The 262,938-nt window shown below is 27.2% G+C and overlaps 1 protein-coding gene and 1 long non-coding RNA gene across 2 annotated transcripts; one reads left to right on the plus strand and one right to left on the minus strand.

The window, feature by feature from the left end:
- Positions 1-18,448: 18,448 nt before the first annotated feature.
- On the minus strand, positions 18,449-143,690 carry LOC136975908 (plexin-B-like). Its single transcript, XM_067271072.1, has 37 exons — positions 143,494-143,690; positions 108,495-108,537; positions 87,307-87,358; positions 59,665-60,943; positions 50,054-50,242; positions 35,851-35,979; positions 35,556-35,656; positions 35,226-35,370; positions 34,747-34,906; positions 34,076-34,172; positions 33,454-33,562; positions 33,192-33,320; positions 32,801-32,893; positions 32,625-32,709; positions 32,369-32,541; positions 28,872-29,017; positions 28,653-28,755; positions 28,315-28,451; positions 28,023-28,199; positions 26,531-26,627; positions 26,040-26,324; positions 25,670-25,846; positions 24,947-25,190; positions 24,723-24,865; positions 24,497-24,630; positions 24,344-24,403; positions 24,179-24,253; positions 23,817-23,883; positions 23,483-23,629; positions 23,221-23,374; positions 22,964-23,128; positions 22,449-22,621; positions 21,954-22,114; positions 21,438-21,585; positions 21,210-21,350; positions 19,944-20,018; positions 18,449-19,768 (listed from the first exon to the last, which is right to left on the minus strand). Exons 4-37 carry the CDS (start codon positions 60,892-60,894, stop codon positions 19,661-19,663), a joined length of 5,757 nt encoding a protein of 1,918 aa, XP_067127173.1. The 5' UTR covers positions 60,895-60,943; positions 87,307-87,358; positions 108,495-108,537; positions 143,494-143,690; the 3' UTR covers positions 18,449-19,660.
- Positions 143,691-231,605: 87,915 nt separating this feature from the next.
- On the plus strand, positions 231,606-259,146 carry LOC136975913 (uncharacterized). The gene is made up of 3 exons (XR_010880846.1): positions 231,606-231,663; positions 254,616-254,907; positions 258,620-259,146. It is a non-coding gene; the product is annotated as an uncharacterized lncRNA (long non-coding RNA).
- The last annotated feature ends 3,792 nt before the right edge of the window (positions 259,147-262,938 follow it).

A 262,938-nucleotide genomic window follows, 5' to 3' on the forward strand; every position in this document is an offset into this window, starting at 1 on the left:
AAAGAATACTTAAGAATCAAATGTACATGCCATCTGTCGTTTTTTACATCTTTTATCATAAAATACCCATTAATGTTGGCGAGTTGATGATTATATGATTCGATTTTATTATTTCTTAATCAAATCTAATTTCTCTTTTTGACAACTTTGGTCGTCGAATATCATCAAACATGTATGAAATTTTTACAGTCAATTTTTTTCTTCTTTAATTTCTTTCTGTTATAAATAGCTATTAACTTCACACGGGAATTATTTGATTCTAAATACGTTCAATTAAATTGTTTATATTAATTTTCACAGCAGTATATTACATGTAAATTAAATTTACGAGTTTCTAATTATATTTATATAATTACTTTGTATTTTTCACATATGATAAAACGGATTTTTATTTAATAAAAATATTTATTAAATACAAATAAAACGCTAAGGATATTATTTTTATTTATTTATTATAGTAAATTTTAAATAGTGAAATTTAAAAATTGTTTCATATATTTCACATTAAATACAATCAACAGAATGTTACATAATCATTTTTACGTACTCTTAATTATATATTATAGATCATATCTTAAAATTTTTATATAGTAGAGCATCGATTATCCGACCCCGATTATCCGCCCTCGATTAACCGACTTATCGGTTAACCGACCGCTTTCTAGTCGGCAAATTCAAATGTCCGCTAGTGATGTGGCGCTACAATATTTGGTTATGTCTTGGCTACTTTAAATTATTTTTGTTAAATTTTTGCATGTTTTAGCTGGCAGCACTGGCTCGACCATGAAAGGGAAGCTAGTATTTAAACCAGGCCTAATACACTATACTAATAATGTATTTTTTCATACTTTTCGGTTATCCGACTTTTCGGTTATCCGACCAACCCTAGTCCCCAACTAAGTCGGATAATCGATGATCTACTGTAGTTATATTATTTTTTGAGTAACATATTATATATATAGGCCCTATATCAATATATAGTATCATACAGTATAGATAAATATTTCATATACAATAAAACAGTATAATATGAAATGATCTCAAGTTAACGTTGATCATAAAATATATTTTTGAGCTTAAGAATAAACAATAGTTTTAATTTAACAAAATTATATTTTAATTATCTAATTTTATTAATACTAAGAAATAAGTTACTTTATTTTATTTTAAAGAGTCGTAAATATGGAATATTTAAATTAAAATAAAATCGATACTACAAATACAGGATAATAAATACATAGATGTACAGTAAAACATTATATAATAAGAAACATTTTTAATATATATAGCTTAATATATGCCTAAATTTAAAAGGATATTAAGTTTTTATTAATAAATAATTATTCAGAAGAAAATTCCTTCGAGATTTTATTCCACTTAATTATATAAGTTATATTAATATAGAAACTAAAATGAATCCAGCAAGTTCTTATTCTAGATGATTTAGGTAACCACAGACCAAAACAAGTTGAACCAATGTAGATAAATCAATCCATACTGGTTCAGATGATATAGGACAACTAATTAGATACTGGAGCACCAACTTCCTGAGAATTATGTGTGTTTGCTATTATATTACCAGCCTCGGCTACTGTAATTCAATAAAGGTATGTCAAACTAATAAATTATGCAAACTTTTTTTTTAATTGTCAGATCTAAAACACGATATCAATCTCGAGAAAATTTATTTATTTCTGCTATAACTGAAATTATAGAAGAGGGGTTAAAAAATTTTCTAATTTTGCTTTATTGTCTCTTGATTATAAAGCTTATTAAACAATATTTTACAGATTTTGGTAACAGCTTCTATTAATGGAAATAACGTAGCTATTTATCGTATAGAAATGACTACAGTTATATCAGCCGTATCATGTATTAAATCCGATAAACCATAGTCTATAAAGTTCCAGAAAGGTTAAATTATCGTGTTTGGCAATGTAATTGGCTATGTATGCGTGTTTGCAATGTAATTAGGCAATGTTACTAGAAATTGATATAAACTAGAGTAGCTAATTCTTCTTTATTTTAATTCTATTTAAAATAACATTAATAATAATTATAATAAACTTATGTCAAAGAAAAATGTTGGTAGTGACGAACGTTTTTATGATTAACATAAAAAATTTCATTATTAATATTATCTTTTGATATTTCAGTTATCTGTTATAAAAGTAAATCTTAGAAGAAAAATATCAGTAATATGTATAAAAATAATTTTAAAAAATTTAGCTTACAGTACCTTTTCTTGGTGATAAAATGATACAGATTGTGTTTTGATCTTTCTCATCACGAAGGATAGTTCATATATTTCATCTTGGACACAAATCAACGCTATTATAAGAGGGCATTAAAAGAAAGCTCTTCAAGATTCTTCTGAAACTACCTGTGATGAAGAGCTTTCATGTAGGTTATTGGATAGCAAATTAGCGGTCCATTTGTGCCTGGCAGTCGGGCGAAGTGTCCATATGGAAGAAAGATAGCCTGTCATTACTCACCGCGGCACACCTGTGAGAGTTTAAGGGCATACTACTGTAATATTCTGGTCATTCAGCAATAACAAAGTAGTTCCTTTTTATCCTATTATTTTTTTCTTTTCTTTATTTTAAAAGGCATACAATTATATATTTGTATGTAGCGGTTAAAATTCTTAACGCCCAGAACGAAATGAAAATAAAACAATTCGAAAAAAAAAGTAAGATAACTCCTTTAAGGGTACATTAAAATCTTTTAAGAAAATAATTAAAGTGAAAGATAAGAGGAGAGTTCATTTATATTCAAGATAATTTTTAACCTCAAAAAAGAAAATAAAAATACCTTTTTGAATACAAACTAGGTAAATTAACGTTAACAGGATTATTGGTTAATTAATACAATCGTTTTATCTTAAATACATCAACTGATAAATAGATCAGATGTAATTAAAAAGAAAATCTAATTAGCAGCCACTTTATATTCAACGTTGTAATTTCGATTGAACCTGTTTTTCTATTGGCCATTGAGTTCTGTTAAATTTAATATACGACGACTGTTACAGACATTCAGCTGTAATGCATTTTATCATCTACCAGCTCATTTTCATAACAGGATAGATTCTAAACTCTCTGTGGGGTAAATCATCTATCAGTGTTAATGGAAGCATCTTTTGATTAGCAAGTAAGAATAACATAATAAATACCAATGCGATGTTGTTTGTTGCACGGGAGTAGTTTTCTTGGTCACGATATCACTCGAAATTTGCTGTTTCTATGCAAATTGCTGATATAACTTCGATTTATACAAGAATAAACTTTGCAAGAAGTCTTTGTTATAATTATAAATGACTAATAGAATAGCATCGTAGTTTGAGAGCTAAAATGCAATACAGATTAACTTTATGCGTTAAAGTTTATAATAAATGTTTTACTTCTCTCATAATTTTCATTTCTCCAAAGGAGGAAAAAATTTACATAATAAGCTTTTGGATCTACTATAAATTGCTCTTAGTTGACTCGCAGAGTTGATTTATCACGCTATGCTACCCGCAAGAGTCTTTAATAAATTATCAGTTCAACTTTTATCTTAAAGGCTATATTTAATGTGAAAATAATTTTCAAATGGAGCCCGAGAGCATCGTATGAAAGGGGAACACCCCAAATGAATAAAAAAAATTAAATTCGTCTTACATCAAGATCTTATTGATAAAATTCCTTCCGAATATATGAAAAGATAACAAATTATAAATTACATAAATAATTAATAACAGAGATATTTACTTTATCTGGCTTTTAGAATGTTTTGTAGTCTCATTAATTACTTTTATAAAGCGGTTTTACCACAAAAGCAATGAGAAAATTTGACTTCTATAACCGATTTTAACAGCAATTGCGACACCGGATCATCCAATAGAATTTCTACATATCAGAAATACCTTAAGGCATTCTTTTTGCTGTGTCAGGAATTTAACAACAAACTTCACGAAAAGCACCACTAATGATGCTATAGACCCATCTCTTTATCAGTGTGTGAATTTTCTTTAATTAAGTCAATCAATTAACATTTGTATAATTCGTTTAGGTAAAGAGAATTGCTCTTACTGTATCTAATGGAAGAACAAGATGTCCTATCAACAACTTTGATTCAGTCCGGCAAGTTGAAGTGAAGCCAAGTAGAAATCGCAATTTTAATTGAAAGTATTTTTTATGCATTTGCATGTACGCATCAATCTAAAATGTAAATTTGTTGGCTCGGAAGAAGCTGCTATATTTAAAGAAAAATCAATTTAGATAAAGCAATTTTTGAAATCAAATGCATGATAAAGAAATTTGATTTTTAAATTATTTCACTCCATTTTCCTCCCATTTCTTACAACTTACATCTTCTAGGATTTGTCTATTTTATTTCATTTTTAATCTCCTGTTCAATTTATTAACGTGTTCAAATTTAAATTATAAAAAATTTTCAATTTATAATTTAAATATTTGACATTGACTTTTAAAATTTAAACTGATGTAATTTTTACTGTTTTATTTAAATTATAATTACATATTTTTTTAAATGTTGTAAATATGCATAATATAAAAAAATTGTGGAGATGTTTACAAGTTCCTGTTTCCATTAAAAACCTGAATATTTTTATTTAACCAAAAAAATTGTTGTGTACAAGTACTTAATCGAGTATTTCTGCTGGTTGTTAATTATAAATGGCAAGACCCTGAGTTAATTACTTGTTTTTATTATCATGGCACGAAATAAAATACAATATAATTAACCCCAGAGGAATTTGAAGAGCAACTAGTGCTTTGTTATAACTTAATCCTCTTCGAATTTTAGCTAAGTTTTCGTTTCATTATAGTAATTTGCTCTCACCGTAAATGTACAGTACCTGTTCGTCAAATTATATTTCTCATCTCTTTACTAAGTTAACTGTTTAAAAATTAATAATATATAATAAATATATATATAGTTAATTATTAATTTTTTAATAAGTAAAACATTAAAATAAATTTTAAAAATAGAAATATAACGTCATTTGCTTATAAATACAAAAATTATAACATCATTTTATTCAGTCAAAGTTTTTAAAATAAAATTTAAAAAAAAAAAAAAAATAGTGATGATGCAAACGAGGGAGAAAAAATAAAAAGAGTAGAAAATCTTAATGTTTTCAACTCTGTAAAATCTGGAAAATCGCCAGAAATCAGAAAAAGAAAAAAGTAGATATAAATAAAAGAAAAATACATTAATAAAATTCTAACTTGTAAGGGTAAATTCAAGAAGAAAATTGACAAGAATAAACTAGTTATAAATTATTACATTAATAAAATTGAAAATATTCTTATAAAATGATTTGTTTTTCTATTCATAACATTAAAATATTCATCCATCACAATAAATCAATGAATTTTTAAACTGTAGATTCATATCTCTTGTTCTGATGTGAACGTAAACAAATAGAATTTGCCCTTTTTTTTTAATCATTGTCAACAACTCTAGGTTTAATTAATAGAAAATTACAAATATGACATTTTCTGTAATTTTTTACACAATAATTAATAATTTTAATGATTTTTTTTTACAAAATCTGATTAAAGTAAGTTACCATTTTCGTGCAACGGGATAAAAACTTTTTTCATTTCGTATCATAAGATAATTATTGATACCCTAATTCCTATCAATTGAAATTATACTTAAACAAGAGATTATTTTATATAGAAGCATATAAAAATATATTGGCAAGAGACAAAAGATTTAGGTAATCTGATCTGCAACCACAATTCTCCTAGTTAATTAACGAATTTTATTTTATTATTTATTTTTTTAATCCTCTTGCCTCCTCTTATTTCTCGCCAGTGAGAACTAATGAGCGACGTGTAACGTTGTAATGATGTTTTATATCGTCGTTAATAATCCGTTATTCTCAGCCAATTACCCGCTTGATTAGTATATCAAGCAGATTGAAAATTACGTGTAGACATTTATTTATGAGTTACTATCAAAAATTTAAGCGTAGAAAGAAGAGCAAACCTCGATACCATTATTATCTTTACTCCACGCTACCGAAACTTTTCGATAATTTTAAGAAATTTAATTTTTTTTAAATATATCTTACTTTTTTTTTAGTAATAAATATGAAAAGTTATAAACTTTCAAGAATAATTTTTCATATTTTTTAAATTTTATATTTGACTTTTCTATAAGTTAGACCGGAGATGTAAATTCTTGCCATTTTCGTATAAAAGATTTAAAAACAGCATATAAATCAAAATAATGAAATTTTTAAATATGACATTATATGGATTTTTATGCTGTAAAAATGTTTAAATATTGTAAAAATTATATAAAATAAAATAAAAATTTATTCTTATAAATTATACTTGAAGCATGTCATTATAAAACACATCAAATGCCTTTAAAATTAATATATTAAGGTTTTGTGTAGGAATTTTTAAGAATATTTTAATAAATATGTTTCTGGAATTTATATTTACGAGAATCTAATATAAATTATTATAATATTTTTCTTCATTGAAGAGAAGAGGAATTTACTAATAAAAAAAAATAATGTCAAAACTATTATTGAAGTTTATTGTTAAAAGAATTTAATATAATCATTTAAATAATAAAATATATTACCAAGATATAAAATTAAATTAAATTAATAAAATAGAATATAAACTTTTTAATTATTTTTATATATAAATTATAATAACACTTACAGAAATAACTTAAAATGTGTAAAAACTTGGGTGAATAGATGCATGTTTTAGAAACATTTTTCTAAATGAATTTAATATATTTTAAAATATTTTATAAATATTTTATTTTTGTATATTTTAGAGATATTTCAAAACACGAAAGCCGTGAATTTCTAAAGAACATCTCATATATTCATAAAACAGGATAAAATATTAGTTAAACAGTTCTAAAATATTATCTGAATATTCATAGAAAATTCTGTAAAGCATGCAATCGGTTACCATAGCAACCTTCTTAAAAATGCAATAGATAAATACAGAAAAATCTCTAAACCATGCGACAGATATTCATAAAAGCATTTCTAAAACATGCAAAATAGCTATTTATAAAAACCTCTAAAACATATGTTACTTTAGATATCCATAAAAATATTCGGTAAAAAAGGAATAAAATAAAAAAAAAATTATTTTAGAGGATGAATAATTCAAAAACCTTACAACAGCTTCTATTATTCAAAAGAACATAATTTTTCATTTAGGCCTACATATCCCAGAAGATAAAATATTTTCGAGTTTCTAGATGACATTTTCATCAGAGGATTTTAAATTTGTATTCTGAGATTTAATCTTTAGGAAATGAGCAAAGCAACCTTAGAAATTATTCAATTTAAAACCGGTTTAGTCTGGTTAAATATTAAGCAAAGTCTGGTCAAATTACTACCAAATCTGTATAATTCTGCTATATAATGTTTACAAATGACAGTTGTCTTATGGTTACAATTTTAATCCACAACTAATGAATGTATTATTCGTAAACTGAATAGAACGTCCGAAATGAAATTTGTGGTTCACTTACCTTATTCAAATTACAATACGATTCAATATTTTGGACATGCTAAACTTTGTCTTACTTTGCATTTGTATACACAAATCAAACTTTATTCGTTTGACTCGGAGTTTACCATTTGCAATATTAATAATTCTTCTCCAAACTGACTTTTCGGAATTCGTTAGAGAAAGATAAGGTTTGAAAAGAATAAAGTAAACTAAATTAGAAACGATAACAATAATATGCAGTCCCATAAATTTATGATATCGATACTGTAAACTTATATTTTGTCGATAGCAGTAAGCGAATGTGGGCATTTTCTAATATTGAATGTGTCTTTCTCTGTCGAATAGATGGTCATTCCAGAGAAAATTGTATGTCATAGTAAGTCATAATTATAGCCTCTGGCTTCAATAAAAGGACGGTCCATTTTTCGAAGTACACTCTTTTCTCGATCGATATTTTCACACATTTTCTATGTTTTTTTTATTGAAAACAGATTATTGCATTGACTAAGGACGTATTAAATTTGATTTATATAAAATCTATTAAATATTCTTAAGTCTAAAATAGAAAAATTCTTATTTTAAAATTAATATTTCAAAATTTCCTTTAAGAAACTTTACAGCACACCTTAATTATGCCGCATAAAAATGAAATACTAAAGTCAACAAGCTAAAAATTTATTAAAAATAATAATTTTTGTCTCCTTAAAAATTTGACACCTTCTTCTAATCATATTTAACCATTTAAATGACTAATAAAGTGACCTTGTAAAAATATAATGTCCTGAGAATTATAGCAATTATTTTCCATATTAAATTCTCAACGCGATAAAATTGAATATATATATATATATATATATATATATAAGCATATACAAGCAGTGACATATCCTCTATGTTATCATTAAATTTAAAATGCCGAAACGTCTAAAAATTTTTCCAACGACTCCATTAAAAAACTTAAAGGCGTTTTATTGCTTACCAAAACAACTTCTAAACTTTATGTTTACATATATCATTCATTAATTTTTAAGAACGAAAAAAAAAATATATTACACAAATGACTTCTGCACCCTCAAAAATAATTTTTGCAGGAATTATTTAAAATTAAGTATCAACCAAAGGAAATTTTATAATGTAATCTTTATTTTTAGGAAAAAATCAACAGAGAATAGATTTAATAATAAAAGATTCCATTATTAAAAATTAACCAAGCTTAAGAATGAACGAATTTAAATTTAAAGTAGATCAAACCGTACCAGATGATGTGGAGTATCGAGATAAGAGATAAAAACATACTCATTAAAACAAAGATGAACGAAAAAGCGGTTACTGACCCTAATGGTTAAACAGCATTTACTTAATGTTCACTGAAATGCCTATACAGCGGAAACTTATTCAATCTGTACAATATATAGACCCGCTTTAAATCATTCCATTGAACGAGCTTCCACAAACGCAGGAAAAAGAAAAAAAAAAGAAAAAAGAAATCTAATTCCCCGAGTTGCACCGAGACATTCTATTTCTTTTTTTCCATGAAACTTTCATTAATACTTCTGTCCAGAGCAACTTAAGTCTTTGAATGTTGACAGCTGATTTGCATATGAAATGGTTGGCCATTCCAACCCTTTTAGTCAGAATAAAATGTCCGCCAGAGAGGAAATTCTCCGTATTCTGTAAATAATGGCAACTTACCGTCGGTGCTGCCACCGTTGAGCCCTTTTTTTTTCTTTTTTCTTCCCCCCTCATTCCGGTCACGTGTGCGTCACGTGGCTTACGGTGGTTGCCATAGCGACGTCATCAAACGGCCGGAAGGAAGCTTTATACAGTAAATCTTTAGCCAGGCCAGCGGGCGGTGGAAACTTTTAAACATCATCTGGCAGTGTCGTGCTGACTAGCCAGCGTCTGCAATGACAACATTTGTCAGAGTGTCGTGACTCTTGAGTCACTGGAGCCTTCACAACTGATGGCTCCCTAGAAAGAAGTTGAGAATTTTTCTGCTTCAGCCGTTTTCCTAACCGTTGACTTTTTTAACCAAAGTTTTTCCATCCATTTACCCATTCTCGTTTCAAAAACCTAGAATTCTCACTGATTCGACCTACTTCCAATGCTTTTCTGAATATCAAATGTGGAAAGATTATGCATTAACCGTGGCGTTAACTATCGGTTTTGATTTAAAACTTGAGAGAATACTTTGTAACGGTGTAAAGCATTTGTTAAAATTTAACAATCGTCATTTATACTTCAATTCCCATCTATCACAAGGGAAATGGTCGGTACAGCAAATTCTGATTCTCGAATTTCCGGTGCGCTTCCGGCTCTAGAATTCCATCTGCTCCTTTTACTGCCTTTTTTCCCCCTTCTTTTTTAATTTACTGGATATTTTTCCCCTGGAAATTCTCTTCCTCCTCAGACATCGCAAACAGCGATTGATTGGCTCTTTAATGTTCTACCCATCTCCGGATAGCGTCAGCCTTTGCAGCGAACTTCTCGCTATAGCCCAAAGGAAGCTTTTTCAACAACCGAAAACAAACTAAATGATTTTACTATAATCTTTCTTCTCTCGAACTAGCAAAAACAAAAACTAAAGTACAAATAGTAGCTATTACATTTGTTATTTGAATTTTATTTAAACATCTTAACAATAAAAAAGCATATATATATATATATATATATATATATATATGGTTGTATAGGCTGAAGAAAGAAAAAGAAGTACTTCGCTGTTAGATTATAGAAGAAATATAACCGACATATAACCGAATAAATTAAAATGCAAAGTTTAAAATTCGGATTTCAACTTTTGAAAATCGATGTTGAACTCCTCTTTTACATTTTCAACTGAAGAATCTATTGACCATTATTGAAATTGTATGGCTACTAGAATCACACTAACGTCTTAAATATATTCTCGACTTTATTAAATTATTAAACTTAGAAAAATTTTATGTATAATGACTCGAATTTTATAAAATGTTATTATAAAGTGAATTGTAATAACCTAATCTTCATAATATAAGTCGATTTTATTGATTTATTACATTTTTTGTTAATTTTTATGCTTATTGATCTTATCGATTTGTATGGTGAAAGAAAGAAAATGGCTTACTAGGCCTTAATCAAATAAAAATCATCAAAGTGAAGAGCTTATGTTTTGCGCTCATAAGTCTAATAATAGAAGCAGGCTTATAATCAATGGTTTATTGTTTTATTTACATTTAAAATCTCTATTGATATAGTAAATTTGCGATAGAAATTTAACAAAAAACTTCTATCCTAAAGGAAAAATTTACAACCTTTTTCTTTTGATTTGCGAACAGAACACGCTAAAAAGTTGAGTCGACAAGTCAATGTTTATAAATCACTCAATGTAAATTATAATATTTTATTCATACTTATAATTTTACATTATAACAATCTTTTAATATATTCCATACATTGTTTTTAAAATACATTCGATTTAACGGATTTTCGGCAATAAGGGGCATCTTTTCCCCTAAATAGTGTGTTAAATAGAGGGCCTACTTTATTTTAATTACAAAAATAACGTACTTGAACTATCCAAATTTCTTTAAGTATATAAATTACTTCACAGAATTTTTAAAGAAAATTTAAAGTGCAATTTAAAAAAATTCACTTAAAACAATTCTAATTAGCGTAATAAGAATTTCAGATATGATATAAAGAAATTAAAGTTAGTCTAAAATTCTTTACGAAATATAAGTTAAGCGACTAGAATTAAGCAATTAAAATTATATGCTCCATAATATTTATAATAAGTTTCTACGTTAGAGAGGAGTTTAGTTGCAAGAATAGTTAACAAACGTAGTGTCAGATCATTTAATTAGCCTAATATTTTTGGTGTTTTCAATAAATTTCCATTGATTTTTTGATTAAAATCGTTATATCAGTTGAGTCTATAGCTTTAAATACAGTTGATTATTATCGCTAAGGCAGAATTTTAAGCAGTGTTAAAGACAATATTATCGTTAGAAAGAGCAGTAGCCTACTTTATAAAATTCTTTTAATAAATTAGAGAATATGTAATACTTTTCATATCGGCAAATTACTGGAACTATTTGGGACCTTCTTAATGAACATAAAAAAATATATTTCAAAAAATAAAATAAATTATATAAACTAGTAATTAAAGAAGAATTTGTCACCGGTTGGAACGGGCTCAACTTTTAGCTACACATTGCCAGAAACTCTTGATTTTCATAAGAAAATCGATAAAAATTTTATTACAGAAACCATGAAATAATATCACCGATGAATTAAATGATATATGAAGCAATTTTTACAATCATTTTTGCAATCAAACTCTCTTTAACGTTTAAAATTAATATAAATATTCAAAATGAACTTTCGTGAAATTTTGAAATTTTGTTCCATTCTTTATAGGCCTATACTTGAAGAAGTTTAAGTAGTTTAACGAAAGCATTCACTTTTTCGTAAGTAAAGCTTCTTAAAAAACGGTCACATCCGATACAATAGAGGTTAAGAAACACTCTTACGAGTTAGGCTAGTCTATCTATCAAAATATGATAATTGCATTTGAAGTTATCTTTTAAAGTAGATTTACATATATATTTTTTGTAAGGGAGGTTTGGGAAATGGGTCATGGACATATTTTCTCTCAGAGAGCATTAAGAGGAGTAGATTTATATTATGAAATGCTTCTCTAACAATGTCATAAAAGTTAATATAACTTAAAAATTTTCATTGAACAATGAATAAAGAATCTAGGTTCGAATTAGTCAGTGTAACGATGAATGTGATAACGATTGTAATGATTTAAACTGCAAATTTCGCGATTTACAAGAAAATAAACACAATAAAAAATAAATAAATTTAGAAATTGAAGTTAATAAAAATCAAATAATTATGTTTACGTTGTTTTAATGAATTACACACAAAAAATCAACTATTTGTCTTCTGCAAACAACATTAGTTTATAAGTGAAATTGTATTTATTTTCTTATAAATAAAAAATGTACATTTATTTTTAAATAATTAGGTATTTTTTAAATCCTTTTTATATAAATTTATGTAAATATTTGTATTTACGTAGAGAGCAACAATATACGTTTAAATGAATGCAAGACGATGAAATAAATTACAGACTATGGAATGATATGCGCTATATTCTGCATGTTAAGTTTATGGACCTTTAAGAATCTGATGGCAAGTCTTTAATCGCACTGAACTATTAAAGAAATACAGTATTTAGGACGGAATGTAGCAGATAATATAGCTTAAGGATAAGATCGACATAACTCTACAGGGACCGCCGAGGGCGATGAATTAAAGGAGCACTCGTAACCCGTGTGATAATGAAAAGGAGGATGGAAAAATTTCAAGTGCCTGAGGCCAGAAATTCTTGTTCCAATACCGTGTATAGAAAAGAAGCAATTTGTAGTATATACCATTTTACACTTTCTATCGGTTTGCCTACACTCTCGGCATTTTTGAATAAATTTTTTAACTTTCCTCGAATATAAACTTGTATACGAAGTTTAACATTAACAATAAATAGTTCATAAGAAGACTAAGAAGAGTAAACATCATATATTTTTATAAGTAAAATATTTAAAAAATAAAAATAAGGAAGCCTATATTTTAAAAATAGTATAATCTATAAGCCTATATATAACTCGTCACATTTAAAGTATTGCATGTAGACTTTTAATACGGCAATTGAATATTAAATATTATTGATCTTATCAAGTAAACAAGGCCTGATGAAATGTAATTGTTTTCATACTGTGTTGACTGAGACATTAAAAAAATTAATTTAAATGTTTAATTTTTTCAAGTTAAAATCCTTACATTTTTTCCCGTGTAATCTTAAAGCTTTAAAATTTAAACTGTTAAATATTTTAAGTTGTTGAACTATTATTATTAAATGTATTATAAGTAAAATAGCGAAAGAATTAAAAATATACAAAAATATCGAAATATAGAAGAATCCTATCTAATAAATTTATATTGTAATATCTACCGAGCCCTCAATTGTAAGATATTTGTTACTTACATATATGTAACTAGTAAATTATGTAGTTTAGTGAGAGTAACAACAGAATGGTTAACATCAAAAATATCAAACTGCATAAACATTTAATTGTTTAACTGCCTTAGTGGCACATTCACTTTTCAAATTACTTTCTTCTGAATATGTCATTAGATAGTTGAAATACAGGTGTAGCTGACAACTCGCGTTTGTAGTATAGAGCTATTAAATTAAAATTCTGTTGGTGAGAAGATAGCTAGGTCCATTTACTTAATTACTGGTTTGGAATTATATGCACAGAGCTGGAGTGATTGTGTTGTGAGCGAGGGAATAGGCGGGAATACTAAAGCAACACTACTGCATAGGCAGCCTTGTTATCAATTAGCTATTGTGTCACTCCAACTTCTCACCAGTTTCACCATAAATGTGATGATACACATCAGCAATAACTAAATTTTAAGAAACAAATAGAAAATAAAGATTTTCATCAACTGAAATAGAACTGTAATAAACAGACAATGATTTAAAAGATTTTTATTAATAAAATTATATAGAATTAACAGCTTTATAATGATATTAACACTAACTGTTATAAGCTGACAGTAATTAACAGGCTAATACATTTGATATAAAATTAGAAGGCTCTATAATTTAAACTTATAAGTATGTTGCAAACTCGCGTAAAATTAACAGGCTCTATAATCGAGTGACAGTAGACTAAAAGGCTCTGTAATAAAGCTGACGCACAATTTATACAGTTTGTAATAAAGCGAAACCAACAGGCTTCATAATAAACCGACGCTAATTCTAGATATTAGTTATTATAGAATTAACACATCCAGTCTTAAAATAATTATCCAACGAAAAATTTAAAACTTTCTTATATAAAATTAATATTTAAAAAATTATCTGTTAAATAACGAACAACAAAAAATGCCCTTCGCTGTTATTGCAGTTTTTAACATTTTTATAATAAATCGATATTAAAATACAGAGTGGTTTACGATACAAACCGTAAACTCGGCTAATCGATAAAATTATAAATTTTAATTAAAAGTGGAGGCTTTCTTAATTAATTCATTTTAATTGAAGTAAGATACATAACTTGAGTTTGTATGGGTTCTCCAAAGCCTCTAAATTAAAATATGTAGGGCATTAAATCAATTGTAATCCACGTATCTATCCTCTCTCAATAGAAATTTTTAATAATCAATTTGACACGTTGCCTATCTTTAATATTATATTTTTAATCCAGATTTATCATAAATAAGAATATTTAATCTAATCCCTTAGCGATAATATCAGCCAAATTGTTATTTAAAGTGGTTGAAAGTTACTTTTTTTCCCGTGTTAAACGAACTTTAACAAATTTTAATGAAGTTGTGCAATGTAAACGTGTGTTAAAAATTAAACACTTCGGTAAATGACAAATTACCTGCTGAAAATTTCTATACGAAAGTGCATCATTTCTATAAATATGCGATTAATATCGAAAATACATCGTTCAATTTATTGTACTAAAACTAAAATCGATTGACATACGAGAGAGTTTTTAAAATTTATTGATGAGTTTTCTTATATAATTTTCATAAATTAAACAGCAAAAAATACATATTGATTGCTTAATATATGTAAAAGTTAAATTTTATTTTTGATTCTTTAATAAATAAAAAAAACAAAAAAAAAATAATAAAAATTCAAACTTGTTTCTTAATTAAGTCTACCAAACTTTTAAGTGGAGTCCTGCTATTTTTTCTTTTTATTTTTTTTAATGTTCAAATAATATTTAACAAAATTTTCAAGAATTAGTTTAAAAATTGAATATGTACGCCCTAAACGTTGAAGAAATATTCAGCTAGTTATATTGATTTTGCTAGCGAAAGTCGCATTTGTTCTTTATAAGAATTTTTTCAAGTTAGCAATGCAGATATATAAAAGGGAGAAAATTTTTTTATGAGCATTTCCTAAAGAACTTTTTTACAGAGGAAATAAGAAAAAAAAATTTTTTTTACTATATCTGTTTAAAAATTCTTATTCAAAATAGAAACAAATGGTATTTGACCATGCATAATGAGTTTATTTTTTAACAACTTTCAATTTATTCGCATCTACCCGAAAGAATTGGATAAACTCATCGCTACGCGATTAATGAAAATAAATTGCAAATTATATTTTATCTTTTTTTTCCCCCATATTTTTTTGTCATTTACTGGAGGAAAAATGAAAAAGCGTGTAACACATTTTTATCATAAATTAAATCTATGAGTTTTTATGTATTATAATTCAAAATTTCAATTATGATTCACTTGTAAATGTTGTTTGTTTTATTTATTTCATTTTAAAATAATTGCATTTTGGTTTGTCTTTCAGGCAGAAAAAAAGATGAATCGTTAATGATCCTACACGATGAAACTAATTAGTTCCAATTACTTATAAAATTTAAAAAATGTCCGAACCAATATTAAATAATAAAAAAGAAATAGCATTTCATATAGCTATGAATATAATTAACACGATTGATATTAATTCTATTAAATCAACATTTATTGAAATAAACGTGACGTTTGGTTCATTATTGTGTATAATATATAACATTTTGCTTCAATTTGTCAAATTTTTGTTAATTCATTTTATTTATTTATTATTTTTTTATTTTTTTTTTAAATTGTAAATTAAATCAGTAAGACGAAGTGTTAAAGGTGAATTGGGGAAATTATGACGTGTCGGTGCATTAATGGCAATACTTTGAAACATGATTAACATGTGGAATTTCAGTAATTGAACATGCGTATTCACGTATCTGTATAGTAGTTCATGGTGTTGAAACAGTAAATCAAGTGCCACAGTTATCGCTGACCCATCGTACATAAATATAAACTTGAACGTTAAAGAATGCTGGCAAGGTGGGTCTATAACTTATCGTCTTCCCATACGGATTCCTTTCATATCTAAATATAAAAGGTGATCTTGAAGATTTTCACTATATAAGCCATAACATTTTAATATTTTTACGAAACGTTTGTCATATTTTTTTCTTTTTAAATAAACATTTAAGCAACTACTATCATATTTTTCTTATAAGATTATAATTCCAATATGAAGAAAGAATTCTATGTGATATGGCAATAGTTATATGAAACTTACGAACAGATATTTTATAAAAAGAAAAGAAAAACTGTGTTTTTTCTATCGATTTTATAGTCCACCAAAGGATAGAGATATTGGTTTTAGACATTGAATATAATATCGGATCCCTCTAGATATATAAAATTTCCTAGAAGTGCAGTGGATGAAAAGTTAAAGTTCACAAGATACTTTTTGATATTATTAAATTCGTTTTTAAAATTATATTAAAAGTTACGCCTTTATTTATTAACGTGTTAGGTTTTAATAAGATTTTTAAAATTTTAAATAATTATTTTTAAAGGGAAAAGTCTGGAAAAATTGAATAATTTAGAGAATGCTTAATAATTGCTATCAATTTATTATATTTTTATCAAATATAATATATGTAACGAATATTTATGTAGTTTTAAATTTATTGCTTAGTTAAAAATCCTCATCTCTCTGATCACGAACACGCAGAAAAATTTTTAAAGAGTAAATGCGACAATTTTTCACATACGTTATTGTAGAAAATTGAGTTAGCATCTTATCACTGTCAAATTTTTTGTTTCATAAAATCTCTAAGGTATTATTTGTTTCCATTTGATAAAACAAAAGTTAAATTTTACAAGCATCAAAAATTATCAATCGGAAGCAGGAACATCAACTTGAGAGAGTGAATGGATGCATTAGAACAAAACAATGTTAGATGTGAGCAAATTATTCTGTAGAGGCTTTTAAACAAGAATTACAAACGAAGGCGAGATGCGTTATCTGATAGAACTTGGGATGTAAACTTGTTCAACAATTGCGAAATCACGCTTTCGCTAGAGGGGAAATGTCTTCCTGACGTGATTCTTTCAGGAGTAGCACCGGAAGTTGAGTGCTAGTCTTTCTAAAGCTGTCAATCTATTCCCATTAGTTTGTTATTTTCCACATTGTGTGGCAAAACTGTTGATGAAAAAGCCCAGCAAACAGCTCCTGATGAAAAAAATAAAATAAAAATAACAACGCTGTGTTTCCATTAAAATCGGTAAACTAAAGTAATGTAGCTTCTAAAATTCCAATGATTCAGATAAATATTTAGCAATAAAATTGTTAAAGTAATATATAGAATTTAAATCTTGAATAAATATTTATATTTGGAAATACTTTTGTTACGCAAGTAATAAAAATTTATTTACTTTTTTTAGAAATTTACATAGTTTGTAAATGACACTGAATCTCACTATATTAAAACACTACATAAAAATTTTACTGTTTATTTTTTCTAGATTTAAAAATTGCGTGAAATAAATATAATTTTAATTCATCATCATTTTAAAATATACAAAATCGTAAATATTGTACAATTATAATTTGTGTGAGAATTATAAACGAATTTCATTTGTTACAGTTTAGAAAAATTTTCTACACATTTTATTATAAAAAACGATCAACATTAACTTTACTAGAACTATAATAAACATAATACATTAATCTTTTTTTAATTAATTTTATTGTAAATTTTAATATGTAAAAGTTAATTCGGTGAAGAGATGTGTAAGAAACGAACTGATGTCTTAAAATTAGTTATGCAGTCTTATAAATCCAAGTCTGTAAAGTGTAAAATTTACAAAATGAAAATAATTTTATCGACTTTATCTAATGCATTTAACTGTATAACACATTATATTTATATCTTGTTTAGAAAACGAGATTTTTAATGTCGATGTTTAATTTTACCGTTAAAATCTGTAACTTATCTATTTTTAAATGAATTTAATAACTGGCATAGGAAAATAATGTGAAAGTTTTTCTAAAATGGACAAAGTCATTTAGCTTCACAATAAGAAATCTGTCATTTTAATAATCATTCACACTAAACTACAGATGACACATCTTACCAGATTCCATTGGTCTTTATTGACTTCAGACTTCTGTTACAGTTACTGCTCTTGATATAAAAAAATACTTCTCCACAGAAAGTGCACTTTCCCCCATACATGCACGCACACACAATAAAATCAAGTTTCAATAAAACAGTTCATATCTTGATATCATTCGTTTCTATACTGTCCTTGGGATCTTGTTAAGAAATGGGGAAAAACAGAAAAAAAATCAGACCAAGAATCCTTTGCATAACAAAGCTCCTAAAAGTTGCTGACTGCTAACTAGATTATCACAGCCTAATAAATAACATTCAAAGCACAGGCACCAAAGCTGTGGCTGCTGACATTTTCCCCAATTCAACAAAGACGACAATTACTTTGGTGCTTTATTTTTTTGTTTTTATTTTTTGTTGATACACCATTATCACAGTTTATTTTCTGGCAGCACATACCACAACAGAAGAAACAGGATTGGCAGAACGTAATGACTTGACATCCATTGATGTAAAACGAGGCTGGCTAACTAGTTTTTATTTTGTTTTATTTATTTTTTAAGCACAACAGACACTCAAAATCTTCCTTATATAAATGTATAAGGAAGCCATAAGGACGTGATAAAAAACACCAATACAATATAAACAGAGTTTTTATGTGATAAACAAAATGCACCTTCTGCTCAAAAATGGTGCTACAAATATTGGCAGTTTGGTGCTGGGAGAGATAAAACAAAACTGCTTTCTTTGTGATTGCACCACACTGCACCAAACAATATATCATAGGATAACATCTGGCATCCTTAAATTGCAGAGGCACTCTTTGCCTATATTGATTTGATTGTAAATTTTTTACAAGTCTTATTTAAAACAATGCCCAAGCACTGATGATGAACATGGCACTTTAATAGTATCATCACACATATAAATCCTTTGATGACATAAATGGTAATACAACAATGATGCAGGAAAATACTTCCGCACTTGTATCTTTTTGGTTTGGCTTTGCCCAAGGAAGATCTGATGGTAAATTTTAGTTCTTGATATCTTGCATAGTTTCTGTCATTCCATAAGCACTCTCACTTTGTGGACTGGAAATTTGGGGCAGTAGATTCTGTGAGAGTGAAATGCTCAATAGAATACACTCAAACAATATCTATTTTTATAAAGTCAACACACAGATGTCTGTTGACCTTCTAGTGTACATGCAACAGTTTCCAGTTTGCGAGCCAAATGCATTTTTTCGCAATATGGATCGTTCTCTAACGCTTCAATAACCTGAATTTAAAAAATATATAAATTATCTTAAAAATTCGTCTATAACATTCAAATTTCATGAGGTAAATATTTCATATTTAAAAAACTTTTCAGTTAAAATGTCAAGATAATATATGATATTACGAAATTTAATATAGGTTTTAAAATTATAAAACAAAAACACGTTTATTTTTACCTGTTCATTATATTTGGCTGCATAAACATATAATTCTCTCACTGCACTAGGAGTGTCAAATTCTCCTCTATGAGACTGGAAAACGAAAAAAAAGCAACAAAATCTCATTAAAAATTTCTTGTACAAAAACTAAATAATTAATATAAATTTAAAATAAAGCATGAAAACCATGGATAAACAAATATCCATGTTGTTTCATCTATTTTTAATTTAATTAAAAACTTTACAAAATATTAAAAAATTCTTTTTAATATGTTACCTGTTGTTATTAAATATTATATTTTAGTTAAATTTTAAATATAATTAACATTTTTTATGTAATTTCGATCAAATTTCAAGCTCTAACATTTTTTCTAACATTTTCTAATTATTTTGTCAAAAATATTTCTTTATTTTAGCCAAAGTAATCATATAATTATATTTTAAACATTTCATTGACAAATACACTATTTAAAAAGAAATTAAATATTTCTTATAACAACTATTAATAAAACAGTAAAATTATTTCTGCAAATGTATTTCCAATTTTATACATTTTCTTTGTTGTAATACATCATATTGTATTGATGCACTTCACTTTCATTGAAAAGATCGATAGGCAATTGTTAAAAAGCTTTCAAGATTGAAATAATAATTCAGTTATGTCAACAAATTTTTTAAGTCGAAAAAATAGAATTTTTCTTGTTTCATATATTGCAATAGATATGAAATAAGCATATTTAATTTAAAATAATTTTATTATTTAAATCAGGGATTCCCAACGTGGGTTGCTAGTGACCCCAAGGAACCAATTGATTTATCTGGGGATCGATAAATTCTTAAGGGAAGTTGAAGGGGTCAGTGGACAAATTATAATATTTTAAAATATAGTATAAACATTAATAATTGATATATCTTTAAATTTTATTAAAGTAAAACACAAACTTTGAATTTTTATTTATTCTCTTTCTAATTTATTTCTGTTTTATATCAGTAAAGAAAGGAGATAATGAATTAAATCTAGTGTTGGAAGGAAATCAACAAGCAAAAAAAAAAAGGTTGTAAATTCCCTGATATAAATAATATATTTATATGATTTTATTTATTAATTTTTATTATTATTATTATAAAATTTGAAAATATTTATTTTAAATTAATTTATATCTTAGAAAATATATTAAAAAGTCAAAAATAAAAACAAAGACAAATCACACATTTTGAATGTCAACAATAATTTATTTAAGCATTTTAAATTAATGGTTGAAAGTTATATATAAATTTTCTTACAGATGACAGTTTATGCATGGCAACACACATATCTTGATCTGTTACAGCTGGCATCGCAGAGATATCTTGATAAAACCTAGACACCATTTTTCTATATGTAGGAATATCTTTTGCAAATAATAATTTGTTAGAAGGTGAGTCCTGTAATATAATAAACCCGAGTCATTCGTAATTCATTTATTAATAGTATATTTAATCATGGTTAAACGAAATAATATTTTTTTTTACCTTTCCTAATCGATGTTCTGAGGTTGAACATGCATCCATCAATGTTTGGGCAATGACAGAAAGGCAAGAATCTACAATGGGTGTCTTGTGGATATCCAATATAAAATCGGGATTTTTTATAAAATTTACCCAAAATCTCAAAGGTAAACTGAAAAATAATTCAAATTTTATGTTAAATATAAGCTTAATAGGTAAATCTCCATGTTTATTTCCGTAAAAAGTTTAACATGGAGGATATTTAGGTCTAAGCTCTTTTTTTGTTTGTGTCCAATTAAACAAATATTTAAAAACACTTCACTGTTTTTTTTAAATATAAATTTTAAAAATAAATAAGCCACGACTTAAAACAAACGAAAAACATTTCCTGTAGTTGCATTTATCACGTAAAACAATTTGATTTTTGTAAAAGTTGTCTATTACGAAAGTAAATAATGCCAACTTTTAATAATTTACAACACCAATGTAAAACCCAAGCAGTTGATTAAGCCATAGTAATTATGTATGACATTTACGTACCTATTACTTTTCCACGCATGGGCTACTTCTGGATCACTGATACCATATTGTGCAGCTGCCTCATCTAATAAGTCAAATAACCATTTGACTGCAGCCGGTAATGAATCATTGGCAGTTAAGATTGTTGTGAGGAAGTCATCTACAAACTTCTGTACTGTACCCTAAAATAAATTTAATTTTTATACATAAATTTTACTCCGAGTAATTCAAATAAACCATCAATATGAAAGAATTTCTTTTTATCTATATCTATTTTAATTATCTTACATTTGATTAAAAAAGAAATTACAAAAAATAAGACTTTTTAAAATTTTAATGAATTATTTCTGTTCTTCATTAATGTCACGTGGTTTATTTTATTATTTAAAATTTTATTTATTATTCCAGAAAACAAAATAATTACAATTTAAAAACTAAACTAGTAAATGACGCCGTATGCTTATTATAATTATTTATATTATTTAAATTAAATTTAAGCAAGGAAGTGATCGTTACCTTAGTGGACAATAAGCGAGTTAGAAATATTTCGGGAATGGCTTTATGTAAATGGTCTTTTTGTACACCGTGATGGTCGTCAGGTTTGACCAAATGCCAAAAACGAACACCTTGTTCGACGTCACATTGACCAAATATCGGGGAGACAGAATTTAATGATGCGTTACCTGTACCTACGACAAAATGGAAATGATAACGTAATATTAGATAAACAAATCTAAACTAACAATAAGCACAGAATGTAAATTACGAATTATACAGATGGGTGGCCTACATAATATCTAGATAATTTTCACAATGCATTTATCAAATTCAAGTAGTTTGAAAACTTAATTTGCCATTCATATGTTAAGGAATCGGTAAATATGCATACGCTATATCAATTGATATATTTCTATGCTAGTTAAAATTGATATTAATAACGAGGGCAATCGAACGAAATTATCAAAACTATCAAAACATAAATTTCGGGAACTTTGTTGACACACAAGCATGCATTAAATCATCATACTTACAATTTGAACTGAAACTATCGTTCTGTTTAGTAACAAGACTCATAATGGCAGAATCTTTAACACCGTAATGTTTTAACGTATTTATTCGTTTCCAATTATTAAAATGCTTTGTAGTAATATCCTCGTCAGCTAATGTTAGATGTCCGCCCTTGCCGTGTCTCCATTCTAAAATTAAAGAGATTTCAATTTACTCTGATGAACTAACTTTATTTTTAAAAATAGTATAAAGTTTTAATTATTTCAGTTAAACTGTGTACCTAAATCGACGTCGTGAACACATGGACGAAGAGAAAATGGAGTATTTTTATAAACGGCATCCAAAATCTTGAATTTGACTTGGCTAATTGTATCGCAATCATTTACTCTACATTGTATCTTTTCATCTTGATCTTCTTGTATAACTTGAATTGTCTATAAGTATAAAATTCTTATTATTGTTCTGTTTATTGTTTTTGTCAAAGTAATAATTTATTAGACTTAAAACAGTAGAAAAAATAAAAACATTGAAGTATTACGTACAACTGTATAAAAATCCATTTGTTCTCTTAGCAAACGTTCTTCCGACAAAGAGTATCTAGCGTCGTGAGTGATGGCATCGACGGGACCCTTTTCCACTTGATGTTTTATCGCACTAAACAATAGGAATAACGAACTACCAGCTTGATCCTAATAAAATAATTGCAGTTTTTTAAATATTATCCTCAAAACAAATTAATTAAAATTAATTAATTGTATCAATTTAAATTCTTATTTGTTACGAAATATTATTAGATAATACATGTAAGAGTTATAACAGTTATTAAATTTTAAAAATTAAAGAAGCATTATAAAAAGTACAATAATCATTTCATACCTTCAGATAATCATACATACTAAGAGCCATCCAATTAGTTAGCATTTTTTCAACAACAGATTCCGTTCTGTTTAATAAAAAAAATTTAAGAGATTAAGATAATTAATTATTTAAAAAAGTTTATTCTCTATATTTTATTTTTTCGATCATTTTATAAGCCGTATTTGTTAAGAATAAATAAATTCTAAAGTTAGAAAAAAAGCACAATTATATTTATTAAAATTAAATAGAAACTAATCTTCTGTAATATAGAATTATTCAAATAATGTATAAGTTTAAACTTATATTTAAAAACTTTTAAACATTGTTTTATATTAAAAAATTTTTAATAATAAAATAAAAGATGAAGCAAAAGCCCTTACCTTCTCAACATCAGTTGTGGATGTTTTGTGCACACAGATTTGTCAATTAATTGCAATAATAACGCCTTAAGAACACTGCAAAATTAAAATAAAATACATAAAAAAAACAATGTTGGAATAAAAAATAAATTTATTATTCAATCTTTATCCATTCTTATTACTTACTTAGTAGCATATTCCATTTTTTCCATTAGTATAATCATCAATAAAGAAGCAACGTTAACTCTGTCAAAAAACCCAACCAAATTATCGATAAAATTTCTTGCAAAACTGAATTTAATATAAAATTAAATGAAAATTTTATTAAAAGAAACTGACCTGTCTCTTATACTAAATGATTTTTGATATTCCAATGTTTTGATAAATGTTAGAAGGAACGCTTTATTGTTTAATAATTGCTCAAATTGTGACATGGCTAACTCACAGTTTGTATAAAGTCCGTTGGCTTGAATCTGTTTTAAAAGAAAAATATTTTTTTCATTATATACATTATTATCATTTTATTAACTCGGCGTGTAAGCTTATATTTTATAAAACTACTTACTTTGGAATCTTGTAATAATGGATGATCAAAAACTCCTGGAAAAAACACTTTCATCACGTAGCTTTTATGATCTAAGGTAGGTATACCAGTAGTCTGAAGATCATTTGTTAAATCTGTCATATCAGTCTGAAGTTCTGCAAAAGCTGAAAGTAATTGCATTAACTTCGTTTAATTGGAAAATCATGCATAAAATTGCTAGCATTTAACAAGTTTGCTTAACATACCTTGTTTACATTCTGATCTCACACTATTCTCCAGAGAATCCATCTGTAATTGTATCCTTTTGTATTCTCTTTCTGCTTGTGAACTCTTGTGGCGTAATACTGCCAGAATGATAAGACTTAACAACATAAGAATGCTTCCACCTGCAGCAATACCACCAATGGCTGCAGGAGGTAATTCGTATTTTTTTGCAACCTCGTAATGTAAAAATCCGACTTCAAATCTCAAATTTTTACCAACGTGTACCTATACAATATTAAAATATCATTTTTTAAATATTAGACTTGTTAAAAATACTAAATCATTTGTATTTTTAAAAATATATAATAAGATTAAAGTGGTAAAAATAATTAGAATTAATTAAATTATTCAAATAGATTTCAATCATCTTGTGCAGATTGACTGCAGTCTTCAATATATTTTTAAATATTTAGTTTGAAAATATAATAAAAAGGTTTGTAAATGTTTGTCTAACGTTTTCAATATGTTAGTTAATTATTAATTTTCAACGGAATTTGAAATTTTAATATCGCAAAGAGCTTGAGCAATTTTCAAATTAAAAGAATTCTAACACTTTTTTAAATTTCGATAAACTTTCTTTTTCCAATTTTCAAATGAATTAAATAATTTGAATAAAAAACATCGTTAAATTATCTAGCAAACTAAGAAAAGGATTTAAAAATACATTTTAATCAATCTGTTATTATATAATTACAATTACTTACCACTACCATTGGCAAATTGTTATCAGTCTTTCGACCAATCTCGTCGGTCCCTAGAGGTTGTACTTCTGGTGGAATACAGACTAACTGAGTCATTGCTAGAGAAGTCAGGTTGCAGATTCCTGTCCCTATGGTTACATTAACCTCAGTCTCTGTACTTGCAAGTCTCAAGTTCTCTCCCTAATTGCGCAAAAGTATTATAATTGTAACCATGGCAATAACTCAAAATTTATAGTTAATAACTTTAGTAATTTATATAGATGTAAGTATACAATCAGTATTTTTAAGCCACAAAACTTACATCTCTTGTTTTATGATCGATAAAGTATTATGAAGAAAATTTTTATATAGACCTACTAAACTTTGGACTAACCTCTATAACGAGTGATTCTCCTTTATATAATTTTACACTATCCTCTTCGAACGGAAAGAACTTCGGGTCTGGCACATAAATAAGATCAGAGTGCAGACTCGGAAAGTTCTCCTGCAACGCTCGTACGCTATCGACATTATCCATAATAAATCCTATTTGAAATTTCCAAGTAGGGATATCATCTTGCTCGCTGTTTTCATTGTATATGGGCGGGGTTTTCAAAGCAGCACCATTGATTGATGGAGCGGGACAAATCATTTTCCCATTGCTTATTATTTCACAGATCTATAAAATATATAAATGAAAATTTTTCAAGTCTAACTTTATAAATGCTCTCTTCAGGATTCATTTTAAGATAGTTGAATATAAAGTTTTAAACAAAGACATTTCTTATATCTTAAAAAATGAATTTGCTAGAAGGCAAATTATGACTAAGTTAAATTGGCTTTTTAAGATAAAGGATGTGGAAAATTTCTAAAAGTTTTACTTACGGTTTCATTTAAAATACTGTCATTCTGAAACACAGCCATCCTTGGTTGTTGGACGGAAGTCAAGTTTGTGCCCATGACTACGACAGCACGACCCCCACTAGAATCATTAAAAAGTTTAATTACTTAAACTGTTTTTCACATCGTATCTATTGAATTAATTATTCGAAAAAAAATGCGAAAGTATGCTTATATTTTAATTTATCGCATCCTTCATCTCCATCAACAATTTATAATTTAAAGTTCTAGTTATAAAAAATGTAAGCGAGTAGTTGATAACGCTATACATGTCTCGTGAATTAGACTACATAATGCAGAAAAAGTGTGGTACATAAAAAAGAGGGTAAATTTTCTATCGTAAAACTTTAAAGAACAATGTTTTTATACAATACTTCGAAAATCCTTCGAAGTAAAGGAGTGATCATTTTTTGAGAATAACCTTTACATCGAAAACAGTTTTTTTCTTGGCTAAACGATATGTAGTCTATAACATTTAACTTTAGAGTATCAAAGGTAAACACGGTTTTTAAGGAACCAAAATTTAAAGTAAACACGATTTTTTGGAAAATAAAATTTATTCCAGCCTCAGCAAAAATAAATTCTTTTGAGTAAATTTTAATGAAATAAAAGATTTTAAGTAAAGATATAAATATTTTTTCTTTTGAAAACAACAATTAGCAATCCTCTTATTTCCAAAATTAAACTTTTATACATATTTGTCTTTTATTCCATTTGTGTATTTGCAGTTCCTAATTTCTGAATTATATTAATTCTTAGAGTTTATAAACATATATTGCAGGTTATACCGATAATACTAATCACAGATCATTCATTTTTCATATAGAATAATATTTAATTCGTAAACTAATTTCAGAAAAATTAACAAAATATATAAAGTCTATATTTAAAGCCTATATTTAAATAGAAGAAACGATATTAAATATTAATTATTTAGCCATAATTTTAATTTTAAATTTAATTTTTATAATTTTAATAATTATACAATTTTCATAAATAAATATTTAAATGAATTTTGAAAAGTTTATAATTGGTTTATTAATAATTTATCACTTTCTATTAATGTATTTTTAAACAAATCATTTTTGTTACATTTAGAGAGTAATAAAATAATTTTAATAAGATGCAATGTATCAAGTATTCTATTCAGTCATTGTCTGTAGGCGAATGTTTAGTCCAATTTTTTTTAATATTAACGGCCAATTATTATTCTTATTCTTTCATGTGTCATATAATTATAATTTAAATCCATTTTCTTTTCTAGAATTTCTTTGCTGAACAAACCATTAATTCTTTTAAGCTAATAATGACGGATAGCATGTGTTAAGTAAATTTATATCATTATGAATAAATTATAAAATATTATAATATATTATAATGTGAACTAATATAATAAAAGAAAGATTTCCTTAATTACACTTATGCTAATTTAAAAAAAATTCGTGATGTATATTTATATAATAGAGTTTTGACATACCTAACAAAGCTTTTTAATGGTGAAATTTTAAGAATAGTTGGATCGTTTCTATACACAAATGGTGACTGAAGTGTTAAATTAGCATTATCTATTCTCAGTAACAATTGAGAAACGTCATAAGAAGGCACTGGAGCACGGGTTGTCCTACAACTAATCTGACTATTACTTGCTAAAGTTCTAAAAAAAAAATATTAAATCATTTTAAATAATTATCCTTAATACACGAAAAATAAATTATTATTATATTAATTAATATATTTAAATAAAATAAATTTAATATGATATTCAATACCTATCAACAATGCATTGAAGATCGTCTAGATAAACTTCCAGTTCGTTTCCAACGTTAAGATTCGAACCCGTTAAATATAAACGTGTACCACCGGCCTGTGGTCCTGATTTCGGATGAACTGCATTTAATTCTACCATCTGCATTAAAAATATTTCAAATGTATCAGAATGTAATATAATATTTTTCCAATTTAACTCTATCGATATTAATAAAATTCTACTTTCGATAGTATTAAAAACTCACTTCAACTATTAGATAAATTTTATATTTCTCAATTACGAATTTAATAATAAAGTAAATATTGTTTTATTTTACATCAAGTATAATTTGTAATTTACCTTATAAAGAAATTTCTCGCGAGCTCTTGTAATTCCGGCTCTATTTCCCACAACTACTTCCCCTTCAAGTGGAACATCCGATGGTCCCGTTTGACATACCACTCTAATAACAAAAATTAAAAAATTATCATTTTTTCTTATATTTAATTACTTTAATTAGACAATTAAATTTAAAAAAAGAACATTTTATGTAATATTAAATGGTATCTACAAGCCTACCTAACGGATATACTATATTCTACAGGGATGCATGGTATTCCTCCAATTGTTATCTTATCTTGAATTTCTTCGATACTCGTTCCAAGATTACTTCCTTCAATCGCCACTAAAGTTCCTCCGGCTAATGGTCCACTGAGTGGATGAATCTATTCATAAATTTTTTCATACATTTTTAATATCAGAAAGACTTTTTAAATTTTTATATTTATATAAATATAGAAGAAAGATAATGAAACTATCTCTGGAATTGTATAAAATATCTTAAATATTACTTTCTCTTAAAAATTTCAAATAAGCTGTTCTCAATTATATTTTTCACGAATTACTATTTAATAAAACACGAAATTTATTATTTATTTATGGGAAATGTTAAGTAAAAAAAAAAAGATTAATTGTATTTTTAACGTTACAACTTATGTGACAATCTATCTTAAATATAAAAAATAAATTATTTGTAAAAGAAAAAATATTGAACGAAAGATAAATTATTTAATACTAATTCTTTATCTTTTATTCAAAGTAATAATTACTTAAACTCATCAAATATATATATATATAAAATTTTTTGATATTCATAAAATCGCTTTCTGTTTATTTATAAGTTTTTATTTTGTAGATAAAAATATAATTATTTAGTTATGATTTCTAGAAATTATAATGAGCTTTATTTAATATTTTCCATTCTTCTCTCCCTAGCAGAATATCTAATGCCTTGAAACTATTATAGTTATTAGTAGTATTCCCCCCTTTTTTGTTGAGAAATTTTAAATTCATATATTTAATAGCTGAGTAAAATTCCTCCAACTAAGTTTTACCATTGCATCATTTTTTTGCATTTTATTTTTAGAAGCTATAGATATTGATATTTATATGTATACAGTACATATATATAGTAGTTGGAGCATAGCTTAAAGCGAATGGCATCAGGAATGCAAAATATGTCGTATGACTGATATAAAACGTGACGGAACGAGACAGCTATTGGGGTTCTGATATTTTTGAACCCATCATGATACGAATACAGATATGAAAGTTTTTGACGGATAACTTACTGTAAATCACTGATTACAAATCTACAGTCGACGGAATTAAAGACTCCAAGTGTTTTTTTAAAAACATTTCTATCTTATATTCCGAAACAATGTTATTTCTAAGTACAAATAAAATGTTTAAATTTTCCTGTATATCAAAGTGTACTAATGCTATTGCTAAAAAGATAAAAAAATTAAATTTTAAAATATTTAAATTAACTTTTTAAACAGAAAAATTACTTACTTTTTAAAAAATTCGTGTTTACTTAGACTTAATAACAGCAATTTTTTTTTTAAATTTTGAATTATTATAAGTAAAATATTCAATGTATTTAGAGAAGCATAATTAGAATAATCAGTTTTATTTTATTTTAAATAAATATAATTTAATAATAATCTTTAAAAAAATTGTAAAATTTTATGAAATGATATTTACGTAATTCCATTTAAAATAATAATCAATCAAACTAATTAAATAGAAAATTAATTTTTAAACATAATATAAAACTATAAAAATTTAATAACTACATTTTCGAATTTGTAAAATTTAGACATTTGATTTAGCAATTTATCATTATCAATAGTAGAACATATAACCTGATAATATTTCACATGAAATATTTACTATTTAGAATACTTATTCTGCCTGTAGTATCAAATGGTAAATAACTATTCATAATACATTGCAATATAGAATAACAAGCAAGTGTCAAGCTATGCAAACAGCAGTGATAAGGCAGTGTAATTAAATGGCTGGGATATTGTTGTAACAACAATTAGTACTTCATTTAATTTGATTCTCCAGGCCATAAACACAGTTATTGACACAATGAATTCAACCAATGATAGAATAAGAACTGAGATAATCAACACATTAGAAGAATAGAAACACTATTTAATGCTCTTTTCGTTTTTAAAATCAACACGAATTGTCTTTATTTTGTTTATTTTCAAACTAAAACCGACATTTATAAATATTTATTTACAATGAATAAATTAGGTTAAGGCATTTTTTACATATTAAATCATTTTAAGACAATCGTTGTTAGGAACCATGATTATTAATTAAGATTCACATTTAACCAGAAGAAATCCAAAAACGTCATAAAAAGCTTAACTTGATATTGAACTTGATATTCACATATTCATTTTATAAAAAAATTTTTCAATTTTTTTATAAAATTAATTTTAAAAAATTCTTAATTGCTATGAAGAATTAAAATTGCATTGCTTTTTACATTTTAAAATAAAATTTACAACTGCAAAGATTTACAATAAAAAAAAAATTTATTTACTTAAAAATTGCTATTGATTAGAAAGAGTACAGAGAATCATTAATTCAACAGCAAACTTTTTTATAGCGAAAATACAAAATTTTCCTAAGTAATCTCTTAATGCTTTTACATTTCAGAGTTCAGAAAACAAAAATAGTACAATATCATCACAAACTTACGCAATAAATTTATATTTGAATTAATTAAATATTTAGACAATTACAAGAGTAAATAAATTATTTTATTATATGAAAAGAGATAAATAATTATAGTTTTACCGATATTTCTATCTGTATTGTCCTTCTGATGTTTATAATATGTCAAATTTTAATTACTAACAATACATTCAAAAGAAGTAAAAATCTCGAAACGAAAGTTATAACCGATGATAAATCTATTGCGATATTTAACAAATAACTTGGGAAAAATAAGTATTTTGAACTTAAGTAATTGATATAAAATGTCCCCAAAGAAAAGTAGCCACATTCGCTACAGGATGTTTGCAATTACATTAATGAAACTTAATGAGTTTCTGTATTATTTCCTGTCCAGTAATACACCTATTGCGCTAAAAAAGTGACCACAAATATTTTAATTGCTTTTAGAAGTCAGCAAAAATTTCTTTTCTGAAATTTATTTGATAGCAAAAGACTTCTTAACGGCGAATTCCATTAGCAAAGCTTTTACAATCATTATTAAATCGTAATGAGTTTTAGTATTTAATTGTCTAATAACATATCTCTTTTATATATTATTTATATTTGAAGAATTAGAGTCATATGTCCGTTAATTCATGTCATTGATAATAATAACAATGACAAAATTCATTTATTATTAACAGCTATAAAATTTTGTAATTAAATTGCTATTTGGATTGGTATTCATAATACTGAAGTCTTTGTATCGAAGCTATTGTTAATAATGTGTGAAATTAAATTTTAAATACGAAAAGAATTAAATAGTGCATTATACTATTCTAGAATGCTATACTTTACTTCACATACAATGAATTTACTCTTGTTATTATATTAAATCAGCATGTAAAAATTTTTATATTAATTTATATAAAATGATGTGTAAAGATTATGACTAGGTGTTTTATGTCCGCCTATATGTGTATAAAATATTGTTAACCTATAAGTAATTAATTCTTTCAGGTTTCTGTTATGATAAATACAAGTTTATCACTTACCCAATCAATTCGTGGCGGTGGGCAAGAGGTAGCAACAGGTTCAAGACACGATTCTCCATAAGTACAAGATCCTTTACACCAAGCGCACTGATATTTCCTATCTCTCGTTTGACATAATGAACAATCTGCGCGGCCACCGTAATTTCCAAGTAGATCACACTTATATAACGTCACTAGTGAATAAAAATATTTTATGTATGAAACGTAGATAACAAAAAACAGCTAACAATTTATATTCTTATATTAAATGCGTTACCATTTGTTTTATCAATAAAAGTATCTTCATTCCATAATACGGTTAAAGTTGCTCGAATAACTCCAACTTCTGATTGATAAGTATACTATTTTTGAATGGAAAAAAAATTAATAAGCTTTTAGCGTAAGAAAGTGTCATAAATGTGTAAAAAGCGAGTGATTTTTAAAGTAGCTTACTGCCGTTTCAGAGCATATGATTCTACTTCCTTGCTTAGTGGCTAAAACACGTTCTTTTGCACCTTCGATCTCAACGATGCATTGAAAATCATCCTGAAAAATATATTGTGCATTTAATAAAATAATTATTATCGAATTTTAAAAATGCAGCGTTACATTTTTAATTCTGAAAGGAAATATAATATTAATTCGTTGTTTATGAATTTCATTATATAAAATTTACGATGTAATTATTTGATTAAACGCGTAAATAGAAGAAAATGGGAATGAAGAAGTGAATAAAATTGTTAACAAATAGTTATATTACAAAAATCTTTTCCATAAGAATCAGACAATACTCATCACAACTGTTTCAGTGATTAAAAAAATGGAAAAAAGAATCAATACGTACTAGAGCACTAGGAAGATTTTTTACTTCAATGGCGATTTCTTTGCTCACTTCATTTGGCAGCAATATTTCCTTATCAATAGTAAAGCTTGGGCAGTGTTGTCGTCCTTTAATGAGGGAATTCTGGGGATTCTGCGATAAAAATCGCTGTCTTAGATGTGAAAGTATTTTATCTTATCCATTCCGGAGAACAAAAATTAATCAATCAAAGAATTAAATTGCAAAAAAGATGAACTTGTCACGAATGAGGAGATACAGTACTTACATTTTCGCCGGTAATAATTGTACGAGTGCATAACGATATATTGTGTGTACACATATTTTCATGGGGACACCAGCTGCAAGCCCAGGAGCTAGTCGCGCACTCGGTACAGCTGCAAAACAAAATATATATTTTTAAAAACAGGTTCGTCTACTCGATTCAGAATTATTATTATTATTCTTATTTATTTATTTTTTGTATCTAAATAAACTAAAGAATTATGATCTAGGATTATTTACTATGTTATCTTCTTTTTCCTTTTTTCTTTGTTTTTCTACTGCTGCGATTTTAACTTAATTAAGAAATTTTTATATCTCTGCTCCAGAAATCTTTTACAAAATTAAATTCAAAAATTCACATTAAAATAAATCGTGCCTTTCTATCCTTATACTTACTAAACATCAGAATTTAATGCATACTTCACATCTTTTAAATTTATATTTTAATTTCATCTTAAGAACATTGTTTTCTTTGTTAATGTAATTTAATATGCGTAAAATTCACAAACTCTTAATAATAGAGAGAGAGATAGTTTTATGATATAAAAAATAGCAAAACTTTATAATTTTACAGCTATTAGTCGAAATATTTTAAACAAAATTATTTAATTTCAATTTAAACTTACGTTTTATGAACTCCGCAATCATAGAATGCGAACATTCTGTTAAGAAAATCTGTATTTGTTTCGCTGGATCGTACTGCTAAATCCACTAAAACATGATCTATAACGAAAGAAAAATACAAAGAAGTGGCATATAATAGTCATTTCAGCCAATGAAAGTAACTTTATGTTCATACAACTTGGTCAATATTGCACCCTTGTGACATATTCAAGATAAGAGATTTTTCACACAAACATACACTTCATGAAATTCTAAGTCTCCCTAGAGTGCATTCCTCTCTATAAAATACAACATTTACTTCCGTGGATCAAAACATGTTCCCAATTGATTATCACGGAATAAATACAGCTAAGTTAAAATAGCGCAAAAAAAGAGAGAAAAGCCAACGGTATTTCTAAATCCCAACTTGGCATTTAGGGGTTATCTTAAGAATGAAAAATTGCTATTAAATGCAATTCCCATCACACATATGTTACGAGAAGTTCAATGAAACTGCGTTTGATAAATGGAAGTATTTAATAGAAGTTATTCGTCAAAACTAAGCAATAAACAAAATCCCAATACAATTGATAATTTCATTTCCATGAAAATATAATTGCACTCGAGAAGACAGAAACCATAAAGTTACGTTATTACAATAAAATAAAATATTTATTTTCTGTTATATACGTACCGCTTCCTTCTGGAATAGGTGGACGGTCTGCAACTGCTGGTGTCATACATGCCAGTCCATTATGTGTCACACGAGCTTGCACAGGATTACTTTTTCCAAATACACAAAGATAGTGGGCCCCATAAGGAAGTTGTGGCAGTTGATTAATAGCCAGTTCAATCTAAGAAATTGAAACCATTCATAAATAACATTTAAATCACATTGTCAGCAAAAATGGCAAGTTTACTCGCACTACGAAAAACTCTAATATTCAGTATCGAGTATTAATATAATATATTTATACTGTACACTGTTATCCTTTAATAATATAAGAGTATAGAAAATTTTACTCTTGAATAAAAGATGCCTAATATAGTTTCATCTGTCATTTTTCAGACATCGTGTGTTTTCATAAAGATTATTTCTATGATAAATGTTCTCGAAAACAGTGACATGGTAAAGAGGAGAAAACTACATGTCAATTATTGATTGCATCTTACCACAGCCATGCTTGTCAGAGGAAGATGTTCTGGTCTGATAGACTGGAAGTCAATGCATTGCTGAGTGTTGAGAGACAGCCACCTGGGAGAACTAAGATCAGTCAACACACCTGTTGCATTTTGGCAGGCTGCCTTCACTGTGCATCTGCATAATAATTGTTTTGGTTATTATACATTTTTCATTTTTTTAAAATAATAGACAATGGTTTATAATTTTAAACACGGTAAAATTATTTTAAATAGTTTGTTTATAATAAAACTTTACAATAATAATTTTTGTATTTTATCATATAAATTGGATAGTAAAAGTAATAAAAATATAAAACTCGCCTCTTTTCTAAGGAGCACCATCCACAATATGGATTTCTAGCTTGAAGGCATTGGTCACAACTCTCATACTGTTGGCATTTTTCAACTTGTACCTTACTCACCTATAAAGTAGGTTCGATTAAATTGTATATTTATTTAGTGAGATTGAAATATCAAAAAGGTATGTTTTAAATTTTAAATTAATCAATGTTAATAATATCGTATTTAACAAAAAATTTTCAAAAATTTTAAAATAATTTTTACACTGCAAGTTATATTTCATTCATATAATTTATTAATAACGACTTTTGTTTACCTTGTAAGGACTAGCAGCATAGAGGTATTGCTGCATAGAATCTAAATGCAAGTCTGCTAATATTGGATTTCCGTCATCTACAACCACTTCTTCAAACTCTTCGGCTTGAACACCACTACTTATTAGCAACTAGTTAAAATAATATAATAGTAAATTATTATTTATTCTAGATCTATGCCATAACTAAACAATTTTTTCTTTGCTTTAACACAAAAATTTTTTCTTTGTTATTACAAACTAGAAAACATTCATTTTTCATATTAATTAATACGTTTAACTACAGAATTATTTGGCAGGATATAATAATAATAATAATAATAATCTGTATTCGTTACTTGTTCTCTATTGTTGTGGAATGCAAACTTTTATTTTTACAGGAAGAGTTTCATTGAATTGCCAAGATCTAAATATTGAAGTTTTTAAGCCTTTAATCCAACTCTGCTTGCAATTTTGTATAAAATTCGACCGGAGAGTTAAAGAGATTTACAATTGGATAAACAAATCCATTTAATTCAACATTGTAATGAAAACAAGAGTTTAATTAACTGAAGAAATGATCAGTGCACAGACTAACTTCAATTTTCAGTTAACTAAATTTTAAAACATTGCTTTGTTTCTTTTTTTTAATTAAGCTTACACGATAACAACGAAATGCATAACACTTCAGGAACTTTTATAAAAAGTATTTTATACAAGTGAGGAAATTCAAGTTGCAAATAATTTTGTTGCACTTTTAATTAAAGCTATAAAATGTTTTACATAAATATGACATCGAAAACCATTTAACTATAAAAATTAAGTTATCATAAAGTAATTAAACTTTTTATAAATTCGAGAACTTTAAATTAAAGTAATTTCCTGAAGTTTAAATCCAATAATCTTTCATATTTTTATAAAAATAAATTTTAACCTTAAGTATTAAATATTTATATAAGAATAATTATTGCCATTAAATTAAACTGAAGTTTTAGGCCTATTTATAAATGATATAAGTAGGGTGCCTATACATAATTTTTATATTGTTTATTTGATAAAAAAAGAATTTAGTGAAAATTAAAAATAAATTAAACATTCTTAAGGGATTTAATTTTTAAAACAGCATTTAATTATAAAATAAGACTTTTTATTACCAAAGTAGATAAAGAAAAAATAAATTTTAAAGTTTATATTAATGTATTATAAACATTATTGACGACGATAGTTTTAAATTTTAAAAAAAAAAATAATTAATATAAATAAAATTTTAAAAAATAATAATAAAACTTTTTTATTAGAAATATATTGTTATATATTTGCTTATTTTCTTACATATCTATACTTTTCTGAGAAATCTTTCCCATATTTCTCAATTTGAAAACTCAGATGCATTGAACTCTTCGGATACTATAGTAGATGCATTTAGTTACAAATATACAAACTCTCTTTTCAATACCGATAATGGTGGATACTCACAATAAACGATATCAGCTAACGTGTGCAAGGGGTGTTTCTTACAGCAGCCCAGCTTATTTCAATAGAACGCACTATATCAACTGCACAATGGCAGGTTTCAATAGCAACAGTTTCAATAACAACAAATAGAACTTTTCCTTGCAAATAAGAGATCCCAAATATACAATCGGACCCGGAGAATTCAACTTTTGAATTCTTCCCAATTTTTAAGTTCAACTTATTTTCTACCCAAAACGTTATTTATAATAATAATAATAACAATAATAAATACAAATTGGTATAAATTGGTATATTATAAACGTCTTGAAATAATCACAAATCGTGATATATTTATTTATTCTAAACAGAATTAAAAGTTAAATTTTATATAGGCCTATATCTAATGCTAGAATTGATTAAAAGATTTATTTAAATAATTGTTAAGCTATTTTACTTTAATTGTTATTATAAGTCTAAATTTATTTTATTTTAAATTAGAATTAATTCTGTCTTGATTTAAAATGAATTTCACAAAATAATGATTAATTTGAACAAATTCGCTTACATTTCAAATTATTCGTCTTACAGAATTTAAAATTTAACTAATACTTCAAATTTATAGTCAAATAATTTTTAAATACAAATAATAATATATTTAACCAAACATATTATAAATTATATTATATTTTATGTTTTTATTATAATGTGATATGTAATAAATAATTCGAAACAAAATTCTTTAGCGAAATATCTAATTATTTCCTGTATTAAATATAAATAATTTGTTAATTAATATTTAAATTTCATGATATAGAAAATCAGTGAATGATAAAAGTAAAAATATTAATGTTAGAAATTTATTTATTTATTAAAAAATTATCGAAATAAGAGATAAAATGAATCAATAGGATGAATTATATTCTATGGAAATTAATATAATAAGATGTCAATTTAAATAATTCAAATAAAATTATCATTAGAATTTCGAAGACAATTTATTTTCATTTAATATTGAAGTTAATAAAAATAAATTTTAAATCTATAAATCTTAAATAGTAATAAGCTTAAAATCATATTTAAAATATAAATAATTTAGACTTGTCTGTTAGTATACGAAACGAATAGATTAATATTTTTCCAAATACTTTTAATGCTTGCAAATGCGACTAAAAGCTTTTTACTTATCTTTAGATATATAAATTTATTAAATTTTAAAAATCATGCTACAGTCGCGAAAGAATACACTGCTTCGTATTAAGGTGTTTATATCTCGCGAATTGATTTAATATTTATCAACAGAAAAAATATTCTTTTTATTTGCATTCGGCGAAGGTAAACTGTGGTTGCATGTGCTGACATGCTTAATGGTTCCTTTCACACAAACAACCGAAAAGGCAAACAAGTCTACCCCAAGCACTGGCTTTGTCTACGATGATCCGATCTTTGTGAAGAGAAATGCTTTAAAAGAATTACCAAATTACTTTCTGATGAAAAGTTTTCCGGTATTTTCAATTTTACGCATTGATCGTATTACTTGGTAAGAATAATGCTTTTTCATAAACATTGAACGCCTGTGACAAATTATTTCCAATTTCCTATTTTGCTTCTCCTTTTCATCGCTTCAAATACACGGAAATATTTTTATTGAACACGTCCTACTTCCCTTACAAATATAATTACTATTTTTTTTTCTTTTTTTTTTTGTATATAATAAAATTCAATTTTCGAATAAAATTTGTAAATATTAGCACAGTGTTAATTTGAAAATCCAATTTAAATAGTTCTTAAAATTAGAATTTTTTATTTCATCAGGTAAGTCAAAATAATAATAATAATTAAATAAATCTAATATAGTAAATATATCAGCAACATCACGACGTTTGTAAATACACAGTTAACGTTAAACTTATTTGTAAGCTAGTGTTATAAATTATATAAGGAGACGTAATCTTTATCCAATAAATAGGCTACAGTTTTCTATCCAGTAAGCGAAACTCGATCAGTAAATGACGATTTCCATCCTCAGTTCTATTAGAAACGATCTTTGACGCCGCTATACACTTCATTTACGAATGTTATGTAAAAGCGTATTGTTTTACACGACGAATCACGTAACAACAGATGTTGGCGTGTTAACTAGTAATATACAGACCAGAGACTTGGAGAATGACAATCATAATAATACTCACAATTACGATGTTTTTCATGCATTCGTGTCAGTGCAAATGCTATGTTATAACCTGATAACTACATTTAGACGGTTCTTCCATTTCCGTTTTCTTTTTCCTTAATTTTCCTATATTATTCTAGATCTATAACTAGTTTTCTTAAGTACTAAATTTCTCTTTAACGATCGTAAACGTGTCCGATAGCGACAGTCACATGACAATGGCAGAGATAGGGAAAACGTAAGGGAAGAAAGAAGAGAGGAGAATGGCAGACTGGTATAGCCACCTTCTTTCAATCACAATATACAGTCGCTTCACGTAGATTCGACCGTATTCTAACCGAGTGAAGCCAGTAAACCTATCATCAAGAGCGTTTGGGAAGGCCGAGCGTGTCTGCACGTAGGTGAGGTCTACCGGGCCTACTGCAGATTCGCTATTCTACTGCTAGACACACATATTGAGCTTATATTACATTTCCTGACGAAGTCCGAAGATGACACGTTGGGGAAAAATGTGTTTTTGCTATCTTTCGATTTTGAACTTGTCTCTCACGTGGAATGTTACTGAACGTGAAAAGAAAATTTTGCAAAATTTAAGAACCGTATATATATACACTATATTTTCTTTTGTTTCTTCAAAAGCAACCATTAAGAAATTAACAACATAAAAATCTCGTATCAAACTATCGCAGAGAAGTTCTAAAAAATTTCAGAAAACTGCTAACTGTTGAATTATAGAATTTTATTATTTCCTGTGAGGTTACCTGATACTTTAATAAATAAATTTAGATAAAAATAAAGATAAAATAAATCAATAAATAACATTAACCTTTTGCTGTTGTTTATTTTAAATCTATATTATATTCCTACAAAGAAGTATTGTTCAGAAATCAATAATGTAAACAGAAAAATACGAGCAATTATTTATCGTGACATCGTCACAATGCCGGGCTGCAATTTTTAATCATATTTTTAATTTATTTAATTTAAAATATATGTTCTCCACCTCAAATTAGTAGTGGCTTGCCCCTGTACATCATACTTTTTCTTTAACAAAAGAGTCGTGCCGGTCGTCTGACATCTTTCAGGGGAAAATTATTGAATTAAAATATTGCATTGAAAGTTCGTATATAGTTAATATATGGTCTCGACTTTCATGTATCTAATTCCATTTTCGAGATTAAGGAAAGACAGACAGACAAACAGACAAAGAGACGACAGTGGGAATTTATAGGTCAGCCAAATAAAACTCATTCCGCTAAGATTCAAAAATAATTAACCTATTAAAATTAATTTATTACTATAGAAAATAGTTTTAAATTAAATTATTTAATTTTCAATCAATAATAAGATAATTTAATTTTTTTATGGTAATAAAATTAATAAATGCAACAATATAATTACAATAAATCACGAATATATGAAAAATTATTGTTCTAAATTTTTAAAACAATTTATTGAAATTTATGATGGAATTTATTGTAAAAGTAATCACAGATCCAATTATCGATGGATAGAAGTATTATTTAATTCATAAAATTATATTTCTAAGTTAAAAATGATTGATATGATTTTTTAAAGATAAGATTTAGTTAGTCAGAAATAAGAAAGTCTACCTAGTGTTGAATTTATTGATAATCATCATCAGGAGAAGACAGCGTTGAAAGAGGAAATAAAATGGATAGAATCGAGAATGATATCAGAAGATCACACTGCAGACAAGTTTATAAAAAAGAACAGATTTGATACTTTCATTTAATGTTATGCTAAGTATAAGTTAAATAAGATTAAATTGAAAAAGAGCTTCATTTAATCATGAATATTACTCCACTTTCCTTCAATAAAAAAAAAAACACTGGCACAAAATTCAAATTAGATATCAAATGAGAAGTAAAATAATCGAAATTTTGCAGTTATTATAAAATATATATTTTTAAATATTAAATTATTTATAGAGAAATTATTTCACGCTAGAATAATTACGAAACTTCAAGCTTACTTTGAAAATTTAATATATATATATATATATATATATATATATATATATATATATATATATTTTTGTTATTTGCAAAAAAAACCAAGAATTTATTTGCTGTAAAATAAAATAAAATCGTATAAACGGCAATTTCGCAAACTAAATTTAAAATATAAAATTTTCATGCACCAGTATACACAAGTTTCTATCCAAATATGCCAAATTTATGAAGCTCGAATCTGGCGTCTTCTAATGTTAGAAAATTCTGAAAATATATTTACAGTTTTTTGGGGTGAAAATTTTGTATGTCAAAAATTTTGATGCATCGTCTCTTTAGCTTATTCTGAAAGGTCTACAATGTTGACATTTGGCACAAATTCAGATTCGAGAATAATGAAAATTTTAAAAAGCCTAGTAAAATACATAAAAGAAAAAATTTAAATTTTTCAACAAAAATTTGAATAAAAAATTACACAAACTTGATAAAAATATTACGGGAAAAAAACGTGCTTGGAAAAGAGAATAGAAAAATCCTAAAAATTCTTACAATAATAGATCGTCACTCGAATACACGTCAAAATCTCAGTAACTAACCTCTATATAAATCTTTCTTTTATTATTATTATTATTATTAACAGTAGAATTTACTGTTTTCAAAATTATAATTGTCTTTCTAAACTTGACATCATGCAAATTGGAATAGGGGAAAATATATATATATATATATATATAAAAGTGTATTGATTGTAGACAAAGAACTGGCCTTGTAGCCTAAAACTAATTAAAATAAAGCAATTTATAGTTCCGAAATAAATTTTAATTTATAAAAAAAGTAATAACACCATTTAAGGATAATTTTTTTTTTTTAAATTACCTCATTATTATAGAAACTTTAATAGAATTTAATGTTATATCCTTACGAGGTGATAATTTCATGATTTCTTGTCTCCTAATGTAATTTTTTACATCTCATATTCAACGAATATAAATCAATTTAAAAAAAAAAAAAACTGCATTTTGACAACTACTGCCTATTAAAATAAAACATGAAGGAATAAAGCTGGTCCTTAAGTATAATGATCCTATATTATCTACAGCAATTTAAAGTAATCTAAGTATTATAATATAATGGGTTTAGAAAAGTCAAATTTAACATTTTAAGCATCAATGTGAAATATAATTTTTACAATTATATACAATTATAATTTTTATAATAATCTCTTGTAGTTTTACTGATTTTAAAATGTAGCAAATTATATATACATATATAGGTCTATAAGTCTTAAAGTATCATAATTTGAATTTTGAACAATTTTTCTTCTTATATTTCTGACACAATTTTGAGAAGATAACTTCATCAATATTAAATTATGTTTATAATATAATTAGTATAATAGCTCAAGACTATTTCTTAATTTTAACGATGGATGTACTTCCATACTGATCATTGATCATTTTTCTTTTACTTTCTACTATGGAAAGAATTTTTCTAGGTAAAGAAAGAATAAATTCTTGTGTTCCAAGAGAACTGAAAGCCATTGTTTCGATTATTTCGAAACAATGAGAAAATAAAAAGTCACGAAGAATCTTTTTACAGATGATAAAAACATTCATGAATTTTCAGTAATTTTTTCATGCTTCTAGATACAGTAAATATCGAATAAATTTATAAAAATCGGAGAAATTTGTATAATTAAAACTTTTACGAAAGTTTCGAGTGATCGTAAATTTAATTTTGTAAACATAGCTTTAAAATTTTATACATTTTTTATACAATTTGTTATTATTATTATTCAAAACAGTTTTATTTATTAATATTGTTATGAATCAATAATAATTTTTAGAAATACGTTTTCGTACATTACATACAATCGTTCGTGTTCGTGGAGAATAAAAAAAAATTGATATAACTTTTACATATGTTTAAAATACGTTTGGAAGTTTAATAAATTAAACATTGTTGTATTTTGATTTAAAATTTTTTCAACACTTAAACATTGAAAAATTTTGAATTGGAAAGGAATATTTAATATCTTACACATAAACTGAAAACACTAACAAATGGAGTGACAGTGAGAAAACGAGAAAAATAGCAAACAGTCGATTTCTATCAAGCACTCCAATCATTTACAACGCTCTATTGAACTAATGGTAACCTCCAAACTTTAGAACAGAGAAGCATCTGGACAGATATAGGCTATCTCCCCACAGATGTTATAGGAGGGTGAAGGAGAAACGTGTGTTTTCACGCAGTGACGTGTTTATTTTGGGGGAAGTGTCGACTCTTTGTAAAGTGACGAGTATAATCTCCTATTATAAAAGAAGAGTGCGTATCGTTAAAAGGCTCAAATGCGCTAAAATTTCGTTTTCGGCCCAAACATAAAATAATCTAGATTGAATATTCTCTTTATTTATATTTATATTGCTGTAATTATATTTTATATTGATTTTTTATGTTTGTAAATTTATTTCTAATTTTTAATTCATAAAAGTTTCCTTTTGTAAAATAGAAATTTTATTTTTCTTTGAAAAAAATTTAGTCGGGATTTAAATTTTTAGCAATAGTTTTTGTTTTCATTAAAATCTCCGAGCGTCTTAAAAGGCTTCTATCAGCCAAATACTCAATCACGAGCGGATCAAGCGGCTCCCACACATGGAACAAGCTACTCACTATCTACATGACGGCTAGAAGACTAGACGTCGGTCTCCAACGGATCAGTTGTCATTCTGGAGGACCAGATAGCGTTACGAAATGACGGGGATTGACAGATATATGGGGCGGTAAAGCGAGGCGGCAGTCAACATCTAGGGTGGAAAAGGGACGCTATGAGCTAGCACCCCGGAGATTTAGTCATGGGAAGGAGAAACACATAAGGGAACGTGACGCATCACGCAATGCGTGACGGGGTGGCACGGGGAAGTGGTAAAGAGAAACCTTCATTTCGAATGCAGACTATCCCGTCTTTCGACCCAATTCTGTCGCCCCATGAAACAATGGGCGTGTCTTACAACCATAAATTTGTCACTCTTCGACTGAACGGAGATCCGGTACATTTATATATGGTTCGGCGACATCCTCATCACTTAATCATGGCCCGGTTTTATGGGTAGAGAACCGCTGCTATCAGAACTGTACTACAGCGGCCCTCGGGATTAAAAAAAGGACTTCGACCGGACTTTTTCACATCCGATGGCATCTTATAGAAGAGATTCTTTCCAGTTCAAGAAACTGCCACGCCTTTCTATGTGCGAAAAAGAACCTATCTCTCAGCTATAATCAATTTTGGATTTATGCTGTAAAAAAGATTAAAGTTATAGATCTAACGTAAAAAAACAAATTGTTACAATCGTAAATATCGATGCAATATAGAAAGCCTTTTGAAAACCAGAAATTCATAGAAGAAATATTTCAAATTATAATAATAATAAATAAATAAATTCTTTGTTTTGCTCTTATATAAATGAAAGAACGTCAAATCTAGTCCTCTAGATAGGCCTATAATCTATTGGACCATCAGGTTTATTGTGAGCGCTATATCCGAAATCCGGTAGGGATAATAAAATGCTAACCTCCATTTTTGAAGTTACTTATAAAATCTATTGATAGGGGCACTTAACTGTCTTCCAACATTGAGACATTTCAGATAAAAGTTTAGATTCTTTCCGCGTCCAAGTATATTGCCTTCCCCTTCCTTCATAGCTCTGCCAATCGAAGGTTTCTCTTCTAAAATATCTAAACTATTATTTATCCAAATCCTTTAATATCATAACATTTATCTAGTTGTATATTTAGAAATAAAAAAAGAAAAAATTTAATTTACTAAGTAGTCTTTACAAAGAATTACAGACGATTTAAAAGCTTTTCGTCGAAAAAAATTCATTTAACGCTTTATATTTTCATATTTATATAATTTATAAAAATTGCTTAACAAGAAAAAACTTGTTTCTAATTTAAGAAAAAAAAATATTCTAAGATAGATTTAAAACACTAATCTTTTTTAGATCCATTATTGTAATTTGTTTCGGAATCGGGGACACGAAGAAGATTATTTCTAAAGGGAATTAATTAAACTTTTCTAAAAGTTCCCCCTTCGGTTGAATTTAAGGATTGTCTTTATTCTTTCCATTAAAGAATGCTCAACCACAGAGATTTCAATTATCTTGACGTTTTATTGTAAAATCACTCGAACAAAACATTAAAGAAAACAAACAAATAACAAGAAGTTTAAATATGTCAAAAAGGAAAAACGATCTGTTTAATTTTTTTCGTGCATTGTATACGTAAAAATCGTTGGAATGCTTTTGATATTTCCTATTTTTGAAACAACTTATATACATTAATATACTGTATTTTCTATCATTAATAAAAGTACTCAAAATCTTAGTGGAATTTATTGAATATTCTTAATATAAACTAATTAACAATAATTTATTACTGAAATAAAATAAAAAGTGCATCAAAATTTGGAACCAAGTGCTACAAAAGCTCTTTCAATTGCTACAAATCTTTTAATATGTAGATCATGTCTTTGTCTGTCTATAACGTTTTAAAAGTAATAATTAAGAGTATAAAGGCAGCAATAGACGTATTATATTCATTACTTGTTTTTCTTCCTTTTAGCTTTTAATTCTTTATAAAACGTTAAATTAAAAAATATTCAGCTAACATCGATGATTATTTAGAAGACCATTAACTCAATAGGCTTTTCTGGATATGTTTTAGTGTTTTTTTTTCCACCCTCCGCCTTTCTTTTCATTGAAAATAATAGGCTATTTTTCTCTTAGTGATTCATTTTAGAATCAATTTGAGTGGGTCCGAGAAGGAATACTCTAATGAATATACAATTAAATTAAAGTTGCAAGAATTAGAACAATGCTTCTTCAAAGTCGGTGAAACAGGATTTGCCAGAAGCGGAATGGGAAGAAAATCTTTGATTTACCTCTTATTTTATTCATTATTACCTCGTGTACAATTTTATGCAAGCATTGTCATAACATTACTGGAGAGTAGAATATTTTTCTATTCAAATTCATTTCTAAATAGTGTAGATACACGCAATGCTTCGCAACCTTGGCATGGATCGATTGGAATTAGTCTGTTTAACGTTTTAAATAAAAACTTTATACATACAATAGTGTCTAAGTATAATTAAATGTAGGAAAACCAGCTTATTAATGTATTTATCATCAAGATAAAATACTTATTTTTAGATTTTTACGACTTCCCCCTTATCTTCTAGCATTCAAACTAGGCAATTATAACAAACACAAACTATATAACAACGTAATTTATGTTAGTTACTCTTCAGGATTAAAATAGTTATAAAAATATTTTTTTTTAATATCTATCTCCGGAGAATAGAGGAAAAGTAAGTTTTCGATCGATCTTTTTTTCATTTTGACATTCTTATCGATAATTTGCGTGTAAAAATTGTGCGTTTCGTCCCGAATAAACTCCTCTCTACCATCATCAAAAATGTGTTCCCCCTCTAGAAAATCCATTCACCTTACTTCCAACTAAAACACTACGGTAAGTGAACAGTTTCGATGCAGTCTCCTAGCAACGGTTACCATAGCAACAAAGTGTAGAGTCTATCAATCCGAAGGGAAGGATGGAAGTAATCGGGGGTGATTCTTCCAGGCACACAAAATCGTTTTCTAGAAATTTCATTTTGGATCTACGGTGGAAAAGTAGGTAGAGGACGGGGGGAGAAGATACAACGGCAAAAGAGCGCATTATTGTTGCCTCGGAGATAGTCCACTCTTAGCCTGTTTGTTTGCACCACATATTTGTAATTCAATAATCAATTTATCCTAGTTGCTTTCATAATGGATAAGATTCATATTAAACTTACTGCTATGAGTTATATAAGTAATGAAATAATATATTTTCGATCGATAGATGGCGCTACGATTATTTAAAAAATCGATCATTAGATCATTTTTTTCCAGTTAAAAGTTCGAAAATAAATTTTTTTAAACATATTTAAACATTTAAACAATTAAAAACTTTTTAAAAGCTAAAGTTTTAAGCATTTAGCTATTTATAAATAAGCATATTTATCGAATTTTAATAATGCAACAACGACAAATTTAAAGGTAAAAATTTTAATTACCGATATACATTTGCGTACTTAATAACGTATTACAAGTCAGGAATCGAATAGTTGAATACTTGTTAAAGTAAGAATTTTGGAAGAGGAAAATGTTGCTTGCGAAAACTATAAAGTAGTCGTAAACGAATCTGATCAATGGTAAAATTCCTCGTAAAGTATGCATCAAATTTTCTTAGAATGGAATCTGTTCTTTCGATATTCTAAGTAAATGGATTTGCTTTAAGGACAGTTCATAAATTCTTATATGCAGAGGATTACATGAGATCCACAAAAACAACCAACGATCTGTAATGCTAATAAATTATCCGATTACCAAGATTGCATCTTCGGAGGGAAATGATTCGTCTCCATTCTTCCCCATATGCCACATAAACAAATTCAAAAGTAAATAAATACAAGAAGAACTGAACTGGAGTGTTGCATGTTTTCTATCCATCTCGGCTACCAACAGCCACTTTAAATCTCCTAGCCAAATACCACAAGGGGAGGAAGAGCTGTAAGTGGAAAACCCTGTCCTCTCAGATGGATGTCGTCAGTCTCAGGTAGACTATATGTTAATTATCGGTCTGCAAAGTGGCAGCTCCGTGTTCTTTCCGTCCCCAGTGCAGTACTGAAAACTTTATCAAACTTCATTACGAATACTGGGATGTTACGAGAAAACTTTGTATTGTAAGATGTGTCGGAGAATCCCAACGAGACCGCAGTCTTTACTCTTGTCTATTTGCTTGATCTAGTTTGTGCAATGGATGCGGGACGTTACACTACTTCAAAATTTAAACTGCTCTTTAACTTATAAGAATTAAAGTATGCATATAAATCGCTGATAATTATTAATAAATTTTTACGATCATCATCCTAACCAAGAAGATGTTAGTTAATAATTGTTCGCAAATCAAATATAAGTTTATAGGTCAAAAGGGAAATATATCAAAGGATTATTTTCCATCAATAATTTTAAGATGCTACTATTAATAATGATGTGGGAAGTATATACGCCAAAGGCAGAGGGCGGAACCGCAAATAACCATTCTGGTCATGGCACTGGCTACCGATGTACACTCGCACGGACAAGTGATTTATAACAGTTATAAAAATAGGTGTATGCTCGTGGCACCTGAGATAAGAAACTTGGGGTACAAGCAGTATGCTATCTCTTTACAAAAATTGCACTAATTATTTTAGTCCCTTTAATGTCTATATCTAAATTGGCAAATCCAATATCATTATAATCTCGGGATTATTTTTTAAAAAATACGAAAAACGCGTAAAAAAACAAAAAATATCTATAGTTTAATCATTATAGTCGATATATTATAATTATCATTATAATATACTGGAGAATAAACTCAAATCATAATTATTCACACTTAATATAACCTGTTACTGTACCCTTTTCGACTTAATAGCCGGTTATTTTACCGAATTCTTAATGCAAATTTCTAATACAATGATAATGAAAAATTATAAATTTTTTTCACTTATGAAGACATAACTGGTTTTAAGTAAAAATAGAAATTTAAATGAGATGAAATTTTAATATTTATACTTTCAATGTTTGATTATATTAAATTTAAATATTAATATATGGGTGGAAAATTTTGCTACGAATATATTTTCATGACAAAATGTTAACATGATCGTTCATTTATATATTTATAATTTATTATCCTAATAAATTTTCATCATATAAAATGTGAATTTATGCAGGGGGGAAGTTAAAATTTAATTCGTTTATAAATTTTAGATTCGAAAAATAATCTATTTATTTATTCATTCAATTATTATTTTCGCATTTAATAAATGAAATATAAATAATAAATGAAATTTCACTTTAAAATATAATTAATGACAATTCCAATTTATTATTTCTGAATGAATTTTTAATTTTTATCGTATTTCATTGTTTTCATTAAATAATTTAAAATATAATAAGTACAGTACACACTAGCATCATTATATATTATTTTATAAATGACAATTAGATTATTATTATGAAATATAATAGTTTTGAATGTAACTATATATGGGTTTAATGTAAATATATGTAAAAATTGTGTATGTATATAAATGTGTTTAAGATGATATCGCTTATTTTCCAATATTAATAAATAAATTTTAATTAGAGACTAATACATAGACTGTTTGCTTAGAAAATAAAATATAAAATAAACTAAAAATAAACAGTTATTTTAATTTAAATTAAAATTATAAGTAAATATTTTTAGATTTGTTATTTGTTAGATATTATGGTCCTATATCTTTATTTAAAAAATAATAATAAAAATAAGTATCTGTTTATTTAAAGAGAAAATGTTTAAAATGAATAAATTATATAAATTTCATTTTTTTTCACTTTTGACTGAAGAAATATGTTATTTCCGACGTAGGATAGATTTAAAATTAATAAATGTAATAATATTGAATGGCTTTACAATTTTTTCTAAAATAGAATTCGCGGATTGTCTTTTTATTATTAATTTTATTTACTGTAAATAGATAACAAATACTCACTTTTTTAATGTATCCCTTGTCGGTACCAACGAATGCTACAGTGTGTTGAGAGGTGGTAGTTGTTGCCACAGCAGTGACTGTGGTATTGACGTAAACAGCGGAGGCTACATTTGAAATAGGTACTGAACCATTGAGTTTGAGAGATTCACTGCAGAAACTCAAAATGTTGCCTCCCTGCCGAAGAAAAATCTGCAATCAGTTTTTATATTTTAGTTATTATCATCACAAATAAATAATAAACCTATTGTATAATATTACTAAATATAACTGGTCTAAATACAGAGTTTAAGTCAAGGATTAGTAGCTTTGATGAATTTACAAAACTATCGTAAGCTTAGTAATCTTGTTAGTCCAGTGAAATGAAGCGAAAATAATTTAAAATTAGCAAGAACTATACATTAAAAAAAGCACCGTTCAAGCATAAAATATGTATGTATAATATTTTTCCTTGTTTTACTAAAAAATGAGTTCTCTATCTCTCGTAAGGGTTCGATGATTTATTTGAATTTTGAGAATTTTTATGTTTATAACTTATTCTATGTGCGTAATCTCAAAAACCGAAAGTAAAGTAGATCTACGATAAATCACAATGATAATAAATTGCAATATCCTTCCATGCCTATCTAACTACGGAGCTTTAAAAAATATACAAAGGAAGACAATTCCGAAAAAAATTGAACATGTTAGTAAAGGTAAACTTAAGTTTTCGAAATATAAAAGTAGGGAATCATAAATAAAAAGAATTTTCGATGATGATAAACATTTATTTTTCTACCTATCTCTTTATGACATATTTCTTCTTTTAAATCAACATTAAATAAAATTTTCTAAATTTAGAAGGACGTTTTATAAAAACTATAGCATTCTCCTATTATATTCAGCCTTCTCCTTAATTTTAATTGACTTAAAATTTGAAAATTTTTAGACTCATTCTCTTATAAACAAAATTTACAATATAATATAAATTTAAAATGCGTATTTTTCATATTCTAGATCCCTATATTATAAGGCAAATTTTGAATTTATTCTAAGTGAACATCAATCAAACAACTGCAGTTACAAATTTTTATCCAAATGATCAATTTTTCTTAAATTTTATTAGAAGTGAAAATAAGTGCACAATATTGTTAAACTGTAGCGGTCACATGTATTTTATTAAGCGAAGAAATAAAGCAATGAATAATTCGTTCTGTCTATTTAAATGAGTTAAGTGATCAGAAAAAAGAAAAATAGCTATTTATTAACGCAGTTCATTATTGGGTTTTTATAGAATGAAGAAGGAGTAAATGAGCTGCTTCGATCAAAAACAGAATTGATTGGATCTTCCTTCCGGCATCATTCGAGGGTTTGTCAATAAGAGCAACCAACCGTTAAAGTTTTAAAACGAATTCGTGACCTCGCTATAGCCCGTCAACTTCGCAGACAAACTTGACAAGTCTCTTTAAAAAAAATAAAACTGAAGAAAACAACTACTACTATGTTTGAAAGACAGGCCAACTGGAAGAAAAAAGGAGACACGATTTTCTCTGATCTATAACTTAAATATTCTGAATTCTTAATTATTATAAACCAAATAATTCATTTTACTCGTTTAAGTTAAGAATTTTCGACTATTAACTACAATTTTTCTTCATTACTGAGTAATGAAAGTGTTTTTATTAAAATAAATTTGATTTTTCTTAGTACAGTACATCTTTCTATGAAGAAAATTAAATTTATGAAAGTGCTTATAATGAAATATTAATATTACGCATTGTAACTTATATATCTAAGTTGAAATTTTCATTTAGAATATTTTTTTTCTCGTTAATGTTAAGAAAATCCAGATGTTACGCAGTTGTGCGAATATAAATAAAAGAAAAATTATCTTATTTCACTTATTTTTCACATTTAAGCAAGCAGGTGAAAAGCTGTTTTTGTATTAGTGTATAAAGAAGGGAGAGAGATGGGATTATTGTAGTAGTGTGCGTGACATCTGAGCATAAATCTCTTCCCCATTACTATGTGACACGTGCAGACTAAATACAGCAGTAGTTAATTACGAGCATGATTATAGACAGGTTGCCAATAGTTTTCGACGCCTTAATTTCTTCTATGCATAATATAAAACAGAATCAAGGCGTCAAATCCGCTTCGCAGAGAGAACATTTAACGCATCGTCTTCCTAATATTTCATGGCACAAGCTAATGAAATTCGTTACATTTGCCACACGCCATTAATTCGGTGTTTGGTCGTTGCTTTTACTCCTTCCCCTCGGGTCAATGGATCTGCTTGCTTCATTGCCTGACCTTTGAGTTTGTAATTAAACAGCCGAGAAATTTCGCCCATAAATGTGTTAAGATATTCTAGAAAAACCATACGGATGATTCTTAAATACTCTGCATTAACAGCAAGTTGCTACCCAATTCAATAATCGCTAAAACTTACAAAATTATTTTACCATTGATAACGTCAAGAAACGATATTAAGCGTGTAAATGGAAAATTTAATTCATTCCATTCTAAATTATATTTACTTCACGCACTCACTTTTTTTACGAATAAACTAAACCAAATTGCAATATTCTCATAATACTTTATTATGTATTAGTTAAAACCCTCAAATATCTGCATTTATACAGTTTAATATGCATAATCAGGAACTCCTAAAATTTCTGAAAATTGTATATTTTAACATAGTATAGGCATGCGGTATGTGAAACTCCTGAAGTTTCTGAAATTATATTATTAATGTATAGTATCTTGTAATCCCTAAACTCGTATAGTTTATTATAAAGCATCTAACACTATAAATAGTTTCTGCATTTATTTAGATTAACATTCTCGAAATATATCCGGGACTGCAGTTTGTTATAAAACATTCAAGAAAATTAAAAAGAGTACATGCATTTCCAAGAACTTAATACAATGTTTTCGGTACTTTCATAATAATACAAAATCCCAGAAATAAATCAAAGTTTATAAGTCTGCTTGCACAATTTATCACATTTTCCTAAGAAACCGTATATCAATGTCCAAATGATTGGTGATTATCATTTATCAAACCATTTTGTTATCTAATGCCGCTATAAGAAATTATGAAGTTGAAAATATTTTCCAACGTAACTCAATATAATACATCTTATACTTTTCAACTTATGGAACTTTCAAATCTAAAAATAAGTTCTTTCGTTCGAATCTCTTAATCATTCATGAATATTTAGAGAGCGATTTTTCTCTTTATCCTGTAGAGTAATTATATAAAACTTCAATATAAAGCTATATCCGTAAATAGTTATTTTAATGATCGAGTTTAGTTAAATAAAAAGTTTTAAGTTTAAATGTAAGATTGATTAAAGAAATTGATGCGATTGAAGAATTGAATCTCGGTTTAAGGAAGACAATAATGGAGACGAACAAGATGGATGGCCGCCATTGAACTGAAGGGGAATGCCATCAACAGAAAAATAGTAGAAGGGAACTAAGGAAAAGATTCGAATTAACGATTGCCAAGGCAATATGAAAACAGAAACGGATGAGAGAATTGCGCAACATAAATCCATTATAGGTAGCAGAAAGTTTCGAGGAGTTTTTCTATCTCACTTTAAATAGTTTTTTTTCAAAAAGATGAAAATTGTATTAAAATGTGATCAGATATTCCAATAGTTCATTTGTTAACTATTTTTAAATGATCTTTCAACGACCTCGGATATATAAATAGAACTTCACTTACTTTATGTTAAGTTGCTAAAAGAAATCAATATTTTAAGAGAATCGAAAAAAAGTTCAAGAAAAGTGGCTATTTAATAATACTGTCAAAATTACCCTTTCAAAATGAATACTTTATCCCTTATATATATTATTACATAGAGCAAATGAATGTTTACGATGTAACATTTTTTTTTTTTTTTTTCCTTAAAACAATAAAGCTCCTCAGGATAATGAGCACAAATTTAAGACAGGATTTCCCTTCTTAAACTTATTTTCGGAACGATTTATCCTTTAATAGCCCTCTTAAGAATTTCCTTTTTAATAAATTCCCCTCTTGAATAACATTTAAAAAAGGGAGTTATTAGATATTATCAAAATCTTAATTATCGTTTCGAGAGGAAGAGATCAATTTTCTTATTTTAATTTTTAGTCTGTCCTTGTAAAGTATTGCTATATAATAATAATAATAATATAAAAACATCCTCACCCTCACACTATTGCGAAAAGTAGACCAATACGTTTAATATTATTATTGAAGAATGAAATCATTAAGTTAGATTAATCAAAATATAAATTTACTACGGTTTTATTTTTCGAATCAATAGTTGAACCATATAAAAGGGTTTCGGTTTACTGTAATAATCACTAAGCAAACAGTCCTTCCACATATAAGCTAGGTCTACTAGCGTTTTCTATCAAATTCCGGATCGAACGAAATGTCATTAACCGTACTTGTGGCTGACAGTGAGCATTACATGAAAATATAGGTCAACGTTAGTGGCGTCGGATATCGCCACACCCCGCTAGCTCTTCCACTTCATCTGCTTCACAATTTTTTTATTAGTGCAATGAATTGGAAGAAATCTCATCAAAAGCCAATTCAAGTCTGCCCCAGATTGAGATGCAGTTATTGAATTTAATAACTCAAAACGTAATAATGATAAGAAAGAATTTTTTATTTTAGCTCCTTTTTTTTACACCAATATAAAGTCGTAAATATTGACACATTTCTATTTACGTAACATTTCCCCCTATTTATTTATATAACATTCTATTTTTCTGGAGGAGAAATTAAAGTATAAGTGACGAAATTTTAATGTAAAATATTCTTATTTTTCATTAAAAACTTTAAGTAAATTTTCTTGAAGTTTTGAATGTATTCCAATTTTATTTAAGTAAACAGTTTTTTGTCTTTTTTTAAAAATTAATTAAATTTGGTTAGAATTTGCTTATTTTATGATAGAAATAAAGGTAAATTTTAATCGTATTACAGAAAATACATCCAATTTAAATAAACAAATAAAAGTAATATCTATATTAGGAAAGAAAAGGAAAAAAAAATCATTTTCATCCATATGATTCCCATCTTCGGGAAAAATAATATAATTTAAGAGGCAGTAAGATAGTGAAATTCTCTCGGATGCACGTTCATTTGTTATATGAATATTCATCTCTTCCATGTCAAACTTTATTGAATAATGATCAGATATTTACATTCATCTACAAGAAACGACTTATTTGAAGAAAGTCGGAAAACTTTTTTGCGCGCTTTATTGATTTTTTTAAAAAATGCGTTATTTATGACAGATGTATCAATCATTTGAATAATAAATTTCCAAAAATTTACGATAAAGATAACAAAACTGGTAATTTAAATATTTCACGGAGGAACTTTGTTTTCCATTTGTAACAATCTGAAGAGAAAGCGAGAGAGAAAAAGAGAGAAAGAGCAGCTTAAACTAATATGATTCCTCCTTTCCTTATTTATATATCCCTTAAATCTTTTATCTAACAGCCTTCTGATCAAATGCATCTTAGAAATTCCATTAACCGATGTTTTTGGTCATTATATGATTTTTATCTGTTGATGTAATTCGGCGTTTCGGTTTACAACCAGCATTAATTCTTTTTGGCCAGTTAATACGAATTTTGAAATCATTTATCTTTTGCTCTAACGATGCAAACGTTGAAAATGATGCTTTCATTAATTGTAGAAATTTTCCCTCCTCTTCAAAACAGATTTCGTCAAAAAAAATCGACTCGAATTAATCAAAATTCTTTCAAATAAGGTCGAAATAATAAGTAAAAAAGCGTATCATTTCATCTTTTAATACTTTATGAATCTTTAATTTATAAATCGAAACAGGGTTTAAAATATTATATATTTTAACTTCGTATTTAGTATTGAAATGTAAATTATTTGGTTCATTTATTCAATCTTCTAAATAAATTAGAATAATCTCTATCTTAAAAATTTGGCGAAAAAAAAAACGTAATAAGAAATTATTTTTATTAAAATGTGTTTAAATTCTTTTAATAATAAAAATTCGAAATTGACTTTAAGACAAATAATTAATTATAAAAAACGATCGTTTAGTAGTTTATAATTGTAATCATAATATATTCATAAAATTTAATCTATTTGTTAATATTTTACATTTAATGATAATGGAAAAAAAACAATCTTTCTTTTTCTAAAATGTATATTTTTTTTTTATCCAATTAAATGCATCAAATTTATCAATTATTTTATTATTATTTTCAGTTTTTATCGCAGGAATTTCGTTTGTAATGAACAGTTTCGTTTTAACAATTCTAATGATCTATTCTGATCGAGATTTTACGTATTTGTAATTTAATGATTTTATTGATTTTTTCCCTCAATCATCATTATCGATCCTTCTCCATGGCTGCCGAAGAAAGCGTTCTTTATTTGTCTCCATTTCTCAGAACCTCTGCTTTTCTTTTCTAGTTCTTTCTGCAAAGCCTTTGATTTCATCTCTTTGTGGGCCTTTCTTGTTCACAACTTTCCCTTTGGCTTTATTCTTTATCAAATTTGCACATCTCTTTGACTCTACTCTGCTCATTTCCAATTTGTTTCTTTGACTCTCATTATTATATCTATTACTTATATTTACTGCCAGTTTTATTCATTCATTTGCTGTTTTTTCTTGTTACATCCACTATTCTTTTTTCTATATTTCTAACGTCGTAATTATGCATTGTAATCGTGATGCTGAGTTTATTTTCGAATGCCTTTAAGTTGTATAAATTCAAAAATATGTTTAAATTCTTAATTTTTGAATTATTTTACATATCGTAAATAATGAAAATTGTAGGCAGAACATCTTAAATTTAATGTTTTAAATATCTCTTATTAAATTTCAGCTACCGAGGGTGCTTCGGAAATTGTGTGGATCAATCTAAAAGTAGTAAATAGCATTTTTTTACGAAAAAAAAAAGAATATCGAGCTGATTCTGTTATCTTTGTTAAAAATTTATTTTTATCTATCCACCTGAAATTTTAAATTTAATTTCAGGTCTACAAATAAAAAATGGTCGTATAAACCACTTTTAACTTAGTTATACTTGTTTGTATTAACTTTAAATATTTATTAGATTTTTATAGCTTACTTACGATGCTTTCAACATTTTTTTTTTTTTTTTTGCAAATTAAATAAGATATAAAATTACTCATTTAATATTTAACAATTGAAAATTTTAAATAAAATACGTAGACTTTTCTTGTCATAATTCAAACATATATCTTTCACTTTTGTCTGCGTGTTCAGTTATAAAGATAATTAATAAATGTAGTCTGTTAAGATCATATTTTAGCGTTAAAATGTATATAGAAAGCAAAAATATATCGATAAATAATGTAAAAAAAATGATTTTAAACCTTAAAAAATTCCTATACATCTTTGTAATTCTGATTTAAAACTATATATCTTAGAAATTTTTCAACCAAATAAAAAATAAAACAAGAAAGACGAACTACCATCCGAATAAAATATAGGGTAGATTTTTCTACAGATCATTTTTCGAAACAGAATCCTGATGATCCTACGAATTTATGGATGATCAGTCAACGATGTCGTGATTGCGTTTTTAGAAGTGTCATCTCAGTTTCAGAATTAATAAGGCTAGAAATATTTCTGATAGATAGTATATCATGTTTCTTCTCATATCTTTTACTAATTGCAAAGGTTAAGAAAATACGATAAGTTCAAATTAATTGGCTGGTGTCACTATTCCATTAACGTTATACTGTCGTCGATATAGGGATACGATTTTGTTATTAACCTACAAGAACATTAAAAGAAAACACATTTCGCCTTCGAGAATGATGTAATAGTAATATTTAAATATTATTGCGAACGGAAACGATTAATAATTAGCAATAATATTATCCTAAATGTGCTTATGAACAGGGATAGATATCATATCAACGTTTCACATATTGAGCATTACTATAACATTAAAGCAATTCGGTTTTATTGTTTATGCCTTATATAGCCTATTAATTACCAACAGAGAAAGCATAACTTACGTGCATCTCACTTTTACGATAACACAAAATTCTCGACTGAATAACTTTTTTTTTTTAATTCGAAATCCACGTCCATTAAACATTAAATAAGTGAATATTTATTATGTTAAGTGAAGTTTATTATGTCCAGTTTAAATTTCCATATTTTTAATTAATTTTGCAAGTATGAATTATATTAAAAGTTAAGGGATTTTTATACATTAATCATTCTTGATATTAATTCTTTATATACTATTAATTCTTTATATAGAAGCTTGGCCACTCGTTACTATAATAGTAATAAAAAACGATGCGTAATATTATATGTAATGTGAAAAAATATATTCACAATTTATTATCATTAAGATATTTTCTTGCTTGAGAATAGAAAATAAATGTTTTAGCCTAATTATAAAAAATAATTCGCAAAAAATTTTAAAATAACTTTTTAATATAGTCCAAATAAAATGAAAATTTGCACTGTTCATATAGCCAACATATAATTTTTAGTTTTAGCTATTCCTGTAGCGAGAATCATAATTTGAATACTTATCGGTTTAAAATAAACAATTTACATTACTTTAATACCATGAAAACTGATCAGACTTCCTGATTTTGAATTATTAAAAAAATTAAACATAACTGTCATAATAACTTTTATATTCTTTAACATTTTCTAAGCATATTAACCGTATTTTAAGGATGGGTTTCCAAGATAAAGCTGCGTTATACAATATAGACTTACGCAATGTATTATGACAGCAACGAAGCAGCAGATCTCATAATTCTTACTCTATCTGTTGGAAATGTAACTTTATTAGGATATAGCCTTATTTACTGTACTACACAATCTAGAGATACTGACAGTGCTGAGTACCAACATGCATCTGGATTACTTCGATATAATAGAAAAAGAATGAAGACGTCAAGAGATGTCTATAAAGATTGTGATACGATACAAATAAGAGGCCACTTGTTCCATTACACTAATAATTTCAAATATTGAACTATGACAAAAAATAAGAAATAAACAATAAAGAAGACCGGGTATCTAAATTTAATTAGATTAGAAATAATCTTTACAATTAATTGCAATGATCATTTTAGTATCAGTGAATTGCAAAGGGAATCTCAGTTAATTTAACCAATTTCATTCATTAAATATTACGTAATTTCTGATGTTAAGGCAGGAGAAAAAAGAATCTAGGAAGAAGTGATTAGTAATAAATAGAAAATTTAACTATTTCAATGTAAGTTTATAAATAACTTAAAATAATTCAAATTTTTTATAATGATTCAAATTATAAATTATGCACAAATTAAAAACTAAAATTATTTATTTTAATAAATTAATAATAGATTAAATAAAATTAAAAATAAATCTAATTAATTACATAAACTATACATTAAAATAATTATAAATTCAAAAGAAAAATTAACTTTTTATAGTTACTAAAAACATGCAAGATTCGATACATGTTTTATTTAAATTAGATAAATTGTGAAGTTTAATTATTTTATTCTTCATAAGAATATTCAGTTGTTTGCAAGTTTTATCATCTAGAATAACTTTGACTATTTTTTCAGTATTATTTCAAAGTAAACTTACCCCTGGTTCTGGGCAATTTTCGATAATTCCTGCAATATAATCCATATCACGAGTTACCATGCTGCCATTATAACACATGTGAATATTTTCAGTGAATCTCTGTTCAATATCTGCCAGAGAATAAACACAGATCGCAGAATTGGGCGATGTGAGATATGTGTGATCTTTGCTAACGGCAAAAACACCAACAAGAACATCGGCCCCAGGTTCTATATGCAAATCTGCAGCTAAATCAGGTGCAGCGCGCACCAAACTAGCATCTTGAAGCAGATTATAATCTGTTCCATCTGGTCCTAGGCACTGAAGGGTCACCTCTGTGTAAGTGTTGTAACCAGCATCAGATACACATACTCGTGATAAACGAGTAATATAACCCCATTCTTCTAATGCTCTCAAATAAGACTTTCTTTGAAGTGTAGCAAAGTAGATGAAGTCTCCGGAATGAAAGCCATACACGTATTGCACCAAATAATAATCTCTAAGTTGTGAACTGATATCTATTCGTGCTATAGAAGAAAAGGAATGTTCGATAACCCTGAAAAGTTGGTTCTGTTCGAGGCTTCTGCTGCAAATTGCTGGAACCATATCCCTATAAGGGCCTAGCCGACTGTTAGTGGTTGCCACATAAAGAACACGCGAAGGATAATTGTCGTAACGAGCCGGTCCTATGAAGGCAAATGTCGAAGCATTTTCGTCATTGGCTGCTACAGGAACGGGCACAAGATCTTCATAATTGGAAATATTATCCAGATGATGTCTTCTGCAGGAACCCTGCTGAACACTTCCGCAGACTATCAAGAGTCTAGAATCTTGATCAATGACTAGTACTTTGTTTATATTAGTGAAAGAGTAAAGTTGTAGATCTGTGCAATCTGTAGGGAAACATCCAATATTGTCCTCGACAGGTCCAGTTTGCACTGATGCTTCTAACCCCAAGTTCGAATTAAATTGATAGAGCCAGTTTGTGGCACCTACGTAAACTTTACCCGTTTGGGGATCCACTACCATGTGAGTGAAGTTAATAGTTTCATTGAAGGTAACAAAGGAGGGATAGTTGGGTTCGTGGACGACCGATCCACGACACAATACAACAACAAACGATAAGCTAAATGACCAGAGAACTGATACTGGCCCATACGACGTCCGTTTGATGCTTCTTCCGGTAGCGCACCGATTTCCGGTGGATTCGCTTGACTTCCATCCGTTACTTTTAACTTGTGTCCAGTCCATTGTTAAATGCACTAGCACTAACCCCACATCATAGATCTTCTGCTTACTTCTGAAAAGAAAAATATTAATTAAGTAAATGCATGCAAGTATTAATTAATTTTAACTTTAAACGATAACAACATGAAGAAAATAATGAGTTTTTTTTCAATAAAATACAATGATTTATCTTTTTTTTACATTGATAAAGCAAATATACCAAACAGCAACGTGAAGTATTCTATATGGAATATCGGTTTTCTCTCAAACTTTATGCATTTCTTCGCCTACTGCACTGAGAGGGAATCGAGAGAAAATTGAAGAGCAAAGTACAGAACATTGTATCGGGTTTCGATATTTTATAGGAACTTGACATATGTAGTGTTTCGGGTGATCCGAAGCATATTGGGTTATACTCGATAACTGTTACCAAGTTTGTTGAAATATTTCTAGACTATATGAATCTTGAATAATATGAACTTAAAATCCATTATAACTAAGCAAATATGATTATATAGCCTATATATGTGTGTGTGTGTGTGTGTCAGAACAAATACCAAATGAAAGAAATCGAATAATTAAAAATCATCAATAGTCAACATCTTTCGTGTTCTTAAACTTGAATACATTTATAAAAGAGAATCAGACTTTCCTCCTATTGAGTAAACTTGTACTCCGTAATGACTAAGGGTGCGGCATCGATTCTATGGTTTAGAAACGTTTTCTCTTTGTACTTGCCACAAGGTTATTGTTACCTCCATTAACTCATTGTCTGGTTAATGTGAGAAACCTTCGGCATGAAAATCCTGCTTTTGGAAGAGTATCTCGGAAACAAGATCCTACACGATTTGGCAAGAAATCGCTTTTATTAATGGTACCATAAGTTTTGGTGTAGTTTAGAGTAACAAAGCACACTGTATATATATTTATATATATATATTTTATTATTATTCTAAATTTCAACCCTAATAGTAGCTAGCAGAGTTATAAATATTCCTCTGGTTTTACAAAATTGAAAAAAAATCACAGGCGCTTTTTAATAACCAAATTAAGCTGTAAGAGTTAATAACAAAATTGGTTTAATTTAAACTTATGTTAATAAATGAAAAAGTTAATTTAAGAGTAAAATATTGAGAGAATAAATTTAATATATTTAGAACGACTCAAAACAAGGCTGGATTATATAAATAATTTCAAAAATCGGTATAAAAAGCTAAAAGTAAAGAAAAAGTATGCAGCAATTTAGACGAAGCAGAAATGATTAACTAGAAAAACCTCATATCATCCATAAGCGAGTGTTGGTAATATCCGCCAACAGATATCTTGGCCGTGTTGTGTACATAATAATACAGCCGTCCTGTAGCTAGCGAAGCTTGATCTGGGAATGACCTGTCATTTTTATAGTCATTGCATCAGTGAAGCAAAAAGTATTTTCAATGTAAGCAAGACTTCTTGTTTTCTTAAGACTTAACGGCCTAGTGAAAGAACGAATGGCTCGAATGTTTTATAGAGTTCAGGTGAAAAGACTAGACAGGATATAAAAAAAGTATTTGTGTTTCTATCCGTTGACGTATAGTGAAATTATCGGTGTATATAACTAGAGCGTGGGAGAATCTCAGATTAAAATAACAGGACAGCTTGTTTTTCTAGAGTGTGGAATTTCACGGTAGTGGTATGAGAAGTGGCAGAAGGATTCGCTTTAAATTATCTCCTGAACGATGATGTCGCGTGGATGCCGCCAATGTCTGCTACGGTTTTATGTGTCATAGCAGACTTTACGAATCAAATTTGTGAAATTGTGACTTCTGCTCTTTCTCGCTTGACAGAAAATAAGCACGTATTGATATTTTGCTTTTGGTAAGTCTCACATTCGCAAAATTTAATACTCTCCTTTGCTTAATATGAAAATTAATAATCCGTTCTTTCGTAATTTGATCCGCTTTATAGATTTCAACGCTAACCTTAATAATTATATACATATATTTAATGTTAAAGATAATTATTTAATAATATATCTAAGCATAAGACTAAAACTTCAAAACTAAATAAATAATTTTATATTAATTATTAAATAAATAATATATTTTATTTATACTTCAGTAAGATTATCGAGTAGGTTATATAATTTTAGGTCATAAAATTAATTTATAACTTAGAAATATTTTTAAAAGAATAATAAGCCATTAATTTTAACAAGATCAATCACAAGGTATCACCGAAGGTAACAAACCGATAGATCAATCACAAGGTACCAGCTGAATAATTCGAATATTTTCGTTCATGCTTTTTTCGACAGATGGCATAATATGTATCCGAAAACTTACCAACATTGAATATTTTTTATAAGAAAAAATATTTTGGGTAGAATATTTTTCACTTAACACAGTAGTCAACATCACCGAATGTCTGATTTTCGATATATCATTTTTCCAAATCGATTTATCACAGATGCAAGGAGATCGGCCGATCTGTTCTTTCGTTTGTTTACTTTCATTCCGGTGCATAAATGATAAATTTATTTATCGATAACAAGAAAAAACAGGTAATAATTTCTAGTACATTTCATCACACTTGTCTGGTTATTAAAATTTAATATTTATGAAAACAGATTTAATTTTTATTTTAAAAAAATCGAACGTTAACTGCGATAATCAGATTATATTCTTATATCTTTTTAAATAATTTTTTACGTAAGAGCTTTTTACTTACGTCGCGGACCACTATATATGAAGCCATTTAGGGAAGACAAAGAGTAAAGTCCAATAATCCTTCATTAGAGATTGTTTAATTAAAAAGAAGCAGATAACAATTAAAATGCCTCTTAATTAGAAAAATTAACATACTTCAGACTCTCGGCAAATAATTTGCTTGCATTCTTTAAATTACTAAAAAAAGAGAGAGGGAGAAAGGGAAGAAAGGCTATCTGTTAACATCGCAAAAATGTTTAAATTTTTCGTTCCATCAAATACGAATAGCTCAACAGCTAATGTGACTCGGAGTTAATTAAATAAAGAGCTATCTCGGGGCGGGAACCGACCAACAAAAGAATTTGGAAATCGGGATGGTACAGTAGGCGATTGACTGTGGACCCTTAGTGCACACATCATCGCCTTTTGAATGTAATTAGCTAGTTCGAGGTCCTGCTTGCTGACCCGCACATAACAGAGGAGCATCGTTAAGTGGAGTTGGATGCTCGACCGATGGATTTATAGCGTTTGGATTTCGATTCGGTTGTCACGAACACCTTAGCCAGTCACGTTCGTTCCAAAACCGCCCTTCTGTTTTGTAAAGAACGTTTTATTAAAACATACCTCGGGCCGTGATGTAAACTTGCGCAACTTCTTTGATCATCTGACTCCGACATCTCCGACCTTCTAATTTATTGAAATCGTATGCATCTCCTGTTGATCCGTTTGCCTAAACTCGAAAAATAAATTCACTCCGAGACACCGCTAATATTTTGACGTCGTAGCACATATTTTCCAATGTTATAATTGGTTTGATATCAAGGGAGAATATTGCTGTTTTGTTTTCACTACTGAGAATTATTTTATTTAGTTTAAATGTAAAAAATATCCAAACAATTTAAAGAAAAAACAAAATAGGAAAAAAAAGATAAAGATAAATATTTTTGATTAAATATAAATAAACATAGCTAATTTCATTCTCAAACATGTTTCAAGACAGCATTTTCATTATTTTTGCAGTTTATTTATTTTAACACACAAAAATTGTTCAGAATCATTTCCAGACTTTTCTTTTGTTTTATAAATTTTTAAAATCAGTCAATGAATTAAAAAAAATTTCGAAAATCATTCCAAAAGATTAAATTTAATCTCGGGATTATAAAGAAATTTTTATATTGTCGTCGACTACAATTACTTTCTTGTTCTCTTTAAATAAATTTTGAATATTCATATATTTAATAATTAATTCTTCTTGCTTAATTAATATTAATTTTTACTTTCTTTTCTTAATGTATTTACCGGATTAGAAGAAAATATCGATGCCAATTACTTCAGACACGCTTTTTCAATATTTATACTTTAAAAAATTACCCGTAATGAAAACTCTACTGCCTTTGCATTTGTCGGGATTTATACGAATGAGACCTGTACAAAATTACAATGATTAAATTCATTAAGATCTCCATATGATAAAATCTATTACAAAATTGTACGAACCTCCAACAGGCTTTTGAATTAGTAATTAAATCTAAATCTTCTAAGAAAATAAATCGATCCGGAATGAATTTATTTCGATCAATATTAAAACTAGGATTAAACCCGATTAAAATTCATATTCTGTTAATAATTTCTCAAATTTATTTTAAATGGAATTTAATAAATCTCGGGATACAAATTACGGGTTGCAATAAGTAAGAAGAAATTGAGTTTAACACAGCGTTGTTATTTTTAAGAGGCACAAAGTGGGGGAAGAGGTCGGGAAAGTATGAGAAATGGCGATTTAAAGGTGCTTTGTCTTTTCTAGACGCGTCTTACCTGCAAGAAGTCATTCGGTTAACATTTTAATTCTATTTAAAAACATATTTCGCAGAATTATGAAATGCATAATTACAGGACATGAAGCGATTAGAAATGCATTGCCTAGACGCTGCTCTGACAGTGGTTTTTGATGGCTGCTGTGATAGTTTCGATTAGAGGTTCTACCTAACTCGATGCCGCGCCCAATAGGGACGGCTCTCCCCAGGCTACGATTTCGTTAATATTTAATTATATTAAATTTTTTCATCCGACATTAAACTCATTAAAAACTTTTTACCGCCTTTGCAATTCCTAAATTCGTTCTGTGCCATGTAAGAAATATCAATTTCCAAACCGTAAAGAATTTTTTCTTCTTATCCTTTATGGTATGGTCCTTCGAGATATCAAATTTTCTTACCGCCAGACTATTTTTTCTTGTATTTATAGTTATCGTATACGTAGACCTATGCAATATAAAAAAGTCATAATGTCTTTTCCTTGAAGCAATTTCTTTTGTCTATATTCCTTTCTCTTTTAATTAACTTAAAGTACAATAGTTTACAGAACAGACTATTTATTTAAGCTGAAACTGAAATGTATTGCTAAATAATACATATTTAATAAACATATAGGCCTATTGTAAATGTATATTAAATGCAGTTAAAAATAAATTTTAAACGCATTTAAAATATTTAATAACATATGTTAAACGTATAAAATTAATGTACGCAGAACTAGATATTAATGAAATGAAGAAATATATACATATTTAATAAATTCTGACCCTAATTAGAATATAGTTTAATGACTCCTTGTTTAGAAATACTTCAATGAATAGAATGTAAGATTTTTCTGAAGCATTAGAAGGCAACTTCCTAAAATATATATGCTTCTAGACTAATATAACTTCTCTTAATAAGTTCTAAATTGCGATATAACTTAATAGAAGAAAGGCTAATCTCATAGAACCTTAGCTGAGTCGTAACCTAGTGAACCCTGACCTAAACTATAGACATTAAACAGAATTTATCAGACAAATAAAACTAAGCATGACTAAGAAATGTTAACAATAATAAATTTAATCAAATAATCTTTAGTATTATTAGGGACATTAAACAATCTAAATTATGAAAGAGCATTTTTCGACTATTCTAATCATTTCTTCATAATTATCAATTACCATTTAGATTGGTAATATATATACTGATTAATATCACATTTAATTGGAAAGATTAAAAGATAAATCAAATCGTTAATAGATGTATTAAAGTAAACTAATTTTCTTCCTGTTAAACTTCTAATTTTGTAGCAATTATAGCTTTCTTGAGGCACGAACTAATTTCTTTTTTCCTCCTATAAAGATTACATTAAGTTGATTTGCATCGCAATTTATAACCTCATTGAGATGCTCGGATAATTTATAACCTCATTGAGAAGTTTAAGAAGCTTTGTGTTACCGAATAGATTAGATCTTTCTTCAGGTGATAGCTTAATATTGCCAAATATAGTAAGGTAAAAAATGAAGAAATTTGACTTTAATCAATTTATAATTTATAGATTTTATTGTATTCTTTAATTTATACTATCGCTGTCAACAACTGATAACTACAAACAAGTGTGTTTGTATAGTACAATAAATATATTTTATGATATAATTGCAATAAGCATGGAAACAGACTAATGTGCTTAATTAACTGCAGTGCTAGATAATTTAGCTTACAATTAAAGTTAAATTGCACCTTTGTAAATCTTGTCATCCTCAGTCAAACTCTGAATAAATACAAATAATTATATGACGAGGTGAGAATGAATAACTGAGAAAATCTCTAATCTTTTTCAATTGTGATTTACAGACTCACTTTTGGGGTAACAATCTATCTTTGACAAGCGTGTCCAACTTAAGAGTAATGATACTTCCCATTGCTGTGATTAGAGAATTAAGTGGGCCAGAAACACTACTAATGGGAGATGTAATTAACTGGACCTCAGTAAATCCAGATGTGAAATGTCACTCATAATTGAATTGACACAAAAGGTGATAGAAAATAATCTTTTCATTTTAAATTTTTTTTTATAGATTAAGAAACCTAAGACATTAAATATGCGAAAGAACGTATATTCTGAGAACGTTTCACTCATGAAATTTAAATTCTTTATAATTAAATTAATTAATATTTAAAATATTTTACTTTCCCAGGAGCCAACAAAATAAACAGTACAAATATTCATCCAGGGTTCCCACGAGATTTTTTTCCTTTTAACTTTTAATCTGAAATTTTCGCGTCGTAAAGAATGAACATTATAGTTAAAATCACGCAATCAAATTCTTTAAATCACTTCACGTCTATATAATCATTTAAATAATATCAAATTCGAAAAACTTGACAGTTGCGAAGAGTTATTGCCTTAGACTAAGTTTCGACAAGACTTTTCGTGACACAGGATGTCCAAAATTACTTCTTATTTTTGTTACTTTTCACAAAGTTTGGAACAATTGCGTGAAACCACAACTTGAAAGAAAAGATGAACAAACGTTCTACAGAGCAGAAAAACCATAAAAACTATATTCCTATACTTCGTCAGCTCTATTCAAAGATGGTCTTTTAATTCCAATAGCTCTCTAGGTGGTCACTTCCCCATAATAATTGACAAGCCGGTGTAAATGAGAAACTTGTCCCAAATACCTTATTTTGCCCTGAGTGAAGCATACTTTCTTTTTCATTACAGGGGTAGTTCCTGAGCTTCAGTCCAACCTTCTCCCTCGGGGAAATATCCAGGAAACCCAGTTCTGTGAGAACCAACTGAAAGCTGTACATATTTGAATTTATCAAGGATTATATATTTTATGTTGCCACGATTCTGGCATTATTTTTGAAATTCGGTTTCCATTGTTAAAAAGCAAAACGTATGAAAATAAATTGATTAAAGATGCAAGTTTTAAGATATTTTAACCTAATATTTTATGTAAAAATGAGATGTTTTAAAGTTCTAAACTGTTACAAATAAAGCTTTATATGAAATTAAGCAGGATAAAATTATATATTAATTAATTGCTTCTTGTAATTTTAATGTTTTCTTCTTCTTCTTTTTTTTTTTTTTTTTTTGCTTTTCCTAGAAAATATTAGTATTATTTTTCTCCCTATCAATCAGCTTAATGCTGTATATCTTTCTTTATTCCGAGATGAAAGGCTTTATTGACGAGTAGTCGAAAGTATAAGTTTCAGTTTGAACATAAACAGTGATTTTTTACGATAGCATAAATGGATAAACCCTTTCTTCACTTTTATTTTTATCACCTCTTATCCAATTCCTTATAAAAAGGATATGTGTACTTGAAGAGACTGTAGTGCCTATCGAAAGTACACAAAGAGATTATGGTTTCTTTTGCAATAACAAAAAAAGCGAGGATTTCGTTGACCTTTTTCATCTTGATTTGTACATTTCGTCAATTGTTGTTTCTTAAATTATCGTTGTTGACAACAATGAGAAACGCAACCAACCTAAATCCAAAACGGAACCACCCCATATATGGCCCTCCATTGTTCTCAAATCTTAGAAAGTCATTTTTCCGAACAAAAGTTTCTTGTTTTGACCAATATTTCTAGTGAAAATTATACTAATTGCAATTGTTATGTCTCAAAACGAGTAAACAAGAACATTTTCAAGTACGTTAAACTATTGTTGACTTACAAACAGATGTTTCACTGTTTTGCATCGAATTTTTAGCCTTCGAGTTAGCCTTCTGTCAACTGCAATTTAAACATTGAATACTCATCGCATACAGCATTGAGATAATGGTATTTACAACAATGCTTATTATTTAGCTAAGTGTAAACAATAAAATTACTGTGCACACTTTAAATGAACTATAATTTGTATTCATTACTTATCGATAAAATGAGTTTTCAAGGCTATTTCAATTACAAAACACAAAGTATCATATGTGATATATAATATAGACTATATATATATATATATAAATCTTATTGTCTATTATCTAAAGTGAAATACATAATAACGAGTTATTATTTATCGAAATCTATAACAACAATTTATTCATTTATCAATGTCTCAAAACATATAAATTAAATTTTTCCCATGAAAATTTAAAAAAAAAAATCGATTTATGTTATTATTTATACTATAAATTCATCATATTCAAATTTAAATACTGTCTTCCATTTTAAGATTAACATCTTTATTCGTGGAAATCATTAAAGTAATATATTTTAAAAAGTAATAAACGTGACTTGTTTATATGATAAAACAGTTATTTTTATATAAATGACAAGAAAAAATTTATTGAAGGCTTATTGTATACAAGGTTATCTAGTAGAAGCTTATAATCATTCAATTATTTAAACAAATTACTGTTAAATAGTTGAAGGAAATCAAGAAATAAGGTATGAAAATAATACTCAACGACCTTTAATCAAAAATCACAAGGTAACTTTCAAAAAACATTGAACAAATTACTTTATAAAGGCAAGTTAAATAACTTTTAAAGGTAACTGCTCTTTAAAGAAAATATTTATAAATAATAAATTTATCCAGTTGAGTTTTATGAATTGTCACAAAATTTAACCTATTTCTCAATTAACCTAGTTACTATTACTAAGCATTTTGTAATACCTTTCGAGTTGAAAGTACTGTTTCAAAGGAATATAAAAACTTATAAAGTAATATTTCCTTACAGTTTTTGAATCTATAGCTGAAATCTTGTATAAAAAGAAAACTGTAACACAATCCGGCAAGGGAATTACCGGGGTACATATGTTAGATCCTCGTTATAATCCAGTACAACTTGACAGAAGATCTGATTTCTATTTCACAGTTACTTATTTTTAAGCCTACAGGTTGTATTACCTACTCCAATATCTTCACATAAAAAAAAACTTGCCTGCTTAAGCCTATTACATAGGAATTACTTATAATAACTATCATTATCGCCGAAAGTACTAAGTAATTAATTATACCTTATTATTTGCCACTTAAAAACTAAAAAAAAAAATTAATCTTACTTACCAAAAACACAGCCAGAAATTCTGTAAAATATATTTTAGTTTCTTACTGTTTGTGGAGGTTGTTTGTAAAGTGTTTTGTTGATTGTCCCGATAGCAAAAATAGAGGAGAAGATGGAAAAGCTATGTCTGACTAGTGGGGGTGACCGTAACTGACGTGAAAATAAATAAATAGCAAAGAAGTCTTTTAAGACCGAGGTCATACTAAAATAGGATTTAATTCATTCTCTCTTTGATAATTGGCTAAAGGAAGTACAATAATTACACGTATAAAGAATGATTTATTATCAGATCGCCTTTAACAATTTAATCTATATAATAATCAACAATGGACAAAAAGATTGAAGACAACATAATGACTCAATAAATTTTTAAATAAAATATGATTCTTTAAAACTGTCTTTAACACTTTCACCCATCTTGTAAACATCATAAACAAATATAGAACAAAAGATAGTCTAGTGTAAAGAGCTTTTGCTGAGACACTTTACAAACACAAACAACCTCCCAACTTCTTAACAATAGCAATAAACTATGTTAAATACAAAATTTTTAAATAAACAAAACGATTAGCCTATACATTATCTTAATTACCAAAATCATAAACAAATAAAATTCATTATTTTTTGTGAAAAAATAATTTTGGAAATGTTTTAATAAACATAATAGAGAAAATAAATGAATAATAAGAGTTCCCTTCGCTGTATTATTTAATCATATATTTATGAAGGCCTAAATAAAACGAAAAAATCATACAAAAATCTAGAAAAAAAATTGCCAGTCGTCGGTATAAGGCTATTGAGGTAAATAGGAGATACTTCATTCGGCAAGTCGACGAAACCATTTGTATGGTCTCTGTTCACAATGAAGCTGAGAAATGGTTCAACATTATATAAGTAGGGTAATAAATTGTCATGTACACATACAGAAATCACAGGAACAACAGCAATGATCTATTATAAGCAGCTTTGAAAGAGAAAGGATGATTTAACACCTTTCATATAAAATTTAATTATAACTGTCCAACTGGTTTGGATTGCTTTTATACAGAGACTACAAATACTCATAAGTATAGCAAAATTACATCGTACACATTGCAGACTTTTTGAAGTAGACTACTATTAAAAATTTTACATACGAATGACATCATAAACAGAGTAGCCTGTAATATTAATTGATATAAATTTCGATTTTTGTTGTTATTAATTAACATAAAAAAGAAAGCTGCGTGCAATTAAACATATAATTTGTTCATTCTTTAAGCCTTATAAATTGTTAAACGTTGAACTCTTACAGCTTTTAGACCAGTATTTCTTCTCTTTTAATTTAAGAAAACCGTGACATTTCGGTTCGCGACCTCTTGGGGCCACGACCCACACAGACTGCAAAACATTAATTTTAACTATTTAATTATTTTAGAAAAATTATTTACGTTGTTAATACTTCGATTGGCATTTAAGGAAAGTTTACACGCCAATATTAATTTTATGTTTAAAAGCTTCATTATTATAATGTAGTTTGTAACACTTATTTATAAATCAAATTTTAAATTTATATAATTATATAACTATACCTCGACAAGATTGAAGAATATTCCATGCTGATTTATGCTCCACTTATTTCAGAAAGTAAAAAAAAGGGAGTAAGACAACATGACTGTCAATCTTTCAACCGGATGTGATCATATTTCGGCAAGCAAGTAGTGACAAATAACACCGATGCGACTGTCAAGGTGTCTAGGCTAGCAAACTACCGAAACTAAATATAGTGCAATAAAACTACTCTATCTGTCTGACAATTTACTATTCTTCAGTTTCCTGTTGTGAAACTACCGCGATGGGGAAAAAATGCTAAAAAATTTAAATAGTTATATGTTGAATCGCCCGTTTTCCTGTTGTTTACTCGAGTTGGCTACCTGAAAATTCTCAAATCCAATGCGGCACCCATCCGATTTTCGGGGAAAACCCCCGAGGTAAAAACAGGTAAAAATAGAGGGTAGGTGTATCCAGACATTCACAACCGTTCATTAATGAAATTCTTTAATGGCCTGACGCCATCGATATATCCTTCTTCCTGCAACCTTTAACCTTTGACCTTAGGTAATAGATACCGGTCATTTTTCCTAAGCTGATGCACGCCCGGAAGGTAAAACCGCAAACTTTTTGCTTTCTAGCAATCCGTTTTTAAAAACACGAATTGTCAACAAGTACCAATTGAGAGTTCAAATACAAATTGATTTCTCCAACGTTTCATAAAATACAACAGGAAAGTAAAACCTCAAATAAACAATTGTCTGAGCTACAAATAGGTTAAAATAATAATTATTATTATTAGAAAAATCATTTAAAGTAGTTAGAAAAACTTTATCGTGTAAAAAACAGAGAATTTACAAGTGTTAGATAAACATAAATGTTAAATTTCGGATTCAATAGAATTCTTTTTTTTTCTGTTTATGTTGCTTGATATACCGAGTTACAGATTATCTACTGCTTATTATTTTGTGAGTCAGAAAAAATATTTTTATTAGCAATTCTCTCTTCACCTTAAAAAGTACCCCTTCAATTGACAGAGTGCAGTCCCCTTCGTCACGTTTTGTTGTTACTGCGATGTGGAGGGGCCCGCGTTACACCGGGGTGTAATTTTCTTGTGTAACATTGCGTCATAAGATCAAAAGGTCGTTTTTAGTACACAGACTCCGTCTCCAACCGTTTTATTAACATTTAATCTGCATGTTGCAATTAGTCTGCTTCGAATCTTATTTTCATAGTAAACAATTGAGGAGGATCTTTTCTAATGATATTCAATGAGTCTATTAATAAATTTAAAGAATATTTATGCAGAATTTGGATTAAAAATCAAGGATAAAATTATTTTTAAGAAAGCTTAATGAGAAATCACCATACTTTCGGATTAAATCGTCTCAAAAATTAATTATTGGTGTTTTCTTTTCTAAAATCTGTATATAAATACGCCTACAACAACATCGATAAAAAAAATATATATATTTAGAATTCTTTTAAAACATTTTTTTAATAATTTGTAATGAAAAATCTCTTTTAATAAATACAAGCTTATAAAATTAGAATAAAAAAAGCATATAATTCATTTAAAAAAACAAGTTTTAAATAGGGAACAAAGAACAATTTAACAAATAAAACTTCTGGCTCTAGCACCTAAAATAAATAAATAAAGTTTTGAAGTAATACATAAATCATTTTGCCTTATCTGTAATTCTTATTTTAATACCTATAAAAAAGATTTACAATAAAATTCTAGAAAATCAGATTTAGGAGAAAATTTTCGGTAGAAGCGAAACATATTCTGGACATATAATCTTAAGGTTCTACAGTAAATCGTATACAGTATAAATTTTCAGATAGTTATTTTCGCGATATGTTAAAATCTTTACGTACCAAATTCACTTCGGTTTATAGGAGTACAAAAACAAGTTTGAAAATATAGCCCTATTGTAGTTCAACGGTAGTCTATCGCTAGCAAGAAGTTTAGAATGGTTAAAATACGGTTGAATGGTAACTCCATATAACGAACTAGGTAACAAAAGTCGAGTTTATAGATACTTAATCTTCATAGAGTGATATTTGCGACTATAAAACATACGAAACCAAAATGTTTGTGATCTCTTATCTTCGTTTTTGTCATGGTTTCATGTCAGCTATTTCGGTTCGGGTTAGCAGCTGAGTGCAGCTGTTTGTATCCGATTTCGTTTGTGTATAACGACCTGTCAAATCCAAATCGTTCTCAACCTAAAGGTTGCAGGTCCATATTGGGGGTGAGAGACAGCCACCTTCAAATTTCATTGAAGACTATCCTACCGTTTCTTTTTTTTTTCTCCCTTCTTTTTCTTTTGAGTGACCACAAAATAAAAGAAAAAAAATGGCGAGTAAAGGGAATATTTGAGCTAAAAGTTATAACAACTCCTTCTACTGTGAAATTGGATAGCTTTATAGAGAAATGAAGCTAAAAATTGAATTCTTATGCATACTATAAAAGTAATTCCGAAACTACTTCCATTGCAATATTTAAACTGAAGAAATGTCTCTCTCTCTCTCTCTCTGTCTTTCTTTTTTTTTCTTATCGTAAACGCAATATGATTGAAATTTCTTTGTGATCATTTATCGCAATTGAAACAAATGATATCCATCTTATCGACTAAATATGAGAAAAATTTTTCTTTCGAGATTTTTATATATATTTTTAAATCTTTACATTTATATAAGAAGACGTACGATTTATGTATCTTGTTATTTTTATTCTATTTTTGTAATCGTATAAAAAATAAATGAAAGAAAGAGGGTTAGAAAAAGAGCATTAAATGGTTATTTCATCAACCTATTGACTCTAAACGTGATTTAATGCAGAAAAAGACACCGTTCTTTATTTCTTTGCAAAAGTTTAACTTTGGACCAAAGCGGATCATTTTACAGGTTTCCATCCTAAGCGTAGACAAACGACTGACGTCATTAGCTCCATTGTATTGCTCTAAGCATCAATCTCCTAAGTAATTGCTGACAACAGCAGTCACTGATATAATGAAGTTTTGATGAAATTATCTACCTAAACTCATGCCTCGTACGAAAGATATTGAGAAAATTCTAGTGAATATTACAACTGTCGAGAATTTATAAACAAAATATATTGTTATATATTGAAGCAAACCGGAAATAACAAAAGATCCCATTACAATTTGTAAATCGAAAGTAATGAAGATTTTTAGATTTTTTTTTTTTAAACTAAAATTTTACAATTTTCTGAGAGTTTAACCTTACTATTAATTGAAATCACAATTTATTGTTAGGATGTCAACTGAACATAAATCATTTCTGGACACAATCTCCAGTTCATCTAAATTTGTAGTGTATATACAGCATATAGAATTGTATAATTATAAACATATAGATAGACTACCTGCAACAGCATCACAACTAGATACAGAACTAAATTAATACATATAATTAGCATATTGTATGAATGCATTCAATCTACAGAGACGTGGATAATAATTTGCAGAATTAAGTTTCTTTTTTTTTAATTTTAAAAAAGCTTTCATCGCACGCAATGATAATTTTAAAATCACGGTCAATCTAATTTAAAAAAATGTTTCAATGTCATGAATGCACTATTCTGTTTTAATTAAATACAGGTTTAGAGATTATTCCATCGTAGTCTGTAAAGTTAGCAAAGTTTTTCTTTTTTTATTGTTTAATAAGAAACTTAGCAGCTACTTTTGTTATTAGTCATAAAAGTATTCAGAAAAGTTGAGGAAAAAATGAGTTTTCGATGGCAATGAAACGGCTACAACAAAAGCAAACTTTGTCTGGCTGCACTGTTCTGCTTTGGATGTCGGGCATATCGGAGCCTCTTAGGACATAACGAAGAATTTATAGCAAAGTGAAGCTGAGATGTTATACGCGCCGCATTTTTCTGCGTCGACATTCTCTCTTCTTTTCCACTTTCATGTCATTCATTGGCTGTGCAAATCATGCAATTTGGATGCCGACAGCGACGGTTCGGCCATCATTTTTGATCCACTGAAGCAGCCTGGAAATTTTGGTCCATTGCACCAATTGGATTCTAGTTTAGTATTTTTTGTGCTTGGAATTTTTGAGTTCACTTACTTACTTCTTATACGGTTACAGACTTACATTAATCATGGTTATACTTAAAATTTTAACCTTCGACGTGACACATTAACCACTCGAGGCACGTTTGACAAATACAGACAATTTCATTATTTTCTTGATTTAAAATCATTGCAGTTAATTAAATACAATTTATAACCCCAAATTAAATTTTAATTTGTTTCATTTTAAATTTTTACCGTCGTTTAAATTAAAATTAATCGATATTGAAAACTTTATAAAACATGATTCAAGCTTGTTTGCAAAAATTAATTCATAAAAGCAAAGTTTCGTATCTTGTCATTTTTTAAATTACAAATCAATAATAATAATATTGAACTAACAAATTTAAATTTTGCATAATTTTTCTTAAATAATCAGAAGCGGTATTTCTGATAATTCTGAATGTATAATTAAACACGTATTAAATAAAATAGTCAATCAATCAAACGAAGACTTCACAACGTGTGAGATTAAAATTAAAGATTCATTAGCCTATATTATAATTGTTCAATTAATTCTTGTACATTCTGTTTGCTCGTTTATTTTATTTTTTTAAAGTGATTACAGTAAAGGGGCATTTGTTAACGTCTAAAGAAGTGTATGCGTTGTTTAATTCATCTAACACAAGAACGATGAAAAAATAAATCGTGACTAACCAATAAATTTTGTCTGTCTGAACAAATAGTAGTTCTATTGAACTGACAACTTAATTTACCGCAAAGTGAACTCGATAGATCAGTGGCACGCATTTTGAGTATCGATTATTGCCGAAACTTCGTGTAAATTTGTCATAAAGCAGTCGAACTCGTAAACGTAATTCGTACATGGAAAAAAATAACAGTTAATTACCATCAATCCGATCCACTCAGCCCACAAACAATTACTGAAAATAGTAATAAAATCTTATGATATGTACCAGACGCCCTTCCTTTTTGCAAAAGTTTAACTAATGACAGAGTTGGCTCTTCGTCATTCACGTTTGACCTATTCACTCTACTTTTAAAACTTTGGAGTTTTTATGATCTCAGACAACACATCTCGAGAAGTCACTAGAAGATTTCTAGTTTTGACAACAGAAGAGGGGCGATGGCCCACGGCCCTGGCCCATTACAACGACGAAGGGGTGAGAAGAAGTGAGAGAAAAGCAATAAAGTGAAGGAGCTTATCTAAGCTAGATTGTCCGTACAACATAAAGTCCATATAGTCAGTATTATTGTAAAGCATAGCCCTGGGGCGCGCACATATTGCAGCTGTATGCACCGCTATGTATGATATATCAGACTTAGACCTATATTGTTAAGCGAAAAGATAGACCCCTCTGTATCTCGCGTTACAGGTGTTTCGTCTAGCATGGATTTCTGTATGTAAAAAGTTCAAAACTTTCATACAAACATTGACTTTTCGAATCTAAAAGTTTGAATATTGTCAAAAATCGAAATTTTATTAAACTAAGTTTATTATATTTTTTAAAAAAAATCTGTAAAAATAAGCACAATAATATCTTAGATTTTATATCTTACTAACACATCTCAAACAATTTTCCATCATTGCTACTTGTGCAAGATTGTATTTGTTTCAGACTAAATTGAATCCTTTTAAGAGATATTAATAGCTGCAGATACAAACCATTTGTATCATTTAACTAAAGAGCTTTAAGAAAAAAGTAAATAAATAAAATTTAGCTATTTGGAAAGGCAAAATTTAGATAAATCTCTTTTGGATCAATTTTGAAGAGAGGAATTTATTTCTTCTCAATAAATTCCAAGGAAGAAAGGCAAATTTAATATTTAAGTTATATTTTCTATCTTTTCCGATGACTACATTACATGTTTCAGGTGTGTAAATATTATTAATACTCGTTCAAGTAGCCGTTTCCGAGTATAATTCAATTTTAGACGAAGTGGAAAAAACAAATGATCAGGTATCGAACTCGGATACCGAAAGGGAAATTAAAGACTGTTATTAGCCGCCTTTTTTTCCTCTGTAATTGCTTTTCTACTTTTCCGATTTTCGCCAAAATCAATTCGCCTGTGCCTATTGATGGTATTTTTTTTAGTTTTCTAGGGAGTTACAAATTGATCGAAATGCAGCACTCGCGGGTTATCGCGTTACAAACAAACAAAAGGAATTTACTGAGAACTGTAAGGTCTCTCGTCTCGCTCGGCCGATTACCCTACTACAAAATCTTTACTTAAAATAATTGAATAAGTTTATCAATCCTAATAAAAGTTCAAATAAAATCCAACACGAATATATCAATACAATTTAATTTAAACGGAAGAAATGCGATAGGATTAAATTTTTGTCCTGCATAAAATGCACAGCTAAACACGATAGGAATGTTTAGTTATGCTTAGTCGAATGTTCAAACTACAGTACTGTATAAATAATAATCTTACAGTTGAAAAACACTTATCGAATCTTATGGAAGCTTATAAGGACGTTTAAAAGATTGAATTGATAGCAACAGAAAGCAATTTTTCTAGTAAAAGTTAAGCTATTATTCGGATAAAAAGCTTCTTAATATGTTGTGTAGTTATCGAATAGTAAAACTAATGGAGGTAGAAAAGGACATTTTCGTTTCTGTCATATAAATAGAAGATATCTGGATCTGTTCATCTAGCTAACCAGAAAAAGGATAAATAAGAAGAGAAGAAAGCAGTCAATTCTATATTCGTATAATAAATTGAGTTTATTAAAGCCGATGGCAAACTGGATCTTCCGCCCGATATGTTCGTATATAGAAAGAAACGAATCATACAACATATCGTTACAGTACATACAAAAGAATATCTTGCAATAAAAAGTAACTTGAATAACTTTATTTTGAAGATTCGTTATGTCCATCAATATTATATATCTGATTGATTGTTATAAGATTACAGAAGGAAATTTTCATTTTCTTCTGATCGGATTTTCATTTATCCTTATAAATACTTACCTTTCTAGATTATGTTTGGATTTTAAAATCATCTTTGCTTTCAATTTAACTGCATAAAAAAGAAATACCGATTCTCAATTTATCGCTACATTGAACATAAAGAATTTTCCTTATTATTCTTATTTTATACTTCATTTAAAAGATGGACAAATTTACACGCTATTCTTCCTATTATTTTTTAGTTCAAGTATAATTAAAACTGCCATTGTATTAAATTAGAATTCTTTAAAGATATAAAATTTATTTCATTTATCATTGATTAAAATGAAATTTGTCAGCCGATAGAAATTTGCAGGAAAAGTTTGGATGCGTTTATACGTTAGATAAAGGCAACGAGTTTATCAGAAGTGACGATATTGGATTCGGGGGCTGTCAGAGTCCAAAAACGAGTTATAAAAAAAACAACACCCCAGAGTGCAAGCTAATTGCATACTGAATGAAATGCAATCCCGACAGATCAGACAGTAGGACGGAATTCACGATCAAGCCATGGCTTGGCTACTTCGGCAATCGTTGTCGCTAGCTTGAAAGCAAAAACGTGTCGTGGATTCGACTAAGCACTCTTAGCCGATCTGCAGCGGGGATTGAGGGGGAAATACTTCCGAAATCCACTCCCCGTTCGCACTGAAAACACCTGAGTGCGACGTGCAAGCAAAACGACCGACGAAAATCTTGTAATCCGGGCACGTCCAACTATATTTGAAACGAGAAAAGACTTAATGACCCTTAGGGACATCAAAACAAGATGACAATTAGATCTACCGCTGCCGGACACGCAAAGTGGAAGACACTACCCCAACAATTTTACATTAGATTTGTCGGGAACGGAAAATAAAGTGTCTTTACAGGAATGTGAGCGTTGCCAGAGAGTCACTTCTTAGCATCCCTTGGGAGGAAAAACATCAGATGCAGTGAGAGACATCAGCTGAACTTTAGTGTATGGATTTTTGTTTTTCGCGAAAATCGATGTACGAGATAACTTCGAAATTCAGCATGTTATTCGTAAATGGAACGGCGACGATTATCGACCCAAAATAGGATTAATTTGCTGTTTGTGGCTTTTATTAAATCTGTTTTCCTTTTAAGTTTTCTTCTTTCCCCCTATTTTTGGAAGTAGTTTACATCTCGTGAGTATTTATATCCTGCACTCGGTTTCTCCCATAATATAAACCGAGATGCGAACAGATAATTCTTTATTAGTTAATAAAGTACCATATTAGACAGCGTGACAGCATTCCCTGTCTGCTGGTAGTCTTGGAGATTAATTAAATTACTGACATGTCAACTCGACAGGATGTCAATGTAGAGATAATCTGGCATCACAATAACATCCCAAATCAGTAATCTATGAATCCCAATGCGAACTATTTCGTATATCTACTGCATTATGTTGGTTTTAATTGCCGAGAAAGATGGTCACTTGGGGATTCATAGCGGTGTTTGATTTGCATAAACGTAGCTACGTTATTATGAGAACATCCTGAGTGCGATTTGTAAACTCTGCCAAAATCAACGTTTAAATGAAATGGCAATCGCTTTCGCAAGTAATTTATCTAAAAGATAATATTACTGTGTATGATCTGAGATTTAATTGATACAAGTAAAACCGAAACTAACATTTTTAGCTTCTCTCCTCTCCAGTGTTTTTGCATTACAACATTTACAATTGCCTTAATCTTTGAAAGCCATTGATTATAATGATTTATTACGTTCAAGCCACGCCATACACAATTAGAAACAATTAAACTGTCTGGCGTATTTGTAATTTATACAATTAGTTATTGCAAACCAGTATGTGGTACAATATATAACTTATTATTAGCGTAGATAAAAGATTGAAGACTTAACATGCTCGTTGGCAGAATCGTATCGGAGCAAAGTTATTGCATTTTGGACACTTCAACTGAAATATTCAAGTAAAATCGTCAGAATTATGATTTTACTCGACACGTTTTGAAGAACTTAACTGTAAAATAAGCCTATTTTCTTTTGAAATACGCTGTTTGCTTTATCTGTAGTAACTAGATCTATGTCTGAACTGAACGTATCAAAATATAAATGTCATTCGCAGCTTCCAACACAAAACATGAATTCTTATTTTTTATGGCCTATAAGATACGAGATCTTTCATACGTTGCTTCAATCTTCAATACAGTTTCCTAACATTTTTAAGAAAAAAGATTTTACCCTACTGTTAACTTTTTTACCATTACTCAAATGTTAAAAAAAAATCATTTTAAGTATTCAAAAAGTGCAAAGATTTAACTACATTTTAGATATATTAATATATAAAATTATTTCAATAGAAAATTTTGAATATATGGGAAGAAAAACTCGATATAATTATGAATAAAATGAATACTTTAAATATTTTAATAAAAATAGGTGTCTCCATCTGTCGTTTAGAATAAGAAATGATATTGTCAACGATTTTAATTAATTGTACATTGTATGTAAATATTTAAAATTTTCTTATTTATAATCTATTATTTTTAAAATGCGAAATGACAGAGCGCTCTATTATTTGCTAAATCAAAATAAAAATATATGGTTTTTTTCAGGCTTAGATGCTTTGCTTTTGTTGCAAAGTTAACGAATCGTAAAGGTCATTGCGAGTCATGAAACAAGTAAAGAATAATAACAAAAAGCTTACTTTTGCCGAATAATCATCAATAGTCGGCATCAAATTTAAATGTCAAAGATACTGATTATTGATGAACGCTACGGGTCACTTTTTATATCCGTTGAATATTAATGAAAAAAAAACTCATAAATCGCAATTAAAAGTTTGTAATTATAATTGATATCGAATGAATAACAACCTACTTTGTAGCAAATAAATTAGCTTTATTAGAGCAGCTAATTAAATGGTGAAAGAAAAAATTATTGATGTTTTTATACATAAATAATATAACTTAAATAAAATTTTAAATCTTTTACAAAAATTACAAAGAGATTTATCCTTAATCCTTAAAGTTCTTGAGTTATCTGAGCATTAAATTATAACTTATAACGTTTTAATCCTATAAAATTGAACCAATTATTTAACGAGTAGGATGTATTACCCAACAAATTCAAAAAAAAAAAAAAAAGGAAGAAAAACGTCACGTAACGAAAAGTAACAAGCAAAATATCGGAGATAAGAATAAAATACGTTGAGTATAGGTTCTCAAAGTAAAATTTCTCAAGGTATTACATACAGATTTCCTGTCGGAATTAGCAGTAATGAAGGGAAAAAAGCGTTATTCTTTTGTTTTCTTTCCTGTGCCCAGATATCAAGACAATCTGGTGCCAGTTCATGCGAACTTCCCAAGATCTATAGAGTACACTATGCTTGCATGACTGAACTGTGAGAAGTGAGTACTGGAACTAACGACATGTCTGGAAAACCGTAGCCCTACAATCACCTCAACCCTTCCGGAATGGGGAGTAAACTTCAGGATATTCCATAATTCATATATACGCTTACATTAACAGAATATCACATACTAAAATCATTTTAACTTCCGATCAACTTAAACGATAATTGAGAGAAATTTACTGAAAAATCGTCAAGTTATGCTAATTAAAAAATAATTGATGTAACTTAAATCATTTTTTTCCTTCTTTTTTTTAGAATAATATATTATAAATTGAATGTTAATTTATATTGCTGTATGAAAGGTAATAATTTGCCAGGTAATAAATCATTTTCGTGCAATATATAATGTATATTTCTTATTGCCATAAAGTTAATTTAACAGATTAATAATATTAAGTAAAGAACAACATTAATCAAAAATAATATGTTATTCATAAAAGATCTTTTTCCCCCCTATTTTTACATAGCCTAGTCTCTAATTATATTTATTTAAGCCAACAATTCTATTAACAATAGAACCGATCTCTTCTTACCACATATGATATTTACAGTAAAAAAGCAGAAAAAAGTTTAGTTAGAGTTAAGTTAAAGGAACTTCCGCCGAATGAAAAGGGAAAAAAAGGCTATTTCTAATGATACGTTAAACAGATAGAAATGTAACGAGACTAAGTAGTGCAGAGCAGCCATCAATAACAATAGTTGTAATCCGATATGTCTGTCGAAACAAGAAGTGCGTGAAATGTGAAGCATAACGGAAGAGAAGAAAGCTCAAATTTTACTTCTAGAGCAGTTAGACTAATTCATTCCTTTTATATACCCAAAAATAAGTGGGAAAAAAATTAGATAGTAGGGAATCTGAGTGGGAGAAAAGAAACAGTTGTCAGTATGCATTAAGTGATTGTAACTCTTCTAATAATTTTTTAATATTATTGTTATTTAATTTGTTTAGCTTCTTTTGCTTGAAAACGTTCCCTGTTAAATAGATATTTTTCCAGTCTGTTTGTCACAAAAGAACGAAAAAAAAAGTTTGTATGGCGTTTTAATTTTATATTTATATGGGAATGATAAATAAAATAATGTTAATATTGAATTAAATATTGATTTAAGACTATGATTCTAGTATATTTTTAATTCTAAACCTCATAATTACGATTGAATGAAAAGAAAAAATATGACCTAAGATAAAAATGAATGCGGCGAGTTATTTGCGCAATTGACGTTTTTAATATAAAAGTATATAAAAATAGAAGCCACCTTTTCCTGTAACCGGAGTCAAGAATGGTATTAATTTATTTTGCTTGACATCAAAACGCCTTTAACATTGATTTACAAAACTTAAATAAGTCCTTTCTTATTATTCCACGCGTTTATTCGTATGGGTTGCTTAGCAACTATTGAGGCGCTTGTTGACTACAGTTTAGCGAATAGAGTAGATATCTAGCACATGATCTGCATGTGACATGATCAGACTGTTCAATTAGTGTCCGCCATAAATTCGTAGCAAGGTTAATGACGCACAACTAATGGAGTGAGTGGAAAGTCTAGCGGGAAGTTAGTCCCAAGGCCCGAGGTAAGAACGACCCCCGCAACATGGCGACTCCGGAATGTTGCCAGCTCGATGCCACGCATATTTTCACTCTTCGTCTCACGTGTGTCTCGCTGACAGACAGAGATGCGATATGTTTATGGTTATGAAACTATCGGTAGAGAAAAAAAAATATTGCTAATGAGGTACCGTGTCCGTTTCCTTAAACAATAAGGAAAAAACTTATATATTGGCATAAACAACGGGTGAACGTTCTCCAGACGAGTAACCTGTTGTCACTATCTTGGTGGTTCGGTATCATCCACCCCCATCGTTCCTCGGGCATAGCAAAGGGTTCATGTCACGACCGGGCCACCAGAAGATTCTTTCCCTCCCATAATCGAAGCTGTTTGATAAAACGTGATAGCCATAAGGCTAGCATAACCAAAAACTCGGATTCTTGCCTCGAAAATTAGCAAGTTTTGTTTTTGGCACGAGTTGTTCACTAATGTCATCGTTCTGTCTTTCCTGGATTTTTCCATAATGATCCCAATCTTTTTTCTTCTTATCACTTTTATAAATAATTTTATAATGTTTGTACGGTTTTATTTTTCTGATAATAATATTAACTGAGCAATCACTAAGGACAATGTTGATATTTAAGGAAGAGTCAATCGATTACAACTTGGTTCAAACGTTGCTCAGCGACAATCCAGACAGCAATTACATTAAGTAGCGCACGGGGAGAAAGATTAAGAGCAATTCAGGTGAAGAGTAAAGAAACCGGAGCAAACAATCGTCGTTAAAAACATCGTAAACTAAAAGGCTTTAACTATTACAAAAAATGTCTGTCATATGTGACAGCTCTTTTTATACCAAACTCTCCAGTAAAAATATACATCCGCCATTTAACTACTTTACCTCTTCTCCTTCATCAAAAGTGCGAAGAGTAACCCAAATTACCACCACAATAACTTCCAAATTTAGATATATTTAACAGAAATTCTTTATTCAATCAAATATATATGATAAAAACAAATAAAAATCTATTGAAATTGGAATATTTTTGATAACAGATGTTCTTTACCTCGTATGAAAATTTCCTAACATATCAGTCGCTCGATAAATTCCCATTAAAATTTTAAAACATTCTTTAAAACTATATGGAAAGCAAAACCGTTCTGTCTGGAGTAAAAGATGGATTTAATGTCGTTGCTATGACAACAGACATTTCGAAATAGGAAGAATGAGAAAACGAATTTAGAAGTTGGGAAACGAAAGCGAAAGAGACTAAGTAGACAAAACCAGACATATTCAAGAAAAAAACCCATTCAATATTATCTTCGAGTTTTAGAAGAGTCCCGAAACAAAATCAAAAATTTTTCCCAAGTTAGACAGAGAGAGAATCAATCTGTAAGCTGCGGAACTTAAAATATGAGAGTTTGCAAAAGATTGAAAATATCAGTCAGACAGGTCAAGTGTAAATTTTTGCTTTTAAATTGAGAAAAACTTTAGTTTTAATCGATTTCCATAAATACTTTCTTCGAAAAAACTCTTCCTTTTCAAATGTCCACTTTTATCTAAATACAATATTCTGAAAATATCTTTGTGAATTGAGAAGAAAAGAAGATAAAAATTTTCTTTCATCGAAGAATTTTATATTCTGTTATATAAATGATATTAATATACCAGCGTTAACAGCGAAAAAAGTGGACCAACTACTACAGAACTTGTCTCTGTTTTAAAATCGATGTAATCTTAAGCGTCATTCGATAATTCCGATCTATAAACGTGTAATTCTGCCATAGAAATCGGTCTAAATTCTTTAAAATAAAAAAGAAAACACGAATATTAACATGTCAAATTCTCAAATGCCAGAAGCACCGCTACAAATAAATAATTAGCAATTATAATTAATTGAGAAAAAAAATATTCAAAATAACAAAATTACAGGCTAGAAAAATGCTGTCGAATAAGTTCTAATATTTAAAAAAATGATGGAAAAATAAAAATGAATTTTGATACATTAAGAACTTAAATCGTCTTCACAGTAATGTAACTGAACTTTGGTACACACGCTATCTCGCCGCATATCTAAATGAATATTATATTTAATTATAGTTTCTGTTCCTAACCTAAATAAATGATACTTTAAATACCCGCTTTTTTTTCTTTTTTTATAGATTTAAATCTTAGAGAACAGTCTACAGTCGGCATTTTTATTGTCCGTGATTAACACACATCCCGGGCAAAAGCATTAAAGATAGGGCTTTGCAGATACAAAAACTGCAACGGGTGTGCCGCTTCATCCGAAGGCACGATCGCCCAGCCTTCCTGTCTTTTCCAAGGGATTTTACACACACCAGGCTGCCCCAAAGAACGTCACGAACTGACCAGCAGCTATCAACAGAACCCATTAACGTGCTCTACTGTCCTGCACCTGGCTTTAATCGCAACGTCTCGCTTGTCACCTGTCTTTTACTATTTTTTAAGAATGAAAGTGAAACAATTTTCTCTTCTCCTGCTTTGAATTTTAATAGATACTGCATACCACTCGACTTTCCCATCGTAATAGAAAACCGCTGGGAAATTATATTAATAAATTTAATACAATTCTACAAAATTTATTAAATGCATTTTAAGCACTTCCTATTTTAAATATGAAATTTAACGCAAAGAAAGAAAGAAAAAGAAAGAAAAAAATTTGTAATCAAATTTCAGATTGGGTTAAAATTAAATTTTCTCTAGTAGCTTTTTTTAATACACAAAACTCGACGAACGTGAAACGCTATCAAATTTTTATTTTTATATAAAAGAAGCGAATTCTTTGGATAATCTCAGAGCCTGCACTCTAACGCAATAACATGGTACAGCACCCAATTTCTAGCTGACAATGTCATTGTCTGTGCGACAATTTAAAGGCGATACGAACGATAAACAGCACAAATGGGCAGTTAATTGACAGCTATATTGATGACAATATCTTTGGGGGAGACACAATAATGGTTCAATGACATTACGCGACTCCAGCAAAACTTTAAAAATAAATCTTATTGTTTGCATTGTTTTTATCCATTGCGAACAATAGGCGGCGAGAGATGGATATCTTCGATTCTAATTAACAATCTATAGATTCATTTAGCATTGTTTCGTTTAGGCATTGTCGGCTCCACCTCTATTATCGTTCAATAGAGGTGGAACCGACTTCCTAATATCACTTTTATTCTTAATTACAATTTAAGAATACAGTATAATCTCACATAAAATTAATTAGAGAAGAATTATTTGCATCATTGTTTATATTTAAATTACAAATATTATAGATATAAAACAAGCGCAAACTTCGTCGTAGGTCTAAAAAAAAAGCATAAAACAAAGAGGACAATCTATTAATTAAATCTATTATAGAGTAATTATCACCATTGACACAAAAAAAGAATATGAAAGAGAAATTACACTTACCAAGCAGGCTTGACGGTAGACAGCAAAAGTTGCCTTCAACAGGCCTCAGAACCTGCGGTAGAATGGACACTATGATAACAGAGCTATGGAACGATTATTAAATCAAGATTCGCACACACAATACAAGTAAGAATGTAGTCCTGTCAAGTGAACCACGAGCGAGGAGTAGAAGCTCACGGCAAGGTCATAAGAGTCCCGAAAATCCCAAGTTACTTCTCCAGTTTGACCTATTGTCATTGTCCTACCAGGCACAACGATACAGCAGCAGTCGCTAGCAGAACAAATTACAACGAGTGGGATACGGGAGTGTTTTCTCATTGGTTAAAAACACCGCATAAAGAAAAAATAGATGATGATTTTAAGTGTAAGACTGACGCAACTTCTTACTAACAATAATAATAATATATAGTGAGTCGAAAGTTACTAAACAAGTCTAGATACGATCTAAAATTAGAGAAAGTTTTAATACATTTAATACTCTCCTATCGGAATCTGTTTGTTATTGTTTGATCATTTTACAGCATCATTAGGATTGTAAACGTCGTTTACAACTTTCATAATTAAATGCGAGTTTTTATAAGAAAAGGCGGTTAAAATCAACAAAAACATTTCTTTTTACATTTTAGTATAATAATAAGTTAGACTCATTAAGTTCGGGAATTTTGAAGTCGCATTGTTGCATTAGTTTGATTAAAATCTCTTTATGAATTTTTTAAATACAAGACCTTGGGAAACAGAAAAATAACTATTTTCTGACTAATTACCTAATGTAAACAGTAAGCTGAGAAAATAGAATTTTTTTCCTTCTTCTTCTTCTTCTTCTTCTTCTCACTTGTCATTATTTAATTTTGCTTGCATAAATTTAAAACTCACTTCACTAAAATTTTCTTTTTTATATATATGTTGCAGCGAAGGAAAGAATTGTAAAATTGAAATGAACAATTTATCTCGTTATTTATTTATTTTTTATTATACTTTTACAAAAGAAAAAAAAATACTTCTTGAATTTATAAAAGCGATATTTCCTATCTTCAACCTGTCTTTAGAGACTTAAAGTGTCCTCCTCCTGTTATGAAAGTAGATGTTTCTATTATAAAAAAAGGAAAAGAAAAAAAAATAAAAAAAGAGAGGAAAGAGTACAAGGAAAGACCTTGAAATTTCGCATTTCTCTTGCATTATGTTTCTTGACAAGAGTGCAGTTTAGTGATTTCAACGTTACCATGGTGACCGGTAGCATCAGTGAGGCACACCTTTCTTATTTTCCGTCTCCGTGCTTAATACTCGTTCGTACGAAATGGTTTGTTAGATTCGCTTATGAATCTATTCAAAAAATATTTTCTCCTAAATGATTTACCTGTTTGTAAATTTAATTTTCGAAGTTAATCAAAAATTAATGCAGCTATATTAAACTTTAGTCAGTCAGAGAAATTATTAAGGGGCATTAAACGATCAAATGTCTAATTATAAGCCAATTTCCAAATTTTCTTCACTCCGAATAATCTTTTCCAACCAACAACAAAACAAAATTCTTTTTTTTACAATTTTCAGTTTTATTATTTACCCCCCCCCTTTTTTTGCTATTTTTAAAAAGGAAAAAGTCATTTTAAAAAAAGGGAAAATTTTTGCTCGTCTCAATCGATGTATTTAATATAAAAAAAAATATCGAAAATGAAATATTCTCTTAGCATTTCAGCATTGATATATCATTTAAAATATTTTTCAAAAATTTTTTTTTCCTTAATTGGAATATGTAACCAATATAAATAGAACTAAAGATAAGAAAATTATATCTTACGAAGTGATTTATTTTAGCTCATTTTTGCCAATATATATATATATATTCTTACACGTTTAATTCTATGATTAATTAATAAAAAGATCATTTGAAATCAGTAGTAGTTGTAATAATCAGCAGATGGCGCCACATAATGAAAACTAATTTTTATGACCTGGGTAAAAAAATGATCATCTCGAACGAAGCATCCGACATACTTCATATTAATTGCCGTTTCTAAACGAGTAATGCGCATTCATTAGGTATTTTTTGATAGATTTTGATACGCGATGTCATTTGTTTATTAGAGGATACAATTATTTAATAGATAATTGTATTCCTTAGAAGTATTTCCGAATAAATTGTTAATAAATCTCTTAATGGTTTAATAAACTATTCGAAAATATTTAAATACAGGTGCTGAATACGTGATAGGTCACGAAACTGGTGTATTCGCGAAGATTTCCCTTAAAAATGAGGAAAGAGAGTATCCATTTGTTAAAAAATAACTTGTAATGGGATATTAATCGTCTCAACATCATTTCGAAACCCAGTAATGGCATGGGACATGGGGTCTGGACGTCTTAACCACGCCCTTATTCGATCTAATCTTTTGCGTGCAAAACTTTACTTCTTTCTCCAAATTCCCACTACACTTTTTCATTAGAAAAAAAAAAATATGTATGTGTATACATGTATGATGCGTTCTTTGCTAAAGCAATTCCAAAATATGCAACCACTGGCACGATAAATTTTATCAAAATATCGCAATTGATGTGACTGATCACGTACAGACAGCAACTATTAAGAAAAAATTCTCTTTATTGCTCATTAATTTCTTTGAATTTTAGCAAATGAAAAGAAGAAAAATGTTTTAACGAATATTTAATAAAAGTGAATACTTTTTACACATACACATACATAACTTATATATATATATACGTAGATATGTGTAAGCAAAATTATACTAATATACATATTAAATATATTATATTATACAGTATGTTATATTGTAAGATATTAGAAAAAAAAGTAAAAAAAAAATGGCCTCACCGAATTTACATACTGTAATTAATATTATAATAGTCAAAAATATAGGAGCAAAATCCTTAATATGACTGCTCCTTAGTGTATCTAATGGCTGGTCAAATTTCTAAGGCTATTTATATACTTTAGATTCATATAAAAGTGGATAGTTTTCAGGCCACCCACATCGACTGCAATTATTTGTGCATAGTTTTGTTCGCTCCACTTCCTCCCTCGTCTATATAAAGGCACTACTTTAACAACTTTCATACAACAAGTGGGCTTTGTATTTATTACGTAGAGATATGCATATTAAATTTTTTGTTTCTCTTGAAAAGTAATATAAAAAAATACAATTTCTAAAAATGCCATTATAATTTAGTTCTCAGTTGTTATAGCTAGAATAGCTAGCTATTTATTTGGGATTTATTTAGTTCCGGATAAAAACAAGAGTTAAATATTTTATGGTCGAGAAAGAATTTTCATTTATTTCTCTTCAATATGTTCTAAAGAAAGTATGCATGTAGAAAATTTTTAAAAATATAAATGCAGTTACTAAGGCTGGGAATCGTTGCCGAAGGAAGACGAAGCAAAGAAAGAAGAAGGAAAAAAGAAAGGAAACAAAAAAAAGGGAAAAGGATGAAGAGAAGAGAATTCCTCAGTGGACCAAGCCAAAGGACAAGCAAGATAATTAGGATGGCGAGAAAGGTGAAAGAAGTTTCTATTTCAGAGAAAGAATCGTTTTCTCTTGTCGACCCAACATGACTTCTTTTCCAAAGGGAATCGAGCAAAGCCTAACTGTTCACCTTTCCCAACTAATTTCCACACTTAGAACGAAAAGATAAATCAGTAGAGATAGTTGTAACTTCTAGATTCTGCTCTTATCGCTAAGGTTTGATATTTTCTCCCTTGAAACATTCGATAAATTGCCGAAGCGAGTCCAAGAATGAAAACTACTTAGAATGAAAGCATTAGTGTAGAGATTGTTACCGAAACTACACAGAATAATTCAAAATATCATACAGACAGACACACACTTTATTTATCTAAAATGTGTATTTTTTTTTTTTTTTAACTAGTTAATTTGATCAATATTAGTAAAATTTTTTCTGAAGATACTGAAAAACATCTCATTTTTTTACAACAAAATATTTATTCTGTATTTTTAAAATTCAATAATAAAACAAATAAGTTGAATGATACATCCTTCTTGTTGTTTGCCTAAAATTTCCTTTAATAATTCAATCACGTTTCAGACTCGGTATCACACTTATATGAAACGTGAGAGAACAATGCTATACATGTTTCTGTGCTTATATTTATATCCTGAAATACGATTGCAAGCGCAGAATTCAATTAATTTCTATGAAATAAGTATAAAAAATCAATTTTCTCGAAGAGGTTGCATGCATCTCCAAGTTTCCGATAGCCTATTGTCTAGTAGCTTCCAAGTAGAGGACATTATCAATTTTCTTTTAGAATCAGTTAAATATGTTTAATTATTCATTAAAAAATCTACAAAACATTCAAAAACATAAATCAATATTTATCTAAATTGAAATATTTCTATAGAATAACAAGATAAAGAAATCGATTTTCTAATACTTCAATTTTTTTTCTATCTAACTGTCTTTGGAGAAATATTGGAACCACTTTTTTCGATAACAATCAAAAAATTGGAGAAATAAGCAGTTCTAACGATGTTTAGAGAAGAAATAATTCAAAATTTTACAATGAACATTAATAAAATTACATTATTAAAGAAAACTTCTGAATTTCTTTCCATTAAAGCTTAATATCCAATACTTGCGGAGCTTACAGTAAATAAAACAATAATAGAAAATAAACTATTTATAGCAAAAAACAGAAATTAAATTGATAAAGTAGTTGATTAAAACATGCAATAATACATTTTAAGGATCAGTATATGTGCGGTACACTCCTCACCACCTTGAAAACTTATAGATAATGCAGAGATTTTTAAAATAAAATTATTCGAAAGTAATTAATAGCATAAAAGAAATTATCCGTATTTTTTTTTAGCTTCTACTCATTTTAGTATTTATTCCATTGGAAGTATTGCTAACCGTGCTTAGTATAGCAGAACTAGGATAGCCCATTGAAGCTGTCAAGACCGTTCGCGAAAGAAAGCAATAAACGTGATGGGAAAACGTTAAGCCAACCATACCGTATTGATAGAAACAGTAACAAAATGACAACCCGATTGACAAGTCGGACAGATTAAATACGAAAAAATCTTATCCAGCGATAAAATAAGGTACCACAACGGTTAAGGATCCAAAACAAACATTCTATTTTGGACTACAGACACATGAATAAACATGGTGACGAATTTAAGAATTCTGAACGATAACTGATGAGTATTTTTGTTGATGTTTATATCAATACTTCTAGTTTAGTCTCATTTTTTCTGTTAGATATTTTTGTTCCTTCGTGGGTGGCAGGCTCTTTCGTCTGGCATACCAAAACAAAAAAACAAAGAAACGTTGCTCATGCGTGGTGACCAAGCAATATCAAGGATCCAGTTATCACTCGCTAAAGGCTTATCGAATAAAATTTCTTCATTCCTTACTATAAACTAATCCATTTTTTGTTATAACTAAAGTTTAGACATAATATTGATTTATCTTCTGGGGGAAAATCTTACCTTTTTTTCTACGCTAAACGCTTATTAAAAAGAAAGAATCCATTCTAGGATTTATAATATAGAATCAAACTTACAAGTTACAAAGAAAAAAAATTGATTAATTGTTTTTCAATGTCAGAATTAACGAGAAAATATTGCCAGACCTAATCTTCACATAAAGCTGGATCAATTGGTTGATAAACTGACAGTTTATAATTTTTTAAAATACACATTCACAATTTATAATAAATGGCAAAATGAATCATTGTGTTAAAGTTGTATTTAAAAATTAAAGTTCTAAATTACGTTCGAAATATTCGCTAAAAATAAACGAAATATAAATCAAAGATAAATTATTTAGAATTTATTTTGGAAATTTATAAATTTTACTGTTTTTTATTTATAATTTTTAAAGGAATCGAAATAAAATCTAATTTACTTTTACTATATTTTAATTAGACTCTAAATATTATGAATATAAAAGAATGCAGAAATATTTTTGACACGTTTATCTTTAAAACCGGGTGTAGAATATAAGCCAAAATCCGACATCTACAGAAGCAGAATAGAGTGAAAGTAGGATATTCTAATAGAAAATACTATATGAGAAAACCAGCTGCATGTTTGTCCATAAAACAAAATCATACATCCTCATATTAAAATATTATACACGATACAACACATGTTTCTATAGACAGATCCATTCTACAATCTACAAATTGTGCAGTTTTGCATATAGATTGTATTCTGTTTCTGTAGATAATTATTAAACATAAATTCACTTCTTTTAAATTTTAAATAGATATATTATACAGTAAAATACAAACTTGTCATTTTTAAGCTTGGTTTTCAAAATTTTATCGAAACTACCGAGCAGTCCTCTGGCTCTGTGAAATCTTCAATGAGCGCTACATGCATAAAATAGCAGACGTAAAAATCGAACTTCTCCTATTTCTGACTATAGGCTATTCGTATTCGAAAATTTGGATATTTTCAATAAAAAAAAGAAGCTATTTGACTAAAAAATTATAAAAATCTTTTATAAAATCTTCCAAAAAGTTTTTTTTTAATGCAAAAAGAAAAAGTATACTTATATAATTTGTATTTAATGCATATAAAATTGTAGTTGATAAAGTTAGATATATCATAAGTAGAGCTTTCTCTAATGTTCGCTTTAAGATATAAAGTTTAAATCTCATAAAATATCTTATATTCTGTATAAAAAGAAAAGAAATAGATCGATGTAGTACGAAAGAAAATGTCTTGTTTGTAGATATATCCAACGCTTAACTCACATATTCATGCAAAAATCTAACTTTAACAAAATAATAAAGTAGATTATGTATCAATACAGTAGAATCAAATATAAAATTTCTTTTACTGTATAGAACTGTATCGATTTTCTTTTTTTTAATAAATAAATAAATAAAAGAACTACAGGAGATACTTAAACACGCATGACCTTACTTATAGTTCAGTGATAACGGATATGAACTCTATTTCTAGATTTTTGCTTATAAAGAAACTATAAATGGAAAAGTTTGATTCAATTTCAGGGATTTCATTTGTATATAACTTAACTTATAGAGGTCTACTTCAAAGTTTGGATATGGTCAGTTTGAAAGGCCCATAATAAGACAGTCTTTCTTAAATTTTAACTGAAACATAATCAGAATTCTTGTTAAGTTAAAGTCTGCATATGCTGTATCTTAAAATCCGACATTATGAGAATAATCAATTACTTTCCGATAATGATAAAGTATATACGAATTTATTCTATCGAATATTTATTAAATTCCATCCTTTATTTAAATTAGTCTATTGTTATATTTAAATTCCAAGACTCGCAAAGTAATTTTAATATGCCAAAATGGGAACTGTGACCTAGTTTTGCGGTTACGCATGATTAAAAATGTTATTCTACGCTATTTTGTATTGAACATCGACAGTTATAAATTTAATAGTAAAATTCCATCTTAGAATGGCAAAGAGCAATATGTAGTATGGCAAGTAACCAAGATGGCGATGGCGATCGATTAGAACATCGATCAACCTGTAGCCAACCCAGGGAAACTTTTCCCATATCAGCAGGTGCGGCATGTTAGTTGCTAGGAGAACACGTGACATGACGTCATCCGGGCATCAGGTCAAACACCTGCTGGATCAAGAGACGGACAGTTAATTACAAAAGTAAAATCGCCGAGATCTGGCACGGATATACAAGAAATGTCATCGGCCATGTACCAAACTACGTCTTGCAATCGTTGGTCACTCTTTTATGACCCGGCATAAAACCTTTAATATGCCTTTTATTCTTACACCTTATTCGATTATTTTTATCTAGTAGTATACAGGTGCGGATGTCATATCCATTTTGACTGGTAGTAATGCAGGTTATGATAAATGATGTACCTAAACCTTGCTTCTCTCGCATTTGGAACGTGGTGTGCATTATCGTGACTTACAAACTAAAACAAAAATTTCCTAAGTTAGGGTCAGTTTACTGAGAGCAAACATGATAATAATTTCGTTCTACTTAGCAATTACATACATTTAGAAATTAATATAAACAAGTAGTGAAGTCATAGAAACAATTAACTTGTCCGTTATTTCGCGTAATAAAAATTAATATAAAAATCAAAATCTCCACTTACTTATACTTAAAATTCAGATTGCTACAAGGAAACATTTTTACTTGTTCGGTGGCTTGGGCATTCGGCATTTTTTAATCTTCCTACATTTTATATTTCAAGAAGATAAGGAAAGAAAATGATAAAGCAGTGTCAATGAAGTTTGGGGTGGATATAATCTTTGACCCTTTTAAGTTTTACTTAAATTACCGTTTGAAAGCTCACATAGCTTTGAAGATATGGCGATAACACAAGAGAAAAAAAAATGTTAGGTCCCACTTTAATTTATGTGGGAATGGCATCCAAATACACAGCACTTGACAATTTTCCCTTTATTTATAACTTTTATAAAATGAATATTTAATTATTTTCTCGGGTCTGTATTTAACATAGTTTTATAAATACTCAATTTTCTTTTATTATTAAATAGAAACCTTGTATAACTATCGATACAAGGAACTTCTAACAGGTATCAAAATTTAATTAACATGAATTGTATTCCAAGCTTATAATGATTGATAGACTCATTAAGTTCTTCACTAATTTAATAAATTTAAACTACAATAAACATTTAAATGATTAAATAATTAAATTTGGACCTTCTCTATATATTTTTACACGAATTAAATTTTTATTTTTAAACGGAAATAAAATTTTTCAATGTTCTATTGATAAACATAAAGCTTATATTGCGTTAAAATATGATGCATAAAAATAGAAAGGAAAAGAGAAAAATTTTCGAATTTCGTCTCAAATAAATAAAAAGTGGCTAGCAAACAATTCCGCTAGCCTCAAGGCTTTCCAAATAGTTAAGTTTATCTCTGAACTACTTCGAAAAATTTTTTCGTAATATATATTAAAAATAAAAATGTAAAAATTATTCTATTTTCCAATATACTATATTTCTTTTTTATTTTTATTTAATTTTAAAAACAAACAACAGACTATTATTTTATTCAATATTTCGCATGTTTTGTTTCTAAATTTAGTGAAAAACTTATTTTAATACGTATTTTTTTATGTCTTTTCTTTAATATTTTTCTTTAGTTTCTAAGCAAAGTTATTTAAACATCGTTTTTTTCAAACACGTGAGAATGCGTTTCCAATTTCTTTGCAAAATATTTTTTGTTGAAATTATCTCTACTTAACAAAGGGCTTAAAACTATGAAATCACACAGATTACAATCCGGAAATTCGTATAAAATAATAATCTATTAGTCTGGTAGATCTGCAAACCGAACCTTCTAGGTAGTCCTTGTCTAAGGGTGAGCTAAGTTTGCGTGATGTCTGGCAGTCTCGAGAACAGATAGCCATTTTCGTGTCTACCTGATGGTAATGTATTAGCAGAGGGCTTAAGAAATAAGAGGGATTTCTCCTACACGCAACTGACAGTGAAAGAAAACAATTTGGACGCACCTGTCTCAAATTCGGCAATGCTTATCTTATATAGCATTTCGTGAATAGAATATTTGATAACATAATTTGTACCATTTATTTAACAAAATTTTTCATTCTATGTTTACCGAAAATGTTTCATGTTTCAAATCCTCATCATTAAAATGAAAAGTATATCAAATTATCAACAACACGAAAGCAATATCTAAATTGGAAGCAGTTTATTGTGTGTCTTGCAATGCAACGCTTGCATGATATCACTCTACATAACATTACACAAATTACTTATTATATAAATCTACATAAAATACTGATTATATTTAAGACATCTTCGAAATATCCAAATAGACCTACATTAAGAAAAGAAAAAAAAATGCCAATGATCCATAAACTTTATTGTCCTGGGTCAAAAGATTTATTGAGAAGTTTTTAGGTCAAAATCTGCAATTAAAATAAAACTGTGCAATTCTTTCAAATTAATTGCTTTTCCTTCTTTACCGGCATATACTGCATTAACAATTTTTTTTCCTAATCTATATTTTTAAAGGCGAACACGTTTAAGCAATCAGAATAGCTTTTTCCACGTCGCTATTAGCAAACAAGAAATGTCAAACACAAACATTTTTGTTCCATAAATAACTTTTTCTCGGTCTCCGTGTTATTGATCGCCGAATTCTTTTCAAAGAGTGTCTATACTAAAATATGTTTCAATTCTCCTATCTATTTAATCTTGTCCTAAAGTATTTATTTATCGTTATTACCACGCAATTAACCACAACAGAAATGATCATGTAAGTTCACAATTCGCCTAAGGTAGTCAGATGGAATAATTTTGCAAAACATGATAGATGAACTAATCGCACGATATTTCTCTTTAGGCTCAGTTGTGTTTTTTCCCTTCTTCCAGCTTTAATTATTCTCCTTTCTACTTTATAATTATTATTTTACTCTATATTCTCTGATGTAATCTAACGTCTTTCTATTGATTGAATAAAAATAAAGAAAGCGCTCTAATTGAAAAATAATAGAAATAATTATTTAGAAGATTTTCTAATTGATTGTTTCAAATCTTACAGTTTTTCAATGTGTGTGTTTTAGACGAGAGAAAAGTATGCTATATATACATTCATTTAAATGATTGATATCTCATTGATTTTCTCTCAGAGTAGTGAGAATTTAACACAAACTGGTACTAATTTTAGTTGAATTACTCGATAGAAATGCACGATAGCAAAAGACAAAGAGAGATATTCCAGTCTTCCAAAGCACTTCTAGAACTGCTTTAGAGGTCTGGCTCTTCTCAATATCCACAACCAATCTTTGTGCGCTCAGAACATTGAGATGTATAACTCAAGGACTTTCTCCATTACTATGTCTTAGCTTATCGGATAGCATGGGAGCGACCCGGACTTATCTCATTTCTTCGTTTCTTGATGGATTATAGACAGTGTGCCTTAAGTACCTGTCCATTTCTTAAAGCCTGACTGGCGGATGTCTTGCGGTCACGCTCGTTTCAGATCGATTGAGTAATTCACTTATAACAACGACTGATAGGCCCTATCACAATAACTAAAACTTCTACATCAAACATCTTATCAGACCCTTAAAGGAGCTTCCTGTTAGAACTAAAAAAAAAAGGAGCCTATAAATCTATGTTAAATGAAAAATAGAATCTTATTCGTTCGTAAGTTAAATGATAATTTAACTTATTATTTAATATAAAATGTTATATTGATACTTAAACTCATAAATGATATAATAAATTAATTCTTCTAATAGTAAATGGAATACTTTAAAAATAATGTTTAATTAGAAATTATAATTAATTATGTTCTTCTCTTACCAAGATACTTTAATAAGCTACTTAATAATATTCTTTGAAATATAAAACTCTGAAAGATTTCGAATCATGTTAATGACGTTGTGCCATTATGTTAGGTTTCCTTAATATTCAATAGCTGTCATCGTTATTCAAACGACAATACTTTCCACCTCGCTGAAACCATAGCTGCTTGTTTACCATCAATTTTCTCGAATTTTTGAAACAATTCAATACCTAAACTACCATTATCCAATATAATTATTATAACCATAAATAAGAATTAAGATCGAATTAAAAAAGTTTTTTCCCTTCTGACATATTTAATTTACACAAAAATTGATTAGTTTTTCTCAACTTTTTAAGTAATGAGAAAACTTTTAATTATAAAAATTTTCTATGGGTGGCAAAAAAAAATAAATATTAAAGAAGTTGCAAATACTCTGCTGGGTTCCTTCATTTTTTATTATATTATTATTTTTTTATGAAGACTTCAATTACGTTCCGTCCTACAGGCCTACTTAATACTTATCCAACTATTTAACGTAAATAAAAAAAAGGCAAAATAACAGCTTGTAACTTACTATAAAGTTAAATATAGCCTAGCTTTACTTTGGCACGTTTGAAAAATAAATCAATAGATCATGTCTACATCAGATACCGGCAAGGAGTTAGAATTTTATCAATAAATCGCTTAGCCATTCGATCTTTCCTCAAAATTTTCCAGTTTAAAAAAGAATAATTAAAACAAGATATGAGAAACTTGTATGGAGTTTTGAACATTTATATAATAGCTTTTATTACACACTAGTAAAGTACTGAGAATTAAATATTTTTTTTATCAAGATCTAATTATTAGTTATACTTAAGTAGATTTTAAATAAAATCGGGTTTATAAATCGACCATTTTGCAAATTTGTCAAATAGATTGATTTTAATCTATTTTAAGAAATAAATCGGAATATTTTAATACAAATTCGGAATATTTTTAGTGTGATCACCTGTTCAAAATTTAAATCTCAAATAACTACACGACCAATCTGTACCAAATGCTGTACACTTGTAAGGCCTCGTTTGACATCTGTACTTTGAATCAATCTAAAAACGAATGTAACCCAACATTTCTATGTTTTTAACTTTTTTTTGAACCGAATGGAGAAAAAAAAATATTTTTTTTCTCTCCTCCCTTATTTTTTATTAAAATAAGCATTCAAAATTATTTTTTCGATTATAAAAAATCTCATTTGATATTAAATTATTTTTCTTTGAAATATATTCGTGTATTACGCGCTACTTTTTAAAACTTACGATTACTTTAATTTAATTTCAAATAATTATAAAAAATTTTTAATAAAACAAAATAAATATTTTAGTTATTAATTAATCTTTCAGTATTTTACACAATTATTTTACGACTGAAATGTTTAAGAATGAAGTTTAAAATATATGAAATATATTTTTATCTATAATAGTAATTAATTGAAATTAATTTTTAAATATTTCAACAGAAAATTTTTCTTAAAAAATTAAGAATATTTAAATTATAAATTAAAAATAAAATTCAAAGAATTTTCAGGAAGTTTTTCATCAAAATTTTTTTCCGATAATGTAAAAAGTAAATTAATTTTATGAATTGTTCGTAAAATGTATGTATCATTCATATTTTTCAAAGTTATAAAAATGTATTTAAATTATTTTATTAAGTATTTTCTTCGTTTAAAAAATGTATATAAATTATCTTAATTTTAAATTAACAAAAAAAGATATTGAAGTGGATAAAATTAGAATTAGAAGAAAAAAATCATCCCGCCTTATCATCAGTTATTCTAAACGTTAAAATTATCATATTATATCAAGGAATTAGCATTCTTTTTCTTGTCGACTAAATTATTCTAAGTGTAAGTATAGCGAGCGTATTAGGTGTCAAGCTTAATAAATCGATTCCGTATCTGTCTACCTTTTGAAAATAACCGAGACAAAAAAGAAGAAAAACGGAATCTCATCGAGTTAAGATTTGTTCAGAAGAGGATTCGCAACTTAATTCCATCGATCGTAAGTCTTCTACGCACATCGTTAAGCTTAACTCCATCAGATCGGAACAAATCCCTTTTCCGTTGTAGCGATTTAACAAGATACGACATCCGGCCCTCTCTGATAGGTGTCGTTCGAGGATCGCCTTCTTTTGACCCAGTTTGCCATCCGGTAGCTTAACGAGATCGCAATGGTCGTCCTTGCACACTACCTTCTTCTTTCTTTTTTTTTTAACGTTGCAAAACTTTCTTCCGATCTACTGATTTCTCCGGAGAATTCGCATTGAATTTGAAAAATCTCGAAAATGGATTTTTGAAAACAGAAAAAAGAAGAAAAAAATTAGATTATTAAGTCTTCTTGTCATTTCACCGGCAACCGAGCAAAAAAAAAAACACTTCGTTTCACATCGTTTATAGCGAAATCAACAGCGCGATATTGATAGAAAACGAATAAGCGTTATTTTCGAGTTGTAGACTAAAATCGATAAGCAAAACGGTTCTAAATTTGGAGCATTTCTTTCTTGGAAATCTGGAAAACATTCTAAATCTACAGTTATATCCCACTCTTCAATTGAATCGACTTTATAAAGGCTCTCTGGTGGTTTCTCTGTAGTTTTCGTTGGAAGTAAAGCTATAGAAGTTCGACAGTAGCTTTAGTAGACAAACACAAAACTGAATCTCCCTGATCTGTACACAAGATAAAGTCGTACGTTTCCTGGTGGCAAAGAGTTCTACCGGGAAGATAAGAAAATAAAATATTCATTCCTTTTCAAAAGAAAATTATATGTTTGACTAACAAACCATTAATCATGATTTTTATCTATTATAATTATAAATCACCGTAATTGATTTTTAAAAATATATTTACTGGACATTAATTGAAAATGATAATGTTCGATGCTTCCAACTGCTACAATGAATAGTTCTACATGTGTTTCTGTCAAGAACACAGTAACAAATAATGTTCCTAGATCCTCTGCGAAAATAATTACCAATATGAGAAAGTTATTTAATAGCTCACATCCTTATTGAATAAATTAAACGCAATTAAAATTGGTAAGTATAATGTCTAGACTTCTAAAATGCTTAATAAATTATATTAATTAATAATATGCAAATTTAAAGATTCTTAAACCCTTTTAAGCATGGTATCCAATTTAGACAAATGTAGAATACTAGATATAGATTTGATATAATTAATATACATAGCTAAGATTGAATGTATGAATGGATTATTTGCAAGAATAAGCTTATATTTCTCAATACACTTTTTAAGAAACGATATATCTTATAAAGAAACTTTATATCCTACATAAAAATTTATAAAGTTTATCTTGTAAGAGAGGATAGAGAAGGTAAAAAAGATTAAATCTCTTATAAAATGTAAAGTTGTAAAGAAAGATTTTATTTGAAGAAAAACATTTTGGCCAAAGCAAACAACGAGGATAAATCTTTGATACTTTGTCTATTCTATTTTTCAATATTACATCTAGATTTAGACAATAACAATAAATTATAAATTTTTTTATAGTAGGCCTATTTCTTCATTTCTCTCCATCCCTTTCGAAACATAAACAAAGCTTCGATCTCTTTTATTTCTAACAATAGTCGAAGATATTTCAGGTACAGTTCAATTTATCTTTAATTTCGATAGCAAACAATTGCGTAAATGTTCTATGTATGTTTCAAGATGCAGTTTATTACAGTGAATTGCTCGCAATTTAGAACAAAGACGAATAAGAAGACCTATGACATGTTAAACTATCTAGAAGAGTAGAGAATAAAGCGGACTCAGTGATCTCTACTAGGGATGCGGATAAACTTAATCCAATTGATCAACTAACAGGATTGTGATCGAAGGAGAGATACATTTGCCAACAAGCGGGCCACTCTATAAGCCTCTTGTTAATTCAATTCCCCACACAAACCGGCAGCACTTACTCTAAGTACCACTTCAAACCATTTTCACCAGAATGGACAGAATGGGGAGACGCTTTTTTCCTTTTATACTAGATCATCTGTGGTTTAAGTAATTAGATTTTACGATCGAATGAAAAGTTTGATTTCTGGTTGCGTTGAATTTTATAATTGATGGATTCTACTCGAAACTTTCTACAAACGATCTAAACTAAAACAACTTAATTGGAGTGTAGAACTGTGGATAAGAAAATCTATCATCAAGTCATCATTTTCGGATAAAGATCCTTAAATAAAAAAGTCAAAAAGTCATTTTTACAGAAATTTTTCAGCTTCAACTTTTAGTTTTCTTTCTACATCTTTAATATAATTCTATAATGACTGAAAATGATGGCTACAACTAGACTGAAAATGAAATTCTTCAGTTACGATTCTTTTTGTAACATTTCTTATAAATAAACTTTTTCTAGCTGAAAGCTGAAAGTTTATATTTTAATTAAAGCAGTTATATGTGCAAGAACGTCTAAAAAGACACATAAAATAATATTAAAAAAATTTTAAATTCTCAATATGTATATAAAATAAAATATAACTTAAGCATATTAAAAAATTCCTGTTCTAGATTCAAATATTTTCCTTTCATAGAGTTTAAAACTTTCCGGAAAATAAAATTAATCTAAGCAGAGGCATAACTCTTACGTTGTTTTAATCTACAGAACTATAATAACGTACTCTAGGACGCTTATTGACTCTCAGCTAGTTATTGAATCTATGATGGAAATGCGATGTTGAAATATGCCGAGATCTGTCAAAGTGAGATCTAAAGGAAAAAAAACACAGCATGTTTAATCAAATCAAGCGACCAGGCACCAACAAGCCGCTGGCATTCTAAGCAGAAACTAGATTAGCCGAACGACTGACACAGATAGAATATAAGGTACAGAAGAGGGGAAAACCAGAAACGTTCCTTAACGTGTTGAATCTTACATTTAAAGAATAAATTTGCAATATTCATCTGAATTTAAATTATATAATTTTGATTAATTATACATAGTTCGCATTAATGTTTTCAACTTCATAAATAAGCTAACAAATATTAAAATTTTTCCCATTCTTTTTTCCTCCATAAAATAAAAGATTTAAAAAACTAATCGATTTATTAATAAAGTTAAAAAATATTTATATATTTAAAGATTTAAATCATCTTATTAAATTAATCACGGATTTGATTAATTCGCACTTCAGTTAACGTGTTTGTATAATCCGAAATGTTTTTATAATGTTATTACTACGTAACGTAATATTTTCATAACAAAATACTAATTGGAATGACGATTAATAAATACTTTGAGATTGCAATTAAAAATATCTCACGAAAGATTTATTTCCTGTTAGAAAAAGTTTTATCATATTATATATGATCTTAACATTAGTTTACTTCCATATCAAGTTATCAAAGTATAGGAATTAGAAGAGTGAAAAAAATATTCGAGTTTATTTTTACATCATAAATTGTACGTTGGTTCGGAAGATATTTATTTATAAGTCATAAATTCTCATATAAAAAAAACATGTTTTTTTTGCACAGAGTGGAAGTTCTTACGACAGAAAATAATTCAGTTACATCCTTCTTTACTCAGTATTTATCTACGCATCGTAGATCTGTTTATTAATGACAAATCTTGTTGGGAATGAATAACTGTGTATAAAGTTATAACTATTCTGTAGTTGAATAATATAAGTATTCGTTTTACTTTTTAATAGAATATATTTTCCAATATACACACAAACTAAACTTACTACAAAAAGTGAAACATTTGTCAAATCTCGGAAGTTCATTCTTGGAAGAAGTCAAGTCGAATTCTATGAATGAATAACGATCCATGGAAATTTTTCTTCAATCGACGGTTAAAAGAAATCCAATTTTTCATCGTTTGATGGGTCACCCGGTATAGAGTTACATATTCAATCAAAAGAATCCAGACTTTAATACATATTCGTTTCCGGTTACGAAAAATAATATAAGATTATAGGCCTAGCAACCATTTAAACTGCGAACTGTAGACAAACAAGCTTTTCATTCCTTTTCGGCAAAACTTTCAACTTTCTGAGAAATAGGGTGTGCGAAGAAAGACGTGAAAATGTTCGCCGGACGTTTGTGGTTTATGAATAATTACATTGTTCGATGCTTTGTTTCGCAGACGACATAAAAAATTAAATAGTGTACGAGCGTTTATGAAAAAAAATTAATTGTTTAAAATAAAATGATTCGTTCTTAATGAGCGGAGAATGTGGATTTTTGTCTAGGATAAAAGTGGGCGCGAATCTTTTCATAGGCAGTGTAACGATCTGGCTTATGGTTCCGTCGCTGGCACACGTCACATAAATACAAACCCTGCTATCGATTCTATTCACCATCTGTTTCGCATCGCGGCTTGAATAACAAATCTACTGCAATATATTAGCATAACGACGACACTCTTTGCTTTTAATAACTAGAAAATTCCCATCCAACAACAGAAAAGACGATACTAACCAAATGACAGCACTTAACAAGTGAAATTTCTACTTTACACGGCTTTTATAACAATTTTCCATAATACTTCCTCCTTCCAGGAATGTCAGCTTAATTTCTAATGGGTATGCTTTTTCTATATTGCTCTGCACATACTTCAAAAATTAAAAAACTAATCATTTTTATGTAATATGAAAGATGGAAGAGAATTAATTTTTATATAGCCGTGCAAAATTGGAAAAATTCCTATAATTATAGATCTCCTACTTTTTTCAAAAGTTTTCCTATTCATTTTTGTAAGTCACGTGTTCAGAACTATTGATCTGACCCAATTACCTTAGAAGTAGTATTAAATTACATATTATCCAAGATAATTCGAAAACTAGCTAGGGCTCTATTCCTAGATACTTTTGTAATTCTTGCCACGTGTGTATTAAGCTTGGCAGATTTGTGCTGCACGTAGTATTGATGACCCACTATTATGAGATGACCGACCGTGTGAGAGATTTTCGACTTTTTCTGATGGGATCTCGTCAAAAGGGAAGAAAAGTCCCTCAAGAGACGTGGATGGCACACTGACGGGTATACTTCACCTCTGGATTTACCATCAATCTCGTTAGACATCGAGTGATCCCCGAGGATATGATAGAAGGTCCTTCCTCTCTGCTAACACATACTGGACATGACGACATTTTGTATCCGTTGTATAGAATGAGAAATAGAGATTAATCTACAGTTTTCTCACATCTAGATCCAGTTAATCAAATTTTCTTTTCTAACTTTTCGTTAAAAGAATTCGCAACAAAGATATTCGACAGAATGACGATTTTATATTGAAATAAACAAAATAAATTATTTACAATATAAATACACTCAACTGAAGATTTCAAACTCTATTAGCTAAGTAAATATAAAATGCATTTTGCATATAAGAAAACATTTCTCTAAATAATAAAAGAAGGAATCTCCTTTCCTTAAATTTTTTACTTGAGGGGGGGTATTTCTTTTTTAAATTTAGCTTAAATACATTCTTCATAAACAAGTCAAATTCCAAATAAAATGGAAATATATATATTCAGAATTCAGCTATCCACAACTTAGAAAACTATAATCTCTCGCTAGTAATAAAATTACCCCACAAATAAAACGATGGCAAGATTGGCTGTCAACTTTCTAACACGACTGTAGCAGCTGAACCAGATTTCAATAAATTTTTCCCTTCTGATGGAAAATAACGAGGTGACAAATAAATTATTTCTTATCTGTCAAATCCAACACCACGTCATATCAAACTCGAGTAACTGGCCAATCCATATTTTTAACACTTTAACCGTTTTTATTTTCTTACCAAGCTAAAGTAAATGCAGCCATTTTTCTAAACATTTTAATATTAATTAAGGAAAGTCGACGGTACGACCGAGCAATGGACGACGTGGGAGAGTACCGACCTAACTCGGACCACGTGACAATCAAAATTATGGTTATTAAGTTGTCCATGTCTATTCGTCCCATCCTGCCCACGCCCTGAGATATTAATTCCGCCACAGTTGGAGGGTGTTAATCCTTTTTCCTATTGGTTGACACTTTATCATCGTCTCAACTGTTGTATGTCCATTGATGCGATTCGTGTGGGAAAGAGATGGATATAGAGTAAAAAAAAGATATAAAAAAACGCCCTAAATACCAGAACCTATACGTAAAAAATTCAGATAAAAATATTCGTTGAATGAAATTTAAATATTTTTATTTAAAAAAAAGTCGAGCTCACACTGTCAATGAAAAAAAATTATGAAAATTTAATTAAAATTAAGCGCAAATATGCTTTAATTGAGTTTCTTAAAAATTCATCCGAACCGTTGTATTACACAATTTATAACGTTATTTAAATCATCTTTGAAATTTTAATGATTTTGACTATGATTTATTAAGTATTTGCGAAAAGAAATCACATATAATACATGATTTATAGTTTTATAAAAATAGATTCGTGTTTGACAGATCGCAAATATTTCTAATATAAGAGATATAATGCCAATTAATGATTAGAAAAATTCGTTAGAATAGATTTTTGTATTCATTTATATAAATATTAAAACAACGTAAATAATTAAAATCATCTTTAATAGAGTGCTGAAGAATTTAATATGATAAAAACTGTTAAAGAATTTTAATAAGACAGCTGTTTATGATGTTATAGTAAATAAAAATCGCTTAATTATATCTTACGAAAGTAACCTAAATGTTGTTTATAGTCCATACATTATAGACTAGCATAGAGAAGACTTGGCTAGAGCAAAAACAAACTATTAACTTCAACAATTTTCCACTACGATTTAGACAAAGAGTGTAAATATAGGTTAAAGCTCAAGTTAATGTTCTCTCTACGAGCTCAACCTTATTATTAACTTCGAGTGGATTCCTGATAAATTAGAGAAGTAATCGTGTAGACCTTAAATGCAAATTGCCGTTCAGAGCACGTTCGTCTAAATTGCAAAGATCGACTGTAATAGCGTGACAAAATGGAGGTGACGTTTGTATGACAACTCTTATTTTCGATAAAATAGTTTTGTCACGAAATGACAAAGAATTTCAAAGGCATGTTACCAATAGACAGTTATAACTGCATATAATTACGTGCAGCCTACTTAAAAGAATAACATTAGAGGAGGAGCGAGATAAGGCGGTCCCGGAAAGCAAAAATTGAATTACTTTAAAAAAAAAATTCTGTATTATCTAATCAAGATTTAATAATATATTATCACGTGACTGCTATTTTTCTTCGCAACAGGTTGCAATAATAGTCGATTTAATTGCGCGCTCGATAGTAAATACGGTAATATTGCTCCACAAGTATTAATTTAATCGAATCAATACGAATTTAATTAGTATATATTACATTATAATCGTACAATTACAAATATTAACTAATTTGTCCAAGCAGTAAAGCTTGCTTAACTTATAAGCTAAAGAAATTATATTCGTTTCAAACTTCTGACTGTATTTTTGTAGAGATTTAAAAGAGACAAGCTTAATAGATTGAGTGACTGCTGACGAAGCAGGCATTTAGTCAAGCGTACAACCAACAGTAGAATTTAATGTAACTGAATGAACAGATATTACGACCACGTGATAAGTCAGAAAGAATCGATGGAAGAAACCGAAAGAGGAATGTTGTATTTAAAAAAAAAAAAAAAAAAAAGGAAAAGAAACCGATACTTCAACTCTTATAATTATATAAAATTACGTTAAATAAAAAAAGAAAATATGATCTTAATACGAAAAATCCATTACAGTCTTTTTTAAAATGGCATAACTTTGATGTAAAAAAATTCAAAAATTATTTCTTATTGATTTATCAAAGTAATTTTTTTTTAACTTCTAAAAAATTTATATTGTTTATTCTAAATTGTATAATTCTCATAAATATTAACTTACCATAATCTGAACTGTCAAGTTGAATGACTTTTTCTCATTAAAACTAAAAATATAAAAGAAAACTATATTACTATATTATTATTATTATCGCATTAAATAACAAAAACACCGATAATAAATTTATAATATTCATATATACATTTCTTTTCTCTTTATTTGAATATAGCTTATTAAGTTCTAATAAAGTATAATCAAGATAAAACAAGTTTAATAATAAATTTTTCAAGAAATTCTTTCTACTTTTATGACACAATAAATATAACTTAATAATGTTGTTGTGTTACTTTGTTTCAACTATTATACGTTTTAAGCTTGCATTTTAAATCATATAAATCATTATAATATGCTAAATATCAAAATAAAATTGTTAAAAAATAAAATATATTATAATTAAATTTATTTAGAATATTATATTCAATTAACTTATAGATGAAGTTTTAAAATGTTTAATTTATCTCGGAGATTCTTCTAAAATTTAATATTTTTAAGAGTTTCTTTACATGTTTTCATACAAAAAGTATTTTTAAATTTATAAGAATTATATATAATAATAATATTATTAAATTGAGGTATTTATTGGGATGGATAATTTTTTGCTCATCGTAATGTTATCTTTTGTAATTTTTGTAATAAATAAATTTTTAAAAATTATATTAGCTGTTTAAAAATAGAAGGTTAATTTAAAAAATGTAATTTACAAATGTTAAGATAAATAAAAACAGTTTTAAAGAAATATAATTTTTATAACTGTTTTTATTTATAACTATTGACTGATTTTCGAATATTGTTGTTCCATTCTATTTTATAATTTAAAAACAGACTAAGAATTTCTTTTAAATGTTTTATAAAATATATTTTATTAACTATTAAAAACACGTTTGCAATACCATCGAATCAGATTTTTCTTTAAATGTAAGCATTACATAGAATTCTGCAGTCGTTACTGGCAGCCTTATGTTAAATTCTGTCCGCCGGATCAAAATTTCCTAAGGGATGAACATATAACAAATGGACAGAAACGGTGATCTTATAAGCCCGTTTTCTATATAAACCAAGCTAAAAGAGAAAATGAAAGTCAATAAATAAACAAGAAAAGCCTATAAAAACACAGCTGCAGCAGTTATTTCTTTATTCTTTATCAGTCATGTATATACTTCAAGATTTTACTTTCGGCTTTAAAAAATGTTCAATTCAATTTTATAAAATACATTAGATTCATTAAAAATAAATCATTACACACTTTTACGGTCAATGAACTTTAAATAATTAATTTATTTTATTTTAAAACGTACAAAAATCTCTAGTTTTTTTTAAAAAAAATAATAACTTTCTCCCATTAAATTCTTTACGCGTTAGGTTACATATTTTCATTAAAAATTGCAAACTTCCACAAAAAATCCATTTAAAACTTTCCAGTAAAAAAAAAAGGTAGGGAATTTTTTTACTACAGATTATATAGCCTATATATAAAGATGAGAACTCGTTAAACTGATGTTTTTTATCGGTTACAATTCAATCTATTGTTAAAATAAAGATTCTTTCGACAAATTTATCTACTCCCAAAATTCTCGTCAAGAGATTTCTAACAATGTTTCAAACTTACTAAACGTAGTAGACATACATTCTCTTAAATCGGTTCAAATAAAACAAGAAAAGAGTCGAACCATTAATGGTGAGACCATTTCGTCAGTCGAAAACTGCTCGGCCCAGTGGTTCTTGGAATGAGAACAACTTCTTCTCTACTATTCTATTGTCGAAGAATAACAGGTCTCTGACCTAGAAGATCAAAGTTGGGAAAAGACGTTGAGGAAATGTTGCTATTGTAATTGTTCCTTTAAACGGATCGTTTCATCTTCCTAAAAACAGTCTTTTGCTAAGAGTGATGGGGAACACTGGCTAGGAGGAAAAAAATTAATACGTGTCCACAAAACAATTGGAACTTCGACACTAAGAAGGATAACAATCAATTTTATAACTGTTACGACAATTTTCTAATTGAATAATTCTTCTTCGGATAACGTTTAGATAATCTTATCGACTTACAAACAATATTTTCATGTATTTTTTTCCCGTTTTTCCTGTTGAACATCTTCTTATTTAATAAACAAAAGTAAAAGATACCTGCATTATACTTTACGAAATGAACTAAACTTTTTCATTCAAAATATTCGGAATTTAATACAAGTTTTAATGAGATAAATACAAAAAAGAAAAGAAAAAAATATATATATATTACATAAGTTAACTCTTATGAAAAATTCACTGCATTAAATTCCTTTAAAAACAAAAACTTAATCGTTATGTTTTCTTTATATCTAAATCATTTTATTTCATTAGCATTTTTATAAAAAAATTTTCTTTTTATAAAGTTAATGAATTTGCTAATATCTTTATAAATCAATAAAAAGTATTAACAGTAAGATTTTATCATCGTTTAAAAAAGTAAAGTTTTGGCATTCCGACAAATTATTTTTCAACTAATTATTTCATTATTAATATTTTTTACCATTATTATTATTATTATTATGATTAAAGTATTTAATGCTCATTAAAATAATTTATCAATAATTATTTCATCTTAAACCCTTTGAGCAATTTTAATAAGTGTTTTTAGGGGGTTAATTTATCTGGTTTTATAGAAGAAGAAATGCTGATTCTCAAAATGTAAGAAGCCAAATTAATTTACATAATCACGATAGCAATTTTTATTGTTATAAGAATTTCATTATACGATAAAAAATTTAAAAAAATCATTTCAAAAACTTGTAAGCTATTTGTTCAATTTGCATAAATTATTGAAATGTCTTTGGTATCTGTTACAAGATCTTTAAAAGTGCGAGATTTTTTAAATGGAAAAATTCAGATTACCACTAACTGAAGATATTGATTTTGATTAAAACTTTTGAAAGAATATTAAACTTGGAATTTTAAAAAAGTACTTCGAGATATAAATGTTCATACATAAAATTCTTTATCAATAAGAACTTTACTTAACATTAATAAAAAGGTCAAGGACTAAAATCAAGGTCGTTTCTGCAACATTGCTTAAGAAGCTATTTAAGAAAATTACTTTCTCTAATCTGTATGAAAAAAAGAACCTTTACACAATACCATCCTACTTATCAAGCCCTACATCATCACCCATCATCTCTTTGTTTTCAAGAAGGAAAGATTTATTGTAAAAATTATTCTAACTGAATGAAAGTTTAACATAAAGTTCTGTTAATATTAAAGATTTATCGTATTGAAAACAACTTGAACAAGACTTTTCCAAAGTCCAAACAATGCATATGTAATACTAACTTGAACGAAACTCTTAAAAGTAATCCTCCTTCGAGTATAGAAGATAATACAGAATGAAAGAGTTATACGTCAGAATGTGAAATTTTATCTCAAAATTATCTAGAAAGACTTCTTATCCAAAACCTTGAAGTTAAAAAAAATTAATTATCGTCATATAAAAGAATTTTAAAAAACGTTTTATTAATCGAAATTGCGTTGTAAAGTTGATTGAGTTTTCTTCTTCCTTTTTTTAATTTCGATTACTAGCAATGAAAAGTTCTCTAAAAGTTCTAAAAGTACGACAGACCAATTTCGATCAGTTGAAATTAAACTTGGAAACTCAATTCGAAGATTTCGCGACAGTTACAGAGAGCGAAAAGATTATGTGATAACTGAAAGTATTTCATCAATAAACTCGACCAAGCTCCATTTACTAAATACGATGTAAAATTTAATCTAATAAATGACCATTTCTACTTTTAAATTTTTAATTGAAAGCGAAATTTGAAAGATATCTCTAGAGATTCTTAAAAATCGTCTTATTCTTGTGGGCCGTGTCTTCGTAGATAAATCATTACAGAGGTTATCATCAAACAAGAAAGATGAGTTTAAAAAATTTCACATTTTTCCAACTTTACTGCCGTTCATTTTATCGGTATTTTTTAAGTAAAAATTATATTCGAATGGTTGAAGTTTCATTTAATCATGCAAAGTACCTACCATTCGTTAACTGATATCTTTAAGTTCCGTAACAAGTACGGGAATATTATATTAAAGAAAAGAATAGATAAAATGAAAGTACTGGCGTAGGCGTTAAGGAGTCATAGGTTAAAATCTGATCCAGTTTTTCGAAGCATAAGAATTTAAAGAGTTGATTCTTAGAATAGTAGTAAATAAGTCATATGAACGAAGATCGCAGCAAAAGAATATTTCAAGCTGGATTATTACTAGACATACTTAATGACTCCAATTATACAGAAATGAGTGGGGTGTGGCCCCTGTGAGAGGAAGTCTACTAACAGATTCTTCGTTGACTTTTTCCCTCCAGACACCAATTTTCTTTTAACAATTGGCTTATCTTTCCATAGTCTCTACTTGGTCTCTTTCATGTAATAACCTCAACGGGATGATTTTTGACACAAATTAAATAGTATTTAGTCAAGAATCTAATCTTGAATCATTACAAAAGAAACAAATAAAAAAAAACTGGATAATACATTTTAAAAGATAAGATAATTAAAGGAAATTGAAGCCAAGAATGCGCTTTCTCTAAGAAATATGATGACGATAATAAATGGTTTTATATAAATCTGAAATTTATTTAAATTTGAAACAAAGAAAATATTTTGTATATTCTAGATTGTTATTTATGTCCTCTTATGACCTGTAGTGTTTCTTTTTAATTAAATTGCTATTAAAATTACAATTATTAAAGTATATTTAATTAATTAATCAAATTACTAAGCTAAATTATATTTTTGTGTCTAGTATAAAATAAATAAATAATATTTTTGTTTAAAATTTTTAAATTTTTTACAGTTTAAATTGTAATTTTCAATGTATATAGGCTATATTTGTATAAGAAAATGCATATTTTTTAATATATTAAAAGTAGCAATTTACTTTTTACGCTCTCTTCCATAAATATAAATCATGTAGTTTGAAATTATTTTTCCAATTTTTCTATTCTTATTTTCTTTCTCGGATGATTTATTATATATATTTTTATAACGATAATAAATAAATCTAAACAATAATTCCTTTATAGCTTATAGGCTATATGTTTTCCCAAAAAGAAAATTTTGAATTATAGCATTGTCTATAAATTGATATAAGTTATAGGCCCTATAGGCCTAAGACAAACTGCGTTTATCTGCATAAATTGATAGGCATAAGACAAAACAGCATTATTCATCTGTAATGCAAAAAATATATATGTAAAAAAATAGATTACATCGAAAGTGGAAACGAATCTTTTTATATATATATATAATTTATTAAAGCACAAATGTATATAGATACCTTGCTTTTTTATTAGAATCTTTCGTGATATTTTCGTATTAGTTGGTAAGTTATATTTATTTATTTAAAGCAAACTGCTAGAAAATAAATATTCTCTGGTGTTTTGAGTGTTTTCATTAGGATTATTTCTTTTTTTAAAAATAAAAAAAACAACAATTCTGCAAACAACAAAGCTGTCAGTGGAGTTAGATGTTTTTAATTTGCTTCAATTCTTCTCGGCAACTTCTTCGTCCCTTCATCGATCTTTACAACAAAGCAATCGCTCTAACTCCTCTTGAAACATGCATGAGAGAGCTCAGCTTGATGACGTCAGTCCTCCAGCACTTCAATCAATCAAGAACTGACAAGCGGCATAGGGACTCTGGCGGTCAGTTTTACTGCAGACCCAACACTACAGAAAATAGCCTTCCTTTATTTTCATCAAGTGTTGACTTTTGAATAATACGCCCGTGTAGATTTGCCTAAAATCTACAACAGAGAAAAAAGGCAGTTCCATTTTAAAAATTGATTTCGGTTGGGCTATTTCTTTCCGAATTTATAACTTCCATCCAATTTTAAACTTTTACCAAATACAAACAGGTTTATAAATTCGTGAAAAGTATTAAGATACATTTGATCATTTAATAATACCTTTTATGTCTCTATATATTTGTATAAATTGTTAAAATTTTAATTTCCTTTAAATATAAAGTCTAGTCTTATATTATTACGAATTACGTTATTTATATTCTCTCGACTTCATTTTATAAACAGAAGTTAACACCGTAACAAACTTTTATTCAATTAAGGCACCCTTTCATTCTCACACATTATCTACTCTTAATTCGTTTGCGTGATCTTCTTCATTAACTTTCTCACCCTCTTTTACATAAAGTGTGACCGACGTAAGGAAAAATAATCACTCCAGCGTTCAATTAATCCTATCTGCACGCAAACAACACAATCACACATTGCAAAGCGCATCAATTGAAAAGTAAGGATAACTAAGTTCTTAGCTCCAACTGTGTAATTAAAACGCAACCTTCCGTCACTCTAAGTGCTTTCCGAACTACTTGACCTATGACTAGTAAAGCAGATTTAATAACAGTTTATAGTGTCGGCAAATCAATAACACCCAACCGTTAGAAGTCACGTTTTCGCAACGGCTAATCCAAAATACTGCCAGTCACGTGTTTCAGCGAGTTGCCTTGGTGACCAGAACTACCTTTCTGACCTCAATGTGACTCGATAACTGCCAGACACCGTACTATGTGCTCGCATATCCATTCGACACAACTCTCGTTTAATTTGAAGTTTAGATCGTCTTTAGTAGCATTATCGTACTCGAGTCACTTACGCTTCAACCGTTTCAACGTCAAGAATCCACTTACAGTCGAATAGAGTAAGTACAGAGAGGTGAACAGATAAAAATTGAGGTTAAGTAGACAACTGGTTAGTAATTTAACATTTAAGCATACAACTCGATCATCATTACCATTAAAGTCCTATCTAATGCTAGTGCAGTCACGTCTGTCCCAAATGACGATCTCATCATCGAATTGTTCCGATGTAGACTATGCAGTAATCTTACGAACCTCATGACCCAGATAATGCGAAGAACAAAAATTGAAAAGGCACGTACTAGGCGAGTATCATCATTATATCCATTCTTCGAATTCCAATTAACGGAAGGGAGAAAAATTTGGAAAATTTCTTTTAGAAAGTCGTAAACTCCATTCGGTTCTTTGACCGATATGGTCCTAAGCTCGGTAATTAATTTGTGCCACGAAACGTTTCTTACATGCTAAGAAACGGTTGTCAAGGTAACTCTTAAAAACACGAATCAGCACGCGTTTTGTATGCCGGTTGCCAGGCAACGCGATGGTTGACGTCCGCTACTAAAGACCGCATGTGACATCAGACATCATTAATCTTCATATGTCTAAGAGCGTGGGTAGAAGTCGGGTTAAAAATTATTATCGAAATATGTTTTACGGGTCTGGCATGTTCAAAGAGAAGTTGTCAGACAAGCCAATCGCTGCGCCGGACAAATAGGTTGGGTAACGCCCCCGATTTAACCGTAAAGAGAGGGTGGGGCTTTGATTACCAAACTATTTACTTTCCGGGCCTGCACTCCGATAAGAGGTCCTCGATTGTGTCAAATAAAGCTCTTCTTAAACCTAATTCCCATATTCAAATAATGTTGAAATATAATTCTATCCGAGTAAAAAATGAATAAACAAGCAGCCTCTATACATAATAGGCCTAATACAATCGATACTCAGACTTTACAGAGCTATAGATACAAACTGCTGGTTTATTCTATGAAAAGAAATGCGAGACCGAGATAAATTAGCAAACTTTACACCTGAATAGATCTGTTCTATTTATAAAATCTACCTATCCGCAGCTAAATGCCAGCAGACGGCAAAAATGCGACCTCTTAGTGGGTCTTCTTAAATCATTAGAGGAGAAACTGCAATGAATTATCCCATTAGTGGTGCGTTGTCTGTGATGTGTGACAATAGTAGTCTTTTAAGTTATCAGAGAACAATGGAATGAGCAAAGGAGAAAAATAACAGAGAAAGCGAGTCTACAACTGTTTTTATAAATTTATTTCAGTTGTGGAGACCGGCCCGCCCACCATTGTCACTAACTCATTAAGAGCGTTGAAGTGTGAGGTATTTCCAGAAAAGAATCTACTCTTAAAGGAAAATAACTTAGAACGAATCAACATTGCTCCAAAATTAACTTACTTTAGTGGCATTCTTTGCTATAATTAGTAGAAACGATGGGAGGATCGGGGAAAATGAAAACCACTTCGGTCTTGGCCTGGGACAGGAAATAGTTTTGTTTCAGTCAGATATATCCTCCCTAGAGTTTAAAAACTCCCCCCCTTACTATTCCCCTTAAAATTCGAATGGTTTAAAACTAAGCAATCTCCCGATAAAAACATAAAGTAAACAATCATCAAAGAACTACGCTATACTTTTCCAATAGTTTTTTTCCTTTTTAATAATTTTAAGTATATCGTCCAATTGACCAATAGATAAATCAAAAACAATCATAAGTTGGATGATGAAAAACTTATCAAAAACGAGAATTTATGATATCAAAAGTAAACTAAGTGAATAAAAGTCGTCATAAATTATTTATGGCGTATCAGCAAAACAAAAATGAAGAAAAGTCTCTAGTCGAATACGGCTTTTGTCTAAGATATGAATTTACTTTTATTTTTATTTCAGAAATCGTGGAAAGAAATGACAACATTCGGCATTAGAATATATATGTAGCAACAATAATACATCATCGGAACAGACATCTGCCTATCTTTTATCGATGTATTCATTACAATTCGAGGCAAAGACAGGACGAAGAAGTAAGAAGTCGACCAGCGGTAGATATTCCACCAGCTTTCAAACTGTCAGAAACAGAGAAACAAGCAAGATTTATATTCCACGCTCTCATGCAATGACACACTTCATCTGCTCGCTACCGAAGAAGCTCTTTTAGCTCAGCGGTTGCTAGGGTAACCACGTTGTAGCGACTCACCCACCTTTTCTAAGCATCGTCTATTCCTTTGCAGGTCACGAAGAGATAGTATGAGAATCAGTCCGCGGGCGGTTCTTTGCCAAACAGTAAAAAAAGGCACCTTTCGGGCATATAAGTACTTTCCAACAGGTTGCTAAGCTAACAAACTTCGGAACAAAAGCTGTGAGATAAGGGAACCTACCGTAAAATGTTAGTCGTTGGAGATTTAAGAAAAGCTAGCACAGAAGCTCCTATTAACTGTGTCTTGAAGTGTCCGTCCTTGCTATTATTTCTCTCTATTGGGTTCGGATAACTTCGCTCTATACAACGTTCTCCGCCTCGCCACCTTGATAAGGTCTTTTCTCCTACATTATTTTTAATATTGTAAATACTGCAGTTAACTTTCCTGCATGTTATTTCTAGATAAATAACCGCAAATTCTACCAAAATCTTTGATGAAACATATACATTTGCAATGTTTTACGTTAATGAAATAAACGAATATTTGATTTTACAATACGTGCGTGAAAGATGCAAAATGATGTATAAGCCAATTTCATTATTTAACTCCCTTTTTTTCCTTTCAATATTTTACAATCAAAACATTTCTTGCGTTTAACCAAATTAAATTGACTTTGTAAATGGGATTAAATTGAAAATTACAAGTAATATTTTCAAGGTTATTTTAAATGTAGCAGAGATTTTTCCATAAAGAAAACTTGTCATAAGAATAGTTTTTTTACTTTTATAAATAATTTATACTCTTGAGTAGCATTTCAATAAAAAAATTAATAAATCGTATTTATTTTTATTAAATTAATTTTGTAATAATTTTACAAACAATTTACATGCCACAATTTATCTAAAGTTTAATGAAAGTAAATAAATTCAACAAATTTTTTCTATTCAAGATTGCCACTAACGATTTTTTTAAGCACGAAAATATATTCATTTTTTCCCAAAAGATGGAACAATGAGTAATAAAACAAAATAAATAAATAAATAAACGACATATTTATCATTCTCGCAAATCTTTCTCATCACTAAAAATCGACATATTACAAAAATCTAAGTGGCAAAAGTTAGTTCCCTCGGTAATAAGAGATACTTTGGAAGAGAAAATTTTATATTTTCTCTTACCGAGTATCAGTTAATAAAGCGTATTATATTTTAAAAATTTAATTAGAGAGAGACTATTTTCTTGCTGTTTAAGTAAAACGAAACGTAACATACGGGAAGGTTTATAGAAACCGTTACTTAATTGCGTTATTAAAGTCGAGTACACAATTAGAAAGCTGCAGCAGATGGTAAACCTGTTTCTTATGCTGGAACGGTTGAGTCGGGTTTATCTGTAAACTGAGTCCCTGTTAATCACGCTGTATCCGAACCCACAAACCGAACCAGAAAGCCACACCGTCACCTATGAATGAAAGTGATAAATAATGTGTCTCACACTTCCTTCTCTTTTCCTCTTGGTCTGCAGATTTTTATAAACGACTTCCACAGGTGGTGCAAGCACTGAGACGTAAACGATGGAGTGTCTGAGAAGCTTTCTTCGAAAGAAACTGCCGCAATCGGAACGTTTCGTGTCGTTAAGTAACTGGCTAGAGACAATCTAGGCCCTATATCGATTTAATAAACGAAGTGTTTTTATTTCGGAGCAGTAGCGAAACTCGTTTGCACTCACGATATCACGAAGTATAATTTCCACTGCAGCTTTTGCAAATAAATCGTCTCGATAAACGTTACGTTACTTAAATAATCATGTTTTGATTCCTCCATATTTAATATTAGAACTGCTACAGCCAAACGGATGATTTTGGTAATCGATAAAACACCGTGTCTGACAATAAATAAATTGATCAGTCGAAGTAAATGAGAAAAATACATACGATAAAAATGATCGGCTCCATGAAATAAAATCGTATGGAGCGAAAGAATGTTTTGATTGAGAAGTGCCGGTTGCATATTTATTTAAGTATTTTACCCCTCCTTTCTTAAATTGAAAAGGAGACACGCAATTCAATAAACAGCTTAACAAAACCAAACATGCTTCGATTCGATATCAAGTATATCTATACCGACCAAAAACATATCGATCTTGTTGGTAAGAAAACCTTATAAAATCAATGAAAGTAGACGTCAGAACATTTATACATTTCTTCTTTCACATGAAACAAAACATATCATATTTTCGGAAATACAGAAAAACTTTAAATTGCAGTCGGTAAGATCACATTACACTTATTTCAGCACATACAAACTCGAATCGAAATGGTTGCGAAGATTAAAAAAATATTATATATATATTCAATTAATAAGCAAAACAACATGGCCTAATTTCTTCATCCATTAAATAATAATAATAATAATCTATTCTTTAATCTTATTTTTGTTTTTAATTAAAAAAAATAAAATTCTAGCCGTTACAAAATTGTCATAAAAAGTATTATAAATATTATCTAATCGATAATAAATTATATTGGAGGCTTACCTTTCATAATTATATATTTTGAATATGTTTTTTTAAAAAAAGCGTTGAATAAATATTTGATTTCTACTCGAACCGAGAAAACAAAACATTCCATTCTCATAACTCAAATAGTGTATTGGCGTTAGAGCAGCTAAAGAGACAAGACGATCTGATTATTAGCAGGTCATAATGACGGCATGACTGGGTCCCTGCACCACGTCACAGTGGTGACAGAGAGATGAATCAATCATAAAGCGAGCGACATCTTGTGCACCATCTGGCCAGCAGGCGGACATCTACCTCAGAGCTGCCATTGTCCGAGTAATGGCCATGTAGACGGATGTAATGCTGATCTGGAATATTGTTGATAATTCCGGTTGATGGAACGCGACTTGAGATGTCCAATGGGTTCCATCTCGGCAAAGGAAAATTAATTTATAAACCTATAGGAAGGAACTTAACCTGCAGTTAATAATTGAAGTTTAAGCTTTCTGTAAACACAACATTACACAACATAACACAACATTACATTATAAACATTACACACAACACAACTCAACATTATTAATCAATAAATACTAAAACTGATTAATAATGTTGATCAAAAAATTCTTCTTTCTTTAGATTATTAAGTTCTAATTATTCATTTCGTTAATAGGGTTCGTTTTTATTTACATTTCGCAAAATTTCTTGCTGTCGAGTACGTAGGCCTATGTATGTATGTATAGATTTTTATTATTATAAAAATAATAATAAATTGAACTTCTTAATAATGTCAAATAAGAATCAAATAAGATTTCGAATTGTAAATGACCTTATAATTTTAATAACCTTGCTTTTTATGGGATTAAAGCTAATTATCAATATAAACTCTTCACTTATTAGCTATATTAATATTACAAAGTTGAAATTGGATCTCAAATTTCTCTAGTTTACATTTAATATTATAAACAGATAGTTATCTTTTATAAATCTAACAAGGAAATCTTTTAAAAACAGCAATTTTCATAATTATTATCAATTAACTGAAATAACTGAAAAAATAAATAAATAAATGCTCCTGACGATTATACTTTGTCCGGGTTTTAATGGAAAATGAAATTTTAATTTAAACATATATTTCTTAAATATAGAGTGTAATAATCGTCGTACATAAAGATTACATTCTGTATTCAATAAATTACTTATAAAAAAAACTATTCATCATAAAGAATTTTCATTGAGAACTTACTTAAAAGAGACATTGATGACACTTCTCCTAGTAAGCTTTTTCAAGGGTCATCTTGTATAATCATTCGATACTCTTCGATATTTTAAAATGGATACTTTTATAATGTCAATTCAAAAAGCGTTTCGCGAATATTAAATTAAATAAACTCGTTTTTGCCACTTGCTTCCTTTGAAGATTCGGTCATTGAAAGCAATTAGAATTTCGGTGTAGAGTTTCTGAAAATATCTATAGATCTATACAAGTGAATATGCTCATTATCTAGCTTTATCGAATGAGGTTTCCTCCAAATGAGGTTTCCTCCAAATCTTTATAAATAAAAAAGAAAAAAAAAACCACAGAAACTAGAGTGAGAAAGATGAATATGGTCGACTTCACAATGGGTAACTCCTCCCGTGTACTCTATTTGTTAGACTATTCCTTTCAGACTATGGGGGACTGTTAGACAATAGTTAAAGAGGAAGTTTTTTTTTTTTTTTTACTTTTTCGAACCTGAGAAGTATGGGTCTATCTTGCCGATTCCGCAATATCTCTCTAAGAGCATTTTTGTAATGAATAGCTTTCCCCGTCTATAGATATTATACGGTTCAGTGAATCAGTAAATGTCTACAGGACATGTCCTGTAATAACTGACAGTCAATATAATGGGGAAAATATACTCGCTCGGGATATAAGCAATGGGTTGTATGCAACTGCTCGCTTCACTGATTCCAATGAAGACATATTCAATGGTGAATAGCAAATTTTTATTTGGGATATACGTTCTCCATCTGCAATATTCTGTATTTATGTTATGAGCAGGTGAGTGATTAAAATTAAATTAACTACATAATACATTAATTATTATTCAAGCATTAAAAAATTCCAAATATGATTAAATCTCCCAATTTTAATTGCACGCTCTTTAATTCTGAAAGGTTTTTTTTTCTCGCTATATTTTACAAAGCAGTCTAAGAGCAGAAGACAGAAAATCATTTAAGGCCTACGCATTCCAAGCATTGTTAGCAGTGGGTATGAACTCCGCCCCGTTTGGGAGGAGGATTAAAAAAAATCAATCAGTAATTATTTGACTGAAATGTAAGTTATTACAGTGTGAAGTTATAATTATCAGAATATAGCTTATGTGTTTTTTTTTTATAATTCATATTTATCGATCCTATTTTAGAGGGAGGAAACCCTGAACCGTGTCGATCGTTCGAATACGTGAGTGATAATTAGAAAGACTTTTGTTCTAGCAGCTGGGCAACGCCTATTTATTGCTTTTTTTTAAAGACGGCTTTTGTATGATAACTCATCTTGCACAGTAATTTTAATATCTAGTCAACAAGCATATAAACCAGAATATCGATAATGTTCCGGTTGCAGAACATTATCGATAAATGTTAGGAATCAGAAATTGCTGTAAGAGCGGAATTGCATTTGACTTCCATCTTGATTATATTGATTCCCAGATATATACTTCTACAATTTACCTATACTTTACTTAATTTCAGTTTAATGTTAATTAGTTGTTAGCATACATTATCAATTATTAAAAATATATAGGTTAAATGACCATTCAAGTATTTATATTTTTACCAATTCAATAAAAATAATAAATTCGTAATACATTTATCTTAATTTAAATCCATTTAAAGTTTCTTTTAGATTAAATTATTTTATTATAATCAAAAGATATTTACCACAGGATAACATAGAAGTTGAATTGTCAGCCAAAGCAAGATGTAAACTAATTGAACTAGTTTTTATGAAAAGATTAGCGCGCATTAGTTTGTAAATGTTGTAGATGAATGAAAGGGGAGTGACAGTATCAAATAAATCTAAGCTTGCAAAAGTCTAGAGCACGTCTTAAACATAACTTCTACGTTCCATTGTTCGTCTTAATCTTTTAATTCTTCTTTCTTAAAGCTTATTTTTAACCTCTTAATGCCTTTAGAACAGCGACAATGCATTATTATTTTAGATCTTTACAACAGAAATATTTTAGACACTGTAATCTTAAACTAAAACCACGTCGGGTTATTTTAAAAGTTGTTTATAGTTGTAGTCTCCATTGCAAATGACTATATTATCTTTGTATAAATATAGGTTGATTCTAGGTTTATAGAAGTAGTGAAACTTTGTGTTTTGAAATTAGTAAATACAGATTCAGTTGAGAATGATTTTTTTTTTAAATGCATATCTTAGTGCATAACTTTACGTAAATCTGCATCATAATCACAGTTAACAAAAGTTTATCATTTAATTTTCTCTAATAATATTTTATAATTTATCAAAATTTTAAACAAAAGTAAACATTTTGATCTAAACAATTAATTTTTACGTATACATAATTAAAATATATATGTTTAAATTATTGTATACATACAAATTAATCATTAGCATTATCTTTTAAAAGTATAAAAAAAATCATCAATATTTTTTCTTACTCTTTTTATATCCTTAAAACAATTGTTATAATACTACAATTTAATTTTATCTACTACAAAGATCTTTTTTTATTGCAATTATTGATGAAATCTCTTATAGACCTTTAGGACATTCTACGTACCAAAAACAATGATTATGAGATTTTGCAATGCGTAATAAATCATTAAATAAATTTTCTTTTATAAAAGGATGTTCGTGGCATACTAACAAAAACGTGTATGAGTTTGGAAAAAATATATGTAATTATTTGAAGAATTTTGAAACAAATTCGAAGAATGCAAGGTAAGAAATATTAAACCTAGATTATGAGAGGTTTATGAAGGACGAATGCAGAAAGATAATACTTACTAACGTCCTTAAATAGGGGGAAAACAATAGACATTGATTTCATCTTAACTGATATGTCTATCATTGTTCTTTCACGGTTAAAGACTCGGTATCCTGATCAATGACTCGAGTAATAACGTGTGGAGCAGGGATCGAGGTTCCACGTCAGACCCCGGATGTCACAGGGATAGAAATTAGATGTTCGGAATCATGAAATGACCCCTGCTGATGAATCAATTAGATAAAACTATCTATCTGCACCGAGATAGACTATTAAAGATTATTGAGCTTCAATGTATAGGCGATTTTGATTCGCTAGAAAGGTTCAACACTGCAGGCTATATTCAACTAAATATTCTGATAGAGTCTCTTCTTTTTTTATTGTAGTCTGATCATTATAAATTGATATCTCTGATAGATCTTTCCTGAAATTTTCTTTTCGAACATAGCAATAGCATGAATTAATTGTTCCAGCTGCATGCAATGTATAATTATTAAAACATCTGCCCAGTACTTCAAGTTTTTTGTTTTTTGTTTTCTAATGAAAAAATTCTAAAGTTTTTAATTAAAATTATTGTTAGCAGTATTAAAAGCATTCTCTAAGTTTTACTTTATTCTTTTAAACGATAACACATTTTACAAGATTCAAAATTTTCTGTATTCTTTAGTAATAAAAAATTAATTATTTACGGAGGATTGCACATCATTCAAAGTGATACGTTCACCACATATGATATTTATTTCGAGCTTTTTAAATTTTATTATAAATTATTGATCTATGATCCTAAACAACGTTAATATTATTAGCGCTTTTACTAATGAATATCATCTTAAATTAAAGAATACGGTTTAAATAAAACATATGAACAGGATTTTAATATCGACATCAAAATCTAGCTTAGACTGTTTGATAAAGTGGAAATTACCAATATAAATAACTTAAGAAAGAGATTTCGCCTAATTATTCGTCCCTCATCACTCGTACAATCCTGGAAATTTGGAATATCCTAGAGGATAGAAGCATCAACTCTAAATTCATCCGCGCTCGGGTCTAAGATGTTCCCCATGGGCAGTTTTCACGAGTCCTAAACGACAGTGAATTACTGGAAAGGTGATATTTCACTGGCTGTTCGTTGGCATAGCAGGAGACGAGTAACGAAAAACTCGCCCTACTAAATATCCCGAGGCGAGAGGACCATGATCGATTTTCACGTCTAATCACAATTGACCTCCTGCAAACCGCCAAACTAACCGATATCTGCCATTCCTACAGCTTTGATCGATAGCTAGCTTGACCGAAGTTATAGGATCCCTGTCCTAGCGAAACTTCACTCCCTGATGTATTTACTGGATAAGTGGGACGAGTATTTATCTGGTCGGGTCATTGATTTGTTTGGAAATGTCTTCGTATAAAAATAAACCTTGGAACCTTATACTTTAGCGATTATATATATTGTATCATGTGTGGCCTATCACACAATACGAATCCGATTTACCAAGTGGAGAGATAGACCATTTCTCTGGCTAAGAACCAACTTTAAAAAAGTAAACTAACTATATTAAAGATTTATCTTCTATAACTTTTCTACTTAAAAAAAAGGAGGATTTTCTTTATCGCTACAAAATTTTATCGACATATAAATGGATACTAAAAATGCATACTTGTCAGAAATGCATAAATAATTTAAATTACACGCTATACTAAATCCATCCTAGTTACATAGAATTACGTTCGCTGTAAATTATAGTTATGAATAATTATAATTGCAAAATGCCTACTTTGTAACTATAATAAGATATAAATTATAAGGTTGCCGAGATTTAAAAAAAATTCTAGGTATAATATTAGCAACAAGCGTTATTTGATACATTTAATCGAATCTGCTTAATACTACTCTTACGAATTTAAATATGTTAATTATTCTTCAACAACTGGATATAATATCATGTAGAAATTTATATCATGATGTCAGTCCGTGAACATGGTGCATGCTGTCAGCTAATTTATATCAAAATTTGAGCCTACAGATGTTTATGTTGTAGGTAGACAGTTCTTTTGTCTGGCAATGGCGTCGTCAAGTCTGAGCAGATGACAGATTTCGAAATAAAAGAAGAAAATCTGGTGTGTTGATGAGCGGAAGTACATTTCTAAAAAGATGAGAGAAAGTTATGATATTAAATATAAATCAGTTCTGAAGACGCCAATTGAAGTATTTATTTTCAAAGATTTATAAACCAATTTGTTTCGGTTATTGTAATCTAACACGTTAAATTAAGCTAATTATTGAGAATATCATTCTTCTAACGTATATATTAATTTTTTCGCTCGTTTTTCTTATTTGATTCAATCAATGATCACCCATCTTTTCAAGTAATTTATCGACTTTAGTCAGGAAACGTGTTTGGGAGATCAATCATTCTTCTTTTTTTAACCGAAAAAATAAAAATAAAAAAAGGAAATTCTATAAACAGGATTTAAAATATCGTATCCAAAATTTAATTTATATCGTTAAAATAATACACATAAGAAATATATTTTTAAAAATTAAACACGATTAATTTTCTATTACGATTTTCGACTTTTAAAGCGGTAAATTTAAAAACAAGGATATTTGATATTGTTACGACAGAGGCATTTACCTAATTTATACCAATGACCCAGTCTGTTATAATTGATTAATAATGTAAAGAAATCCTTCGTTTCTATCGTGTCTTTTATTTTAAATTTACGAAATGAATGAAACTTACACAAATATAATTCTTTATTTATAAAATTATTATTCACACTCCGTTGGCACATTTACAAATCTATATTGAATAGAAGATGGGTTTAATAGTTTAAGAAGCTTTGAATCAACAGTAAAAATAGCTTGGTAACCATTAAATTTGGCTTATCTGCGTGAGGGTAAATATGAAAACCGCCTACTTACAGTATTTTCTGTCTTATAAACAGATAAAGGCAACAAGATCACATGTTAAAACAGATGCTTCGTATCAATTCAACAGGATGTCTATGAATGTTTAACCTATTTACAATATAGTTTGATCTAATATCATTTAGAATGCAAACAGTTTCTAATCAATTTATTATTTCAGTTTAAATGACGCCATAAGTTAATTAAATTTCAATGTGAATTAAACATATGAATAATGGAACGAACTTAGAACTATGAGACATGCCCGAATGATCGCTTACAGAATGTGAAAATAAATATTAATTTTAATTACGTGTTTTATTGTGTTTGTTTAATTTCTTTAGAGTCAATTTCATCACTTACATTCATTTAGAGATACTAATCTTCCTATTGCAAATTATGGCACAATTTCGACTCGTTTAACTAGAATTTTTTTTCTTTTTATGGAAGGAAGAGTCGTCGTGTTTTGGTTCTGTTTTTATTGCAGACTTCAGTCAACACGTATCCAATTTCATCTGAATATAAAACATCTCTGGATGGCAATAAGACTAACGAAATGGCAGTATTTTCGTCCTAACCTTATCAATGCCAAGCATTAGATACTAAAACAACAGGAACTTGTAGACCGTTGGCGCTAACGAGTCTCACATTCCTGACTAGTACCGAATGCAGCTGTGTCACCAACAAACACACACAAGTACTTATGTCTTGGCCCCTGACAAAACTCATATATCTGTCGTCTAGTGAGAGCCGGATGGCTGGTGTCAATGGCCATAATCGGCTGACTGCTAGGGTGTATTGGAATCCTTAAGACTGTCAGGACACGACTGTCAGACTACATGTCAAGAAACGTCGACTCTTGCACGTGTTTGATTCTGTGCACAGCAGTTCGACTTACAAGCTGAATTACAGAATATAAGCAAGCTGTGCACGCTGCCAGGAAGTGATCTTGTATTTGTACTTTATATATATAAAACTCTACATACTGAAATTGTCGATTTTCTCTTCTATCATAAAATAAATCTTTTTTTTTTTTTAATTAAAACAGATCGATACAAAAATTTCGAAAAGCTCTCAATTATATTTATGAAAATATTAATTAATAATATTAAAATATTCTTTGAGTATTTAAGTCATTTAAAGTGATGCTACTAACGTTTCACTGAATATCTATCAACAGTCATTTTACATCAGTTTTCAATACAAATAAAACTTTCAATCCAATTTACTGCAGGCCTAAGGTGGAAACCGAAATAACATTCAGAATAGATTTCTTCTTATAAAGCAAACAAGATTATTAAATTCGAAATTCCTCTTAGCTTTTTCTGATGCCAACTTACATCAAGTATCTGCTGTATCCAAGTGCTACATTTTTTTTTAAACCAGAGGTTATACCTGGGAGACAAATAAAAAATAAATTGGACTCTCTTCCGTTATAAATTTGTATAATTCATTTCTAGAAGAGAACAATTACATATTTATGGTCTCTTGTAAATCACATGCTTGTTTGCTTTATCCTTAATACAGTTAAACGTATAAAACAATGTGTTAAACATTACATATATATATATAATAAAAATTATATATACAACGCAAAATATATAGAAATTAAATTAGATGTTATGTTTTGATAATATAATGATAAAAATTTTCCTCAAATTGATTTTTATAACAATATCTGGAATTTTTTAAGTAATTCAAATAATCCATTTATAAATTTATTCTTAAACAAAACAACGTATTAAAAATAAGATTAAAGCAATATTATAAAGTCTATACTTAAACGTTTCATAGAATTGAATGTGCTTGCAAGATAACTAACATTTGAATAGTGTGTTAACTGAAATACTGTGTTAACTTAAAGATAGACTCGTGTTTGAATACGTTTCCGATATAGATGTCAAAATCTTGTACAAGTTGGACTTTCTTTACCGAGAGATAAGACAGTTCAGTGGGTCTAGATAGGAGGACAAAGTGGGTTTCTAGATGTGCTTCATAGAGTTATAGCTGTAATGTAGAGTCTGCAACAACTTTTACTTAACCGATGACATCGTAACAGACTTCGTAACGCGTTCGATAACGTGTTAGTTGGATGTACGAACTCAGTTATAGGATGATATAGTTTCGTTATAGGTCTAAATACAGTAGTTTTGTGTTCGTTATGGGATATTCAAAAAGAATTTAACATAAACGAAAAAATATCCTAGCAAAATATTGCGTAAGAAGATTTTATATCGAGTTTCCTTTTTTAAAAAATGGCATTCATAAAGTTAGCTTAATGATAGGATTTACTCAAGTACTTTCTTTTGATGCGAGCAGCTTACTTTTTGACTAAGGGAAAAAAAAACCTACGATTGTACTGTGCAGTATAATATTATAATTCATTCTTAACTAGCAAATAATATATTATAATTAAACTTCTTATTTTTGTATTCATATTTTATTTAGAAATTTTTCGACTTCATACGAATCCGAGATATTAGAAATATGATTATAAAAAAAAATCAGCTTTTTACTTTGACTCTTAACCTTATAAAGTTGTTCGTATTCATAAAGAATTAAATATCGTAAAACTGTTTTGAAAATAATTTTTATAATTAAATGATTTTCTAGGAAAAACATTTTTTTAATCTTATTAAACAATCTCTCACAGGTGAGTTAAAATAATCGTTAAAATAGATAGAAAAACAAGCAGGCAAAGAGAGAGAGAGAGATATCAAAGGACCTGGGCAGCTGACGCCACTTGCAAAAACGAAAAAGTGCTTATGAGATTACATGGTGCATGGAGAGTAATTACGTCACCGATTTTTAAAACCATGGTTGTAAAGAGGGAAATTGGACAGAAAACGACGAAAGTTAGGAAAAGAAACTAATTGCAGTGCACTCTAATGTAAGAGTTGGATACAGATGAGCATTCCGGCTTTGATGTCTTCTTTCTGATACCTGTTAGTAATTAAGCGAGAAATGAAACGTAGCATTTCGATCGATTTACTTATCACAAACATTAAAGCAATATCTTGATCTATTTATCGCTCTACCTTCATTAGTTAATCTGTACGTTATCTGGTAATAAAGTGGTTCATCCTCACAAAACAAGATTATCCGGAAAATACCTTCGACGATAACATTTGTTCTATGAATAATAAAAATGATAATTTCTCTAAATTATTCATATTCTCTTAAACGAAACGCTTTTCGATTGTTGCCATAAATAACCGAGGAAATTAGGATATTTTATAAATAAATTTTTCCTTGTTATATAAGACAAAATAGATGTGAAATCCTTCCGATAAAATATTTGATTTTTAAATTACATAAACCGTTAAATGATTAACGCGATAGAGTAAAAACACATAGGAAATATGGAGAAATAATTTGAAAGTAAATTGTCCAAGCTGAAGAATTTTAAATTGCAGAAAGATTAGCGGAATTGTTTATTTTAACTGAATATAGCACTGATTAATTACATTAAGGCGATTATTCGAAGTAAATAATTTAAAAATTTTTAATCCCGAAAGCAGTCTGTTTTTTAATGTGAATATAATAGATTTAAACAACATTAACGGATACGCGACGTTAAACAAACTCATTGAAATATATAGAATAACTTCCTCTTTGGAAGAGGAAATGTCGTCTTGCTCTGAATGCACGGTCATTGACACGTGACTAAGGCATCATGCACAGGCATTCGAGTCATTCCCTACTTCAACATAGAAACTTTGTTTACAGCCAAACAATTAATGGCTGTCTTTCGGTTTGTCAAAAGAGGAAATATTTATCCGGAAATATTCTAGGAATTCATTGCTAATGGCTGTTTTTAAAAGAAATAAAAGCGATTATTTATCTTTAATAAGTAATACGTTAAGAAGAGTATGAGTCAGAGACCGGTGGAAAAATTTTACGGAATGAAATATTTGGAGGAGTCTGCATTCTACTTGTCTTTCAGCTGTAAGATCAGCAGACCTGCTTTCTCCCTCAGTCAATATTAGGGTTACATCCCGGGTTACGCTAGGCAAATACACGTGTCCAAAATCTGTTGCCCGGCTGTCCTTTGCCAAGCATTCTACGCCCTTAAAGGACGTCCATTACTTCGGTCGTCGTCTATCAATTGCACTAATTGTTTTTACTTGTTTGACTGATGCATGCACTGGGTTGTCTGACCGATAACACCGCAATCTTGGAAACCTGGCATGACGTAATTAGTGACGCTATATCACACACAGCGCTGATGTAATCTGCAGCACGCATCTACAGATTAAGTAAAAGAGAAAAGCAGAGGTACGATTATTTTCCCAAAGTCCATCTAGTCTGGAACCATTTCACTAGTCGATGTTGGTGTTTCCTTCATCATCATTAATTTAAAATCGATATTTTCTGTGATAAAATCGAATATTCCAATCTCTAGCTGATACACGAAGTCTATAAAATCGAATTTTTACTTTTTTCTAAGTGATACGAAGCTGTAAAATATGAATGAAGATTCCAATCAATTCTTTGATGGTTTTAACTACTTAAAGTATGGTAAATGAGAGATTTATTTCAACGCTTTCGATGCGACAAAGTTTGTATTTGCAAGTTTAATGCGATGGCAAATAATGAATTTATAATCCTATGCTATACGATGATTCACCGTGATGAATAAAGGTGACAATAAAGGCGCGTGCCACGTCTAGTGACGAACTATGAAAACCAGCTATTGATACACGGCCAACCAACCCCAAAGGCTGATAACATCTCGTTAATTTCGCAATGAGGTGGAGCCCATTTGCTTCCCTAGGGACAGTGGGTTTTTTTTTTCTACAGCATGATAGTTATTTCGCTTTCAAACGACGTCGTACCCTTCATGGGGTGGAGCCGTGGAACCAAAGGCGTAATGTTGTTTGGAGGAGTCTATCCCATTGACCTCATAATCATTAGTCAATTTTCCAATTTGGAATCCCTATGAGCCACTTAGCAATTGTTTATTTGTCGAAAGGTAGGCTGCAACTTCCTTTTTACTCGAGACTTTTACAAAAAACGAAGGTGTGCCGCCTGTTATCCTTTTCTTTTTTAATTCTAGAATTTGAAAAGCCTCGCTATTATTACTATTATGACTATAAAAGTAAGTAAATAGCGTAGAAAAGATCAGAAAGTTTTCCTTTCCTTCAAAGATAAGAAAAAAAAAGTAAAATCGATAAGTTAATATGGTTGTCTATCCGCTTTTCCCTTATTTAAAGCGTATTCTGTTAGTTCAAGTGACAATCAAGGCATCTGAAATGATATGAAAAAAGACATGTATTTCGAAATGAATTTCCTTTATTTTTATTCCGTCAGCGTGAGATATTGTATTTCTACCATGAAATCTCGTCTGGCCGTTATTACTGGAGACAGACTAGTTCTGTGCAAAACAGGAAATTAAATGCAAAGAGTGAGAAAAACAAGATGCCTGATTGTGCGATTTTTGTATTGGTTGTGTGGTGCTTGCTACCAAGCATCCCAAGCGTGCCTTAAATGTAATGACTTTCGCTCTAAACTCATTAAACTCTTTTGAATTGTAAAACGAGATTAAAACTACATGAACGTTATGCAAAACATGAAAAATTAACCAAAAAATCTTCTTTAATAACAATAATTCATCTTTTAGTGCATATTTTGCAAATGGCTACGTTCTTATTCTCTTTAATTTATCGGGCTCGTTAATAATTATCTCTTACTACAATAAAATTCTCGTTTAATGAGGAGATTTCCTCAATTTTTAAAATAACTACATCAAATTATCTAATTTAGTTTTTTTATAAAGCAGATTATAATCAAAATTACTCTGTATCCATTCATTTCAATATCAATAACGTAGAGAATATTTTATCGAATATTATGATTTTTAATATTCTTTGAATATATTCACGCAGTGGAATAATTAATACAATGCTGGACAAATTCCTATTCAATATTAAAGATTTAAAAAAATAAAATAAAAGCATTTTTTTCAAAAAAAGTTTAGATTACAAATAAAACTGTTGGGCGTGTAAATCACGATCAATATTGAAATTATTGTAATTTATGCGAAAATTTGTGACCTCTGACTGCTCGCGTTGTATAATACAGTAACTTGACAGATCTAAAGAAGCTCTTTCATAAACCATACATAGTAGCCTTGCTTCTGAGATTTTTTTCTTATTTTTTGTTCTTTCGTTCGGCGTTTCAAGTGTGCAAATGATGGATTGGACAGTTTCAATACAAGGTGGTTCAACTGATGCGGTGGAATTATTCATAATTCTAGACAGCCATTGTGACGTACAATATCAAAAAAGCGTAGGATTCATCCAATCAATAAATATTGGCTGAAAGATGGCCTATTTGAATGATAATCCGGTCGTATCGACGTTATGGCAAATGACTATGTTTTCAATGGAACTATCACGTTTACAGACGTACAGAAACATCTGTCTGCAATCTTTAATAATGCCATAATAACCAATGAATAATTCGATGCTATTTATTTATCTCTTGTTTATCAATTTAATCTTTTGTCGGTCATCTTAGGAAATTCAAATCTGTTAAAGTCGTGTTTTTCTTCCTCGTTTAATTTCCTTTAGAGTCAATAAAGGCATTGCCACGTTTGTGGACGGTAATAAAAATTAATGATGTCATCGTAGGTCCCATCTCGGTGGTCGTTTTATCCCGAGGTTAAACTAAGATATCGTAACCACGGGTCAAGGTCGATGACGTTAATTGTTCTGGAGAAGTGTAATGTCAAAGGATTATCCCTACATCGTTCTATACTGTCAACCGGCTGCAATTTCTTTTCTATAGGCTTATGGAGTAAAGCTTGTCAGAGAAAATGTCGACCTTTCAAAAGATACAATCTGTCGAAACTAGAGATAGTCACAAAAAAGTTTCTCATTTAACTTGTTTAATTTTTTCATTTCCAATTGTGTCGAATACGTTTCTAGTTTAAAGGCTATAATTTCTTTTGTCAAACGGAAAGATGTCATGTGTTGAATTTATAATACATTTCTTTGCAATATTATTATAGTTACAAAAGTCATGAATTTTTAAATTCTGAATAAATATGAAATTCTCTCTAAATTTATTACTAGACAGAATTTTAAGAGTGTAATTATGCCATTTAAAAATAATTTAAATCAAAATGAGTTAGGAAAATATTAAATTTTTTCATTTCACTTTACAATTATGTAAATTATGCTATTCGCGCTAAGACATACGTAAATATTTTCCAACGTATATTTATAAAATATATATATCTTAAATGTAAACATTACAATTTTGTCATAAAATTTATTTTTATCAAATCTCAAGTGTGTGTAATCTACATCTATGATAAAAACGTCATAAGATTATTCTATTAAACCCAAGTAAAAGTAATTTTTAAAATATCAAAGTTTAGAACATTTGAATTTACAATATAACTTTTAGGCTATTTAATTTTCAAGAAAGACTCCAATACTTTAACGATGGATACGTTGTTGATAATCATTGTTATATTTTTTCTAAATAAATTATAATACCAAGGGGCAGATAGTTTTGAATCATTTTTATAGAGTCACATAGTAAAATCCCCGAGGTGTATTGAATCGAGTTTTCATCAGAATTCAAAAACAGTTTGATCTATAAAATATTCATTCGAATGATAAATAATTTACTAGTAGACTATATCCATATAAAATAATATAAGTCTATCTCGTTACATTCATTTATATGCCTATGATATTGCTATTAGACTACCAATATAAATTGAATTTCAAATAATGTTTGCAGTATTTTTGTATAAAGAATGAAGTCTTTATACACATAAATGTACTTAAAATATTTTTTTGCTTATAATTTTATATATTAATGTATTTAATTTTATTTATAACATTAAATATATCAATATTATTTCATGATATATTATGCATTTATAACTTTTTAAAAATAGATATGTTACTGTTGATCAAAGCAGCTTAAAAGTATTATTCATTAGATTTTAGATATGTTTTGGGGGTGTAAATATAATGTTTTGAGATTTTTTTATAAATGATTCATAATGTTTTTATCTGAAATGGGATTTACGAGCAGTTTTTATTTCTTTGTTTCGATAAATCGATGATTTTTAATGTATTATCTTCTTAAATGTGTTGAGTCTTTGAAAAGTCAAAAGCATTTTTATGTAATGCAGCTATGTCAACCATTCCGAAGTATCAAGCTAAACCGATTAAATTCTGATGGGATCGCTCGACTGGCGTCCTACGCCGATCTGTTCGAAATATCTATTGATTGAAAAGTGAATGGACTTTCAATATTTGTTATCTGAGTCCAGGTAATGAAAACGGAGATATCGGCATCTCGACACTTCACGGTTGTTAACAACACACTCCGTACCACAGAATGGTGGCCAAAGCGGAAAGTAAACTGGCGAACGTCTGGCGTAAACAGCCGTGAAAAGCAACAAAAAGACCCGTGCTTATTGTCCCACTCCATCAGAGCTCGGGATCATTCTTCTCTTCGGCATAACCTCGCACGTTTTGCTATTTATCTGTTTTCAATACCAGGGGAGAGGGCCCTCTCATTACGTTCCATTTCATGGGAAATCCATGGGGGAGACACAAGGTGTGGGTCTTTTGCTTTGCCACCTAACTATAGGCGAAGAATGGATATACCAGATGGAGCCTCACAATAGAGCTCCCTGTTTTCCTCATTTCTGTAGATATGAACGGTTACTTTTGTATTAACGATTCACATGTAAATCAAGCTGTCACTGAATAACAATTCTTAGGAGATGAACGTCCTGAGTGATGGGATACTATTCAATCTTGAAGTGTTCCCTTCTAACCGGATCGCTATGGCTCTAGCTCTACTTACAACTTCACGGTGGACCGGACCCATAAGTTAGACGGGTGCGATTCTTAGCCTACTTAGAGTTAATAAGCAGAAAGCGATCGATGTTACTACTTCTGGTCATCCACTAAGTAAGTAATTAACTGGAGACGAGTGCAAGGTGCTGTCGATATCTGCTGGCTTTTCCTCGACAACTTTAACTTGTCTCGATTTGATAGATTTGCCCTATAGGCCTACTTAATAAATTTCCTTCAGCGGGGTGTGCTTCGTTTGACCGTTTTATGGCATTTGTCGGGTTAGCGTTTATTCTGATTATAATTCTTTTTATTTATTTCTTTTATATATATCCTGTATATAATGTGTTTTTGGATACAAGCAGAAATGTCGTGACAAACATATTTCGCTGGAAATGTTAGACAATATAATACCAGCAAGAAAACTTTGTGAATGAATATGTTAGGAGAGTTAAAGGATGAACTCAAAACTTGGTTTCGATTTTATACCATTGCATGAATATGTTATAAGAATAAAAGCGAAGGATTAAAGCATGTCTCGCTATAACGGCAATGCACGTTTTGTGTATTAGAGTATTTCCGAGGTCAGTCTGTATAATTCGCTAGTAATGCTAGTTCGGTTATTCCATTCGTTCTATTTTCCGAGATGATGTCTAAATCTCGTTCCATCTATTTCAGGAATGTATACGTCCTTGCAAGATGTCGGTGAACGTCCCTTAATTGATTAAAAGCAGGGACGGCCTGCGAATTGGATTTACTTCTAAAAGCATCCTCTCTCTCTTACTTACCTTGTTCGTACAGTTCTCTTTCTAACATTTCGTTTATATAAGCTTTAGCTTAAAATTCAGCAAACGAACTTGGACATATTATTGATAAATTGCTCAGACAGATATATACATTTAAGTAAAGGCGTGAATTTCTGAAACAAAAATTCATTTGGCCATTTTAATTTTTACTCTAAGTGAAAATATTTAATTTGATAAAAGTTGGAAAATTAATAAAGAAAACATTTTTTTCTTTGTTTATTTAAAGGAGAATTTATTTTTTAAAAAAAAAGTAAAAATTCGAACAAGTTATAATTCAATTTTTATCGTTTAAAAAAAGTTAAAGTAATATCTTAAAATTTAGATATCGAAACATATTTATGGAGTTTTTACAAAAAATTAACTTTTTACAAGTTATTTAATATAATAACTTTAACTGTAATTTAATATCATAGTTTACTCATTCAGATATAGATTTTTTTGACTACAGTTTTTACTTAGTTTTTTTACATTAATATTTTTTAAACTTGTAGCTTCTTCTTCTTTTAAAATTAAACTTTAAAACATCTAAAGCTCAAAATAAATTTTTAATTTTAAATCAGAAAAGTGCATAGAATTTAAACATACTTTAAAAATATTTTTAAGTATTTTTATTTATTTATTTTCTAAAATATTGTAAGAAAAAGTCTCATAAATACCAAGATGCAAAAACGTCATCTAACTAACAGCATTGTTAAAGTAAACAAATGCTTAAAATCAAAGAAAAAGTCGTATTGTACAATGTATTGGATATATATATATAAGTTATATATTTTCTAACGGTATTTCGATATTTAATGAATATTGGCACAACAGATCATTCCCCTCAGGAAATCTATTGTCATTTTTCTTTTTCTTTCTAAATCCAACTTCAATTTTGCACCATCGAGTGTTAGCAGTGACTGGCATACTTGAGGAACTTAGGTCGATTCTCTTATAAAGAAAAAGAAAAAAATAATAATATTTTCACTCGATAAAGAGTTGATAATCCGTCAGCTTTATTTAATTCAAATAGTTGCTTTCGTAAAGAAGAGAACCATTCCCATGATAGCAGAAAATACTAACATTGACCAAAGACAAGCTTTTCGTGTCACAAGCTGTCTGACAACATCGTCCACACGTTGACAACAGATGACTCAGAAGACCAAGTCTACCAGAAGAGGGAAAGGAAAAAAAATACCTTTCTATTAAAACAACTCCACTCCAATAACTAGTTTGTCTGTGCCAGAGGCGTCAGATAAGTTGAGAAAAAACAGTTTCGATGTTCTTAGTCAATAACTGTACTAGGTGCCTTTTTAATGAAATCAGTTAAGATCTTGCTCCTCTCAACAAATGGACTGAAGAAGAAAAATCCTAGCAATATAGCAATTAAAAGTTACAGGGAGGTCAGAACAACTCTGTGCTTTTAATTAAAAACAAAACGACATTTTTTCACTATTTCATGCTTAAATGGAGTTTATCTAAAATAACAATATTTACTACTAGGTTATATAGTTTACTATATATATATTATTTTAATATAGTTTGAATTAGTCTATAACAGTAAAAAACATATACAGATAATTAATAATTTCGAATTATTTTGTATGTAATAAATCATCATCTATTCATTTCTGTACAATAGGGATTTATTGTATAGATTAAAATGCAATTTTTGTATCTGAGCCATTTAAATAGCTTGTTTTTAAATAAAATGAATGATAATTAATTTTTCGCTAATGGGCCAAATTTAATTAGCAAAGACAAAAGTATTGTTAACCGTTATATATTTTCGTTTGTCAACTACAGCGTGAAATATAAACGATTTACATTCCGATCGTCTTATTCATATTATAATAACTTTTAAACTTGACAATGAGTTGATCTCGCATTTAAGTTTGTTTTCCGTCTAGACGTGACTCAACTTCTATAAACTTTAATAAAAGATGTGCAACTTATTTATCAACTTATATTCATCTATTTCCTTAGATATTACACCACAAATGATTTAATACCGAGCGACTGCATTAAATTTACTAACAGGAATATTCGTTTAAGTTGGTTTGATAGTCCTTTCATGTTAAATACTGTATGGATATGTCTTCTTTAAACGAAAGCTAAATAGTTTAATATTATTTCGAGTGATAAATAAGTAATTTTGTAAATTAAACTAAATTGATAATTCCTAGAATTAACGCTAAATATTTAAATAATTCCATGAACTAAATCTAAATAATCCTTTAATTAAAGTTTAATAGTTTTCTACTTCCCTGAATCAATGCAAAGTAATTTCGTAAGATAGAATTAAATACTTTTAATCGATATTATAAAAAATTAATACTACTAAATCTAAAATTATTAGTAATAAATCTTGATATTCAATTATGTTATTGGGCAAAATATATAAAACAATATATAAATTTATCTTACTATTTAGATAAAAACAATATCATAACAGATCTTAGCCTTATATTTATTATAAAATTGTAATCTACTTTTTAGGAATTTATTCATAAAAACAGGAAGTATAAAAAAGGCAACTTAAACCTAATTGTATCCTGAGTTACATTATTCTGATTTCGTAATAGTAGTTTATTAAGTTCCTCAGATAACAACTTGTTACTGACTGGGTATGATTAATTGAAAAGATTAATCTGGCTACTAAACGTAATTTGAAAACAATGTTTTAAAAATATGTTGTACACATAAATATATTCAATTGTGTAGCGTCTATTAATAAATTATTCCAAATATTTATGATAGAAAAATAATAAAATGGATCGAACTCATACAAACTTTCGACCTATACGACGCCATAGTATTACGAAGCCGAGATGTATGAGTCATTAGTTGGGTGAGGTCATGTAGGGTCGACTCTTTTTATCGCCATCTTTCACTCAACAATCTGATATTATAACAGTATTTGATTCGAAACTTAATAGGCAAATAACTAGAAAGCTAAATTACTAATACAGAAGTATATCGTCAAGGCCGCCATTTTTTCTGATATAGATCGTGGCCGCGATATAATCGACCTTCAATGTCATCTGTGATTCATATGGTTATCTCGAATAATTTCGCCACCCTAATTATCTATTATATGAGTAATAAAAAAACAATGAAACGTGATTTGTCTACATATTTTGCAAATCATTCATGCGTAAAGTAAAACATGCTACACGGCAAGTTTTCTCATTTAAGATTTTCTATACGTCAACTAAATACTAACATTCTCACTTCACCCGGAATGTTTAAAGGACATGAGAAAAGAATGACGTCACTGGCATGATGGTGTTCCACAGAGGCACCGCAACAGCGTGCAGGTTAGATGAAGCAAACTGTGACAGTCCACTGTTATGTACAGAGAAAGTATTGGCCTCACGTAGTTTACACAGTGTGCGCTTTCTTGTTTGTTAGTTGTGCGACGCCCAGGTACATGTTATCGATACACAGTTCACCAAATAATGTTCTATTAGTTTTTTAATTTCGATAGTTACTCTAAGATCACCACGCAGGCTACATTAATTAGAAAAAAATACATCAGAATCTCCAACGTTAATAACTATATTTTTATTTCTTAATTAAATTTACAAATTTTCAGATTTTAGACATTCTAATAGCTTAATTTTGAATAAAAACAATATTTACATATATTTAGATGACATAATTATGCCATGCCAAACAACTTCGACTAATTTAATGATTATTAATTAAAACTGGAGTAAAGATTAGGCCAGATCAACTAATTACTTGTAAATCCTATCGAAGAAACTAATTAGGCAAATTTCCCTTAGGAATACACAAAATTATAATTTTTCTAATAAAAATGGTTAGGATTATTCAGAACGGGTGATGATAATTACTCGCAAACTTGTTTAAACACCTTTAATAGAACTCCTTCATTTAATTACTTTTCAAATGTTACTTCTGAGTTCATTCTCATAAAAATACATCATTTTTGAATAGTAATACCGAAACGTATATTATTGAATATTATTAACATCGAATTCTGAATGATTCATACAATCGAAAGATGAAAATACCTCGAGTTCTATTCGATTAATGAAATCGTTTCTTTATCTACAGATCGATAAAACTCCATTCACCTGTTGAATAACTAAAATGAAACATAAAACCGCTAGAGCCTAAAGGTCATAAAAATTAAACTAACTCATCTAACATCGATTAAATATGCGACGTCACTTCCAAAATATTCGTTCATTCATCCGAGTGAAGTATTAATTAAAAATACATGAAAATTTAATGAAAAAACAGGGTGCTAAAACGGAAATTGGACCCATTACTGTAAAGAAAATTCGGTAAAGATGTAATCAGTACAGACCTTGTTATTTGTCGTTGTTGTTTATTATGCATCACCCATGGCAGCCTATATTTTAGGCTAGCGTCAAAACCTCTCTTCGTCTATACTTTAATTAAGCCCCGAAGTTAAATTCTTTTCTTCTAAATTACCGGAAATTTACAGTTGTGATTGATGGCAGATTCGAGAAGTAATTTTCAAGGGAGAGAAAGTTAAACGAAAGAAAAAGAATATATATATATATATATTTTTTTTTTTTTTTTTCTCCCTTCTGCCTCCGTCTTACTTTCTTGTGATTTGATTCATCATTTCATTTCATTAAAAATTTAATATATAGTTACAGTAATTTTTTAATAAACTATATTTATATTTTCAGCTTTGAATAAAAGATCAAAATTCCAGTTTTTGTTCGAAATTATAAGCAATACATAGGAGAAAATATGGGTTTATGTTTAAAACATTAATTCGGGTTATTATGTTGTTAGAACATCCAGTTTAACAATAAAACTGAATCACATTTGTCGACTGTATGTATTTTATGATCGGTACGGAAATAACAAAACAATATACTATTATATAAATCTGCATTCTTCGTTTGTACAGTACATTAATATTGGATTTTTTATGTCTGTTATTGATTAATCTTTTTTTAAAAAAATTAAACAATTTCTGTTTTCTTTTCTAGATACATTATTCGTATCTTTCTTCATTCATCATGAAAGATCTTTGGATAATTAATCTGTTTGGTCAGTAGCGAATAGGAACTTCTCCCTCTAATCATATCGAATATAGAGGCCTTACTAATAACTACTCTCTCCTTTGCTTAAGTGGAACTTTTAGGAATGTTTACCTCTATACAAACCCTATTTGTCAAGAGTGCTCTGGCACATCGTCGTTTCGGGTTATAGTTCGGTTCGTCTACCATAAGATGAATATTGCCGCAATTATTGAAATCCCATCGACATTCACTGCACTTGCAACACCAGTTTGCTCTCCATTTGGTCACGAGGGAGCTCGAGATTCGGGTCGAAAGAGCTAATTTGGCTATTATATTTGACTTTAGCGAATTAGCTATTTTCGTGAGAGAACGGCAGTCATGGAGTATGCAAGATTGCATTTCTCTCTGCCTTCGTTAACACTAATCTTCTGACTAACAAGCAATGAGCGATGGACAAGCACCACCGGTCTACTGTGTCATCTACTATACTGTTATAGTGTTGTATTATTGGGTATTAGGTTCAGACCACGCTTGGCTAATTGTTGCGTCATGGCAAGCCAAGTTCCAATTATGAGCATATGCATAGGCGAGATATGTCTAAATGGAAACTATCCTTTAATAATTTCGTGCAAACATTGTTAAAAGGCGGCATTTTAAGAGAATTTTATGGAACGAAACCAATTTTCTATGCTTGTCAAGATTTGTTTATAACTATGCCCAAACATTCACTATCAAATACAAAAGAAAAAAAAAACACGAAATTTTCTAATTTTTCTCTCCTACTAACAACCTTCAAGTCCTAGATAACAGGATATGAAGGTCATTTCTATTCGATTTAATTTACAACTTACCGTTCAAGTGATTAAATTAAATTCCATGATACAAACCAAACTTTTATATTACAGATTAATACGTTTAACGAAAAATAGACTTATTTCATACTTATTTATAATAATTATCGAAATTTAAAATTTATAATAAAAATACGAAAGAAAAAAGAAATTTTAAAATTCCTACCCCATTTTTCGAAATTAAATCATTCTTAAAAACCTTTAAAATATTGAAAATCGAAAGTGAAACTTTGAGATGAATTTTCAATAATTGTAAAATCAACAGGTCTTTGAAATTTTGGTGAACGTTAAACTCTACGATAGCAGCCATAATCATATGATTTAGTACATCATAAATCTGAATGATCAATTAATTACTTTTTCAACAACTGAGAGCAATTATTTACGGAATAGTAGTAGTTAAAAAAGCTAATCTAATTGTTCAGTGATTCGTAGACTGTTTTACAAGTGGCCAGATTAGTTTCGGTAATACAACCACCTCCAAACTATAAAAGCTACGGCGGCGAATCTATAGTTGTGTAGTTTATAGGTCGCATGGCCTTCACAGGCAGCGATGAAAGACACAGCAGGAGCGCGCTTAATGTTTTCCCAGGATTTCTTCGTCACCCACTTGGCCATGGAACGGAATCCGACAACCATACTTCTCCCCCACGACAAAACGGAAGGGGAAAACTGTTGACATATCGACATTCGGGCGGCAACTAATACAATGGAGTTCTTATATCCGACCGGCAGACCGTAAGCTGAGTTTTTCTTCATTGTTCCATCATCCACTAGTTAATAATTACAAGTGTTCTGTGAAACCCGTAAGCCGATCTGAAGTAATCCGACCCACAGTTAATGCTTTAGTCTCTCCATAGGGATAACGCATAGAAACAAACTTAACTTGGCAATTTAACGTTCCGAACTATAGCGCATACCTAGTCTCCGGGGATCGATTTCTGAACAGAAGAGAAACGGGACATCCTGTCCTTTCCTACACTGTCAACCTGCTTGATACAATCATCCCTTTGGAACCTAGCGACTATTATCACCGACTGGCATTCATCTATAGTAAGTCGGGTGTGTGTTGCGAGAGTGTGAATGTGTGTGTGTGTGTGTATAATATATATAGCCTATATATGTGTGTGTATATCTACGAAGACATCGAGCAAACACCCATTTCGTTTACTACCATAATCCTATCGAAGAAAAAAAAAACATACTCTATCTGTTTGATAACCGATTGTTTACCCTAAAAGAACTATCAACACGGAGATAAAATAAAATTAGCGGGTTGTGATCGAAATGTAAACGTCGAAACGGTACTCACCCCAATTGGTCGCAGTCCAAACAAAGTCGAATAACCGTGACCGATAAGCGGTCCTACAACCTCGAGAACGACGTTGAGATTCCTGCGTTTGTCTACAACACAAACCACCACAGATGTTGTCACTTCCAGCACTGAACAGAGACTGGCTGACGCGGAGCGACGCCGCTCTGATGTACGTTATGTACAAAGACAGCCAACCATTTCGCAGCGGCAGACGATCTGGCTGGAACGCTCCACTTATCCTCAGGGAGAGACGGTGACAGGAAGAAAGCGTTGCACAACAGCCCGCTTAACGGCAACCCCTCCAACAGGTTGTGGACAAGTTCTAGGCTATCGAGGGAAGGACCGCACGCTCACAACACTAGCAACTCGCGGATGGACGACTCGAGCGAACCACTCGGGTTAACGCGTGTGTTGTCGGTTCCTCAACCTTTGACGCTCCGACAAGAGTTCAAGGTGACGGGATTAAAAGTCATAGCAATTTCATTGATTGATAGAAAATCATTTAATAATTGACAGGGAAGAAAATATCTCCGAGTCTGGCAACACTTTCGGGGGAGCGAAACCAGTTTTAAATACTACTTCATTGATTTATTCGCTCGTTCTATTGGAATTCATTTAACGATATTTTAATTATTTCCTTCGGACGAAATCAATTTATTAAATTATATCGTCTGTAGCGAGATTATAGCTAAAATAAACAAGTTGTAACCGAAAATACTTACAGGCAACAGCTAAAGAACTAGAGAAAAGTTTATAACGTATCCGTTGCATTTTATGTGCGTTAGATGGCGTTTATTTAATCTGGGGAAAAACTCTACAACAACAAAAGAAAAACTAACACATAAAGAGAGTTAAGCACCCAATAATAATACATGTTATAAATACGGTGGCAGTTAATTTACCCCCTTTTTTTTTACTTGTTTTATTTCTGCGGCAATAAAGTCGAAAATAAATTGGCAGATTTACAGTTCTGCTTTAGTCCGATCAGAAATTATCTCCTTGGGTCTATTGAAAGGATAACTCGATGACTAATGCTATTCTTCGTGCCAAAGTTTATAATTTATTATAACTGTAAAATAAAATTCTTCCAAAATCATAACATTTATTCATTTTATATACTTTTTATGAATATATTATTAATATAGTAAAGATGTAATAAATTTTATATACGGCGCTGAAGTTTTAACTGCCATTTGAGAATAAAATAATTTCCAGAATAGCTTAAATTTTTTTTTTTTTAATTTCAAGGAGAAACCAAATAAAATAGCAATTATTTATTGTGACATCATTACGATGACGGGCTGCAATTATTAATTTATTTCATTTAAAATATATGCTCTCCACCTCAAATTAGTAGTGTTTATGTTTTTCCTGTTCGCAGTTGAGTCATGTCGGGATAAAATGTTTGAATTGAAATAACGTAACTTTCGATGCAAATCGAAAGTTCTTATATAGTTAATCGGAACTTCCTGCCCTTAAGCTTTACATATCTGGTCTCGGCTTTCACCTATGTAACTCCGTTCTCGAGATTAATAACGGACAAACAGCCAAACGGACGAGAGTGGGAATTTATAGGTCTACAAATTGAAGTCCAATAATTTAGAAATTTATTTGATTAACATCAGATAAAATTTCGGAAAAATTTGCTAATAATACGATTGGAAAAATAATAAAATATATTTAAATTCTAATTTAAAAAGTAGTGAGATAATTCAATTAATGTTTTAATGAGTGCGATTACTTTTTTTATAATTTCGATTTATATCAAAAAATGGACAGAATAGCGCCTCAGCCAAAAGCTTATCTGAAATTTTTTTTTATCACTTAACAAGAGATAGGCCCAACTAATATTTGATGACAAAATTAGCTTCTCCCCTCCTTTCAATGAAGATTAACTCATATAGATAATTGGAACCTTGTTCAAGGAACAGGAATTCTCTCGACTTTCATAAGCTAATAACTTCTATAATAGAGGATTATAAAAGTGAAAATATCATTTTCCAAATTTTTAACTGTTTAACGAATGAAAATTTTCGGTTCATTGAACAGATTGTTGTCGTGTAATGCCAATTTAAACTAATGCTCACGTTTAGGAGAAACGGTTTGCCTAGAGAGGTACTAAATGGCTCGTGATTCTTGTTTGAATATATATCGCTTCAAGATTTTAGAGATACAATTCCATACCATTTCATCCAATGAGTCGATTTGTTTAGTCTCATAGGCCTACATTCAAATTGTTTCGAATGAGAGCGTGACTTAGCGCTTCAACTTAAACTTGGTCAAATAATGGTGAGAAAATAATATAGCTTCTATTACAAACGGATACAATAAAATATCGTGCAACAATTTTTTAAACATAAATATATATAAAATTAAAGAATTTCTTATCCAAATAAATAATTTTAAATAAATCTATTTCCTTTTTTAATATTAGTTTCTTGTAATGTCTCATATCAATATTATATTATTCACATGATTTGAAATCCGGTATAATAGCAAGTTAAATTAATCATATAATAAAAAATTTAACTGTTGTCAAAAATCTTCAAATTTATAATAATATATTCAACCGAATAAACTATTTTTTTTTTTTTTTCGATAAATTTGAATATGTTATTAAATGTAGCAGAATAAATATGCTTTGAATTAGGCCTACGGGTCCTAAAATTCCAGAATTGTCAGGTCTCGTCCTGTCCAGAAAATAATAATTTTTTTATTTCGTTTTAATATAATAAATATTTTATGCGTTACAGCATAAATAATGTATTATTTTTCGTTAATTAATTTGAATTCGTATAGGATTAACGAATTAAGTTTGTAAGAAATTCATTTATACGTTAATATTTAACGTATTATAATGGAGTGTAAATATTTTGCATTAATTTTAAAAAATTCAATTAATTAACGAATATCTGTAAATACATAAGCTACATAATATAACTTTTTATAAAAATAAAATATTTATAAATACATGTTTAATAAATAAATAAAATAATTTTATTTTAAAAAAATTCTAGTATTTAAATTCCGATTTATTTAATTAAATTATAATAATGAATATATATATATATTATTTTCTAAATATTTCGCTTATTATTATCCTTTTTAACTGCAACTTATTTATTACGAGACAAATTAAAAATAGACGAGGCCAATTTTATTGCTTTCATTGAGGTCCATTCCAATATTTGCCTAAGTGACCAAGAGAAAGCGCTGAATACTAATGAAGAAGGGAATTTGATGACAGCCTAGTTAGCATCACACTATTGCATTTAGAAAACCCTTCTATCCTTATGGTTGAATTTATTTAAAAGAGAAAGAGGTGCGATAACAGATTGGATCCTTTTTAAATTGACGCGAGAGAAAGCAATTTAGAATTACGTTCGTTATGAGGAATGAATTAGGATCTAATGGAAAGAGATGATGAAATGGTATGGGATGGGTTTCCACTGTAATTTGCATTTTTTTTTTTTTTTTTTAAGCTAAATTTTCCTTTCTGGTTAATTTAAACATTCGTTAAAAATAACTTTAATTCTTTCTCGTCGTTTTAAATATAGCTCGACTGACTTATTAACTGATAATTATATTTAGAATATTAACTAAAAAATAGTAACACTTCTAGCCTTTAATGGGAATATTAAATTCTCTGAGAAAATAGAAAATGATTTAGTGAAAAAATGCTTCAATATATATATATATATATATATATACTGTATATATAATATGTGTTTTATCTAAGTTTTAAATCAATTGATTACATGTCAGTGAAAGAGTAATGTTCTTCACAAATTGCCTAATATAGTATTGGCGGAAGCATTATTCTCACCTATACAGATTAGATAATATAAATGATAGTCTATTATTGTGTTTCAAATTATCTGTTCGTGATAATATTCCTATCTACAGGAAAGAATAGCTCGAGACATGCTAGGCATTTTTTCACTGCCCAAAAAAAATAAAAAAGCTGAAAAAGTTATGCCTTCGATTTCATTAACCCTTCCTTTATAGCGAACGTGGGATATACATAAAAATTAGTTGGTATCCATTCATTGTTCTTCGAGACTAAGTATGTATTTTGGTTAGTGATATAATTGACAAAACGGGACATAAATATCAAACCACTAGTTAAGTAAACTTAAATTGTTCGTAACTATCTGGCGGTATATATATAAGTGCTACATTTGCAGACACAATTTATCGGACGGGACGCCACATGACAACGAAATAACGTTGTTGTTGTTCATACACGAAATTAAACATCGTTGGATACGCCTCTTTCCGGGAGGGTAAGCAACCTGTTTTGACCTCATGCCCCATATCTGCGTCATTCCTACCTTATCGGAAGAGGATCTGCTCTAGGCAAAAGATTTTTCTCTCAATAAACTCGCAAACTGATGTAAGAATCAGCTTAACCAGACCATTCGCTCCAAATGGGTGAAAGGGTAGAAATTTTCTTTGGAGGGGCGTAAACAGGGATTGATTGAAAGTACTGTAAATCAATTTTGCATTAATACATAATTCAGTACTACTTTAATTTCGATCTAATCTTCAACCCTGCAAATTCTCTAATCCCTAAATACAGAAATTCTAACCAGGATGAGACGAATGATGAGATCAAAAGAATTTTATTTCTATTTTTTATTTTGTGTCAGATTCATTTACAGTTTTGTTAAGATTTTTTTCTTCTCAAGAATGATGAATTTTACCTTTAAAAATTGTTCTTTTGTATCGACCAACTAGAAATTTAAACTCGTAATATTTTTCATATAAAAATATAACGTTAGAAAATATATATAAGATTATTTTTATAGTGCTGTAAAGAATTTACGACGTTTAGGTATTCTACATGTGAAACAATTATAACTCTGCACGCAATTAATAAAAAAAAATGACTAATCTTTCCAGTTATTTTATGAAGGTCAAAGAGTCCGACTTTCACTTCCCATCGTAAAATAAAGCCAGATATACGAGAATTATTTCTAGAATTTCTTTTCCTTTTGAAGGTAAACTAGTCTTCTTATAATGCCAATTTATTTGACCTTAGTTATATTATCGCATTATGACCTCTGGAATTAATGTATGGCCTTGTCGACTGGCAATGGCGCACAGAAGGAAACTATTCAAGAGGAAAAAACCTCAACAACGATCAACATTGCTTGATCATTACTTCAGGGCGTGTCACTGAATGTTTGCATTGTACGGCTCGTACGATTTACATCCGAGAAAATAGTATAATGAGACGAGATCCCTTAAGGGTTGCTTTTAAATAGACTGATTTTTTTATTTATTTCAAATCGACTCTATATTTACTAAGGCGTCTTTTCATTGACAAAACATCAAAATTTATTTTTTGTAAACCTAATTAAACTTTAGCCTTTAAGAATTCCGTACGATATTTTAAAATTTATATAAATTATTATACATAATAAGAATATTTTAAAACTTGTAATTAATAATAATAATAGAATGAGTAATTTTATAATAATTATCTTAGGTATACAGAAATTAGATAATGTAAAGATTGTAATTTATATTCTCTTAAAATCGTCATTATTTCAATATTAATAAATGTCTGACGATGGATTCCATTTGGAGAAGAGAGATATAAACATGTCTTACTACTATTAATCTTTGTACTGATTAAATTTATTTACCATGCACAAGTTACCTATTCATATAATATATAGCTACAAAATAAATCAATAAATATAGTTAAGGTAAATCTTTACAATGCTCATTAGACTATAGGGAAAACTTTTCTAATTTGATAACTTGTAATTAATCTTTTAAAATACTATGTGTTATCTCATCCTATTTAGATATAATTTATAATATATATAGTTGAATTCTTACTAAAAATTTTATTTAATCTATCAAAATATTTTCCCTAAAATCTCTTAAAGCAATTACAGTCAAGGAGACTGGGCAAATTTATGATAAATTTATCTAATTGTAGGTCTGGTTGGAAGTGCAACAAGAAAATAACATAATCATTGAACCACAATAAGAGAATTATAAGCATTCATCCATGCGGCAACCTTTCTTTGCTCTTCTGAATTTGGCTCTTTTTTTTGCCCTTTCAGCAATTAATTAAGCTAAAACAATAACGAATAAACGAATAAAAAGTAAAATAAATATTAACGTAGACGAAATAAATATAAATTATTTATATTTTTAATTATTAAAACAATTTAAAAGAAACGTTACAATTTTTACGCGTAAACTTACGAAATTATAAATTTAATCCCATATAGGTTAATGGATTTATAAATTATGTTAACCTTTAATATACATTTATAGGCTAAATGAGCCCTTATAATTAATTAACTCGGGCTTTCACTATAAGGATCGAGTTAATTCATAGTTAACAACTGAGCATTTGAATTTTGGTCACGAATTGAACCCTTAGCTCTGGATCTTGTCTGAATCTTTAAAAACAAGATTTTATTATTAATTAAACACTTAAAAGAAAATTTATAGTTAACTAAGCTCTTAAAGTTTAGTTTAGATTATTTCTTGAGCTTTGATTACAATCCAATACGCAGTATCTTTACAATAATAGTCTAGATATATATAAAAGAAAAGACTAATTTTTCATTAAAAGATAAAAATTAACATAGAGTGAAGGTATTTACCAATATTATCTGATGATAGGATACATTTTTGGCGTAAAACGTATGCTATATCTCATTGTTCGGATGTTATCTGCTAATAGCAGGGTAAACATATCTCCAGACCTACAATGTACATCAAATTTTCTAAAGTACAAATGGAATTTAATGAGAATTATAAATCAAAGAATAACTGGATGGAAGGTCTACAGAGTATCGTATAAACCCGTTTCACGAGATATAGACCTATATATAAAATATATTGAAGCCGATCCAAAGATGTGGCCGTGCTATCAGTGAAGAAAGAGGGTTGAGAAGATCTTCCGAAATCCCATGAGAATCCAGTGAAAGTGAGAAGACATTTCAGAATACCAATAGGAATCAGGAGGCGGGGAATGATACTCGAGGGGCTATCGGGTATTCTTCTGGTACACTGTAGAATATCTCGGTAAGACAGCCAAGGGATGGATAGACCTTGTGTTACAGCATTTTTTCTCCTCATTGAATGTAGAAATGCGGCTTAAATCGACGTGAATTTGGAAAGAGAACGCTCTTATCCTCTATCTATTGAGCAGTCAAGATAAGCTGTGGCAAGATTTCTCGAGTAGGGCCTATACCATTTCGGAAATGCCCAACGTAATCTTCCTCCCTTTCTTTTTTGCTATTCGTCAAATCGTGCTTTTGTGACAGATTCGAGATATGTAAATGTTTTTTCTTTTTCATCTCTTTCTTTCTCTTTCTTTACATTACAATTTCTATTTAGAAAAATGATTTTCCTTTTAAAAAAATAAACATTTATGTTTAGAAAACTTATACACGTGAGCACACAAAACTATTTGGTACAGACCAAATGGAAAATTTAGTGATTTCGTCTTAATACTTCGTTACGAATTGTGCAAAGTCTAGGAATCGAAAATTAATTCGCTTAATTACCAATATTGGATTGAAAGTACGTAACGATATTAATGAAAATTTGGTATAGTAGCGCTGTCGTGTTAAATTATAACCATTTAATTATCTGTGTTTTTCTCCTGCGACGAACTCTCTCATTTAATCCACTGGCAAGAATTAATACTTGTTTAATTAGAATATAAGTTTCATTGCTAATAATTCGAACTTATGTTAAAAATGGAAAATGTTACATTATTTAATTATTTATTCGAAAAATCGACATTATGAATAGAATACCATAAAACAAACTGAAAAGGATTTAGATGGAGTAAATAAGATACATCTCTTCTTATTTTTTATATTTTATATAATATGATTTATACTGAATTAGTTAATACAAACAAATGCATAGAATATAATTTAATGAAGCTGTTTCTAGTTGAAACTTTCATATTATGAAAGTTTTACTCAATACTTTTATTAATTTTAAGTAAGTATAACTAAGTTACAAGCAAATTTATTTGTTACGCAGAACGTATTGTTTAATTTACTATTTATAGCTTCAAACATAATTTTCTATGGATTCTATATTGATATTCTTAACAATAGAGAGGAAAATATAAATAATAATTATTTGTTTACGCGACCTACAGATATTAATCATTTGTATGGAATGATTAATTTGCATATTTCTAAGGGAAACCAGTCACCGTAGCTATTATAAAGGAAACGTTATTTCCCATGGTCAACTAGCAGCAAGAAAAGCTTTGCATTTAAATCATAAACAATTATTTCAAAAGTATTCATTGTTGTGAGAATTATTTAATTATAAGGAATAGGTATGCTTTGTCTTGAATACTAAAAAAGTGACCATAATTTCTTTTTATGTTTTTAAGATAATTTTTATTATTATAAAAAAAGACGATTTTACTTTTTAAAATTATTTATTTAATTACTTGACAATTATATTAATATTATCAATATCTATCATTTATTATTTAAAACATTTTAATCAAATTAATCATTAAAATTTATTGTTATTTCGCCTAATGATTCTCTGACCTATTAAAGGAAATATAAATTATTTTCTTTATTAATATTTGTAAATAAACAATGTTCCAATTTATCTATTTATACAAATTTATCAAAGAAATTCAATTTTTAAATAATTAAATTCAAAGAAAATTTTTGTTTTTCTCATTTTAACTCTTAAACTTAAAGCGATCGTTGTAGATTAAAAGTGAATAATGATATTTATCTTTCTTTTTTATTATAAAAACAAGCAAAATTTTAATTTATATCTTATTATATTATACAATATATACACCACAACATAAATTATATTAATGGTTATCGTTAAAAATGTGATAATATGTATATATCGCTCTATACTTTTATTAGAAAATACTATGTTAATTTTTAGTTTATCTGGAACAAGGCCAAAATAGCTTTGTTAGTTAAAAAATAAGATAAAGTTTTTAATTCTCACCTTTGTAAATCGCTTACCGTAGTGTTTAAATAGAAAAAAAAAGTGAGCCGGATAAGGAAAATGCGTCACATAAAACCGAGTTAAGTGAAAATATGACTCATCACCGCAATAGTCTTATAAATAATAGCGAGAGAATATTTCCTGTGAAAACCGTACACAGGAAGGTAGCATATTCGCATCGCTCTTGGGAATTAGCCAAATCTGTTGAAACAATACAAAAAGTAATTTTGTCGTCTTTGAAAACATCGTGCACCTGACTTGTTGACAATGTACCTGATTTCCCTTGTCACTTAAGAAGGAAAGGCGAGATGTCTCTGAGGAAACGTTGTTATTACCGAACTCTTCCGGCCTGACACACAGTTACCTAGGAAAACTCGCGGGACGACATTCTTTAGACCAAACTTATAAGACAGAAATACGTCATAAAATGTTAGTCACAATATTAATTCTGAAGTGAAAGAATAGACTGTACAAAGAAAGATAATAGTCGAGATAATTCTCGACTAACTAATTATTGATGACTATCTTTGACATAGTGAATAGCGATAGATTACTTCCTGTTCGGAACTCTCAATGAAGAATTTGATTTTATCATTAAAAGGAAAGAGGAAGAAGCTTTATTTGACATTTTAATTTTGAGTCAATTTGTAGTTTTATTCTTTATTTAAGTATAAACATTGAAAATATATAAACTGTAATCATAAAAAATTTACATTTATTTTATCTTAGTGATGTTTTTATCAAAAAATAGGACGATGGCTATTGGTATTGAAGCAAAGGATCACGTGTTCATTTTATGCATAAGAGCAATTTTTAATCCATTACCTCTATTTGGTACTTAAAAATGAATAATTCACAAGAAAAATTTTAAGAGATTCGCCTTACATGCCTATAATATCACATTTCGAACGTCGCCAGGCATTTTATGTCACGGTTCTCTTCCATTTTGCATGCGGATTTTACAAGTAAAAAGATCGAATTGGAACTTTTAATGTAACGGTGTTAATTTGTATTCAGGACTTTATACTAAACGAACAATTTTTCTGATAGAAATGTTTCTTTTATGGCTGTTAGCACATAAAGTCTATATGTAGTGTACTGTACTCAACCCTCCACCGCAAAGACATATCCTACCATAAATGTGTCTATTTTTAGCATATTAAGAAAATTAATACAAATGTACATCGTAAAAATTCAAATATGTTAATTCGTTAAATAGGGTTCAAGATTATTGGGAAAGCTATTAAATATATAAATATACCAGTTAAATTTACGATATATTCAGATTAGATGAGTGATTATTTTGATTGGTAATTAATTAAAAATTTATGAAGTTTCTGGATAGTTATAGGTCTATATAAATGTCTATTATAATAGGATTAAGAGCAGAATGTCATTATAAAACTAAAATATAGGCTTGCTCTTTAATTTTCGTTCAACAAACTTGTTAAAACAGTTTTGTAATTGATTTCCGGAAATAATTACATGATTCCAATGTAAATATAAACATATTAATTGATTTCTTTCTTTTTTCTAAAGTTATTTCTATTTTCTTCAAAATAATTCCTATAAAAATCTCCTTAATTTTGCGATTCAAAAATTTTATATGGCGGTTAACGATATTCTTCAACATTAAATAAAAATCTGTAATAATTTATAGAGATTCCTCGCCAACTTTTTCTAATTCATCCAAGATTGGCAATTAAGTTAAGATGCACCTAATTAAATCCTAAATTGAACTAACCGTCTTAATTAGGAACAATCTTTAATGCTATTTGCATGATTGCATCGCTTCATTTAATCTTAAGCGTTGTCAAGAGACTGCAGAATAAGAGAGTAACATGGTCACATTGACACAACACCTGATTGCTGAGGTGGATGCATCCGCCTCTCCTGTTTCGTGACCCTTACGGAAAAGCTTGACCTCTGAACTCGGCCAGATAAAGGGCATGTCACGGGACAGAATGGAGGTGGGATGCAATGTCTCAAATGATAGTGGTTGACCCATCATGTTGTCACAGTAATGTCTGCATGTTAGATATTAAGTTTAGCGAGTTTGCTAATGTTTACATCATTTCGTACTTTGCCTCTCTGCGTGTCAACTGGAGGTGTAGTAATCTAGCTACAGTTGTAGATAACTGAGTTTCTGGAACCAAGTTGTTAAATGTATCCTACGTTTGCACGAGTGATGAATGACGTGGGAGGTACTGCTGAAGTTTTGACCAAGAGCAATAATGATGCCGTTTCTAGCTAAAATCTGATTCAACTCTTACGACTTTATTTTTAAAATTATGACTTATAATTTTTATGAAATACATTATATTCGGTATTATAATCATAAATTAATTTTACTGGAAAATTGATCTTTAAGTTATTAAATTTTCTTAAAATAATGGAATTCAACATGTTAAATTATTAAATATTTATATTATATCTTGCTTATAGTGATTATTTATATAATATAACTCTTCCCAATGGAAACTGTAATTAGAGCCATCAAACTTTATAAAAGCTACCCAAAGCATCTCGTTGCTTATAAATTTTCATAACTGTCAAACGGTTATCCATTTTAGTTTAAATTTAATTTTCTTTTAAAATAAATTTTACTGACTTTTTTAATTGTAATTTATTAGACTGTTTAGTAATTAGCCAATGTTAGTTTTTAATAAATACGATATTTTTTTTTAATACGAGATTCATATTGAAAGTTTATAACAAAGCAAATAATTACAAGTTTAATTTTATTGTAGACATTATTTCAAATATAATAAAATTTAAAAGTATTTTATAGTAATAAATTATTTATTTTTATAATAAAATTCATACTCAAAAGGCTATTATATTCGTATTAAAAATCCAAGAGAACTGTTTGAATATATTTAAAAATTTGGCTCAGAATAGCTGAGATAATCCTGTGACTTTACACGCAAAGCCTCTAGAACTGATTTCATTCGCTTCTATACGTTCAGGAATATATTGAAGTAGCTTTCATGCAATATTCTAATAAATCAACCATTCATGCCATTTGTGATTAAATATATCACAACGTATATAGAATTGTACTAAAATTTCTTCAATTGATGTCTACAAATTGTACTTACTGAAAGAAATCATACAGAACGACTGTAAAATATCATGAATCCGATTATGACTTTCTTGACAAGCTATTCAATAATAAAAATCTATTATATGAAAGCTTATCTGAAGTTTCCCATTTCAAAATCTGGCTTATAGTCATTGAAATCGCAATGGTTATCGCTGAATATTACGTTTAAATTGGAGCACCATATTGTAGGATGTATAAAAAGATAACTTTAAAAATACCATTTTCGACGGGCATAAATTATATTATTACATATTACAAATAAAATTTATCAGCTTTGAACGAGCAAGTTATAAACAAGTTTTATAACCTGCTTACTAATTTAATGTAATTCTTATCTTTACTTTTGTTAAATGAATGCGTGTTGTATATCTCGGAAAAATAACCATTAAATAAACGTTATTATCTTTTTAAGTTAAAAATCTATTTGAATTTAAAATTTTTTAAAATATAAATTATACAGCTTAACCTCAAAAGTTATTATTTTCACTTACTTTACACTAGAACAAAAATTCTCATAAACGTCGATTTCGATTATAGATAATTCATTTATTTTACTCATTTTATTCTTAAATTTTTGTACGAATTTTCGAAATTTCTTTTTTTTTTAGTGATTTTTATCATTTAAAAATTCTACCGGTATAAATCTTGCATTATTATTCTTTAAAGTTATAATTTATCATCATCAATTTTTAAAAGGAAATAAATTTATAGCTTAATAATATTTTAAAAAAATTAAAAAGCGTTGTTTTCATAAATAAATTCTTATATAAATATCTAGTAAAAAATTTCAAATTTTGTAAAGAAAAGAAATTTAATTGACAATAATGATAATTTATAGTGTCATTCTATTATCACCACAGGTTATTTCTGCTGATCCATATTAGCGTTGAGGAGAAAATACAAAAAGCATAAAATGATGACTGCAAATTTTTGTTTTTACAATAGATCTTAGTTTTTTATTTTTTTATTTTTTTCCCTTCTTCTTCTTTTCATTCTTTCACAGCAAGAATGAAAAATGAAATTTAGAAAATATACCGATAAGAATCTCAACTTTCTAAGAAACATCATCATCGTGAACTGTACTATGTGTCATAAAGATTAGCCTGCAGGCCAAAGTCAAAGACCTTTATCCTTATTCTCTACTTTTATCAAAAATTAAACAAGAATTTATACACTTAATTAATTTAAATAATTTTCTTAAGATAAGTTAAATGCTTTTTTCCTCATTTATTTATTCATTTTTTTCCTTTTCTAGAATCACGAAGAAAAGTTAATCATAAGAAATTTAATTATCATTGTTGATAATTGCCTCATGAATTAATCCCTCTCTAAACATTTATAATGAAGATTAACAGATCTGCCTATAGGTTTAATCAGCATATTTAGTGATAAAAAAATCCACTTTTCTTAATGTTACTGATGAGTTGTTAACATATTTACCTTATTAAATCAAAAATATATCAGTTTATCCTAATTAACAAGAGGAAATATGGTTATATTTAAGCTGGTAATTTGAATTAAGACAAATCAAGAATAATAGCTCATTATAAATTAGATTTAGTATCAAAAAATAATAATAATAGTAAAAGTTCTTAGCCAAATTAGTACTTGATGGATAAACATTTTACCATATGTTTATTTTTCGGAAAAATCTTAAAATAAAGTTACATAAGTAATAAACTTAATGTGGGTTGGCCGAAGAAAATAACTAGGCAAATGTAAATATTTAAAATGCTCCAATGTATTAAAAATTGAAGCAAACCAAGATTTATTTTAAAAGTTAAACGCTGAACTACTATTGAACACGAGTTAGGCCGAGGAAACAACAGACAGAGACCTGGTAAATGTTGGACTTTAGAATTCATGTAGATTTATATTGAATGGAAAGAAAGGCAATCTTCTTGAAAGGAATATAATTGCATTTTGTACAGTACGATAAATTGTCTTACTACGGAGTCTTCACCTTTCTCTGCTAATCTTAGAGGCAAACTTAATCTTTCGCGAGAAGTAATTGATTGGTGTTTCTACAGAATATACGTTGAAAACAGAAGAACATATCGCGGCACTTCAAGGACGATGCGGCCAATATCACCATTGATAGATGATTTAATACGGAAGAGATACATGACCAATCTACTAACGGGATACTATTTCAAATCTACCAATTTTTCTTCTGTTTTGCTGCCTTCCCTCCTTTACTAACCGAAATATCGGTCGAATAAAAAGTTGATGGATTTTTTACACTTCACATATAGCTCTTACAACATAAAGAATTTCGAAAAAAAAATATTAAAAAGTATCTTAGTTAATTCAATTCGCGATTTCAAAAACTTTAAAGAATTGTTCGACAATAAAGATGTAGAACATCAAGAATCTAAATTCTATAATTAGCCTACTAAAAATGACAAAAATGATTTAATAAAAAAAATATATATATATACATTAAAAACTAAAATGTTTTGAATTTTTAAAATAAATTGTATATTTTTTATATTAAAAAAATTATCGATGAATATTTAATAGAACATTTTAGGGAACATTAATCTATATTTAAAAAGTGGTTAAAAAAAACAGAAGAAAAATAGAAATATATCTCAAATGAATCTTTCTTTTTCGGAAAAGTAGGTCTAAAGTTAGATTTTGTTTGGGATATATCCGTGGGACGTATGTCTCTGAACAAAAATTGTCAGATAAATAAAACCTAAAAGCTCGAAAACATAGTTTCTCAGAGAAAACAGTGGAATGAAAAGTAAACAGAACGTAAGGGAATATATTGTCCCTACGTTTGTGTTTTTACTTTTAAGAGGAAAAACAAGTGCGAAGGGTATAGGAATCTTACAAGTTTCTAGAAGAAGAGGAAGATTAGTTGCTTGCCAAGCATCACGCTGGGAACATTACGAATCTGCATTATCTCCAATAAAACAAAGTGGTATATCTGCTCATATAAAAAAACGGAAAAAGCATGATAAAAAAAAGAAGATATCGAAAAAAAAAGATTGATATAATCCTCTTCCTTGTAACTTGAATTCGTTTTTCCAAGAAGAAACTGAAGGCTCCTTCAGATCTAAGGAATAAAACTTCTATAACAAATATAAAGAAAAATAAAACAGAAATATTTAAAAAGAGAGGAAAAAATTAAAAGATCGAAATATGCAAAGATATAATCAAGAAAAATAATACTTTTTTATTTTCTACAATTTCATATTAAAATTTTAAAATCAGCATAAATTTAAAAACTACAGATCTGCATCGCAAATAACACACATTGTTTAATTTAAAATTATTTAAATTGTAAATTAACCAATGTATGCTATTTTTACTATTGATTAAATTATATATATATTAAAAAAAAGGATTTTTAAAATCCGGGAATAAATTAAGGTTTAAGTTTTGTTTTAATTTTTAGATGAATAATTTAAAAAGAAAACTATATAAAATTTTAAAATTTTTATAATGTTATCAAAATATACAAAATATATTTTAATATTTTATAAGTTAATCCAGTAAATAAAACAATTCATTTATAAAATACAGATAGATTATTCAAGATTTTTTCTTGCGTGTAGATATTGCAATAAAGGAAAATAAATAAAAAAAATTCTAGAAAATTTTTAAAAAAATCTGAAATAAATTAAAAGAAATGAAACCAGTGCAAAATGTTTTTCTATTCTTCTTTGTTATTTAAAGTTATTTAAATTAAAGAATAATAATTAAGAAGATGAATTATTTAACTAGATAATTAAATTATTTGCATCTCGTATGTAAATTAAGAATAAATATAGCAAAAGCGAATCTACATTATCTGATAAATCTAAGCTCGTAGAAAAAATAATTTTATAAAAAGTTTTAAATATTAAAAGCTTACATATAATATATATATATATGTATTTTTTTTTTTTAAATTTTAATAGAAGACAATTATTGCAAATCGGTATTACTGGAGTTTATGCTTTAATCGCGACGTTCAAAAATATCGATGTTTTTATAACAGAAGCAATGCGATTGCGATTGCGATTACTGGAAAAATAAAAAATGAAAATAAGAAAAAATCGCAATTTACTTCTTTAGATAAAATAAAACTTGCCATATTATATTTTAAATAAATAATTTTATATAAATTTAAATCGAATATATATTTATTAAATACCTGAGTTTTATTTACTGGTTTTAAAGAAAACTATAAATATATATGAAAATTTTACTAATTAATATATTTTTATGAATATATTTTAAAATAATTGTAATTTATTAAACATATAATAAGATAACATTTAAAACGAGCAATTATTTATTGTGACATCGTCACAATGGTGTTAATCATATTTTTAATTTGTTTAATTTAAAACATATGTTCTTTACCTCAAATTAGTAGTGGCTTGCTTCTGTAAATCATACTTTCCCTTTAACAATAGAGTCGTGCCGTCATCTATCTAACTCTTTTTAGAAGAAAATTTTTGAATTGAAATAACGTAACTTCTGGTTTGCCTCAGAAGTTCTTATATAGTTAATCGGGTCCTTCTACTCCTAATCTTTCCATATCTATCTCTATTTACATCTATTTAATCTCATTCTCGAGAATAAGGATGGACAGACAGGCAGACAGACGGACGACAGTGGGAATTTATAGATCTACAACCTTTCAAATTGCAGTCCAATGAGTTTTTCAAAGTATTGAATAATACATTTTAAATTCATATTCTTAGTGATAAAGTGAAAAAGAATACTATTGTAAATAATATTAGAATTTCCTCTTTCCTGTTATTCTTATATAAATATATGTGTATACATTTATTTATATATATTCAATTTTATGGAAATTAAAATTATATAAAAAATTTTAAAATATAATATAGTATTTGTATATTCTAATAAAATTTTCATTTTAATTTATTTGTATATAAATTTTAAAAAATATATATTGTTATTTATTAATTCAATAATTAATTATTTAAATTATTTATTTATAAAAAGTACTTTAGAATTTTCAATTTAATTCTCAGATTACAAAATAATAAAATTTTTATATTAAATAAATAAAATAACTAGCTAATAACGTAATAAAAAAAATTTCGAGAATATCAAATAACTCGATAAATATATGTTATAAGACACCATATAATGTATTATTACGATTAAATTTGATAAGATTTATTATTCAATTAGCACAATTTAAGGATAAATTGTATATAATTCTTTCGTGTAAAATGTCAGACTTGCATAAATAGCAATAATATTAGAGAAATCAACTTAAATGAGAATAATTTAAATAAAATTATTACTTTTACAGAGATTATTAAGGTTTTTTTTAAATAATTTTCTTAAATTATTTTATATGCGATTAAACATTTTAATTATTTTTATTATTCATTTAGTATTATTAAATATAAGGGATGTGTAAGCTCTGTTTACATGTTAAATTAAATCTCTTTGTTGTTTTAAAGTGACTTTTAATTAAGTTTTTAATTTTTATCTTAACATTTACTAGTTTCTATAAAAACTTTTCATATTTTGGAATAAATTTAACATTTTTAATGAAATTTACTTAGACTTCTGTTAATTAGTTATTCCGACTCTTGTCATAAATCCTATTAATAATAAAAATATAAGCAATGCATCCTTTCAATTAAGTAGACAATATATTTTAATTTTGAAAAACTTTTTATTAATATACATTTCTAATTATGCAATTTATATTTATAAATATGAAATTTAACTCATATTTTTCAAAGAATATTGACTTCCTGTATGAAATTGTTTTCATATACATCCTGTTTTACAGATATTAATTTAAGGAATTTTTTTTTCATTATAAATAAATAAATATTTTTACATTTTAAAAATGTAAGACATATATATATATATAGAGGCTATATATAAATTTAATATCATATTTTCATACGGGTGTTACTAGTTGAATTTAAGTGTAATCTTGTAGGTTGACTCTGAGCGTCTATTTATTTATTTAGGAGTGGAAGATGAAGCAAACTAAAATAGATGAGGCAAATTTCTCCATTTTATTGAAGATGCTGTTATCCATCAGATTCTCTTGTCCACTTAGAACGAGATGACGACTTTTTGAGCCGTAAATAACTAAATAGACTACTCGTCATGGCAAACTAGATTGTTTACCATGTTTATACATCAGAAATGTTTTTCATCCATCTTATTCGTTGATAAAGATAGATTCCATCGTGCATAGTCATCACAAATCACGTGACATCAATTCCTAGAGTAAAAAGCCATCGCATCCTGTTTGCAGAAGTGTTAGGATTAAGTAACCATAAAAGCTCATATGAAATATTTTCATATAAAAGTATGCTTACTTTTTCAGTAAAAAAAAAAAAAAATTGTCTCAGTTCCTAAATCCTCGAGTAAAAACGAATTAATTTTTAATTTTATCTATTTACTTTTATTATATATTTTAATGTGTTTTACTTTATTATTTTTCGAAAATTTTAATATAATTGTCTCCTTTTTAATGCTTTTAGTACAAAATAATGCATGTGTACCATACTTTGCATTATGCAGACGTATTTTTGAAAAACTCTGATATATTTTCAAAAAATAAAAATAATATATAATATATTTTATTGAAAAAAATATATATATACATAAATATTAATATAGAATATTTCCAATTTATCGAAGAAAATCAAATGAAAGATTATTTTGTAAAGTGCCTATTGGGAGGCAGCACCTAGGGGTACAAGACCATTCAATACAGAAAACAGGAAACTTCTGATCATATTCGACATTTCTAGCACAGCTAGATCAGCCATATAATATACATAGATCAAGATTTTTCTTTCAAAACAAATAGATATAATACAAAACTTATATATTATTGATTTTATACTATAGCTGCTATAAGATTTTAGACGTTTCTATACATTTTTCTAGATTCTCTTTTATTTTAAAATATGCATGTTGTTTCCTTTTTTTAAAATGAATATTTATTATCATGTCACTTTAAATTAACTTCTTTAAAATATTTTTATTAAATTATTACAACATTAATTATTTTGTTTATTACTTACTTCAATATAGTTACCTATATTGAGTCATTAATTTTCTTATGGCATTCATGATAATCGACTTTGAAGAGAATTTAATTAAATTTGATAGAGTTGTTGATTATCATATCTTTTGAATTACATATAAAATATGACTCAACGTAAACATCCTTAATAAGTCTAATTTTTTAACATTTACAACATTTTGTAACTTGTTTAGTCATTTTAATTATTGCTTAATTTTATATTTAAATTTAATTAGATTGCATTAAAATATTTTTTCTTGTATTTTTTAATCTGTATTGTTTACAATTAACAATTTCTAGAAAATGTTTAAAAAATTTATTCTTTATTAAACTTTTACTTTTTAGAACAACATATAACTAGGTTTATATCTTTCAGAAGATGTATTATATAAATTATATCGCCTATATTTTACATTTTTATATTGTAAAATAAAGTTATAAGAAATAAATTATGCTTCATACAATAATTAGAAAAGAATGTCTTCTGTATTGTCGTATGCAGCAGATATATCCTGTACTCGACTTCAGTTTTCACTGTTTTTTTGACCTGATTAAGTTTAGCAAATGTTTTTTCTTTTATAATATATATTTCGTTTTTCAATTTTTTTAATGCTTTGTCATCTTTTGATTATAGAACTTTCATTACACAAATAAATCAATCATGTGAATAGAATTCCACAAAGGATATGTCGAAATAAAGATGCCGCAAATGATTAATTTGAAATTTCTCGGTATAAAATATCATAAAAATATTAAAATTATATAATATATAATAATAATATTTTTATTCAATAAAAAGATAATAGTGATTTTTTTAAATTTTATTTTGAAGAATTGCATTTACACTATTAGTTCATATTCTCTATCATTGTGAAAATATTTAAATTTATAATTTATATTTTTGCATAGTCAAAATATATAAGTGATATTGACTGTTTAAACTACTTATATTTTCAGCTAAACATTAATCAAGCAGACACACGTTAAATTTAACAAAAGAAAGAGTAGACGAACTTTATTTTGAAAATAACAGCTCTAAATATAAAAATAGATCAGTGCCTTTCTTTGAATTTCTACAGCCTCAGTGAATAAAAGCTCACAAAAATAAAGAGCATTTGATAAATAGCTATAGATAAAATATCAAGAGATATAGGATATTTGTCTTTCGATGTGTGAACCGTGAAGTGATGTCACAAAAGAACCACACAATTTCTTCTGATAGAAGATATCTGAATGGTCTGAGGAGTGCAGTCAGGTTTGAAATGTTTCGCTAGAGTAACTGGAACTGTTTATTACTGTCTATCTTTCACGAAAACCTAAATCATTCTTGTAACTTAAGAGACAATATTGCAATTCAAACTTGAAGAACAACAATTTCGAATGTTAAGCTATCATCGGTTGATGAGGATAACGGATACAAGGTTTTTTTGTAATAAACGATTTAAAAAATAAATCAATAAAAAGGAATCACGATAAAAATTTAAGTTTAACTTATTTTTATTTAAAATTCAAATAATCAAATTTTATTTATTTACATTTTCTTAAGAAAGAAAATGGAAATTTTTGTATTTAATTACTTTCGTTTCTTTGTCGTTGATGCAGTTTTGTTCTTCCTCGGGTCTTTTTAATAATACATTTTAATGGAAAACTTCAAGATCGTTTCTTATAAAATATACAGAAAAAGGATAAATTTCACTTGATACTAATTGAAATATTTTTAATGATTAAAAACTTTCGACGTAGAATATTGCATTTTAAGAATACAGACTATTTGCATTTGTAAAGTAATAAAGATCGATGAATAATTAAATTGAAAAAAAAAAATGTATTTGGAAAATAATATTATCGAACTTATTAATGGATTCTTGTAAAGTAAAATTACATAAATAAAATATAGAGTTTCGTTCATTCATTTTAAACACTAAATTCTAAATTTTTAAATTGGATCAATATTGAGATTTTGATAAAAGAAAATGAACGTAAATACATCAATAAAAATTGAATTCTGTTAACATCAAGTTGTCTGATGTAGGAGAATATATAATCGTAAAAACCTATCTACAGTCTAGATTATTTTTAAAGGTACTGTATTTATTTTATACGATTTTTATATGTTTTATTTAGATAAGTATCTAGTTTATAACTATTGTTATACTGTATTTAAAATGGTGATGAAAAGATAAAATAATGTTTTGTTAACTCTATATTTAGACTTTTCTTAATATAAACTTTGAATTAAAAAGTTTGATAATTCTTTTTAAACATTAAAGCTCTATATTTGAATTTATTAAAATATAATTTAAATCATTTAAATAGTTTTTAATGAGAAAATTCTTAGAATTGATAGGCTCATTCAAGTGTTTTTATTAAATTTACTGAAAATTGGGTTAAAACTTATGTTTAATTGAACATAATTGCATATTCTAATTAATTACTTTCGTATGTTATATTTTAATTTGAATGACGAAGTATTAATTTCCGACAACATGACACACTTTAAACTTTAAAAAAATTGCCCTTTCACTAAGTCAAATTTCGTTTGCTGTTATCTCAACGCTTTCAAACCAATATTGCTTTAATATATTTCGTATAAAGATACATTTAAGTTAATTATATACTTCATTCCATAACTGAGAGCTTTTTTCTTTCGTTTCATTTGATGATAATTTAATTACAAATATATTTTCTTTTGTATAAAATTTGTATAAAATGTTTCTAAATTTATTTAAATTAAAAATACCATTTCAGTCTTATAAATATAATTTTTACTTACTATTTCTGATATGTAATATAAAGCTTTATTTTCCATTAAAAACTATTTTTAAAAAATAACTTATTCAAATTTTATAAAGTGTCATGGAAACAAATATTTAAATATAGCATATTCTTCAGTGATTTAATATTGAGAAATCCTGCATAATAGAAATGGAAAACAATGTAAAAATCAAAATATGCTTTTACCATAAATCTATTTCCTAATCTAGTTTATATATTTTTAACATTAATATCTGATAAAGCTCAATATCAAATATAGATACTACATATAAATAGCGTGCAATATCTAGATTTGATTTTGCTGGAATCTAATTTTTAAACATTTATATTGATTTAGAGCTTGCTAAAAAAAACAAATAAAATAAAGCCAATAGATATTAGACCAATATCTTTATATTTAATACGGTTTAAATCCTCTCTTCTCTCAACTACATCGATTTAATTATGTCATTGTAATGATTTTAAATAAAATTTATATATAATCTTATAAATCCAAACGTAGAATTCAATTCAGTTAACAACTAATGATATTACAGTTCTAAATCTCATCTAATAATATTACGGTTCGAATCTCAGATGACTCATCCGTAGGTCTGTATAGATAATATCTTGCATCATTATGCAGACCGACTCAATTATTAAAACACTATCGAATAGGTAGGCAGTATATAGCTTAATTAATGAGTAATATTATTCATTTCACGTTTTATTGATAGCGCAGTTATTGGGTAAAGTGCGATAAACGGCATGGAGCACTTCCCAATTACACATTCTCTCGATTATGCGATGATTGGTCAAAAATAATCGACCGGTTTTAATATGATATGCCGTACATCCATTAAGCTAACCACCAATTATTTTACAGAATATGATTATCATTGTTTAAAACTCATTCGTGATCTGCATACTAATACTTACAAATCTAAACATTCGATGGAAAAATTACTTTTTTTAATGCAATTTTTAAGCTACAGTGGAACGTCGCTTAACGAGCATAATTCGTTCCAAAGTCTTACTCGTAATGCAAAACACTCGTTAAGCGAAACAATTTTTTCCATAGAAGTTAATATAAAATACGATAATGCGTTCCACGCCGAAAAAAATTCTCAAATGTTTTATGTACAATGTTTATTCAAAGAAAATTATACAATAAACATTGTTAAGGAGCGTGAATCATCATCTTTTCTTCTAGTGCGGAATGAATCATCCTGGAATGAGAATTCGATTTGCAGAAACAAACAAACAAAAAAAAAACAAAGTCACAGCTAATATATTTGATAAACACTCCAAACGATATGGCAAATTCTTGGGTTATATAAAGGCTATAATTAAATATTATAAATTAATTAATTTGACTAGAGGTAAGCAGTTATGTTTCCATCTCGTATTAAATTTAATAATTATAAATAGTTCATTTTTAATTCAGACATTTCTAAAATTTAATTTGGAATCGGTCATTAAATTTAATGACCCAAGAATTTGGCATATCGTTTGGCGTATTTATTATATAACGGGCTATGGTTGTTGATGTTTATAAGTAATATGTGTAAACACAAGTTTGGAAAAATGCGGGATCACAAGCGACATTAAGATGCTAGCGGAAGGAGTGCTAAACACAGACTGATAGAACATGCCGCATGCGCACAATTCGGAACTTCCCCTCTCCTCATCACTCGTTATGCGAAACGTCGCTCGTTAAGCGAGGCAATTTGTTTTGCTCGTGCGAAATATTGGTTGTGCGAGGTGTTCGTTAAGCGACGTTCCACTGTATTTAAAAACAATAATATCCGTTTGTTTATCGAAGAATATTTTTCTGCGAGAAAACTATTGTAGAATTTACACGATTGTCAAAAATCCTCCTATCTTGTTACTTGAAAGGATATTTTTAATTAATAAGCTTAAGTGGTGTCATTAAAGGTGACGTGATAATAGGATATCCGTTATGAATAATATAAGGAAGTTATACTAATTTTACTTCCACGACGGCTAGACTAATAGGGGAGCATTGAAGATACTAAATTATCTATTCTTTTATAGCTGAAACTGTTTGCAGGAAATGTTAAAGGCTGAAATATCTACGTTTGGACATAATCTTCGTTCCCTGTCGATGCAATCTAGAGGGAGTTAAAGCGCAGGAAGTTGTAAAACGTGAGAAAGCGAGTGCTTCCGGTAAAAGGGAGTATTCACTGGAATCTGGCCTTCTAACAACATTTTCCGTCAACTTACTGGAAGATCTCTTCAGTGACGAGTTCGATTGTATTGTCCCCTTCGGGTGCAAACACGTCAGCATAGCGGATTCATCACTTCAGCTAAAAGCTCCTGGATGGGAATTACTCATAAAAAATAAACTCTAAAAATAAACTTTCCAAAGTCGAAATAAAATACAAATCGCTTTTTTGTTTTCGTTAGACAAGTTATTACTTTGAAATTATCACTGAATAGAAGTAGTATATTTATATCAAGATTATTCTTTTTCGATAGATGTAGGCCTAAATAAATAAATTATTTTTTGGATTATTATCAACGATTTTTAAAAAATAAACCATCCTCTTTATTTACTTATTAAGCCTATATTTTACTCTTAATAAGCGAATATCATGTGAATTAAATTAGTATACTTTCGAATGCTCTCGATTGAAATGATTTTAAATGACAAGAATCTGTAAGCTGAGTAATATGTATACGATAATAAGTGAAATAAATGTTGTGTGATATAATTGATTATAATATAGGATTAATTATTACGTATTATAATTACTATTGAAAATATTTATTTATTAATCACATTTTAAAATCAGGAAAAAGTCAAAATGCTTTGTCATTAGTGAATGATTATTCTTTCTGACATTTATTCATTTGTCAGAAAATATTTTTCATCGGATTATTATGTCATGTCATAAACTTAGTTCCATATATGTATTTTTAAAATGCCACACCGATCCAAATAAATCTTCATCATTCAAATAATGACAGAATAATCCTAAAACTGAGGGATAGAGACGACAAATTGAAATTTTAAAAGATTTTTTGGAGCGAAACAGAAGACTGTAACTTTGACGAAGATAGTGCATGCATATATACATAAATTTTATACTTTCCATGTTGATTTGTCTGCGAGTTTATGCATTATTTTGAGAAAATACGAATCCGTAACTTACATTAAACAAAATTGAAAGTAGAGAAAGAGAAATGATATTCTACTTACAAATTTTGAAGTAAGATTAAAATATTAACCAAACTAAGACATTTTCTCATCGAAAACAATCATAAAAAATCAATAAATTTGTAGGAATAAGCAAAATTAAATTCTATTTCTATAGAATTTAGTTTTTGTAAGTTGAATTAAAGAATAATAATAAATGTAGTATGTTTTGTGTTTGTCATGAATAACATTATTATTCAGTATAAATCTATGTTATTCTCGTAATAAAAAATCATAAATATTTATGTATTTTTCCTGCTAGTAATATTGTTAAGTTAAATTTTAAAAAATTTTAATATGTATACATACATCTAGGCCTATATACAGTCTACATATTAAGATCAAGTAAGCAATTTTATCTTTTGTTTAATTAAATCTGTCAAAATATAATTGTTTCTGCTGGATATATTAGAATATACTCCCCCACACACATTTTTAGCTTAAATAAATGCTCAAAAGCAAATAAAATTAGTTAAATTTTTTTTCAAAATATTTCACGATTAAATTTTTATTTCGTTTAAATAAAGTAAAAATTACTTAAATAATAAAACAAAATTATAGTATTGATCAAACTTAAAACAAATGAAAAATAAGAATTTTTGTAAAATAAAATGGCGAAAATCAAGCCAGAAATTATCTAATAGTTCGTAATTCTCTTCATAGTTAACTGAGCTTATAGTTATTAGTCTCTCAATATAATTAACTAAAGTTATAGTGAATAATATTGTTATGCTTTATATATTCAAATTGGACTCAGTTGCATAAATTATCTTTTAGCTCACGAAAAGATATATTATTATTATTATTATTTACACTCTATAAAATTTCAAAATGCTTGTTTTTAATTTCGATAAAATTAAAATTACTAGATAGAAAATTTAATTATCTCTATATTAATTATAATAACTTTAAACAATAATTAATTCGAAAATTAAAAAAAAAAGTTAATGTTTCTCCTCCTTAACTGAATCTTGTATTGGCGGAATGCACTATTAATTACAATGACAGATAAAGGACCACCGAAACTTAAAGCGCAGCGATTTAATTTAAGTTTAATCCTTGCTTCTCTTTGTATGAACATATAGGATTAAGGCCACAATGACACATTAGGAGGGCAATATATCAATTCAGCTATTGTTGAATAAAGATCTGTAAGAATAATTTATTTCAATGGCAGAAGGTAAAGTTACATTGATACTTAATTCAGAGGCTAGGTAATCCATCATCATTGAAGAAAATTTCTTGTAGACAGTAATAGCACAGTTATTCATACAATAATCTCATAATTCGGAAAACAAACCTTGCAATTTTTTGTCTTCTAAAAATTACAATTAGTTATCGCTAAAATTATTTTCATGATAAATAATGCAGCCTTATATGATCTTCTTCGTTTCTTTTTTTTTTTTTTTTGTCTTTACAAATTTCCTTAGTAACGTTAGAAATTCTTCAAATTCATTCTAACTTAAATAATACAACATTATATTAATTCTATTATTTATTATTAACCGATTTTTTTTTGTTATACATACATAAAGATGATGTTTTGGCCACGAAATAGAATAGTAGATGAAGTTTATCATGAAAATGAAAAATAGTATAGATACATTTGCTGTCTTTTCAGAAAGTCTATAACAAGAAAACAGAAAAAGTATGAACGGAATAATCAATAAGGTACTTCCTTTGAAAGTAAACAGGATTAAAATTTACAGTTATAATTCATTTTGAGCATAATATGAAGTTATATTTATGAATAATAACAAGGTTAAGATCATCTTTCGTTATAAGAGAAATTTATTATTAAAAATCAATATTTTTAACTTATAAATATTAAGAAGTGATCTTATTATTTAGGAAAGTTACAGAAAGTATAATTGAGTATAAAGTAATTTCGAATTTTTAGTTTTATGCAAGAAATCTTGAGTGAACTTCTCTAATAAGTCAAGTTGTTGTTTCGTATTCTGCTGCCAAACACAGCTCCCGGCTATCCTCCTCCAGTTTATCAGATGCCACAGACAACAGTATTATGTCACGACGGCCAACATTGGATCTCCATTTACAGATTACCTATCCTTTGGAAGAGCTCGTACGTATTTTAATCTGTTGAACTAACCTTGAGGCTACGTTTTCTATTTAATCAGACCAGAAATCGCATTTTATGGTTGATAAGGGACTCCGTCCTTGTAATAACTGATGATATGGTTTGTAGGTATTAAACTAATCGAGGCAAACATTTCGAAATTACACTGTCACAATATTGTGTCGAAATTGCTATTTTCAATTGCTGATACATGCAATGGGATGAAATACATAGTTACAGTTGGATATGACACTATGATCGATATATATTTCATTTCAGAAACAAGGTTTATATACTTTACATTTATAGACTATCGCTACCTACTCGTACAGATCTAACGAAGTTTTAATTCTGAGAATTATACTAAGACGTTAACTCTAATAAAGCTATAATTTATAATAAAGCGTCATTTTAAACGTAATAAATATCAAATTATAATAAATACAGGAAAAAGAAAATATATTCTAGTTTACAGCTTTGGGAAATCAGATAAATTTTATTTCGTTTCATTTTTTATCGTTTGATATGCATTCGAAACACCGACGAGAAAGAGAAGGATGATTTTTGGTCGCTGGATGAATTGTCTCTTCCTATCACGATTCAAACATCTACACATGAAGTTGGTTTCACAATAGCCTCTAGACATTTACTTCCCTCGGGTACTGTTTCTTCTTCCGATACTGCAATATGGAACACGTGTTGTAAAGCACACAAACGGCATCAATGGGGAAAAAATAAGGAAAATGCTTCGAACATGTAGCACTTCTTGACAGCTTCATAACAAGAATGTGTGGGCTGTTTGTATTTCAAACAGTTTCTGGATGTGTTTGATCTTTTCCTTTTCATATTGGCAATAAATTATTTCATCAACCGAACTTATTTATAAGTTTTAATTGTTTTTATGATTATAATGAATCATTAAACGCCATTAAATATTAGTCTTGCCTACAGGCCCGCATCTTTCATAAAGTTTTTTAAAAAAATATAGATTTTTCGAGAACTATTCTACGAGTATTTTTATATATGTTTTACGACTCTGACTCATAAAAATACTTTTAATACTTCAAACTGATGTTAACTGTTGATGTGCAAGATCAGCTCAATGTCACGTTGTTGCTTTGTGAGACGAAAGATCTTATCCATAGGCCGAGGTTTATATGACAATTTTTTGATTTGTTACAACTTATAAAACATTTTTATAGTAAATTTTGTAATTCTTAACTACACATTTCAGAATACTGTATATGTTTCAAACATTTCTTTGAGACGGAACAAGTAGTTTTAATATGAACTCTATATTTAATAGATCTATATTTGCATGTTTTAAATAGACAGAAGGACTTTTTATCTCAAAGTAATCACTAATATAAAAAATAAAATCTATAAATAAGACTATAATTATCATTTTTATAATTTTCACGATAATATATGCAAGTATTATTACATTTTTAATAATATATAATTTCAAATAAATAAATTTTGTAATAAATGCTCATTCTCCACAATGCAAAAATAAAAGAAAAAATTTATTAAGATAACACGATTAAAAATTGTTGTCAAGTGTCTCAAGCTGTCAACTAACTTAAAAGAATTAACGAAAAAAATTTTCTGATTATTACTCATGCAGATAATTAAAAAAAGAAAATGAACCTTTCAAATTTTCTGTAGAAAAACAATACCGATTTAGCTCTAGATATAAAAAAAATTAAACGAAAATCGGTTTGAAACAAAACTTTTGTCAACTTTAGCTCTTCATCCTCTAGTGTAACTGTCATGAATAACTAACTCTGGTGGAATAAATTCCAAAACTCGTGATGGAAAAACACAACCCATACGCTTGATTTATCAAGGAAAGGCTTGCCTGATATCTAGAAAACATAAAAATCGAAATTGTGCAGATTGTGGAATCAAGAAGGAATGTTACAATGCTTTGAGAATCAATTCAAAATCTACAATTTCCAGATCACATAGTTTTCGGATTTAGTCGTGAATTCGAAAATCAAAATTGAACACATTTTCAGTCAGATGAAGAAGTTCGAAGTGGGAAATGGCAGCCATAAAACCGATAAATGTAAAAATATAAATATGTATTTAGAATGGGTTGTGGAAACATGGAAATCTGAAAGAAAATCAACAATCGAAATATGCTATTGTATTTTTATTTATAATACACTTTTAATTACTTTAAATAAAAATTAGTAATTATACTGCTATTAAAAATAAATATAAATTTGAGCTATTTTTCAATTGAATTATATCAATAATTGCATTTTAATTAATCGTGGAAATAAAAAGAAATTTCAACTCTAATTAATTTTTATATATTTATTTTCAATATTATGCAATACAATACCTCAAATGATTATAATAGTTTATAATGAATAAATATATCAAAGTTCATTAGTTCATTATAACTTGTACAAACAAACCTATCAAATTCTATAATCATAAATAAATTAATTTAAATAGTAATTCAAGAAAATTGCGATTAAGCATTATAATATTCGTAATAAGTACTTTAAAAATATTCTAATAATCATTTTAATAAATATGAATATTTAATAACTTAATCCGTTTATCAAAATTCATAAATTTTTCTTTCTGTTGTATCTTTTCTTTGTCTTTGTTAAGTTTTGTATTTTATTTTTTAAGCTTATCTTGCTTCCTGTTTTTTAACTTCTGTGTTATTCAATGAGAAACTATCCTAAGCAGATATATTTTTCCAAAGCATATTTATTTCCAGAATAAAAGATTTCCAAAATATAAATGAATACAATATTGATGAAAGAAGAGAAAAAGGAGTAGCAGAAATGCATGATGATTTCTCAACAACAAATACAGTAGATATCCTACAAAGTATCTTTCATGAAATTTATAAAAAGAACTTGTAAATCACATCAGTAACAATTTAATTACCAGTAAATGAAAACAACTGAAATACGTGTAAAAATTTGACAATATTTTTATATGTAAGTGCAAACATCTGTTGATTTAATAGAATAAATTGAGCATTTATTAACTGTTAATTGAGAAAATAAATTTATCTTCCTGGTTATGTGATTTAAAAAAAAAATGATTATTTTATTTTGAATTAACGCTTTAATGATTTTAATAATCTCAATCTAAATGTATAAAAATAAAACAACAGTTCACATAACTGTAACAATAATAATTATTGTTATTATCACAATAAAAACAGTATAATAATAATTACTATTGTTAACTTATTCCATTTCATGAGCACTTTTTTTGTTTTTTTTTTTTTGCTGATTTATTTTTTATTTTTTTATTTTTAGAATATTTAACAATACAGAAATTGAGAATTCTTAGGAAATTTTTTCTTTATTAAATGTTAAATATTCTCTAGAATATTCTGAACATATTGTGTTAAATTTACAATAAATTAATGAATAATTTTATGTGTTTTACTATATAAAATGCATGTAACGTATATTCTGAAATTCAAATGACTAATTTGCAGAAAATATATTTTATTTCTATTTAATTAGGTATAAATAATTAGGTGTAAATAATTAACATTATCAATAACCTTAGCAGAAGGTTTTGTTAAAAGTATTTTATATTTATAAAAATTAATTTTAATACATAATTTTATTTCTTATAATATTCCTTAATGTGTTAGCTTTTTTATAACTTATTTATCATCATTTTGAAATTTACTTTCGAATATTTCGCTTTTAAAAATTCCACTTTGAATGTTTTTCAAACGTCATTGATGATATCTGAATATTTATTCGTTAAAATAAAATAAAATAATTAATTAATTGCACTCAAATTTAAAATAATAATAATAATTAAATTTTTAAATAGCTTTAAATTTAAATTAAATTATTAAATCTTTATTAACATTTAAATAAGTGAGATAAATGTTTGAAAGTGACGAATTAAATTTAAACATTAAAAATTGAAGAGTAAAAGTCAAAAAATTTCAATAAATAATAATAAGGATTTATTATCAAAAATTATATATTATTAATTTTCAAATCGCTTTATACACAATAAAAAGGACTTATAAAAATGTGGAAAAAAGAGTGGAGCGATTAGTTTTAATCATTAAAGTATAATGATTTAGTCGATAATAAGAAAATGTTTTAATAATGGATTTATTTAACTTTCATGTAAGTGATTCATAAATTACTCGGCATAGATGAGACATTAAAGTAAAGAAACAAATTAATGAAAGATGTCATATTAAGAATATAAAAGTAATTTGTTATAGCGCTACGGCATGTCTGACCAAACAGTTTGATTGCTGAATTCAAATGAAGTATGGCCGGATTTTTATATCGTTTCATTTATATAATGCTAGGAGAATGATGTTTCAAGCACTTTTTTTGTAGCAGGCTCACATATATTTTCTTATTCACTATTAACACGCCCACGAAGCTTGTCGAGGATGTAACATTATTTATATACATTGTTGTACTGCCTGTCTCAAGTAGAATCGTGATGTACATGCCTGAAGATAATGGGCATACCCTTAGGTAGCATTCTTAGTTTCCTGATATGTTCGGACGATGCAGTTATTTAAAGTATTCTTATAACAGGATCGCAAATAGGATCCACAATTATTGTCGACGCATGAAAGAAGAATTACCCTCAAGTTTAAGCTCGCTTGATTAACTGAACATTATCAATTCTACACATACAACATTGAAAACTTATTGATAGTGTCAAAGAAAGTTGAATGGATTACTTTCTACTTAACTATTACGATATATAAACAAAATAACGTAATTTTGTTGTAAGTTATAATCTATAACCTTCTATAGAAAATTTGATATATTATGAAAGATTTTAAGTGAAGCCAAGGCAATATGTTATCGGTCTTACAAAGTAGTTTTCTTATTATTTTTAATTCATTTTAAACGATCTCCTCGTATAATATTTTAATTAAAAATTTATTTTTCTTAAGAGAATAGTTGATTTGTCATATGTCAAGAGATTTTCCGTTGATAAACAAGTTTGATCAACTCTTTATTGAACATATTTATCATTATAAATTAAGATACAAGGAAAATTTTAATATTTACTTAATGTAATTTTTAATAGTTACTTTAGATTTATTAGTTTTAAAAGATATTTTAAAGTAATACACTGTCTAAATTGTTTAAAATGAATGAAATTTCGTTTCCTTCGCAAATGTATATTCTTTTGTATTGAACCTCATGATTTATAAATGAGAATACAATGATGGTATAATAGTTGTTAACTTTATACAGTAACTTGATAAATGATAGGCTAAACAGACTTACCATATGAACTTACTGCAATTCTCTTATCGATTTATGATCCATAAGCTGCTAAAATAAAGAGAAGAAAAGGAGTGAGAGTATTTATCCGTGTCGAATGTTTACAAAATTTACATTCTGGAAATTGCATTGAAAAAGTAATTAAAATTTCAGCCATTACATAATAGCGATAAATATTTCCACTAGAATTAGACAAATAACAATATCTGTGATGAAGATTTATCTTTTGTTGAAGGAGGAATGGAATTCTATTACTAAAAGCGATCTTTTCAGGTTTCTCAATGGGTGATACATTTTATGAACATACGAAAGATAAAATGCGCCGTTTTCTGGCCACCAACCCGTTTTTAATAAGGAAATAGAATATGATTTAGTGAAATGGCTGCCGTATCTTGAGGCATGCAATTGGAAATTGCAAAGAGTGGATGTTGCAGACTTGCTTATGCATCATAAACAACATTCCTAACTCTTTTAGCACAGATACTATATTGAATTGAATGGGTTTAATGTTGTAATTTGTATAAAAATCTTCTCACAATAAAATTCAAAATTCCTAAAATTAGAATATTTTCAAAAATATTTCAAATATCAATATAATACAATTTTAAAATTTCTTGTAGAACTATTTTTATTTATTATGGTTCCTTTACTTTATTGATATGATTATTAGTGTATATAATTTTAATTTAAATAAATTTAAAAAGAAGAGACAAATATAACTTTGAAAATAATACGAATAATAATATTTATCCATTTATTAAAATATAATTTAATCAAAGTTGAATGAACTCTATTCATTGAATTAGCAACATACAGTAAATCAACAGATGTTACTCGGTTTACTTAATCATTATTATGTAGAATTAACTATTGAATTGTCTAACATATTGTTACACTTGTAAAAGTGATTGTTGGTTTATTGTAGTTGTAATCAACTAAATTCATTTTTATGCGGTTATTTATTGATTTCTACTGAATCTTTATAATCATACTTTTGTTGTTAATTTGCTTCTGGTTATTAAATTTACTCTTTCGTTTAAATTAATTTTGATTTAATATATAAAATTTTTTAAAACGTTGTAAATTTATCATTTCAATGCATATTTCGAATAATTTTTCCCAAATTTTAGCTTCATTTATTAAAAAATAAAAAATCAATGAAACTTTTAAAATTGCACCTTCATAATAAATTAAGTAGAGGATGCGTATTTATTTTACATTATTTCGCAACTGCCATACTATATTCTATATCTACATTCCATTTATTCTGCTGAAATTAATTATAATCTTTATATGCATTTTCAGTATCCAGCTGATATTTTATATAGGCTATATCAATATATTGCTGAATGTGAATATAAATCCATTTCTTAAATAGACAATTGAAAGGATTTACACAGTCTTCAATATCTCTTAGTTTTTGTTCAGAGAGGGAAATGGTCAAAATCTTATTATTTCAGTGAAATATTAAAGAAGAGACGGGCTCTAAGTCTTCCAGCTGTGGAGAATGAGAATTACTGCTTAATCCTTTGTTACGTGATCTGGTTTTTATAAGATTTCGAGAGATTTGGAGAACAAGTGCAATTTCAAGTTGAATTTAAATTATTTCACATAATTAAACATTATCATAAGATTTAATTGGCTTAGTATTTATTATCAACGTAAAATTTATAAGAATTAAATTTGTTTTTTCTTCCGCATTTAGATTTAAAAATAACATAACACTTATTTATTTCATTATCAACGATTCGTACTTTAAAAGTTATTGAAAATAACGAATATTTAGTAATTAATAACCTTTAATATTTTTATTAATTTGAGTTATAATTAACTAATGATTAAGTTGATTTTGTAAGAGCAAAAATAAAACTGATAATTTTAACTTTTTCAATACAAGTAATCATAAAAAAATGAAAATAAGTTATTCTTTATTGAAGTTCATTTAATCTTTTTGATGATTTTTACATAATGCATAATATAATTTACATACAATTACGTGAAAACAATTTATGCTATAAATATATATTTATAATTAAGTATATAGAATGTAAATACATCTATATTTGTTTTTAAAAATTATTGAATTTATATTATTATTACGTTTTAAAAATTATATAAATTAACATCTAAAAAAGTATTCAGTTCAGTTCACAATAAGATTTTCCATACATCGATAGATGACTCACTATAGGCTTGTTATATAGTCACAGAATATGATTTATGTGAATAATATTTAACAGAATGCATTCGTAAGTTCATATTAACATGTACAGTACAGTACAATACATAAGTACAGATGGTCTGTATATTGTTTGGAGACTTTTGACTCATATATTTAAAAACAAAGTACTGAAAAATACGAATTCCTTCACAACTAAAATCATTATAACTCTAATAATTTTCAGAATATTAATAAATAACAAAGATAAAAATATTCTCAGCTGTCATTTTTAAAATACTATTTTTATTGTTTTAACAAGCATTTTTATACATATTTTAGAGCCTATTTACAAATGTAAGTCTACTTACTTTCCTGTTTTTTAGTTGAATATATGCTTTTTTTTTCTTAAAAAAACAAGAAAGATAAAGATTGATATTTACGTTTCAAGGGACTTCTAAGATTAGACGGTGAGAAATAAAAAACGTAAAAAATTTTCTGGTTCTCTAGCTGCTTTACTTAACCGTAAACATCTTCTAAATCTTTAGATAATAGCAATTGGTGTATTGAAGGCAAATAACTATTATTTTTCAATTCCTTTTGCTTTCAAAACTCGTTACCAAAAGATTATAAATAAAAGGTTTTCAATAAGTGCGCAAATTTTCTTTTTCTTTTCCTTGACAAGTTATTCTAACAACTATAAAAATATTGCACAGATACAGAAATAAATTTTAAACATAATGATTTTACTTTTTTCTCTTTAAATTAAGAGATTTTTTAATTTATTTTTACTCTTGATAATTAAACAATTAATAATAATTATTTAAAAAATATTCTTCCCGAAATAATAAAAATTATAATAATGATTTTACATGAATACTCTTTAAAAAAATCCAAGTTTAAATTTTAAAAGTGATCTTTTAAAGTTATATTAAACTTAATTTTTTGTATCAGGTTTTTATGGCATTATATTTAAAGATTTTTTTTTATTTTAGGAAAAACAAAATAAAATATCATGTAAAGTTGCTATAATTGGAATAAAATATTCAACGTTTTAATAAGAATTAGGTCGTAAAAAGACATAAAAATAGTGTATATCTTAAGGTTCTTAAACCGTTAATATGACTCTTACACTATCACTTTTTTATTACTGACTTGCTGTTTTATTATGCATTAGATTATTATTAGAATATTAACTACTAAAAAATACATTTTTTTTCAAAATTAAAGAATAAAAAAGCCTTTTTTTTTAATATTTTAAAATGAAAGCTTGCATTTTCAATTATTATGTGGCGTTTAGTACGTTATTCCATTAAATTTAAATTTATATATATTTACTAAAAATGGAAGAGGATAAGAAAAAATTCATTCTGTAAAATCAACATAAAGATTCTTTAATAATTTTTTTATTAAAGATTTATGATTTATTGTCAATTATAAAAAAAATGTAAACACTAATTTTGCATATATCTTAATTATAATTGACATATATTTAAATTTATTTACGAAATAAATTCATTAATATCCTAATTTTATCTAACTTATTCACATAAAACAAAAAATATGAACTTTATTTGTTATTTTTAGGCTAATTTCTTTTATAAGAACATAAAATGTATTCATATTATGTTTAATTACCCGAATACTGAATGATTATAGATTTCTACATGATATAAATATATGTTTATATGTTGCAGTATACAACACATAATTTACATAAGTGAATAAATACCTGACTCACATATTAATTTAAATCACGTGTAGATCCAACTTAGGCTCGTAAACAATGATAGTGTAACGTATATACATTATATGCATCATCTTTATATAAATTTTACAAATACTATATATGTTATAGGTCTATAAATGTTATATAAAGCCTATATAAATCTACATATGTGGAAAGGTTCATTCAACGTGGCTAAGATTACAGTTTCCAAATGCACACCATACAGATCATTTATTTTTGAGTTGTACACAGACAAAAGCACGAAAATAAACTGTTATATTGTGGTCAATGTATACTCGTATACTACTTTTAAATAAAAAATAACTCTTTTATGATTTTATATATAAATAATAAACGTTTTAATCATTCTAAGAGATGTCTAAAGTAACAAAAATAAATATTAATTTTCATTTGAATAAAAATAATCTTTTTCCAGACTCTAAAATATTATTATATTTTAGAAACTGGGAATATATTAAAGTTAGAGATATAAAAAAATAAAATAAAATATTGCAATCAGTTTAAGTAACATTCACGCAAATATTCACTTTCGATTGTTTATATGCTGGACATTTATATATTAAAATAGTAAAATAAATAAAATGAAACAACGTTGCAATATTTTTATACAAATTGGCGAATTATCCACATTTATTAGATTTCTCACATGATATATGAAGCTATTATTTATTAATATATATTTATGTAATCTCAGTTGAATTATCATCAACTTTTTGATATTAAATTTGGCAGAAAGAAGCAATATGATTGAATAATTCACCTGGAATAATTAAGTCTCCGCACAAATTATAACTTAATATAATCAGAATCAAAATATACTATAAATTTTAACTTTCAGAAATAGTAGACAATACTAAAAGAGAAATTAATTAAATTAATTTATTAATATAAATTTCAGGAAAGTGCGAAAAATTCACGAGAGATATCAATTGATAAATAATGCAGTACTTTTATAAAGTGGCTTATACATAATATAGTACACAGAAAAATTTTACCATCGACTGTGAATCAGATAAAATATTTCTTATAATGTTCAGCATGTGTTTTAAAACGTGTTTTCAAGAAAATAAATATGTTGTTGTTATAATTAAACATTTAGAACATAAATCGGTTGACTACTATATTCTATAATCGCATTTATAAATATTATTAGAAAAATAATTGTTTAACAATTACGTATGGTATAGTATATAATTATTATATGTATATATACAGACGTATTACCCAAGCACACATAAACATAGTACTATAGAACCATAAACAATCTAAAACCAGAGAATTATATATATCTTTAAGGAATAATTAATATTATTATTTATTAAATAGTCTAAGTTAAGAATAATAAAATAGATTAAAATATGAAGTAATTTTTTATAAGAATTTTCTGTTTACTACAATAAGATTATTAGCTTCTAATAAAATGAGGTTTTTTTCATTACAATTTAAGAACATGCTAAAAAAAGAAATCAATTTAAATTTTACATATACAATTTTATATGAATTTCGAAATTAAAAAACATGCTAAAGTAGATTATGTATTGTACAGTACTAAAAGATTACAAGTGATCTTTTTTTAATTCATTAATATGATAATTTTCTTCTTGAAATTGGTATTTATTTGTATTATTTTTTAATTAATTTTTTATATCTGAAACCTAAATCATTACTGTTGAAGTATTTCTTCAACAGGCTTCATATTATTGTTTGATAAAGAATTTAATTACATTTCTTCTTTTAAGTATTTTAAGGTTTAAATTATTTTAGAATATTTCAAGTATTGAAATTTTTTTTTTGTATTAGAATTTTACTGTTATTTTAAAGGTTTTGTATTTAACACAGTAAAAATATAACCAAAATTTACTTTATAAAAACGTTTTTATTAAAAGTTAAATTAAAGATTTATAGTATCATATAATCATTTTAATTACCAAAAAAATATTAAATAATATTTATTAAAGTTTCCAAATACTTGACTGTTATTTAATTCAGACAAAAGCAAACATCGAGAGATGCTATAAAAAGCCTTTGTTAAATCTAGTTGTTTAAATGAAACGTCTCTTCCTTTTTTTATTATTATGTTAATTATAGTTTATAAAGAGATTTGTAAGTGTATTTTTAGATTTATTAAATGAAAAATTAAATAAAAATAATTGTTTAAAAATAAGTTGACCGAAAATTTTTACTTGTAAATTTTCTTTTGTATAAAACTTCTGTCGATTTATTTATATACAAAATAAAGTTTTTCTTTTAAATTAACAAACAGGAAAAAAAATCTATAATTTCAGAAATTTAAATATTGATATTTTTGGTTCATATTATTTTTTTTTTTATTTTAAGCTTTTCTTTGTCTAATAAATGATAATTCCTACGGCCGAGAACATTAAATTGGTCATGAGAAGAATCAACGTCTACACGCAGCATCTGTCAAATTCGGAACCTCAAAAAAGAAAAACAAGAGGAAAAAAAAGTAAATTAGAATTATCAAGTGCAAAATCGTGAAAGATAAGCTGTTATTTGCACCTTTCTACAAATTATGATGCAGCCAAGCAAGTCTAAAGAAAAATAAAAATTAAGAGAATTAGAAAATAACTAGAAAAACTACCATAATGGATGATGCACATGTCAGGCTATAAAAAATTTCATAATGATTTAAGATGTAATTTATTTATCACGTTTTAACAACAGAATATATTTTATAAAAATCATGCAATGAAGTGTAGACAAATTTATTTTAAATAACTAGACAGGACTACCTACACTTTAGATGTTAATCCATTAATCAGATATGCAAATTATTCCAGTTAAAATCTAAGATTATGTCGTGTAATGAAACATTCTTATCTTTAAAATGATACAGTTAAGATAGGATTAAATAAAAACGAGTATCTAATATTATAAGAAACACAGTTATAATCATAGAAGGCATCGCTCATTATCATAAACCGGTAGAACGTTCCTATGTAATTAAATCACTTTAAAAATTACGATATTATCATCTGGATCCATTTTAAAACTTTTTACCTCCTTTGCAGGCAAATTAACCCATATTTAAAATAATTTAAAACAATCGATTTTCCAATTTAAATTATATTTTTGTTGCAATTTTTTTCTTATATAATATAATTCTAAATTTGAATTGTAGTAATTTAATATATACACATATGAGAATTTGTAGTTATATATTAATGATATTTATATAAATATAATATATAATTGCATTTAAACTACTGTATTATATTTATAAATTTATTATACATTATTATAAAAGTATTAAGTATTACGCTTACTATATGAACTTACATTACCAAAAACTAAATAAATTGCGTTTTACGTAGCATGAAATTTACATCACATTTTCTTGATAATACTTTCTCGAATATATTTTTTCATAGATACAAGTTTAAATATCCTTTCTTATTTATTTATTTACGGTTTTTCGTAAAAGTTTCTGTTGGCTTTCAATACATAGTTCAAGGAAGGTCCAAGACATCTCGTGTACGTCATGTCATTTTTTTTTTAAAAAAAGAAAGGAGAAAGTCTCAAAACTATTCAAAGATTTTCACAACAAATAAAATTGTTTTCTCCTCATCGCTAACTTGTTACTTTTTCGTCTGTTGCGTGAAAACAAGGCGAAAAGCAAATCTAGTCACGAAATGGTTCAGTTATCGTCACATATTCTGCTTGGCCGTGCATGTTTTACTATTCACTGGTGGAGATGGCTGATATGAAATTCAATAAAATTCAAATGTACAGTGTGAGCAATCCTTTCCTATAGCCTGTCTAGTCAGCAGATAACAGCCAGTATGTAAGTACGGACATGAAAGTTTACGACAAGAATTTAAATGCTCTATTCTAAAATAAAGCGAAACGATATGGTCAAATCCGAAGAACGTGAATTCTTCTTCGAAGTAAATATTAACTAGACGGAGTGAGTTAGATTCAACTATCAAATGATCTTTCTCGGATAGAATTATTTTACAATCGCCCTTTGTGTGCTGAAGAAAAAAAAGCTTCATCCGCAAAATTCCAATCGCTCGCTTTGCACGACATTGCTTTTATTTTTATTTCATTTTTTTTTAAAGTCAAGTGTTCGAATAACCGACGATGACTTATATAATTTATATTTTATAAACGGTTACATATTTTTAAGAAATATCCTCTCAAACGCTTTGAAATTTCATCTTTAGTTACTTAAAAGTAGTGAATAAATAAACGATTTTTTTTTAAATGAAGTCCAGTATTTTTCAATTCACTATAACTGGCGAATGTACCATTTCGAGATGCGTTGCTTCCAAAATATATTTCGCAATTGTAAAATTTGGCGTCTAGACTAATTTAGAGAGTCAGAAAAAACTAGTTAAACTAGACGTATTTTGAAGAAACTGATGTTTGATATATGTGAAAATCACTGAAGCACTTCGCATAAAAGGTGAAAAAGTATATTACAAGTAAGAAGAAAAATTTTCTATTTCTTTGATGAAGTAAGCTTTAATTTTCAACAAAATTTGGAATTACTCAACACAAGATAGACTTGTTTTTCATTGTACAGAATCTCAATTTAACGTTCAAGACGGCAACGTTTTCTCTAAGGAAAAACAAAAAAAAAAAAAAAAAAAAAAAAAAATTGACTTTTTAAGTGGTAGAAAAATTATAAATATAATTAAAAACTTTCATTTTAGGAAAATTAGCATTTTTTTTTTTTTTTTTACAAAATAAAAACGTTAATTTATTTAATAAATTTCACAAATAAGATTTCTCTCTTTAATTCTAAATGCGCCAATTCGATTGTTTTTCGATGTCAGCATTGTAATTAAGTTATAAAATTAACAGATAAAGTTGCTTAGACTAGAATCTTTTAAAAAATTACATTTTCAGCAATAAAATTTTAATACATCTGGTAAACTTTTTATAAAAAAAAATTGATAGTTCTAATGATTCTCTGATACAAATGCAAACTTCAACATAATTTGATTGTATGCATTTGCCTTTAACTATAATAAAAAAATAATAATAATAAACACGATATAAATAATACAAAATAATTTTTATATTATTTATTTATGTTTCTAAGTATATTCGGCTGTTCTCTAGCTTTCCTTAGAGAACACTTTAACTTATTCTGGAAATAAATTAAGTGTTCTCTGAGGAAGACACGTGTATACTTGAGATATTTAGAAATATAAATAGACGTTGCGAAAATTTCTTTAACTATCTATTCATGTATATATAAGTTACAACAATTTTAAACCTTTCATTAACGCAAAATTAATGAGAGATTTTAATATTTTGACAAAATAGAAAAACAAAATTATTTATTTATCTTTTATCTCTGTTTGTTAATGCTCTTTTTCATTTTTTATACATTAGAATAACAGAAATTTTACAATTTTCGAAGTTATATTTTGATATTTTATCAAAATTCAGTTAGAAATTTCAATTTTTATTACTAGTATTGGTTCGATAATAAAATAAAAATCAATAAAAAAATATTAACGTATCTTGAAGGTTATTATCGAAATCAAGATCTGAGACGACAATTTTTTTTATGTATTTTAAGCATCGTTTGCTTTTTTACTGCAGAATATTGCAGACATTGTGTAGCACGAATTTGATTTTTTAAACAATTCGTCTTGCATTTTTGCCATTTTTTTTTACGTTTACAGATTAAAGTTTATTAACAAATTTTCTGATAAGATATTAAATTGAGTTTTAATGTATTTTATTTTAATTATGATTAAAAAATTTTATCTTATAATTTTTTTCTGAAAACAAGATATCAATAAAAAAGAAAATTTCTATAAAAAGAAGATCGAAAATATTCATTTAAAAAATTTATTAATATAATTTTATATACGACTTTAAAAACGAAAATTAAATTAAATTAAAATTTTTGAAATAATAATTATATTTAATTCTATTAAAAACAAAATATTAAATTTTTTTAAGTAATATATACGCCTAATTATATTTTTTACCGTTTATAATTTAAAAAAAAATTTTAAATTACGTTTTAATAAAATACTAATTTGAAATTTTATTTATTTATTTATCTTTTTGTAAAAATTTTATAAAAATAATATATTAATTTATTTAAATTGGAATTTTATAAATAAATAAAAACATTTTAATGTCACTTACGATTTTTATAAATGTTTAGAATTGATAAAACAAGACCGCAGGTTACTAAAAAGTCAAATAAATATCTAGAAATTACTTATCGAAATCTGGGGGAAAAAGGGGAAAAAAAACATGTGTAAACGAAGAATAACTCATGCTATTATAAAAATAAAGTATTTAATTAACCTAGCTATAATAATTTTCAGTATTTTTTCCCCCTGCCAAAGGTAGTAATTATCTTTACATCATCGACCTCAAGTTTTAAGATAATTCAATAAGCGTCTTTTGTTTTTCAATGTCAAATTAAATTTAAAAAATGAGAAGATAACTTCTTATAATTACTTAATTGATTAATTTAATAACGTTATAGGAATGGAAAATTTCTTTAATTTAATCAAAGTTCAAATTTATTTAGTTAAACTTGAAAATTTATACGCAAATTTACATTTATTCCATGGCTGTAGTTATAAAATAATCTTAAAACATTTCAACGAGTATTTTCGCTGGTAAATATAATATTTAAACATAAATTTAATATATTTAAGTAGATCTTAAAAGTTTAAATTATTTTAACTAAAAAGCTTTTAAACTTTATAATTTTATTTTCACTGATAATTTCATTAATAATAGAATTATATTGCTATTAAAACTTTAAAAAATTTATTTATTATTTTTTCTTTATTTAAAATTTATTTTAAATATTTTTATTAAGCACGTTTTCTTATTCAAACATATAGATAAATTTTAATTTAAAAATGTTATTAAAGTAATTCGTGGATAAATAATTAATGTCAAAAATGGTTATTTGTGATAAAATCCGTAGCGACTGAATTTATAGATATAAATATAGATAAAATCTTATATTAATTTACGTGATATTTTAAAAAATGTTTATTAATGTAACTTAAATCAATATTTAATTAAATTAATAAAAATTGTAAATATTATTAAAGTGATAAAGATAAAAGAGATGCTCGGGAGTTTTTTGGTTTTTTGTAAAATGTTGCATTAACTTTTATAGTTGAAAATGTAATTAATAGTTATAAATTACATTTGGAGATAGGAATAAGCATCTAAATATAGATTCTAGACAGAAAATCCATGAGGTTCAATCACAATAATACCAGGGATTGTTGAAATGGTTGGGTTGTTGTGTTCCATTCGAGATCCCCAGAGACAAGCAGAAGGACAGGAAAGCAAGATATTAGCGAGAGAGAGCACAATCCCACAGACTCACCTCATTAGTTGTTGTCATATGACGTCATTTCTCACCTGATGATTAATTGTTAAGTAATGCTAGCAGAAGCTTCCAGGCAACGATGTTCGCGGGACTACAGAATTTTAATTAAGCCCTCTAGCCGGATGGGACAGGTGTTACAGGTACCTCACACCTCAAACTGATTGATGGGTTGAGAGTTTGTACCATGAAGTACATTTTGTCAAAATATATTCAACCATCTTCGGTAATACATGAAGTGCGTGCTCGAATATTTCTTACGTTCAAAATTTCTCTGCAACTTTAATTGTACAAATTTAATCTAACTTTTCAATTGTAAAATTAACCATTCAAAAATTATAGTTTCTACTTTTCTTCCAAATCTAATCTCGGACTGATATAAAATTTAGATTTTATTTCATTCAGTAAAATTTTATTATCGAGTAGAAATTTCTCTGTTTAAAATAAAAGTGTAGAGATTTCATTAAACTGTTTATTAACAATAAATTGTTTAATTGTTCGTTGTTCATAATAATCTTTCATCTCTTCATAGTTAAATTATTGTCATAATGTATTGGTTTGTTTAAAATAAAAATTTAGTTAAAAATATTGTTTAATATTGTTTTTTCGATGAAAATTACACATTATTGTTTGTCAAAAGAATTAACGTATTAGTAAAATAATATAAATCTTCTTAAAAATTTTTTTAAAATGCAAAGTCACTGATTAAAAGAATAAAACAAAATTGTTTATAGATATTTTTAAATGTTACAAATTTATATAAAAATTTAAATTTAAGAAAGCAATTTTAAAATATTAAAACATTTAATTTTTACAAAATATAATTTAATAAAAATTTTTTATTTTGATTGCTGTGCAAGAATGTTACATCTGCTATATATTTTCTAAAATATTGAATAAATTCAGAATAATTAAGCAAATTTTTAGTAAATTAATTAAGTGATTTTATTAAAATTTATCTAATCTCTGTTTAAATATAGGATACTAAACATTTTTGAGAAGTAGACTGACTAACCTAATTAGTTCTGCTAAGAGGTTCTTTCTTATTAAAGATAAAGCCAATCTCTTATTAAAAAATCAATAATTATAATATGTGTAAGACACAAATCTGAAAAATAATATTTTAATCCAAAAAAAAAAGCTTTAATAAAGCAATAATATATATATATATATATATATATATAAGTTTAAAATATTACTTGTATTTTAAACAAGACTAATTAGTGTCATTGTATAAATACTAACAAAGTAATTACGAAAATGTATTTATTCATTTCATAATAATCGCTGTATAGAGCCATGTTCTCTGGCCAGTTTTACAGAGTATATCCTTATAAAATTATAATAATATATAAGTGAAAATTAAGTTAAAATATCCGCTTTTACACACTTTTCCGTAGAAATTTCACAACTTTCTGTACAAATTTCTATACAAATTTACTAATGATTTACAAAAACTTAAATATAACAAAATTCCAGTATTAGTCAACATTCTTTTAAAAAAATTTATAGATTTGTCACAAATTACACGTGAAAATGTATAATCATTCTTTATTATATCATCAAAAATAATATACTGATATTTTTTAATATAGCAATTTTTAATTATAAAATTATTTATTTATTTTAAAAATCAGTAACAGACATTTTATTGTTTTTTATTTCAATATATATGAAAAAGATATTTATCTTTTCAAATCATAAAATTTATTTCTGAATTTTATCTTCTTTCATGTTGCTTCGAGATATAAGTTTATATATTTATTAATTTATAATAATTAATAAATGTAATATGATGTCAAAGAATAAAAATTAATTATACAATTAATTCTTATTTTTTGACTTTACAAAGTTCAGTTTACCTTTATGATAAATTATTAAATAAATTTTTGGATAATTTTTTTTTTTAAATAGCTTCAGGTATTGTTTTATAAATTAACATTTCTATATTGAAACAATTTTTATTTTTAAATATTTAATCATTTCTATCCAAAATATATTATCGAAAGTAAATATTTATGATGTATTTATTATTTAATTTTTATGTATTAAAAGCTTTATTAACATTAACATAATAAATATTCATAAATTCCTTTTGCACAAAGTAAATATACTTTATATATATATAAAGTATATTTACTTTGTGCTAAAATATATTTATATATAATATATATATATTTTAGCATTTTCAAATATTTTATCTACAACAGAGGATCAGATTGAAGCCAAAGTTATCAATGGTCACGAATAACTTCAAACAATTGTATATAGCTTTTGTGCATTTGTCGTAACTGATCATCATCACCAGTACGCAATAGCAGTTCTAAGATTCGCCTGGATGAACTTTAAGAGCATTAAAAAAATCTATGGAAAATGAAGTTTTTTTCTTTAATTTCAACATACCAATCTGCTTTCTCTTGTGAATTTCCCAAGCTAAAGTTTGCCATCAAGGAAATGATATTAGCTAGAATACTTTACCAGTCGCATTACCTAAAGGCACATAACCTGAAAGTTCTAGCACGACTCAATAAGACACTATAAAAATTTCCTTTTCTCTTATATATGCGAATAAAAAATTGAAGTTTCTAGGTCAACGAATCGACAAAACAATTTTTTTCTTCTTTTTTTGCCAAATATCACGTGACGGGAAAAGGGGAAGTTTAGCTCATACGAAGTACGCGTGCAGTTTACAGCTTCAAAATGTCATAAAGTGAACACCTCTGTACTTAATAGATACCATAATTCATGGAGTTATTACTTTGTGACAGTTCCTTTCTCAATGAATAGGAACGAAACTATATTCGATGGAATGTTGTTGATACAGCAATGTCGCGCAGAGTGGGCCAAGTGGTCTATTCTTCCTTAATCAGGTGAAGTGTAGTAACCAATTTTGGTCGAATTTTCTTAACAGCCTCTAGAAATATTTCAAAAGTAACATATTTCTCTTGAGAATAAACTTTGTCTTTAAAAGTTATCCATTTAACTAAATTTGATCCATGTTGAATTTATTAGGGGAAACACTTTCGAATATTTTACAGATTTTTGTTAAAGATCCACTCAATAAATTCTTTTTTTACATTATTTTATTATTTTCCTTTCAAGTTTTTGTCATTTAACGATGCAAATAATAAAAAATTTAAAATTTTTATGCTCCGACACCAAGATTCGTAAATCTATAGAACATTAATCTATAAGAAAAATTCTTATTTTTATAAATAAAAATATCTACAAAAATAAGAGTTTTTCTTTACAGATTGACTAGAACAAGAAAGATAAAGAAGCTCTATATTAATTTATTCACTTTAAATAGCTCTTTCTCTTATAAATTGAAGTAATTACTAGATTATTAATAATTTAATTTGTGATTAAATAATACGTTATTGTTTTATTTTTCAAAATATTTCATTTACGTTAAGATAAAATAATTTTTTGTTATAAGTTTTAGCTATTATTATTTCTTAACATCGTGCAGTTATGTGTTAAGAGACAATAAACTATGTAAGTCTAGAATAGTAATTTTTTTATAAACAAGTTATAAAAGCGCACAACACGGAGTGTATTATCCAGTTCATAATTTTTGCCACATTTTAGTCCTGGCTGTACAAATTAGTCACTCACTTTGCCATTTTAGTGTTGTAATCCTATCCTAATGGACATAAAAAGAGCGAAATTGGCCGAAAATTACAGCTGTCATTAATTTAGTCAAGCAAGAGTGTGAGAGTGCTATTCGTCTTCCTTCTCGTTTAGCTGCTAACAACAGAAAAACTATAGCCTAATCTGACAAAACCGACCCTAATTTCTGTGGTAGGTGATCCATTTTCCAAGCCTCACAATCCAGGTGGGAGGTGGATTCGAAGATAAAACTTACGTAAGCGTATGTTGTGCACGGTAGGACCGAGCTTTTCCTCTATTTTCTGACATCTTATCGTAGTCGGTGTTAATCGAAGGAACCCCAGTCTCATTATGTCTGGGGAGTCAGATCTTTGCATCACGCAAGATGGTTGGGATACATCGTGGGTGTGGTTCTTGCTGTTGGAGAGATGTCTGTGCGTGTCTGGTACTCGCTCTAGATCTGCTGTGATGTTTTTATCTTTAGCTTTTAAAGACCTTCCTGATACTAAAGACAAGAGAAGGTTGTGAAGAATAGGAAAAAGGTTTCTGTTGAGATATACTATAGAACTGCACGAATAAACTGATAAAGCCAGTCGCGCCATATTGTTCTCACGCATTGACCGTTAGAAGCCTGTTTATTCCAGATTCCATACTCGTTGAATATCTCGGTCATTGTTCTGCGAATCTTCAAAATTTTAAGCTTTGGAAAATGTAAAAAAATTAATAGTCCATAAAAATAAACTAGATTTTTGAGCATCATCGATGAACAATACTGTCATGTATAAATTATAATAATTTTAACGCTGTCGAAATTATTTAAATATATATAGGCCTGTAATATATATATTTAATATCATCAGATTAACTTAGATATTAAGATCTTTTCTATTTTTTCAGCTTTATAATATTTTCTAGATCTATTTTGTTCAAATATTGGCTTAGGAAGGTTTAAACGATTTTAACTGTGGCTTTAAGCACAAAGAATAGGCTTACATGTTTCATAAACTTAAGTGAATTCTCGCTGAGAGGTTCGTTGAAATTCTCTACTATGCTTCGTAAATTGGGTTCCACATGAGACTGCAGGCAGCTGTTAACATCACGCAAACTCGCGGTGGATTTGTGACTGAATCGCATTTTTTGTTTGCTTCCTAATAAAAGGAACAGATGAAAAGAAGTTATCGCAAGACGATTGAGTTATTCTCACTTTCGCTATTTATTTTCGGCTGAATGACAAGTTCATTTTTATTTTTCTATGAGTTTTTTTCTAAGCGACATCTTCTGATCAGAAAATACTGGCGAGATAAACAAATTGAAATTTACAACTATAAAAAATGATGGTGATAGAATATATCAAACGCTTTCATAACACAACATGTGCCCGTTCACCTGTCAATCCTACAAAACTTGGGGACAAAGGTAGGCGAGGTCCGCGCCACACCCTCCTAGAGGTGCTGTCAAGACAAGGAGCTACTATATAACGTGTAATACCTGATAACATATGACAATGTTGACGTGCCGTGGAGGGGAGGATTTAGCAATTTGTAATGACTCCACCTATAGCATAGTTGCGTTGTTTCGTTGCTATAAAAGGAACTAAGAGCTGGATGGCGTTTTGTTTTCCCTCCAATTGTCAATCGGAGATTCAATGACTGCTGCGTGACCATTTCCAACAATCATCACGCTAATCGTGGATTGATATGGGGACGTTGTTTCGTCATTTTCAATAATTTACCCTAGCAGGGATAGAAAATATCAATATCTATTGTTAGATACAATGTAAAAATAATATAATTTTTAAAAAATGTAGCCTATATAATAATTTGTTTTGTTTTAAAATAACCTATAAATTATAGCAGAGTTCGACTATAAATTTAAGAAACTATAGTTTTAGTGGAATATATATATATATTTTAATAATATCTGTAACATAATAAAGTAAAAAAGAATATTTTAACTGCTGCGTTTATGTCGTGTTTCAGTCCATCTACATCCTTAGATTCAAATCAAAATTTTGCATTACATAACCAATTTTTTAAAAATAGTATTTCCTCGCAGCTTTAAAATATTTACAACAACTTTTGATGATAAGTCATGCATGTGAAGATATCATTTCAGATATCAAGTAATCCGTTACAAAACTTTTAGTAGTATATTAGTCTGCGAAATGATTTCCTAAAGCAAGTCACGTTTTAGACATTCCAGGATGAGTTATAACTGTAAATTTATATAAGAAGCGATACCAATCAATAATTTTGCTTTCTCCAGCAAGTTGAATACTCTTAATATTAAAAAAATTTTAACATATTTTTAGAAACGTTATTAAATTTATCACTATATTGTTTAAAAAATTCATTATTATACTTCATAAATTAGTTAGAATTTATAAAACACGTGTAAGAATACTTTTATAATGCAACTTAGAAGTAAAGTATGTAGAGTATGCTATAATGAAATAAAAGGTTTCACTAACGTTAAATTCATAAATAATATAATACAAAACTAATTTTTTTAAATGTGAAACGGTTTAAGAAAATAATTAAATCATAAAAGTATTTTAAAACTGATTGCCCTACTTAAATATTAAAGCAATTTTGTTAAATACTTCAACTATATAATTTTTTTAGTTAGATGAAATTGTATGCTTTTATTAAATCTCTTATTTTATTCTAATTTTATTTATATATTTAGAAATGTAGTTATTAATATTACTGGAGTACAGTCCAATATGTAGATAAATAAAGAAAACATCTTCTCAGTAAATGTCAGAAATTGTTTATTAGCACTATTCATCTGCTTATTTATGAAAGCAAATTTTTTTTCTATCAAAAACATCCAAACACTATTGAATTATTGAAATAAAATTGATAATGCTAAATGCTTCTGGGAACACGTTCCAGGTCTGATGAAGTTTGAAAATTCAAAATGCTTCTTTATATGTCATTCATAAAATTTTGGCAAGGCATTTTAAGTGGTTAATGACACTAACCACTGTTTGACGTGTCGCATTGAGATTCAGTTCTTGCTTAATTTTGCTTCTAGAGAGGTTTTTCTTTTGACACAAGTTGAATAATTCATCATCTGCCACTAGGCATCAATTTTTGTTTCCGTCCCAACTTTGATCTTTCTTTTAGAATTCGGTGTTTATTGAAATATAATGAAATTGTATTCATGTCTTTTTTTTCATAACCAGTCTTAAAAATTGGCATACTTTGCGACCGGAGATTTTAAATAACATATTTTGATATCTTGCTAAGTTGTCTATGTTTGATTTGTAAATAGAGAGCAGTAAAAAATTTTACGTGAATATTTTCTTCTTTAATGTAAAATTCTGTTAGATGTAAGTTCCGGTGAACTGTAAAAAATAATCTATTGCAGTTTGCTTCTGACAGTTTTTACTCAGGATACGAAAAATTTTTGTAATAACTTAGTGTAGTAACAAGAAACATTTTCCTACAGTAAATGGAATATTTTTAATGAATTTCAAAACTTTTACTTCAAAATATTTTTTCTCTTATAATATCTGAGCTGATAGGTTTTTATACCTTGCTTATTATTCTACGTATAGTATATATATATATAAATATATATTTCAATCTTGGCTTTTAGGACAGAGACAGTACTGATTATAAATAATGGCGTTTCTAGAAAGTAGATAATGATTTTGTAGAGTTACTACTGTTAAAAAGAATTGAATTCAAATTTTTCTATCTCCAGAACACAAATCAAAGGTCAAGAGATCGAAATAAATTGGAAAATGAGTGACTACTTCACCTTGCCAAAGGCATCACCGGCAAAAGAATAAACATAACAAACAACGAGTAGATTTATAACATGAATATCGTCTTGGAGATACTTATTGATATTCAACAAGTGTAATCAAACAGAAGAGTCTCAAGATTCCGAGGGTTCTCCCGGCAATCTATGCGCTTGCAATTACTGAAACCTTCTAAGATAGAATACCAACTACCCTAGGCATTTTATGCCAGTCACGTGATGTAGTGATTACTTGTTGACGAAATAGCAATGATTTGCTAGTATCCATTAGCTAAGTCCTTATTAACAATCTTTGCCGTGCTGAGGATTCATTGAAACATTTTATTCACTAAATATTCAAAGATTATTCTCCCTATTTACATTTCTATCTATTACACTTATCAGTTTGATCAAAGGATTTTATGCTTCAAAATATTTTTTAAAAGATATTCCATCCATCATTCTTAAAACGTTCCTTTTTATGGGTTATAAATTAATATTATACGCAGAATAAAGTTTATCTGGATAATGTAAGAAATGAATAAATCTTTCGAACAGTTTTTGCTTAATTAACTTGAAACTCGATTAATTTTGATTAATTGGATTTATTTTAATCAATCTAAACGGTTATTTTAACAAATGACTTACAAAAATTATTATTTTTTTCAAAAAATAAATTACCAGTTTGCATTTCCCTGCTGCCTTCGCTCCTGTGAACGATGTTGATCATCCAACAACGTTGTCATCTCCCTAGATACTCTCTACCATCTAGAATCTTATAAAGAAGTTCATCAATATTCAGTAGGAGACATCATTTTACTCATTTCCCCTTACCTTAGCACCATTTTATAGCTAGACATTATAACCTGTGAGGGAGAAGCTTTAGTGCCTCAATCCTTTTTCCGACATGAAGCTAAACGGGAAAGTCCGCTTTTACTCGCTATACTTAATCTTTATTTTTATCTTTACGTTCTTATTGTTAAAAAGTCTACTATAGACTCGAGTTTGTCTCACTCTGATCGATGATAAGATTACTATCGCTACCACCTTGACCAATTATCGTAGTTCCGGCAGGGTTATCAAACAGGTTGGATGAACTTTGACCTTGCCTCCATCATACCTTTTTTTTTGTCCGGTGCATAATCCAGATTAGGCATTAGGCCCACTCAACTATGAAAGAATTTACTCTTAACTTGAAGTTTTATTTCATGTTCTTAAATTTTTTAAGCACCTAAGTGGAATTTTTGCGACTCAAATTTATGTGTAGGTTATTAAATTGACAACAATATTATTACATCCTTAGCAGACAATATTATTACGTTCTTCCGAGAAACTCGTTGTTATAGCGTCATTTCCATTATGTTTATGTCAATTTTGAAAGTTATATTGAAAATATTAATATAATTTTAATATCTTATTATATATTCTACCCATTTTAAATATTTTTTCTTTCTAAGGTTAATGCTTAGGAATAATTAAATAACATTCAAATCCAGTGCCATTATAGGCGTCACCCAATTTACAAAATCCCATAAAAGAAATTCTTGAGAATTTTTTATTCACAGTTTTTTTAGATCTGGTTGTATCCTTTGAATCCCTGACACGTTTCCGAGACGCCTGTTTATAAGTTATTGCAAAATAAGAACAAAAGCTTTTTGTCTTCCACTATAAAGAATAACTGTAAGAAAGAGTGCCTTTGGATATACCATCTACTTAACTGACTATGATGGTCTTAGGTTTTATGTAACGAGCAGCCAACTACTAAAATATCAGACATTTATCAGTTTATCCGCAGATATAAACGAACACAGAGAACCCAGGTTCATAAAAAGGAGCCTTTGTTATATCTTTAGATAGTAGTTTTTCTTTAAAAGATTCCATTTCTTTAATTATATATAGTAATGCGTAAACCTATAATGCTATTAAAGACATTTTGAAACGTTGCACCATAACAAAAATAAGATTATTAAACCTTTTCCATCCTAAAAATTCCGTCCGAAACTTAAATAAATCCATCCGTTATAAGTGAACATTCCATTTTGAAAATGAAAATTTTTAATTTCCCATCAGATTCTTTTAACATTTATATTGCCTCGAAATTAAATTGTCGAATTGAAATTTTTTCATTTGGGAAAAGTTTTCTTTTTTATTGTTGTTTTTATTCATTAATGCATTTCTTCTTCTATCTTTTTTCCTCCTATTTTTTGGAATAGAAGAATTTTGCATTCAAGCTATGATCGTGAATGGAATGACGAGTCTTGTCAAAGGCTATACGGATATTGTCACTCAACTTATGCGACAGCTATCCGAAATGTCCAATGAATAGCCGTGGCTTAAACTTTCAATCTTTTCAAACAAATGAAAAATTGACATTTCAGCCTTAGGTTCTATTCTTTATATATGATATTCACTTATAAATATGCAAAATATTTTGTTTTACATTATACTATGACGATAACTCTATAAGCTTAGAGTACAGAATATTATTTTACAGCGTACAGATTATAAATTTATATAATTTTATGTATTGGGCTACATAAAAAATCAACATATTTATCTAATTATAATGTAAACAGTAAACAATTATTAATTACATTTTATAAAAAAAAGTCGGAAAAAATAATTTTTTAATTTAACCTTACAGAGAATTCATTAAAATGTTTTAAAAATAATCTAAGTAATTTAATTTAAAATCTATATAAACAAAATTAACAAAATTATATTGAAAATTGATGGTAGAATATATACGTAATTTTTATTGGAAACCAGAACTGTATAAACAAAACTTAAGGGTTTCAAAAAGAAAATTAGAAAAAGGAAGGACTGCCTTTCCTACAGTATAAACTGTTCATAAATAATTTAGTAAAGAAATATTTTATAAATTTAAAGTTAAATATTAGTGTTAGTCAATCTGCATGTTTAAAAGAAAATAAATATTTAAGTTTATAATGTACCATTACAGTTTTACGTTTCTAAATTTGTTAGAAACTTTTTATCTAGAAACTTTTTTATTAAGAATTTTTGTAAATACTCAAAAATTTAGGAAAAGCAAGAATTTAAAATCAATTCATGCATAATTAATTTTTTAATTTTGTAATTTTTTTTAATTTTTAAAAAATCTTATATTTATTAAATACTTTTATTAAATTTAACGTCATAAAAAGTATAAAAACATCATATTTTTATATGTATATATAAAAAATAAATAAAAATGTGATAAAATTTAAAAATATAAATATCTTAATTTCTAATTATAAAACATTTTACAGATTTAATTTTACAATAAAAATTAAAAAATTAGGTTAGAAATGAAAATATAATAGATATAGGAAACGGTGCATACCACTGATTTCATAACTTGTATAATCAGCTTGAATGCAGACTTTGTATAGTTAGAATCGTCCCCTTTATCTAATGTGTCCATTCGTGTCAAGCAGACTTTGGTTGTAAAATTTAACATTTTAACATTTGAATAAATGCCGGAAAGCGTTACGTCACATCCTGACGTAATCAGGAGGTCCATGAAGTTGTTTCCTGTTTAAGATAAAATCTTTGAAATCAAATCTTTTGTTATAGGAAGTTCTCAGACGTTAATGAATAAACATATTACCTTAATTTTAATTAATATAAACATAATTCTTAAAATTCTTTAATTAAGAGAATTGTCATTATTAAAGAATTGTCGTGTACTATACAGTACATACACCTATTCGCAACTAATTACAATTAATATTGAGAAATAAGTTGTTTTCCTGACTTAAGTTTATTTATATAACTTCGGATTTAACATTTTATTTAGAGACTTTTTTTCTGTTTTAAAATCATTATATATTTTTAAAAGTTAATTCGAAAATAAATTATATAATCTTCTGCAGAATTAATATTTTTAAGAAATATAATAAAGATCTGTTTATGAAGAAAACTAACTTTTTAATAAGCATCAATGTATGAATATAATTTAAGCCAGAAAATATCAATAACCATATGTCTGATGCATTTTCAGAAAAAAGAGAATGTATTTTTTTCATAATAATTTTCAAAATAAATATAAGTGATTAAAAAGATTAATGATTAAACTTCAAAATTACTTATAATTAAAATTTCGAGTTTTATTTACTCCAAAAATTAAATTTGTTATTATTTTTTTTCCGAATATCTGCCTGGTAAACAACGTTATTTACAATCTCTCCGGGTTTAATTCACACAAATGTCGTGTAAAAGATGCTTTATAAATTAGAAAACAGACAATCCAAAAAATACGTCTCTTATTATCGTATGGATTTACCTATAAGTTAATTGCTTATTTGATAAATTTAACTTCTTCAGACTTAAACTAATCCGTACATCAAACAAAAAAGTAGGAAAAATAAAAATAAAAATAATAATAATAATAAATTTTGTCTCACTATTAGAAAAATTTAATTTAAAATATCCAAACGTTCTTTAATGCATTTTTATTTTTATTAAACATAGTGAAAAGCTAATTTTTTTCTAAAAGGTTGAATTTCTCCCAGAGAAAATTTTTAATAAAGACGTCATTACTTTCACTTTGTGGATGCACTGCATATTCACACACACGCACAAACTGACGGACATATCGAAATAGGTTTTATATTGTTGAATGCATCAAATATATTATTAAATTCGCCTTATTGCAAGTTGATTGAACCTCGTCAAAGAAACGTCGGAATATTTTTCTAATAATCGTTGGCAAATAAAATTGACGAAATATTCCAAAATTTCATTCAACATTCGAAAATTGGCTTCATTCTAACTCTCCCTGGCTTATTAGCAAAAATCTTTTCCAAAGAGCATTTTTATTGTCAGCAAAAGAGACAGAAAATGTCGGATAAATGACGTCACGGTTGCTAAGCGACGACAGAATAAAGCGAAAGACAGTTAAATGTCTGGAAAGTCGAAAAGCTTCTGATTGCCCTGCCTTTGAACTGTGAGTTTACAATCTTCAACCAAAGGTTATCAACCATTTACTGTTCTTTTTTTCTGTTGGTCCATCAAAACGTGGCCATGTCTAACCCAACAAAATATCGTAGATGTCTTTTCTTGATCTCGTTTAGGATGAAAACCCATCGGTTATTCTAGGATGATGATCTTTCTATCCAACATCCTAACAACAATATTCTCAACTTACCACTTAACTTTTTCCTTATAGCTTATACAGTAGGCTATACTCTATACGATAGGAAACTAGAAATACAGTTTCGACTTATAATATCTTTCGTGAATAACTTTGTCAACAAATTTTGCATTCAGAAGACATAAATATTATATTATTGTCGACTTTTAGATGTAATGATAAAGTTGTCTAGACGAAGAAACCTCAATTATTAAACATTCATTGATCTGTTTTGCTTTTAAAATGGACTAAATTAAATAAAAAGAGAGTTTTAAATACCGGTATTTTAGAATTTCTGCATTTTAAAAGGGCAAAAGGATTATGTAAATTAGTCAGTTGTGTCCTTATTTAATTACGGTGAATTCAATTACGAATGAAAATTCTTTCATCTTAGAAATCTTAAAATATTTAAAACAACCACGGCTCGTTTACTGGATTCGAAAATCAATTTAGTGTAGTCATAGTTCCTAATTTTAAAATGTACTTTAAGATTAGGAGATTATGACGGCAGATATCTTTTCGTAAGCCAAGTAATTATTCGAAAGCATTTTAGAATAGATGTAAATATTACCCCAAAAAATTATTCGATTTTTTTTTTGTAATAGAATAATGGCATTAAAAATGATTATCTTACTTCTGAAAAGAGACATGAGATCAGTCAGGTCATTTCATTAAGTATTTTTTTCTTTGTTCCTAATGATTACTTCATGTAACAACAGACTTAAATAAACCACGAATTTTTTAACTTGCGTAAAAGCTATTGTTTGCGCCCACAGCAACTAGAACAATCAGAGTGAAAAGGAAAAAAAAAAAGAGGAGAGGAGAATAAGAATCAAAACCATTGGCTAATATCTAGTTCCATCAATCTTATTCTCTCCTTACTTACAATGATGCCACAACTTCACAGCAGATAATCGTACTGTCTGCAACACACATCCATTACGACACGAATTCTGTCATGATAATGAGACTGTATGTATCACGTGATATGTTTTCGGCCTACCTACCTGTCAGCCTAGCCACGAGGCGTGGTCTGTTGATCGAGATCTCTATACAATGCCAGGTTAATGGCGAAAGATCTTTTTGGTGTTTGGTCCCAATGCTCGATCTTACCAACTATTTATTCTCTTTTTAAAACAATGATAAAGCGACGAATGTGGCGACATTATGCGATCTCTAAAATGTGTCTTCACCAGAATAATTTGATGACACTACAGTAATTTGTCATATTCCAGTTCAGAACAGCAGTAAACAATTTCAATTTTTTCCTCCTGGAACGAATTATTACGGAATTGAGAATCTGATGTGACATATGCTATAATTTTAATGTCGTGTAGATGAAATAAAATATATAAATAAATTTATATATATATATAAAAGGAATGTTTACACTGTATTTTAACAGAACTGTGTATTAAAACATAAAAAGTAGAAAGCGTTTTTGGATATAAATTCTACGTTTTTTTACTTATTTATTTATCCCAAATTTTTATCTCCACTGAAATAAATTAAATTAGAATTTACAAGAATATTAATACCATTATTACTGAATTTGAAACTAAATTTATAAAAAGATGCAAGTTACAAGAATCGACAATAAAAACAAGTAAAATTCGTAAAGACAGCCAAAGAAAGAAAAAAAAAAGAAACAAGGACGTTAATTTGACATAGAAATTATCAAGAGAGTAAGGAAGATAATAAAGCTTAAAAATAAATTAAGTAGCCGAAATAAATTATATATAATAAATATAATTTTTATTTATCGTTACTTCAAAATACTAAATCAATTCTATAAAAAGTTAGTGTTTTATTCAAGTAAAATACTTAGCAAGATTAAATTATTCAAGCTTTTCATTACTCTAGACAAATTCCCAATTTAAAAATTTCTTGAAGAATTTTTTTTATGATATAATACATGTGACATCAATTTGAAAAGTACGGAAATTTCGGAACGATAGCAAAAGTTGTTTTTTTTTTATTAAAACAGATTTATTTCTCTTATTTTGAATATATCAATAGTATATGCCTTTAACATTCGAAATAATTTATAACGAGGTTAATAGGATGTTAAAACAAAGATAGTACATAATATTATGTAAATCCTCAAACTATAGAAGTCTTTACCAATTATTTTTTTTTGTTTGAAAATTTTTTCGTTAATCTTTTAAAATAATAGAATGTTTTATATTATACCAAACTTGTTAGAATCGGATTTAGTCGACAATTCGTGTGCATTGAATCAAAAATGAAATTTTATTTTGTCTTACAAAACTATAGCATGAATTATTGGATGTATTTTAAAAACCAATTATTTTTATTATCTAGAGAAAATAGAACAAAACCAAGACGACAAACACACTTCTTGTCTTATTTAAATTATTCTGAAAATCTCGAGTTGTCTAATTTTTTCCCCTCTATTATATATTTTTTTAATAGCTGATGTTTCGCAGATGTGAATTATCACGTTACAACGAGGATTAGAGTGCAGGCTGTATTTGTTTTTTTTTGTTAAATTTCATCCCATATTTTTTAAAGCATAAATTAAATTCTAACCTTTAATGTAAATTGAGATCATCTAATTTTTTTTTGTTTTTAACTTAATTAAGCATAAATTATATACGCAGACACATACACACATAACATACGCGCACATACATTTACAGGATAGATGTATAAACTACTTTATAAATTTATATTATTATTATTATTAAACCTACCTTATAAACCTTATATATATAATCACATATACAATTCTACAAAGACTTTTTATGTTAAAAAAAAGTGTTAAAAATATATTATATATATTATAATTGATCAATTAATACAATAAATTAATCTTTAATAATACAAAAATATAGTTTATAGTTGTATATAATTTATTAATTTAATAGAAATTATTTGTTAATTTATTATGTATATATAATGTATCAGAAATGTACATTTGTAACTTTAATTTGTTAAATCGAAAAATATGTTTATTGGAAATAACATGTTGTATTTTCATTTCTCAAAGGGATACAATCTCAAGGGAAATGCAAGGAGGATTGGATTAATTAACAGTTTTATTTGTTAAACTAATTATACACTAGAGTGAAGTGTCTGTTTTCTTTCGTTTCATCCGCTATCGTTACTGATACAAGTTCCATTTAAATAATTGAATTACTTTATTAGCATCAGTGACTGCTAATTACCCCTGAAAGTGTGGTGGATGGCCCTATATCTAATATAGATTATCTTAAATAAGGATATAAAAATTCTTTTAAAATAACGAAATATTTTATTACACTTAAGGCAAAACCTTGATAAACATGTGTTAACAAAGATCACAGAAAAATGTGTACTGGTTTCACTAAGATAAATTTACAACAAGAAAAGCATAAGTATGCGCTGGAGGAAAGAAAAATTAACAGGGAAATGAATGGAAGTGTGGGTTTCAATAATAAAAATTGCCAGGAAATAAGCAGAGATGGGTTATCTGTAAAATGAATACAAACAACAGGAAAATCAACAAGAAATTAGGCAAAAAGATAAGAATAAAGTACGAAAATTATTGGTTTTATATAGAACATATTTATTTTCTTACAGACTTCAAAGTTGTAATAATATGTATAGGCCTATGTAGCAGATGATCCATCTGTTCATAAATAGTAAACTTAGAGGAAGTATCTTTGCGATAAAGATATTAAAATCATTATGAAGTCGACATTTAAACAAAGGATTTTAATTACAGTTAAATCGTTAAGTTTTCAGTTGTTAAAGATGTAGTTAAATAGTTTGGACATGGGCAATTATCATAATCGGCAATCAGCTTTCTTGATTGTAATTAACTTCTATACTCTATTGAGTTTCTAGCGATTGTGTGTCGAGAATAACCTCATGGGGTCATCCAAATTGACTATAAGCTACTAACCGACAATTGACTCATCACACTAAATTACAGAAACATTATTCTGTAATATAATAACAAATATATTTTAAATTATCGCTGATGTAATATTATTATAGCATCAAATTAATGGAAATTATACCCATTTTAATTGCATTAAATCCGGAATATGTATTCTCAATCTGAAATTTTATGGCATAAATTTGAATTCCATAATTAACATAATCGATAAGTATAATTAATGTAGTGGAATGAATATTTTGATTTTATCTCCTTCTCTTATTGCAATCATAAGCAAAAATAATTAAAAATAAAAATATTTCATATTTTTTCTAATAACTTTTAATTATTTTAAACTTTATAAAATTTAATAATCAAGCGTAGATAAAATTTATAGGAAGAAAAATAGCAAAGTTAGCAAAATTCAATTTATTCAATTTTTTTTTTTCATTTACATTTTGTATCAGTCAAATTTATATTGTTAAAAAATTAATATTAGATATTATTTTAAGATATTTTTAAAAAACTTATGTATAAATTAATATGTAATTTTTAAATTGTAATTAGAAAATGGTGAAGAGGGGCATTGGCCCGAAATGCTCGATTGTAGTGTCATACAAGGTTACGTTACAATAAATATATCTTGATTAGAAATGTGTGTTTCTCTTCCCTCAGTATAAAAAGTCCTAGTTCACAAGAACGTCTAAAGTGGACATAAGCATAATATAAGTAATTAAGAACAATAAACACTTATTATTCTAATATTCACATTACTTTTTATTCTATTTTCATACAAAGGAAGTTAAGCATAGTTACATTTTGTTTAATAACTTTCATATAACATGTTACATTTCATTTTAATGTTTTTATGAATTTTTATGCACCCTCAGAGACTGAAATAATTAAATTATACAACTATATTTTAATCATCACTCGTTTAATTGATATTGTAGCTTTATTAAATATGAGAAAGATATAGAATATTCATCACGTATAATTCGAAATATTCATAATAAATATGGATAAACCATGCATTTAACTACAATAATTACAAAATAATTTAGCATATTGCCAAGCTTCTATGTTTAGAATTTTAACTCCTTTTTTTGTTCCATTTTTAGTTTATTTTAACTTACGCGAGTTTATCTGAGTCGCAAATCTTTTGTCTTTTTAACTTTAAGTAGCTTTTTATCAGACATTTTTCCTTATAAGCCTATAAAACTTATTTTAATACATCCTTAAACGTGACTCTCTTTACACTCAGTCATCCATCTCTTTTACTCAATTCATTTTCGTCTCTTCTGATATATACCTATTTATCAGAGTCTATTATCTTTCTTTCTTATCCTTTAAACCTTTTTTTTAAGAAAAAACAATTTTTTATATATATATTTTACTATAAAATTATCTAATTGAAAATCATTGAAAATTCTATTTTTAGAATTTTACTATGTAGCATTTTTACTTATTTACATTAAACTTATATAAATTTTACTTTAACATTTTTCAAAAATTATTATTTTTTACCTTCTATAAAATAACTCTTCTTTATTATTTTAGAAAAAAATAATAATATTTTTGGATATTAAGAGCTATATCATTTTTCATTATTGGCTAACGTTTCTTATATATATATATATATATAGAAAGAAAAATTGGTGGAACAATGAACAGTTATGCTGGGAAGTCCACAAGGTGAACTAAGTAATCGTTGCTGGTAATGGCTGATGACCCAGTCAGGAGGTCTAGATAATAATGTCGTAGATAAATAGAATTGGATAATCCATACAAAAACACTAAACTATTAATAGAAATAATGCTCTTACCATTTACTCAATGTTTAAATTATGATCTATTTTTATATTCTGCATTTACTTTACCAGTACAACCATTAATAATCCTTTATTATAAAACATATTAAACGTCATATAATAAAATTACATATTTATGTCCAATTATGTAATTAATAAATACAAAAATATTACTTAAAATACTGTATTGAAATAATAGTTAATATTGAAATTTAATCAAAACATTTACATGTTTTTACAGCTTAGTAGTTTAAAATATCACTTAAATCACTTTAAAATTCAATTTTTTCACATTTTTAATTACTTTAAGTGGATATTCAAAACAAACGAATAAAATAATTGATAAACATAAATATAGAAATGGCGTATACAATCTATAATTGTTTTAAATACAATTGAAAAAATATTTATGACATCTGGTTAAATTATTTGACCTTTGCTATTTAACTTTTTAAATTTAGAAATGTCTCGGTGGAACTAACCTCCAGTCTAAAGGTTGCTCTGGTCACTGATAAACTAAATTAACTCGAAAAATAAAAATTAAAAATAAAAGTGTTCACGCAAGTTTACCGCACGTTTAACGATAATTTATATATTTTACGTAGCTTTATTCTAACAAGGTCTTATCACTTAAACAAAAAAAAAAAAAAAAAAAATACATTAAAATGAGAACATTTATACAAGTTGAATTTATATTTTATTACATTTTGAAATCTAAAATTAATAACTTTTGTATTCAAGTAACTTATATTTTATTTTATACAAATAATGTAAATTATAATTTTTTATATAACATTATTAAAAATATCTATTAGAAAATTCAATAAGTTTTAATAAAATGTCTCAATCTTTATGAAATTTTAACTGAAAGTCAATAATAATTCTTAGATTTAATATATATATATCAATCTTACAGAAAAGTTAATGTCTGAAATTATACGATTCCAACTTAAGATCTATTTGATAGTTCAAACTTTACAATAAAAGTCAAAAACACTGTCTTAAACTGTAAGTTACGAGTTGGCAAAGTTTCTTTACTTGTAGCGAATGGTTCGGGTAATATTAATAATCTAGTTGTCTGACAGAAGAAAACTTTAAAGAAAAAATTCGATTAAATTAATATTTTTATTTCATTTCGGCATTGTGTAATAAATTGTTTACACGTGTAATTATTGCGTATTAATTGAATGGTAACTAAACAGATAAGATAATAAACAATTCGACATGATCATTAAGACAAACGATCTTGTTCAAATAATAAAACTAAATAATCAAAGTTGATTTACAATAATAATTATCCTTTAATTCTTTCGTCATTAAATAAGCGTTTTGTTTTTAAAATTTATAATTTAAAAGCTAAATAATAAACTTTGCATTGACGTACTTATTATTTAACCGCGCTCTATAGAGTATTTAAAATTGATTTTAGATTTCGTTTCATGTGCTTCATTCTTAATGCAGATTTAATTTCGTTAGCCTTTTATTATTTGTTTTTTCTATCATGTTTTAGTAGCTCCAGATAAATTCATTATTGTTGGTATCACTGATCAAAGTCATGCTTTTAGTCTTTTGTGGTTAACGACGAAGATTTAAATAGGCTATTTCGCTAAAAGCATAAAGTCGGTTGTATATTTGAAAAATAACAGCGTTTTAAATATATTTAGAATATTGACATGAATATTTTATTTATTAGACAACTTTGATTATTATTATTATTTTTTTTATTTTAAATTTCGAAAATAAAATTTCCTAGAAGCCAGGAAAGAACTTAATATGATGAAACGATACATAGGATATTTAATTTAATATTAGTTTTCTTTTGATGTTCTTCATTCTTAATGTAGACTTAATTTGGTTATTTTTTTTTATTATTTGTTTTTCTTCTATGTTTTTAGTTAAATGGATAAATTCATTATTCTTAGTGCCCTAGATCTAAGTCCTGTCTTTTAGTTTTTGTATAGTTAATGTCAAAGATTTAAATATTTTTTTATAAATAAGATCACTGCAGACTTTTTCAAAAAGTAAAACAACATTATAAATTTATAATAAAATAGTTAAATATTTAATTTACTTATAAAGTTTAGTCATTTATATCTAAACAAAAGAATGTTAAATAAGGTTTTATTATTTTTAGAAAGAAAATATCAATGCTACATTTATTATCATGTTTATTTATTTTAAATTTATAGACTTTATTTAAATATAAATAATTTATATTGTAAACTAGTTATACTTTTAAAATTTATTCAAATATTTTTACATTTTAATAAACATTAAAAATTAATTCAAAAAATATTTTTAATTAATTATTAATGTCATATATATATACATATATAATAAATCTTATTTATTTTCTTTATTAATTTATAAAAATCTATGTCTATATTTACTTTTTTAAAAGAATTAACAAAAAATAATAATTCTAATTTATACTCTTTTAGGTTTATATATATATACACATATCAAGATACTTTAATGATAAAGATTTTTTAGAGAGTAATGAGATTATTGCATTTTCTTCCAAGTGAAATTATAATTGCTTGAGAAACAAAATAATTATACATTATGATGGTGCGAGCTATTGTGTAACTTATACAATAGGTGTAAATGAAAAAACCTTAATGCATTATTTTTGTTAGTTGGATTAAGAATCTCCCCAAAGACGTTGAAAAAATTACACCATCTTGTTTAAAGATTAAACTGTTCAAAGTAGGAGAGCGATTTATGATTTTTTTCCCCTTGATTCTTGGCTGCCTTTTATATAAAATTCTGATCTCAATTTAAAATTACCTTGTTGATTTATAGTTTAAATTTATTTTATACAAGATCTCGTATAAATATTATTCCTACTTTCTTAAATTTATAAATACTGTATAAACTAGCTAATGTTAAAATGATAACAAAGTTTACATTTTAATATATTTAAATAAAGTTTATAATTATGTAAATTATCCATTTTATTGAGAATTTTTATATACTTATGTAGCCCTAATAGAAAGAAAAAAAATTCTTTTTAATTTCTGATCGAATTAAAAATTTAGTTTAATAAAAATGTCTAACTTTTAAATAATAATAAAATTAAATTATAAATTTTAATTAAGTTTTTAAATATAAATTTATTTTTAATTTGAATTTAAATTTTATGTTAATGAAATATAAACAAATAATATTAATGAAAAATAATTAAACTTAATTAAAAATGTTTTTTATTATAAATGCACGAACATTATTATTTTTTTATAGTTTATATATTTTCAAAAATCGCTTTTATATATAAAATAACGTTAGTGATACTCAAAATAACATACGAAAGAAAGTACTTCAAAGTTTATTTCATACAGAAATATGCTCGAGACGTTTCAAAGTAGCATATAAGAGAATATATTGAAGAAGTAATTTTTACTAAGCCATGGTATATATAGTAGCCTATATATAAGACTTGTTTGGAAAGAAAATATAAAAAGAAAAAGGTCCTAGCACTCTGCTTCAAAAAGAAAGTTAAAGTTAATATGGCCTTTTTTTGAAATATATAATCTTCAAAAGGCACTTTTGTTATATATATAGAAAGACATATAACGTTTAAAGTGTTTTATTTTAAATCAAAAAGAATTGAAAATCTTTTAAAAATTATAGCTACCTATTTCTTGCTTAATATTTTAAAGTTGAATTTCTGTTGTAAAAAAAATAAAAGTTGAAGTATTAGACAAAATTGTAGGAAGCATTTATATTTGATATACAGTTATATATATATATTTTTTAGATTTTTTTCAACATTTCATACAGTAAATCAAGAGAAAGTAGAATGATAAAAATTTAGATCTACTTTATGCCATTAATTTTAAAATACCGATAATAAACTTTAAAACATTTTCCATATTATAAATCTAAAATGCTATATAGAAATATACAAAGTAACTCAACATAAATAATATTTTAAAAATTATTATATAAGTACATTTTCTCTCTCTCTCTTTTTTTAAAGTTTAATGTAATATAACAAATTAAAATACAGATATAAAATCTTCACAACGTAAAAGAAAATTAGTAACTTTTTTAATATTACTTTCTGAATTAATGTGATAATATGCAATTTGTGTAGAATGCATGTTCTGTGTATAATAAAATTAAATGACTTTTAGAGGTATATTTGAGAAAATGTAGAAAATTGCTTGCCAAGGGCAAGCGCTTTTTATTCAATATCTTATATCTTATCCTAAACCGGAAACTTATAGCGAATGTTTTGTTCAGCATGGTTTTAATGGGATGGTATCTGATAGCATCGTCTTTGCTTCCAGTCTCGGATGACAAAAGAAAACGGTTGAATCTGTCCTTTCCCATTGTTACTCCAATGTCTTAAGGCCCCTCCTCTTCTCTCCTAACAGTAATCGTTTCAGAACACCGTCGACCCCTGATAAAGGTAATCGGCTTAAGGAAGCGGACCAGGTGGCGTGGATCTAACTTTCACTTGTTTCTTTGATCAGCATCTATACTTTTTTCTCCTGAAATAAGATCTGTTTACTCATTTTTCCTTAATAGTTTAGATACATTTGATCTTGGCAGACGAGAATAGTTTTACTTTTCTCTTTTAATGCTCTGAAAACATTAGAAAAATATTCGTATCCTCATCTCTTATTCTAAGAAAAAGAAAAAGAAAAAAAAAACTATTTTCGTGAATTATCATAGTAAAAGTTGCAATTTATATCGTTACACTATAAGTAAATTATTTTATAATCAAATCTAAAATATTAAATATAGATAGAAAAAATAGAATAGGCCTGTAATTCACATCTTTATGAGTTAAATAAATCGGATGCTAATAAGTTATCGAGTTCAGTAACTTCTTTAGCCGTGTAATGTTTACCAGTAAGCATCAGCATTGTTTATAATCTTTATATTTTTCATTCGGATTTCACCGACAAAGACGAAATAGTTAGATACGTTATAAGTTTATTAGTGTTTTCAGTCATATTGAAGCTTTCTGGCTCTTTATTTTCGCTCAAATAAGTCGTGGTCCAGGTGACTTGACCTCTGTGTCTTTGGCGTGATTTAATCTTTTTTCTTTGAGAGCTAGTAATCCAATCTCATAATGGACGTTTGACATGGATCCGATCTGACCTTGACCCATGCGCTTAAGTCACTCGGAAAATTGGAGCCACCAGCCAAGTGGAAAATTGGTAATTGGGATGTTTGGACACTGGGGATAAGGATTTACTTCCCTTTAGCCGGACTTTAAGTCCATAATCGTTTCGCTAAATTTTTTTTTCTTGTTTGTCTCAACGATATATTTGAAACAATATCCATATATCTTCAACAGTTTTCTAGTTTGTATTGTTTTCATTCTTTTCAATTAATGATTATTTAAGTAAATTAAATTTTACATTTAAATGAAAGTTTATTTGAAGTAAAAAGAAATTTTAATAAATCAAAACAAATAATTTTTTTTTGTATTATAGAAATCTGAATATTTTAATATAATATACAAATTTTTTAGATATATTATATCAAAAAGACAGTTTATATCAGTATTTTTTAATGCACTGGATTTTGATTATTAATTTATTTATTTCTCTCAGATTATTTACTAACTTGTCTTATTAACGTTAAAAATGTAAAATTTAGAAACATTTTTTAAAACTCGCGGTGTTTTCATTCTTTAATATACAGTAATATATTAGAAAACAATAGCATATTTATAGTTTGATAATCATATTAGTATATTTTAATCGAAAATATTCAGTATTTATAAATATTTATTATTAGTAAGGATTTAATCGGATATTTAACAAATATCTATACATCATTTTTATGTCAATATTAGCAAACTGGCATCAACAGACTTTAAAAAAACACAATAAATCAATAAAAAAATGATATATCGATTCGTATATACTTTAACAATTTAATTTGTACACGCAAAATCAATAGATTAACAGAAAAAAAACAACTTTTAATATACGAATTATATTAAAAGTCATTTTTGATTAAATCTATTTCAACGTTTTTATATGCGATAAAAGCATTTTCCTATTCCTTCAATTTTATAGAAGTTCAAGTTAGAAAACAACTCTGTAAGAGAAAAATATCTTACATCTGAAACATTCAATACAGCTATCAGTCGACCTCACATTGCGAAATTCTCAGAATTTTCCTTTTTTTAAAACTGTATCAGCCTTCCAAATACGACAGAATGACAGCAAATATATGATGTGTGAACAGTACAAATCATATATTTGTTGTCGGACTGTCGATACAAATCTAAAATATCGTGATTCGAACGATATTAAAATTAAACTGGAAATGTTTGCTTTTATTTATAAGCACAATTTTAAAATATTCAGAAAAAAAAACATTAAACAGAAAACAAATATTTTATTTATTTGCTAAACAAGTAAATAAAATATAAATAAATAATAAAATTTAAATAGTTTGTTTAGCTGAATACAAAAATATAGCCTATAGGCCTATATATTAAATTTGAATGTTGATTTATTTTTAATAACTTACATAATTTATAATTAGTGAATAATTTTTACTATTTAAATATTAAAAAATTTTATATAAAACTAAAAATATTTTAATTAGAGTAATTTGCTTTATAAGAAAGTTAGTTAATTCTTTTTATTCGTACAAACTTCAAAGTAGAGGAATAGAACATTTAACAATGAGTTAAACTTTATTTTAAGATATTTTTTATCTCTTTCTAAAGATATTCTTAAAGAAAATAGTTCATTGAAACTAAACAGATTTTAATTTTTAATTCATTTTCCAGTTTAGTTTCTTTGTATTGAAATATATATATATAAAAAAAGTTTCGAATGTTACAAATGAAATCGATATTAAGATTATTTTGTATAAAACGATATTTAATGCAATTTAAGTTGATTAATTTGATAGAAAATTGCATGGAATAATGAGGCTTAATTTTGCTCTTGACGCAATGCTCATTAGAGCAGCATCAGTTTTATCAAGAGTATTTCGATTTAATAGACTATAATCTGTTTCTCAATCTAAATCATATAAATATTCGGTTTCCTTGCTTTACTTAATGAACAAATTAAATTGCTTTTAGCAATTATGCAAATTTTACTTTACCAAATACCATTTCTTATTGCGAGTTTATAAAAATATTTTTAATAAAAAAAAATATGCTCGCGCGGGAAATAAGTTCAAGGCGAATAGATTTCGTAAATAAAAGAGAAAATACATTCTAATAGCAATATTTTGTAATAAAAATATAATTTTAATATAAATTGATAGTAAGGATAGTAAGGATAATTGCGATATTTCTTATATAAAATATTACGGATGTTGGCACATTATGGACCATCTTCTGAACGAAATAAATATTAGATCAAAATTTAAGTAGTAGAGACTGAAAAGAGAGATAAATGGTAAAAAGTGTCGTGCCATTAAACATTAACACATGACAGATCTGTTTGGTGTGTTACGCGTGGCTGAGACAAATTCGGAGTGTAATAGTTTCCCATTTGCAAAAATAGAAAATGCAATCTAATCAACTTGAAATAATCTCCTGTTGGAGTTTAGTGATTGGTAGTCATAGAAAATGTTCGTTTGCTTCAGTCAGTTTAATTGGATCAGTAATTTATAACTTGCGTGGACAGAAGATGAATGACTGGAACAGCTTGTTTGACCAGTCCTGGTGCTATTGTGTTGGTTCGCTTGAAGTATAGGGCCTAGATGCGGTGTCGTTACCTACCTAATATAAAGATCCGACTTTCTATTAAGGCATTAATCAATAAGGATATTTTATTCCCGCTATGGAATATCATTTGTCATGTCGTCGCCAAAATAATGATTCTTGATTACAAAGATTGTGTAAAAGAATTTCGGTAACCTTAAAAAGACTTTTCTGTTTAAAGAATCGCTGAATGAATCATGTATAGTTAATGCCTTCATGAAAAGATTGAGCTCTTCTCCACAATCTACTTGGCAAATTCCTTTAGACAAAAATAAATAAATATATCTTAATTAAATTTAAGTTGTTTTTTCATTTTTAATACGAAATCAGCAGAGTCAATTTACGTTTAAATTCAATTTGAAATTGCATTATGAACATGATTTTCCATTAGTGATATATAGATATAAATTCAATTATCTATAACATATAACTTATAAGTTACAGACCTATCATTGGATATCATATTGCTTACCTTAGAGATTCAATTAAGGAAATATAAAGATATTTAACTATACAAACTCTGTACAGTTTCTATCTATATATAATACTCCTATTTAGATAAAATTTTCGTACGTGTTTTAAAATTTTTCTTCTATTTCTTTATAATTGAAACTTTTTGTGCAAGTTGATGAAGCGTAATTTTGTATTGACCATTAATCCTTTAAAGAGCCAAGATAATAACTTAAATTAGATTTAAATGGTATAATATAGGTTTTGGTGTTAAAATGACAATTATTTATTTTAATTTATAAAGCAAAATACATCTTTCAAAAGCAACAAAGATTTAGGAGACAATTAGAATATAAATTCATACGCTACTAATAACACATACGATAATAACTATCGGAAACAATTTAACTCTCAGTTAAATAAGATTGTTTAATTTTTGTTTATAAATAGCTCATTTTAATGGATACAGGATATTCGTCAAAATATAAATAATAAATTAATTACAGAAAAATTTTAAAGCGATTAATAAATTCTAATATATAATTTCTATCTCAAAAAGAAATATCCAGACAGAAATTTATTTCTCTAACAAACCATACATTCAGATTTTACCTTGGGCAAAACATAATTTTCTATTTCTTGTTTAAGCCAGACATATCATTTCTACATTAACTTTTATATTTTAATTTTATCTATTATTAATAAGAGAGCAGATCGATTTTCTATGAATTTATTGATAACGGTTAATTTAAAACTTATCTTTTAAGTAATATACAGCTTCAGTCTATTGAAATTTAAAATAATAATAATAATAGCAATTATTTATTATATATATATATATATATATATATATTTGTATTTCAGTTAAATGAATTATTAAAAAAACAACATTTATTTTAAAAATTGTTTACTTTTTTATTTAAATCTCATAAAGATAAAGTTTAATTTAAAAATTATTTATTTAAATCTAGCACTCCATATTTTTATTCTTTTATTTAGAGTTGCCATTTTAAAAATTCTATTTTTATCATCAAATGTTTTATACAAAGAAAAGATATTTTATCCGCATATTTATGCTTGTACTTGCATTCAAGAGATGGAATTTCCAAAACAAAATTTTATCATTAAATGAAGAGATAAAAATTGTAAACATACATTTTATACAAAAAAATTACAAAATGGTTTATCTTGGTTTATTCATTATAAAATATCTCATATTTCATTTTATCTTAAGCACTTTTTAGAAGACTTTTTAAAAATAATTCTACATCAAAAGGAAATTAAGAAAATTAAAATACATTCAGACCTAATTAAATGAAGAGAAAATTCAATTACAATTTGTGAGTTGATTGTTTTGTGCATTTTTCGGCAATATTTTCTTATCTTTATATGACTAACTTGCTGTAATTTGTTCTTTTAAAATACGACGTCGAATTAAATTCGCCATATTTTATAAAAACATTTCTATTTATAAATATAAATATTCGAATAATTTTCAAATTGAATTGCTATTATTGACAAAATATTAACAGTAGTTTGATATTAATTATTTCAGAAACGTTAGACGTGGATTACGGTAATTAATTAACTTTAATAATAATAATTTATTATATTACAATAAAGTTATTATCAAAATACAAATAATCAATATAAGGCTCATCTTTGCTCTTATTTTTAAAGTTAAAAATAATATATTTTACTTAAGTCTTTTATTTGTAATTGTAGACATCACAAATAAATTATTCTGAATTGAATACAAATCCACTTTAATTCGTGTTCCTCGCGTATTCACTTTTATCACGATCGTGACTTAAGTAATATGACGATGCATTAACATTTTACTTCCGGTTGAATAAGCGGTAAGATAGAAACGCTGTTAAAAGGAATAAATCTCAACTAAAGTTTGTAGACGATCAAATATTGCTGTCTGCTGGATTTCTGAATTTCTACCAAGATTTTGTATAACATCTGCAGTTCATAGGCAAACTTTATATCGAAATGTTACGATGACTAAAGCTAGAACTTTGTCTTTGTTCAAACTTTGTTCTCGGTCTTCAGGAAATCCATCCAACTTCAGTCTTTTCTCCAGTAAATACACCATTCTTTTGTGTCTGTATGTACTTCCATCGGCTAAGTGTACTTTTTATTGCTTGTTCGTTCTTTGCGAATTGTGGCCTTCTACGAACAAATTGTTTGTTGGGTAGCTTGTCGGCCTCTTGTACAGCCTATGATTACTGACTGACAGATAGCTAAAATCAGAAGCTGCAGATATCAATTTTTTTTTCTTTTCAACACCCTTCTGTACTTTTTATATATATATATATATATAGTTTTTTTCTTCTAAACATTCGATCTCTCTATTTTTTTAATATATGTTTCTTTCCTATCGAAGCTCTTTCAGTTTGCATTGAATAGCCATATGGGAATCGATTTTAAATATGAAATATCGAATTGACGAAAATAAAGCTAAATTTAAACCTTTTCTCCAATAGAATTTTATTTACACAAAATTTATGTAAATATTTAGAATTTTACTATGACTTTAAAATATTGATTTAGATTATTTTGAAAAAAATGTATATACAGTATATGTAAATTTTTTTAAGTTGGCTAAAACTAAATGCCCTATATAAATTTTTGAATAATATTTAGTTTGCTATAAATTTAAAATGTTTTAGATACCAAAAACATGTTTTTTATATAGTATTTGAGTTTATTTGTTTTTCTAGAAAGTACATTACATAGGAAACTCAAAGTTGATTTGACAAATGCGGATTATAATTTAAAATGATCAGAATAACAACAACTGCCAGGTCTGCCGCATATCTTTTCCACTGGTCATTCAGTACTGTACACATGTTGTGAACCAAACATTGGCCCACCCCATAGATCACCGTTGTGTTCATCCATTCATTCAAGCAAGACATATAAGGCTACGAGATGTGATGTGGTTGGCCAGTTACAGTACATTCCACGATATCCATCTGTATAAGAGTTTGGATGAAGAAAAATCTACTTCCTGCAGGGTGATATCGACTACTGGGCAGAAACAGGATGTATTCCTACTCCTTACTTTTGTACTAAACTTGAGCACACAATACAGGCTTGCTTGTCTATGTTCGATGCCAATGGTTTGTTTCTGAACTTTATTTTATCCCATTGATTGTTTTTGTAAAGAAACTATATAGAGAACTGGTTCATATATCAAATAAATCTATTTATTGTAATCTCCAATATTCTTTTTTAGTAAAATTTACAATATAAACTTTCAATATATTAAATTTTTCGTGAAAATAAATCTTAAATTATCTACAATATTTTTGATTCTACGTTAACTAATACTCATTTATGTAAAGGAAGATATTTAAAACAAACTCTTAATTCATTCTCAAGTCTCATTATTACTTTCTACTTTGCTATATTATCTGTTATTTAAAATTATAAAGTAGAAGATCTCTCGTTAATATTGGTAATTGGTTTCTATTTATAGCATCAAAATTCCTAATAATTTAAGCAGTTATTATCAATTAATAAGAATTATGAGATTAATATAATATAATGTTCATGAATCTTTTTTTATGAAATAATTATTTCTTGCTTATAAGTAAGTAAATAAGTAGCAAATTAGAATAAAATATTAAATAGATTTCAGAAAGGAAGTAAATTTCTTGAAAAGACATTAAAAATAGAAAAAAGGTAATGGCCAAAATACTATAAATTTTCACTTTTCTATCTTAATTTTTTTTTTTTTTTTTTTACTAAGTTTAGTCTAAAACATTTTAAATTATAAATTTACAAGCCTAACGTTTTAAAATTATTTTTTAATGTTATTTTTTATTTTTGATGTTTATAATAATTTTCACTTATAATTATAAAAAAGAAATTTAGTTTAAAAGCACCATAATAATAAATTATTAAATAGATCAGAATAAAATCATCTGAATTATTTATATTTCTAAGAATACTTTAGACAGTTCTGTATTATATCGTTTAAAACACGTATACATATATTTTTAAAATTATAAGTAATTTCACTAAAAGTTTTGACAAAAACATTGCATTTTTAAAGCGAGGATACAAATATTATTGGAAAGCGAGTTAATATTTATGAAAGTTTAAAATTTTAGATTATTATATGTAAGCCGATATATTTTTCCATCAAACGAATGGATTAAGTTTTCAAAATTTTCGACTTTTTAAATAAATTAATCAATTCAAAATATTTAATTATATTCTACTATTTTGATTAAGAAAAAGAACATTTAGGCCTGTGTTTGATTACATAAAACATTCTAAGTCCTATTAAATAGTAATAATAATAAAAAACTCAGTTTAAAAACTTTAATGATGATTTAAATATTAATCCAATAAACAAAAGAAAAAAATAAATTCATTATTCAGCTAAATATTATGAAAATTTTTATGAAACGAATATAAAATCATTTTTAAGTTTTTTTTACATTTTTTTTTTTACTTATCCGGATATTGTTTTATGTAAAATTTGTTTATGAATATAAATTATATTCTTGTTATTATATAAATTTTATGTGAATAATTTCGACATTATGCATTTTAATTAGTTTCATGTTTTTTTTAAACGTTTATTCATAAAACTTATTTTTACACATTTATACTTAAACTATGTTTTTCAACACGCTTTAATTGTTTTAATTAAGAAAATAATTTACTGTTTAATTTTCCTTATTTAAGCTTCAATTTATCTCTGATAGTCTGAAACAAAACTTGGATAATATTTCACTTCAGTGGTACAGGTAATACCACTTTCTTTACTTACCTTGATACAAAATATATTTATATAATTATTTTATTATTATTTTTTAGTTGTTAATTTTTTTGTTTATTACATGTCTATAAGTAAAAATTTAACCATTAACAACAGAAGATAAAATTTGTGAAATTTAATAATTTGTTTCAATAATTGTGTAAATAATTAATTTAAACTATATAAAAATATATAATATTACGTATTTAATAGGCTATATCTTAGCAATGATAATAACTTTTATTATCGAAGCAAATTTACATTTACTAATACAATGTAATAAATATGACATTTAAGAAACCTGCTTTACAATCCATGCTCTAACCTTTAAATCTATGATTGACAATAGTGTGATAGCCTGAGGTAGTTGTATATAAAATTTCTATAATTGGATAATGTTATGTTATAAATTTAGATAAGAATTTAATTATATACATTAACGCAGTAAGTCTAGCTTATGGAATTTCTTACTTTAAAGAATTTATAAGTTAATTAATGGAGAAACAATTATTATATTCTTAATTTGTTAATATTTACAAAATCATTTTTAAATTATAAATGTGTGTCTTTTTATAATACATTATAATATCTGCAAATGTTAATAATTAATTTTAAATTATAGTATTTTCTAAATCACAATCAAAACACATCTAAAGTTATAAAGTAAAACTTAATTATATTAAATGTAAGTCTCTATAAGCGTATAAGAAATGTTTTATACTAATCTTACACTGTTTATTGATAAGAAGATCAATGATTGAAATATTATATAGTAAATCTAAAGCATAAAATTACTTAAATTTTCGATTAGAGTAAAAGGAAAAAAAAAAACTAAACGAAGAGGAATAATTAAGATAGATATACAGTACAAAGACAAAAATGCAGCTATTTTTTTTTTGGAATTTGGAAATTTTCCATCGAATCTTGCACTTGATTAATGTTGTAATTATATGAGAAAGCCAGAAAGTAAATAGTGAAATCTGTACTTACAAAGCTTTTAGTTTAATAATAACATATTTTTAATTAAATATTTTATAACTTTTGATTTATAGCAACAGATATAACTTTAATTATAATGCAATTAAAATTCATTTTATTAAATAATATTTAAAACTATTTTTAATAATGAATATATTATAAGCATCAGTCTTATTAATATTTCAATATTATATTTCTATGGAATTATTTCATGTAAAATTACATATAATTCAGCTTTATATTATTAGGATAGTATTTTGGATCACTCAGCATTATACATAAGCCGTTATGTAATGACAAAATTATTAATAAAATTTACACTATACAAGTTGAAATATATAATAGAATGTATTAAATACTTTTGAATAAAGTTATAATAATTATTAATGAAATTATTATACTGAAAGACATGTCATGTCACCATCATCAAATTCATGGATAGTTTTGATAATAATGAGTTTATATATATTTTCAATTAATTTTCTAGCTTATTATATTTATCAATTTGAAAACTATAAAGTATTATTGGACGAAATATCTAAATCCATCAAAGATACATTCAGGAATTTCATCTGCCTATTGATCATCTGTATTCATAACACTCAAGAGTTTACACAATATAGGTTACATATATTCTTTGAAACTTTGTTAAAATTAGCCATTTTAATTATTATATTTACAAATCTTTATTCCAGTCTGTTACCGGATATTTATTAATTAATGGATATTAAATAAAATATTCTTTATTAAACTCTGTCCTAGATTATTCTAAATTAACTTAGTCTTATTTATGGATTAATATCTATTAAATTTTGTAATAAAATCTTATTATTATATGATTTTTTAATTTCAAGTATTTTATGTATATATATATTATTTACACATAATAAATTAAGAACCCTTTGACATTAATAAATTTCAGGTCAGTTGAATTTAATAATTTAAAAACTTATTAAATATTTCAACAGTAACCTTGTTTAAGAAATTGTGAAGAATGCGTTTTACTCGACTGATTTCAAAGGACTTTTATATCTTGAGATTTAATATTTATTAAATTTTAATAACAGATCAGGGGACGACAATTCAAAAGGATGAGTACAAAACTTAGACAGCTCTAATTTCGACCTTAAATAAATGTGTATATAAATCTTAGAAGTAAGAGTGTTGTAGAAATATTTTTTCTCTTACGTCGATATAAACTGCTTAAACTCCAAATAAAAGAATATACGGGATTAAAATAAAACTCACTACTCTAAAAACAAAAACAAAAAAGTGGTTTAATTTAGAATAATATTATTTATATTAGGCTATAAAGTATCTAAGTTCATCTGATTTCGAAGTTCAATATGGGATTAATAGTGTGTGGAAGATTTATTTATGGCAAGGATAAAATTTCTGGATATTTTCCTAAAATCATAGCCAAAAAATTATTCGAAATCTATCTTATTCCTCTGATAAAAAATGAAAGAAAAAGAAATTTATGAAATTTTCTTAAATATTATATATATATATATATATAGATTTTTAAATTTCTATCTGAAATTGTTATATTTCAAGAATAAATATTTTTATCCGAAAAACTTGCCTCTTTTCATAAATTTTTATGTATCTTTCTTTATAAAAATAGCGCGGAGGTTTGAATTTTATATTTTGAATAAAAATATATTTTTGAAAATTTCGTTGAAAACGTATCCATTTTCTGTTTCGTCTGATGACATTTTTTTTTTTTTGAAACTTGGGTTATATTATAGAATATTCTTCATAGTACTGAAGGCTATATGAGAAAATAATATCAATATTAAAATTATAGTCAACAAGCTTAATGTACACGAGTAAAAATTATTCTTCAAAAGAAGTAAAAATTAAGTTAAAATATTTAATATTTACTACTGAATAAAAGTAATCGAAATGTAAAATTTTATAAGAAAATAATAAATTTAAATGTTATTTATTAATAATATACATATATTCCTATAGAAGTAAATAGCCTATATCTATTCTTTTAACTTTAGTAAAAGTTAAAGCATTATATGTTTATTCAGCTTATTTGTTTTCGAGTTAACAAAGTAACAATTCATTAATGATGTTGTAACTTATTAATTATGTGAATAAATTTATAAGTCATTGTTTATGGCTGATAAAATTATAACAATTGACAAAAATGTTCCGAAATACAAATGCATCATTTATTGATTTTAACTTGTTATAATACAGTAATACAATTACAAAATTAACGAATAATTTAGATAGTTGTCGACTTTAAATTATTAAATTCAAAGAATTCTTAAGTATAATTTATTTATATCTAGCTGTTTAACGTTATTGATTAAACATTTTTAATTATAAAGCTATTTCTTAATGATGAATTATGAATGATATTTCTTTAAATTTCAAGTTTAAAAAGCATCTTTTTTTCTTTGTTTGTATGAATTTATCTTATATAAATATATCTAAACATTTTTCTTTATACAGTATTCTTTAGGCTATTCTTTTCGTTCAAAAATAACTTATATATTAATTAATGAAAAATATTTAATATCTCTTATATATTTAAAGGGTTTTTATATACTGTCTCTTGGAATTCAGATCCAAACTGGATTAAAGTTGGTGAGAAAAGATATTGAATACTAAATAATCCTGAAAATTTCACGTTTCTATCTTAAACAGGTTTTGAAATATTCACGAACAGACAAACGACGAGCGAAGTGCTAACATGAACTCTTTTTTAATCGGTAAAAATTGTCATTTACAACATATTTTACATTTGTTTTGAAATTCACGTTAAACAATTAAAAATTAATCATTAATTTGCATTAACACAATAAACCATTTGAATAAATATAAATATCGATTGGATTTTAGAGCTGATCATTATTATCATTAAGCACATAATTGTTTTTAAAAAATGTTATTTAATGCTGGAATCAAAATGGATATTATCGTATAAAAGAAAAATTGAAATACGTTAAGAAAATAATATAAAAAGAAACCCAAGAAACTATATTTATTTTATTTTAAATTATATTTTCTTTAAAATGGGCTATATAATCTCAATCTGTCACTACGCCTTGAATTTACAATTCAAAAGGCAAATTTGTTAAAGAAACGATTTGAAAGATATATATCCTTTAAGAATGGTAATATTTTATTATTTAAATAGTTCTTATATTCTTTATACTGTCAGAAAAAATAATCAAATAAGTACATTTTAGGACCTATAATGATAGCATAGAAATAACGCGATAAGAAACGTTTCTTATCACTGTTTTGATGAAATGGCCACTTACAATCAGATTTTTTTCTTTAGTATTGCTATCAGCAAAAGTCGAGATGGTACATTCTGCTGAAGTGAAATATGGATAATATGTTTTATACAGCCGGTTTTTCTCGTTGGGGAAAGGAAAAAAATGTTTCATTAAATGATCTGTTGGCCTGTCTTTCTCTGATAGGGTTATATTATATATAACGTATCAAAAATCCATCTCAATTTCACCAGAGAAAATAATATCTTCTGTACCGTGATTAAACAGAACTTTGGAAAAGTCATTCTTTTATTAAAGAAGCTCTTTCAATTTCACTTTATTTTCTTCTATGAAAAGAAAAAAAATTGATTTAAAAGATGAACAAATATAAAATTATTTTGTTTAGATAATCTAATCTGATAAATTATTATCGATTTTATAAATTATTTCAATTTAATTTATTTAATATAGTTTATATAATCTAAATATCATATTAAGAATTAATTATATTAATATCAATACCCTCTATAGCAAAGAATTCTTTTTAAAAATTATTTATATCGTATAAAAACTAATTAAAGAATAGCTGGCAATAGCTCTTGTACGTCAGAAAGCAAATCCAATAATTTTTAAATTATAATTTATAAAAATTAGAAAATAAAGTCAAAGGCCTTATTTTTGAGGGTTTTCAAAAAATTGTAAATGCAATAACGAGTAAGATTTTCATTAATTTGGACACCAATATGACATTGTTCTATCTCTCCTCCTCTTTGGAAATCCAAAATATAAAGGTATTGAGTCTCATCTCCCTGTCAAATTTCAAAGTTTTTGGTTCATGGGGTCCTGAGATATAAAGCCAAACAGGCCAACACATACAGAATTTTGTTCCTTTTGTTTTTATGTTTATGGGAACGTCGAGAAATGCAAAACACCCGTTGAATCAAAATTTGACCGATTTTAATATATTTCCTGTTACTTCAATAGCTAGGAAAGTAACGAAAATAATTCATGAAAATCAATAAGCTATATTAAGTTTTATCTTCTAATTAACTTTCAATTTATATCATATTTCATGTAAAAGATATTATTGAAAATATAATATCAATATATATATAGTAAATATTCCTCGTGATGCTAATTTTCATATATCTTAAGGCATTCTCTCATTATCCTTAATAAGTTTCATTCCATACCTTACATTTCGAATTAAATATTATCTTCTTTGTCGTTGTTTATAATAATTGAGAAGTTATTAAATATATTATAAGATGATTCGTCTATTATATTATGCTTTTATTAGAAAATAATTGAAAATGGCGAAAGACACTGATTACGCAAATACTAGAATCAGTTTATTTGTTTTGATTTTAATTTATTTTTAAACAATTAAACAGTAATTTTAGAGAGAAAACGTAGTTTTTTTAATACTTAAACCTGATTTTTTTAAAGTCTACAGAATAAGAAGTAATTTCGCTTTAAATTAATTTTAAATTAATGCAATTTTTTTTCTTTTCAGACAACAGTTCATGAATAAATAAACTGATATAATAATCTTTATTTAAAAAATTTATTTTAATTTATTAGTTTAATTAAATCTTAATAAATTGGCATATTTTTGTAATATTTAATAAATTGTAATTTTTAAAAACATTTATTAAAATTAAAATTTAAAAATATGAAATTTATATCTTAATACATGCAGTTAATATTCTCGAATTTATATTGTCTCGATTAAACTAAATTCGAATAGTTATAATTTAAAAATATATATATATATATATATATTTTAAGTAAATATAATATAATTTATACATAAATTATGTTTATTTACGTTATAAATAAACAATCAAAAAATAACATAATTTCTTTATAATGGATCAAATTGATTTTTATTCTTGTTAAAATTTATATTTCTAAAAATGAATACATAGATTAAATTTTGATATATTTATTCTTTATATGATAAATTTTTAAAATAATTTTATTAAAATTATACTTTCTTACCTTTTATTTATTTTATGAATAATATAAAATAAATGAAAGAAATAATTGAAATAATTCTAAATGTTTATTTTTTTTATTATTTGTTTATAAATTATAAATGATATTATTGTTTATTTTAAATAAAAATGAGAAGAAATTAGTGTAATAATTGTATTTACCTTATATCTGTTGGCTTGTGTATACAGCTTATCTATATATAAATATATATGATTCTGGTGTAACTAGGACTTCATCGAAGCGTAAATATAAACATTAAAAAATTTCTGGTTTCCGTCACAGAAATCTTGCTTCATATCCAGCATCTCCACCTGTCACAATCAGCTGTTGATCATTGTATCCATGGTAACAACATCTTTTATTGAAACTGAAGACCAGAAATCATGCCGCTCAATATCTCACCTAATGTCAGTTAAATTATAAAATATTATCTTTACTTTTTCTTTCTATCTCTTATCTTTCTGCAATGATAATTATTCTAATCATCCACCAATCTCTTCCACAATCTGCTTCCTGATTATTTTTCTTTAAATATAATTATATAAGCTTATTTGATTTCTATCAAAATCATAAATTTTTCTTTTTGCGGTTTTCGTTTAATGAAGTATTTTTGATATTTTTGACATTTATAATTGAAATTTTCTAAGATAATGGTTATCAATATGACTTTTAATTTTTAATTATAAGCGTTTCTCTATATATAGCCTAATTCCTTAATAAATATAAATATGTTTACTTTTTTAACTGGCAAAACTTTATATTATTTATTATTACTTTGTCTCTAATTTATCAGTTCACTTATTTTATTTCTAGCGAAGTATATGAGATATTTTATGCGTATTTTGTTATTTATGTCGTTTTTTAAATATATTTCAATTTAATATCAACGATCGAATTCCTTAAGATGATCATTATGTACTTTTGTTATCTTGAATTTGAATATTAAGTTCATTATTACACTATCTTTTCTAAATCAGGAAGAACATCGTTATATCCGATTCTCTATACATTATTTTTATACTGATGTAGTTTTTCTTTTTTCTTTGTTTTTTTTTTTTTTTTATTTCATTTGAAAAGACTGCCATTAAATGACTAATGGATCTAATTATAACAGGATTTCTTTGAATAGAAACTGAAAATAACAGAAAGAAATAGAGAAATTGTTCATTTTGTAATGCTTTTTTTAAGATGATAATTTATTTAAAAAAATTAAAAATAAAATATGCTTCAAAAATAATAAATTTAAAGTAAAACTATTGTGATATTGAAATCTTATCTGCGTTTTTTTTCCTGTAAGTTTTACCATTCTTTAGTTTTGGATCTTTATTTTTTTTTTTTTTTTTTTAGTGTAAAGAGACATTCTCTAGAATCTAGAATAAATATTTCATATAAAAATACATTATTCTATAATATTCAATTTTGTAATGCATTAGAATTTTTTAGACATAACTATAAAGTATTATTTAAATACTATAAAACCTCTGGTGTAATATTAAATCATATTTTATTCATTAGATATATTTAACTGTATTATTTTTTATCTACAAGTGGACTAATAAGCTTTTATTATTTTTAATAAGTTTTAAGTAAAAATACAATTTTTAATCATCCTTTTCCTATTACGATTCATAAAAAAATATAAAAGATAGCTTGGAAAATATTATTTTCTTATCTACAGTATAGTTTCAGTTATTTTCTATCACAACTCGATTACTCTGTTTGTTTGTAATTTTTTTTTTCTTTGTATTAAAAAAATTTCGATTTTCTCTAAGATTAAAAAATTTATATCTATAGTTACGACAATATATAATCGTAAAGAAGAAAAAATATATAATACTATCATTTGAATATATCTAACTGACAGTTATACTTGTATTATAGAACGGAATTGTTGAGTAATAAGTTTTGAGAAAATAAACTTTCTCTTCATAAATCAGCAGGGACTATTAGAGAATATAAAGATAAGTCATAAATCATTATCTTGGAAAATATTCTTCGTTTATCTATCTGATATGACATCTCGGATCTACGTTGTGTTTTTATCTGCATACTATAAGCAATGCCTTATGAACTATCTTGCATCGATAAATTTTCAAAATAGAATAACACCTGCATAAACATTTCTAAAATTTCATTCTAAGAGCCTTGGGCGAAAATAGCTTCGACGATATCTATAGTACTTCTCTTGGTAGAAAAGTAATGCCATTCTTTTTGTTTCTTGTCTGAGCAATTGGATGCCACCATGTTTGATTTATTTAATGACAAACTCACGATTTATGCAGCAAAAATTAATGGATTCTTAAATTTTTCTTTGTTCCAAATATAATAAGATTAAAAAGAAAAAAAGAAGAGTTAGATGCTTCCAGAGAAATTGCACATCTTTCCATTCTTTCTATATATTGTGCAACCATATGAAGAAAGGTTTAAATAGACGATTCTACTTACCACTATTTTTGGTTGTAATAAAAATAATAAATCTGTCTATAACTTTGTTGCTATACGAAAAATACGGGCTATAATTTGTATTAAATATAATATAAATTGTACACAAGAAAATAAATTTAAAATAACATAAATTATATATATATTTTTAGATTATTTACGATAAAATTTTCAAGAAAAAATGATAATTTACTTTATTGATAACTTGAATATAAAAATAACATACTACATACTGCGTAAATTACTTTGTAACTTATTTATTTATTGTTTATACATTTTTTAAAATAAAATATATCCTTTAAATTTATTTTAAAACAGAAAAAATAATAAAATTTATATTTGTTATTTTAATTATTTATAACTTAATGCGAAATCCGTGAGAAGATAAAAACGCATTCATATTTGTCTTTTAATATTCATATCATCCATTTTTATATTTTTTAAAATTTTATTAAAAAATAAATAAATAAAGCAAAATAAAAATGCTAAAGTTTTCAGTAATATCTGCATATTTTTTAATGTAAATTTTTTATTTTTAAAATTGGCAAAAGCACTGTTGAATAGAATTTTCAAACTTGAAAACTAAGTTTGTTGAATATGCCTAACAACATATTTTTTCAAGGATAAAATTATTTTTTAATGTAGTTCTAAATATGTTTTCAGTGAGACAGATTTAATTAGAATCACTAAAATTTTTATTAAAAAGTGAATTTTAATATAATATTATTATTAAATTACTCCTTACCATTTTTATTACAATATTTTTATTGTTTGTTCACTCAAAATTTACATTTTCATTAAAGTTATAAAAACTTTTAAGAGAGGGAGAATGCTATTAAAAAATATATATATTTTTTTAATTTTAAACTACAAACTCTTAATAATTATAAAACAAACCACTTCAGATCAATATTTATTGCATTAGTCTGTAAATAGCCTCACTAATTAAGCTGTAATAAAGCAATGCATAAAGGATTAATCAATCATTCTGAAACAAATTCATAATATAAACGAATGGTAAATATAAGAGCGATATTAGTTTCGAATACATCGAATAACTACATCAAATAATTTTATACATAATTATTAAACAAGATCAAATTATACTTAATTAAAATATCAGTTTATGCTACTTTTAAAAGAAAAAAGAGTAAGGACACGTTCTAATTAAGAAATAAGTTACTATATCAAAGAAGTATTGATTTTCAAACATTGGCAGATAGTGAAAGACAAAGATTTCAACTCATTTCAAAGTTCTGCTAGCCTAAAGGTAAGCAGAAGAAGATGTTTCAAAATGGAGCAGTTTGGAGACAAGATGAACTAGAGGTCAGTTTAACTGAAACTGTATTTAGCTCCAGGCTACAAAGACTGAAATTTCGATTGATGTTCTTTACTGTCAGTTTGTGACAATCTCCAGAAAGAAATAAGCAGCGTCCATATCCGTTCTATCAATATTGGCCTTATTATAAAGTAAAATATAAGTTATAATATAAATAAATCCGAATTAATTCTATTATTTAAAAATTAATCACGGATCACAAAAAAAGAATAAATTTAAAATTAATATATATCATTTATTTTCTTCATTTCGCATTAAACATTATTTTGAATGGTTAAAAGTAAATAGACTTTCGACTGGAAAAACAGAAAAAACTTTACAAATGTTTTCGATAAGAGGATTTCTTCTACGGTTGGAGTTATTGTTTAAAGAGTAATCCTGTAAAGAATTAATGAAACCAAGCTTCTTCCAGATTTTGTTTTACACGAATTTGGCTTTTTTTTCGTGGCTAATAAATAACTCGGTCTTTGCCCATTTACTCAGCAATGCATTTGTCATTGTTGGTCGTCTGATTTTTTTTTTACTGTTCAAGGACCTTCTTGTCTGTTCTCTGTTCTTAAAACTTCTAAGTATTATATTTTTCATCTAGAACGATAAAATTTTCAGTTTTTATAATTCCTTTTTCTTCAACTCTAACTTATAAATTACTTCCTTACTCTATTATCATTATTTTAAAATTACATTATTTTATTTTTTGCTCATTTAAAAAGATAAAAATAAAATTATACAATTTACATTATCCTTATTTAATTTTTAAAAATATCAAGAATTTATTATTATTATTATTATTATTATTATTATTATTATTTAAATTAAAATCATATTTAAATATTTGTTGACAATAAATTGATTGATTTAATTAGTGAAATAAATTTATATAAATTGCACCGAGAAGAATAATTTTTAATAATTTCATTGCAAGATAATAATTACATTTATTATTATTATGAAATATAATATTTTCTTTTATTTAAACATTTCTTTTTATTTTTCTTCTCAAGCTTATTGTTTATTAAGAATGTCCTTGATATTCGAGAACTCGAAATTCTTTCTTTGAACTTTGATTAATTGATTTAGATGAAAGACAAACACAAATTTATCTCGTACAAAGTTCTATCAGACAATATCCAGGTAATAAATAAAACAATTTAAATTTCCAAATTGTTACGGAAATTCCGCTTTTACAATGACTAAACTTGGAAATAAAAATGTTAAAATAAACAATATTTTCCTAGAAAAATCTGATTTAAGAGATTCTTTAAAATACACAAAATAAATATTATTATTACTGATATGTTTTATTTGTTTATATTTATTTAATTCCAACTAAACGATGTTATTGTTAAGAAAATATAGCCTACATCAGAAATTTTAATATCTTTTTCTTAAAGTGTTTTAATTTTATGAGCAAAGATTTCGGCGAATTTAAATATTTATTTAATAGGTTTAAATGATAATTGGTTCTAAATAGCATAATGTAGTTTATTGAATGTAAATTATATAAAATTCAATTGTCTTTATTGTGAAAATTCCGATTTAAAAATTAAACGAGCGTAAAATCTACACAATTTTTTCAATTAACGTAGTTTAAAAGACTATAAAATGCTTTAAAATGTTTTACATTGTGTTATAAAACTACTTAGAATTAAATTTTGATATAAATAATATAACTGATAAATATATAGGCCTACATATAATAATCAAAATTATTTAAAATTATTATTATTATAAACTTTATTTATAAAATCGGCAATTGAAAAAATCGAAACGGAATTAAATTTAATTAAAATAGAAACTTTGAATGAAACTAAAACAATTAATTTTCAATGAGACTAGAATACTTAAAATCCCAATGAAATTAAACTAAATGGTACTAAAACATTTAATTTGCGATTTTCGAAACAATTTTACTTAAATTCTGTAACTAAAACCCTTTAAAGTGAAAATAAATTTAAAATTAAAAATCAAATACAAAGATTAATCAAAATTAAAACATTTGTAATTCAAGTAAAAAAAAATTAAACAGAAAATCTTTCGTGTACTTACAGTCGAACGTTCTTCGCATTTATTATTATTATTATTATTATTATTTATTTATTTATTTATTTTTTTTTTTTAACTGGCACGCAAGACAATTAAATAAATAAATAATCAAGAATTCCAAGACTAAAAAATTACAGATTTACAATTTTAATAATACAAGAAAGAACATTTTTAATCAATTAAAAAAATGCTCCCTTCGACCATCTGTTGTACATTTAGATAATAACTGATACGAAGAGACATTATTTATAGTCCTGTATGCTAAAAGAAAAAAAAGGGAAAATCATATATTGTCATCTGGGACTTAGCCATCTGCTCGACGGTGTTGCGTTGTCACGTTGCTTTAGTGAGAGGCGACTCGTTATTCTCCATCACGTTTTGGAGTCATGCCTCGTTACACGCAGTCACAGTTCTCTTAGCTTTGGCAAGATTTCAGGGCTCCCCCGCGCCTGATTGTAACTACACGGATGGTATGTTTTTACAGAATGGGAACAGAATGTTGATTTGGAACAATGAAAATCGACCGCTTTTTAGTAATGAGGAGGGTCCTAAGGATCCGGATATGATCGTGGCCCTGATGTCGTTCAGGGCAAACACGAGCAATAACATAATCCTGCAACATCTGCTACACGGGATATGGGAACAAAAACACTTCAAGCTTAAGAAACTCTATTTGACCGAGAAAGAATAATATTTTAGTAAAATATATGATATTCGTCTGGGCTGGATATGTTTTATGTTGCTTATCCGCTGATTACTTTCATTCTCTGTTGATTTAGAAGGTGCTTAAAAACGTTTCCAGCCAATTATAATGTCGAGTATATTCATCACTACGAAATTATCCTTCGGAAAAATCTATTTTTATACATCTTTCTATAGGCGAGAGAGTTAAAACGGTATCTTCACCCCTACGCAAACGCTGGTATAGACAGATCAAGAACATGTAAAACTTCAAAGAGTTGTTTACGAGAAATCGTATACCTTTTATGTTATATAAGAGTTTGAATCATCAGTAAATTTCAATGTTTTTTTGGTTAAACTGCCTATATTTTAAACAGACTTTACACCATGATCTTGAAATACGGCATTTGTTCCGAGAGTTACTATTGTTTGATAAAAGAACTTTGTCAATAAATTCTTTCCTTCAAACACAACAAATGCTGCTTTACTCGGATAAAACAAACATATTTCTGTCCAAACTTCAAAACTGATTTTGCTGTTGATGTTGAAAGAATCGATAGCATTGGTATAAACAAGAATTAGATCAAAGTTAGTTTTCTACTAGTTTATTCATTTTAAATATAACAATAACATTACAGTGACTAATAATTTTATTTAATAACGTTTGTTATAATTTTTTATGCCTCAATCTTCTAATTTTTGTCATTTAGATCATTAAAAATCCGTCTTAAACTCACAGTAATGCCATCTGTTATTATACATCGTTATTGTTTTAAAATTTTATCGATTGTAATACGAAAATATTCATTATATCCGTAACAGTGTTCTAGACACAACAAACAATTGTTATAAACAAACAACTGTCGTAAAATTATTCTTAAATTCGTAAATTTAAGTTTATACGGAAGAATTTATAAGGGATTTAAACACAAAAATAACTTATTTCAACAGTATACATTTAAAATATTTTGAAATAAATTTATGACTTATTTTATGGTTATAAATACCATAATAAATGAGAATTGTCTGAACAATGACTAATTTTTTTTTCTTTAGAAGTTGTTTTAAGAATTCTTGATCATTACGTTGTAAATGGTTCGCTCTAATAATTTGGCTTTAAGATTACATCTTAATTAAGCTTTCCTTTCATTATACTGAACTGAATAAGCATAATAATTTCTGTAATTATGATATTATTATTTTTTTTTATAAAATTATTTTAAGCTGTCATTATTTCTTTTCCTTTTAGTTTTTATTATTGTCTTTTTCGTAATCAATAGAATAAGAGCAATTAATCCCTTAATTTTATGAAACGTATCTTTTCTGTTAGGTTATTAATAAAAAATATGAATAAAAGTAAAAGTAATTCAGTAAATTTCGTCTTAAACTTCTTTACAAAACTTAGATCAATGATGTAAAGTTGCTTTGTTTTAATGTTAAGAATAAGACCGCGTAGTGTTTAAGGATTTGTTATGTTATTCATCTAATTAATTTATCTTAAACAAATAAAAAAAAAGTAATTTGCAGTCGAAATAAACAAGAGCGGTTTATTTGCTTAGAAAAAATGAAGAAACGAGAAAAACACATTAATATGTCTAACATCTTAATAAATGCATTTTTTAAAAAAAAAAAAACCATTCTTTTCTCTTAATCGTGGATAAAGAAAAATAAAGTAAAAAACAATATTTTTTCTTCTGTGTGATGTATAAAGTGTTTTTATCAAGAGATTCACCTTTTTTAAAATTATAAAAACAAATAGTTTGAATGCTTAGAAAACACTTTAAAATATTTTAAAAGTATTTGCTTATTTACTTGATCAGCAATAAAACTTAGTTAAATTAATAATTTCAATTCATTAATTACATTTTCAACGTCATTTATTCTTTCAAAATAATTAATTCTTATTTCTAATGTGATATTATTTTTGAAAAAAATTAAGAATCATACGCCTACATAAATTGACTTTCGATTTTTAAGTTTAATTAGCCAATTTTTAAAATGATTTTTTTAATATAAGAAATTATTATTATTATTGTTTATTTTTAATTAATATAAACAATTTATTGTTTTCTAATTAAAGATATTTTTTTTTAAAGAATATTTTTGAATAAAATTATTTATTGTATTTTGATGTGGAGTGAGTGTTAAAAAGGTAATAAAATGTTATAGAAGTTGTCTTATAAATATGATTTCATTTCGTTAAAAATTTTTTTATATAATTTAATTAGTTTTTGCAATTCGTTACATTAAAATCGTATCTAAGTTATTTTAAAGTGAACGACACCATTTTAGTTTAAAAGAGGTTGAATAAAGACAAGTCATTCAAGTTAGAGTCTCTCATAAAGAAAGATGCTTTTCCATTTCCATGTTTGATACATTCGTTTTTAAAGTTTCCGGATTATTAAATGAAGAGGTTAAATCTATATAAACTTAAGCTATATGAGATTTTTATAGGCTAAAACTCTCATACATAGACTATATAAGATTTTTAAAGACAGTCTGTTGTCTGTCTGTCACACTTTATAGCTCAAGAACTTTTCAACGTGGAAAAATGCGACTGACAGAATTTCATTTTTACATGTAAGAGCACTCCAAAAAATCTGTTATCGTATTCTACCATCATTTTATATAAAAATGGCGAAAGTGTAAAGAAGTAAACGATCTCTAAGACATTGCGTTGCATATGAAATCGATAAAAACAAGAAAAAGTTAGAGATGAAGTGGAGAATAAAAACGTGATTTAAGTACGTCTATTAATTTTAAAATTAATTATAATATTAGTCAAGGATTAATTTCGAATATTAGTAAATTCAGTAGCTGTTATTTTACTATTTTACTAGTAATTTAAAGTGATAGAAAACGTTATATTCTCTGCAGAAGTAAGAGTAGAAGGATTCTTCTACTCTGCATTAAACTTTATAAAGTAGCAGTAATTATAATAAGAGTGATTATAATATATAAATAATTTAAAATTTTATTAATATATGTAAAATATATATTTCATATTATCATATTTCTAATTCAAAATGTCATATTATTAACGCTAAAACATTATTTTATAATCTATTTCTTTAGTTACGAAAATTTCTAGTATTTCATCAAATATAGTGAATTATGTTTACTATCCTTTACTATAATATTGTATTGTTTACTAAGTAAGTTGCAAGAAATGAATTCCTACAACAGACATTTATTGTCTGTTGCAAGAAATAAGTTTTCCATAGTCCTATATAGGTTAATTGATTGGTGATGGTTTGATCGATAACTGCCGAAAACGTTTCCTTTCCACTAAAAGACCAATATCAATAATTTTGTCAACGTTTCAGTTTGTCAGAAACAACAGCCGAACGAGTGTTATAAATATAAACGTAATCTTTTCAAGAAAACTAAACAAAACTAGAAAACTAAGAAATTAAATTCTGAAAAAACGTAGACTTTTTAAAAGTTTATTTTTCAAATCAGGATAATGTATAAATTCCATTTTCTATTAAATAGTAGCATGGAATTTTGATCATTATCATTTAATAAAATCAATGAAACTGAAGACGTATAGAAAATTTTATAATGTATATTGTTTTATCAAAGAAATAATAATTGAATTTATAAATATAATTATTTGAAATATCTTAAACAGATGAATTTGAGTAGACAAGTAAATACAGTCTGTAAATTTTTAATACACATTTACTTTTGATTAAAAACATTTCTCGGTTATTTTTATAAAAATGTGAAAATTTGCATCGTTAACACATAATTAGAATCTGTACTATCAATTTGTACTACACCAATAACAGCATAATATTGTCACTGACTTTGATAAAAAAAAATTCTTTAGAGGGCCCGAAAGGCCCGAATCCTAGCGAACTGCACCTAGCTAAATTCTCCATTAACAAATATTTATATTATTATCAATTCATAATTTGTAAATTTTCTGGTATTCTATTATATTGCATTGTACTGTATTTTATTATTATATTGATTAAATTGATACATTTGTGGATAATTAAAAAAATAAAAACGAGACTTTTTATAATTAAAATTAGTATGTAATGCATACTCAAATATCTTTTATGTAAGATTTATATTTTTCCTAAGTGTATAGATTTTCATTAATTTTTTATTTGAAAAATATGTCATAATAAAAAGCATCGAAAATGTATTATTATTACACAAAAAGAAATAAATTTTTAAAAAAGTAAATGTTAACATATTAATAATTTGTAGGAAATTACATTGTTCTAGAAATTATTTCTTTATTTTATTTTTCTTTATAACTTTTTTGGATAACTCATCTTTGTCAATTTTATATTATATTTGTTGACAAATCAAACAAGTTTTTAATAAATAATATATCAATTTGTAAGAACGGTTGCAACTTGTATTTTCAAAATTTACTTTACCGATCAAATTGATTCGAACAATAATGGAAACGATTTAAAAATAGAATAAAAGCAATTTTAAAATTTTATTATTATTACTATTTTAATATTTACAAATCCCGAGATATATTCTTATTATTTGCAGCTATCTTAACGAGGCGAAATAATGGAATTTTTATACGAAAATCACCAATATTGTTGATGTCATCGAGTTACAAGGATGAAGAAATACAATTTGATTTAGTAGTCACGTCATTTAATGCCATGTCAATTATCTTGGGTTTTATCAAAAAGACAAAGAATCGTAGCATCTAATCCTGCATAAATGTTTTATTTTTCAGTCTATTAATATACATTATCACTTTTTGGAGATGGCAGTATCATTGTCAAGTTAATTATGACAAATGAAACTAAGTAGAGACCGATTTTGATACCATTATCGATCGATGTAGATACTTTTAGAGGTAATAGGTATAGTAATTTTACTACTAATAAACTTATGGGGGGAAGCTTTTGCATAATGGAGATTGCTTAGAACGAAGTTCCTCAAAACCATTTAAGACTTAAACGAAATTCTTCCACCAAGACCGAAATTAGCGAGAGAAAATTCAAAATGTAGGGTCGCAGTTAAGCCAACAGAAATGCTTATTGCCTTTTAAAATGTTTAAAAGAGAGAAAGTATATAGGGAAAGGGTTGACGTATGGCATGTTAACGATATGTAATGAGAAGTAAGTAACGATATCCGCCACAATTTGCGTTGCATGATTTTCCCATTTCCATCTGATTGCATTTGGCTAATGTGAAGCGGAAGTCGGTCGATCGTCGGCAAAGATACGTTTGAAAGTCAGTCTAACTTCATTACATTTTACACAAACAACGAATTGTAAATGAACGTTTGCATAAGTTACAAATGTAATAATTTCCAAGATGATTGTTCTTGCAAGAGATATTATTCATTTACCATCATTGCTCTCTCCGAGAGTCAGCATTGTTCCCCCTTTCTTCCTTCCTTATAAATAAAAAGCTTACTAACTACATTGTGATTTATTGAAGTTCTTAATAGAATGTTTCCACACGAGATAATAATAAATATAAAAATCAAATAATTTTCTTTAACCTTAATCAAAATAAACTATCCATTATCACCGAATGTAATATTTTTGTTGAATTATACAGGAAGGGATGCATTAAAAATCAATAATAAAATGGCAATGTATCTCTTCAATATATGATGAAGTAAATCTCATAATAAAAATAAACTTCTATTCATCTCTGAGCAAAATGAATTTTAGACAACTTCTTTTAATCTTTATCCAAATAAATTGTTTAAAATTGTAATAAAAACGGCAGATTTTATTTGTTATTTTTTAAAATATTTTTTAAACATTTATTATAGATGTTAATGAGCTGCCTATTTTTTTCACAAATAAAAAATATAATGCAATTTTTTTTCTTATATTTTACTTTAAAATATCGTGAAATAAATTGGATAGTTTTTAAAGTAAAAATAAATATAAAATCATTTCTTTTAACTTCAATAAAAACAAATCATTTATTATCATAAATATACATTTTTAAAAAAATATTTTTTGTAATACAATTCATTGGCTACAATAAAAAAGAAAGGTTTTCTTCATCCGTTTCAAAAAAAAAAAAAAAAAATTACATTTGAAAATCGAAGAAAATTTAATTAGGATGATAGTAATACAAGCTTCGAACTTTTTAAATCAATATATACACTGTATATTATTTTTAGAAGATAGAAATAATAAATATAAACAAGAAATAAATTTTAATAAATTAAGTTCTTTAGGAAATTTTCAGTGAAGCCTAAATCCGTTAGATCTGTCGTTATGTCAACAATGAAAGATTTGTACGTAAGCTGTTCGGGAGACTTGGTAGTTTGTGTTTGGACAGAACACTGCACTTAGTCACCGTCAACACTTCGGGTTTGCAGCAGAGTGCATCTCGGATAGTTGTTGATATAAGTTATTGACGTCTAATTGATAGTTGGCATTTTGTAAACTTCAACAGCTTACAAATAGTTTACCTTCGATACGGCTCCTTTAAACATTTTCACTTCAAAAATGCTGAACAAATAAACTTATAAACTGTTGCTAAATCCGCATAATCCTAGTTAAATCAATTTTATAGAAATTAATTAACTTAAATATTAATTGATGAATGTCAATTTTATCCTTTTTTTTATTTTTTGTCACAAATTAAACATTTAGAAAGCATTTTAGAAATTACGAAGCTTTAAAGCTATAAAAAAGCTATCTATATTTTTATTTGGACTATCAATCTCATGCTGTAGTAATAGAAAATATCTGTATTCGTCTGCTCTAATTCGAATCAATCTAAACTTTGTAACTGGTACGAACAAAGAGTCGTAACTCTAGACTATCACTTTGCTTCAGTTCGCAGTTCTGTTATTCTGCTGCTAAAATTACAGGATCAGCTGGCAAATGTGGCGCCACCGTTGTCAGCGTTATGTAATTTAGGGCTATGATGTCACATGATGGATGTGTATGATATGTAGTATCATAGACGCGAAAACTGAAACATCCAGCAGGAAGTTTCGAATCCGTTCATTCTAATTCCATAATAATATCGTCAAACTCATAAATGGAAATGCCATTCTCTCATGAATTACAATATTGATGCGGTGTTTTCTGTAATATAAGAAAACTTTTATGTCGTGTGAGGTCTATTTGTATATATTGTATGTATTTATGCTGTACAAGTATACAGAGAAGGTCTGCAGAACAGCCGAACTCTTCTTTCCGGTACGGCATCTTATTAACCTACTTTTAGTTGTGGTTCAGTATTGCGATTTGTGTATTTTATATTTAATTTCAGTTAAAATTTTTTACGTTTATTTTATGTAATTCTTTAACTCATTTATAATGCTACAGATACATTTTAAAATGCAAACGAAATAAAAGATAAAAAATTCATAAACAAAATCTTTCTCGTGTTTACATCATTAATTTCTATTTCTGCCGAACAAAAATTTTTTCAATATTTAATCTATTTTAATGATTAAATGCATTGAAATATTTTATATTTATTAACGTAGCTGTTTTATTTTGTTTGTTTTAAAATATATTAAACTGATGTTTATAGTGTATATATGTACTATTATATACCTCATAGTCGATAGCGTGGCATATATCTCAATAATATCTTCAGAAAGATCTAATACGAAAAGAGAAAGAAATGATTTCTATTTGCAAATAGAAAGTGTTAATAATATTCCTTTATAGGTATCCTTTAGAGAATTATACATCGATCAACATAAAATTATATTCAGCTCCAACCGATAGCCTCAAACGTTGTAATGACAGAAGAGTTCGTATGTATCCGTAATACTTCATCATTAGTTACTATAATGACTTCCAAACACAACTAAGTCTATTATCATAGCCACATTAAACTGTCATTAATATAACGATTGGATCAAACCCATCGACTGCTGACTAAGATACAATGTAAGACTGAACATCCCTATCATATCGCCAGTAGAACATCACATACGGTGACATTCTATCCTTTCGAAATGCAAATTATCTCTAAATATAAAGTTGAAATAATTACTACGTATAGAGGGATTAGTTGTAGATTCAGTTTTCATCTTGTCGATCCGTCTTCATTAACCTTAGCTTTCTGCTTCGTTATTTATGGTCTTTTGGACCATTAATTAATCACATTGGGACACCGCATATTCCGTTTCTGCAGATAGCTTTCTCGCTTAGAACGAGTATTGAGTTACTTAATTTTTTAATATTTTCACATCTAATGTGTTGCTTTAATTGGAAAAGTTATCTCGGCATCACCCAGATCCTTTTTAATTTGAAAAGAAAATCATAATAATCTGTTATTAAAACTTGATATCCTCCTCTAGATTTTAATCCGACAGCTGATTAAACACATAAATCGTGATTCATAACAGTAGTAACAATCATAAAAGGTTCTACAACTATTCATTAAAGATACATGGTATTAGATTCCCCGATAGCTCGTCATCGGAACATTTATCGAACATTCCTAACCTCCCAGTTAGTGTCTTATTAAATCAAACTGTTTACGTGGCTTCTATAGCGGGTTAGGCAAACAAAAGAAAAATATGCTAATCCTTATGCCATGGTATTAGATCAGGTGTCATTCCCTGAATATTTGTCATTCCGTCTTTTGTGGAATATGATAGGAAAAGATCGATCGAATACATACAGCATCCAGAATACGGTGATGATGGATAGCAGTGGATAAGCATCGTTGGACGTTATTCTCGTGAAGACGTTGGCTGACTTATTAATGCATCTATAGGTCTTGATGGATGGGGAGTGAGTTTTATGTCATTCTTTTATTCCCAGCTTCTACTTACGTCAGATTCGTATCGTTTTCGAGATGATGCTAGTTTAAAGCTCTATACTTTCAAACAGCCGATTTATCGCCAAAATAATAGAAAATTTTACAATTAATTTAACTTTATTTCTTATCTCTTTACTGCTTTTTATTGCTCTTGTTTTTACGTTCTTACGAAAAATAACTCTAACTGATTTTTATATGTAAATACCTTAATGGTGCTTATGATGTATATAAATCATATATGTAAGTACGGATAACTCGTAAGTATATGTAATAAAAATAAAAATAAAAAAGGAATTAAGATGACGCTTGCATACGAACCTATATGCAATTTTACAAAATAAAAATATAATCGAATCTTCATTATATTAAACTTCTTTTTTCTGCAAAATGAAATATATTTTCAGTTTTTCCTAAAATTTATACGAAAGATAAACTATTTGTATTATAAAGTATATTTAATTTAAGTAAATTAGTTAAATGCCACTCTTTTCCATTAAAGAACATTCAATTTACGGCTATTTCAAGGACATTTTGGTAATTAAATCTACAAAATAGTCAATGTTTAAGCACTGTAATAAACTTAATTTGTTTTTTTAAACCAATGCTGCACACACAATTGGTCTTCTTTAGTCAGCTGAAAAGATACACATATAATATATAATAGTTGCGACGAGATAATGCCAAATATTCAATTTTATATAACTTTAAATATATTTCTTAATTAGATTAGACTGTAAAATAATGAAAGCAATTATATAAAACAATAAGAAAATAAAATCTTCATATTAAACTTGTATACAGATTATAAAATACAAGTAAAAACGATATTTAATGGTGACATAAAAGCAACTAATATCAAGACAGATCAAAAAGATTTTTAGATTCCTAACAATCAATAAAATACTAAGAAAATTTTCTCATGTTAATTTATGTTGTTATAATAATTATTATGTTATAAAATTTATATTAAGATTACAGAAAAATCGTTAATTGCTAAAATTAATTAATTAATTAGCAAAATAAACTCGGAAATTAATTTATCATTTAATGAGGATTCTCGTTAATATGTTCACGTTAACAATTGTATATAAATATGCATCGTTAATCGATTCTATAATTATCATCTTTATTAATGATGTTTATTTATAATTGAAAAGAAATACTTTTTAGTTAAAATTTCAAGATTGGTGATTTATTTCTGTTAAGAGCAATCTTTATTCTAAAGTTAGAAGATTTTTTTTATATAAAAGTAGATTTTAAAGTCGTAGTATTTTACGTATAAAAATTTAATTTTTTAGCTAAATATTTCAGGAGACGAGAACGAAATGTAATGTATATCCTACAAGCTTTCGTTGCATAGAAGGAACTAAACGAAAGCTTAAACCTGTTGTACTTAAAAGACGATTTAAAATCGCTACTTTTATTTAATTATGAAAATGTTATTTCAACAAAAAATCAATCTGTATGATTAAAATGCAGACACATGACCAATCACCTTCAGCTGCTCAGTTCGCTTGATCTCTCTTCTTTGCTAAATAAATCGATCTGACTGTTTTTTACACTTAATTATTCTTCATTCAAATTAAGGTTAATCTAATCGAACAGTTAAAGAAAACCATTTGTTTTCATTGGATCAATATGATGCAGCTGTTGTCTTGAAGAGCAACGGAATCGACGCACTATCCAGGTATAATGTAGCAATTATAAGGGGCAATTATTTTAAAGATTTTTCCTCCTTTTAATATTTTTGTCGTAAATGATATATGCGGTAAACTAAACACGTTTTATAAAGGTAAAGTATGATAATTATTAAAATTTAAATTTTTATTGCTACTTAATGTTAAGAATATTTTAGAAAAAACAATTCTTTTTCGTATGCGACCTTATCGTTATTCTGAAGGTTAAATCAAATTAGAAACTGGTATTTAAATTATTATATATACTTAACAAATAATTATTATTAAATTTTAAATTAAAAATTACTTAATATTCCATGAATTTTGAAGTTTTTATTAATAATTTTATATAGAAAATATATTTTTATTTCGTATATTTTTATATATTTTCGGTTTATGTTTACGTTGATTTATTTATGTAAAAAAAGTATTTTATAATATTAAGAAAAGTCATTAAAATAATTAATAAAGCAAGAAAATTATTCATAAGTAAACAAAATTGTAACTAGAATTAATTTTGTTTCGATTTTAATTTCAAATTAAAGTCGTCTTTCAACACTTGTTAATAAACAAATCGAAAATAAACAAAAATATTTATGTAAATCATTAATCTTACTAAAGTTATTTTATAAAATTTATTATACTCCATTGTTTATTTTTGTATTATCATATCAATCATTCCACTACAGAAGTGGAAAAAAGAGAGGAAGGATGCGAGCTTTTAAAGCATTCTGGTCATTTTAAGAGACATTTTCAGAGATGGATTTATCTAGTCTAGGCCAAAAATACTTATAAGTCAGTAGATTTCGCCAAATCGTTTTTTCTTCGGTACTACCTCATTCCTAAATAGCCCATAGAAGTGCAGACCTACCGAGAGGTTCAGCAATGGTAATGTTATCACTGGAAGTGTGGTTGATATGAAATCACCTTCTGAACCAACTGGTCTGCACTTCCATCCCGAGACTTGACCGCACCGTTCGTCATTCCTAGCATCGTCTTCTGTCTTCCAAAGTTGGGTGTCGTATTTTATGAAGGATAAGGAGAAGTTATCGTTCGTTTTATTGTTCTTCGGCGCCATTATTTTTTGAAATCCAAACAGAAATGGCCAACACACTATTCCCTAGATTCCTCTTATGATCAGCCATATTGCTGAATGTACAGTACATACCTCTTAGACTGACTCCACTATTACATTAGACTTGTTAATACTGTTTAAAGAATAGCTTTATGTGTAGGAAATGTTAACAGATATTTATAGAGTGGGTATTTGATAGATATTTCAATATTATCTGCCCGTTATACTGAACAATAATGAAGTTAACTTCGAGATTTATGTCGAGGTTATATATCTGCAGAGTTTCCTAATTCTTAAAACAAAATATGTTAAATTATCAATTACTTCATCTGAAAACATTTGAAATATTCTTATTTTTATTATTTACAATATTAAATTTTGATAAGTTTACAAGTTTAAAATAAATTATTAAATTTTTATATTCTTATCAGTTTTATAAGATATTTATTTATTATGACGTTATATTAACAGATAAAATGATATTTTAAAGCGAAAAAGTAAAATTATTTTTTATGTCAAAGCATATTTATTTCAAGAGTTAAAATAAACAAAAACATATTAAAGTGAGTGAAAAATTTATCAGCGTTGGTTGCAGAGAATTCCTGTTTTGTAATATTCTTAAGCATTTAAAAAAGTTCCATATTTTATATTAGAAAAACAAGAAGGAATATGACAGTTATCCCATGAGCAAACACACCTGTTTTACCATATCATTTGGCTAGTCATTATTTCACTGCAGGTATTCGCAGCAGGTTCTTGCTCCGCAGCAAATTGAATTACATTCGATTCCTTAGACAAAACAAAAATAGCTGATGAAAATACTTGCTATAGAAGATGACGAGACTGTTTTCTCTGGCGGAATAGACGGGATTATCCAGTCGAAAAGTGACTGAGACTGTTAGTTCACACAAAACCTTCTAAATAAACAAGATACACCACTGAAAAGGAGCCCCAATCTGTTTAGAAGGCAAATATTCCATCTTTTCCTCCCTCCTTATCCCGCTGTCATTATTGGCAGCTGTTCACACATGAGCTTACTTATATCTAAGTGTTTTCTTTTGTCTCACAATAGGAGATGATGTGGGTCGTTTTGATCAGTTTAGATGTGGTTAGAATCGAAATAAGCTTACAGATAAAAGTGATTGCACTCTATAATATTATCGAAAGTGTAACGATCGAATGAGAAATAAACAAATACATCTATTTAAATGAAAAAAAACAAATATTATTCTATCTAAATTTTTAATTAAATTTTTTGTTATTTAATGTTTGAACAATAGAAGTACAGTACTTTAGAATATTATTTTTTTTAACCGTAATAAATTTTATAGATTATAATATTTACTTTCTTTGACCTAATAAGCTAATTTTTATTTATATCAGTTCCTTTTTTTAAATTTATAATAGGCATATAGAGGTTAATCCTACAACAGCCTGGTTTTTTATCATCAAAGATTGCACGCATACACTTTTGAAAAAAATCCTATAATAAAATAGAATTAAAATAGAGCACATATTTTTACCTCTTCTATTGATTTCTTCTTCACTTTTTTCCCCCTCCTCTCTTATTGAATTTAATGTAGTAAAACCGAACCATTTTTCAATTCTGCAACTTTATATACGAAGTTTCAGTAAGAAAGTAGAACGGGTCGAGATTGAGTCTGAACTATTTATAGTTAAATAAATAGGACAAAGCAATATTATCTAGAAATTTATTACTTATATATACATCTCTGGACTATTCTTAGACACAATAGGGGAGAGACAATGTTAATTTACGAGATGAAAGATGCTGTAATAATTTTTAAAGTTAAGAGAATCGATAAGATAGAAAGTCTTACTTTAATTTTACATTTTTATTTCCGAAAGGTTGGGTTTTGCATTCATCAAATTAGAAGAAAAACCGACAGCTGAAAGTATCCTAGTCTGACAGATAGATGGAGAGATTTCACCACCGTATACTTTATTGTTCTAAGGAAAGCCTGTTGTCAGCTTGGAGTGACACGAAGGGAGGGAAGCAGTTATTCTATCAACCTCTCCCCCGATTTCTCGGGGACAAGGAAAGGGCGGAGCCACTACATTGCAACGGGATACAAAGTCTGCTTTGAAAGCGGGATTATTTACTCTCTCGGATTATTCCATCGGTATGGTGAGTTGTAATACGTTTCGGTGATTGGCGGAAGAGATCCGGAAGCTGACGGCGGCAACTTCCGTCAGTCAGGCAGACGTGATTAATCCATCATGCAGCGCCTGACATACTGAGGGATCATTTCCTTTACTATCAGTCAGTTAAAATTGAATCCTTTTGCCAAGAAATGATAGGCTAAGGAAACGACAGACAATCCGAAAATAAGATTGTACAAGATATGAAATTGCATTTTGATTTTATTTCTAGAACAAAATCTGATTCTTATTCTACATTTCTATGTAAAATGGCACGCTCTTCTACTTCTATCTGCATTTTATTTTGTTTGAATTCTTTTTTTTCTTTTATATATTCGTTTGAAAACATTAAAAGAATTATGTAAATTTAATTATTACAATTTTTTCCTCTTTTTTTTAAAATATTTTTTTCATTTATATTAATCAGAATTTTCTAACTTTACATTAAAAATTCTAGTTTCATAATTGATTATAACGTTGTCATTATACCAAGCGAAATTCCACAATTTTAAACGGCGGAATAATTAATGAATAAATTTTTTTTGTTATTATTATTTATTAATATTTTTCTGCAAATAAAATTATGCTGAATAAGTATCTTAGAATTTTTCTGCGAACAAAAACAAAAATATTATTCAACGTTAAGAGAATTATATAAATTGTAAAAGAAAACACACTTCATAGTAAAATGAAAAAAACATTTAAAAAGCCTAAAGGAATAAAGAATTTCATTCTTATTTAACTTTAATCTACTTGAGTTAAACAACAGCGTATTGATTTCAAACTCAACATTATTTTAAAGTGGATTAAAGTTCTTTTATGTTTAATATTAAACTAGGCAAACAATTCGTTAAAGTTCAACTTGATTTAATCTGTTTGAATTGATTAGTACTTTATTTCTAATCTATTTCTATAAAATTGATGATAAATAAATTAAATAACTTTTATACTAGAACAACTTATAAAAGTAAATAATCCTCTTCAATGAAATAAAATTTATATATGTTTATTTTTTTCCTTCAATAAAATATCTAAGAATATAAACTAATTCGAAGAAATTTTATGTTATTTAAATTTTTTAATTTAAAATTTTTTTTAATATAAATTGATTTTTTTTTATTAAAAATGTTTTCATTTTTACTAATATTTTCAACTAGTTCAAAATTATTTCAATAATTTAAATTAAAACAATTTGAAGTGTGTAGCAAATGTTGCTTAAGTAAAATGATTCAAGATTTAAATTTTTCATTTAATTAAATTTAGGAAAAAAATAATATTCTTTTAATTTTCTTATTCGTGCTTGAGAAATTTTTAATCCTATTTTTTAAATAACAATCTGTTTGCATTTTAATATATTCAGAAGTATTTTTACAAACTATATCTCCGTTACATTTTAGAAATAAGTAAAAATAATTTTTATTAATTATAAATTCTAATTAAAGGAAAAGAGTTCCTGCTACACTCCGAGAAAAATCTGTAAAATATAACAATTTACGTGTAAAAAAAAAAAAAAAGCGGAAGAATAACAATAACTGATAGATTCTTGACGTTAATTTTTGCTATTTTACGATCGAAGTGCCGCTTTTATGCACCGTAAACATATATATCACGAAGACTACGATTATAAAAAGTTTCGAAAAAATTTGTTTAGTGATAATTTATACGGAGTTGACCTATATAATACGATTTAACTCGTTAAATTTTACAAAATAACAACTAAATCTTTATTAAGGTAAAGATCTACAATGGAATCCAGCCTAAGGCACCGTCGTTACCAGTCACATAAAATCTTTGTTGAGAAGAGCGAGGGTGGCGGACAGGACTCTCTCGTCGGAGATCCATCCTCTGGTACACCCCTATAATCTGAACTAGAAAGTTTGGCACTGCCAGGTGTCACATCCCAAAGTTCAGATACTTGAACGTTGTCGTGACGATAGGGGGTCTTCGAGTCGGGAGAGGGGCAGAATAACGTAGAAGAAGCCAACTTTGTGCTTTCCGCCTCTGACGTCGTAAAAATCTCTTGTGATGTACATAAAATCGGACAAAGATGGTCGAAACTCTTGTCTAAGTCGGAGACTTAATGACTCAGAGAATGCTATGTTTGGAATGGTAATGTTTAAAACATGCGCATACAAAAACTCTATTCGGCTTGGACTACAACGATTTAAATTGACGGCAATCTTTGATTAAACTTGTTTGTTTAAATTCTTATAATATCTGACATAATCATTTCCATGTTACATTGTTTCTTATGTAATAAGAAATCTCATATCTTATAATAAAATCCTAGGGCTTTTCAAGATTTAATAAAATATATTATTTAAATTTAAAAAAAAAAAACAATTTTATATTTATCACTAAAATACTGATATTTTATTTTCTGTATTATTCTAGAATAAAATATAGACTTTCAGAAAATGAACCTTATGTGACGTTTACCGAAATTTTAAACCTGACAGTTTGAGAACCCCCTGCTGAATGAAAAACGTTAATCTTTGTAGATTTAAAATTCGATTAGATGGATATAAAAAGTCTCACTATAATGATAAATTGCGTATTTCTTGGAAAATATGTCTATTTATATGACTAGAAAGTGACTTAACTCGACGGTTTGTTTTCCATCATCGCATTTATCAGAAAAATTTACTTTTTTGTTATGATTAAATTCGAAATATTTGCATTTAAATTTTTTAAAATGTTAAAATGACGTTAACTTGCCAAATTTTATTTTATGCTTTCTGTCTAATTTTTGAAATTTGATAGATACTTTCGATTATTCTTCTCTCATATTTATATAAAAAAAAGTTAATTATGTTTACATTATAAATATACGAAATAGAAATTTAAAATTTTGCAAGTCTTTAAGATAAAATATAAAAATGCTAAAAATGGTCTTTTTTTGTTTTTGTTTTTGTTTTTTTTAAACGAAAGCACTTCGTTAAAATTTAATGATGATCATGTATTTTGTCATTGTTATTTTATAGGCCTACAAAACATGCAACATCTGTCAAAAAGTGGTTTTATACATTTGATCTAACATACTACCAAAGTTAATGGACTAAGCGTATGTTCTATTTTTATAGCTTCAACAGCCATTTTCACTTTGAATAGGAATTTAATATGTGATTTTTTTCGAAACTTCTTTCGAGAAATTTTCTGTATTTGTACTTAACTCGGATGTTAGAAAAATAATCGAGTTATAAATTTCGCTAAGAATTTTTAATACTCTTAAGATTTAAAATTATTCTTATTATTATTATTATTTTTTTTTATTCTAAAAATCGAACGTAAATTGAATAATAATGAAGTTTTCCTGTTAAATAAGCTGAAATATTATTAGAAAAAAAGGAATAGAAAAGTATTTTTGAAAATAATTTACAGATTTTTTTATATTAATATTTTTTTTATTAAGAGATTTGTTTTATATACATGCGAATAGCTTATTAGCTTCTAAAGTTTCGTGCCTAAGTTTGGTGCAATTGGTATTCTTCTAGTCTACCGGAGACTAGAAGCAAGCCTGCTATTATTTATGAGTTAGTAGACATTTTTCTTATCCCATTTTCTCTGAGAAGCTTCTTAACTACTTTATGTTTTTATATAATTAATGATAATTCATCAACATAAGTCAACAAAATAAAGAGTTTATTGTGTTAGAGAAGAAACAATCTATCATCATCATAGAATAAGCTAAACTATAACAAATAGAAGGCCATTTACCACCTATTATGATATTAGTCACTGAGTTTTTCTTACGTTTTACTCAATTATATTTTGAGAGAGGAAAAAAAAAAGATAAATAAATTGCATAATTACATAAACTGGAACTAAGGTAAAATTTACTTTTTTGTTTTTGTATTATAATTCATATATTTTTCTTTTTATAGGAATACGAAAAACGTCTTGAGTTGTATAAAAGCTTACAAAACTCTTCATTCAGGTATATATTAGTATACAGTTTTAAATTTTAATAGACGTTCTGTAATAAATACATTTTGAATGTTTCAATAATATATATTGCTGTGTATTATTGCAAAAATTCAAAGCATATTGATTTATTAACATTTAAACCTAGAATATTTACTTTTATAGGCTTTTATAAACATAAGAGTAAACATATATACATATAGTCTATATTTACTGTATATTAGAGTAAACATTCTACTAGAAATAAATAATTCATTATTAATTATGTATATAGAATGAGTCTATCAAAACGATGCAATTATTTCTTTTGCAAATGTACACTTTTACAAATTAAAACGAAGCCAAACAGAACAAATTTTAAATTGTATAGTAAAAATTTAATTAAAAATTATGAGTAAACTGTTTATTTTAATTTTTTATATATATTATTTTCTTTCTGTGATTTTCAAATTTACAAAATTAAACAACTTATTCACGTAAGAATAAGTGTAATATTTCATCATTACGAGAAAGAACAGCCAATTACTGGTTTCAACTAAGCACAAAAATATTATTACTTTTTTCTTTGATAAATCATCACGGATATTTGAAGAGAGTAAAAGAAAATCCTTGTTAATAGTAATTCCATTTTAAGCGAAATGGGATATCACTCGCTCATAAACTATAGTTGAAAGGGGAAAAAAAACAAAATAAAAAAACATTATTTATTACTAAAGTTATTATAATTCCATGTTTTGCTAATACAACAGGCAATTTCATTTATCCATATTTCTTTCTAAGCATGAGAAATGCAGATAAAGCCATAAACAGATCGTTAAAGTATTGTCCTAAACATAATTTTTAAAATGTTTCGGGAAAAAATTTCAATAATAGAAAAATGTTAAATAAATTTTAAGAAGAAATATTTTTCAATCTTAAATTTATTTTTCCTTCTATACGTTTATATATATTTACAATGAGTAGATAAAATTGAAAACACAATAGAAAAACTATTCAGGAACCGTATTCTTTCTCAAATTTTCACACGCTATTTAAAAAAATAATCAAAACACATTTTCAATAGATCTTGTGTGTAAGTATTCATCCTTTCAGAGCAAATACCATTAAATTCAAACTTTTTATTCCTTAGAACTGATCGATAATTGTTTTCCATTCGCAATAACTAATTCTATATCTAAAATAAAACTTCCAGATCAATATAACAGATGCTATTTTAAAGAAATTAATTGCCGAAATCAAATTAATTGAGAAAGATGCAATATTTATTTTAAATTACTGATTAAAAACAAATGTAATATGGACAATTTTGAAATTAAAATTAATTTTAATTAACTGTTGCTTGATGATATTCATTAAATAGAAATAAAAATTAATGTATTTGACTAATGTTAAAAATTTTAATATCTTTTAAAATATAATATATACTATAATAAATGATTTTAAAAAATATATAGGCCTATATATTAAACGGTTTATTTATATTTTTATTGCTAATTTCATTCAAATTTCCTAAATAGGCTTATATGATGTTTACTGTTAAGAATTTTATAAATGGCATTAATATTTTCTATAATTCTTATTATAATAAATATTGAAATATTTTAAAAGTCCTATAAATGAAGTAGTTAGTTATTAATTTTTTAAATAAAATTATAAAATTTACAATAAATGATAAATTATTATTTTAAAAAATTCCCAACAATATTACATAATTTATAAGAATAAAAAGTTTTTATTTTAAAATTTTAATTTTAGAATATTCAATGACAATCCTTATATATTAGAAAATTTAAAATTAATAATAAAAAAAGTTGTCATTACTTTCCAAATCATTACACTAAAAAATAAATAAATTGCTTGTTATCATTACTTACATTATTAATTAGTTTTATTAAATTAATTTAATTTCGTCTTAATTATATTTGTTGATAGCCACAAATTTATTTAATTTTTTATAATGTTTTTTTAGAATAACAATTTCTTTTTCTTTCTGCTTGAATTTTTTCTACGAAACATCAAATGTTACATCAAAAACAAACATTTGATGTTTCGTACAGTTTATGTTACTTTATTACATTCTTAAAGACAAACAAGTCTTTAAGAATGTAATAAAGTTAACATAAACTTCTAATAAATATAATTAATATTTTCTAATCAATCATTGTATTATTTACTCGGAATAATAAATTAATTCACATATTTCCAACGTTACAATTATTTATTTTATACGTAAAATCGTAAAATTATAAATTTATTCTGTAAAAGCGAAATCAATTCTGATTATTTTGTTTTTCTCAATACATATAGCAATTTTTCTAAAAATTATTTTTATAAAAATATTTTCATCTGTAGCTTGATACTCTTCGTCAAAATTGCAATATAAGCTTATCTAATCGCCCCAACAACTGTACAAGAAACAGTTAGCAAAGCTTGAAAAAAACGAGGGGAAAAAAATTTCACCCGTCACCAATGTGACAGAGGACAATAATATAATGTGACAGGTGTCAGAAAGTCTCCCTTTATACGTCCAGGTAGAGAAATTTTAACATTAGATTGCACATCTTGTCATTAAACTGACAAATCGTTGTCAACCGGACTTACATAAATTGAGAGAATTACTAAAGTATGTAATAAAACGAAGAAATCATGCGAAAGACTTAGTTGCCTTTTGTGTTTGTTTCAATCGAATATTAGTTAAAGACATTTTCAGTTAAATTATAACTTAGTTTACTAATTAATTTAAAGATTATAAAGAAATTACAAACGAATATTTAATTGGTTCATTTATCGCTTTAAAATCGATTTTCTCGAATTTAACTTTAGATAAATAATTTTAAAGCTGACTTTAAACAAAATAAATTTTAATATTAATAGAAATAGTTTAAAGAAAATATTTTGTTAAAAAAAAATAATAATAAGTACAGTACTTTAAAAATAGATGCTGTGTTTCTCGAATTTTTTGTGTTAAAATTTCCGATGTTCTATCATAGTTTGAGGCCCGTGTAAGGTGGTGTCGCTATTTGCTCTATATATGTACACTGTGTAAGTATGCTTAAGTTTTCCATGACCAGACATAAATTAAGTGAGAGAGGCAGGGAAAAAAAGGGGAAAAAATCATCGCTGTTAGATTGTTGGAAAAGTTGAGAAGAATTTCTTCGAATGCTCTTTCTGAGAACGTATATTTGGTATTCTTAATGTTCGCCGTAACATTGTTTAATCAGCTTTTTACTTTTCCTTTTAATAGTGGACGACATTTTTAAGATTTTCAGCTTTAACTGTAATAATCTGTCAAGTTTAATCAGTAGAAAATCAAAATTGCTTAAGAACCTTTCGCTTTCATTTAAACATTTTGTTAAAATTAATATGATTTCTTTATATTAAATTAATTTATCATCGAATTACATTAGTTTACAAGATATTTTTTTCTTTCAAACAAATTTTTGGCCATTTTGCATCACGTAAAGATCGCTATTTCGAACTATAGCTGATGGTAATGCAGGATAGAGGAACAGAATTATAATTTTGATATTGATTTAACTAGATTGCATAAAATTTTCCTCATATTTTTGGGAGAAGCATTTAAATTTAATACAATTCATTATGTTTATTAAATTTAAAATTGTTTAAACGACTAATTTTACTCGAAATAATGAAATTTTGCTTTGTGATACCATGTAATGTTAATCACTCACTTCGATATTACCTCCGCGTTGCATTGTTACAAAATACATTACAAACATCTAAAATTTAATATAATAGATGTTATTTGATTTCAGTATAGCCTATAGTGATACAGATAATTATAACCAATTAAATTATACCTGCATCAGGTTTTAGTAATATGAAACCTTAGAAAATTGTTCTAAATATATCGCCAATTATTCTACTGCAACTCATCCGAGAGTAATTTGTAACTTTTCGTAAATATTAAATCAAATTTTGCGAAAAATAAGAAAAAGAAACGAAGCTGATTTATGATACCAGATTGATAACTTACGGAATGAAAAGAAATATTAGCGAGGTAGCGAGTTATGAAAGAAAATTAGATCTGTCAGATTGATTGAAGAAATATAGAATTATCGAGAATCGATAATTGTTTGATCCATTTAGTTGGGTAGGAAAGAAATCGTACTTCATCCATTTGTGATAATTTCTTGAGTGAAATATCAGTTGACATGCTTCGAATCAGCTGATTTCAGTGAAAGAAGCACGCATCTACTCTTTCGGCCCATTAAACCTAAAGAACGGCTCGTTTTACTGCTTTCTCGTTAACACTATAATGGTGCTTGTCCACTTAAAGTGCCATCGCTCAAATTCGATACTTCAAACAACTCTCTTGAGATCCACTCAACTTATGTTTGTCTACAGTTAATCAGATCTCCTTTCAAGATACGTCCGATGAACTCCACTGATATTGCCGACGAATTAAATTAATCAATCTTCACCTACTGACTTGACTTGATAATCATTCCAAAGAAGAATATTTCTGACGTCTACAATTGTATTTTTGCACTTGGTTATACTCATACAAAGTCTAGCAGTTATAATATTTCATTAATTTACTTTGTCGGTTTGATTACTCTCTTCATCTTTTGTTAATGATGATTTTCTTATCCTTTTAAATGAAGATAAAATGGAAATTCCGCCATCCACTTACGTGATATTTACACCGTCTATTATGTAACATAATATTTTATTCAAAAAAAATATCTTTTCTGCGAAAATCTATTATTCAAACAACTAATAGAAGAATTTTGTTCGGCTTTAGTCTCCGATTGCTTTGTGAAAATAATCTTTAGATTTTAAATAAAACAATTTATTAATTAACAGGATTTAAATTACTACTCGAAAAGTATAAATATAACAATAAAGTTAAAATAAAATTATTCTTGTTTTCATAAACTCGTATTCCCGCATGGAATTAATTCTATCCAAAGTAACACTCTGATCTATATCGTACAGCTGTCGTGCAAATGCTCCTTCCAGTGCAAATTTTCAAAAGTATCTTCTAAACTTAACCCTATAAACTTCTTGATGTTTTCGTAAACGTCGATATAACAAAATTAAGCTAGTAAATCTCAAAAGTGAGAGTTATTACTAAGAATTTAATTGAAAACAAACTAAATATTTCGCTTAAATAAACAAATTTTTAAAATTAAATGTTTTATGTAATATATATATTACATAAAACATTTAATTTTACATATTATATAGGCCTATATATATTTAATAGGCCTATATAATATGTAATAATATAGGCCTATATATATATATTTAGAAACATTTTTAGTTCCATATAATTAAATCGTTTATTAGTTAATTTGCGTTATACATTTTAAACGTGTGATACTTTAAGTAAGCATAATTTTTCATATTATATTAATGTTGTTTCCTGAATAGTAATATAGCTCAATTGACTATAAGAAAAAATAAATTAATTGATAGTCAGGTTAATATATTTTAAAAATAAAATTTATTACTTTATAGAAATATGATAAAATTCCATATTTCTAATAAAAGTTTTATTCCTGCTTTTAAAAAACTCTCATAAAATATCATTAAAATTGTTAAGCTGGTTCCTGTCCAATCTGTTCTAATGCAAACAGCTTATCCGTTTATTGTTAGACTCTTCCTATCAAATTTTCAATCACCGATTCGCTTCAGTACTATTAGCTTAATAGATCTACAGATAAAATCTCCGAAATAAATTTACATCGTCTACCAGGAAATTTCCCATGTTACATCTTTGTCAATAAAAAAAAAAAAATTAAATATATTTTATAGTAGACTTATATTCTACAACATTTCCAGATTTATTTTTCTTGTAAAACGACGAGATTATATAGGCAGACACGTTAACCATATAACGCTTCCTACAAAATTTATGTATAAAGATGATTATATTCAATATATAAGACTTAATACAAATAAATGGTGCTATTTTGCAGAATGTTGAATTAAACAAGAGATACATCCGATCGGGAAGATAGTGTGACATGTCACTGACCAGCACAGATAATTGTATCTGCGAAGTCGCTGCTCATCCTTCTGTCCTTCTCTGTCAAGACGCCGCTCAACCATGATGTTCATTTATCTTCTGCAAACTGTTACCTCCTACACATCTGACGCTGGCTTGTGTAATGGGAGACTGTTTAGATTCTATCCGTATCATAAAGAGAGCTGAACACACGACCAATTCTATTGGAGATGTTCTACTCGCACAAGAATATATTGCACCAGGTCAGTTTCCAATTGAAAGAAATTTCACTGTTCAAAGAACAGGAAAGATCTAAACTTTTATTTTTATATAAAGTTTATATTTTCAGATTTACTATAAATGAAAACTATATTTTCTTAGTTTTTTTTTATATTGAAGTCACTGAATATTATTATTCTTTTTTTTATTGCAAAAAAACTTTATACAGAACTTTCTCCTATATCATTTCTTGAACCGATATTAATATACAGACAACCGCTTCTTATGATGAATATTTATCCACTCGGATAAATCTATCTCCACAGATGAATCCAATTCGAAAAAATAATATTTAGAAAAAGTCTGTAACTGTAAAAGGTATTATTATTGATTTCTTCCCCGTATAGAAAATTGTATTGCTCTATATAAAGAGGTATATATGCTTAATTCTTACAATTGAGTGATTTTCTATTTATCTAGATAAATGATTTAAGAAGATCTAACTACAGTGTATTGATTATTTTCCGTCTTCTATCACATTATCGTTTTGCATTTTCTCATAAAATTTCCGGAAAATATTATTGTAAATGATAAATTTCTATCCTAATTTAATTTTTATTTCTTTATTAATTCTTTGAAATTAACTATCGGCAATGTAAATGAAATAAGCATTATAAACTCATTCATAGATCTTTTTGATTTTGTTTAATCGTAAACATAATTAATTTTTTCTTATAATTGAATTTATTTCATTTATTTTCTTACACTATTTTTTAAATAACTGTCAGTTCCATCTAGTGAGAACTATTTTAACCAGGTTTAATTGCTATTCAGATACCTAATTTAATGTTGTGTGTTGTTCAGACAAAATAAAGAAGAATACGGATTATAGCCGAATACCTGTACCGTTAATATTGAAGTAAAAACAAAAAAAAAACATTGGACTAATTAAATATAGTTGTTTTGATACTAAAAAAATTAAATAATGATAGCGCTAATAAAGTGTAAAGATAAGAATGTTAAAAGTTTATATCTGTAATTTTTTTAAATATAATTTTTCTGTCTAGCATTGTAATTTCGTGTGAAAGAGTTTTGCGTTAAATAAGAAGGGAGGAAAAAAGCACTGAAAAATCATTTAAATTACGAAGTGTCTGCTGTAATTGGTTGGAAGAAATGTGCATTTAACACCCAAGTATCCTCTTGTTGACTCATTTGTAATTTACAAAGAGGTTTTAACAATGGAAAGGCCTATTTATTTCAAATAAGTTTCATTTTGTGAAGGACGCAATTTAACGAGAACAATGCGAATTGGAGAGATGGGAGACTACCCACTCAAATGGTCTATGAGGCTTCCGGTGATCAGACAGATGGGTCTTCTTCCCCGCTGTGAGACAAAAGGACACGGTGGGAGGCCGAACGTTCGTATTGTCACCCTTGTGCCCCCAATAATCTATGGTCTCGAAGCAAGTTCATTCATCAGAGGGCACTCCTATCCCAGCTGTGTAAACTGGTCCCTTACACAAGTCCTCGTGTGTGGGAAAGACTTGATTGACAACTTATCTCCTCCCATTCTTGGATAAATAACTCCTCATGCCCTGCGGAGGTCAGGTGAAGCATGACCTCGGGATACACAATCCGACAAAAGTAACAATAGCATAGTGAAAAGGTTTTTTTTTTTTCTTTCTTTTTCACTTGCACTGAAGAATGCCATCTATATTTCTGAATCAATACATTTCTCCCTGCAAAACTATTTATATAACGATCGATTATCTTTTCTGGCTGTTTACAGGTGAAGAGAGAGTCTTTGCAGTTAAGTATACCTTTATTTTTTTTATATGAACTATCGAATTACGAGGGCTTATAACGTGTTCGATAACGAAATTGATATGGCGAAACTATAGCCTATAAATCGATTAAGATTAGAAAAACTTGATTCCGTCTTCAGTTTATGCTATGAATATTTATCGGATATTTTTTTGAGGGCGTTATTTCGAATAAATGAAAAAATTTAACGACTCTAACGTCTTTTATAATTTACAACCCATAGCGTTCTACTGGGTATTATAACAATAAATTATACTTTAGTAATCCAAAGGACTTAAAAAATTGATTTTTATTGTGTCATTATTAAATTTTTCCGCTTTTTAAACATATAGTGCATAGACAATTACTAGACATTTTGTTTTTTTAAAAAAATTACGTAATAATATGATTAAAAATTAAAAATTATTTTTATGTACTTTTGAAAATTTTCGTAAAAATTTTAAATGCAAACATTTATAATATTTAAATATGTTTATTCTTGAATATTTTATTAATTATAAATATATTCTTTCAATCGTTTAAATAAATTTATAATGTAATAGCTTTAAACATCGATTTAATTTAAATATGAAAAGTAAAATTTTGATTTAAGAGTTTATTTTCATAAATTTTTAACTAATAACACTTGTGTCTAATTTATCTAAATGAAGTTCTTAATTACGTAAAAATTCATTTTCAGTTTTCTTTTTCGTACTGATTCCATCACAATTAATTAAACATGTTGTTATTCCATTACTTCAATATCTTTCGCATTAAAACGAAATTTATAAATTAGAAATTAAAGAAAAATATTGTAGACATGCGATTTTATTTTTCCTATTAATAGTCTAGACCTCTTTAAAAATCTGTTTAACTATATATATAGTTCTAATCTTTTAATAAACATATTATCAATATATCAACAAACAGAAGAGCGAAATCCCATCTTTGACGCTTTTCTGTTTATTTATAAATAGCAGATACTTGATAGATCTGATCCAGACATATAAACAACAATAAATATTTTGACACCGATAAATATATAGATACGTATCTCGCTGATGATATCCTTTCTACATCGACATGTAATTATAGGTCTTTGTTGCGCAAAAGCCAGTTGATAGAACTATTGAATCTTCCGGAGAAGATATTTCTCTCTTGGTCTAGGATCCGTGTTATTTATTTAACTGAAATTGTTTCACATTTTGTTTTGATTCGTTGATATAATAATTAACTTATATAATTTTTTAAAAATCTGCAGTGTAAAATATACTTTTATTGAAAAATCTATGGAAAATATACAGTATACAATATCCATTTTAAATATTCTTAATTTAAATTTATAGAAACATATTCGGATCTACAGACTTACTGGCTTTACAATACATTAAATATTGATATTTACAATCCGATATATTTTTATTTTACATACTTTTTTTTAAAATATTTTAAAAGTGGAAAAGTAATATAAATTTATATTACTTTTTCACTTATAAAAAATTATATTCTATTATGAAGACTTTAATAAAGTTTAAAATTTTAACAGAGAAAATTATTTATGTATTTTTAACATATTAATTTTTTCTTGTGAAATTCTTATTTATTTTTATTAAACGATATAAAGTTTCTTTAAAAATCGCGTTAGACCTATACTTTTCATGTCAAGTTTAGATCTATTTTATTATTCATCACTTTATTGGCCATCTGTAAGCATAACTTACGTAGAGAATATAATAATTCCGCCTTTAAAAACATATTTCACGAACCTCGGACATCTAAAGTGCATTTTATTAACATCGAGTTATAAATTTCATAATTCGTTATAATGTTTACATCTCTTGTTACAACGACAGGATCACTATAATATTTCTTTCTTTATTATTTAAGATTTTCTTCGGGCTTTGTAGCGTGTCTTCACTTTTGCTCATTATAGTTCTCTTTCTAAACTTCCAGGAGCCGAAAAGAAGATCCGACACCCCTAAAGGCCACACACAGCGACAAAGTCTTACCACCTGTCATTAACAGCAGTGGCTATTCCTGCAGTTAAGGGCACTGCACCCGTCTCTTAACAAACACCGAAAATTTACCCGCAGTGTACCCTCCGTGTAATACGCTACCGTGATTCCTGAAGGGCCACCCTCTTATTCCCAGCATGTGCTTATGCTTCGGAATACCGTAATTGGATCGACTGTTGCTATTCCTGTTGCCTTTCCGCTTATTAGGGAGCACATTCCATGTCTGACCATAGTAAAGTGTAAAGATTATACTAATTTATTGCTCATTACAAGGAGCTGATCCTGTTGTTTGTCTCTATGCTCCATAAACACGTTTCCATTCAACTTCTTGATGACTTCTACCGTATTTACAGCAATAAAATAGTTTTAAAACACTTTTTAATCAATACAAATTTTTATATATTAATTAGCACATTTTAGATAAATGTAATTAGTTCAAAATTGTGATCTATATTCTTTAATGTATCTCTGCAGGCAATCAATTACATTTAAATGAGGATATGTCTTAAAACTATGTAAAATATGAGAAAGAAAAGTCATTTTATTCCTTTTCCAATGTATTGACAAAAGATAAATTGTTTAAACAAATAAAGAAAGTAATTCTGATTTAACATCTACTGTAAATTGATTTTGAATTCTGGAATAGAAAACTTTTTTAAAATATTGTTTTGATACCAATCACAACTAAACATAGAATGAGTTGAATAGTAAGAAAAAATCATATTTTTATTGATTAAGTTATTAAAAACGGCTGTAAAATAGATTTTAGAAAGCGAAGCAGAAGAGAACAAAGAATAATACAGCTTTAAAAATAAGTGAACCAAACGAAAGGAGCATCATGATCATATAAAATGTAAGAAAAATTTTCGACATTCGTTCGTCGGAAAAAAAAAGAAAAAAAAGATTCAGGTTCAGAAATAAAACATAATGCTTAATAATCTTTGATGTGTTTTTCCTTCTTCGAAACATCAATGTTCTATAACCCTATGAGAAATTTAGAAATAGCGAAAGAGAAGCAAAGAACGAAATGAATCAACAACAAAGTGAAGAAAATAAACAGCTATCCCGGTTTTAAAATAATAAGCATAGTGAAAGTAAATTATAAGAACAATAAAAAGCAAGTTGTAATTGATAAGAAATGATAAAAACAGAGATAAAATACAGGTAAAAAAAAAAAAGAAAAAAAGGGAAATATTTGAAGACCTCAAAGAGCAAACTAATCCCAATGCGGAACTGACAAAAAACCGAAGTTATAAGGGACAAGAAAAAATCAATGAAGTAATAAAAATGTCACTTGCTTTTTTTATGATCGCTTTACACCAGAAAGACAACATAAAGCTCGGTACATTGTTGGCGGCATTGATTGATATAAACTTCAATCTTTCGTCGACTCTTCTAAATACAAAGCGAAAGTGACTCCCTTAAAATTTTTATCTTCAAAAATGAAAATTTAAAGTAAAACTTTCGAAGAAATCAATGGCGTCGTTAAATTATCCTTTACTGATGTTTATCACCAAGTTAAATACGAGAGTTGATTCTTTTTCTCAAAAAAGAAATTGGGCGGTTGTCATAGAAACGACACGCGGATTCTAGTCCTACAAAATATAATCCATTTTAACAAAGTCCGTAAAAAAAAAAAAAGGATCGATCTGCATCGGTCGGATATGCACCTATTCATCATTAATACTACCTTTGACGCGTTCTCCCCCCTCTCTATCAACAAAAAGACCTCTTTTCACACTCCTTTCTGTCCATTTAAATTAAAAACTTCCTTTAGTTTCGTTTCTCGCATTTCAGAATAAACTAACTTCGATTATAAAAAAGAAATGAATTTACTGAAAGCGTGAATTATACAACATTTTAATTCATTTTATGTACTAGACTTAATTATATTTCTTCACACTTCTTAAGCATTTATACGAGAATAATTTAGGTGTACTATTTCTTATAGGGGAAAATATATATATATATATATTCCGAATGTTTCGTGAGGAGAAAACTATATTAAATCAAAGGGAAACGATATTCGATAGAATTATTTCCATTCTACGGTAACATTATTCTAAATCATCCTAAATTATAAATGCTATCAATCACGTAAACCCAATCTTACTGAATAAAGATAGACTTGGAATCATATATACTCGAAAAGTACTTATACATGTGTGTGTGTGTGTGTGTGTGTGTGTGTGTGTTTTTAATTAAAAACAAAGTTCTTCTGATAAAATCTAAATGAATCGAAGCAGAATTTTATCTAGTCAGAATTACATTAAAGCTTAAAATATTTGACATGTCAAGAAAGATAAAATAATTCATCAACTCAATGACTAATGCATGATCGGTACGAGATAAATGGAAATATAATCCAAGAAAATAGAAAATAGAATGAGATTTTAAGAATTTATTTAAATAAGCCTTTTAAGAAATAATAATTATATAAAACGGAGTTAATTAAAAACGTAAATAAAAGTAATATAAAATATTATTTATACAGTATATATAAGACAAGCGCTTACATTTCTGTGTTTATTAATAAGTTATTTTAATTAAAAATTTAATTACTAACTCTTTATTGACTTAATAATTTGTAATTAAATTTTATAAACGTTGATTATAATTATAGTAGGCTAAATGCGATGACACAAAATAGAAGTCGTTTCATTTTAAATGTTTTGTTTTCTTCTCTTTTGTCAATATTGTACTTATCTACCAATATTTAACACTGGACAAAATTTCCTTCCGAAAGATATAACAGTAATTGGATAAAGTTTTTACGCTGTTTTTAGATAAAAATACACCAGAGTACAATTTAAAAAGAAAACAAATAAAATAAAATATAAAAAAAAAATAAAAACTAATAGCTCTATGAATTATTTTCTTTCTATTGTGTAAGCTTTAATATATTAAACGTTTTATGTTTCCGAGAATCGCTAAATATTCTAGAATTATCTGTAGATTTTTAAATGTGTAATTAGACCTAGTAGCGCTGATTCTCTTTCATTTATTTTAACGCAATTAAACTGAAGTAAAAAAATGTAATGAGATTTTTTTTTGCTCCTTTCTTTTTTCAAAAATATTTCAAAAATACAAGTTATTGACACATTTCCTTTCATTTCGTCTTCCGGTTTTTACTTTTTTTTTAATTATTTCAAAACCATCTCCAGTGCTTAGGTACTTTTTCTATCCTCGAACATTTTTTCCAGGATTTGATTATCGCTTAAAAACATTCAACCTCTTAACTCTTAACTTTATGATGGCGAAAATTTTCTAATCGCGATTTTATTTCCTTCGTGTTCTATCCTTATTTTCTTTATCCATTAAGCAAGATAATTAATTCTCTGTAATTTAGTTTTTTTTCTAAACTATTTTTTTATTTTAAATCTTTTTAAATGATACCATTTAAAATTTAAGTTTTAAATAAACATTATTTTGTTTAATTTCATTTGTAAATTTTTTAATTGTCACGCTTTATTTGATATAGGAATTATAAAATATGATACCTACGAAACAGAATTTAATTTTATAAGCTTATGCATCAATTAAAATTAATTTATCCTACAATATCTTTTAATTAAATAGCAGATAAATATATTATATTATATATCAAAATCGTGAATTGATTTTTAAGCTTAAAAGCTAACAATAATTCGTTAAGATTAATTTTACGTTAACTTTTTTTAAAATTATGCTTTTTACATTTAATCGCGGATGCTATGAATATATCATATCTTTAAATTAATGGAATAAATAGTAATTATTTAAACGTAAATTTCGATTCATTAATTTTATTACATTAAGAATGAACTTGAGTTACAATATAGAAGTCACTTTCTACAACAGTTTATTCGTGTCTACCTGGAGACATGGAAGAAAGAACTTATTATAAACGATTTAAAATACAGGTGCATAAATGAAATGTACAAAAGAATTGCATGACTGCATGCTAATCTGTTGATATAACGAACCGAAATGTTGACCTTCCTGAGTGATTCACAGAGCGTTCGTGGACAGTTTTTGAATTGCCCAAAGAAACATCGGCAATAAATTAAACGAATTACATACACGAGTATGTTTATTATATGAATAATTATAGTTGTAAATTTGAAAACCCTTGGGAATAGAAAGAAATTCTTCTACAGAATTTGTACCGCAAGTTCCCATTTTGGATGGATTTTGTAATTATTTCCTCTCTCAATGCGGCTACACGAGCAAAATATTGAAATTAAATTTACTAACGAAAATATTCTATTTATATGT

Source organism: Centruroides vittatus, unplaced genomic scaffold, assembly GCF_030686945.1.
Source record: "Centruroides vittatus isolate TY-2023 unplaced genomic scaffold, ASM3068694v2 contig_391, whole genome shotgun sequence".
In the NCBI taxonomy this organism is placed as follows: Eukaryota; Metazoa; Arthropoda; class Arachnida; order Scorpiones; family Buthidae; genus Centruroides; species Centruroides vittatus.

Bases quoted from the DNA above. Each gene is read 5' to 3' on its own strand.
- LOC136975908 (XM_067271072.1), bottom strand. From the start codon at position 60,894: ATGGACTGGACACAAGTTAAAAGTAACGGATGGAAGTCAAGCGAATCC. The intron at 23,884-24,178 runs GTAAGGGCTTTT...TTTATTAAACAG, and splicing joins CCACAACTGATGTTGAGAAG to AACGGAATCTGTTGTTGAAA. The intron at 23,129-23,220 runs GTACACAGTTTA...CTTTAATTTTAG, and splicing joins TGTTCACGACGTCGATTTAG to AATGGAGACACGGCAAGGGC.